We start from the raw sequence: 288,358 nt of genomic DNA on the forward strand, positions 1-288,358 counted from the left end.
CATGTAGACTGAACCTCTGTCAAATCCACCCCTGCAAACTAAGAGGCAAAAATGTGAGGTTCAGTTTTAATGTCTATTTCCCCCCCTCTTCTTTTGACTGTCCATACTCCCCCTGACACTCCTGACCTCAAACACTCAAAAGTCTGTGTGGAGCTAGTCGCAAGTTCTGTATGAACCTCCAGTTCAGCCTGAAACCAGCAAGGACTGGAAATGTCATAAGAAGAACTAGGGCCAGATCCTCAGCTGATGAAAATTGGTGCAGCTTCTTTGAAGTCAAAGAACTGAAGCTGATTAACAATAAGTGAGGATCTTGCCTGTAGAGTCATGATATTTCCCGCCTAGTTTCTTAAATGAATGTGTTGGATACAGCTGGCTATGCTTCTGAACCTCCAAATGTTGGAAGGTTTGTCTGTCGCTAGCCCACCTGGGTAACGCATATTGATGGTGATGGGAGCTAGGCATGCAATTCTCAGCGTTAGGAAAATGCTTTTCGCTGCTGGAGCTCCTTTCTCCCAGTGATCTCCAAGTATTCCACAAGCACTGACGAAGCGAGGTCTGCAACCTATCTGTGACCCCCCCACCCATTTTTACAGATAGAAAACAGGCATAGAGGAGTAGGTGATGTACCCAAGATCACACAGCAACCACGTAGCTGAATCAGGACTAGAACCCTTTATTCTCAATGATCTGCTGTAACCAACAGTCTCCTTCCACATTTAGGCACAAATCTTGTACCTCTCACGGACTCTGGAGGCCTGCAGGAGTCAGGGGGACGACCAGCCTGCGGTGGGGGGGAGCTACCATAGAGGAACCAATACAATTCTTCTCTGCGTGAGTTAGGCAGGCAGGGTGCCGGGATGTATATCCCTGTGTACTGCAAAACACAGCCATACAAGGAATCCTCCACATTATTGTTTGGGGGTAGGAAGTCCACCCTGAAGGAGTTGTGACTGGAGCACTGTTCTGGTGCCTCTGACTCCCAGAATGGCCGTTTGAGGCCGGCAGCAGCTGAGTGTCACTTAAAGCAGCTCTGAAGCAGCTCCAATTAGTGCCAGGGTTTCAATGGTCCTTGGCTGGTTTCGGGATTAGGGAGCCATAAAACCATCCCATAAGAACAGCTCTACCATAGACTCTCAGTGTGGCCTTGGGCAATTCATTTAGTCTCTTTGGGCCTCAGTTTCCTATCTCTAAATTGGGAAGAATAATCTATCCCTCCCGGCACCCATTTTGTCTATGTATGCTGTAAGTTCTCTGGGCCAGGAATTGTCTCTCACTGTGGGTATATCTGCACTGCTTAGCTAACATGGGTTAAACTATAAGTGAACTAAGGCTTTTAACTTGAGTTCAGGTCAGTTTCAACCCCAGGTTCCCCTAAACGCTTTAACTCGAGCTGCTAATTCAAGTGCAGAACATGCTGGTATTTGCAGTATAGATTTTCCCTGTGCGTCTGGACAGTGGCTAGCACAATGGGGCTCTGATCTCAGCTGGAGCTTCTAGGCATTAGGGCAATAATTATAAAACTGAGCATCATTTGAAGGTCAGAGCCTGTGTAATACATTTACAGAGAGTGCCTCCCACCTGGTGGGGCCTCTTGTAATGCACTCCAAATGCTAAATAACAGCAGTGGGGCGCTGGACTTGCTCCTCCAACGCAGCTCTCCTGATAGCCAATTCCTTCTTAAAGCTTCACCGTGTAATCACTCTTCCAATTATATTTCCTAGGTGTTCTTTTGATTTCTCTTTGTTCCAAGAAATCAGGGAACTCGCCGGAGCTAATCATAAGCAGATGGTTCTTCGCAGTAGTCTGCTGATATCCAGGCTCTGTTTGCTGCTATGTCTGTTCCTCCAAATTGTTATTAATTTGCTTGCTTTCTCAGCTGAGACATCTGATCTGTTATGGGTATGGAATATGAATATCTGCTGCTGGTAGTGCATTTCCCCCTGCAGACATGTGGCTAGCTTGCATTCTGGAGTCATTTCTTTGTAAAACAGCATCTCCTGAATTGGTGCATCCAGCGTCCTCACACTTCTCCCCAGGGGTAACTGGCACAGACTTCAAACAGAATCTGTTAGTCAAGGATGGGAAGAGCCAGATCTCAGTGCTTATATTACTGCACTACGTGAAAGAGTCCCATTCTGAGGTGGTAATCATAACACTAGCTCACACACTTTGATTCTCACCTATAGATCTCAGGGTGTTTTGCAAAGGTGAGTAAAGATTATTATCCCCATTTTACAGAAGGAAGCAGTGACTGCTCCAAGGTCAGACAGCATGATAGTGGTGGAGGTGGGAACAGAACCTGTGGTCCCTCATCCAGCAACCCATCTGTTGGATCAGACTGCCATTACTCTAAAAGGAGCATGGCTGGAGGTAAAAACCTTCCTTGAGTTCAAGGTGGTTGGATTTGTGCCATTCTCTCCAAGGGGATCTGTCTCATAGTTATTCATGTACATGAGATGGTCAGCAAGTCCTGTGGGACAGGATGGACACAGGATGGGAAGTGGTAGAGGAAGATTCAGTGCCCACCATACTGTAGCCTGGTGAATTCTGAGAGTGCAACGTAGCACTTGCCCCAAATGACAGGTTCTTTAGTTAGATGGCTGCTTAGAGTTAATGAAGAAAACAAAATTGGTGATATGCAACCAACTTTATGAGTTTTAATTAATACAGACAGATATAATTGAAATAATAGAAAAATCAATATATGTAAGTGTAAGAATTAGGTAAGTACACTAAAGTGGTTTCCTGCATTGCTCATACTTACAGTCTTACATTGTACATCCTTATGGAGACCATTCAAGACGATGATGGAAAGAAAAAGTAAGTGGAGATTGCTACGAAAGGAAGGTACTGTGCCATGCTTACTGCCCGGTTGCTCAGTGTTGTCATTCTGGTGTCCCAGCTAGGGATGGGTTTGACAACCTTTTATACACCTTTTTCCATTCCACCCACATACATCCAGGGCTATATCTGATCAAGTCAAGTTTCAACCTCCTATCCATATTTGGTATTTCGGGAAGCCAATTTTAGGATTCCAGTTGTCCATATGTGGTGTTCCAGTTGATCATAATTAGATTTCCAACAGTTAACCCGACCACTTGCATCAATCCCTTTCCCAAGAGTTTCCAGACATAAATGTGATTAGCCTTATTACCAAAAGCCCCTAAAATGCTACCATCTGTTCATCTGCAGTTTCCCTATTTACTACAAGATACATTGCTAAACTATCACATGATACCTATTGCTAAATTTTATAACCTTTGGTCAAGCACATCTCATAAGCACACAATACTCACAATAACTAGGCTTTAACGCTTAATGCTTGTTTTGGTTCTTCTAGTTGCAGTGACGGCTTCAATAACTTCCATTGTTATTTTATCCAAAACTATAGGCCGTCCAAGATCAGGTCTGGGGTCAAAAGTCAGCAATGCCTATGGGCCATCACCCTTGGTGCCCTTTGCTCTTGGCATAATAAACATAATATGTAGGAATCCCATAGATAGTGAGGGCCCAAATACCCATGTTTACTAACTTTACACAACATGCACGGCCTAGCGAAACATATATACGGCTGCTCAGGCTTATTTCCAGTGGCTTCTGAAACATAGAACACAGTGGGTGCCACTAGAGGGCTCACAAATTATTTAAAGGGATACTATTCCCATATGCTACAGTCCTGAATGGCAGGGATCCCTTTTAAGGCTGTTCATTCTCCATATCCCATTCACACCTTGTTCTCTCAGCTGAAACTGCCATCAAGGGAAAGCATCAGTGTAGGTCTTTCTGTCTCCATAGCCAAATCTCTTGTACAGGCCTTTATACCCTGCCATGATATCCTCTGCTCCGGCCTCCCAAACAGCCAGACATTGCATTCCCTCCACAGCTGCTAAAATCATCTTCCTTCCCCTTGAGTCTGATCACATCACTGCCCTATTTCAGTCCTCCACTGGCTCCCCATCTGCCACCACATCACCTATAACCTGCTGCTCGCGATCCTCAAAGCTCTGCATAACTCCGCCCCTCCCCACTTATCCTACCTTGTCGAGCTCTGCATTGTCCCTGTCCGCCCCCTTTGGCTCCATCAATCTGCTTCCTCAGTTCCTCTGCGAAACCCCCACCCCACCCTGTCTCATTTCTTCTGCTATGCTGCTCACAGTGAATGTAGATAGCGGGTTTTATAGAAGCCCTCTGTTGTTCTCTTTCTCCTCAGCTCTGTCTGTTGTGACGGGGCAAGGCCAGATGGCTATGGAAGAGTAGTCTTATTGGGATCCGGGAAGTGGGCGGGCGAAGCCCGTCCACCATTAAAGGATCTCCCCCAGCGTAAAAAGGGGATCCACAGGACCTAGATACCCAAAAAATTCCGGGGGACAACTAATGAAATAACAGGGACAGGAGTGCGGTCAAAGGGTCAAACGAAGGGAACCAGACGGGGACACCGAGCACAGAACCCCGGCCCACTGTTCCTCAAAGGCGTCAAGGGAGTCAGAGGACGCCGCTCAGAGGAACTCTGCCCGGATACGTGAACAGACGGAGGATCGGAAATAGGCCCCACAGTCAAAGGAGACTCCATCGGCCAACCTCCTCACTCTGGTTTTATAGATGGCCATTTTTGCTAGGGCCAGGAGGAGGTTGACCAGGAGATCCCGTGACTTTGTGGGGCCACGGATAGGGAGTGCATAAATAAGAAGAAAAGGAGTACTTGTGGCACCTTAGAGACTAACAAATTTATTAGAGCATAAGCTTTCGTGAGCTACAGCTCACTTCATCGGATGCATTTGGTGGAAAAAACAGAGGAGAGATTTATATACACACACACAGAGAACATGAAACAATGGGTTTATCATACACACTGTAAGGAGAGTGATCACTTAAGATAAGCCATCACCCACAGCGGGGGGGGAAAGGAGGAAAACCTTCCATGGTGACAAGCAGGTAGGCTAATTCCAGCAGTTAACAAGAATATCAGAGGAACAGTGGGGGGTGGGGTGGGGGGAGAAATACCATGGGGAAATAGTTAAGTGATCACTCTCCTTACAGTGTGTATGATAAACCCATTGTTTCATGTTCTCTGTGTGTGTGTATATAAATCTCTCCTCTGTTTTTTCCACCAAATGCATCCGATGAAGTGAGCTGTAGCTCACGAAAGCTTATGCTCTAATAAATTTGTTAGTCTCTAAGGTGCCACAAGTACTCCTTTTCTTTTTGCGAATACAGACTAACACGGCTGCTACTCTGAAATAAATAAGAAGGTGAGGGGAGAAGTGCAACCAAAAACATAATAAAATATTGGTGAGGAGCTGGAATAGGGGCTGCAGCCTGGCACACTCCAAGTATATATGTGCCAGGGTATCCCTCCCGCCACAAAAGGGGCAGGTGTCTGGGATTGAGGTGAACCGCGCCAAGTACATGCCCGTGCTCACGGCTCCGTGAAGGAGCCGCCAACTGACATCCCCGGTGGGCCTTGGAACTAAGGTGGAATATAGGCAGGCCCACCAGAGCTCCTCACCCTCCAAAGGTGGCAGGAGGTCCCGCCATTTTGTATCGGGGCGGGACATGAGGGTGAGGGCATGAAGGGTGTGGAGCACGAGCGTGTACAGATGTTTTCTTGGCGCGGTTTGAAAGCAGACCGGCAGCATCTCGTGCAGCCGGCTTCTAGTGAAGGGGTGAAGGGGTCGGTTGGGTCCACGGGGCAGGGGTCCAATTAAAAGGTCCGGCAGGCCTGGGGTAGCGGGTGGGTGGGGCGTGCCCTTGTGCAGGACCCGGTCGAGATGAACCCGAGCAGCGGGCAGCAAAGCGGCCTTCACCTCCTAAAGTATGCGCCAGGGAGTACAAGGTCTGGAAAGCCCCATGCGCTGAGCGAGCGTCAGGGGATCCAGCCAGTCTCCCCGGTCATAGTCTAGGAGGTCTCCGACTCTTGTGACCTCTGCCAAGACCAACCTCTGGCGCACCAAGCGGGACTCTGCCACCTGCACATGGAGCTGGGGGTTGTGTAGCAGGGACTCCACGAGGAGATCTGCCCCTTCGGTGGCCGCCACGGACCTGGTCGTAGAAAAGAGTTTCCAGGTCTGAAGGAGGTCCTGGTAGAAGACCGGCAGCATGGAGAGATCTTGTGGAAAACCTCTCGGATGGAGATAAAGGAGCTGCCGGTCGTATCGGAGCCCTCGGAAGCGGCGCAGGAAGGCATGCGCCAGTATGCTCCATGCCGGACTACCTGCACCATAAAGGAGCCTCTGCAGGGTCTGGAGGCAGAAGACATGGACCTGAGTAAACGGACATTTCAGGCCCTGCCCTCCCTCCTCCAGGGGTAGATGGAGAATCCCTGCAGGGACCCAGTGCAGTCCTGAACAAAAGAACTCCAGAATCGATGTCCAGAGTTTGGCCAGGAAACCCGGGGCTGGGACCAGGGTGTTGAGCCGGTACCAGAGCATGGACAGGACTAGTTGATTAAGCACCAGCGCTCTCCCTCGAAGGGAGAGGCACCGGAGTAGTCCTGTCCATTTCCGGAGCCGCTCTATCACCCCGCCCTCTAAATTCTGCCAGTTCTCCGGCGGAGAGGGATGCGTGACAGAAAGGTAAACGCCAAGATAGAGCAGCGGACCCGTGCTCCACCGGATGGCCTGAAGCGCGGGTGGGAGGGAGCTCGCTTGCCGCCAGTCCCCTACCACCAAGCCAGAGCTCTTGACCCAGTTGACCCGCGCGGAGGAGGCTGCTGAATAGATGGCCTGGCAAGCCTCCACCCGCGCCAAGTCGCCCGGGTCCTGGACCACGAGGAGCATGTCATCAGCGTACGCCGACAGGACCAGCCGCAGCTCCGGCTCCCGCAGCACCAACCCTGTCAACCTCCTTCGGAGGAGACAGAGGAAGGGCTCGATCGCCAGAGCATACAGCTGGCCCGAGAGGGGGCACCCCTGCCGTACTCCTCTCCCGAAGCTGACCGATTCGGTCAGGGTCCAGTTGAGCCTGACCAAACACTCTGCGGAGGCGTACAGCACCCGGAGAAAACCCACAAACTGGGGTCTGAAGCCAAATGCTTGCAGAGTGCTCAGGAGATACCCGTGATCCACCCTGTCGAACGCCTTCTCCTGATCTAAGGACAGGAGGGCGAACGACAGACCATCCCTACACCCGAGTTCCAAAACGTCCCGGACCAGATATAGGTTGTCGAAGATGCTGCGGCCTGGGACGGTGTAGGTCTGGTCTGGGTGGACCACGTCCGCCAGCACGGACCCTAGCCGCAGCAAGATTGCTTTTGCCACAACTTTGTAGTCCGTGCTGAGGAGTGAGACGGGACGCCAATTTCGTAAATCGCGGAGGTCCCCCTTCTTCGGCAATAAGGCAAGCACGGCTCGCCTGCACGAAAGAGAGAGGACCCCGCTCTGCAAAGACTCGGCCCAGACGGTGACTAGGTCTGGGCCCAGGACGTCCCAGAACACGCGGTAGAACTCCACACGGGGTCAGCCTGTCCATGCCCGGAGATTTATTGGTGGGCATGCGACGGAGGGCTTCCGAGAACTCGGCCAGAGTGAGAGGCAGCTCTAGCCGGTCTCGGTCGCCCGCGCTGACCATTGGGAGCTCCTCCCAGAGCACTCTGCAAGTGTTAGGATCGGTCTGATCCGGGGAGAAAAGGCTTGCATAGAAGGCTCTCGCCCTCCTGCACATCTCCACCGGATCTGTGAGGAGGGTGCCATCTTCTGCCAGTAGGCAGATGATATGTTTCTTAGCCCCTCTCTTTTTCTCCAGGGCATAGAAGAAGCGGGAGCTGCGATCCATCTCCTGAAGGAGACGGATGCGGGATCAAACAAAGGCACCCCGGGCCCAATGGTCCTCGAGGGTCCGGAGCTCCTCCCGCTTCTCCCGGCATGCTCCGCAGAGGGGTGGATCCTCAGGGCTGGCGGCCAGATGCCTCTCCAGCTCTAAGACCTCCCGTTCCAACTGCTCTATCGCCGCATCCCTCTGTCGGCTGGCGCCCCGGGTGTAGTCACGGCAGAAGAGCTGGGCGCGCACCTTCCCTAGGTCCCACCACAGCCGCGCTGAGGGGAAGGCACACCGATGCCCTCGCCAGGCCAGTCAGAATTCCCTGAAGGACGCCACGAAGCCCGCATCCTCCAGCAAGCTGTTGTTAAAATGCCAATAGGCCGGCCACGGCTTCTCCGCGCAGAGGGAGGCTGTCACGGTGGCTATATGATGGTCAGAAAATGGGGCCAGCCGGATGCTGGAGGGGTGGGCTCGTGAAAGATGAAAGCATGATAAATAAATGCGGTCCAACCGGGAGTGGCGCGACCAATGGGCCTCCACCCGGACAAAGGTGAACGTAGAAGTGTCATCTGGGCGGTGGTCGCGCCAGACGTCCACCAGGGAGTGGTGTTCGACTATCTCCTGGAGGACGGCGACGGCGGCCGGGCTCTGCTCAGTCCCCGAGCGGTCCCGCTCCTCGAGGGTGACGTTAAAGTCCCCTCCCAGGACCAGGCACTCCTGAGGATCCAAGGTGCCAAGGAAGCGGACGCCTGCTGATAGAATTGCAGCCGCTCCGGGCTCGCTGCCGGTGCATAGATGTTGACGAGGTTGACTACGAGCCCCTCCATGCAGACCCGGAGGTGCAGCAGGCGGCCCGGCACAGCCTCGGCGACCCCCAGCACCTCGGGGGCCATAGGTCGGGGGAGAACAGGGTCGCCACTCCAGCCGTACGAACTGTGAGATGGCTAAAGTAGACCCTGTCCCCCCAGTCCAGCCGGCAGCTGTCTTCGGCGGTCGGATCCGTATGGGTCTCCTGCAGGAAAACCACAGAGTACCTCCCCTCCCGAAGGAAGGAGAGCACCTGGGACCTGCGGAGACCCATCCTACAGCCGCGGGTGTTCAATGTTGCGATGGTAAGAAGTGCCATGAGGAGGGCTGGGGGGGATCCTCGCTGGCAGGGACGCTTGCGGCTCCCGACGGGCCGCGCAGCAATCCGTGACCTACCCTGTAGATGAGTAAGGAGTCACGGAAGAAGCGGACCCGCTGGTAGGCCGCAGCGCCCTGCCTCCCAGTCCTTTTACCCTCCCCCATGAGGGCCCTTGTGGCCCGGAGGATTTGATTAAAGTCCCCCCATCGCTGGAGAGCAAGCTGTACTTTGTTGCGGGAGCCACGGACGTCTTGTAAAAACTCCCGCAACTCCTCTTGCAGCGCATGGGGGAGTGGGGTTACGCTGTCCTGGTTACTCCCTGACGGGGCCTTTGGTACAGCCCCGTGGCCCACCGAGACGGGCAGACAGGGTGCGGACCCCCAACGGGGCTCCTGATGGGTTGACCTGAATGCTGGGGCGATAGGGGGCGGCGGAGGGAGGATAGCAGCCCCTGGTGGGTCGGGACGGGTAAACACAAAGACCGCTCCCTGGGAGTCATCTGTTGAAAAATGGAAGGAGACAGCCCCAGGGGTGGCAATAACATCTCGGGAGGTGGACGGGATAGGGGCAGGGGCAGGGTTAGAGGTGAGAGTCTGGGCGGGGAGAGGGCTCTCCGTGATGCCGGGCGCAAGCTCTCTGGTGGATTTGGCAGCCACGGCATCAGGAGGTGGACTCTCTTCTGTAGGGCCCTCTCCCGGGAAGGAGGCCAAATGCTCCCCACCAATGAGGGGTGCCCCTGGTGGCTCGGGTCCCGGCCGCGTGGCACTGGCCGTCACCTCAACTGGCTCGGCGGCTCTCAGCGGGGCGCCCTCTGCAGCCGGGTTGATGGAGGAGTCCAGGGGCTCCTCGGAGGTGGGAGCGGAAGCAATGGTTAGGGGGAGGGAGCATGGGGAAAGGGGGGCTGGAGTGAAGTCGCCCAGATCGAGGCCCGCTGGCACAGGGTCGTCCTCCCCCTGGGTGACCGGGATCAGACCCAGGGCCTCGATCTCCTCATATATAGACGGGAAATCATTTTCCGCCACCCCGGGATTCTCCCCGCCGGCACCTGACGCGACGGTTGCCTCGGGGCACACTGGGGTTTCAGATGGCGCCTTGGGGGTCTTGGAGGGGAGGGACTCCCATGGAGGGGAGATACTGCCTTCCAGTGCTGCCACGTCTTCCCCAGCCGGCTCTGGTGGATGGAGCACACCCGTGGGTAGAGCGGAAGGCTCGGCATCGGTGCCCCCCTTCCTGGTCTTCCGGGGGGCCTCCGCATCAGATGGGAGGAGCGGAGCTCGAGCCTTCCGCTTGCCCCGCTTCCCCTGGACTAGGGCCCAGCCCTCATGGCATCATCCGGGGGCTGGCTAGCAGGGGTTGTGTCAGGGGGCAGAGGCGATGGCTCAGGGACTCGAGGGGGTAACGGTGGGGCAGCACAAGGGAGGGAAGATTCCCCTTGGGGCGGGCCCTCTCCCATGCCCGGCGGTGTCCCTGCCGCACCCTCCTCCACAGGCCCCGCCAGATTGCAAACAGCGGGGGCGGGGCTCTCCCGCTCGTCTGGGCATAGTGGGGGAGGTGCCCCTTGGGCCCGAGCGGGAGCAATGGTGGACTGGGAAGGAGGAGGGGTGGTTTCGGGCACTGGGCAGCCATGGGCGCCGGCGATGACGGGGCCGGTGCCCTGCCGGGGCTCGGGGGTCCCGGATGCCCCTCCTTGCCAGGCCAAGGGGCAATCCCTCCGGATGTGCCCCATCGCCCGGCAGAGGTAGCACCGGGCCTCCCCCGTGGAGTAATGCACCCGGTAATGGGCCCCCTGGTAGGGGACTAGGAAGGACCCCTCCAGCGCCTCTCCGTCACGCGCCGTCGGCGGCAGTTGAAGCTGCACTTGCCGGCGGAACAAGAGGACGTGACGGAGGGCGGGGTCTTTGCAGCCCAACGGGAGAGGGCTGATGACAGAGATGGGCTTTCCCAGGATAGAGAGGGCGGGTAACAGGGCGGCATTGGGGAGAAAGGGAGGGACGGAGGTCAGGACCAGGCGGACGCCCAGGTCCTCTAGCGGCTCTAAGGGGACAAAGACGCCCCCACCGCCAGGCCCTTCTCCACCGCCTCCTGGGCGGCAGCCTCCGATGTTAAGAAGAAGACGACCTTGCCATACATTTTGGAGGCCGCCACAATGGCCGTGGGCCCCACCACCCTCGCCAACGCCCGCACATAGGTCTCCACATAGGGCGAGGTGGGCACCAGGAGGCACCAGGACGCCGTGCTTCCTGGTCATGGTGGGAAAGGGGCCCTGGCCGCTATAGATGGTAGTGGAGGCGGTGGGCAGGAGAGATGATATAGCGGCAGGCGGGGGGGCTGCCACCACCTGGGCGTACGCCTTGGGGGCCAGGGGAGGGACACCCGCAGAGCTGGTGGAGGGAACAGCAGGGAGGGACGCCCCAGCCGGCGATGGGGCTGGGGCATTGGGGGCAGCTCTTGCCATGGAGGGCCTGGTCTTCTTAGCGGGGCCCTTCCCCTTCTTCTTCCCCTGGCCCTTCCTGCTGGCTGGGGGGGCTCCCCCCGAATCTGAGGGGGTGATAGACGTGGCAGCTGTGGAGGTCACCCCGGTGCCCGTTGCTGCTGGCGCCCCAGCGGTGGCGGTGGCAGATGGTTCGGCAGTGGAGGTAGAAGCTTGGGGGGGTGATGGAGGGGCAGGCGGGGGAGGGGCATCTCGGGCTGCTGGAGGGGCCCCACCCCTCTCATCCCCCGCCATCATGAGTAGGGAGGGAAGGGGGGACACCAGAAGGAGGAGGGGAGAGGGGAAGCAGGTCGACCACTCCTCCCCGCTAGGCTGCAGGCAGGGGAGGAGGGTGCCAAAAGGGGTGGGCTGGACGGGGGGCAGTCAGGGGTCAGGGGTCAGTCACTGACACAAGGTGGAATTCCGGCTCCTCTTGGTGCACTAGGGGAGGGGGGGATACAACAACATTTGGGGTGCAGTGAAAAGGGTTGAAACTAAAATGGGGAGTTGCACAAGCGCATGGGAGGGGGCATGGGCACATGGAGCAAGGGGCTAAGCGGTCTGGAGGTAGAACAGGGAAACCAAGGGGCTAGCTTCAGAGGCTGGGGCAGGGCAAACAAACAAAGACTGCAGAAGGAAATGGGCGGGGCAGGCAAACAAACTGAAGCTAGTACGGGGGGCTGGGGCAAAAGGGGGGGCAAAGCTACAAGTGGCAAATGGGGCAGGTAGTAAAGGGCAAAACTAGGGGGTAGGCAGTCCGGGGGGGCACGTGCACCCACGTGCGCTTGCACAAGTCTTTTTAGGCTGGCTGCTGCTTCTGGCCCAAAGGGTGGAAATAGGGCATGGCAAGCCAAGCAAGCAGCTGAGTCCAGAGGCAGGAGCTGAGGCAGATGGTATACAGCCAGTGGGGGCGGTGGAGGGGGCAGCGGCGGTGGTGGTAGTGGTGGGAGTTGGGGGGGACACACAGATGGATCGGGTGGCAGCTCCACGCCACACCCCCTGTGTCCCTACAAACACACTCAAAGCCCCCACCACAAGAGCAGTTTGAAAATTACTCAGTCTTAGAGCCCCCTCCACGGTGGTCTGCAAAGTCTCTAGGTGCTCCCCCACTGGTGGATGGTCCTCTTCTTCTCCTCGGGGCTTCAGCAGCTCCAAGCAGCAGACTCCGCAGCAGCAGCAGCAGCTCCAGGAACTCGGGCTGGTGATCCAGGCAGGCAGAAGGGACCCTCTCAGGTGGTGGTGGTGGTGGTGGTGGTGGTGTCCACAACAGCGGTGGCTGGGGTCCCTCACTCCTCCTCTCTGGGGAGTGGGCTAGCAGCCCCCCCCCCCGCCCCGGGGCTGCAGTTGGAGCAGTAGCAGCCCCCAGAGTGGGGGGTCCAGCAACCAGGTAGCAGAGAACGGGGGGTGTCTGGCCCAGCCAGGGGAGCAGCTGGAGCAGCAGGGAGAGCTTAGGGCCTAGTAGCAGCAGGAGTAGCAGCTTCCCACCTCACTCCAAGCTAGAAGGCTATGAAAGAGTAGTGGGAGAGAGAGAGAGAGATTCGCTCCAGGCTAAACAAATCCCTGCTACCGGGATAAGTGAAATGGAAGCTGCTCCAGGTCAATTAAGACACCTGGGGCCAATTACGAACTTTCCAGAAGGCAGGGAGAAGGCTAGGTTGATTGGGACACCTGAAGCCAATCAGGGGCTGGCTGAAACTAGTTAAAAGCCTCCCAGTTAGTCAGGTGGGCGTGCATGTGGGAGGAAGTTGCGCTGTTGGAGAGGCTGAGTAGTACACACCATATCAGGCAAGGAAGGAGGCCCTGAGGTAAGGGTGAAGTGGAGCTTGAGGAAGTGAGGGCTGCTGTGGGGGAAATAGCCTAGGGAATTGTACATGTCATGTTTCTAAAAGATCAGCTACCATAGCTGATACTATTAGGGTCCCTGGGCTGGAGCCCGGAGTAGAGGGTGGGCCGGGCCCCCCCCCACCCTTTGCCCCCTGTTTAATCACTGAGACTGGGAGACAACAGAGACTGTGCACGGAAGGATAACTTCTCCTCACCTCCCTTGCTGGCATATGATGAAAATCGCTCAGTAGACTGTGACCCTTGTCTCTAGAGAAAGAAGGGTTACGTGGGGGGTCACAGTGAGCCTCTGAGGCTAGTGAAATCTGCCAGGAAATGCGGGACCCAGGACAGACCTTTGTCACACTGTCCTTACATAGTGAGCCTCTTGGAGCTGGGACCACTCCCTCCCTCTCCCGCCCCCCCAGATGGCTGGGAAACACCTAGGACATTGTGGGTGCTGCTGTAAGCAAATCAATAATCAGTCTTCAAGCTTCCATGCCCCCTGGGGCCTTTCCAGTCACTCCACTGCATCCTCTGTGATTCCTTGGCTCTTCTCCGCTGAACCTCTTCCTTGTGCTCCCCAAACATATGCTTAGTTTCACTCTATACTGTCTTATAATAACTGGGCTGCTGGTAGACCAGGTGCCAGCTCATGCCAAGGCCTCTGGACCTCAACTGAACACTGGCAAATGCATCACTGGGAACCAGACTGGCTCACCCGTGCGTTAGGGTTGTGAAAATAGGTATTAGGGTTATAAAAATGTGTTTAGTGTTTAGACTGTATGAAACGCTTGTCAGTTGCTGCCGGCAATAATGTCACTTGCAATATCTGTATCCCATGGGATAAGGTAATATTCAAGTGTTTGCTCCGTGACTATAAATCACCAGTTAGCAGAGAAGCATTGCCAAGTGTGAAATACTGGTTTGCTATAGGAAGTGTTATCTGCTGCCCAGCAAAAGAAGGCCCATAGACACCAGTCAAACCATTGTGGAACATCAGAGGAAAGAGGACTTTGTTGATTGCTCTCCCCACCACCACCACCACCCATGAACTGGGGACATGCGTATGGACTCATCCCATCAGTTTGAACTCTGCGGAAAGAGAATAAAAATCCCTGACAAGAAGCAACGGTATCCTTAGGCTTCTTGGACTGTGAGGGGAAAGAATTATTAAGCATAAGCAAAAGATCCCCAGCGTTTTGCCTGGGTGAGTCCTCCAAGCCCTATAGCCTCCATGGCATGAAGGAGGCACTAGGAGGGAGGAGGAGGAGTTGATCGGCGGGGGTGGCGGCGGGCAGGAGTGGGAGGAGGCAGGGGAGCTTGGCTGCTGGTGGGTACTAAGCACCCACTAATTTTTCTCTGTGGGTGCTCCAGCCCTGGAGCACCCACAGAGTCGGCGCCTATGCCACCTAAGGGATTTGGAAACATGAGCCCCATTGATTTCCAGTAGCATTTGTGCTCCTGTGGCCCTTAGGTGTTTTTGAAATTTTTCCCCAGAATGAAGATGGCCTTGATCCTGAAGCAGCACATTCAGCCTAAACAGGATAGACACGGCACAGGGGCTCACAGCAAAGCTCAGAGAAGGGATTAATTAGGGAGTTTCATCATTAAGAATGCAATTCTAGGCACTGAAATGATTGACTGACTCTTTATGAGCAGCACACAAGTCATGAGCCTGTAGGAGGCATTTAAATGAAGAGCAGGTTCTGTGCTCCCTGTCATGTCTTTAGTGGTGTTCCCCGTCCCCTTGCTGAATTTGGTTAAAAGACTCTCAGCACAATCCCAGGCTGCAGCTTCATATTAAAGACATCTAAACAGGCGGATTTCATTTACCTTTCCCTGTGTTGCAATGCAGACAGAGATCTAACACAGGCTCCATCATGGATGATTATTTGTGCTGCTGGAAGCAAGTTCATTGACTTAAAAAAACAAAAAAGATCTGGTTTTGATTGATTTTTATAAAATTCCTATGCAGTTATTGAAGGACAGTTAAGAGAAAAGGGCTGTACCCAAAACCATCAGACTGTGGTTTTCTATGAGTTACAGCCTTAAACTAGGCCAGGGCAGAAGTAGTTGGTCTCTCAAGGAAGTTATTGATGTCTTCTTGTCTTTTTAAATCTGATTTCAATAGTATTTGGTTTTCCAGGACTTCTATCGCTGATAATTTCATTGCAATCAGTGGATTTACACCATTGTGAAACTGCAATAGGGTAGTGGTGAATCAGGCCCCAGATATCAAGTCATGTATCAGTGTTGGTTATATATTTATATACGTTCTTTATTTCTTCCCTCACTCTTGCAATATGTGGCAGGATGACCTGTGAAACAAGACTCTGATAGTGATTTAGGGGGTTGCTTTGAAATCACACCAAAGATAGATACAGGCAGGATTGGGCTGTCTGAATTGTTTTTCATATTCTAGCTGTATTTATTTTAGCTTAACAAATCAATAATACACACTGTGAAGGCCGTAGGATTGTTTGCCTCCATCCATTAAACACCTCAAGCCAAATTTAAAGCCTTGAGATAATGGGAGTTGCAAGTGCTCAGGACCTCGCAGGATATGGCATGTAACCATGAGATACAGTAGCATACCTGACACACCGGTCAAGGAGAAATAGCAGCTGTTATGAGTATATCAACAACAGAGCTAAATGAACTCGGAATGCAGGAATTCACAGGCAGAGTCAGACCAGCGGTCTATCTAGTCCAATATGCAGGAAGGATGGGTAGAGTCCTAGCTGGAAATCAGGTTCAAGTCCCTGCTCCTCTACAAACCAACTATGTGATCTTAGGCAAGTCATTTACCCATTCTGTGTCCGAACTCCCTACTGGTAAAATGAGGACAATAGCACTTCTTAACCTGACCAGGGTACTGTGAGGATAAATACATTAAAATTGTGAGGTGCTTAGCTGCAATGGCCATGGGGCCACAGAAGCACCATAGATAGATATTCTGGCTCCAACCCCCAGTGGCTAGTACTACATACTTCAGAAGAAGGTGGCATAATCTGTAAAGGAAGTTTCTTACTGTCCCTTAGTGGTTGGTTTATGCCTTGAAGCATGAGTGTTATTTATCTCTTATAATTCTTTTTATTCGACGTAATGTAACAGTGAGTGTTCTTATTATCCACAGACTTTCAATAGGACTTGCACTCCTAAATCACTTAGATGTTTTGAAAATGTCACTCATAAATGTCTAACCCTTTTTTTAAATCATGCTCTTGGCTTTAGCGTTAGCTTATGACAATGCGTTCCACAGGTTAGTTGTGGAGTGTTTAATTAAAAAGGGCTTCCTTTTATCAGTTTCAAATGAGTCACCTTTCAATTTTATTGCAGTGTCCTTGTGGTGGTATGAGATATAGACAGACAGGAGCATCCCTGATTTACCTTATACCATTCATTATTTTGTATTCTCCTATCATGTCCTTTCACATTCATCTCCTCTCTAAACTCAAATGTCTCAGTCTTTTTGATATCTCCTCTTTTGAAAGTCTCTCATTGATGCTAATTATTTTGAGCAACCATCCCAGAACCCCTCTCTTTCTGCTAAAAGAAAAGGAGTACTTGTGGCACCTTAGAGACTAACAAATTTATTAGAGCATAAGCTTTCGTGAGCTACAGCTCACTTCATCGGATGCAGTGAGCTGTAGCTCACGAAAGCTTATGCTCTAATAAATTTGTTAGTCTCTAAGGTGCCACAAGTACTCCTTTTCTTTTTGCGAATACAGACTAACACGGCTGCTACTCTGAAACCTCTCTTTCTGCTGTATCTTTTTGCAGACGGAGGTGACCACAACTGAACATAATGTTCCCTCTTGATATGTGTAATGGCAATATAATATTTTCAGCATTATTTGTCTGCCCCATTCTTTATGCAGCCTAACAATGTGTTGGTTTGTTTTGGCTCATTGAGCAGGGGTCTATATGAAGCTGTCTGCAGGGATGACCATTTTACCCCATTAATACAGTTAATGTAGAACTAACTCATCAGTAGATATAAGTAGTTCAAATTAATCTGTCTCAAATAAAACCTGAAAACCTAGGTTAAGCAGAATTAATCTTCCTTCAAACAAGTTGCTCCTTCAAAATCAAAAAGTCTTTTGATACGTTGTAGTCAAGGGAAACACAAATGAAATATCTCCTGCAATCTCAAGCAAAGTTCATATGGTGCCATAAGATGTTGAAAAGCTCATCTTCTTATATGGCTTCTCCATTACTAGAGGTTTGCAACTGTGGTAGCCCATTCTGTACGGTCCTCTGTTAATCTCTTCATGGATGAACAGTCCTTTTGATCCACCTGGGATACCTCATTGTCCTCCAAGAGCTTCTTTTTCTGCCTCTCACTTTTCTGCCATCAACTTTCCCTTCCAGGTCCTGTCAACATGCATCATCTGCTGAACCTCTTAAAATGCCCCTCCAAATCAAAAAGGTTCTTTTCTTAAAATGCTTATTACAGGTGAAATTCAGAAGGTTCATACAACTGGAAAGGGCACATCTATTGACCCCTTCTAATAATATGGGAATGAGGAGACCTTTAATGAAACCAAAGTACTGTATATACGATTGGTGAGACCGACACTAGACTACTGCTTCCAGGTGTCCACATTTTACCAAGGAGGTTGAAAAACTGGAAAGGCTGCAGAGAAGAGCCACAAAAATTATTCAAGAGCTGGAGAAAATGCCTGCCAGTGAGAGATTTAAGAGCTCAATCTGTTTAGTGTATCGATCAGTGACTTGATTATGGTGTATAAGTGCCTTCACAGGGGAAAAGTACTGGGTACTAAAGTGAACTTTAATCTAGCAGTGAAAGGCAGAACAAGAATCAGTGACTTGAAATTAAAGCCAGCTAAATTCAAATTAGAAATAAGCCAAAAGGTATTAGCCATTGGAACAAACCACCAAAGGAAGTGGCGGATTCTCCATCTCATGAAGTCTTCAAATTGTGGCTGGATGCCTTTCTAGAAGAAATACTTTAGTCCAACACAAATTATTGGGCTCTGTATAGGAGTAACTGGATGAGATTTTATACCCTGTGTTATACAAGAGGTCAAATTGGATGATTTGATGATCCATTCTGCCCTTAAAACCTATGAGTGGTATTGAATTTAAAACTGACAAAAAGAAATAATATTTTCCCACACCATTAGTCTGTGGAACTCATTATCACAAGTTATAATGGAGGTCAAGAGTTTAGAGCCCTGCAGATCTGTGGATATCTGCTTTATATCCACAGATATCTGCATCTATGGATGCAATTATATTGTTTATCATCTTTGCGGATTGGATGCATATCCAAATTTTTGTATCTGTGCAGGGTTCTAACAGTGAGATGGGGTGCTGAGGTGGGTGCAGATGCAGATAAATATAAAAGATGCAATACCAGTTGCAGGTCGGATACAAGTTAATTGTCACAGATGCAGATCAGATGCGGAGCTAAATTTTTGTATCCACCCAGGGCTCTACAAGAGTTTGAAGGATTCTCTAAAGATTGGACATTTATAAAGTTAACAATAACATTCAGAGTTAATACCAAGGATTAAAAAGACCAGAAGTTCTGGTGTAATCTATAAGTATAAAGATAAGATATAGGCATAAAGCAGCAATGCAAGAGACCTACAGATTCAAGCCTGTAAGAAATTAACTTAGAATGTAGCATAACGATATGAGGCCTATAAGCCTTTGCATAAGTAAGTTAATCAGAAGTGACCTTAAGTCACAAGATAGCACAACACATAATGCTATGATAAACAAGATGATTAAACTGCTGACAGGTAACCTCAGAATGTTGGTTGAATATTGGTTAGTTTGGGTATTTTAGGATAGGAACATCAGCGCATGTTCAAATGCAAGATTGCCGTAGTAACCGGCAAACGTCTGTGTTAGTAGGTTTAAGCTAATTCATATACTAACCTATAGGAGGAGAACTCCCCAACACTATTAGGGTGGGAAAGTTTAGCTATGGCTAGAGGAGGCTGGACACCCTTATGAATATTCATGGTGGCTATCAATCCCAATAACAAGTCTGACTGTGGCCTAGGCCACTGGGATGTTTTGGCATGCCAGAGCCAGGATAGGACCTTCATGGCTGACTGCCTATCTCACCACTTTGAGGTCTCCACAAGCGTGGACTGAGTATACAATTGTATTGATGCTGGGCGTACACACAATATTGTGTTATTGTTACTTACTTGTTTGGGTGGGAGAGTTAGTGCTTTTACTAATTGTGTTAATAAAACTATTGCAAACTTAGAAGGTTTTTCTAAGTGTGAGTGTTGCACCCCTGCACATTGGGGCTCCCAAATTAATAGCAATTCTAATAACTCTGGGCCTGATCTTGGGACTGGTCCCTGCCCGACCACTGCGTGCTAATTAGGAATTCTTAAGTGATCAATATCATCAATACACAATCAACAGATTAGGCAACACTGGAAGGGATATAAATATTTTTGCTTCAGGGCATAAAACCACCTACAATTATTGGGGATTAGGAAGAAATTTTTCTCATAAGCAATGTGATAGGTTGTACAAACCCCACACTGGACAGGAAGGGATGACAGAGCTGTGCAAAGGGGTGTACAAACCCCACTCTGCAGCTTGCCAGAACCTCCCCAGAGGAAAGAAAGCCTGCCGCATGTTTGGGACTGTTTCTTTTACAATCCCTTTGCTTTTTTTTTTTTTTGGCCTCTGGAAGGTGAGCTCCAGTGAAACCCAGCTGGAGGCAGAGTTTCCATCCTTAGTCATGTACTGCTGATCCCATTCCATGTGATTCCATGCGTGCTCCTGGGTACAAGCACTCACTGAAAAATAAATTGGCAATGCTCAGCACCCACAGGCCGGATCAATCTTTTTTTGAGCCCCGGCACCCCCCACTCTGCCTGCTCTCCGCCCCAAGGCCCTGTCCCTGCTCAGCCTCTTCCCCCGAGACCGCACCCACCACTCCATCCCAAGGCCCCGCCCCCACTCAGCCTCTTTCCTCTAAGGCCCTGCCCACCACTCCACCCTGAGGCCCCACCCCCAATCAGCCTCTTCCCCCACTCTTATGGGGAGCAGGGGCAGAGAGGAGCAACCACCAGCAAAAACAAAAGTCAGCTCCTGTGCTGCTAACTGCCTGGGTCTCCATGATGAGAAGCTGAGGGAATGAGGACCCTCTCACACCCCAAGGCGGCACTGTGGAGACACAGCAGCTTATCCCATAACTGCCTGCTGTGGGGTTTCTTTAACCTTCCAAGCATCTGCTGGTGGCCAATGCTGGAGACACGATATGGGACTAGATAGACCCTGGATCTGATCAAGTCTGGCCATTCCTCTGCACTCCCTTTAAATATCACTAAGGTCCTCAGAGTAGAACATAATATCACTTAGGTTCTCAAAATGGCACTGGCCCCTCTGCACAGGGTAAAAGTCAGCCCTGGATCTACTTTGGATGCTGGTTTTTGTGCATGAAGGATGGGATGCGTGTTTTGAGCCTGATGAGTCATCAGAGGTAATTCCCTGTGAGTCCTAAGGGTTCAGCTAATCCACAAGCAAGGGTATAACCAGGGGACCCCACGTCAGGGATAGAGGCTCCTAATGAAAACAGCCACTCCAGTCTGCTCAATGTCGTTACCTTGTCGGGGATACTCTCAGATGCCCAGTAGCTCTGATAGGCTGCTCCTGCTCCAGCCACAGCCTGTTGCCCAGCTGTCCTGACAAAGGGCAGCAATGAATCTTCCATCCTCCTCCCCAGATAAGCCTGGTCCTTTTTAATCAAACATTCTTTTGCCCTTCAGCGATTTCACTGCTTATTGGAAGTAAAGTCTCTGGGCTAGATCCTGAGCCGGCAGATGGATGTCAGTGGAGTTTGCTGATTTATACCAGCTGAGACTCTAGTCCTAGTTTTATAAAGACCAGGGTTAAGTCTTGTAGCTAGCGTTAACCCCTCGTGCAGTTGCTGTGACTTCACTGGAGTGACATCTAAGATGAATTTGACCAGCAGTGTCTCATAATTTTCCAAGCACGGAGATGGCAAATGGCTCTGTGTAGTTCCAGTTCTTGTTGCTTCTGACTGTCTGCGCTTACTGATGACGCAATGTGCAATATTGCTATTTGTGGCATTGCTATTGTGTTGTTTCCATAGTGTTGATACCACGATGAGTTGATGGTATTGATACTGTTGTGTGTGTTGTAGATGTTCCGATGTTTCTCTGTAGCAGTGGGGCCATGATTTGTTCAGATCCTGATCAAAGCTGGACCCTAATTCAGGAGCTGGGATTTTTGGTCTGGCCCATTATGGAGAAAAGGGTCTCACTGTGAAGTTTGGGTCTGAATTCTCCAAGTCTGGGTGGGTATGAACTTTGGGCTTCCCACTGGACTTATCCCATCAGTCACACAGGACAATGTTTTCCTGATATTGATATTGTGACCTAGCCATCTCTTTGTCTATCTGTTTAGATATCACCACAGCATCTGCACACACAAATGCCTAACATTAACAGTGTGAGGTGTGGCCATAGAAGTCAAACACTATTAAGAGACAAGCATAGAGATTAATCAGATATTTCTGGAGTACTATAATTTTATGGATTAGCATCTATAAAATAGTCTTTAGATAGGTTCTTCAGTGATTTTAGAATCATCATCACTGGCTAGACAAGATGAACAACTCTTTAAGATCCTTCTCGTGAAAATTAGAAATGTTCTGGATATTTGACTCTTTTTTTTTAATGCTCTCTTTTTTCTTTGAGACTGTTTGTTTTAGAAGAGAGACAACTAAGGAGGGGATATGATAGAGGTCTATAAAATCATGAATGGAGTGGAGAAAATAAATAAGGAAGTGTTTATTACTCCTTCACACAACACAAGAAACAGGGGTCACCCAATTAAATTAATAGCCAGCAGGTTTAAGCCAAACAAAAGGAAGTATTTCTTCACACAATCCACAGTCAACCTGTGGAACTCTTTGCCAGGGCATGTTGTGAAGGCCAAAAGCATAACTGGGCTTAAAAAAAGAATTAGATACATTCACAGAGGATAGGTCCATCAATGGCTATTGGCCAAGATGGTGATGGATGCAACCCCATGCTCTGGGTGCTTCTCTACCTCTGTCTGCCAGAAGCTAGGAGTGGACGACAGAGGATGGATCACTCAGTAATTGTCCTGTTCTGTTCATTCCCTCTGAAGCAGCTGGCACTGGCCACTTTCAGAAGACAAGTTACTGGGCTAGATGGACAATTGGTCTGACCCAGTATGGCTGTTCTTATGTTCAGGGCAGGCGGTGACAGAATTCCTTATTGGTGTGTGTAGACCCCAAAATGTCACACCCAGCCTCCTGGGTTCTAGTCTTCCGTTCATTCAGTGGACCTCTCAAAGTCAAATACAGACTGTCCATTGTTCATGGTGCCAAGTATCAGAGGGGTAGCCGTATTAGTCTGTATCCACAAAAACAATGAGGAGTCCAGTGGCATCTTAAAGACTAATAGATTTATTTGGGCATAAAATCTGTAAAAAATCTTTACCCACAAAAGCTTATACCCAAATAAATCTAGAGACTAACAAATTTATTAGAGCATAAGCTTTCGTGAGCTACAGCTCACTTCATCGGATGCATTTGGTGGAAAAAACAGAGGAGAGATTTATATACACACACACAGAGAACATGAAACAATAGGTTTATCATACACACTGTAAGGAGAGTGATCACTTAAGATAAGCCATCACCAACAGCGGGGGGGGAAAGGAGGAAAACCTTTCATGGTGACAAGCAGGTAGGATAATTCCAGCAGTTAACAAGAATATCAGAGGAACAGTGGGGGGTGGGGTGGGAGGGAGAAATACCATGGGGAAATAGTTTTACTTTGTGTAATGACTCATCCATTCCCAGTCTCTATTCAAGCCTAAATTAATTGTATCCAGTTTGCAAATTAATTCCAATTCAGCAGTCTCTCGTTGGAGTCTGTTTTTGAAGCTTTTTTTTTGAAGTATAGCCACTCTTAGGTCTGTGATCGAGTGACCAGAGAGATTGTTAGTCTCTAAGGTGCCACAAGTACTCCTTTTCTTTTTGCGAATACAGACTAACACGGCTGCTACTCTGAAACCAAATAAATCTGTTAGTCTTTAAGGTGCCACCGGACTCCTCGTTCTCATTGTTCATGGGTATTTCAGAGCTGACATTTTGGTTCAGCCCATTAAAGCTAGAACTTTCAAAAGTTTGGATGGGCACAAGGGGATTGGTGGTGTGGCTCAAATGGGGTTGAGTGTATGTTTGGGCATGCGGAATATTTTGAGAAAATATTATTAGCTATGACCATGGGGGAATGAGCAGTCCAAGGAGATTGTTCTGAGATATGGTTAAGGGGCTGGGAGTTTTAAAATGCTCAGTGGGTCCCACACATTCTGTTGGTCTGGTCCTGTCAGGGGTACAACTAAAGCCACTCACACAGTGGGTCTATTTAAGCCCGTGGGAGACCCCTCCATTTTGTCTTCAGCTTGCTCAAGAGAGAGCCTCTCCACCCCCAAGGATACTTGAAATAAACTGGAACAAAGGACAGTAACTACAGGGGGTGTGAGTGATTGCTGGACCCAGACTAGAAGGAGACTAGTCTGTAAACGGAAGCTTACTGGGTGAGGTTTTTATCTGTATTCAGTTTTCTTAGATGTAGACTTGTGTGTTCTATTTTATTTTGCTTGGTAATTCACTTTGTTCTGTCTGTCACTACTTGGAACCATTTAAATCCTACTTTGTGTATTTAATAAAATCACTTTTTACTTGTTAATTAACCCAGAGTATGTATTAATACCTGCGGGGAATGGCAAACAGCTGTGCATATCTCTCTGTCAGTGTTATAGAGGGCAAACAATTTTTGAGTTTACCCTGTATAAGCTTTATACAGGGTAAAATGGATTTATTTGAGGTTCGGACCCCATTGGGAGTTGGGCATCTTAAAGACAGGAACATTTCTTAAGCTGCTTTCAGTTGAGTCTGCAGCTTTCGGGCACGTGGTTCAGACCCTGGGTCTGTGTTGGAGCAGACTGCTGTGTCTGGCTCCACAATACAGGATGCTAGAGTCCCAAGCTGTCAGGGAAAACAGGGGCAGAAGTAGTCTTGGCACATCAGTTGGCAGTCCCAAATGGGTTTCTGTGATCCAACCTGTCACACCTCCAATGAAGGTTTGAGAGAGAAACCAGCAGACAGAATGCCCTAGATAGACAGGGAGAGCCAGCATTTGCTGCAAGGATAGCAGGAAGGTGGGAGAGGTACAGAGGGGGCAAGGATGATAAAGTGGATTCCTGGGTTATCCATTCCAGTTTGCAGGCTGTGGCACTTCAGCTGACCATGCAAGATTACTATTTCCTATGGTGAGTGGGAGTGGGGGTTGACAGACAGTGTCCTTGGGAATCATTGTATTACATGCCTAAATGGTTTATGTATGACTGTGTTCTACTCCATGTGGAAGGGCTACCACAGCTCCTACAGGAACTAAAAATGGGAGGGGTGATTACCCTTGGGATTGTAAACAACTCTGGAGAAGCACCACCCCTTATTTCAAACTGGGTTTTCCAGAGACCATGAGATAAAGGAAACTGTTTAGGGCTGAATTTAAACAGAGTCAGCATCTTCCTTTTGATTCAACAAACAGACAGGACCTTAGATCCTCTGAGAACCCAGACCCTTGCAGAAAGATTGGAAAGACTTTGGCCCACTAGGGCCCCATAAGACCAATGTGTGATTTCTGGTATGTTCAATATGGGTTTAAATCTCTTTACTGTTTTGTATATGTTTTCTCTGTAATGCTTTTTGCCTTGAGAATAAATGTACTTTGCTTTGGAAGAGCTGTGTGATCACTGGTGAAAACATTGCTATTGTCCTCGGGGAAAAAGCACCAAGTAGGGGCTGGCCTATAGGCCAGCTGGCTTGCTGGGAATATCATTGTATGGGAGGAGCTGTGCAGACTTAAAAGCCCTTGTCAGGAGAGAGAGAGAGAGAGAGAGAGAGAGAGACGCAAGTCTCTGCCCAAGAGAGGTGGTGACTGGGAACCTTAAACCTTGAATGGGTGCCCTCAAGGGACCCCAGAGGAGAAATACAGGTGCAGTCACCCCTGAAACAGTGACAGTAGGCACTAGACGATCTCTCTGTTAAGATGTGCTCCACATTACAGCGACATATGAGAAGGTGTGACATAATGTTCCATCACTTGGGACCATTCATATCTCATCTGAAAGGCAGCAGTTCTATGTGCGTAGTACTCCCAGCACCACACCAGGCATTGGCAGAGAGGGAAGAGCGCAATATGCTTATAGACTCCCCACTGCCACGGGGTCATTGGAACGCCATTCAGGTTATGTCCTGGAATACTTGAGACTCTGTATACTTAGTGGTTTTGAGAAGGACTCTACAAAGGCCGCATGCCTGGCGATGACCCAGGAAGTGTGTAAGGAGGCAATGTTCTAATGGGCACAGTGTCTCTAATTAAACACATTCCTTTATCGAACACAGACTGGGCCCATGCATTGCTTGCCAAACACATTTTAAGAACAATATTCTAGCACAGATTCATAACTCTGTACATACATCACACAAAACTATTAATGATTAGATATTAGTTTTCCAATGATATCTTACATGACATCTTTTAGATACCAATTATGACGAGGGTGTTAGGTGTAGTGAGTATGTCAGGTATGGCAAGAGTTGCTGACACAGGGTAGTGAAACACCAGTGGGTCTCTGTATCACACAGAAAAATGTAGAACAGAATCAAGCTTCCTTAGGTATGTTGAGAAGAAGCTCAGATTTAAGGCACCACACTTCAGATCACAGGTAATGATAGTGGCCACTGGACACTTTATGGAAAGATCCATGATGATGCCTCAGAAAATTTTGCTCCCATCAGCCTTTCAGATCATCAGAACTCAAAAGAGCAGATAATGATAACAGAATGAGTTGGCAAGCGTCAATGTGTTTTGCACATAAAAGTGATACATTGGCTGGAGGTGTTGGGCTAGATGACATAATTGAGCTTTTCCATCTTTAATGCTTATAGTTCTCCAAAGGTGGTTTCAAAGGCAGCATTGCAATATCTCATTCCCTTTGGATAGGTGAGTGGGTTGTATTCTCTCTGCAGTGAGTCATCCTCATCTTGTTTAACTGCAGAGTACATTTTTTTGTTTATTTACGAGTTCCAGATCTGTCTATCTCATGATGCATGCGGCCCATAAACTTCAGAGCACTGGCCCTCCATTCTGTCCATTGAAGGCCTTCCAAGTGGAGGGATGTGAAAGGAGATAAGTCTACAGGGTGTCAGGTATGTAAAGAGATTTTGCAGATTACAACTGTCCAAAGATCTGTGTTACCCATGTTATCCTATGCAGATGAAACCAAGCTTCTACCCTTCCAGCATTACGAAGGGTGGGACGGACTGGTATATCCTCAGTCCCAAAAGAAATCCACAGAACAGACCAGCCTAGAAGAGAGAAAATGGCATTAATCTATACAGACTTTGAAGTTAAAAAAATAATTGTAAATCAAAGCTCACTTATTGGGCCATAGTCACTTAAGGCCTCGTCTCAGGGAGGCATTTAAGCCTATTTCAGCATTAGGCACCTGCTTGGGGTCAATTGAAGTCAATGAGGAAAAAGCCTGTATTTATAGGCAAGTTCTTTCCTGCACAGCGATTGATTTAAATATGTGCGTTGGTGCATTCCTGATTGGAGAACAAAGGTGGCCCAAGTAGGCACTATAATTACATCTCCACGCACCAGTAAGGCCGCAGGTAGGATTCAGCTCAAGAAAGGGCAGGTTATTACCATTGTTCCCCTCCCTCAGTGTTCCTTCACCCCATTAGAGCTACAGCTACACCAGAGCCAGTTCAGTCAATATGTTCAAGTGCAGAGCTTCAGGAAGCCGCTAGGTTATGGGGCAGTTCACTAGGGTGACCTTTAGCTCTTCACCCTTCAGTGTGTATGGGGTGGAGCACAAGCTGCTCAATGCTCACTGGGAGTGATGACAACTTGAGCACCCACCCGCTGCCAACACAACCTCCTCTCAACTGCAGGATCCTCCACTAGGGTGTAGGCCAGCAGAACCCCCAACAGGGTGAACCTAACCTCGAGGCTTTGCTCAGCAAGGAAATTCAGTTGCTCCTGAATAACTGCTTTGATGTACCAGCGCAGTTCTGTGTGTGTGTGTGTGTGTACACACACACACAACGGGGCTCCAATGGTTTTCCAAGGGTGATACCACAAAATGTGCAACACACTCTGTAAGAGCATAAGAACGGCCAGATTGGGTCAGATCAAAGGTCCATCTAGCGCAGTACCTTGTCTTCCCACAGTGGCCAGTGCCAGGTGCCCCAGAGGGAATGAACAGAACAGGTGATCATCAAGTGATCCATCCCCTGTGGCCCATTCCCAGCTTCTGGCAAAGAGGCTCGGGACACCATCCCTGCACTCAACAAGCCCTTGTCCCTTTTGTGTGGCAGCAGGCTGTGACTCTCCTTTCATAATTCATTTAACAATAGGGCCCTGTATTAAGAGTCAATATTTGCTTACACATTAATGATTGTGGTGTCACACACAGAAGCCCTTTTAAAAGAGATGCTCTTTTCAGTTGTAATAAAACAAGCGTGTGCTGCAATTTGCATAATAGCATCAGGCAGAGACAACGAAGGCACATTTACATAAAAAGGTAAACAAGCCTTCAGCCTAGCAAGTGGGGGAGAAAGCACTTGCAGGGGTCTGAAAGCCAAATGGTAAGCAATTGAATCAGAGGATTGCATACAATATTACTCTATTATAAAAGTATATCATGTAAGGTCTTTTATGAAAGCTAATGCCACAGGGGTGATTAATATCATTGTGAAATGTAGATATTCATATTATGGGAGGAGTTATAGATACTCACTGATATTATGCTTCAAAGTCTGTGACCAAGCAAAAGGAAAGACAAGTTTTTTCCCAGACAGAAGGGAAGGCAATTGAACAAGGTGTGACCAAAAACAATGGAAGCCCAGTTCACATAAGAATCAGAAGGGGATGGGAAATCAACAGGAAGGAAAGAACTTCCTGGGTCTGGGGACAAAACAGTGAGTTTGGAGAGATATAAGGAAAGAGAAGAAAGCCATCTTGGCATCTATCACTGGACAAGGGCCCAGAGTTCTAGCAAGCTGAGAAATATGTGTTCTTCAACAAAGGGGGCTAAAGTCTCTGGGAACTGAATATAAATAAAAAATCTGCTTAGGCAAAGATCTTTCAGCTAGAAAAACAAGGAAAACCAGTACTTTGCACTTCCGTGGAAGAGCCTGACAGAAAAAAACATCAGCCATGGCTGGAAAGGGGAAAGATTGGTAAGAAATCTACCTTGAACAAAGACTATAACTTGAGTTAAGTCTTAGCCACTAGAAAGTGCATTTCACTTTTATTTGCTTCTAATCATTTTGTCTTTGTCCTTTGCTATTGAACTCACTTAAAGCCTATCTCCTGTGGTTAATAAACGTTTCACGTTAATCTAAACCAACCCAGGTCTGTGTTTGAATTGAAGTGATCTTTAGCTCCAGTTAAAGCAACAAGTTGCTGCTCTTTTGTCTCTTTAAAGGAGAAACAGACCCTACTGTTCCTCTGAATGTTCCAGGAGAGGGCTGGACGCAGGGGTGAAAGTAAGGCAGTACAGGGCCGATACAGCGTACTGATAAAAAGCGGCCACTGGAACCAGCCCATACCACTGACTTTAAAGTGCTGCCCCAGCAAAGGACCCTGCTTAAAGTGCTGCTGCGGCAGCGTTTAACATCATTGCCCCTTTTGCCTTCCCCCTGCCCCCTGGGCCACCAACGGCAGCGGAGGGTAAAAGGAGCAGCTATCTCGAGCCCTTTAAATCGCTGCTGGAGCCCTGGGCGGCGCAGACCAGGCAGTGCGGATGGGCTGGCTGGGGGACACTGACCCCCCCAGCCCCGCCCCTTCTGTCCAAGGCCCCATACCTTCCAGGTTGGGGCGAAGCCACCCCCCTCCCTCCTTCCTCCCATAATGGTTAGAGATAAATTTTACTTTCCCCTCCATTGGACGTTTCAGGGCAGACAGCTTTGAGGGAATGCACGACTGGGGGTGTGTTGGGGTCACTCAATTAGTACTAACCAAGGCAGGTGGAGACCAGAGTATGACTGTGGTATAATAAGCAGGCCGCTGAAGTCATTGTTGCCGAATCAGGGCTGTTCGACATATACAATTCTCAGTGAATGCTTCTAGACTGGCTGGGAGTGTCCACAAAAGGAGCTACAGCCGCAGATCATTTGAAGGCACTCGGGGTTACAGGACAAAGCATTTGGAGGTCATTCACCTGCTAAGCAGATAGCTCAACTCGCTGGACATTCTTAACCCTAACGGTATGAAATGGGACACCGATTTCATCCTTGTGTGCTGTAAAAGGTTCTATAGCAATAGACCATTCCACTGCAGCTACTGGAGCGTGGGAGGATGGTACCTGGCATTTGATTGTTTTGCTTGAGGCTGTGCAATCTACAAATATAAAGATAGTCCCTGCCCTGAAGAGTTTGCAGTCTAAAAGACAGACACAGAAAACAGGACACATTGTGAAAAGCAGAGGTAGGGATACATTTGTGTGCGTGGTGATTAATGTCTGCATAATTATTATAAGGGCTTAGGGCCAGATCCTTAGCTAATGTAAATCAGCATAACCCTATGGGCAATGAAGCTATGCCAATTTATGCCAGCTGAGGATGTGGCCCTGTACATATACAGGGAGTCAGTCTTCAGCACTGAAACACAGCCACCTCTGAGGTGGAACACAGCAGTGATACCCAACTCCTCCGTCCTGAAAAATGCCTGACTGCTGGGTAAAGTTACAGGAGAACAAAATTATTTTTGTTCCTGGTCCTCCAGATTCTGCAGAGAATGTCACGGTGGAGCTACAATATGGGAAAAGCTCCTCAAAATTTTCATTTGTTCAGTGCTATTATTTTGATTCATAATCATTAACAGCATGGTCCCACGGTACTTCCCCTATCCAGACATGCATTATGTCATCTTTTTTGGTAATATATTAAATCTCTTTCACTTGAAAGAGTTATTTTTGAAGACTGGTATTTGCTAAGGGGGCTGCCATAACACACACGTTTTTTAAAACCTTTTCGTAGACACACACAATGCATGTGTGCCAAGTCTTCAGAAGATGGTTGTGATTCATGACCATCAGGTTTCAGAGTAGCAGCCGTGTTAGTCTGTCCGCAAAAAGAAAAGGAGGACTTGTGGCACCTTAGAGACTAACAAATTTATTTGAGCATAAGCTTTTGTAAGCTACAGTTCACTTCATCGGATGCATGCAGTGAAAAATATAGTAGGAAGATTTTATATACACAGAGAACATGAAACAATGGGTGTTACCATACACACTATAACGAGAGTGATCAGTTAAGGTGAGCTATTACCAGCAGGAGAGAAAAGAAACCTTTTGTAGTGATAATCAAGATGGGCCATTTCCAGCAGTTGACAAGAACGTGTGAGAAACAGTCAGGGGGGAGGGGAGGAATAACCATAGGGAAATAGTTTTACTCTGTGTAATGACACATCCATTCCCAGTCTTTATTCAAGCCTAATTTAATGGTGTCCAGTTTGCAAATTAATTCCAATTCTGCAGTCTCTCGTTGGAGTCTGTTTTTGAAGATTTTTGTTGTAATATTGCAACTTTTAGGTCTGTAGTCGAGTGACCAGAGAGATTGAAGTGTTCTCTGACTGGTTTTTGAATGTTATAATTCTTGACGTCTGATTTGTGTCCATTTATTCTTTTACGTAGAGACTGTCCAGATTGGCCAATGTACATGGCAGAGGAGCATTGCTGGCACATGATGGCATATATCACATTGGTAGATGTGCAGGTGAACGAGCCTCTGATAGTGTGGCTGATGTGATTAGGCCCTATGATGGTGTCCCCTGAATAGATACGTGGACACAGTTGGCAACGGGCTTTGTTGCAAGGATAGGTTCCTGGGTTAGTGTTTTTGTTGTGTGGTGTGTGGTTGCTGGTGAGTATTTGCTTCAGGTTGGAGGGCTGTCTGTAAGCAAGGACTGGCCTTAGAGACTGACCATCAGTGTAATGCTATGCCCGTTCCTTTATTAACCCTTCCACTGCTGCATTCAGCTATGGCTGGTGTGTTGCAGAAGAATACAGTAAAATTCCTTTGAAAAGCAGACTAGCTGTGATAGGGTGCCACTGCTATTGAAAGTGACAATTATTGCAATGGAGTTATAGCAACTTAAAACTGAAGTAAGATAGTGGTGAATCAGTCCCTATAAATCTAGGTAAATCTGGCACTGTCTATCATGAATCTATCTACAGATTAGTAGGGGATTTCCCTGTCTAATAGAGTTCTCAGTCTGGTATTTCTTTTTAATGCAACTCAAAATTTGTTTTCTTTTAAGAAAGAAAACAGCGACTTGGACAAATAAAGTTGATTTAATAAAAATGAAGTTCACAGTAGATGAATTCTCCGTATACAGCATTCATTCAAGAGAACAAATTGTCCATTTGTATTTATTCCTTGAGACTATTTTTATTAGTGTGTGCATAGACTTTATTCATACCAGACAACTTAAATCTATCAATAGGTGTAATGTCTGGGTATTATGTAATAATCATGTTTTATTTGCTTACGCAAGTATAGCCTGTAGGCAGGAGCTACGCCTAAGAAATAAATCAGTCAGAGAGACACAGACTACTAGTACTATATTCCGCATCAAAAAAGAATTGCATTGCAGCAGACACGCAGCATTACTCCATGATCTAATTCATGGACAATCAGATAATAAGCAGTGTCAAGGTTCCTTCCCCACTCTGAACTCTAGGGTACAGATGCAGGGACCCACATAAAAGACCCCCTAAGCTTATTCTTACCAGCTTAGGTTAAAACTTCCCCAAGACACAGATTTCTTTCTCGCCTTGGGAACCAGCTCATGTTAAAACCTGGTACGCTGCCACCACCAAGCGATTTAACAAAGAATCCGGGAAGGGCCCACTTGGAGACGTCTTCCCCCCAAATATCCCCCCAAGCCCTTAGACCCCCTTTCCTGGGGAGCCTTGAGAATAAACAAGATGAGCACAAACCAGCCTTGGATTTTTAAGACCCAAAAACCCAATCAGATTCTTAAAAAAACAAAACTATATTAGAAGAACAAAAAAAAGATAAGAGAACAAGTCTGTAAGATCAGAATGGAAGATAATCTCACAGGCAGTCAGATTCAAAACACATAGAATCCCTCTAGGGAAAACCTTAAGTTACAAAAAGACACAAAACCAGGAATACATATTTCCTCCAGCACAGCGAATTTACAAGCCAAAACAAAGAAAACTTAACGCATTTTCTAGCTAGATTACATACTAACTTTACAGGAGTTGGAGGGCTTGCATCCTTGATCTGTTCCCAACAAAGGTATCACACAGACAGACAAAAGCCTTTCCCCCCCACTCCAGATTTGAAAGTATCTTGTCCCCTCCTTGGTCGTTTTGGGTTAGGTGTCAGTGAGATTACCTTAGCTTTTTAACCCTTTACAGGTGAAAGTATTTTGCCGCTGGCCAGGAGGGATTTTTTAGCACTGTATACAGAAAGGTGGTTACCCTTCCTTTTATATTTATGACAAGCACCAAGACCATCTGCTACAGCATCACATCGTGAATCCCTATAATGTTACAACAGGTATTTACAGTGCAATTTGGAGTTGTCATCTCTGGTCTTTTCACTTGTACTCTTCATGCCCAAGTGAAGATATAAGTGAGAAGGAAGCAGAGCTGTTGTCATTTCCTGGTTGCAAGAGGGGGCACGAGGAATTTTGAATAGCAAGTTTGACTAGCAAACACAAGCCAGCCACAGCTAGGCAAATAGAGAGACTGTCAATAGCCTTACAAGGGGTTATTAATAGAGAATATCCATTGCACTTGGGGCTGTGGATGCTGTCTTCAGTCACTCTAAGGTAGGGTTTTTACAGCAAGATAATGAATGTGGCTTACTCAGCTCACTGTGAAATCCTAAGTGGAGACAAGGCACTTGTAGTTTCTATCCCAAGGTAACTAGGTGGAGTCAGCTGCACTATATGCCTCACCCACTTGTGGTGACATAGGGACATAGGACCTCCTAGCCTGTTGAGTCCAGTTCTTTACTATTACAGGGAACCCCAGCATATAACTCCATCAACCTCCATCTTTAATTCAATTGGTTGACCTCATCTCCTTTACTTGGAAATAAGACTACAGGGCCTTGTCTCCACTGTGTTTCTAACGCGGGATAGTGAAGGTGTGTTAGTCACCCCCGCAGTGAAAACACACCTTTTCTGTCAGTGAGGACATAAGAACAGCCATACTGGATCAGCCCAAAGGTTCATCTAGCCCAGGATCCTGTCTTCTGACAGTGGCCAATGTCAGGTGCCCCAGAGGAAATGAACAGAACAGGTGATCATCAAGTGATCCATCCCCTGTCGCCCATTCCCAGCTTCTGGCAAACAGAGGCTAGGGTCACCTTCCTTGCCCATCCTGGCTAATAGCCATTGATAGGCCTGTCCTCCATGAACTTATCGAGTTCTTTTTTGAACTTTAGAACTAGACATAGCCATAGTCGTTCTGTACTGCTTCAAGTCCCACAGCCCCATCTTTGGAGACACAGCGAAGGACGGGGATGCACTTTAATCCCTGGAGTTAGCAGCTTATCATGGTCTGATTGGGTCTGATTTTCCTCCTGATTTATACCACTGTGAAGGGAGAATGTGTCCCATGCTGCTTCTCAAGTAGATTTTAAACCCGTTACTGAAAATGTGACATTTCAGGAGAGTATTGCTGCGAGTGGCTGGGGTGTAATCAGAAGCAAATTGGCTATGCACTTGAAACACACCCTCTCCAATCCTTCCATGTGAGCACTGCAGCTATCAACCTGCACTCTGCCTCAAAGACCTGACACTCCAGCTGTGACTTGTCATGTCACCCGGAGTGATGGGGAAATCCCACAGACAAAGACAATGGCATCCCCTGGTCAAAGTGCACAGTAGACTTAGAGGAAAGTTTTTAAAATGCCAGGGAAATCAAAGCACTAGTGGAGCTGGAAAAGGGGGAATGGCTGCTTTGCCAGGGGTGCTGGAACAATTTGTATACTGGGGGTGCTGAGAGCTATTGAACCAAACTGTAAACCCTGCATATGGTGAAAACCCCTCCAAACCAGCGGTGCAGCAGCACCCCCAGAACCCTTAGTTGTAGCACCTATGTGCTTTGCATATTCACTTTAAAATGCAGACAAAGCTATCCCAAGAGCGCACACACTGTGCAGACCAAGTCTCTGTGCTTCAGTTGAGTGGGTGCTCTAGGTTTCCCTTCCTCTTGATAATCTGAATGGGCAGCTGCCAAACTCTAATTATAACCACTGGACTCTGCTACGCGTACTCGCTAGAGTCCTGTAAGCTGTGCAGCATGGCTGGAGGAAATGCAGGATGGTTCAGAGGCTGACTAGCAGCAGGCCAGCTGCCAACTAAGTGGATGGAGTTCATAAAGACAATGAGCTTTAAAACAATTGAAAAAATGCCAGACAAGGCCATCTTGCCTTCAGTCAAGAGGAGAAAGCTCCTCCTCTAGTCTGCTAAGAGAGCCCAGGGCTTGCTGTTAACACTGGCAGACTGATCTCTGTCCAGGAGATCAGAAAAATCAGAGAAACCTTTGTGACAGAGGAATCCTAAAGAGAGCTGGCACCTCCCCTGTGACTACTGGGACCCCAGTAATGCAAACACCCCTGTGTGCCTACTTCCCCTCACTTCTCCCTTGTCTGTTTACTCACCTGTTTTGTATTGTCTAAATCTGAGATTGTGAGTTCTCTGGGGCAGGAACTGTGAAGATGTTATTTGTTTGTTGCCAGGCATGATGGGTCTCTGATCCCTATTTGGGGTCTTCTGGGGTTAGTGCAGCTGAAATACCAGTGACCTTTCAGGGTGGAGTGAACTAACATGAACAACAATTTGCTAATTCATTCTGCCTCATTGATCTCTTTGGGCCAGATCCCCAGCTGGTGTAAGTCAAGATCCATCCTGTGGGGCTACATCAGTTACATCTGCTGAGAATCTGGCCCTTCATCTCCTTCTACCGCTCATAACCTTGTGACTTTTTCATGTTACAGTTTCCGTCCAGAGCAACCTGTCTCTCCTCCTTCAAGTGCTTGTGAAAACTCAAGTGTTGTGAGAGCCGTGTCAGTCCCGGGATAGTAGAGAAACAAGGTGGGTGAGGTAATATCTTTTATTGGACCAACTTCTGTTGGTGGGAATCCGAGAGAGAAAAGCTCTGAAAACTCAACTTCTTTTGGCTAACTTTCCGCCAACCCTACTCTAATGACTTACCTCACACTCACCAGACACAGATCACTCTATATTGCAACTGCAAGCTATTAAATAAATGTGCATCCAATACAGTGATGAAGTGAGCTGTAGCTCATGAAAGCTTATGCTCAAATAAATTTGTTAGTCTCTAAGGTGCCACTAGTACTCCTTTTCTTTTTGACAATACTAAAGCAACCCAGCTTGGGGTACTTTAATGTTACACCCCATCTACCTACCTCCGTTTGTACACACATTCTTTTAAACCCTGATTTTTCTGTAACCTTGTTGTGCAGAGGTGGAATTGCTAAGAAAAAAACATAGCTCTGCCCATCTGACATGACCAAATTAGATGTTGTTCTTAAGCAGGTTGTGTAGATGTTCAGAATATGATTGTGGATGCTCTGCTGTGCTCCTCCGGCTTGGCCTCCCCTCCATAGGGCTTGGGTGCTCTGCTTGGTTCCTGGGCTTTGGGTCCCCCTTGATAGGGACTCAGATGCCCTGCCTGGCCCTGCTCGAATCACTGGGTTTTGGTCCTTCTTGATTGGACACTCATGGTGTCAAAATGAGCTGTCACTCTGAGTAGACTGTAGATCTTCATACTATGATACTTCCTCTCCTTTCAACCGCAAAATAATTAATAGTGCTGGCATTTCAAGTGTCCCCATTACTATGGGAATAAGCACCCACTGAGACAAATGGGGCAGTTCACTCTTCTCGGAGCTCTTGTTTCAGGTTGTCTGCATACTCAGGCTGACATTGTTGCCCGTTACACTTGGTTCACGTGGTCGAGATTTTTTTCACAACCCTAACAGACAGAGGCTGACTTCTCAAAGACAACAAAAGCTGGGATTCTGGAGGAAGAAAAAGGCATCTGAGGAGAAGTGCAGTTCTGCTCTTGTAATCCACTGATTTGTGTGTGAGGTAGCCCTGATCCACAGACGATGTAGGTCTGTCACAGCCAGGGAACATGGTTCTTTACCTCAAACTGAAAGGACTCAGGTACTTTTCTCTGGAGGTCCCCAAGGCCACTCCTGGCATTGGACACAATGGCAGGCACCACACAATAGGGGCTCACCTCAGCTTTGAACTGTTGTGTGCGACAGGTGCTAGTGGTGAGGTTCCTCTGTGCAGAGAAGTATGTAACCCACTGGCCAGTGAGTGTTATGTGTCCACTTCAGTGTCCCTCTATTAGCCCCCATGAGAGAGGCTGGTTCTTTAGCTCAAGCTGTTAGTTCTGGAGGGTCCCAGTTCAATGCTTGGTGTTAGCCAAGATGGCATCCGAGCCACCACATAGTACTACTGCATACTGGCCCAATTGGGTGCAGTTCCTGAACACCCACAGACACTGAAAGAGTACAAGCAGTTGCTTCTGGGCAGCCATGAGCTAGGCAGGGAATCGCTTCCCCTCTGTGAGTATTATATCTTAATGCAGTGGGTCTCAACCAGGGGTACGCATACCCATGGGGGTACACAGAGGTCTTCCAGGACGTACATCAACTCATCTAGATATTTGCCTAGTTTTACAACAGGCTACATAAAAAGCACTAGTGAAGTCAGTACAAACTAAAGTTTCATACAGACAATGGCTTGTTTATACTGTTCCATATACTATATGCTGAAATGTAAATACAATATTTACATTCCAATTGATTTATTTTATAATTACATGGTAAAAATGAGAAAGTCAGCAATTTGTCAGTAATAGTGTGATGTGACACTTTTGTATTTTTATGTCTGATTTTGTAAACAACTAGTTTTTAATTGAGGTGAAACTTGGAGGTACACAAGACAAATCTGACTTCTGCAAGGGGTACAGTAGTCTGGAAAAGTTGCGAGCCAATATCTTAATATAACTAATGCTGCCTACACCTAGATGTTCTGTGACTGTTGACATAACACAATCCTTGTTTGTACTTTGTCTCATTTCACACTGTAAGATTTGGAGAGGTGGGGGCGAGGACTTTGTTTTCTTCCTTATCTGTACAGCACCATGCACACCAAGGGATATGCACCGGTGCCAAGAATATAAATAATGCCAATAACGAATCTTTAGCTACTTTGCTTGATCTGTTCAATTTCAAACAGATTGAGATGTTGTGCTGAGAGGGAGTTATTGCTGCTATATTAAGTCAGTCATGCCGGCTGAGGTATGTGATTTAGATAGCTCTAATACTTCTTTAAAAAAAAGAAAAGGAGTACTTGTGACACCTTAGAGACTAACAAATTTATTTGAGCATAAGCTTTCGCGCTCACGAAAGCTTATGCTCAAATAAATTTGTTAGTCTCTAAGGAGTCACAAGTACTCTTGTTCTTTTTGTGGATACAGACTAACACGGCTGCTACTCTGACACTTTTTTTTTAAAAGCCCTAAAGAGAACAGTAGTTTTGGGCCAGAACCCAAACCGTTAGGGTGGGGGTTTTTTATGTTTTTTTTTTAAGTTATTTTTAAGAAAATGGCTTTGGCAAAGTACATTGCGAAGCGATAGTCTCCAGGGAATGCATGATCGTTGTAAGTTGATTCCTGCTACAGTTGGCATTGACTATGTGAAGATAAATATAGCGCAACAGGAACATTAAGTAATTAATCTTCACCGCCCTCAAAGGTAGGGTAAGTAATTATTATTATCCCTAGATTACAGGTCGGGAAATTGAGCCAGAGAAGTTGAGTGGCCTGCCCACCACCTAGGATGACCAGATGTACTGATTTTATAGGGACTGTCCCGATTTTTGGGTCTTTTTCTTATATAGGCTCCTATTACCCCCCCCCCCTTCCTGTCCCGATTTGTCACATTTTCTATCTGGTCATCCTACCACCACCACAGAGATCCAGAACTAGAATGCAGTATTCCCTCCCACCCACACTTGTGGGCAGATCTCTATACTACCTTTTCTATCGAACTGTTGTGTCCATACTCTCCAGCATGATTGATTTGATGTTGTTTCATTGTGTACCTTTATATACTGGCTGTTTTCAGGGAACTTCTTTCTTCTGGCACTGAGAGTTAATGGACCTTGAATGGAAGTGGATCCCATGAGTTGGGAGCAGTACACGATGTTCTTATTTAACTAGTAGCTGAAAGCCCAGGCTGTTGCACAGGTGTGGCAGTCAGGCCAAGTAATGCACCATCTGCCTCATGCAACCAATGAAACTGCTGCATGCAAGTTAATTGTAGAGGCTGAATGGTGATTGGTTGAGTTATCTCTGATACCACAATGGGGCAGGACTCTTGGCATGGCGTAGATACATGTCTTGCTGTCTCACAAATGAAATCCGTACATGTCTACGTCGTTGAGAACTTAAAAATTGGATGGTAACAGACCACGAACCCAGTGATGATTGACACTGGTGATATTCTGAACAAAAAGAGCCCTGAACCATGTTTGTCGCTGTTCCCAGCACAGGCACCAACTTTTCAAAATACTGGGGGGTGTTCAACCCCTGGCTCCACCCCAGTCCCCATCCCCACTCCACTCCTTCCCCCAAAGCCACACCCCCGCCCTGTCCCCTCCCCTGAGCACACCGCGTCCTCGCTCCTCCCCGCTCCCTCCCAGCCTCCTGCACACCGTGAAACAGCTGTTCGCGGTGGGTGGGAGGCGTGGGGACAGAGGGGGAGGTGCTGATCAGTGGGGTGCATGGTGGGCAGGAGGTGCTGGGGGCAGGGGGAGGTGCTGCTGGGGCTGCTGGTGGGTGCTAAGCACCCACCATTTTTTCCCCATGGGTGCTCCAGCCCTGGAGCACCTGCAGACTCAGCGCCTTTGGTTCCCAGGACATCACACTAACTCAACAGACATTCTAGGCTTCAGAGGAACACAGAGACAGGTGACAGTCTTGGAATCTCATTATATAGATACTTCGTAGTACAGGAGTACATAGGAGCCCCAGTCACGGACCAGGACCCCATTGTGCTGGTTCTTTGTGGATGGAGACCCCATCTGGGAATTGTGGGTGATTTCAACTTATTGAGCAGCACAGTCAGTCTGATGATCTTGAGACAAGAGGATCTAGTCTAGAGCATATGCTCTTGAAAGACCAGAGCCTTTCCTGATGCTCCCTCTTGTGGTAAATGTTCTGTTTCTGGAGTTCTGTGTTTAGTAGATTTCTGTGCACTGTAAGAAGATGTCTTCTCTCTTATTCAAAGCCACCTCATTGTCCTACTTAAAACTCTCCTTTGCCAAGATGCCTGCTGCTGTGTCATTTGCTCTTTACATATCAAAAATGTGAAGAAAGCACATGGGCACAACCGGGTCCCATGGGCAATAACCGTGTTTATTAACTGTACACTAACATGCAAGACCTAGCTGCTCAATATAACATGTGGTGAGCACCACTAGAGGGCTCACAATTATTTAAAGGGACACTACCCTATTCCTAGACACTATGCCTTCAAAACACTGGACAATGGCTCAGCTACTGGTATACTGAGCCCATCAGTCCTGTCTTATTATCTCTTTGTGCTCCCTGTCTCTCTGTATGCATCTGTGTCTTGTCTTAGACTATAAGCTCTTCAGGACTGGCTTGTTTCTTTGTGCAGTGCCTAACACAATGGAGCCCTGGTCCATGACTGTGGCCCCTATATGCCACTACAATACAAATAAGAAATAATAATTATTATTGTTCTGTAACAGTGCATGAGGGAAAAAAAGAAAGCTCAATCTAGATTCAGAAGACCAGATTCCTAGCTGGTGTAAACTGTCAAAACTCCATGAAAGCCTACAGAACTAGGTGATTTAAACCAGGTAGGAAGCTGGTCTGATTTTTCTCCTTATTGTTGTTTGGTACAATTGCTCATTGGGAATCATTAATCAGCAGTGAATTTGTTAGTTCAAACCCAGGGTTTATTATTCAATTATTGAAACAAATGGTAGATGTTTGAGCTTCCTTCCCTTGTGTGGTGTTGATTGCTGTACATACACTATGAAAAAGCTCTCGGTGAGTATTTTATAGCCCATCCATACACCTTGACACTTATTTACAAGAACACTAGACAGCTAATTTCATTTTAATGGCTTGTATACTCTTTCCTTATTCTTAACAGCTTCTTTAGCATAACACTGCCACTTACCCATAGGTTCATAAAACATTCTCACTCAAGTACCATGGCCTTGAGTCCCAACCACTTCCATTTGCTCTTTACAAATGACAACCTATGTTTAGAATGGAAACAGCAGGTAATTCACCTTGGGTCAGATGCTGCTGTCATTTGTTCCACTGAGTAACAGCTCCTCAAAGGGTCCCATCGAAATCAATAGGACCATTCATGGAGTATATTTCCAGGCTTGTCTATATGGAGCAGCAATGTGAACTATGGGGGTGTGATTTCTGGAGCACACTAACATGTTGCCCACTAATTGGTCTGTGTGGAGCCGACCGATACTTATTAAAAGTATCTCTAGCACACTTTAAAGAATCACTGTTTCAAATAGCACTAGGGAACGTTTAATACACACAGCAGAGTCTACATGGACCGGTGACAGCGCAACATGTAAGTGTGCTTTAGAACTCACACCCGAATAGTGCACTTTGCTGCTCTGTGTAAACAAGCCCTCATAGATTCACAGAGTTTAAGGCCAGAAGGGATCATTAGATCATGTAATCTTACCTCCTGCATATCTCGGGCCATTACACTTCACCTGTTACCCTTGTATTGAGCCCAATAACCTGTGTTTGACAAGTTTTTGTGGGTCTCTTCCAGAAAGGCATCCAGGCTTGATTTGGAGACATTAAGAGATGAAGAATTTCCCTTGGTAGCTTGTTCCAGTGGTTAAACAACCTCCATATTAAAACTTTGGCCCTTATTTCTAATTTAAATTTGTCTGGCTTCAGCTTCCTGCCTTTGGTGGTGGTTCTGTCATTCTCTGCTCTATTAAAGAGCCCCTTTGTAGCCTGTATTTTCTCCTCATTAAGGTACTTATACACCATGATCAAGTCACCTCTTAATCTTCTTTTGGTAAACTGAACAGATTGAGATCAGTAGTCTCCCAATGTATTGCATTTCCTCCACCTTTCACATCACTTTTGTGGCTAAGGTATTACTCCATGTGAGTAAGGTATTAGCATCTGGCCCTATCAAACTAGTGAACTTCAAATGGATCAGAGGGTATCTCTAGCTGAGCATCCCAAAAGGGTTACAGACAAGATCATAGAAGATTAGGGTTGGAAGAGACCTCAGGAGGTCATCTAGTCCAACCCCCTGCTCAAAGCAGGACCAACACCAACTAAATCATCCCAGCCAGGGCTTTCTCAAGCCGGGGCTTAAAAACCTCTAAGGATGGAAATTCCACGACCTCCCTATGTAACCCATTCCAGTGCTTCACCACCCTCCTAGTGAAATAGTTTTTCCTAATATCCAACCTAGACCTCCCCCATTGCAACTTGAAACCATTGCTTCTTGTTCTGTCAAGATGTCCTATTAGATTTTACCAATCCCTTCTGTGCTCTACTTTGTGATAAAAATGTGTGCAAAGATCTGTAGGTTTCTGCCACCAAAGTTAATATGTCATCTAATCAGGAAATTATGAGCCTGATCTGCAGCTGGTGTAAATCAATGTACACCAGGTAAGGATCTGGCCCCAAATCTTTATAATAAAAGACAATGGGCATATCTAGAAAAACCCACTGGAGAGAACTAAAATATATGGCCCCCTTATGTCCATCAAGTATTTGACAGTACGTAAGGCTTAGAAGAAGGCCTCCCATTTATAGTACTGCTAGCCAATTGTGCAATACTATAGATGGGTAGAGCAGTTTCATTTGTGCAATGATATTGACTGATATTCGTCTGTCTCTAACCTCCATGCGTAGCAGAACATGAAATGCATTTCATGGTTATCCTATGGAATGTTATGCTACTCGGTATTTATATGCACCAGTAAAAATGCTGTGGGGATGGTAGCCCAGATGCACAATGCTTGCCTTGGCAACGCATCTGCTCTGGAAGCACAGCCAAAGGGTGCATGGAACAGACAACACAATCTTCAGCAATCAAAGGCTGGTTTTATGCTTGATTCAGTTGTTTCTAAAACTTCTTGCGATGTCTTCTTTCTAGCTATTAGCAGCAGAACACTTCATTTTTTCAAGCAATATCCCCCAAACCAAACAGTTTAAACAGTATTTGTCTGGATAGAAAGCTATTACATGTGGGGGACTTCCTCCCAGTAGAACCCTAGGATCTGTCCTATGGAAGGAAAGAAGGTTGAGCTAAGAAACAGCACTGAGGGAAGCTAGCACTGGACCAGGCATAAAGGCCTGATCCAATACCAGCTGAAGTCAGTGGAAAGGCTTCCGTTGACCTGAACAGGTGTTGGATCAGGCCCTCACTGAAAGATTCATAGTGGAGAGAGATGAAAAAGGCCAGCTAGCTCACTAAACCCATCTACTTCAAAAATGCCCCACTGCAACCAGTGGAGCATTCTGCTTAAAAATCAGTGTCATGACATGGCTTCAGGTTCGGACATCCTCTCCTGGTGAGGTCCAAAGAGTTACATTTGTCAGCACCTCCCCAGTTCTTCCCTCCAGGAGGCACAGCTTTAACAGATGCATAAAACCCTTCGGTTAGCATGGTTGGATGGGTGCATTCAAGTGGAAAAGTTTATTACTAACTTTGAGATCCATTTACTAGCTAATAGGCCATCCCCTTGTCATTTTATAACTAGGCCTTATTGTTACATATTCAAAGAACTGTGCAATCAATGAATGCAAATACCTTCTCGTCTCTCTTTGCAATGTCGGTGACTGTTACCCTCCAGGAAAAACAAAGCCGATGAGACTGGAATTTGTAACGTCAAAACCAAAAAGGGCAAATGAAAAAAACTCTTAGAAAGCCCCCCTAACATCTCAAACCTTATTCATGCAGCAGAAACGGAAGGGGGGAAAAAGCACAAACAATATTGTTTCCCCCTTCAAAGAGAAAAGAGATTGTTTTCCCTAGCATGTCAGTCACAGTGAGTAAAAGCAATTAAAAAAAAAAAAAGTCCATTGGAGCCAGGGAAGCTCTTTCTTCATTTCATTTGCCAAAGCACTTGGCCAAAGGAGAGCCCTGATCCACCAATGCGCTTCCCCAATAAATTATGCTGGCAGTGGTAGCTTTAGAATGTTTAACTGAATGGTGCTAAGGGGCCAGGCTTCAGAGCTTCCTGAGTGCATGAAAAGCATGACTCCTGTTTCTGTCTGTGGTGTATGTTTATAGGAAGGCCGAGGTCTATCCATTAACCTGAACAAGAGCAGCCAGTAACATAAGAAAAAAGAAACAATGTAAGATTGAAGAAGCAGCAAGGATCAAATAGTGCCTGGCCCTAGACTGGGAGGCGGGTGGGAGGGAAGAAGATGCAAGACTTGCTGCGACAGCTAATCATCCCTGCAGTCAGCGGGGTCTCCTTCCTCTTAGCGCCTTCTGAAATGCAAATCACCCCAAGGGGCAGGGGATGAAACAAGGAGTTGCCATTACACTGACCCCTTCTCTCTGAACATGAAGTTTGCTGATTGCACTGGGGGGGGGGGGTGTGCGAAAAAGTTGCATCGTCCAAGCAGTGGGTATACTCCCCCTGCATAGCAGATTGCTCCATGCTTCCCCTTGGAATGTAGCTTGTAATCAAGGCTCTCAAAATACTTTACAAATGTTAGTTGATTTCCCCAGCATCGTTGGAGGTAACCCATGACTCCTGGTGTTTTTTCTTAAAGCCCCAGCTCATGGAGTCATGTGATTAGGTGAGATCTCAGCTTCCATTTTTTAAGGAAGTTTGTAGCCCTCCTGTTTGTGGAGAAAAAGCTGACGATGTGAATCGTACAGGCTCAGAATTTAGAAGGCAAATAAAGAGAATCCCCCATGTTTTTTTAATCTCAGGATTTTAAAGTCAAATCTCAGGATTTGCGGGGGGCGGGGGAGAGTCTGTCTCATGAAATGCTTTGGGGTGGTGAAACTGAGGTATGCTCCCTATTTCATAGATGAGTAAATGGGGGCTGTGTAGTTATCCCAAGGTCACACAAACCAGTGGCAGAGACTGGAGTAGCAGACAGGTTGTCTCTTGACCACCACACTCTTCCTTTCACCAGGGCATTTAATCCCTCTATTGGGAAGCTCCACTCAATAGCCCTTTGTTAATTCTCCAAACCCGGAGCGTGACCTGCCGGTGCGTCTGTGTTGCAGGTCCCACTGCTGAGCCATAACCACAAGGCCTAGGAGTTGCTGCAGCACCTTGGCTCATCAGCTCAAACTGTAGCAGCTCCTGCTTTTTGCTTTGGGGGAGGGGGGTCCCCAATTTCACCCTTAGTGTGTCAGCCAAGAGGGCACCCCCCACATGGGCCCATGCTGGACCGGACCAACCCACTGTGGGCAAGCCTAGAAATCCAGCTCTGAGGCCGATTCTCTCGCTCAGGTCACAGAATCATGGGGTTAGAAAGGTTTCAGAGGGGCAGCCGTGTTAGTCTGTATCAGCAAAACAACCAGGAGTCCTTGTGGGACCTTAGAGACTAACACATTTATTTGGGCATAAGCTTTCGTGGGCTAGAACCCACTTCATCAGACTGCAAGGGCCAGCTAGTCTAACACCCCGCCAAGATGCACACGCCCTCTCTGCCTCAGTTTACCCAGCTGTAAAATGGGCTGACACGCCCCCTCTGGGCAGGGGGAGAGGTGAGGTTTAATGAGCTAGCTCCCCGACGTGCTGGGATTAGCCGAAGCGGGCTCGTTTCTTGGAGCTCCGCAGAGGGGAAGGCGCGGACAGGCGGCGTCCCGGGCCCTGTCCACACGTGCGCCGGGCGGGTCTGCGAAAGCCCAGCTCAGCCTCAAGCCGGGACTGACTCGTCTGAACATCCCCCCGCCCGGTTCCGCTGCCCTTGCCTGCCCCGGATCCATCGCTCCAGCACCGCTGCGCCCCCTCGCCTCCCGCTGCCGCGCTGCCTGCGGCCGGGCCCCCCGGATCCCCGCAGCCACCCCCTGGGGCACCGGCGCGCCCCCCAGCGCCCGTCCGCCCCAGCCGGAGGGCGGAGCCGCCGGCGGGGTGGCCCCAGCCGGGCTGCGGCGTGACCCGCCTCCTCCGGCCGGGGATTCGCTGCGCGGAGCGCGGGGGGGAGGCTCCCGGGGGCAGCGCGGAGGAGCGGGGATGGCTCGGGCTGGCCGGCGCTGAGCCGCGCCAGGTGCGTTGCGCCGCCGGGATCCCGGGGAAGCAAACACCCAACTTCAGCCCGGGCCGGGATCCGTCTCCCGCAGCCCCCCCCCCCCCGCGGCAGGCGGGCGCTTTTCCCCCTCCACCCCAGCCGGCATGGAGCCGCCAGCCGCCTGCCTTTGGCTCTCGGTGTTCAGCTGCCTCCTCGCCTGGGTAAGTGCCCGGCGCCGGTGCGCCTCCGTGCTGCTCCGCTCCACTCGCCCGGTGCCTTCCCGGTGTGCCCGGGCGCCGCTGAGCGCTCGTCTTCCCTGCTCCGAGCCGGATCATTCATTCGCGCTCCGGCCTGATTTTGCGGGGAGAAACTTTCGGCGATTTCCCAATGTCGCGTCTGGCCGTGCGAAGGGGCAGGTGCGTCGGGTCTTTCTGCCCGATCACTGCAGGGGCGAGCCGGCACGGGGCTTGTCCTGCGGAGCCTGCAGGGAAAGGGGCTCTGGGGGTTACCTTGGCTTAGTTTCAGAGTAGCAGCCGGGTAAGTCTGTATTCGCAAAAAGAAAAAGAGGACGTGTGGCACCTTAGAGACCAACACATTTATTAGAGCATAAGCTTTCGTGAGCTACAGCTCACTTAGTTGTGGTTTTTGTGTTTTTGCCGGGGGGGGAGGGGGGCTGCCCGAGGAGGCGGCTGTTTCCCCTTCTGCAGCATTTGCTTCTTGAAAAGTGCCTTGCCCTGCAAAAGAGCCCAGGGAGGGGGAAATCGGCTAGAGCGCTGCGAATAATGGGGTGAAACTCGGAGGACGCTGAATGTTGGGGCAGATCGGGTTGGTTGGGGAATACACTTGGGTGCAAGCTGCAGCGTTCAGGTCATTTGACTCTCAACGGGGCAAAGCACTCGGGTATGTATCGGGTGGGTACGCCAGTGGGTGACCCTGATAACCCAAAAAGAAAAGTACTTGTGGCACCTTGGAGACTAACAAATTTATTTGAGCATAAGCTTGAAGTGAGCTGTAGCTCACGAAAGCTTATGCTCAAATAAATTTGTTAGTCTCCAAGGTGCCACAAGTACTCCTTTTCTTTTTGCGAATACAGACTAACACGGCTCCTACTCTGAAACCTGATAACCCAGTGGGGCTTGTCTGTCTGTCTGATTTTCACCATCCTCTTCTCAGGATCAAGCCACTCGGCTTGCCCGGCTCCCTCCGCCCCTGCAGGACAATGCAGAAGCCACCCGGGAAGTTATTTCTCCGAGTGTTTGATTATTTGTGTTGTTTCACTGTCAGTAGGAAACTGGGTCTTATTGGAATATTTCACCAGGGGAGCTGAGTGCTGCTCCTTAAAGCTCCTCTCCTTGCACCGTATTCAATGAAGCTAATTGCTGTATTTTACTGAGGAGGATTGAGAGGCAGCTGAGGCTGCATTTGTCCCCTTAATTCAAACCCTGGCTTGCATTCAGTCTCTCTCATAACCAATAAACCCGCACCATTCCTTCAGTGGCACCCTGTTGTGGTGAAGTGGTTGCTCGGGGTGACTGGGGTTAGCCCTTGTTTGCTGGACGGGAGTCGGTTTCATTTGCTCACTGTCCCTTCAGTTCCATGACCGAGTTTTTCCCTAGAACCCAGTCTGATCTCCCATGAACAAAGTCAAACCAATTCAATGGAGACGGCTTTCAGAGGGGAAGCCGTGTTAGTCTGTGTCAGCAAAAAAGAGGAGTCCTTGTGGCACCTTAGAAACTAACACATTTATTTGGGCATAAGCTTTCGTGGGCTAGAACCCACATTATGCCCAATTCAATGGAATTTCACAGCATGGGCAGAGCCACCCAAGCCTGGCTTTTGCTGCTTTCCTCTGTCATATGGCTTTCCCAGGTCCCCGCTCCTCCAGGCCTGTGAAATGAGACAGTGAAGCAATTTCTGTTTTTGGTCAGCTTGGAATATCCAGCATCTTCTGTTCCAAAGCCCAGGTGGGTTAGATTTTCAGAATAAATTAAAGTCAGTGCTTTCCTTTTGGAGAAGGACATAAACGGCTGGCGTCCAGCACTTGAGCTGGGGAGCAAACGATGAGGGGAAATGGGGAATTCACGTAAGCAAGGGATCCAAGCCAGATCCTGCTCCCACTGAAATCTATGGCAAAATTCTCATTGACTTCAATCCTGGAGGCTTGAGGAAATCATCTGGGGCCCAGTCTTGGAAACACATAGGCACAATAGCAACTTCACTCCTGTGAGCAGTCAGAGAGGCTGGTGGGGGTGCTGGAACAATTTGTATAATGGGGGTGTTGAGAGCCATTGAACCAAACTGTAAACTCTGGATATCATGGAAGCCACTTCAAGCCAGGGGGAGCGAGCGGCAGCACCCCCTGCACCCTTAGCTCCAGTGCCTATGGAGGCTACCCCAGTTACTTGTGCAAGCATTTGCAGGATTGGGCCCTTAGACTGTCAACCCTGTGGATGGAGACAGGGTCTTTATCTGTGCTTTAGATAAGCACTAACCCCCTGGTGCTCTGTGATTAATAAGAACAAACCATAAACTAGAGGCTCTTCTGGGTCAGCCTTGGCTTTCTTTTAACTGTCTGTTTCCTTGTTTTGCTACATCACTGTTTATTTTCTCATTGTAGTGCAGTGATCATTGATTTTTTTTCCTATCTTACTTTCATGATATTTACCAGACTTTGCTAGACCTCAGCTTCTATTGATGGGGCAGACAGAATAGTGCAGGAGATCAGCTTTTGCAAACACCTTTGCTAACATATGAATGCCGAGCCTACTGCTGTAGAAGGGGTGATGTCAGTGTTTGAATGCTAAGGAGAACTTCAGAGAGCCAAAGAGTTGCAATGCATTTCAGAACCCAAGCTGAAACAGCGATAATTTTGCCATGGCATCTGGGATTGCTTAGTGCTGTTTTCCTTTTAATTTCACTGTGACGATTAATTGGTCTGTCCTTGAAAAGTTTTAAATAGCAGTCCTGCTCTGGTCAGTATGAAACAAAAAGTTCAGTGTCATAAAACTATTGTAGCCAGGTGTTTTAACTGCTCTTGTAAACTTTCCCCTTGATGCTACATAACTCAGAAACTCGCGCAGGAAAACCAGGATATATAACTTCAAACTGTTGATTGATTGTCTGCTATCCTGCCTCTTGCAGTAGCCAGTGCCGAAGGCTTCAGAGAAAAGCAATAGATGTATTTTCATTTACCTTTGATTTAAAACCAGGGTAATGTCACTGACTTCAGCTTTCCAGTGGTGTAACTAAGATAAGAACTGAGCCATGAACATAACTAGTGGAAAGTATTTTGGCATGTACGTGTTGAATGAGATTTCAGTCATTCAAATCGCGCTGCAAATTCCACTTTCTTTCAGTGGATCCAAAGATCAGTCTGGGCTGGCCAAATTGGCCAGTGTAGTATAAACTGTGTTTCCTCTATGGCCTGATTCACCTACAAAAATGTAGTTAAACCAGAGTAAAATTGATGTAAGTGAATGCCAAATCAGGCTCTACATTTTTCCAGTGCTCAAATTGCAAATTAAATGACCCAGGATGATTCCATACATCTGTAACCCGCACCCATTTAGATTTGTGTGAAAACCACTGGCCAACTTCTGACTCTTTCATTCCACTACTCATTGGTAGGGGGGGTTGATGTAAATGTACATAAAGAAACCGACTCTTTCAAAAAAGATCCATTGTTTTCACTGTCCTTAGAAACCTTTATTGTAATTCCAGCATCTTTCTGAAGGTTGCTATTACCGTCTGCCGCATACACATTGCAACTCCTCATGATAACGGAACCCTTTATAAAACTTAAAATCCTTGACTTTTGCTGACTGTGCTACAAAGCCGCTCTAAGAGGTATTATATGTATGTAAACATTGATCATACATAGCATGTGGTTGAAGTTTTTCAAAGATAATTGAACACCCAGTTCAATTAACTAGGTTCCTTTGACTATTTCAGCCTATAGGTACATGCACTGAATTCTGTTTGCATCATACGTATGCTTTTTAGAACATTTATGGTTAGAGGTTAACAGAGCTAGAGAAAATTAAACGCAAAATGGCGTGGTAAGGCTTATACTTGGAATGAACGTTAGCAGAATGTTACTCTAGTCCGCAGGCACTTCAGTGCTGGTTTTCAAAAGATGATCATCAACCACCAGGGATCGCAAATCCTGTTTTTTGGTCACAGCATGAAAAATACTGAGAGCCAAATAGGGGGAGGAGGGCGGATGGGGTGGTCGGAGCATACTGGGAGGGGAGTGGGTCCATGCAAGGGTCTTTCTCTCATGAAGTGGTCTGCAGAATGGAGAAAGAGAGAGGACTGCTGAATTGCAGTATATTACTGTGCCACATACCACTGGCATCTGGAGTCAGATGGGACCATGGACAGAGAATCTTGCCTGATACTCTGGCAGGCAGGTTTTGTGTGTGTGTGTGTGTGTGTGTGTGTTTCCGCCTCAGTTTCTTTGTACAATCATTTTTAAAACATTATAAGCCAAACTCATCCCTAGTGTAACTTCAGGAGCGGTGTCACAACCATGCGGTTGTACCGGAGATGAATCTAACCCGATAGGATTTTTTTTGCCTTGAGTTACGGTGACCAGATGTCCCATTTTTATGGGACTTGTTCTTCTCTAGGCACCTATTACCCCCCACCCCGTGTCCTGTTTTTTCCACAGTTGCTCTCTGGTAACCCTCCCTCGAGTACTAACTATGCGAATCAAAATGATTAACAAAAACAGATTTAACAGGCCTTCCTCTCTCACTTATACCAGTTCACACTGGTGTAACTCTGTTGACTTCTGTCTAGGTATAAAGTCCTTATCACTGCAGTATCTGAGCCCCGGTCTATACTAAGGGGGTGTCGACCTACGATACGCGAATAGCGTAGCTGAAGTCAGCATTCGGGGATAGATTGATCACGTCTAAACGAGACGCAATAAATCGATCCCCGATTGATCCATCACTACCTGCCGGATCGGCAGGTAGTGAAGATCTGCCCTGAGTATCTCGCAGGCATTAATGGATTTAAAGTAGAAAGTATTATCCTCATTTGACAGACTGGAAACTGAGGTCTGGGTTAGACTATGACCCAGATCCTCAAAGGTATTTAGGCACCTAACTCCCATGGGAATTAACAGGAATTAGGTGCCTAAATACCTTTGGACATGCCATTTTAAGGCCCAGATCCTCAATGCCATATAGGAACTCGGTGTTTGAGCCAGAAATGGACCCCAAGGTTTCCTGAGGCCCAATCTAGTACACCTCCTCTAGGTCATCTTTCCTACCCTCCTGTGAAGTTTCTTCCAATTCTCACCATTGTAAGTGAGAGGAAAATGAGGCCCAATAAGTGAACAGAATGCGTAGAAAAGGGATCTAGTGATGAACCATGGAAACTTTACCCCTAGGCTACTGGTTGAAATCCAGCCCATACAATTAGTGACCAAACTTCATAGCTAGCTAAGATCACATTAGTGGCATATGTGATCTTCCAACTACATCCAAGAAGATGTTCTTGCACCCAGGCCTCATATATGTACAGGTCTATATAGATCATGTAAGAGACACTATGAGTGGTCTGTATTCTCAATATTTAGCCTGTAAACTTTGCAGAACAGGATCTGAATTTCTTCCATTTCTGTCCATTACAATGGAACAGTGGGCAAATATCACATTGCAATTGGTACTTGGCCCTCTTCTTGACATTCTTGGAAGGAGTAGCCAAGTACAGAATGGGCCAGTGAGAACCTCTTCTTCTTGGGTTTCTCTGGGTCGCAGCTGCAGTAGTGAAAAGCCACTTCCAACCTTTTGTGCTGTATATGTTCTGCGGCTCAGATTGGAGAATTTTTAACTCATCGTGCGACAAGTGTCAGACTCGAGCCCACTTTCCAAACGCAACGGGCCCAATGCCGCTGTCATGCCAGCTTCACACTATAGTAATTCTGTTGACTTGAATGGAATCGCTCCTGACCAACATTGGTGTCAGGGAAATCCGAATCCAAGGTCCAGTCATTTTGCCTTAGAAAGGGAAATGTGGTAAATGAAGCCATGAAAGTGTGGAAGCAAAATGTGTAGCCCAACTCATTCTGAGGCTGGGTGGCCCTACTCACGATCTGTCTGACTCAGGATGAGAAGGTTTTTCGTGCAGAGGAAAGTGCTTTGTGACTACAGAAATCTCTCTTCTGCTTAGCAGAGCTGAAACTACTTTGCAACAAATCCTCTGTTGCATGCCATGATCACCAGTAAAAGGGTGATTGCAAAGAGGGAGAGGAGAGAGGAAAGTTCTCTGACCATTGTACCGTCATCCCAGTGCTTGTACATCTGCCCTACATCAGTTTAGGGGAGTTCTTTCACTGTAAGGTGAACGTTTTTCCTCGTAATATTTCCCTGATCTTGCATGCTCCATGCACTCACTCAGAGGGCCTGATCTTCAAAAGTACTGACTGCCCATAACGTCAGTCAAAGTAAATGGGAGCTGTGAGTGCTCTGAAAATGAGGCCTTGGTTGACTTTCTTGGAAGCAGGATCTGATCCAAAGTATTGAACGAGGATCTAGGAAGACAAATGACAGTGATGATTACATTAGCCCTCCTCCAATATTGAAGTGGTTATCTGCACAGCAGAGAAGTACGGCAGGTATTTATAGGTTAAGCAATCTTCTTTTTGTCACCCCTCTTTGCCTGCAACTTGCTGCTGGTTCACTTGGTTTTATGCTTGACTGCCACAGATTCCTGGATGGTTTCCTTCGCCTCACTGTGCCTCAGTTTTCCCTTCTATGTAATAAGGATAATACTTCTCTCGCACACAGAGAGGACTAATTCATTAGTATTCACAGACTGCTTTGGTGGGAGGTGGGAGTTTGAGGTGTGGAGTGGTGTGGGGGGGGGAGCGATAGCTCAGTGGTTTGAGCATTGGCCTGCTAAACCCAGAATTGTGAGTTCAATCCCTGAGGGGGCCATTTAGGGATCTGGGGCAAAAATTGGGGATTGGTCCTGCTTTGAGCAGGGGGTTGGACTAGATGATCTCCTGGGGTCCCTTCCAACCCTGATAATCTATGATTCTATGAACTGCTAATTGATTGATTGCCTTGCCAAATACTTTCTTAATCTCTGGGCAGTCCCTTAATTCACTTAACTAGATAAAATTAGATTGGATCAGGATTGTGTTTTAAATCTTCTGAAAACATCTAGAATGGTAGATATACATAAGTGCTAAATTTTATTCTAATAAGGACATTAATAGTAATAATAAAGGCATTAGAGTTCCCGTTACTGAAACTAGAACATGATTCGAGCTCTCTACAGCCTCCTATCTGTGTTGCAAATTACTTTTAAACTGTTTAGTCCTGTAACTAAAACTGTACAGTGGAAGAGCTGCCACAATCACGTTAACAATTACATTACAATAAATGCCAATTGATCTGATGTAAATGGCCCATCAGAACATTTATTAAACTGGGGGAAGCAGTCTTGGTTTGAGATGTGGCTACGCATACAGGAATTCTGTGACAGTCTAATAGTGCATGCGGCTGATATTCACTCCTCCCTGACCTATTTTGCCTTTGTCACGTTGGTGTAAATCAGGAGCCGTTCCCTCGAAATCAGTGTAGTGACACTGATGAAAAGTTAATGTAGTGAAATTAGGTCCTGTAATTTTCAGGCTGTTGGTTTTATGAAGTGCTTTCAGGGACGCAGTTAATGTGCAAGGAACTGTCTATGTGTCTGCGCGTGTAGGACTGGTTTAAACTGGAATACTAGCACAGTGCAGGGGTAGCATTTTATACCTACTGTATTTCCAGGACCCAGACATATTTTGGCCCATATGAACTACATGCATTTTAAAAACCCGCATGTATTTTATGCGAGAAAAAAACACCATACCCAATCAACTAAACATGGTTATTGTAAACATTATTAAACTGTGTCATAAGTCACATTGCATGCATTTTTTTATGCCCAGGGAGTTACCTATCCTTCCATCTTCACCACATCTGTCCTGGGCAGACAGAGCTTTTTATTTGGATTCATATTCAGGTAGCCGAATCAAATCTGATTCGTGTGGGATTTTTTTTTTCTAATAGATTTCACAGATGGAATGAAAGATCGACATGGAGACCCTAATTCTACTTTGATAGCAAATTGTGGTGAACTTCAGGTTAGGAGCAGGATCAGAGAAGAAAGTGTCATCGGGTAGAGCAGGGTGAAATGTTTCAGATGAAAGTTTTATTTGCTGAACAATGCAGATCAGGTTGACTGAAACATGTCATGAATTTGTGTCAATTTCACCAGATTGGTTTTGGTTTAAAAAAAAACAACCCACCCCTAAACACAACTAAAAGAAATCTAAATATTTTGTTTCATTACTTTTGAAACAAAACATTTTGATTTTTTTATTACAAACAAATTTATTTCAAGTTTATTTTAAACAAATTCAATGTTTTTTAAAAATTCAAAAATGAAATGTTTTGGGATTTGACCTGAGACAGTTTTCTTTTTTTTTCCAATTGTTTCATCGGCTGAAAAGTTTGCATTTCAGGATCAACCCAAGACAATTTTTGTGTGTGTGCTGCAAACAAACAGCAAACTGAGTCATTCACATAGCTCTCATGCGCACTCATTTTGATCTTATGCCAGTTTTAACTGGCATAACTCAATTAACTCTAACAAAGTGACTCTTAATTTACTTCCGTGTAAGTGAGAGCAGAATCAGACCTATAGACTCCCCTCTTCCTTTTTGGAACTGAATATATCAGGCCAGTACTTCAACTGGTGGAAATTGGCATAGTCCCATTAGCTGCAATGGAGCAACACCGATTTACGTTGGCTCAAGCTCTGATGCCTTATTCGCAAAGTTTTTGTTCAATTTTATGAGCCTGATTCTCTTCTTCTAGTTTTACAGTGGTATAATTCCAGGGACTCTGCAGGAATTATTACTCCTGATAGTCACATGTATAATTCGCTATAAAATTGGCCCCTAAACATAGGAATCTTCACACATGTAAAAATGTTACCTGGAAAGCATACATCTAGAACACACTGGAGATAAAAATATCAAAAACTTTGTGTCTCATTTGTAAAACCTGTATGTGTAGAATATCCCTTTAAAATATATTCCTTTGGGTTGCAAACATTATTCTATATTTAAGAGATGTTTTTAATGCATAGTCTATATCATCACCAACAATTACAGATTTGCTGTTATTCTATTATTACTGTGTCCATAATAAATGTCCTCATCTATCTAATGTAAGCAATCTAAGAAATTCCATACAAGTAACTCCATTAGAAGAGCATTAAGGTTACAAAGCACTGAAAAGCGAGGAAATGTCAAAAATTAAGGCAGCCCATGCAACCTCAAATCTACCTCTGTGCACGTGCATTACAACAGACTTTAATGACATGCTCGCATAATATTTTGTTTTGGCTGGGCCCCTGATTTATTCAGTGTCAAAAGTGGATTTTGTTTCCACTATTTCTTGAAAACAGCCAGACCATTTTGGCTCAACGTTTATGTACAAATAAATCCGTTCCCGGGTCAAGAAAAAACGTGCCAAGTTTGAACCTGAAGGATAAAAATCTGTTGAAGATCTGTTAAGCATCTGAAAATGACCATTTAGAAGGAAAAATCTTGTGTGACATTGACTCTAGACATCCTCACACACTTAGCTTGGAATAGGATATAGATCAGGTGCACCATCGTTTATCATAAGCCTGCACCATCCTCAGTACACCTGTGACTAAATGCAGCCCCTGGCCTAAGTGTAACTGCCATTGAATTCACTGGGAGTTGCACCTGCTTGTATGAAGGACTGAATCTGGTTCCCACAGAGAGCATCCTTTATACTTGCTTTGCATACCCAGGTCTCAGATCTCAGCTGTGGCCAAATCTACTGAGTACAACTGAGATGTTGGAGAGGGGGTGTGTGAAAGCTGTTTCTCCGAGGGCTGCACTGAACTACTTGTGTCTAGGTATGGCTCCTAGGGAGGATCTGCCAGCTAGGGATTGCTGGAGCAGTGTTGTCCAACCAGGCTCCCTTCCCTTCAGTAATCCCGATGCCCTCATGCTGAGGATTGCAGGGGTAGTGCTGGAACTAGGTCTGTTAGTCTCCTCTGATGGGAGAATCCCCAGCTCGGGAGCTCCACCCCTTTGTGGTACACAACAGAGCAGAGCTCGACTGAATCCACACTGAGTTAAGAGTCCAGTGGTTTATTCATTGTGGCTACAGCATTGGACTGGGACTCTGGAGACATGGGTTCTATTCCTGGTCATGCTGCTGGGGGGTGATGGGCAAATTACTGCCCCTCTGTGCCTCAGTTTCCCCATGTGTAAAATGGCAGTAATCTCCTTTGGGAAGCGCTTTGAGATCCATTGCTGAAAAGAACACCAAATCAGTGCCAGTTACTCTTCTATACTGCTTACACCATTTTCTGTCTCCCTTGCACCCAATATGCAACCACTATTTAGGTTGTCCTTGATTTTAGCCTCTGTGGCGTAAGCATTATAGGACCATAGGATGCCCGCACAACAGACGTATGGTCTTTTTCCGCCTGGAAAAATCAGCAGCATGAAAAAGTCTCTGTTGAAGCCATTCCTGGTTTCACCGGAATTTGGAGAGAGGTCAGAAATCACGTGAAGAATTACTGCCATGCCAAGGAGTCTCCAGCTATGCTGCCTGCATTTTTCAGGCATGATATTAAACAGTTCTTCAGTGCTGTGTTTGGCCTAGCTATGCCATGCATCTAATTCCGTTGCTGAAATGATCCCCTCAACTCTATTTTGCCATCAGTTCTCTGGGATCCTCTTGTTTCCAGAAGCAATGCTTGGGATGGCAGATTCCCGTGGCTTGCAAAATTTCTCCCTACAAGGCTTTTCCCTTTCAGCATCTCTGCTCCATGGATAGGGCATGCACTGTGTGTCTGCTTGCTGAGGAATTCTTTCCATATGACCCCTCACTCATGAGTCCTGTCAGGGAAATGAGCATTTGTGCCCTTGTTTTAGCAACAAATGTATTCTAGCTTGTTTCCAGTCTCACTCTGTACAGTGTCATTCTTAGTGTGCATTGATCTTGGGAGCAATACTTGGGATACTTTTTGCAGGGACAGTGGGCCAGCTCTTATGGGATGTGAATCAGCCGAGCTCCCACAAAGTCCATCATCTACCGACATACGCCAGCTGAGGATCTGGTCCATGATGTTCACTTATTATTATTTTGAGCCCTAACTCTCTTATCGGAACATACAAGCCTGGTCAGTTTTGTGGATGGGAAATCCCCAGGGGACGTCCGGATGCCGAAGGCAGTGATGTTGGCACTTCAGCAAGTGGCTCTCTTTCCTTTTGAGTCTCAAATGACCCCTGAATAGTACTAGGGGAACACTATACTACCAGAGGCATCATATTCTGGATGACACAGAGCTGACTTCTTCTTTTTTTTTTTTAATCATGCAGCCTCACTACAAGGATAAGACAAATCCAAGGATTTATTGCTGCACGATCTTCCAGAAGCACAAAATTCTCTTGTGGGAAAATGGTTAAATGACAGACTCATGGATTATAATGTTCAAAAGGAAATAAGCCTCAGGCAATTCACAGGGACTTATTAACTCTGGAACGTCAACATATGCAGAATGGAAAACAACCGAAAAAGGGGACAGAAAAGAGAGAGGGGAGGGGCTTGTAATGACTCCAGGAAGAGATTCTTTGTGGGATTTCAGATCCTACCAGCCAATGAACACAGCAGGCAACTGGCGTTGCAGTGAATTAGATACTGTTGATAAGGCCTGTGCACGTATTCACAAGGTGCCAGGTTGGTATTTAGTGTCTGTCTGTTATGACTGTGGAATGAAATCTTCCTCCAGAAGGGTAAAGTATCTAACGGGAACCCTATCAGCTCTAGCTACACGGGACCAGGTCCTGAGCTCAAAAGGGATGCACAAATAGCTTTGCAACACCTTCTGTGCTCCCCTGATTCTCAGGCCATCCAGGCGCTGGATTGGTGCCCCACAGGAATCTTTCTATAGCCAGATCTGCCACCTTAAGGACAGCTTAGCTTTGGGGAAGCAGCACTAGTTTATGGGGAAAGTGAGGCAGCAGCCACCTGATTGAATGGGTTTGTGTCCCGGCCACCTTCTTGTGTAACAAGGCAGCAGTAAAGTCTTGCCTTTTATCCGTCTACCCCAGAGGCGCTGACAGGATTTGTTATGGACAAACAAAAAGGCAACTGTGTGTTTCACTCCGGTTCCCTTCCACTCCCTCTGTTTGATGACAAATCAATGACACATTTCGCTGTAGCTGCCTGGATTGGGTGTTACACCCCTGGCAGCTTGGAGTCCCTGTGTTTTGTAATTATTTCTTCTCTGCCAATATACCACTCAGGCTTCCTCAGCTATCAGCTGTGAAAACAAACCCAAAATATATAACACAGCCATTGGATGCAGCCCAGCCAGCAGGAGGATGATGCAACTAAAAATAAATGCCCACATGCCCTGCAAAGCAGCCAACAGCCAGAAATCAGGCAATAAACAGCATCTACTTGGTGTGGGACTTTAATTAACAGAGAGAGGTCAAACCCTATGCTCAGCCTCTGTAGGGGGCACAAGACTGGGACTCGGGAGCCGTGGGTTCAATTCCTGGCTCTGCAACACAAACCCTGGTGTTGGGCAAGTCCCTTCGTCTCTCTGTGCTGCAGTTCCCCAGCTGTAAGAAAGGGGTAATGATGCTGCCTTTCTCCTGCACTTTGGTTAGATGGCAAGGTCTTTGGGCAGGGACTGTATGTAGAGCACCTAGCACAATGGGGCCCCAGTCTCCATTGGGATGTTTAGGGGACATCTAGCCCATGGCAGCGAGCCTCCCAGCCTGGGTCAACAGACTCAGGCTTGCACTGTTGTGCTAAAAATAGCTGTGTAGACATTGGAGTTTGGGGTGGAGCACCTGGCATTAGCTACTGTTGGAAGGCAGGATACAGGGCTAGATGGACCTTTGGTCTGACCCAGTATGACTGTTCTTATGTTAAATGGACTAACGCTGGACTAAGTGAGAGATCTGAGAAAGTAGTTGTCAGTGGGGGGAACTATCCTTAAATGGGGGAGTCTGGTGATGGTCCACAGGGATCAGTACAGGGCCTGACGCTATTCAACTCTTTCCTCAAGGACCTGCAAGTGTAATATAAGAGCTTGGGATCTGAAGCCTAGGGAGAGTGATGAGTGCTGTCTCCAGAGCTGTTTTTTAAGGCAGTGGTACGAGGCCAAGCCTGTTGACCCGGGGTGGGTGAGTCACTGCTTCAGGCAGTGTACACATATGCCTAGAGGGTCCTGTAATGAGCATGGCCGCTCCGCACAGCAAGAGGGCACGCAGATCAAGTATAACTTTAACACCACTCCCTTGGTTATTACCGTCCACATGTCAAGAGCATTTAGCTGCCGTGTTAACTATGGTCTTGCCAGTGATGGTGCCCAGTTTGTCATTTACTGTTTCTGCAGAGCTCAGTGTCCTCCAAAGGGAGAGCTTCCTAGACCAAAACTGCCCTCCCCTAAGGGTGGTATTCAGCCTTATGCATCTAGACACTGCCTTAGTCCTCCAAATAAGACTGAACAGGGACTCATCAGCAGAGCTGATTGGGAATTTTTCAACAAAATAGTTTTTCATTAGAAAATGCTGATTCACTGAAGCAGAAACCAAAATCATGCGGGAAGGGACCAGCTTTGACAAAGCTTTTGTTGGCAACATTTTCTCAGGTCTGGGATGGAATTTCTGATCAAAGCAAGAGAGAGCATGCACAGCACATCCCAGAATGCTGTCCCGGTGGTAACACAATGAAGATATAAGAGACCTAAGTTGAAGTTCAATTCCCTCTTCTGCCCTGAGTCACAGTGGTGACTTGAACTTGGGTCTCCCACTTTTGGGGTTCATGCCGGAACCAGATGACTATCGGCTATTCAGGGCTGTTGAGTTTGGTTTTTCATAACCAAAACCTTTTGAAGATTGATTTATTTTATTTTTATTTTTTTGGTTGGTTGGTTTTGTGGTTCGGTTTGGTGTTAATGGAAGATGGAAATTTTTTTTGAAATCGCAAAGCTTCACATCCTGCACAAACCATTTCCTGCCCAGCTCACCAAATTAGTGCCTGGCCATTGGTGTGGCACTCCGCCCAGGGATGAGTTTCACTCAAATACTCCAGCTCCAGAGTTACCACTCTTGCTGGGAATTGACAGAACAGGAAGGGGGATGCTAAAGGAAACAAGGTTAGAGATACAGGCTGAGATCAAGTGATATAGGGCTTTAAGTTCCAGCTCCTTTACCTTAATGCAGTGGAAAGCCAACGGAGGTATTGCAAGAGGAGAGATGGGTTGACAAGAGAGTTGGTTGGGAATTTTCCATCAAACAGACAACGTGGCTTTTGCAAAATTGACATTTTCAATGGTGAAAATGCTGATATTTCTGATTTTATTTTTTTTCCCTGTCAGGAGATGTGAAACATTTTAGACTTTGACACATCATTAATCTCTGCATCAGCCTGAGCTACTGTGGTACCTCATGGAGGTTTTAGTTCAAGTGTCTCATGTCCCCATTCTCTCATCTGAGCTGGGCTCCACAGTTGGACTACATCTCCCATGATGTCTGGTAGCTCATCCACATGTTTCAGTATTTCCAAATGGATGTTTTTTTTCAGAGCTTTTCATTTTGCGGCAAATTTAAATAGTTTGACTTTTCATCCTGATTTGGGATGCAAACAAATGTGAAAGCATCTGATATTCACTTGGGATGGAAATTCTGTTTTTTGATCAACATAAATTGACAAGTTCAATATAGCCGGATGGGAAGTGATGTTAGTGGCAGCCTTTCCATCAATCACCATTTACTTTGAAGGCCTGTGTCTCGTTATCACAATCATTCCATCGGTGTCCTGTCCACTTGAACTTGGGTCACCAAATGCATAGTACATAGCTGCTGCTGCTCTGCTGGTTACATCGAGATGGATTGTTTGCTTCATTCATAGTTTGCTTGTTTCAGCTGATTCCCCAGGGAGTCATCTCTTTCCATGTCTGTTTGATAGACTGTAATCTCTCCAGGGAAGGAACTCTCTCTTCAGATCTATTGTTCTGTGCCAGGAAATAAATAAATATGACTGACAAATATGATTTAAAATCTCAGCCATTACACTCAATGGGTTTTCAGGTTTTAACACATAGCATTACTTCATTTCCAGTAGGGGTGAGGTTTGTTTAGGATCCATTCATTAATGAGACACTGAAGACAGAAGAGCAAGTCCATGATTGAACCAACGTCCTTTTCCACCACTTCTGTACTGAAGTGCCATAGATCGATAGGATTCATGGGGCCTTTGTAATGTATCTCCAGGCCTTTTAGAGACCAGGATCATTTTGTCATGATTAACATTCTTTTGCCTGCGCAGACATGAATCAATCAAGCAGCTTGGTCTATTTCAAATCAACAAGTGTTCATGGATAAGATACTGCACTCTGTAGCATGGCTAATGCACATTGTTTCCTTGCAGCTAATAGAATAAATGTGCTCCTGCAGTTTTCCAAACTCTGTCTTCCCCTGGCTGTTTGAAGTTTAATTCCTTTAAGTGTGAGTGTTTCATGTTGTCCAATTCCATTGCTTTTGTTGTTAGGCGTGAATCATAGAATCAAAGAAATGTAGGGCTGAAAGAGATCTCAAGAGGTCATTGAGTCTATCTAACTGCTCCTGTAGGTGTCTGTTTTGGGCTTCAGTGAATGTAGAAAGCTCCCTGTTTGGAGAAGGGCAGTGTTCCATTTCTCTAGTTTCTTATATGGCCCCCCAGTGCTGCAGTATCTGAGGATCTCTCTTGAGTAAAAGCAGAAACAATCATAGAAATGTAAGGCTTGAAGGGACCTTGAGAGGTCATCTATCCATCCCCTTGCGCTGAGGTAGAACCAAGTACACCTAGACAATGATGCATCTCTCTCTGGAGACATAGATTTAGGTATGAGGATGAAGGTGCTATTTTGGGGAAAGAGGAGGCAAAGAGATTGGTTTTGTATTTAATTCTGAATGCAGGCAGAGTCATTCTTATTAGACCTGAGCAAACAACCGGTTTTTCCTTTTGGTGGCTGAAATTGAAGAATTGTTTGGAGGGGGATTGTTTTGGGTTGACACACAGCAGCAATTTTTCAGCAAACCTAAACCCTCAAAACTTTAATTTTGGGTTGAATGAAATGTTTCACTTTGGTTTTGAGGGGGTTTTTTAATCTGTTTTTTCTTTAAGTACTAAAATTGGAGTGAAATTTAAAAAGAGAAATCTAAACGTTTTGATGACAAAATGTCAACATGAAACATTTCAACTCTCTGAATGTTTTGGGGGCTTTTCTTCAACAGAAACATTTTGGCAAATTTAAAATAAAATTACAAAATGTTTTGATCGACCCGAATCTGCATCTTTTTTTTTTTTTTTGGTCAAGAAATTCCCATCCAAAAAACTTTACCCTTCTCTAATTCTTAGCTCAGCTGTCATAATCTGGAACCTGCTCCAATGGATGTTCTATCTCCAGTGGACAGAGCTCTTCCTCTGTTGGTTGGCTGTTCCAGTGGATCATAGCTGTGAAGGTTGGTCATGGGCATAGAAGGAGAAGCGATCTCAGGTAGCTAGGTCCAAGGACATATAGAGCTTTGGATATCAGGAGAGTGACCTTGGCTTTAGACTGTCTTCAATGAGTTATCAGTGCAGAGAGTGATGATTTGGGGTGATGTTCCCAACATCCTATGTTACTGAGCAGATGGGCTCTGTGTCTTGTAATCCTTGCATTTCTGGAAAGAAAATATGAATCTTACTGATTTCCTCCATACTCTTCCAACTTCTTCAAGTTGTTCCAAAACAACCGCAGTCCAATTAAAAAGAGTTTCCCTCTAGAGAAACATGCATTTCCTGTCTTTCACTCAAACAAATCTGCACGGGCAGAAAAGTCCTCTGCTTCCGAGCTTGACAAAGAGGTGGTGTGTGTTGGGATACGTAAGGGTTAAGCAGAAAACTGGGAAACTGCTGGTGAACAGGGATGGTAATAAGGAGTAGAGGAACAGGCAAGCATTGCTTGTGCACTTGATAGATAAAGTGCAGGCACCTCTCTGTACTTGATAGATTTAGGGCTACCCCTCTCCCTTTCCTTCTCCTTGTTAAGGGTTTGATAAGGTTGCAGCTACCTGAGGAATGTGGGTATCTAAAGAATACCTTTTGGGGTAAAGTAGTGTTATCTTCCCCCCACTTCCTTTCCCAGCTACACAGGCGAGTTGGGGGTCATGGCCCCTTCCTCCCTTCTCTGCAAACTGCTGATCCAGGGAGTTCATGACTGCAATTATAGCAAAGAAATGTATCTTCAAAGTAAAAATAATCTGTAGAATATGCTAAAGCTGTAAATAGTGATCAGGGGCAGGGATAATTATATTCAGTATAGAATTATTAATATTCATTGTATGGGTGTTCATATTACTCCGTAAGGGGTTTGGGTGTGTTGTAGTAAATGTAGGAATTTACATATTAACTTCAATAAAGAGTGTGCTATAACTAATTCAGTGCTTACTTGACAATTGGGTCGAGAGGAACAAGTATCACAATAAAGAAGCCTGTACTCAGATCCACCTCTGGGTCAACCTGCTCTTTTTCTTCTAACAGTGTTATGGTGAAATCAGTTCTTTAGTGTGTAACCCTTCTGCCAGTCAGAGTAGGCAGCAACAAAGACTGGATTCTGTACCTAGGGGTTCATTTTCAACAATACAACACAAAACCGGCTTGAGCACCCATCCAGTGACCTGGGACAATTACACACCACGCCCTGGGCACCTCTAAGAGGCAATACTTCCCCTTCCGCAAGCACAGAGTCTGAATGTAGCAAAAACTTTTACTAAAAGTAGGGAAGTTACTCAGCATTAATTTGGGAAAACACCGCAACTAGATTCATTACATAAACCATGAGCAAAAGACCCACTCCCAAGTAAGTTGGACAGTGTCCTTTTCCCTCAGGTTCTTAAGTCCAGCAACCCAAAAGTCCCTTTAATGTGCCCGTCCCTTCTCTGCACCCCACTCACAGTTGCTGTCCTTGGCCAGTGCAGCCCCAGAGTTCAGAGGTTCATCTGCAGAGTTCACCTCCCACTCGGTGGAAGGGGTGGGTAAGGAGGCACCTAACTGGCACCACTGCTCGGGCACTCGTTTGTCGCTCTGCTCTGACCCTCTCTGCCAGCCGCCCTTCTGGCCACGCTTCTCAACCAGCCTCCCTATTAGCCACTTGTCATGCCTTCCCCTCAGCCACCCTGCTGGTCATACCTCTCCACCAACCGCCCAGCTGGCCACTCGCCAAGATGTCTTCAGGGCCCACCACTTAACACAGCTTTCAGCTCTCAGTGATTTCAGCTGTTAGCAGGGGACCTTCACTGCTAGTGCACACTGGCCAGTCTCTTGAATAGAGACATTGTCTCAAAGTAGGTCTAATACTTAGACCTAGGTATCATAGAATATCAGGGTTGGAAGGGACCTCAAGAGGTCATCTAATCCAACCCCCTGCTCAAAGCAGGATCAATCCCCAACTAAATCATCCCAGCCAGGGCTTTGTCAAGCCTGACCTTAAAAACCTCGAAGGATGGAGATTCCACCACCTCCCTAGGTAACTCATTCCAGTGCTTCACCACTCTCCTAGTGAAAATTTTTTTCCTAATATCCAACCTAAACCTCCCCCACTGCACCTTGAGACCATTACTCCTTGTTCTGTCATCTGCTACCACTGAGAACAGTCTAGATCCATCCTCTTTGGAACCCCCCTTCAGGCAATTGAAAGCATCAAACCTCCCTCACTCTTCTCTTCTGCAGACTTAACAATCCCAATTCCCTCAGCCTCTCCTCATAAGTCATGTGTTCCAGTCCTTAATCGTTTTTGTTGCCCTCCGCTGGACGCTTTCCAATTTTTCCACATCCTTCTTGTAGTGTGGGGCCCAAAACTGGACACAGTACTCCAGATGAGGCCTCACCAATGTATCAGAGATTTCATCTCTGCAGCACATAACAAGACTCTCAATTGAGTCTAAATTAGCTCTTTTATTATACCATGGAGAGAGAGAGGGTCAAATGGTGTCTAAGACGCTTAAACAGGACTCACCACCACCACCACCAGGTAGGTAGGTATGCGTGTGCGTGCATTTCTCAACTCACTGGGCTTTGGAACCCATGTCCCCTGCCTAGCAAGTACCATTCAGTTGAGGGTGAGTCCCTCCATTGGGGTATGCCAGGTACACTTCTGCTGCCCTCAGTTCACACAACAAGGATAACAACGCTTTAGTTGCCTAAATAGCATACATGCATCCAGAAAGGTGTGACAATAAAGCTGTTGGCTAGCTCTGCCCTTTCAGAAACAACCTTTCAAAACATAGTCATCGTTTGCCCAAAGTTGGTAACATAGCAAAGAGATTTGGAAGGTGCGTTGGAGTGCCAAACAGATGTATCTGCTGAATCGCTGCATAGTGCTGTGAACTAGCTAGTGTGTATATGTTCTATGGATGTAATCAGAACTACTGAGCTATGTATCATAGGCCTTACACTGCTGAGACCCAAGGGAGACTCTCCTTTAGCTCAGTAGTAGGGGGGCTGTGCTTTAGGAGCAGGCGGAGTTTGGCTCTATCCCCACATATGTTGGGAAGTTTTAAGTGCCATAGAGTGCAGCAGAAATGGCAAACCCTGAGTGATTTGTTCCGAAATCCAAGTTCTGCATTCAGCAGGTGGCAGTGTACAATTTCCTCTTTCTCTAAGCAACCTCACTCATTTTCAATGATAGGTTTCAGAGTAGCAGCCGTGTTAGTCTGTATTCGCAAAAAGAAAAGGAGTACTTGTGGCACCTTAGAGACTAACAAATTTATTAGAGCATAAGCTTTCGTGAGCTACAGCTCACTTCATCGGATGCATTTGGTGGAAAAAACAGAGGAGAGATTTATATACACACACACAGAGAACATGAAACAATGGGTTTATCATACACACTGTAAGGAGAGTGATCACTTAAGATAAGTCATCACCAACAGCGGGGGGGAAGGAGGAAAACCTTTCATGGTGACAAGCAGGTAGGCTAATTCCAGCAGTTAACAAGAATATCAGAGGAACAGTGATGAGCTGTAGCTCACGAAAGCTTATGCTCTAATAAATTTGTTAGTCTCTAAGGTGCCACAAGTACTCCTTTTCTTTTTGCGAATACAGACTAACACGGCTGCTACTCTGAAACCTGTCATTATGCAAGGCACTGAATTTAGCTGTATAGAGTGGAAATCTGTCAACTTCATGAAAAAACTCGCACAGATAGACAGACATCATCTTCCTCTCCAAATGCAAAGAGATGGACATCATACCGAAAGGACTGAAGGTAAAAAATCCATTACAATCTACATACCACACAGACTATGCTGACAGCTTGTGCCACACATTCTCAAGGAAACTGCGGAACCACCTGATCAACATCCTCTACAGCAAACAGGGAAAGATTAAGAATGAGCTCTCAAAACTGGATACTCTCATAAAGAACCAACCTTCCACACAAACTTCCTCGTGGCTGGACTTTACAAAAACTAGACAAGCCATTTACAAAACACACTTTGATTCTCTACAAAAGAAAAAGGACACTAAGCTATCTAAACTACTATATGCCACAAGGGGCCACAACAATGGTTCCCGTAACCCACCCAGCAATATTGTTAATCTATCCAACTATACTCTTAGCCCAGCGGAAGAATCTGTCCTATCTCGGGGCCTCTCCTTTTGCCCCTCCACCCCCACGAACATGATACAGTTCTGTGGTGACCTAGAATCCTATTTTCGACGTCTCAGACTCAAGGAATATTTCCAACACACCTCTGACCAACATATTAACCCACAGAGACCTTCCTGCCAACACTACAAAAAGAAGGATTCTGGGTGGACTCCTCCTGAAGGTCGAAACAGCAGCCTGGATTTCTACATAGACTGCTTCCGCCGACGTGCACGAGCTGAAATTGTGGAAAAGCAGCATCGCTTACCCCATAACCTCAGCCATGCAGAACACAGTGCCATCCACAGCCTCAGAAACAACTCTGACATCATAATCAAAAAGGCTGACAAAGGAGGTGCTGTCGTCATCATGAATAGGTCGGAGTATGAACAAGAGGCTACTAGGCAGCTCTCCAACACCACTTTCTACAAGCCATTACCCTCTGATCCCACTGAGAGTTACCAAAAGAAACTACAGCATTTGCTCAAGAAACTCCCTGAAAAAGCACAAGAACAAATCCGCACAGACACACCCCTGGAGCCCCGACCTGGGTATTCTATCTGCTACCCAAGATCCATAAACCTGGAAATCCTGGACGCCCCATCATCTCAGGCATTGGCACCCTGACAGCAGGATTGTCTGGCTATGTAGACTCCCTCCTCAGGCCCTTCGTTACCAGCACTCCCAGCTATCTTCGAGACACCACTGACTTCCTGAGAAAACTACAGTCCATTGGTGATCTTCCTAAAAACACCATCCTAGCCACTATGGATGTAGAAGCCCTCTACACCAACATTCCACACAAAGATGGGCTACAAGCCGTCAGGAACAGTATCCCCGATACTGTCACGGCTAACCTGGTGGCAGAACTTTGTGACTTTGTCCTGACCCATAACTATTTCACATTTGGTGACAATGTATACCTTCAAATCAGCGGCACTGCGATGGGTACCCGCATGGCCCCACAGTATGCCAACATTTTTATAGCTGACTTAGAACAATGCTTCCTCAGCTCTCGTCCCCTAATGCCCCTACTCTACTTGCGCTACATTGATGACATCTTCATCATCTGGACCCATGGAAAAGAAGCTCTTGAGGAATTCCACCATGATTTCAACAATTTCCATCCCACCATCAACCTCAGCCTGGACCAGTCCACACAAGAGATCCACTTCCTGGACACTACAGTGCTAATAAGCGATGGTCACATAAACACCACCCTATATCGGAAACCTACTGACCGCTATTCCTACCTACATGCCTCTAGCTTTCATCCAGATCATACCACTCGATCCATTGTCTACAGCCAAGCGCTACGATATAACCGCATTTGCTCCAACCCCTCAGACAGAGACAAACACCTACAAGATCTCTATCATGCATTCCTACAACTACAATACCCACCTGCTGAAGTGAAGAAACAGATTGACAGAGCCAGAAGAGTACCCAGAAGTCACCTACTACAGGACAGGCCCAACAAAGAAAACAACAGAACGCCACTAGCCATCACCTTCAGCCCCCAACTAAAACCTCTCCAACGCATCATCAAGGATCTACAACCTATCCTGAAGGACGAGCCATCGCTCTCTCAGATCTTGGGAGACAGACCAGTCCTTGCTTACAGACAGCCCCCCAATCTGAAGCAAATACTCACCAGCAACCACACACCACACAACAGAACCACTAACCCAGGAACCTATCCTTGCAACAAAGCCCGTTGCCAACTCTGTCCACATATCTATTCAGGGGATACCATCATAGGGCCTAATCACATCAGCCACACTATCAGAGGCTCGTTCACCTGCGCATCTACCAATGTGATATATGCCATCATGTGCCAGCAATGCCCCTCTGCCATGTACATTGGCCAAACTGGACAGTCTCTATGTAAAAGAATGAATGGACACAAATCAGACATCAAGAATTATAACATTCAAAAACCAGTTGGAGAACACTTCAATCTCTCTGGTCACTCGATCACAGACCTAAGAGTGGCTATACTTCAACAAAAAAGCTTCAAAAACAGACTCCAACGAGAGACTGCTGAATTGGAATTAATTTGCAAACTAGATACAATTAACTTAGGCTTGAATAGAGACTGGGAATGGATGAGTCATTACACAAAGTAAAACTATTTCCCCATGGTATTTCTCCCTCCCACCCCACCCCCCACTGTTCCTCTGATATTCTTGTTAACTGCTGGAATTAGCCTACCTGCTTGTCACCATGAAAGGTTTTCCTCCTTCCCCCCCCTGCTGCTGGTGATGGCTCATCTTAAGTGATCACTCTCCTTACAGTGTGTATGATAAACCCATTGTTTCATGTTCTCTGTGTGTGTGTATATAAATCTCTCCTCTGTTTTTTCCACCAAATGCATCCGATGAAGTGAGCTGTAGCTCACGAAAGCTTATGCTCTAATAAATTTGTTAGTCTCTAAGGTGCCACAAGTACTCCTTTTCTATTTTCAATGTTGTAAGTACATTGTACTTTCTGAAACTGTACTGTGCCCTCCCGAAGGACGTTAGCTGCAATTTTGTATGCCCTCATCCCTGTCTTAATGGGGTCGGGAAGGACATTTTAAAAACCATTTTGATCTAAGGTGGAAGATTAAACAACATGGCTCCTAAATAAACAATATAGTGACATTAAACAGAATTGTAATTGCTGGGGGGGCAGGGAGAACTACATTATTAGTGATTAACCAAGTGCTTTGTGCTTACCCCTCACAGTGCATTACAGAATTAGGCCTTGATTTTCGGGGTTACAGAGCACGAACATCTCCCATTGACTTCAGCTTGAACTGTGGAGTACTAAATGCCTCTTCAAATCAGGTCTTGACAGTCTATATAGATCCTAGGCAGCAGTTCTGCAGAAAAGGACCTAGGGGTTACAGTGAATGAGAAGCTGGATATGAGTTAACAGTGTGCCCATGTTGCCAAGAAGGCTAACAGCATTTTGTGCAGTATTAGTAGGAGCATTGCCAGTAAATCGAGGGACGTGATCATTCCTCTCTATTCAGCATTGGTGAGGCCTCATCTGGAGTATTGTCCAGTTTTGGGCCCCACACTACAAGAAGGATGTGGAAAAATTGGAAAGAGTCCAGCGGAGGGCAACAAAAATGATTAGGGGGCTGGAGCACATGACTTATTAGTTGAGGCTGAGGGAACTGGGATTATTTAGTCTGCAGAAGAGAAGAAATGAGGGGGGATTTGATAGCTGCTTTCAACTACCTGAAAGGGGGTTCCAAAGAGGATGGATCTAGACTGTTCTCAGTGGTAGCAGATGACAGAACAAGGAGTAATGGTCTCAAGTTGCAGTGGGGGAGGTTTAAGTTTGATATTAGGAAAATCTTTTTCACTACGAGGGTGGTGAAGCACTGGAATGGGTTATCTAGGGAGGTGGTGAAATCTCCATCCTTAGAGGTTTTTTGAGATCAGGCTTGACAAAGCCCTGACTGGGATGATTTAGTTGGGGATTGGTCCTGCTTTGAGCAGGGGGTTGGACTAGATGACCACCTGTGGTCCCTTCCAACCCTGAAATTCTGTGATTCTATGATTCTACCACTTACCCAGAGGTGCTGGAACAATTTTCATAGTGGGGGTGCTGAAAGCCATTGAACCAAACTGTAAATTCTCTATATAATGGAAACCACTTCAAACCACGGGATGTGGCAGCACCCCTAGTTCTAGCACCTATGTGCTTACCATGTATAAAGAGCCACCAAGACGGTAGTATCTGGCCACCATATAATGGCATGAGCAACGCCACTCTGCAGGTTCAGGACAGGAGGCAAGGTAGTAGGTTGGTATCTTATGTGGAATCAATTGGTAGTGGAAGGTGCTAAAGTTAGTGGTTTAAGTTCCCATCACTAAAACTGGCACCAGCTAATCTCATATGAAGGAGAGGCCTGTATGTGTTACCAAGCCAAAATAACCCTATCTTCACTAGACGGGGCCGTGCCAGGTCTGGGCTGAGTGACTTTCTTGGAGCAATGTGTGGAAACGTATATGGCTGCTCCCCTTCCTAGACCTGTTTTGTTTATCCGAAGAAGATATCGGTCTGCAGGACCGTGAATCTAGCATCTCGCACCAGCACCAAACTTGCTAAAGCAGAGAATGGGAAAATGTAGCCAATGGCAACAGCATCAGAGCTTTATTTAAAGCAGGCAGGAATGCCACTGAATATTGCCCTGGTCCCGGCCAAAGTCCAATAAGGTTGCCAATGACTGCCGGGGCTCAAGAACTCAGTTTTAATATCTCACAAACTCATTTCCTTTTCTAGTGAGAGCTAACACTAAAAATGGTTGGGTGAAGCACAGGTGCTTGGTCATATATTAGTTCAGCCTTTCAGATTTAACTCCTCATTGTTCTTGGAAATAACTGCCCTGAAATTACCACCGTCAGCTGCTGTTTTAAATAAGCTTAGATCCATCGATATTAAAGGAACTATGCCACACCATCTGAATCTGGCCCATTGTGTGAGTTTGGTGCTCGGGAAAGATGTCATGGCAGCAATCTGGGAGGTTGAAGCTCCATGCCCAAGTACAGCAAAGGCAACAGGAAATGCCACCTGACCGGTTTGCCTAACCTCTGACCTGGAGGGGCCACCTTTGGGGATGAGAGGGTAGTGCAGTCTGTCCAGTCAGCCCTTGACCTCTGCCCACCCGGGCAACAAAGGTAATAATTAGTGTGGTGGTGGTTTGGATTATGGTACGTGTGAGAGCGACGTTCACTGGTTCATTGGGAATGGAACTCTGTTGATTTGTTTCTTAGAGATCAACCCAAAGGTTTGACGAGAGATGGCGGGAGTGAGACCTGGTTCCAAACAGGATTTTTTTCAATAGGAACCTAGAAGGTCACATCTGCTTTCTCCAGTTCGTGCATGGGGCCAGAGGAGCTGCTGATGAGTGTTCTATGAAGGGTTAAGGCATATTTTAGAGGGGATGGGCTGGCATGCAGTCTGGCTCAGGAATTAGGAGCGGGATGCCAGAGGTTAGATAGTTCCCTTGTAATCCATTAGTGTTCTTATTCCTATATGTGAGGTATAATTTTAATTAAAAAAACATTTAGCTGGTTTTAAATCTTATGCCACAGAAGAAGCAAATCTTTCTGTCAACATAAGAAAAATGACAATCCTCTCATTCCAATGGTTCTTAGTCCGTTGGCATTTGATCCCTGCAGCCAGGGGCCATAGCGTCTCTGTTCTCCTTCGTGAGTTGCATTTTTGACATTGTATCACAGGTTCAGCCAAGTCTCCCTTGTTGGCCAATAAGAAGCAAGGACCCTGACCTTCCGTGGCTTTGCGTAGACCAATGATGCTTAGACTGAGGTTCGCAAGTTGCAAGTGGCTCTTTAATGGGTCTCCTGCAGCTCTTTGCAGCCCATGATATTAAAACACTGTGTGATTTAGTTATTAACCAATTGTAGTGGATAAAATATTATTATTTGGTCGGTCATTCTGCTGTGAGAATTATATAACAGTATGATAGGAAATATTTTTATATATATATTATAGTTAATAAAAGACTAATACTTGGTCAGTCAATATCTATATTTATATATAAAATATAATTTCCTATCATACTATTACTGTAGTAAATCAAACAATGAATTCACACCACTGTGGTTCTTTTGGGTAATGCCGATTGCTAATTTGGATCCTGAACCACTGAGGTTTGCGTATCACTGGCATAGACCATCTAGTTCACTATAGCCAGACTTGATGGGTTTCTAACTATCAGGATGTCAAATGTGAAGCACCTTTAAAACAGCAATGGTGTAGATAGGTTCTCCAGGCCAACTTCATTCCCACATTTTCTCATTTATTGAGTCCAATCTCAACACGGTCCTTGAGCCGTATCAGTAGGCCTTTTCGTTTGGACTAGTTCAGTTTCTCTGACTGGTTCTCCTACACTAGTTTATAACATTCATCCTTGAAAATAACTTGACCTACTTTTCACAGTTGGTTCCCAAGCAAGCAAAAATTATAGGCCCTGTTCTCACAAAGTTCTTGTGCCAACATGGTCTGATTGAGAGCATATTCATGGGAGTTCCATGCCCAGCAGCTGCAGGACCAGCTGGTATATGTGGGTGACTGCTAATGTTGACATAATAAGCTTGATATTATTTTTTATTATTATTTATTATTATTATAGTAAGTTTGATATTCTTTTCAGTCCCTTAAACCACTCCTCCCACCCTCCACCACAATCTTCATAATCTGTCTGTTTTTGCATGTGTCTCTATTGTTCATTCTGAGAATTAGGACCTGAAAAAAGAGGGAGAATTGTGTAAGCAGAAAAGTCAGCTCTCTGTACGCTCCCCCTAAAGCTCTGATAGAGAGACGATACTGGGCATAATGGTCTGAGCCAGTGTGGCAGCTCTTATGTTCTACCCTTTAGCCCTGGGATTAGGGCATTTACTTAAGATGTGGGATACCCGGATTCAATTCCCCTCTCTGCCTGACAGTGGGGGTGGCATGGGGTTTGAGCTTAGGTCTGTCTTCTACATTGCAGGAGCATGCCCTGGCCACTGGGAATTCTGGGGCAGGGTTCCTGCCAACTCCTGTGAAGCCGTTCCACTTTGCATACGTAATTAGTGCAGCACCAGGAGAGACTGAAATTTTTCACCATTTTGGGACTTAGTTTGACTCAAACCAATATTTTTTTCGGAATGGCTGGTGAACCAAAATCAATTATTTGCTCAGCTCTGCCCTTCAGTTATCAGTCCATGCCCTGCATGACACAGGATTCTTCCTTGACTACATCCCCTGCCACTGTAATGAAGATCATCCAGAGGTGTATGGCATTTCAGTATCTTATTACTTCAATGAGAAGCGAAGGCTGTGTTGTGTCACTCATTGCCTTGTGGATCTGCCAGTCATTTGGATGGGAATAAGTTATGTTTTTACAGGAAATGTAAAGCAAAGGGATTGTGAAATCCCAGGAATGGGGACCACAGAAGTACCTAAGATTGATAGAAAAGTCTGGATGTTAAACTGGGAAAGCTGTCCCAGAGCACATCTGCAGTCCGGGGATTTCACAATCCATTCAGAGTCCATCCAAGTAGTTGGTAAGCTGCAGAAGCAGTCAATGTTCACAGTGCCTGTGTACGGCAAAGCCTGGGCTTTTGTATCCTGAAACCCTCACAACTAGCTCTATTGCCATCCCACGCTCTGATCCCTAGAAGATACCATAAAATCCCAGGATTCCCTCTCCCTGTTCTCAGAACTGCCAGGTAGCTATGTTTGTGTTAATTTTGATTGAGTAAATGGGCCCACAGATACAACACAAAACAGTTAAGCAAACACACCATTAAAACTTCTTCTCAACCTTTTTTAAAGATAGAGACAAAGGAAAATGGGTAAAGTATTTGAAATGTAAAGTATTAAGTAAAGCTCTCAGCTTAACAATATCTCTTATTCCTTTTCCCCTTAGCTGTATAGTTTTTTCTAAGGGAAGAAACTCCTGTTTGACAGTCTCTTAGGTGGTATTAAAGATCTAGTTTCCCACAATTAGGCTCATACTTGGGGTTGGCCTGCTAGGCCCCAATTATTACAACAGCTTCTTTAGTCATGGCTTGGGAATCTGTGACTTCCAATGCCCTCCGTGACTTCAGCCCATGGTGGCTGGGAGCTGTGGGGTACCCTCACAGCAGCTGGGAGCTGCGGGATACCCCTTCCACCTGGTGGGGGTACCCTGGAGCTCTGAGCTGCTGCAGATAGCGGGGGTACCCCAGAGCTCCTGGCGGCTGCAGGGGGTCCTGGGAGCTCTGAGCCTCCACAGGTGGTGGGGGGCCCCCAGAGCTCTGAGCATGCACCCACAGCTGCATATCCACTGCGGGAGGCGTGGGGACCCCACAGCTGAGCTCCCCTTTTTGTCATGGATATTTTTAGTAAATGTCATGGATAGTTCATGGGCTTCCAGGAATTTTTCTTTATTGCCTATGACCTGTTTGTGACTTTTTACCTAAAATATCCATGACAAAATCTTAGCCTTAGTTATGATACGTGCTTTCAAGCTTTTCTCCACAACCAGAAGGGCTGTAAACTCTTTTAAATTAAACCTGAGATTCCCAAATAATCCTAGGACTCCAGGTGCTGGTGCTTTAAGGAAAGCACCAAGTATTGCAAAATGTATGATGAATTCTCAGGAGTTGGCAATATGCAGCAGCTCCTAACAGAGTCGAGGTGATGTTACTTCTCTCTTACTCTCTGTCAGTTGGTCCCTGCCATTTAAAATGTGAACTCTCTGTTCTGACTTGCATGCTAATCTTGTCTGATACAGCAGGTTGCTGTTTGCATAAGGATGATAGTCAAACAATTAGGATCCTAAAGTGTGTTTTGGGAACATCATCCATGTCATCATTTCCTCAGCTTTGAGTTCACAACATCAGTCAGGAAGGCATTCTCTTTTATTTGTGTTTGCTTCCAGGCACACGCCAGCCAGGACAAGTGCTTAGGACTCTGTGATTGGAGGCTGGCAGATATATAAGTAAAGCCAATTGCATTGTAATGGTATTTAAATGTGTTTCTCAACACCTAGGCTGAGATCAGACCTCAGAAATGACAAGAAGCCAAGGAGTGCGCAAATATAGTTAAATTAAGATATGAGGGCAAAGGTCTTATGTAACAGCTACTTACACTAGTTTCGGAACCACCCAAGCCATGCCCTCAGCTGCTGGTGCTTCTGAAAGTCAGCCAAAACCTCTGTCATATTTGTTTTTAGCGCTGGAAATCTGGGAATCAATCAGTAGCAGACCGACCTGATGCACGAGTCCACCGTACTACGTCAGTTTGTCCCTCTGCAGAGCAGTTCATAAGATAGCAATGCAGATGCTGGCCCGACAGAGCCCTGTTCAACAGCACTTCCTCAGAGACACGTAATCTAGTGGCTTGATAATGTGACGGGGACCCAAGAATCTCTGCATTCTAATCCCAGATCCACTGCTGAGTCGCTGCATGATGATGGGCCAGTGGCCAAACTTCTCTGCCTGTTTCACCTCTCTAAAATAGGAGTAATATTTCTCTATCTCACAGGGGAGTTGCAGGATGAATTATTCTTGGTTAAGTTCTAATTTCTGTTACTCCCAATTAGCTTGAGCACCATGTGCTTGCTGTGCATCAGTACGCATCCATACTTAGCCAATGGCTTTTGGATGTTCTTCAAGGTGTTTGCCTAAGTAGATATTTGCCATCATCTGTGTATGGAATAGAAATGACATTAGAATGACCAGATTCCCTGGCTGGACTGAAGAGATTCAAAGGTCATCTTTAAGGATGCAGCACCTGACTGAACTCGTGATTTATGAGGGTTGAATTTGGAGCATAATTTGCTTTTACAAGGATCCTGTTAGTGTTTTTCATGTGCTACCCAATCCTCCTTGGTCACAGTTCATCTTCTTTATCAGTACCATGCAGAGTGACTCCTACATTTTGCCAAGACCCTACTCTATAGAGTCACACAAGATTTATTTCTCGACTCCCTTGTTCTTTCCAGGTTACCTCGCTCCTCCATTCATTACTCGTGAGTAGTATGTCCTGATAATGACAAGTATGATTCTTTCATTTCCTTAATGATTCTCATCACACCCTGTAGATCCTTCCCTCTGGTGTCCCATGGACGCTCCCTCTATTATCAGATCCTGTTTGAAAATGCTCTCCCTTGCCTATGTGTTGTCTTTCTGACCACCAAGTACCTTTGTAGAGTTAGACTGACTTCTTCAAGCCAACGCTCATATATGTTACCCCTCTGATATCTTATTGTTCTTCTCCTTGTGATGCCCAGTCCCACATATGGATTGAACCTACTCACCCCTCCTCTATCCACTGAGAAGGATTTCAGTGTCCATGCATCAGTATGGGCCTGAACCCAAAACACTTCAGTATGCATTGTGAATTGGCGGAACAGTGCTGGGTCAGCAGAGGGCCATGTGATGAATCTGCTATGTGTGAACTGAGGTTGCGCTTTCCCTGTGATTGGGACAAGTCATAGGATGCTAGAGAGGAGATGAGGGATCCATGGCAGTTGGGGGGGGGGGAGGAAGCAGGGTGTATAATGGGACCTGCCAGCTGGGCACAAATCTTCAGCAGCCCGTTCCTTGCAGGGCTTGTCTCAGCCATGATGCACCCAGCTACCAGGGACTATCACAACAAGGCTTGGTACCACGCACACTGGAGACACCACAAAAGACTGTTTGCGCTGGTGGGATTTGAACCCATGCCCCCAAGCAGAGACGGGAGGAATAATAAAGTAATAATTCCATAAGCCAGCATTTCCTGAATTCTGGGCACTCCTTCCCTGAGGAGACATGAAAGACTAATGCAGGGGCGCACACACACACATCTCTCGGTTGTTCAAGGTCACCAATGCAGGGAAGTCTGCCTGAGTTTGCAGAGAGCCTGAAACAATAGCTCTGAGAGGTGTGAACTGCCCCATTCATTTCCATGGGGGCTAACTCAGATGCAAGTGATGATGATATGTTAAAGGTCAGTATTGTTAACTATTTCCCTGCACATCAATATATGCACAGGAGGTGTGACTGCTCTTTTCTGGGTAGGCCTTTAACAATGCATGATGGAGTTGAAAGGGGACTTGCTTTCATTTTCCTGAGGCTGGGGTCAGCTCAGCTTCCAAATATTCAGGAAGCACTACCTTAATTGTGGAAGAATATACACATATGTAGATCGCTAGATACCTATCTTTGACTGTAGAGACATGGCTGTATTTATAGGTAAAATGGAGTACAGATATTCCTATGCATTTGCGTGGTTGGCAGGCTGAAAACAAATGCTAAGTTTCTAAGGGTTAATTTTTTTTATAATTTATATATAACTTTAGGGCTCTTCTTGTGCTCTTTTGTAGTTTAATGTTTTGTCAGCACTTCTGCTATAAACTCATAACTTCCGGGAGTTTGTAACCTGACCTGTGAAACTGTTCTGGAGAAACCTTTTTTTAGCTCAGGAATGAATTGTTTTAAATTGGCTTCGATTTGTGGTGTTTTCCCCCAAAGAAATCTGATGGCTTCAGAGTTCTGTAGCAGCCGTTTCTCTTCCTGAAGGATTTTGGGGAAGTCATGTAAAATGGCATTTACAGCTTAGAATCATAAAATCATTGAACTACAGGCAGTGGCGAATTAGCCAGTGGGCTAATGGGGCTTGTGCCCAGGGACCCTGGCCCAATTCGGAGGCCCTGGAAAAAATCCACTTCTGGGTGGCGAAAGCCTGGAGCCCTGGCAGAAGCACTGGGTGGGTGGGGTGGGAGAGGCTCCAGTGCCCCGACCCCAGCAGAAGCACCAGGTGGGCAGGGAAAGCCCCAGTGCCCCAACGCCAATAGCAGGGCTGGTCAGGATGGAGCGGGGTAAGCCCCAGTGTAAGTTCAGCGGTGCACAGACAATCCAGGAAGTTTTTGGAAACTGTAGGGGACAGTTTCCTGGTGTTGGTTCCTCCAGCACTTGCTAGGGGCAGAGGTCTTCTTGACCTGCTGCTCACAAACCGGGAAGAATTAGTAGGGGAAGCAAAAATGGATGGGAATCTGGGAGGCAGTGACCATGAGATGGTTGAGTTCAGGATCCTGACACAAGGCAGAAAGGAGAGCAGCAGAATACGGACCCTGGACTTCAGAAAAGCGACTTTGACTCCATCTGATGGGCAGGATCCCCTGGGAGAATAACATGAGGGGGAAAGGTTTCAGAGTAGCAGCCGTGTTAGTCTGTATTCGCAAAAAGAAAAGGAGTACCCGTGGCACCTTAGAGACTAACAAATTTATTAGAGCATAAGCTTTCGTGAGCTACAGCTCACTTCATCGGATGCATTTGGTGGAAAAAGCAGAGGAGAGATTTATACACACACACACACACACACACACACACACACACACACACACACACACACACACACACACACACACACACACACACACACACACACACACACACACACACACACACACACACACAGAACATGAAACAATGGGTGTTATCATACACACTGTAAGGAGAGTGATCACTTAAGATAAGCCATCACCAGCAGCAGGGGGGGGAAAGGAGGAAAACCTTTCATGGTGACAAGCAAGGTAGGCTAATTCCAGCAGTTAACAAGAATATCAGAGGAATAGTGGGGGGTGGGGTGGGAGGGAGAAATACCATGGGGAAATAGTTTTACTTTGTGTAATGACTCATCCATTCCCAGTCTCTATTCAAGCCTAAGTTAATTGTGTCCAGTTTGCAAATTAATTCCAATTCAGCAGTCTCTCGTTTGGAGTCTGTTTTTGAAGCTTTTTTGTTGAAGTATAGCCACTCTTAGGTCTGTGATCGAGTGACCAGAGAGATTGAAGTGTTCTCCAACTGGTTTTTGAATGTTATAATTCTTGACGTCTGATTTGTGTCCATTCATTCTTTTACGTAGAGACTGTCCAGTTTGGCCAATGTACATGGCAGAGGGGCATTGCTGGCACATGATGGCATATATCACATTGGTAGATGCGCAGGTGAACGAGCCTCTGATAGTGTGGCTGATGTGATTAGGCCCTATGATGGTATCCCCTGAATAGATATGTGGACAGAGTTGGCAACGGGCTTTGTTGCAAGGATAGGTTTCTGGGTTAGTGGTTCTGTTGTGTGGTGTGTGGTTGCTGGTGAGTATTTGCTTCAGATTGGGGGGCTGTCTGTAAGCAAGGACTGGTCTGTCTCCCAAGATCTGTGAGAGTGATGGGTCGTCCTTCAGGATAGGTTGTAGATCCTTGATGATGCGTTGGAGAGGTTTTAGTTGGGGGCTGAAGGTGATGGCTAGTGGCGTTCTGTTGTTTTCTTTCTTGGGCCTGTCCTGTAGTAGGTGACTTCTGGGTACTCTTCTGGCTCTGTCAATCTGTTTCTTCACTTCAGCAGGTGGGTATTGTAGTTGTAGGAATGCATGATAGAGATCTTGTAGGTGTTTGTCTCTGTCTGAGGGGTTGGAGCAAATGCGGTTATATCGTAGCGCTTGGCTGTAGACAATGGATTGAGTGGTATGATCTGGATGAAAGCTAGAGGCATATAGGTAGGAATAGCGGTCAGTAGGTTTCCGATATAGGGTGAAAGGAGTCCAGGAGAGCTGGCTGTATTTTAAAGAATCCTTATTGAGGTTACAGGGATAAACTATCTCGATGTGTAGAAAGAATAGTAAATATGGCAGGCGACCAGCTTGGCTTCACAGTGAAATCCTTGCTGATCTTAAACACAAAAAAGAAGCTTACAAAAAGTGGAAGATTGGACAAATGACCGGGGTAGAAGTATAAAAATATTACTTGGGCATACAGGAGTGAAATAAGGAAGGCCAAATTGCACCTGGAGTTGTAGCTAGCAAGAGATGTTAAGAGTAACAAGAAGGGTTTCTTCAGGTATGTTAGCAACAAGAAGAAAGTCAAGGAAAGTGTGGGCCCCTTACTGAATGAGGGAGGCAACCTAGTGACAGAGGATGTGGAAAAAGCTAATGTACTCAATGCTTATTTTGCCTCAGTCTTCATGGACAAGGTCAGCCCCCAGACTACTGCACTGGGCAGCACAGCATGGGGAGGAGGTGACCAGCCCTCTGTGGAGAAAGAAGTGGTTCGGGGCTATTTAGAAAAGCTGGACGAGCACACAAGTCCATGGGGCCGGATGCGCTGCATCCGAGAGTGCTAAAGGAGTTGGCAGATGTGATTGCAGAGCCATTGGCCATTATCTTTGAAAACTCATGGCGATTGGGAGAGGTCCCGTATGACTGGAAAAAGGCTAATGTAGTGCCCATCTTTAAAAAAGGGAAGGAGGAGGATCCTGGGAACTACAGGCCATTCAGCCTCACCTCAGTCCCTGGAAAAATCATGGAGCAGGTCCTCAAGGAATCAATTCTGAAGCACTTGGAGGAGAGGAAAGTGATCAGGAACAGTCAGCATGGCTTCACCAAGGGCAAGTCATGCCTGACTAATCTAATTGCCTTCTATGAAGAGATAACTGGCTCTGTGGATGAGGGGAAAGCAGTGGATGTGTTGTTCCTTGACTTTAGCAAAGCTTTTGACACAGTCTCCCACAGTATTCTTGCCAGCAAGTTAAAGAAGTATGGGCTGGATGAATGGACGATAAGGTGGATAGAAAGCTGGCTAGATTGTCAGGCTCAACGGGTAGTGATCAATGGCTCCATGTCTAGTTGGCAGCCGGTATCAAGTGGAGTGCCTGGTCGGTCCTCGGGCCGGTTTTGTTCAATATCTTCATTAATGATCTGTATGGAGGATGGTGTGGACTGCACTCTCAGCAAGTTTTCAGATGACACTAAACTGGGAGGAGTGGTAGATATGCTGGAGGGTAAGGATAGGATACAGAGGGGCCTAGACAAATTGGAGGATTGGGCCAAAAGAAATCTGATGAGGTTCAACAAGGACAAGTGCAGAGTTCTGCACTTAGGACGGAAGAATCCCATGCACCACTACAGACTAGGGACCGAATGGCTAGGTAGCAGTTCTGCAGAAAAGGACCTAGGGGTTACAGTAGACGAGAAGCTGGATATGAGTCAACAGTGTGCCGTTGTTGCAAAGAAGGCCAATGGCATTTTGGGTTGTATAAGTAGGAGCACTGCCAGCAGATCAAGAGACGTGATCGTTCCCCTCTGTTCGACATTGGTGAGGCCTCATCTGGAGTACTGTGTCCAGTTTTGGGCCCCACACTACAAGAAGGATGTGGAAAAATGGGAAAATGTCCAGCAGAGGGCAATAAAAATGATTAGGGGACTGGAACACATGACTTATGAGGAGAAGCTGAGGGAACTGGGATTGTTTAGTCTGCAGAAGGGAAGAATGAGAGGAGATTTGATAGCTGCTTTCAACTACCTGAAAGGGGGTTCCAAAGAGGATGGATCTAGACTGTTCTCAGTGGTAGCAGATGACAGAATGAGGATTAATGGTCTCAAGTTGCAGTGGGGGAGGTTTAGGTTGAATATTAGGAAAACCTTTTTCACTCGGAGGGTGGTGAAGCACTGTAATGGGTTACCTAGGGAGGTGGTGGAATCTCCATCCTTCGAGGTTTTTAAGGTCAGGCTTGACAAAGCCCTGGCTGGGATGATTTAGTTGGGGATTGATCCTGCTTTGAGCAGGGGGTTGGATTAGATGACCTCTTGAGGTCCTTTCCAGCCCTGATATTCTATGACCTGGCTGCGGCCCCAGGACTGAGAGAGCTCTCATTCCCTGCTGCAGCCCCAGGGCCCTGGTAATGAGGGAGACAGAGCTTCTCTGGTCTTCTGGGGGAGGCAGAAAGGGGCAAACGGATTGCAGGGCTACAGTGGTGGGGCAGAATGGGCCGGGACCATGGGTGGAACAGGGGTAGTGCCATGTGGGGAAGGGGCAAAACAGGATGGGGCCGTGTGCGGGGCAGCAGGCGGAAGGGGCAGAACAAGGGCAGGACCATAGTCAGAAGGGGTGGGGAGGGGTGCTCCCACTTGCTGTGGTCCAGGGCACCACCAACCTTAATCTGCCTCTGACCACAGGGTTAGAAGAGACCACATGGGTCATCTAATCTAAATGCCCACCAAGGTGCAGGATTTGTTGTGTCTAAACCACTCAAGACAGATGGATCTCCATCCTCCTTTTAAAAACCTCCAGTGAAGGAGCTTCCATGACCTCCCTAGACATCTGTTCCATTGTCCTGCTGTTCTTACAGTTAGGAAGTTTTTTCTGAGATTTAATCTCAAGCTGCTATGCTGCAGTTAGAACCCAATGCCTCTTCTCCTGCCCTCTGTGGCAAGAGAGAACAATTTTGTCTATTTCAAGTGTTTGAAGAATGCTATCATGTCCCCCCTTAATTCCCTCTAATTTCTTTCAGCAGTAACTCAGTCTTTGCCTTGGCTTTCCTAATTTTGTCCCTACATGTTTGCACTATTCCCATGTATACTTCTTCGGTGACCTGCCCTCCTTCCATTTCCTATATGTATCCCTTTTGGTTTTTAGATAGCGAAAAACCTGCTTGTGCAGCCACATTTGCCTCCTGTGGCTCTTATCTTTTCTGTGCATTGGAATTATTTGATGTTGAGCCTCTAGTATTGCATCTTTTATCTTAATAATGACATACAGCCAGAACTCCTTGGGTTGTGACTTCTGTCCTGTCTCCTAAACTGAACTGCATTAGATGAGGTCAATAATTGCATTAGAGACCTCCAAAGACACCCAGATACTGCAGAAGGTGGGTTTAGCTGGTTCATTAGGTGGCCCTCTTCCCATCTAATTCCATCCTGGATCAACTAGGTGGTCCTCTTCTCATCTAATCCCATCCTGGATCAACTAGGTGGTCCTCTTCTCATCTAATCCCATCCTGGATCCCATCAATCAGTGAGGTTCTCATGGGTCCTGTGTAGCTAGAGGTCTTCTGGATTAAATATAAAACTGACTTTCAAAAATCTTATCCTACCAATAGCTACTAAGGGCGCTAAACTGCCATGGGATGAAAGGTAAAATATCGTCATGGATTAGTAAAAGTCAGAAAAGGGTAGGACCAGATGGTTGCTTTTCAGCATGGTCAAGGTTACCAGTGGGAAGCCCCAGGGTTCCGTATGGTAGCTGATGTTTAAAATACTTATTAATGATGTGGAAAAGGGAGCAAGCAGTGAGGCAGCAACATTTGCAGATGGCACAAATTTATACAGCGAGACGAGGCGGGCAAGGAAATATCTTTTATTGGCCCAACTACTGTTGGTGAGAAGGACAAGCTTTCAAGCTTACATGGAGGTCTTCAGATGTGGGAAATGTACTCGGAGTATCATTGTACAAGGATTGTTTAGCATAAGTAGTTAACATATATTTCAAGGGACCATTCCAGTCTTATGAGGAAAGGAATGGATGGGGGGAAAGGCACTTGGTAGGAGGGGGGGTTAATGGGTTATAGATTGTTGTAATAAGCCATAACTCCAGTGTCTCCATTCAGTCCATGATTTTTCATTTCTAGCAAAGTTATGAATTTAAGTTCCCAGGCTTGTCTTTTGATACCACAAAATATGCTCTGAGGAGAAAGTCCCGGATATATGCCTTAACACATTCAAAACTGCCTTCACCAAACAAGGACGCTCCACCAGAGAAGTAGCAAGCTCCCCTCAGTCCAGGACACACCAGTGGCATCTGATCCTGCCAGAACAACAGTTGCAAAACCTGCAGACATATCTCCACTGCTACAATGATCAACACATCTTTCAAGATCCATGGTTTGTACCCATGCCTTTTCCAACGTGTGGTGTACTTCATCCAGTGCACTAAATGCCGCAATAACAACTGTGTGGGCAAAACCCAACAATCACTACACTCTCGAATGAACTCTCACAGGAAGATGATGAAAGACAAAAACACCCTATCACCTGTTGTGAACATTTTTCACAAAGTGATCACTCTATATCTGACCTCTCGGTCCTCATCCTCAAAGGAAACCTCGTGAAAAGACGAGTCTTGGGGCTTAAATTGATAACTTTGCTAGACACTAATAATCATGGACTGAATAGAGACACTGGATTTATGGCTTATTACAACAATCTATAACCCACTAACAACCCGCTTCCCACAGGTGCCTTTCCCTTTCTCCCTTTCTTTCCCTTGCTATGACTCGAAGGGTGCTAATGGCCACTTTACCTTGATTGGTCCCTTGAAATATGTGTTTACTATTTATGCTAAACAATCGGTTCCACCTTGTATTTAACTGTGACACCCTAAATACATTTCCTAGACCTGAAGAAGAGCTCTGTGTGGATTGAAAGCTTGTCTCTCTCACCAACCGAAGTTGGTCCGATAAAAGATATTACCTCATCTATCTTGTCTCTCATATCCTGGGACCAACAGGACTACAACACTGGATAAAAAATTTATGTAGGTGAGTCAAAACTGTGAGGAACTTCAAAGGTTACGTCTACACAGCCTGCAGCAGAGAGTTTCCTAGCCTGGGTCAATAGACTTGGGCTTGCACTACTGTGCTAAAAATAGCTGTGTAGATCTTGTGGCTCAGGGTGGAGCTTAGGCTCTGAATGGGCAGCATGATGACAGATGAAATCCAGTGCTGGCAAATGCCAAGTGACTGCACCTTGGAAAGGATCATTGGAACTACTGATATACTTCGCTGGGTTCCAAACTGACTGTAACCACTCTGAATAGTCTTGAGTGATATTGTGTGCTCAATGTTCAGTGGTGCTCAAAGAAACAACTTAGGTAGGGTGCATAGAAGATGGGATGGACTGTAATACTGAGAATGCTTAATGCCATATTGTAAATAAATGGTGCCTCCCTCACCTGAAATAGTGTGTTTAGTTCTGGTCACCCCATTTCAAAAAGGATAGAGAAGAACTAGAGGAGGGGTTCAGGGAAGGTGGTAAGTGGTAAGGTAAGAAGATCTCCACCTGTCTTCATATACAAAGCTTCAATTTATTTTCCTTTAGGGTTTATCATATTGAGGAGGGTTGGGGTTTTGGGGTTCAGTGTGTGGGTGGGTGGGTTGGAAGGACTGGAGTTTTGAAGGAACTGAGATGAGAAAATTCTGGTTTTGTGGACTGCCATTTGTGTTGGCGACTGCTGCTTTTGTCTTAATTGAGTAATTTATTTATCTGGCAAGAGTGCCCAGAGTCTTGGATGAATATTAGTTTTATGTTTATATTTTGAATTCAGAATAAATAAAATAAGTATCAGAACAATTACGATTATTAGAACGTTGGAAATTAGCAATGGGAAGGATCTGTTCTGACAACTCAGCCCTAGCTCATCAAGTGAAGTATAATTTTCCATTGATTTTTTTTTTCCTGTTCAGCTTTAAATGAAAGTGAATGTTACAAACAAAAAAGTCATTTTCTGGACTGTGCTATTCAGCAGTTATACTAGCAGTTACAGTTAGGGTGACCAGATGTCCTGTTTTTATAGGGACAGTTCCGTTTTGGGGGACTTTTCCTTATATAGGTGCCTTTTACCCCGCACCCCCTGTCCCATTTTTTTCACAGTTGCTATCTGGTCACCCTATTTACAGCTCCAAGTTGAAATGCATTGTGGCCTTGTGGTCATGACACTGAATGTGGCCTCGGGTAATCGGGTTCTATTATAGACATCCTGTGTGACTTGGACAAATAGTCATAAAGGCTAGAACATACAGGCCCCAGGAACTGTGAGATGGGATTGGAGGACTATCCAAACACAAGCTCAGCTACATGCGCTTTAGTAAGCGGAAAGGAGCCCACCTTAAAGAGAATCCATACCCCCAGATGTGTGAGAGGAGATGGGTTTAAAGCATACATAAGCATAAATGTTTGTTACAGCCCAAAGTCTAGCTCTTTAGCTCAAGCTATAACCATTTACTTCTAGCTGTGGAGGTTCCCAGTTCAGTCCCCAGTAGGATAGCCAACAAAAACTGTTTGAGCTATAGCATATCTTTGAAAAAGACACTCTCTTGATTTAAAGACTCCAAATTATGGTGAACCCACAACATCCCTAGTAAATTGTTCCAATAATTAATTAATCTCACTGTTTAAAAAATTGTACGTTATTTCTAGTCTGTATTTGTCAAGCTTCAGCTATCAACCACTGAATCTTCTTATGCCTTTTTCGACCAGATTACAGAGCCGTCTGCTATCCTAAATCTCTTCCTTGTATAGCTACTTGTAGACCATGATCAATTCACTGCTTACCCTTCTATTGAATAAACTAGATTGAGCTTTTTATCTCTCCCCATAAGGCAGGTTTATTATGAGTGAAATCCTGGCTCTCCTGAAGTCAATGGCAACATTCCCATTGACTTCAGTAGGGCCAGGACTGCAGCCTATTCATCTGATCTGTAGAAGTGCTGACTGCCCACCACTCAGGGCTTGTCTACATAAACATTTGTTACCAGCAAGCCAGGGTGTAACTCTACCCTGAACTAGCCTGCCGCACCACATGTCCTTGTGGACCCTGCTGCGGTACACTAAAAGCTCCTTCATGTGCTTTGATCGACTCCCATTTCAAAGTGGGGTAGATTCACAACCTGTCTTGCTGCAAACCAAGTGTTCATATAGACAAGCCCTCAGATTCATATATTTTTTGAGGCCAGAAGGGACAATCACAATCATCTAGACCTCCTGTAAAGCACCAGGAAATACCATGACTCGTATTGAAACTGAAGTTGCTGTGGCCACAATGCAGAGTACTAACCACTATATAATCATAGCAAGCCACGCAGAAGGTGTCACTCTGTAAAAACCAATGGGAGTGCCAAGTGCTCACCGTCTCTGAAATAGGCCCCATATTTTTGCCTACAAATTGTTAGCCGGGCCTGGTGGGAGACATGGAATCAGAACTTCTTGGGTGTATTTCAGCTCTGCTACTACCTTGCTGAATGGTCTTAGGTAAATTGCTCTCTTTTATGTCAGCTGACCTATCTGTAAAATGGGACGATAACCACTTACTTTGTGAGGGTACTTGATTGTGTACAACTCTTCTGCCAGCTATTATAGGTTCATAGGTTCATAGATACTAAGGTCAGAAGGGACCATTCTGATCATCTAGTCCGACCTCCTGCACAACGCAGGCCACAGAATCTCACCCACCCACTCCTATGAAAAACCTCACCTATGTCTGAGCTATTGAAGTCCTCAAATCATGGTTCAAGGACTTCAAGGAACAGAGAAGCCTCCCTCAAGTCAACCATACCCCATGCTACAGAGGAAGGCGAAAAACCTCCAGGGCCTCTCCAATCTGCCCTGGAGGAAAATTCCTTCCCGACCCCAAATATGGCAATCAGCTAAACCCTGAGCATATGGGCAAGATTCACCAGCCAGATACTACAGAAAATTCTTTCCTGGGTAACTCAGATCCCATCCATCTAATATCCCATCTCAGGGGATTTGGCCTATTTACCCTGAATATTTAAAGATCAATTACTTACCAAAATCCCATTATCCCATCATACCATCTCCTCCATAAACTTATCGAGTAGAATCTTAAAACCAGATAGATCTTTTGCCCCCACTGCTTCCCTTGGAAGGTTATTCCAAAACTTCACTCCTCTGATGGTTAAAAACCTTCGTCTGATTTCAAGTCTGAACTTCCTGGTGGCCAGTTTATACCCATTTGCTCTTGTTTCCACATTGGTGCTGAGCTTAAATAATTCCTCTCCCTCTCCTGTATTTATCCCTCTGATATATTTATAGAGAGCAATCATATCTCCCCTCAACCTTCTTTTAGTTAGGCTAAACAAGCCAAGCTCCTTAAGTCTCCTTTCATAAGACAAGTTTTCCATTCTTCAGATCATCCTAGTAGCCCTTCTCTGTACCTGCTTCAGCAGCAGCAGCAACAAGAGCTGGGTTCAAATACCTACGGGGTCCCTCTTAAACCTAATAAACACCAACAGCTCAAACCTCTCCCAGAATTTCTGGAATCACTAAATACCTTCCAAGAGCATCTTTAATAGGCATTGCCTCCCTGTTCATGAGCACTGAGTGTGTTTATGAAACAAGGGAAACTTTATGAGGGAGAAGGAAACACCGCATGAATGTAGGGAAACACACCAACAATCTAGCTATATGAAAAAGCTAAGCACTGCTTGGTAATTTTGACAGCAGTCCATTACCTCAGGTCCCCAGCTGCTGATGTGAACATCCAATAGGCAAATGCCCCTTTACCATATCTCTTCCCCTTTCTCCGCCTGCTAAACCCCACTCATAGCTTGGTGTCTCTGTGTAGCTTAGTCCCAGAATCTGAGGTGCACTGGGCTGGGCCTGTGTCCTACTGCTTGGGATGTGCTGCTTGGTCCACTAAGGCTCCACCACCTAACCTAGCCATAGTGATTTCAGCTTTATTAATGTGCCATGAAGGAGGGTCCTCACCAGAGTTTATTTATATTAAATTATATATTTTACTATAAATTGTGTGTGTGTGTGTGTGTGTGTGTGTGTATATATATATATGCATTTAAAAAGACACACTATCTAAACAAGACACTCCATTTTAGATGCTTCTCCCTCTGAATCATAGAATCATAGAATATCAGGGTTGGAAGGGACCCCAGAAGGTCATCTAGTCCAACCCCCTGCTCAAAGCAGGACCAAGTCCCAGTTAAATCGTCCCAGCCAGGGCTTTGTCAAGCCTGACCTTAAAAACCTCTAAGGAAGGAGATTCTACCACCTCCCTAGGTAACGCATTCCAGTGTTTCACCACCCTCTTAGTGAAAAAGTTTTTCCTAATATCCAATCTAAACCTCCCCCATTGCAACTTGAGACCATTACTCCTCGTTCTGTCATCTGCTACCATTGAGAACAGTCTAGAGCCATCCTCTTTGAAACCCCCTTTCAGGTAGTTGAAAGCAGCTATCAAATCCCCCCTCATTCTTCTCTTCTGCAGACTAAACAATCCCAGCTCCCTCAGCCTCTCCTCATAAGTCATGTGCTCTAGACCCCTAATCATTTTTGTTGCCCTTTGTTGTACTCTTTCCAATTTATCCACATCCTTCCTGTAGTGTGGGGCCCAAAACTGGACACAGTACTCCAGATGAGGCCTCACCAGTGTCGAATAGAGGGGAACGATCACGTCCCTCGATCTGCTCGCTATGCCCCTACTTATACATCCCAAAATGCCATTGGCCTTCTTGGCAACGAGGGCACACTGCTGACTCATATCCAGCTTCTCGTCCACTGTCACCCGTAGGTCCTTTTCCGCAGAACTGCTGCCGAGCCATTCGGTCCCTAGTCTGTAGCGGTGCATTGGATTCTTCCATCCTAAGTGCAGGACCCTGCATTTATCCTTATTGAACCTCATTAGATTTCTTTTGGCCCAATCTTCCAATTTGTCTAGGTCCTTCTGTATCCTATCCCTCCCCTCCAGCGTATCTACCACTCCTCCCAGTTTAGTATCATCCGCAAATTTGCTGAGAGTGCAATCCACACCATCCTCCAGATCATTTATGAAGATATTGAACAAAACGGGCCCCAGGACCGACCCCTGGGGCACTCCACTTGACACCGGCTGCCAACTAGACATGGAGCCATTGATCACTACCCGTTGAGCCCGACAATCTAGCCAGCTTTCTACCCACCTTATAGTGCATTCATCCAGCCCATACTTCCTTAACTTGCTGACAAGAATGCTGTGGGAGACCGTGTCAAAAGCTTTGCTAAAGTCAAGAAACAATACATCCACTGCTTTCCCTTCATCCACAGAACCAGTAATCTCATCATAAAAGGCGATTAGATTAGTCAGGCATGACCTTCCCTTGGTGAATCCATGCTGACTGTTCCTGATCACTTTCCTCTCCTCTAAGTGCTTCAGGATTGATTCTTTGAGGACCTGCTCCATGATTTTTCCAGGGACTGAGGTGAGGCTGACCGGCCTGTAGTTCCCAGGATCCTCCTTCTTCCCTTTTTTAAAGATGGGCACTACATTAGCCTTTTTCCAGTCATCCGGGACTTCCCCCGTTCGCCACGAGTTTTCAAAGATAATGGCCAAGGGCTCTGCAATCACAGCCGCCAATTCCCTCAGCACTCTCGGATGCAATTCGTCCGGCCCCATGGACTTGTGCACGTCCAGCTTTTCTAAATAGTCCCTAACCACCTCTATCTCTACAGAGGGCTGGCCATCTCTTCCCCATTTGTGATGCCCAGCACAGCAGTCTGGGAGCTGACCTTGTTAGTGAAAACAGAGGCAAAAAAAGCATTGAGTACATTAGCTTTTTCCACATCCTCTGTCACTAGCTTGCCTCCCTCATTCAGTAAGGGGCCCACACTTTCCTTGGCTTTCTTCTTGTTGCCAACATACCTGAAGAAACCCTTCTTGTTACTCTTGACATCTCTTGCTAGCTGCAGCTCCAGGTGCGATTTGGCCCTCCTGATATCTTTCCTACATGCCCGAGCAATATTTTTATACTCTTCCCTGGTCATATGTCCAACCTTCCACTTCTTGTAAGCTTCTTTTTTATGTTTAAGATCCGCTAGGATTTCACCATTAAGCCAAGCTGGTCGCCTGCCATATTTACTATTCTTTCGACTCATCGGGATGGTTTGTCCCTGTAACCTCAACAGGGATTCCTTGAAATACAGCCAGCTCTCCTGGACTCCCTTCCCTTTCATGTTAGTCCCCCAGGGGATCCTGGCCATCTGTTCCCTGAGGGAGTCAAAGTCTGCTTTCCTGAAGTCCAGGGTCCGTATCCTGCTGCTTACCTTTCTTCCCTGCGTCAGGATCCTGAACTCAACCAACTCATGGTCACTGCCTCCCAGATTCCCATCCACTTTTGCTTCCCCCACTAATTCTACCCGGTTTGTGAGCAGCAGGTCAAGAAAAGCGCTCCCCCTAGTTGGCTCCCCTACCACTTGCACCAGGAAATTGTCCCCTACGCTTTCCAAAAACTTCCTGGATTGTCTATGCACCGCTGTATTGCTCTCCCAGCAGATATCAGGAAAATTAAAGTCACCCATGAGAATCAGGGCATGCGATCTAGTAGCTTCCGTGAGTTGCCGGAAGAAAGCCTCATCCACCTCATCCCCCTGGTCCGGTGGTCTATAGCAGACTCCCACCATGACATCACTCTTGTTGCACACACTTCTAAACTTAATCCAGAGACACTCAGGTTTTTCCACAGTTTCGTACCGGAGCTCTGAGCAGTCATACTGCTCCCTTACATACAGTGCTACTCCCCCACCTTTTCTGCCCTGCCTGTCCTTCCTGAACAGTTTATAACCATCCATGACTGTACTCCAGTCATGTGAGTTATCCCACCAAGTCTCTGTTATTCCAATCACGTCATAATTCCTTGACATCACTAGGACCTCCAGTTCTCCCTGCTTGTTTCCAAGGCTTTGTGCATTTGTATATAAGCACTTGAGATAACCTGTTGATCGCCCCTCATTCCCAGTATGAGGCAGGAGCCCTCCCCTCACAGACCTTCCTGCCTGTGCTTCCTCCCGGTATCCCGCTTTCCCACTTACCTCAGGGCTTTGGTCTCCTTCCCCCGGTGAACCTAGTTTAAAGCCCTCCTCACTAGGTTAGCCAGCCTGCTGGCAAAGATGTTCTTCCCTCTCTTCGTAAGATGGAGCCCGTCTCTGCCCAGCACTCCTCCTTCATGGAACACCATCCCATGGTCAAAGAATCCAAAGCCTTCTCTCCGACACCACCTGCGTAGCCATTCGTTGACCTCCACGATTCGACGGTCCCTACCCAGGCCTTTTCCTTCCACGGGGAGGATGGACGAGAACACCACTTGCGCCTCCAACTCCTTTATCCTTCTTCCCAGAGCCACGTAGTCCGCAGTGATCCGCTCAAGGTCATTCTTGGCAGTATCATTGGTGCCCACGTGGAGAAGCAGGAAGGGGTAGCGATCCGAGGGCTTGATGAGTCTCGGCAGTCTCTCCGTCACATCACGAATCTTAGCCCCTGGCAAGCAGCAGACTTCTCGGTTTTCCCGGTCAGGGCGGCAGATAGATGACTCAGTCCCCCGGAGGAGAGAGTCCCCGACCACCACCACCCGCCTTCTCCTCTTGGGAGTGGTGGTCGTGGAACCCCCAACCTCAGGACATCGCATCTCATGCCTCCCAACCAGCGGAGTCTCCTTCCGCTTTCTCCCCCCAGACATATCATCTGGTCCACTCTCCGCATTGGTACCTGTGGAGAGAACATGAAAGCGGTTAGTTACCTGTGTCTGTGTTACTGGAACCCGGACATTCCGCTTACCTCTTCTGGAGGTCACATGTTGCCAAGCTTCTTCACTGGCCTCTGGGAAGAGGATGAGAGGAAAAAATAACACAACAGTTGCGTAGTCATGTTGCTTAATGCACGACTGGAAGGTGCTCAGATACGACACTGACAAGCATGGTATTAAAACCCTATATAGAATAGAGTTCACTCAGATCTGTGGCTTCAGCAAAGAGCCACCCCTGCATCATCTCTTCTTAAAAAGTCCCTCCAGTGATGCAGGAGCCACACTGGAGGAAAACCAGAAGCATGTAGGACCTTTTGAGCAGACTCCTTGTCATTTTTCCCATTCTTCTCTCACATTAGTTCCACTGCCCAACTAATTCTGATTTTGTATACAGTTATGGTGACTTGCAGTGTCAATTGTGGAATTCTGGGTGGAATGCTTATGAAAGCAGTTCTGTGGCCATTCCTTCCCCTGATCATCAATAGATGGGAGCAGATTGCTCTTTACTCTCTAGAGATTCAGGCCACAGGGCTTATGTTGGTAAATTGTTTTGGTCTCCTCTGACGAAAGGTGCTATTCTGTTTTTAAGTTCAGGTTGTCAATACGTTATGGGGCTCGGATCATAATTATATTGTGCTGATATTCCACCGAATGGAGTCCCGCCAGTTTACAATTGGCAGAACACTGGTGAATCATGCCATTATTATTATTAATTAACTTCTGAGTGTGACGTATCATTGGCACGAATGAGAGATCAATCCTTGATGGGCAATTGGAAGCATCATTTACAGCCTGCCAGAGCATTTGACTGCATCAGACGTGCCTTGGTTAAAAAGAAAAGGTCACAAATAAATAATGTCCATGACAATGCCAGGTCTTGGAATGTATTGTTCTTATATTTGAAATAAAGCATAGAGTCAAATATAGTAAAAATCTTAAATGAATCAAACTGCACCATAGAATGTCTATGGATAGAAATTCCATGCTTGACTAATAAGAGTATTGCAGTAGGGATATACTACTGACCACCTGACCAGGATGGTGAAGGCAACTGTGAAATGCTCTAGGAGATTAGAGGGGGTACAAAAATAGAAAACTCAATAATAAGGGAGGATTTCAGCTATCCCTATATTGACTGGGTACATGTCACCTCAGGCCAGGATGCCGACCTAAAGTTTCTTGACACCATAAATGACTGCTCCTTGGAGCAGCTAGTCTTGGAACCCACAAAAGGAGAGGCAATGCTTGATTCAGTCCTAAGTGGAGCATAGGATCTGATCCAAGAGGTGAATATAGCTGAACTGATTGGTAATAATGACCATAATATAATTAAATTTAACATCCTTGAGGGATGTTTAACATCCTTGAGGTAGGGAAAAAAACAGAAGCCCACCAGAGTAGCATTTAACTTCAGAAAGGGGAATTACGCAAAAATGAGGATGCGAGTTAAACGGAAATTAGAAGCTAGTCCCAAAAGTGAAATGCCTGCAAGGTGCATGGAAACTTTTTAAAAACACCATAATAGAGGCTCAAATTAAATATATGCCCCAAATTTAAATACATAGTAAGAGGACCAAAAAAAAATCAACATGGCTAAACAACAAAGTAAAAGAAGCGCTTAAAGGCAAAAAAGGCATCTTTTTAAAAATGGAAGTTAAATTCTACTGAGGAAAATAGAAAGGAGCATAATTTCTGACAAGTCAAGTATACAAGTATAATTGGGCAGGCCAAAAAAGAATTTGGAGAGCAACCAGCCAAAGACTCAAAAACTAAGAGCAAAATAACAATAATTATTAATAATAAAGTACATCAGATGCAGGAAACCTGCTAAATAATCAGTGGGGCCACTGTACGATTGAGGTGCTAAAGGAACACTGAAAGAAGATAAGCCCATTGTGGAAAAACTAAATAAATTCTTTGCTTCAGTCTTCGCTGTAGTAGATGTGGGGGAGATTTCCATACCTGAGCTATTGTTTTTAGGTGACAGATCTGAGGAAATGTCTCAGATTGAGGTGTCAGTAGAGGAGTTTTGGAACAAATTGATAAATTAAACAATAAGAAGTTACTGGGACCAGATGGTATTCACCCAAGAGTTCTGAAGGAACTCAAATGAGAAATTGCAGAACTACTAATTGTGGTTTGTAACCTATCATTTTAAATCAGCTTCTGTACCAGATGACTGGCTGATAGCTAATGTGATACCAATTTTTAAAAAATGCTCCAAAGGCAATCCTGGCAATTACAGGCTGGTAAGCCCTAACTTCACATCAGGCAAATAGGTTGAAACAATAGTAAAGAACATAATTGTCAGACACACAGATGTACACAATTTATTGGGGAAGAGTCACCATGGTTTTTATAAATGGAAATCATGCCTCACCAATTTATTAAAATTCTTTGAGGAGATCAACAAGCATGTGGACTAGGGTGATCCAGTGGATATAGTGTATTTGGACTTTCAGAAACTTTTGACAAGTTCCCTCACCAACGGCTCTTAAGCAAAGTAAGTAGTCCTGGGAGAAGAGGGAAGGTCCTCTCATGAATCGGTAACTGGTTAAAAGGCAGAAAACAAAGGGTAGGAATAAATGGTCAGTTTTCAGAGAGGAGAGAAATAGATAGAGTTGTCCCCTAGGAGTCTGTACTGGGACCAGTGCTGTTCAACATATTCATAAATGATCTAGAAAAATGGGTAAACAGTGAGGTGGCAAAATTTGCAGATGATACTAAATTAGTCAAGATAGTCAAGTCCAAAGCAGACTGCGAAGAGTTACAAAGGGATCTCACAAAACTGGGTGACTGGGCAACAAAATGGTAGATGGAATTCAATGTTGATAAATGCAAAATAATGTACATTGGAAAATATAATCCCAGCTATACATACAAAATGAAGGGGTGTAGATGAGCTGTTATCACTCAACAAATAGATCTTTGAGTCATCATGGATAGTTCTCTGAAAACATTTGCTCAATGTGAAGTGGCAGTCAAAAAAACTAACAGAATGTTAAGAACCATTTGGAAAGGGATAGATAATTAGATAGAGGCATTATGATATTTTCTGTATAAATCCATGGTACACCCACATCTTGAATACTGCATGCAATTCTGGTCACCCCATCTCAAAAAAAGATATATTGGAATTGGAAAAGGTACAGAGAAGGGAAACAAAAATTATTAGAGGTATGGAACAGCTTCCATATGAGAAGAGATTAAAAAGACTGAGATTTTTCAGTTTAGAAAAGAGACAACTGGGGGGGATATGATAGAGGTCTATGAAATCATGACTAGTGTGGAGAAAATGAATAAGGAAGTGTTATTAATTCTTTTACTTACTACAAGAACCAGAAGTCACCTAATGAAATTAATAGGCAGCAGGTTGAAAACGAACAGAAGGAAGTACTACTTCGCACCATGCACAATCAACCTGTGGAACTCATTGCCAGGGGATGTTGTGAAAGCCAAAAGTATCTCTGGGCTCAAAAAAGAACTAAATAAGTTCATGGATGATAGGTCTATCAATGGCTATTAGCCAAGGTGTGCAGTGATGCAACCCCATGCTCTGAATGTCCCTAGCTTCTGTTTGCCAGAAGCTGGGAGTGAGCGACAGGGAATGGATCACTTGATGATTATCTGTTCTGTTCATTCCTGCTGAAGCACCTGGCATTGGCCACTGTCGGAAGACAGGATTCTGGGCTAGAGGGACCATTGGTCTGACCCAGTCTGGCCTTTTTTATGTTCCTATGCAGAGCAATGATTCCTCACACAAAGAAAAGGAGTACTTGTGGCACCTTAGAGACTAACAAATTTATTAGAGCATAAGCTTTCGTGAGCTACAGCTTCGGATGAAGTGAGCTGTAGCTCACGAAAGCTTATGCTCTAATAAATTTGTTAGTCTCTAAGGTGCCACAAGTACTCCTTTTCTTTTTGCGAATACAGACTAACACGGCTGCTACTCTGAAACAATTCTTCACACAGTGACTGAAGTACTGATGTCCCTGCAAAATATGTCTCAGGACTCCTGTAGTTGCCACGTAGAGTGAGATGGCTTGAGAACAATCCAAAGGGAATGCATGTGGTAGAGGTATTTCCATGCAATATTCACTACCTTTTAACCTGAACTGCATTTGGCTTATGAACGTGAAGTGGTCTGAACAAACATTGGCTTTTACATTGATGGTTGATTTCATAACCATGACCTTCTCTCCCTCATTATTTACCTCTCTAAAAACAAGTGCTCTTGACCCAGCTACTGGGAGACCAGATGTTTCCTGTGGTCCTCACTCATGTTTATATCCCTCTGAAATCTGCTGTTTCTCCTCTGATTAGACTTATCAAATATTTGCAGAAGCCATTATGAGTCCACGTGTCTGTTTCTTTCTTTGCTGTATGTTTTCTGTCCTGGAACAAGGTGGGCATTTTGTTTAAATTCCCTAGCACAACTGTCTCTAATGGTAGCTAATCTGCAATGCTGCACCTTATAAGGCATGTGTCTGGTATCATCTCCCTACATTGATTTGATGTGAACAAGCATCCAGCGCTGAGGGAGACTGGAATGGAAATCGGGATCGGAATGAGAAGTAACAGAGCAGACAGGTACTGCAGAGGAATGGAGGGGGTATGTAAATCCAGACCTATTTGTTTACTTGCTTTGAAGGACTGATTAATTTATCAGGGAGTGTCTCTCCCACCCATCAATCCCCTCTCAATTTTCCCTCTCTGGGCCAGTTAAATCCCCTGCCTGTGCATAATGAAGCCATTTTAAAGCACGGTTTCAGAGTAGCAGCTGTGTTAGTCTGTATCCGCAAAAAGAAAAGGAGTACTTGTGGCACCTTAGAGACTAACAAATTTATTTGAGCATAAGCTTTCGTGAGCTACAGCTCACTTCACCGGATGCATTCAGTGGAAAATACAGTGGGGAGATTTATATACAGAGAACATGAAACAATGGGTGTTACCATACACACTGTAACGAGAGTGATCAGTTAAGGTGAGCTATTACCAGCAGGAGAGCGGGGGGCGGGGGGGACCTTTTGTAGTGATAATCAAGGTGGGCCATTTCCAGCAGTTGACAAGAACATCTGAAGAACAGCGGGGGGAGAGAGGAGAGAATAAACATGGGGAAATAGTTTTACTTTGTGTAATGACCCATCCACTCCCAGTCTTTATTCAAGCCTAAATTAATTGTATCCAGTTTGCAAATTTAATTCCAATTCAGCAGTCTCTCGTTGGAATCTGTGTTTGAAGGTTTTTTTGTTGAAGAATTGCCACTTTTAGGTCTGTAATCGAGTGACCAAAGAGATTGAAGTGTTCTCTGACTGGTTTTTGAATGTTATATTTCTTGACGTCTGATTTGTGTCCATTTATTCTTTTACGTAGAGACTGTCCAGTTTAGCCAATGTACGTGGCAGAGGGGCATTGCTAGCACATGATAGCATATATATCACATTGGTAGATGCGCAGGTGAACGAGCCTCTGATAGTGTGGCTGATGTGATTAGGCCCTATAATGGTGTCACCTGAATAGATATATGGACACAATTGGCAACGGGCTTTGTTGCAAGGATAGGTTCCTGGGTTAGTGGTTCTGTTGTGTGGTGTGTGGTTGCTGGTATTTTCTTCAGGTTGGGGGGGGCTGTCTGTAAGCAAGGATTGGCCTGTCTCCCAAGATCTGTGAGAGTGATGGCTCGTCTTTGAGGATAGGTTGTAGATCGCTGATGATGCGTTGGAGAGGTTTTAGTTGGGGACTGAAGGTGATGGCTAGTGGCATTCTGTTAAAGCATGTTTCTAGTGTTAATTCTTGGTGCAAGTGAAAAAATTCACTAGTTGGCTTGGTGATGACCCGAGAGGCACAGTACAGGTGGAAGGGACCTCAGAAGATCAACTAATCTACCTCTTTTTTTCCCCCCACCATGCCATGTTGAGGCAGGGTTAAGCATACCTACACCATCCCTGATTAGACCAACATCTGTCAGGGATTGTCGAGGATTAATCCTGCTACAGCATGGAGGGCTGGACTAGACAACATGTTGAGGTCCCTTCCAGCCCTACATTTCTGTGTTTGTCATTCCTTTTCGTTCTCCCTGTTCATCTCCTTTATAGGGGCCTGCCGCACTTCGGAATACAATTCAGACCAGTAACAGGTTGTGTCACCGCTTGTATCATAACCCTGAGTGCCCCAAAACACTGCTGCTGTTTGTGCTCACTGTGTAGGACACACACATGCAGCCAGCATGGACACTGTGTTCTGGACGCTTTGCAGCTCCAGTTCAACTACTTGGAATCCAACAGCCTGCCGGCCGTTACCACAAACATGCTCTTGCCTTTACCCATCTGGGTTAATGTTAGCAGGGGACCCCAATATACCCTCAGTTCTGAAGTTTCCAACAGTTTCTTCCCCTTGTTAGTTTGATGGCCCTGTTTACTGCTTATATGTAACCTGTGGTCAATCCTCATTCCTTTGTTTAGGATAGACTTGTTTAACACCTTTACCTCGGCAAGGCTGTCTGGTCTTGAACGTATGTTAGTAACATCTGACGGGGGCAGTTAATAACTTTACATATAATGTTGCTACGTACCTTTCCCCATGATATTAATGATCATTGAGTTATTCGTTTTCAAATCATGCATCACGAGGCATATTTTGTACAAAGATTACAGTAGTGTGGAGCGTGTGAAGATGGGTGCATTGGGTCACAGGGCCTCACCCAGGTCTCCACTAACACCAATGCATCTGCCTGGGCCCTGTCTCAGCACCAGTCTCCTGATGGATCCCATCACCCCTGCATGTAGGTGACCAAGCAAGATCATCCCCTATGCAGTCGTCTGCACTTGAAAAGTGCACCCGGAGGTGTCTGCCTGCTTGGAAAGGAACCTCATTCCTGAAAACCTGACCCAGGAGACTCTCCTCGTTCATATCTAGCAAGGTCTAGGGCTGGGCTGTTGAGTGACAACAGGAAGTAAACTCTGTAGTAGCTCTTTGTGGTGCATATTGCTGCATGCCTGGTAAAGAAAGACAGCTAAAGCCCCTGAGCGAGCTCCAACGTAGTGTGCCCATATCTGCGCAGAGGGCTATTTGCCTCCCTTTTGCTGTAGTGACTGAGAAACCTTGGGTTTCTATCTCTGTTATGGTTTTTCTATAGCAGACATCATCTTTGTTGTCCCAGCCTCGCTTGTTTCTTGATCTGATCTTTTGGCATCTCCAAAGTTACTAAAACTTGAGTTTCCAAAACTCCATCCTGGGCCGTTTTGCATTTGTCCTTTCCTGTTGTTCTCCCTTTCCCGTTGTTCTCTATCTGGGCGCTATATTTTGTTCTGTGGCATCTCATGCAGGCAGGTGAAATCCAGCTGCTCAGCCTGTAGGTCTCCACACTGTGTGATGGCTCCTGTTGCATCACCTGGTTTGTCGCTGTGTTGCCGAGGGTGATTGATATTCCTGAGTTATGTGCTGACAGCAGGACAGAACAGTCATTGGCTGGCTGGCCTAATACAGGTCTCCTTTGTGCTCCGTGGCTGTTCCATCTGATGCTAATTCAGTTCTCTCAGCAGCCAGCCCTACAAGCCTCAGCACAGACAGTGAGCCCTGAAATTCATAGATTAACAGATTCCAAGGCCAGAAGGGACCACTGTGATCATCTAGTCTGACCTCTTGTGTGACGCAGCTCATAAAACTTCCCCCAGATAATTCCTGGAGCAGGTCTTTTAGCCCTTAAATCAAAAGTGGATATTGTTCTATCTGTAACTCCAGTATTTATCATGCTTTCTCCACTCCCCCCAAGTTCTGATTTGGCTCAGCTCTCAAATGGTGAATATGTGGGGGACCTGCAAGACTCCTTGCCCACAATGAAACCTTCCTATAAAGCAGGGGTGGCCAAGCTGTGGGTCTGGAACCACACCCGGCTCTTCAGAAGTTAATATGTGGCTCCTGGTATAGGCACTGGAGCTACAGATGACAACTTTCCAGTATGCCAGGGGGTGCTCACTGTTCAACCCCTGGCTCTGCCAGAGGCCCTGCCCCCACTCCACCCCTTCCCAGCCCCTCCCCTGAGCCTGCAGTTCCTTCACTCCTCCCCCTCCCCCCCCGAGCCTCCTGCACTCCACAGAACAGCTGATCAGGAGGTGCGGGGCAGGAGGCGCTGGGAGTGGGGGGTGGAGCTGACAGGGGGCTGCTGACGTATTACTGGGGCTCTGTGGCAATGTACATTGGTCAATTCTGGCTCCTTCTCAGGCTCAGGTTGGCCACCGCTGCTATTGAGCTTAATAAATGGCTACTGAGCATGTCTAATAACCACCACATCCTTTTTCTGGATGCTTCTGGGCCCTTCTTGCTGAGTTGCCAGGCACATGTGCAGAAGCACAGACTAGTCCCTACTAAAATCTATGTCCCCTCTCCAAGGCTTCTCTCCTGTTTCCTGGGCCAAAAAAATAATAATCAAATGCTGCAAAACAAGCCTGTGGGTTACAGTGCAGCAAATATGTGCAAGGCCCTTGCATGTCATAGGGATGGCATAGTATAGACATTTAGACAGCAACATCGGAGAGCAGGGATGTGTGATCCTTGGAAGAGCAAGAGCTTCAGTGCACAAAAGCCATCCAACGTACCATCACTTACCACCAGCATCTTATTGAAACATGTCCACAAGAAGCACCTTCCCCCACTACTTTCACCTGTATTTTTACCACTTCCATTTCTTTCCCCTAGGCATCTGATTTACTGTGCATTCAGTCATTGGCCTCCCATCACAGACTGCCAAAGATGTCATCAGCTCCCAACAAGGAGGACAGCTACAGTGCTGATGCCACTAGGAATTAAAGTGAGGCAAATGATGTGCTTCATGTAGACCAAAAGGGGACTGACTTCTCAGGATAGCAAAGTGATCCTAAGCTCTTCTTTATGTACTGCGTGCTGGGAAGGTACCTGCCTGTTTTTAAATAGTCACGGAACTGTAGAATCCACTGAGCTCCCATATAATTTATTGTGTCAATTACATCCTCATGAGCTTGTCATTTGATTGATCAAAGCGCAAATCTGTGCTTTTCCACAGTGGTGTTTTAGCAGGCAAGGAATAATAAGAGGACAGATACAGCACTATAAAAACAGAGTGGATTTTCTGCCTGAGTGACCAGCTCTTCTGAATATAGGGGTGTCAAGGTTCCTTCCCACTCTGAACTCCTAGGGTACAGATGTGGGGACCTGCATGAAAACCCCCTAAGCTTATTTTTACCAGCTTAGGTTAAACTTCCCCAAGGTACAAACTATTTTACCTTTTGCCCTTAGACTTTATTGCTGCCACCACCAAGCGTCTAACAAATATATAACAGGGAAAGAGCCCGCTTGGAAACGTCTTTCCCCCCAAAATCCTCCCCAAAGCCTACACCCCCTTTCCTGGGGAAGTCTTGATAAAAATCCTCACCAATTTGCATAGGTGAACACAGACCCAAACCCTTGGATCTTAAGAACAATGAAAAAGCAATCAGGTTCTTAAAAGAAGAGTTTTAATTGAAGAAAAAAAGTAAAAGAATCACCTCTGTAAAATCAGGATGTTAAATACCTTATAGGGTAATCAGATTCAAAACGTAGAGAATCCCTCTTGGCAAAACTTTAAGTTACAAAAAGACACAAAGACAGGAATATACATTCCATTCAGCACAGCTTATTTTATCTGCCATTTAAACAAAACAGAATCTAACACACATCTAGCTAGATTACTTACTAAGTTCTAAAACTCCATTCCTTTTCTGTTCCCAGCAAAAGCGTCACACAGACAGAGAGAGCCTTTGTTTCTCTCCTCCTCCAGCTTTGAAAGTATCTTGTCTCCTCTTTAGTCATTTTGGTCAGGTGCCAGTGAGGTTATCCTAGCTTCTTAACCCTTTACAAGTGAAAGGGTTTTTCCTCTGGCCAGGAGGGATATTAAAGATGTTTGCCCTTCCCTTTATATTTATGACCAGGGGAAAGCAGCTATTGGCAGGTTTGTGTGCTCAGATGAATGTCAGGGTGGTTCCTATAACTAGCAGCCTAACTGAGACAATAATTCATAGATCCCAAGGTCAAAAGGGACCCTTGCATCATCTAGTCTGACCTCCTGTATAACACAGGCCAGGGAACTTTCCTACAATAATTCCTACAGCAGATCTTTTAGAAAAACATCCAATCTTGATTTAAAAATTGTCCTTGATGGAGAATCTGCCATGTTTCTTGGTACATTGTTCCCATGGTTAATTACCTTCACTGTTAAAAATGTATGCCTTATTTCCAGTCTGAATTTGTCTAGTTTCAAATTCCAGCCATTGGATCATGTTACACCTTTCTCTGTTAGACTGAAGAGCTCATTATTAAATATTTTTTCACCACATAGATACTTATAGACTGTAATCAAGTCATCCCTTAACCTTCCCTTTGTTAAACTAAATAGATTGAGCTCCTTGAGCCTATCCCTGTAAGGCAGGTTTTCTAATCCTTTAATTATTCTCGTGGCTCTTCTCTGAACCAATTTATCAACATCCTTTTTGAATTGTCGGCACCAAAACTGGACACAGTATTCCAGCAGTGGTCTCACCAGTGCCATACAGAGATAAAATAACCTCTCTACTCCTCCTCGAGATTCCCCAGTTTATCCATCTCAGGATCACATTAGCACCTTTGGCCACAGCATCAAAAGACTTTCAGAAAGCTTTTACAAAGTCCCTCGCTAGAGGCTCTTATGCAAAGTAAGCTGTCATGGGATAAGAGGGAAAGTCTTCTTATGAATCAATAACTGATTAAAAGATAGGAAATAAAGGGTAGGAATAAATGGTCAGTTTTCAGAATGGAGACAGGTAAATAGTGGTATCCCCCAGGGGTCTGTACTGGGACAAGTACTGTTCAACGTATTCATAAATGATCTGGAAAAAGGAGTAAACAGTGAGGTGGCAAAGTTTGCAGACAATACAGAATTACTCAAGATGCTTAAGTCCAAAGCTGACTGCAAAGAGTTACAAAGGGATCTCACTAAACTGGATGACTGGATAACAAAATGGCAGATGGAATTCAATGTTGATAAATGCAAAGTAATGCACATTGGAAAATTATAATCCCAACTATACATACAAAATGATCGGGTCTAAAATTGACTGTTACCACTCAAGAAAGAGATCTTGGAGCCATTGTGAAGAGTTCTCTGAAAACATCTGCTCAATCTGCATTGGGAGTCAAAAAAGTGAACAGAATATTAGGAACCAATAGGAAAGGGATAAATAAGGCCGAAAATATCATAATGCCTCTATATAAATCTATGATATGCCCATATCTTGAATACTGCGGCTGTTCTGGTCACCCCATCTGAGAAAAGATATTTTAGAATTTAGAAAAAGTGCAGAGAAGGGCAACAAAAGATTTAAGGGGTGTGGAACAATTTCCAGATGAGGAGAGAGTAAAAAGATTGGAACAGTTCAGCTTGGGAAGTAAACCGATGGAGGTCTATAAAATCATGGCTGGTGTGGAGAAAATGAATAACAAAGCGTGATTTACCCCTTCCCATAACCCAGGAACCAGGGGACACCCCATGAAATTAATAGGCAGCGGGTTTAAAACAAACAAAGAGAAGAACTGCTTCACACCACACACAATCAACCATTGAACTCGTTGCCAGGGGATGTTGTGAAGGCCACAAATATAAATGGGCTAAAAAAAGAACTAGATAAATTCATGGAGGCTAGATCCATCAATGGCCCTTTGCCAAGATGATCGGGGCGCAACCCCCTGCACTGGGTATCCCAGAACCTTTGACTGCCTGAAGCTGGGACCGGATGACAGGGGATGGATCAATTAATAATTGCCCTGTTCTGCTCATTCCATCTGAAGCATCTGGCACATCTGATGAAGTGGGCTGTAGCTCACAAAAGCTTATGCTCAAATAAATTTGTTAGTCTCTAAGGTGCCACAAGTACTCCTTTTCCTTTTGTCGGAAGACAGGATACTGGGATAGAAGAACCATTCGTCTGACCCAGTTTGGCCATTCTTATGTCATACTAAGAGCTCAAATTCAGCTGATTAGTCACAATGACCCCCAAATCTCTTTCAAACTCACTGCATCCCAGGATAGAGTCCCCCACTCTGTAAGCATAGCCTATGTTCTTTCCTCCCAGATGTATACATTTACATTTAGCCATATTAAAACACACATTGTTTGCTTGCGCCCAGCCTTCCAAGCAATCCATGTGGCTCTGAATCAATGACCTGTCCTCCTCATTATTTACCACTCCCCCAACTTTGTCATTTGCACATTTGATTAGTGATGATTTTATATTTTCTACCAGGTCATTGATAAAAATGTTAAATCGCGTAAGACCATAACCAGTCCCTGTGGGATCCCACTGGAAACGGACATTGCTTGTGCCTCACAAGAAGTTGAGCAGTGAAATATTTGCCCCATTGAAATCAATGGCAAAATTCTCATGCCATTTCTACCATGTGATGTTCCATTTTGATGGACGTGCCATTGATTATTCCATCTCTGGTTTCACCGGAGGTGGCTAGAATTATGATGCAGCACTGGTCACTGGAGCATTGCATTCTGGGACCTGGAGCCTTCCCAGGTTGTTATAAAGATGAGTGGTTGCAGCAGGCTGCTTCAAACTAGGTGTGGCCCTCAGGCTGCTAGCAAATTGCCAGTGTCCTTCTCAGTTGCTTAAGCTTTATGCCTCCCTGATCTAGGCGGGGTGGGCATCACACTGTGTTGTTAGGAATCCTCTGTGTCTTCAGGCTTTTAGGTTAGTGTAACAACCTTCTTAGCCTCTAACTTTAAATTCCTCAATGTCTGTCAACACAGAAGAGTGTCGTTGCAATGGAAAATATTTATATGGATCCATTTAAGCTATTGTAGTCCTGTCTCCCAACAACACACTGGAAAATCACTGGGTTGTGGTTAATTCAAGATGTATCTTGCTGCTATCTTTGAATAAATTCAACCTTCCTAAAGCCTTCATTCTCATTCAGTCCTTTAAATCCTGCTGGCAAATCCACCCCTTTCTGCTTGCTCATGGTTAACTTCTCTGAGATACACACGCTGCATAGATTAGTTGAGGGGCTACACTGTGAATTGGGTTGATTCACGTCTTTTGACTTGTGACGGAAGAGAAGAGTTGAATCCAGATGTCCCAAGTGAAAACAAAGTTAGTGTTCAGAGTCTACAAGAGCTCTGTAAATCCTCTGGGGTAGATCCCCACATCTAGCGGGTCTCTTCACTCTCAATCAAAATCCAGCATGTATAACCCACACACCTCCTGGGTGTGGTGGTCTGTCCAATCTAGTGGCACTGGAGAGAGAGAGAGATCGATCGATCTGCTCTACAGCCTTAACTAAGAGTCAGTTGGCTTTTAGCTCATGTGGTAGAGGCTAATGCACTAAGCTCCAGAGGTCCCAGGTTCGATCCCACGCACCGACAACTGGGGTCTGTTGGCATTGCACATGAACTCTCTTTGGCAAGGATCTCTCTGAGTGCAACCAGCATGTGTTTCCTGGGCTTTGAATTATCTGTCTGCAACATACATTTTCTGTGGCTGTTCTAACATAAATTGCCTAACAGGCAGCTTGTAACATGTGTGCGTGCGCACGCATGCGCACACACACACACACACACACACACACACACACACACGTGTCAATGAAGAGGGAGGAGTTCCAGATTCCTGGTCCCTTAAAGATCCCACTTTCTGTCTTCAGAATGACTTCGAATCATTTCACATGAAGCCTGATGCTAAGTGTTTCTACAAATTCCAGTTTTAAATATAGGATAGCTTGGGACTTTTTGCATATCTTTGGCACCACATTGAAAGAAGAGACTGGAAGATTATTTGGGCTCTGACTTGCCTCTCTAAAAAGTTTTGCTGCTTTATAAAGAAACAAAAGAGGAATCTTCAGTTAATGGAATCACGTAGCCATGTAGATTAAGTGAGTTTTGTTCAGCTAGAAAGAAAAAGGAGATTAATTTTTCTGATCTCAGAATAGGAATGTACAACTGTACCTTATCTCTTGCCAACAGCTTTGTATGTCTTGGCCTCTCTTTTGGAGTTAATCACATCTTTGGAATCAAATCTTTTCAAAGAATTTGAAGCTATTTCAAATTAGCTTCATTTATGGATTGTGCCAGGCATGTGTCTGAATTTGGAAATGTTATTTTTAATGGGAAAGGCACAAACAGTCATAAGTCATTTTGCAGGTCATTTAAGCTGGAAATGTATAGGAAGGTCCTTGGCTTACCTCATGCGCTTGCTCTGTCAAGAGATGTTTAATGGTGTTGAGAGCCAGCAATGTTTAAATATTGTCAATAATCGCTCTATTGAGAAGCAGTATAATGTAGTTGCTGGAGCATGGGATTGGGATATTGGGCGCCAGTCTCATTCCTGCTACTGACGTCTTGGATAGCCTTGGGAAAATTTCAACATTTTCAAGTGTCCATATAGGTTGGGAGGCTACACTTTTGGGTGCCGGACCTCGGACACTTCCGATCTGATTTTCAGAAAGGTATGGAGCACTCGCAATGCCTGTGGAAGTTAATGGAAGCTGCAGGGATTGAATACTTCTGAAACTCAAGATGTCTCAAACTGGGCAACCAAAACAAGAGGGTCCTTCTGATGAAGCTGGCTTCAGCCTTTCAGTATCTATTTCCTTTGCTATAAAATGGGAATCATAATAATCTTCATTTACCTACCTGATAGGAGGGTTGCAGGGCTTAATTAGCTAATGTCTGTAAAGTGCTTTATGTATGCAAAACACTAGCCAGCTGCTAAGTAGTAGTTGTAATAATGGTGAGCCTGATTCAAAATACAGTGAAGCAAATGGAAAGATTCCCATGGATTTTTGATCAGCTCTTAGTTATTCCTTAGCATGAACAATCACTCCAGGCGCTGCAGGGGGGGCTGGACAGGCAGCCACTCAGGATCAAGATGGGCCTGAATCCATGAGTCTGAATTGTGGCTTCTTGGATTCAAAGACTCTTGAACTTTGAGGGGCTTCAGAGGCGGGGATCTGACCATTGGGCCTACTCCCTGTTTCTACAACGGGCTGAAGCAAAATCCTACATCCTAACTTCCTAGAGGAGGTTTGAGGAAATGCATGTTCACCAGCTCAGCGTTTGTTGAACAGGCTATTCTGGTTAGACTCAAAGGGCAAAGCAAAATTATGTGAGATACACATCCCTATTGGTGCTCCTGACAGCCTCTTAGCTGCCCTCTAACTCCTAAGGAAGAGCTAGAGTCTTAGACCACAGGAAGGGTAGGCAGTGTGCTCAAGTGGATAGGGGCTTGGACTGGGAACCAGGACTTCTCACTTCTCTTCTTCCTGGATGGGCTGCTGACCCTCTGTGTGACCTAGGGCAAGTCACTTCCCGACTCTATACCTGTTTCCCCCATCTGAAAAATAGGGATAATGGCTCTTTTGTCATGTGCTTTTGAGATCCATGGATGGAAAACACTAAACAAGAGCTAAGGGTGTTTATTCGCCAATGTTCCTATTACACCATGAAATGCAATAGATCTCTCGTGCTTGATAGCAACTTTTCGGGAATTTGTCTCCTTTCCTTTTCATTTAATTTTTTTTTGTCCTTATAGCAGCCCCTGGGGACAACACATCCAGGAGAAGTCTCTTGTTTGCCTCCACCTTGCAGCTCACGAGGGTTTGCATGTGTAATGGGAATGTTGCCCCCTTACTAACATTCAGTGTGGGTGTTTTGGTTTTCTAGCTCCCAGTACTAAAAAGGGGAAGGGTCAATGGGGAATCGGGACCCTGAGACTGACAGCCCCCAGGAACAATGGGGAGAGGCCAATGCTCCAGGTCAGCCTGAATGACAGGGCGAGCAGGCTAATCAGGAAGTCAGGAAGCCAGGGGGGTTCCGTCCTCCATGTGAGCTGGATTTGCCTGCGTCAGAGTGGAGCCGAGCTAAGGAGAAAGCAGGGGCCCAAGCTAAGCTGGGGAGCAGAGCTGGGCCAGATCCAGAGGGACCAGAAAAGCCACCCAGAGAGAGCAGACCCTGTCCTGGGAGCAGAGCTGCAGCAACCAGAGCCAGAGGGGCCAAAGAAGCAGCCCAGGGAGCTGGAGGCAGAGCAGCAGCAGCAGCAGTGCAGAGACAGAGTGGTGGAGCTGGGGCTGGAGCAGTCTGGAGCTGGGTGCAATGAGCAGCTGCGGAGAGCAAGGGGGACCCTCGGCAGCAGGCCCAGCACAGGGAGACGCCTCAGCCAAGAGGCTCTGGAAGCCAGGCTTGGATCATAACCCCGACAGGGCGGGGGTGACACTGGGAGGAAGGGTCCTACCACTTAGAGCCTGAGAGCATGTGGCCACCATCAGAGCAAGTGTCCAACCCACAGCATCCCTGCAGCACAGCCAGGGCCAGAGAAGGCGGCCTGGGACTTACAAGGGGCAGATTGTGAACTGCCCGGACATTCCAGAGACCCTGTTTGTGATGTTCCCTGCCACTGAGCGGGGTGATGTGTTTCCTTTAACCTTTGCCATTTTTTCCTTATTCTTTTTAAAATTAATTGTTGATTTAAATAACTTGCATTTGCTTTAACTTGTATGTAATGGTCAGTGGGTCAGAGAAGTGCCCAGTGCAGAGAAATTACCCGGAGTGGGGACACCCTAGCCCCTGTCCTAGGTGACCACAGCAGGGTTAGGGGTTGAGCCCCCCAGGAATCCTGGGCCCAACCTTGTTGGGGTTACGAGGACTTTGCCAGATGGGAGAGTGGAAGGGGAGTCCTCAAGGGCAGGGAGGCCACTGGGTAAAGGAAGTGGGAGCGAGGACTCAGATCCTTTCGCTAGCCCACTTCACTGGGGTAGTGCAGAAGCCAGGAAAGTTCCCCACAAGAGCGGGACTATTCCCCCGCTTACACATGCATGCAGCTGATGAATGAGGCACCACAATCACGCCACTTCCCCTTCTTTTGGTTCCCTGACCACTTTGCACAACACTCTGTGCTAGTTTGCTTGACCTGCCAACGGAATGGAGGATGATCCGGGTGAAAAGAAGCTGCATTCCTCAAAGCTGCGGGTCAGTTTGGGCAAGCTGCCTCTGTTCAACAAGCACTTAGATTAGTCTGTCCTCTGTGTCAAATAAGAGGAGATCAGTGCTGTGTAACGGTTCTAGTTTGGAAGGGCATAAAATGCAGTGGTTGGAGCAGCAGCCTAGGAATCAGGACACCTGGGTTCATGCCTGGCTCTTGCTGTGTTACTTTGAGCAAGTCATGGATGGCCAGACTCCACTACCCTTACTCTGAGAGTTGTACTATTGACAGAGTACTTGCAAAGTAATGTACTTACTCAACGTGAGTAAAGGTAATAGCACTTACTCTTTCTGCTAAAATTTTGTTCTCCTATAGTATTGTAAATCTAGAGTATATTTGTTGATTTCAAGGAGGCCACGCAGGGTGTTAGATCCATCCAGAATTTGGTCCACTGGGTCTCAGCTTATCCCCGTATGACTGGTATGCAATAATAACCCCTTCTCAGGCTGTTGAGGCTTAATTAACTTGCATGTGTAAAGCGCTTTGAAATCCTTGGATGAAGGGTGCTTCAGAAGAGCCAAATGTTAGGATCCATCTCGATCATTCTATATGTACCTATTTTTATCAAGACACCAAACGCTTTTGGAGACATTAGAATGGACTGTGTTATTGTTGGTATTAATCCTTAGCAAAGGTGTAAATCCTGGTGGGAGACCATCCACTGGGACCCCTTCTTGATACTCTAGCTTGTGCCCAGAATAAACTTTGGCTAATTCAGAAGTTCATAAAATAAAACTGAGATTCTGAGTGTGTTCGTGAACAAGGAATGATAACGCAGTATGGACAGGCTGGAGGGAAACCTAGGGCCGGATCCTCACGGCTGTAAATCAGCATAGCTTCACTGGAGTATGGAGAATGTGGACCCCCAGTTTCTAAGAGGCTGATCCAAAACTCTGATGTCCATGGGCTTTGGATCGTCTCCTGTTTTGGGCCCTGGCTCCCAGCAGGTGTTCACTTTGTTCCATTGGTTACAGCTGTTAACTAGATTGGTAGCCGAAGAACTCAATACGAAACCATGCCTGTTAAAATGGTGGATTCCTCGGCCCCCTGAATGCGAAAGACTCAAGAAAGACTCCCCCTGCTGCAGACAGAAATGCCGATTAAAAACGTGACTTTTGAACTATTCAGAGGCTGCGGCCACTCTTACCTTATTGCCTTTTAATACCGCCTTCCGATTCTGTTGTCATGGTCTAGAGGAGGATCAGCCAGAAGAAGCTTACCAAGAAAACAAGCAAATCTGCATTTGTGGACTGTGGCAACAGGGAGCCAAATAAGAATGGGGGAAGGAACTGCAGGCTGATATTTTTAGTCTTTTCAGATTTGCTCCTCTTTTTCTTCCCCTCTTTAGCTGACCCCTGGCCACATCACTGCATGTCTCACTAGTTTCCCAGACCATGATGATCCTGTGGGTGTATTTAATTGCAAGCACATGTACACGTGTTTTTTCTTGCCGCAAGTAGCAGCCTGCACAGTAACCTTCTGACGGCTGATGGGACCCAAAGGGAAGGAATACCCTCATTGCACAGAGCCGTCATGGGATTATTTCACATTGACTGTACTCGAGCGAGCGAGAGCTGAATTCGGAGCTACCGGAGTTCATGTCTGAAAAGGATCTGCTCGATTCTCCTGCCCAGGATTTTTCAGTGGCTGCAGGAGAAGCAGTCAGCAATGAATCCATCCCAGGTTTTACATGAGACCACACACAGGTGCTGGGACAGGACACCTAGGGAGTGCAAGCAGCCGGAGGGGCTAGCTGACTGGGTACATACCAAAGGTTTCAGATGGGATTGTACTCGGGGTGGCTTGCCTCTCCCACCACTCATTCTGCCCGGCTACACTCCTACATTTAGGGTGATAGCTCAGTCAAATTATACCTTCCAGCGCCAGGGTCAACATACCTGGAGTGAGTTTCTGGAGATGACCATTCATGCTGGATTTATCCAAGAAACTGGATTATTGTTTAACAGTAAATCTAAGCCCTGGTCTACACTACGAATTTATGCTGGTATAACTACGTCCCTTGCGGAAATCCACACCACTGAGCGATGCAGTTATACCGACCAAATTCCCAGCGAAGACAGTGCTACTCCCGCTGGGCAGACTTGTCTCATCATCATAGCTACCATCTCTCAGCTAGGTGGAGTGCCTATGCCAATGGGAGAAGTTCTCCCATCGGCATAGGGAGCATCTTCGCTAAACAGTATAGCTCTGTAAGCCCTTTGTGTAAACTAACTGGAGTGGGCTGACAATTTTGTGATGGAGAATGCTGATTGCCCAGCTCCCCAATTAGCCAGCTCCCCTCCTGGTGAGGTCCCTGGCTCCTCGGACTCCCTGTTTTTGTGAAAGGTGCCCAAGTGACAACAGAGCTGTAACACTTCTGGAAGCAATCAGTGTCCCACCCTGCCATCCCACTGATACGTTTCAAACCTCTTCTGGAGGGACTGTAGCTAGGGGAGAAGATTGTTCAGCCTCCAAATCCACTGAAAGCCTGGCCTGCCTGCCAAGGCTGCCATTTGTAGTCGCGGTGGTATTTGAGCTGGGAACACCGGTCAGTTGGGAAATGGTTGGCAATAACCCAGTTCATTTTGCCACTGAGCGTCCCTGCTTAGCAGCAACTTTCACTCATGGCTGACTCAACCAGTTGGTTAGAGATGAAAGGCTGAACATCCATTTACTCGTCCCCTGAGCTATCTGGTCCTTGCTGTAGTCTTTTTTGTTTTTACTAACAGTTAAACCTGACATACACAGTCAATAGTATTACTGATATTTTACAGATAGGGGAGACTGAGTGAAAGACAGGGGAAAGGCCTGAAGACAATGGGAATCTTTGTTAACCTCAGGGAGTGTTGGATTGGTCCCTAAAGTCCAGATTTTTAAAGGTATTTAGATATTTGCAGTGCCCAAGTCTCATTTTAAAAGGGAGTTAAATACTTAAATTAGTGGGATTTAATCTCCTAAATGCCTAAATTCCTTTTGGAAATGAGATTTGGGGTCCTAAATCAGTTGGGTATTGCTACAGTGAGGGCAGCAATGTCTAAATATCTTTAAAAATCTGGGCCTAAATGAGTTGTTTAAGATCACACAGAAATTCAGTGGCAAAGCTGGAAAAAGCACCTGATTCTCACACGTATGCATAAGCCGCTAGTCATGCTTCCTCTATGTAGTGTTTTTAAGGTACAGCTGGCCACTTGGAAAGGGATTAAGAAAGAGAGCTTATTTTAAAACTCCCTTTTTACATATTTACCTAATTCTGTCAATAGTCTGCTCTTCAGAATCCTAAGTATATATTGACCTAATTTTTTCAAGTGGAAATGAAGTATTCATTCAAAGGGAAATATCATGGCACGCTAGGTAAACACGCAAGCCACAAATTTAGGTATGTATATCAGCTTTCAATAAAGGAAAAGGAAAAACATGACAGTTAAATACTGTGATCTCTAGCTTGCAGACAGCATAGGTTACTGTTAAAAAATCACTTCTGTAGCATTGTAAATGTACACAGTATTTTAATATCTCGACTCAAGGGCCATTCCCTGCCCCAAAGAAATTATAACAGGAGTATGGGTGTATCTACACCATAGCTGCTATTGTGGCACAGGTCCGGGGCTGTAGCTGTGCCACTGTAGCGCAAATGCTTCCTACATCAATGGAACGGGTTTTCCCATCAATATAGTTAATCCACGGCTCCGAGAAGTTGTTGCTAGGTTGACAGACGAATTCTTGCACCGACTTAGATGCGTCTACACCAGGGGTTAGTTTGACCTAACTATATTGATAACATTTTTTTACATCCCCCAGTGGTGCAGCTAGATCCATCTAATTTTTAAGTGTAGACTAAGGGCAAGTCTACACTACAAAACAAAGTCAACCTAAGTTTCATCGACATACAGCCATTGAAGCAATTGAATCAGATTTACACATACACACTATGCTCCTAGTGTCCACCATGTGCACCCTCACTAGGAGCAAGCGCTTGCACCGATTTAACTGCCAGTGTGGGGCATTGTGGGACAGTTTCTGAAAGGCAGCAACCGTCGATGTAAGCAACACAGTGTCTGCACTGAGACTGCGTCAACATAACTACATCGATGTAAGCGCAATGCCTCTCATGAAAGTGGAGTTATTAAGTCAGTGTAGTGGGTGAGTTACAGAGGTGGGAGCTACTTTTTCATGTAGATGCTTACAGAGTTAGGTTGACATAAGCTGCCTGATGTCAACCTAACTCTATAGTGTAGACCAGGCCCAAGCCATACACAAGAGAGGACATTAGATAAGAGTTTAGGTTGAAAGAGGATGAGAGGATCAGTGATGATGAGAAAAAGGGAGCTAACCTGAGAAAGCGATTTGCTAATTTACCCCCAAAGAACTGCACTTACAATACCATACACAGAAAGCAGCTGTTAGCTCAAATAATTCACTGGTTCTCCCAGTTTATAAACTGTGCTGGAAACCAATGATGTGGGAAAATAATTGGCAAACTTTGCTAGTGGAGTCAGTAAACAGCATAAGACAATTTGACCTCCAGATTTTTTTCTTTGTTTTTCTACAAATAAAAATATTTACTTTATTGGCTTGTTAAGATGGTGAGGTCAGCTACTAAACAGCTCTTCCCATCTTCAAGTCTCGCCGTTCTCCTTTTGCCTACAAAACACTTGACAATAGTTAAGCAGCTGGTGGGCGATGACTGCTGCTCATTACACTTCTGCCACACTGGCTATTCCCAGCTTGTGTGTTGTGTTCAGTTGTTTTCTCTCTTTCTCGGTCTTTTGTTATGTGTTTGTACAGCACCTTGCACAATGAGACCCCAATCCCCCACTGAGGCTAGGAGGTGCTACAGCAATAGAGATAATAAACAAAGTTAGGAATTTCACCTAAATCAATAAGGTGCTGGTAATTTTAACACAACTCTGTGTGTGTGTGTGTGTGTGTGTGTGTGTGTGTGTGTGTGTGTGTGTGTGTATCTGTATCCAGTTCCTTATTCCTTTGTTAAATGTGAATCTTCATGCAATATACTTCGCTATTACTGTATCTTATAAAATATACAGGACAAAGGGTCTTTGATTCTTTACCTAGTCCATTAGACCCTACTATAATATAAATCCTAGTACGAAGTCTGGCCAAGTAAAAAATGCTGGAACAATCTTAATATTAGGCATTTTTATTATTATTATTATTTATTTTTTAGTTGCTTGAGCTCACAACTGTAATTCTGGGGAGCTGGGGCAGCCAATTGTCATTCATTAAGTGAGCTATGTCAATATGGGGAAAGTGTCTTGGTAGGGACAGGCTCAGTGTGAATTTTTAGCCTCCCATCTGAAATGCCTCAGTACCATTGTTCGTGTCAAGCCAGTCCAGCAGGGCTCTTGATGGTGCATCTACATTGGAATAAAAGACTCGCAGCTGGTAAGGGTCAGCTGACTTATGCTACCGGGGTTTGGGCTAGCGGGGCTAAAAACTGCTGTGTAGATATTCAGGCTCAGGACTCTGGGACCCTCCCCCATTGCAGGATCCCAGAGCTTGGGCTCCAGCCCAAGCCTGAATATCTACACAGCAATTGAACAGCCCCACAGCCCAAGACCCGCAAGCCCAAGTCAGCTGACCTTGACCAGCCATGGGTGTTTAACTGCTGTATAGACGTACCTGGAGTGAACAAGAAAACATAAATGCTGTCAATTCGTAGTGGAGCATAAGCAGATAACTAGGGCTGTTTAAGGCAGACAGGAGTGAAGCTGCCTGAGTGAAGCCATATTCCTTTGGCCGCCATTAGGTTACTTGGCTATTTCTCCTAAACAGTTATAAAAAGATACTTGGCTCAATCTGTTTTATCTTTTTTACTTGGCCCAGGGGAGCATCTTTAGCTATAAATGTGCCAGGGAGAATGGATGGGCTGATGATTTACTGACTGTCAGTCTCTCTCTCTCTCTCTCTCTCTCTCTCTCTGCAGGTGTCAAGCACACCTCCTGAGTGCACCATCATGCTGGCGATTGAACTCGAGCGTGAGAAATGCCTGGCAGACTCCAGCCTGGACAATCAGACAGTAGGTAAGGGATGGCTCTTTGCAGACTCCACATGCAGAGAGCTGGGCAGTGACCTGCTCACCGTGTCCTTCCTACCACATATCCTACTCCTCTCTGGGAGCTGGAAGACCCCAAACTCTTGAGTTCAACTCAATTCCACAACTTCCACATTTATGCTGGGCTGAGTCTTGGCAATTTGCTGCATCTGTTAGCTTGCTCCCCCCACCCCACCTCAGGGGGAAGGGGAGAGGCAGGGATATGAGTACTCCCCTTTTTTGGTATCCTCCCTTTCTGGCGGGTGCTGGAGGGAGCAGCCCCTGGGCTCCCCAGGGTGCAGAAAATGCCGGAGCTGCTATTCCAAGTGATCCCCATGCAGCCATCAGAGGCGATGCATTGTGGGGCACACAGGGTCACATGGCCCCCTAGATTTCTCAGGCTGCCCCCTGTTGGGACACACTCAGCAGCAAGGAGGCAGCGGCTCCCGCGGTGGCGGCACTGGCCATGCGTCTGTGAAGCACAAGGAGGGAGGAAGCGGCAGGGCGGCTGGTTGAGCTCCTCCTCCTCCTCGTCCCGCTACATGGGGCTGCTTCTCCTTCCCTGCTGCTAGAGTCCCGGTGCTTCCCGTGGCCTGCTTTGCAGAGCACCCACTGAGGTGAGCCAAGGGCTGGAGGCAGCGGCAATGCATGGAGTGGTCACATGCCCACCCAGAGGCTTTCAATTGTGCCCGCCCACCATCCACAGTTACGTGTCACCTCTGGCAACTGTGCAATTTCTTGTATGCCCTGCACACCTGATCTGAGCATAGATCAGCCTGGTCTAGAAATCATGCACACTGTGAATACCATTAATTTCACTGTGGAGTTTGATTATATTGGCCTCACCTAGTACACTAGCAGTGTCCTTAAAGCAGCAGGAGTCCAGTTGAGTGGGTTTAACTTGCCCTCCTGGAGTGCCTCTCTCAAGTCACAGAACCTGTTCTCATGATTAAAGGAGGCTTAAGGAGCAGTGATAGACATGCCCACAATGACAATGAACAATCCGATCATTGTGGAGGGATGGGGAGTGGAAAGGAGCACCCGGGGCATGGAATTCACTTCCCGCCTCCTGTCATGTCTGTCAGAGCCCGTGAACTCATCAGTGTCAGTAATGTGCTGGGCTCACAGTGCTTTGCCACTGGGGCTGTCAACCAAAACTGTGCTGAAAACTCCTTTCTGTCTTTTTCTCTGGGCATTGCCCTTAGTTAGGCTAAAGACAGAATGTGGCATTCTGCACATTGATTTGCTACTTATATAATCATGTACAAATGCCAAGGTCATCCCTGGCATAGCCCCATTTAATTCAGGGAAGGATTTGGAGTCTGCTGACACCCGCTCAGGTTTTTGTAATCCATGCACCTCCTGAGTGTGGGGTTCTGTTCCCTCGAGTGGCACCGTGCAGCGAGGCGATGACTCACCGGTGCGGCACCTCCTGCTGGTTGTCTCGGGAATTAGCTCTTCCAGCCCGGAGCACCCTCTGCAGGCCAGTGTCTCGCCTGCTGCTGGTCCCTGTGTCCCTCCCAGACCTTGGTGCCCCTTTACCTTGGGGTGCTGCCCCTGGTAGTGCCCCCACACTCTGGGTCTCCCCTCCTAGGGGAACCCTCTATTCCGTCCTTGCCTCAGTGGCTACTGCCAGTAACCCTCTGGCCCCTGCTCCCTGGGGCAGACTGCAGTCTGTAAACCACTCATCATCGGCAAGGGGGGGTCGGACCAGCTGCCTCTGCCTAGATCTGGGCTGCCCCTCTGCAGCCCTAGTATCCTTGCGTGGGCCCTTAACTCCGCCTGCAACCTGGGGCTTTGCTAGGCTGGAGCTCCCCAGCTCCCTCTGCCCTTCCCCAGCACTGCTCCACCCGTAGGTACCCTGGTGAGCTCCCCAGCAGCCAGGCCCGTCTCAACAGTTAAGGAGAGACTGAGCTCCTGGCTCACAGCCTTATATAGGGCCTGCTGTGGCCTGATTGGGGCGTGGCCCCAGCTGCGGCTGCCTTCCCCATCAGCCTAGCCTTTAGCTCACAGCCCCAGCCCTTTCAGCCCGGAGCAGATGACCACCCCGCTACACACCGATACCACTTGGAGATTGAGTCTGCTAGGACCTTAACTAAATGCTACGTGGCTTTTAGCTCATTCAGTAGAAGCTCCTGCATTAAGCTTCAGAGGTCCCAGGTTCAATCCCACCTGCTAACCGGGGTCTGTCGGTGTTACATTTTCATTAATAGTAAAGACGTTACAATACCACAACCTAAGTAAGGTCCATATTGAGCATGGTACATGGACCACATTGCACCCCATTAATGTCCATCGTTATTAGCAAGTGTCTAAATGAATTCTGATTTTTCATGGTGTCGCATTAAACTATTGGCTTGAAACAAATCTATATTTCTGCAGGGACTTCAGCTGATTTCATTAAGTGGGGCGGCTTCTGAGATCGCAGTGCATGTGCAGTCTGTAGTGCCTTTGCCTAGGCAGCATGTTTGCACGAGTTCGGTTTGCAGCATCTTTGTGTATGGATACACATGCACTGTTGCCACACCTGCTCACTAGGAAAGCTGGGCGAGGAACTGGTTTTTCTGGTTTGCTGCCTGGTCTGAAAAATCCAAAAACATTTTGGGTCAGATCGAACAAAATGTTCCAGGTGTTTTTAATAAAAGCAAAGGAAATGAAGGGCTAGATTCACAAAATACTGCTAGAGGGGTGCCTCCTGCACCTTTGGCTCTGTGATTATAGCCTGGGAGTAGAGAAACGTTGGTTCAAGTCTGTACTGTAGAGCAGGGATTTGAACTTGGGTCTCCCAGTTGCTCTCAGCCTTTCCAGACTAGCGTACTCCTTACCCGAGTCTGATTTGTCTTGCGTACCCCACGTTTAACCTCACTTAAAAACTACTTGCTTGCAAAATCAGACATAAAAATAGAAAAGTGTCACAGCACACTAGTACAGAACAATCGCGGACTTTCTCATTCTTACTATATAATTATAAAGTAAATCAACTGGAATATAAATATTGTACTTGTACTTCAGTGTATAGTATATAGAGCAGTATAAACAAGTCATTGTCTGTATGAAATTTTAGTTTGTACTGACTTTGCTAGCGCTTGTTACGTAGCCTTTTGTAAAACTAGGCAAATCTCTAGATGAGTTGACGTATCCCATGAAAGACCTCTGAGTACCCCCAGGGGTACGCATATCCCTGGTTGAGAACAACTGTTCTATGTTGTAGATAAGTACCCTACACACCAGACTATAGGCCACTCTGAGGTGGGGGCAGGGAAGCTCTCTCGTTTTTTCCTGTTGAAGCTGTTCCACTTGTTATGAAATACTTGTAGTCATTGGGCCAAAAAGAGCAAGCAAGCGAGTGCCTCTATAGCCTGATAGCGAGGGCACCTACCAGCACTCCTAATCCCTGTCCCTGTGCCATTGAATATTTAAGCATGCAGTGAGTGCCTGTGTGCTTCCATGCAGTTTATGTATCCCTGTCAAGTGTCTATCCTTGCGTGTGTGCACTTCAGGGTTTAGCGTGCAGTGTTTGAGCACAGGTGGCAAAAAAGTGACTCTCCTAAACTGGTGCTAAACTATTGCATCAGTTATGGAACTGAAAGCAGTACTGCGCAAAATTGGCTGTGTGTGTATGAGAGAGAGAGAGATGGGGGGGAGAGATCTGAAACAGCAGCCACTAAGTAGAACAGCACTCCCATATATTAAAATGATTACCATTTCAACTAGACAAAGCTGCCAGAAAAATCCTTGGTTTCAGAGTAGCAGCCGTGTTAGTCTGTATTCGCAAAAAGAAAAGGAGTACTTGTGGCACCTTAGAGACTAACAAATTTATTAGAGCATAACCTTTCGTGAGCTACAGCTCACTTCATCGGATGCGTGAGCTATAGCTCACGAAAGTTTATGCTCTAATAAATTTGTTAGTCTCTAAGGTGCCACAAGTACTCCTTTTCTTTTTGAGAAAAATCCTTGCGCATAACATCTCTGTTAAACCCGTCATGGGATGGATCCTTAACAAGCAGGATTTTGGCACACGGGAAAGGGAGAACAGAAAGTGAATAAGGCCCTCTGCCACCTTTAATAGAATACATTGATTTATGAGTGTGTTTGTGTGTTATCTATCTTCTGCACACTCTGCATCCTCTTGGCAGAAAGAAAATCTTCTGTGGTTAAACAACTAATTTATAATTCTTTCCAATTAAATGAGTGGAATTAAAAACACAGATGATCCGTAGGAAACTGGAAATAACAATGGATGTCAGAGCCATTATCAGTGTATTGATGAAAGGGCATGAATGTTTGATTGGTTAGATTAAGCCAGTGGCAAATGATTAATCAAGAACACCCTGCGGTGGCACTTTTATCAATCGCTACCTTTTACCTCTAGATATACAAGTAGTTTTCCACTAAGAAACAATCTGGGCTGCATTAACATGCTTCTGGATGGCCAGGCATTATGCTGGAGGGGTCTGTATTGGTAGAAGTCAAGTGTAGCTGGGTTTCTGTTCAAATTTTCCCGCCCCTGTATTTTCAGAGCTGATGGCAGGTGCCTAATTGTCAGGCCTGGCAGCAAAAGTCCTCTAGGTTTCCAGAGAACAGGTACAGAATGGGCCAGAGCACAGCACCAATGTCCCTCATTCCTGAGTGAAAAGACCACCCTAAAAATGGACAGAACCCATCAGTTTTCATTAAGGGTAAGTCTACACTGCAGTTGGAAAGTGTAACTGCAGCATGGGTAGACACCTGAGAGATTTTTCCATGCACCTCCTAGGAAAACATTCCCAACTTTATGAAGCTTCCCATGTTACACTTGCTGGTCCTCTAGGAACTGATCCAAGCGAGCTCAGGTGTGTCACACCTCCTGATTGCAGTGCAGACACACCCCAAGTCTCACTGCTGAGGCAGCCAGTAAAGGTGCATAGAGCTAATTGTGATTGTACCCTGAGGCTTATTTAAAAAGGATTTATGTATAAGTGCCAAGTGCACCATTACAGAAGTACTTATAAGTACAAGTGTGCCAGAAATAGTACTTAAGTATTTATTAGGGTTGTCGATTAATCGCAGTTAACTTACGTGATTAACTCAAAAAAATAATCACAATTAAACAGACTTTAATCACACTCTTAAACAATAGAATATCGATTTAATATGAATACCAATACATATGAATCTTTAGTGCATCTGGCACGTGAATACCTTGCAAGGCTGGCTACAACAGTGCCAAGCAAATACCTGTTGTCACTTTCAGGTGACATTGTAAACAAGAAGCGGGCAGCATTATCTCCTGTAAAAGTAAACAAACTTGTTTGGCTTTAGCGATTGGCTGAACAAGAAGTAGGACTGAGTGGACTTGTAGGCTCCAAAGTTCAACATTGTTTTGTTTTTTGAGTGCAAAAAACCCTACATTTGTAAGTTGCACTTTCACGATAGAGATTGCACTACAGTACTTGTACGAGGTGAATTGAAAAATACTATTTCTTCATCATTTTTACAGTGCAAATGTTTGTAATAAAAATGAACTACTATAGTGAGCACTGTACACTTTGTATTCTGTGTTGTAATTGAAATCAATACATTTGAAAATGTAGAAAAACATCCAAAAATATTTAATACATTTCAATTGGTATTCTGTTGTTCTTTAACAGTGTGATTCATTGCAGTTAATTTTTTTAATCTCAATTTTTTTAATCGCTTGACAACCATAGTATTTATACATAAAAGTTTCATTGTAAGCTCAAGTACTTTCAACTCCCATATTCACTGCAATTGTCTGCTCCGTATATGGTCAACTATCTAAATAATATAAGCACAGAGTGGAAGAGAAGGAAAAGAGCAACAATTAATGGGAAAAAACCTCTTAAAAATATAAATAAACATATACATTTCCTTTCGTGTGTGTGTGTGTGTGTGTGTGTGTGTGTGTGTGTGTGTGTGTACAGACAGCATATCATTCCATAAAATGGGCATTTTACTTAAATAACAGCATAATCTCAAACATATCCTGACGTTAGTTCCTTCTTGGCAGAAGGATTTGTCCAGTGCTACGGAATAGTCTTTCCACAGGAGCAGAGCTTGGCAGTGTAGTATTAAATTAGATGAAGAGCTTAGCAACTGCTGGGTATCTGTTCAGTTCATCCAGTTCAGGCAATGGATCACTGAGAAATTGTTTCCCAACAATTCTTAAGTCTGAGTCTAATGCAGAAGCCGCCTGATCATCCAAGTCATAGAAATTAGTGGTGGCTTTGGATGTCGCTTGATCTATAGCCATTGGCAGGGTGTGTTGGTGGGGGTTGTCTAAGGCCAGCGGTACCTCCTAGTGGCGATACTCAGGACTATGTGGCCCAATGGCGAGAATCAGTGGCTGCCTTGCATAGCAGCTAGAGTGTGTGGTAGTGTCATCTAGTAGTGTAAGTCAGTGGCTGAGGGTAGAGTAACCTTGGCCCATCCCCCTCACTCCACCAGGTTCCAACCCCAAGACCCATCCAAATAATGGTCCAGCTACATGGCTAGGAACGGGTGCCCTTACGCCTGTTCCCTGGGTCACTTCTTGCCTCTGCTTCTGTTCCTCTGTCTGCACCATACATCTGTCTTAGGAGAATGACCTGAGAGGCAGACCCCGAGTGTCTTCCTCGATCGGCAGCAGCTCGTCATCCTTGGCACCCGTGGTTGAAAGGTCTGCGGTGGCTTGACTGTGAGTCCCAGCCCCGGCCACTTAGAGCCTCAGTTACTTCTCTGCAGGAGGTTGCAGCGCCCAACTTCTCTCCTGCTTGGTCAGCGTAAACTGCTCCCTTTGGAACTCCCCCCTCCACTGGGAGCATGCCCAGCAGAGGTGGCGGGGCATGGCTTCCTGAGTTCACAGCAATGCCCTCACCCTCGCCGCACCAATGTGGAGTTTGTACACCCCGTCAGAGGGTGTCACAACAAACAAGATCTTATTTTTTTAAAAAAAAGTTCCTCTGAAATCTTTCTCTCATCGTGAGTCTGCATCCCGCGCAAATTTAAAAATGGGTGTGACGCAGAAGCAACAACGAATGACTTTGTACTTTTGTTACTCTCAGCTGCATCAATGAAAATATGCCCAACCTGTCTTCTAAATCCTTCCTTCGAATTATCTACTGAGTTAGAACTGTATTTTGGAGAAAATGACTCAAGTCTGGACTTTAGCACAAACACAGTACGCAGAACCACACCACAGAAAGATTCTATGTTCACACCCCCCCCCCCCCCGCCACCTCCCAAAGTTTGCCAAGTGCAGTGGCAATTGGGAACATCATCTCACAGCACTAACCTAAAAATTTCAGCTCTGGGTTGGAGAATGTTGGCAGCTGGAGACGCTCCATCACCATATTAATCCTATCATAAATGCGGCAAAAGCCATCAACCTCTGAATTCCATTGCATAGAGGTAGATTTGGAGAGTGTGTGTGTTTGTTTTTTTTCCAACAGTGTCACTCACAATCTCGGCACTCTTTTTGGGGTGTAGCATTGCTTAATGCAGAGCACTTAGACACCACAGCCCGAGAGGCATCAGTAGTTGCTACCAGGTTCAGTGGGTACAAAAGAAACAGGTCATAGGAACATAAGAATGGCCATACTGGGTCAGACCAATGGTCCTTCTAGCCCAGCATCCTGTCTTCCACAGTGGCCAGTGTCAGATGCTTCAGAGGGAATGAACAGAACAGGGGAATTCATTGAGTGATCCCTCCCCTATCATCCAGTCCCAGCTTCTAGCAGTCAGAGGTTCCGGAACACTGAGACCATGGGGTTGCATGCCTGACTATCTTGGCTAATAACCTATCCTCCAGGAACGTATCTAATTCTTTTTTGAACCCAGGAATACTTTTGGCCTTAACAACATCCCCGGCAATGAGTTCCAAAAGTTGACTCTGCGTTGTATGGAGAAGTACTTCCTTTTGTTTGTTTTAAACTGGCTGCCTGTTCATTTCTTTGGGTGACCCTGGTTCTTGTGTTCTGTGAAGGGGTAAATAGCACTTCCTTATTCACTTTCCTCACACCATTCGTGATCGTATAGACCTCTGTCATATCCCCCCTCAGTCATCTCTTGGCCAAGCTAAACACTCCCAGTCTTTTTAATCTCTCCTCATATGGAAGCTGTTCCATACCCTTAATCACTTTAGTTGCCTTTCTCTGTACTTTTTCCAGTTCTAAAATATCTTTTTTTAGATGTGGATGCATCTGATGAAGTGGGCTTTAGCCCACAAAAGCTTGTACTCAAATAAATTTGTTAGTCTCAAAGGTGCCACAAGTCCTCCTTTTCTTTTTGCAAATACAGACTAACACGGCTGCTACTCTGAAATCTGAAAATTCAAGTTACTGATTTTTTTTTCGTGTGTCATTTAAAAGGCTCTTTGTTGGATATGAATACACTAGGAAATTGGTTTTGGCCATGGCTCCTGCTGTCTCTTAGCCAAGGAGGAAATGCTATTGGGTTCCACTGAACATGGATCCACCCAGCTGTCTGGCGATAAAGCCTGCCTTCCTTTGTTATTTCTGAGGTGATTAGGAGACTTTCTGGTTTTCCTCCTGGAGCAGAATTTCACTCCTTTGAAGACACAGTTACATGGGAGGTCTGATTGTGATGCAACAGACAAGATCTATAAGCTATTAATAACGATCCAGCTGAGCTCTGGGTATTATTGCTGCATGCAGCGTGAGTCACCCGCCTGCTATTGCCTTAATGCGCCATCACAGACACATTTTAATCCTGCTAATTTATTTATAGGTCAGTCTCGGGCTGCAGAAAGTGGTTCGTGTGCCACTGCGGTGCTCAGGCGTTAGGTTCTGATGGTGAATGGGAAACCAGGAGATGCGAATGCAGCACTGCACTTGACCCACAGGGGTGGCCTGTAAGTGCTTTGTGTGCTACATAAGAACATATAAGAACGGCCATACTGGGTCATAACAAAGGTCCATCTAGCCCAGTCTTCCGACACTGTCTTCCGACAGTGGCCAATGCCAGGTGCCCCAGAGGGAATGAACAGAACAGGTAATCATCAAGTGGTCCATCCCCTGTCGCCCATTCCTAGCTTCTGTGACACCTGTGCTTTAGCAGCTTCACTGCGCAAAAGCTACTCAAGGTGAAGTTGTCCTACTGTCCTTTTCTCTAGGAAATGCTTCAGTTTGTTTTTCATCAAGCCAAATAATAATACTCAATGTTGTTGCTGTTTTAAAACAAAGCAAAATGTTCATCTACCCCGGGGGATGGAAAGTAGCTCCATATGTTAATATGTCCTACGTCAAATCTTGTTATTAAGAGAGATTTCCTACCAAGTCTTTGACAGTATCCTTTTAAACTTTGCAGCTCAATTTCCTGAGGCATCACTTCAAAGTCACTTTTCATCATTTTAGAAATCCCTTTAGGAGCTTGAAAATGAAAGCTGGCCCCATACTGATTCCCACTCTGCCCTTCAATTGCAGGTATCCTAGAATCTTGGGAATGTAGGGCTGGGAGAGACCCCAAGAAGTCATCAAGTCCAGCCCCCTGTGCTGAAGCAGCACCAAGTAAACCTGGACCATCCCTGACAGATGTTTGTCCAGCCTGGTCTGAAAAACCTCCCATGACGGGGATTCCACGACCTCCCTTGGAAGCCCATTCCAGAGCTTAACTACCCTTATAGTGAGAGAATTTTTCCTAATATTTAACCTAAATCTCCCTTGCTGCAGTACTAAGACCATTACTTCTTGTCCTACCATCAGTGGACATGAAAAACAATTGATCCCTGTCCTCTTTATAACAGCCCTTAACATACTTGAAGACTGTTATCAGCTCTCCCCCCGCCCCAGTCTCTTTTTCTCAAGACTAAACATGCCCCGTTTTTTGTTTTTTAACCTTTCCTCGTGGGTCAGGTTTTCTAAATCTTTTTTCATTGCTGTAGCGCTCCTCTGGACTCTTTTCAATGTGGCCCCTGCTTTTGTAAAGTGAGGTGCCCAGAACTGGACACAGTTCTTCAGCTCAGGCCTTAGCAATGCTGGGTAGAGCGGGACAGTTACCTCCCATGTCTTACATATGACACTTCTGTTGATGCATCCCAGAATGATATTAGCATTTTTAGCAGCTGCACAACACTGTTGACTTGTATTCAGTTTGTGATCCACTATAGCCCCCAGATCCCTTTCAGGAGTACCTGGCCTGGCCAGTTATTCCCCATTTTGTGGTTTTGCATTTGATTTTCCCTTCCTAAGTGAAGTACTTAGCACTTATCTTTATTGAATTTCATCTTGTTGATTTCAGCCCAATTCTCCAGTTTGTCAAGGTCATTTTGAATTCTAATCCTGTCCCCCATCTGGGCTAATAGCCTATCCTCCAGGAACGTATCTAATTCTTTTTTTAACCCAGTAATACTTTTGGCCTTAACAACATCCCTGGCAATGAGTTCCAAAAGTTGACTCCAAAGTGTTTGCAACCCCTCCCAGCCTGGTGTCATCTGCAAAGGTTATAAGCATACTCTCCATCCACTTGAATGATTATTCAAGTAATTAATGAAACTATTGAATAGTACTGGACCCAGGACTGACTCCTAAGGGACTCCACTAGCTAAGCCCTTGCAGTCTGGCAGCATAGTCTTTGAGTATGGTCTTTCAGTCAGTTGTGCACCTAACCTTATAGTAATTCTGTGTAGACCACATTTCCCTACTTTGTGATACAGTGTCAAAAGCCTTACTAAAATCAAGATGTATCACATCTACTGCTTCCCCCTATCCACTAGGTCAGTAACCTGTCAAAGAAGAAAATGAGGTTGGTTTGGCATGGATTTGTTCTTCACAAATCCATGCAGGCTGTTTCTTATTACCCTATTATCCTCTAAATGCTTACAAACTGATTGTTTAATCGTCAGTATCTTTCTAGGCTAAAGTTAAGATGCACAACAATCTTCTTAGCAAACTGGCAGGTTCGTCATGGGGTGCTTGTGCTCCAGCTCTGCGGATGTCAGCTCTTGCCACTGCGTATTCGGTGGTGGAATCCTGCGCACCAGTATGAAGCTAATCGTCACACACCAAACTGGTGGATACGCAGTTACATGCCGCCATGCATATCTCTGCACCCTGTGTCCGACTCCACTCCCACGGCTCCTAGTTCTGAGCAATATTGCTCCTCCTTGCAAGTTACTGGAGAAAGTACGCACCAGCTCAAGCCTACCGCTGCACAATGAACTTTTTAAACCACCAGCTGCACATTTGCCGTCTCATCCGCCCCGCCAGGATGTTAGGGCAGAAACACTCTGGCAAGAGGAATGGCTATCTGTTATAATCCCCAACCAGTCCCTCGTCACTGACCCCAAAATTTGTGCGCCTGGCTTTGACCTGCCCCGTCGCCAATGGTCCCTGTTGAACAGATTCCAGACCAGGCAAAGTCTCTGTGCAGCTAGCCAGTATCGCTGGGGCCTTCGGGGCAGCCCTTTGTGCAGCTGCATTGCAACACAGACGATGACGCATGTTGTTAAGGAATACCTGCTGACTAGGTTTAGTGGTGGCCACGAAGAACTCAATCACCCTACTGAAGATGCCATCGCTGGGCTAGACGACTATGCACACACTAAATAAAATCTAAGTATTGAAGGTAGGCTGGCTGGTGTGTAATTCCCCAGGTCCTCTTTGTGCCCCTTTTAAAGACATGGAGACAATTGATCATTGTTCTCTTTATAACAGCCCTTAATGTATGTGAAGACTGTTATTTGGTCTCCTCTGTCTTCTTTTCTCAAAAATATCCATTTTCCCAATAAGTCAAGTTTTCTAAACCTTTGATAGTTTTTGTTGCTCTCTCTGGACTTTCTCCATTTTATCCACATCTTTCTTAAAGTGTGAGACCCAGAGCTGGACACTGTGCTCCAGCTGAGGCCTCACCAGTGCTGAGTAGAGTAGGACAATTACCTCCTGTGTCGTACATTCGACCCTCCTGTTAATACACCCCAGAATTATATTAGCATGTATCACATTGCTGATGGGGGGCCTCTCTCCTGGGAACAATGACTCTGGAAAAAAACCCAGGTGGTCGTTGTGGATAATCAGCTGAACATGAGCGCCCTGTGTGATGCAGCAGCCGAAAGAGCTCATGCAATCCTTGGATGTAGAAACAGGAGAAGAGGGAGATGTTATTACCTATTGTGACAAAGTTCCTCCTCTACCTTGGTGGGTCTTGTGCTTATTGGTGGATTTGCTCACCTTGGAGCTTCACAGCAGCCCTCAGCTTGGCCATTTTCTTGAATCCACAGTCCAGGTCAACTCCTCCTGTGTCTGACCAGGAGTTGGGAGGATTTGGGGGGAACCCGGGCCCGCCCTCTACTCCGGGTTCCAGCCCAGGGCCTTGTGGAATGCAGCTGTCTCGAGCGCCTCCTGGAACAGCTGTGAGACAGCTACAACTCCCTGGGCTACTTCCCCATGGCCTCCTCCCAACACCTTCTTTATCCTCACTATAGGACCTTCCTCCTGCTGTCTGATAATGCTTGTACTCCTCAGTCCTCCAACAGTGTGCATTCTCACTCTCAGCTCCTAGCACCTCTTGCTCCAGCTCCTTACACGCACACCACAAACTGAAGTGAGCTCCTTTTTAAAACCCAGGTGCCCTGATTAGCCTGCCTTAATTGATTCTAGCAGCTTCTTGATTGGCTGCAGGTGTTCTAATCAGCCTGTCTGTCTTAATTGTCTCCAGAAGGTTCCTGATTGTTCTGGAACCTTCCCTGTTACCTTACCCAGGGAAAAGGGACCTACTTAATCTGGGGCTAATATATCTGCCTTCTATCACTCTCCTGTAGCCATCTGGCCTGACCCTGTCACACTATGTAATTGGCACTGGGGCGACCACTGCTGAAATACTGTGTCTAGTTCTGGTGTCTGCAGTTCAAGAAGGAAGTTGATATATTAAAGATGGTTCTGGGAGGAGCCACATTAATGACTGAACGATTAGAAAACATGCCTTCTAGTGACAGACTCCAAGAGCTCAATGTGTTTAGCTTAACAAAGAGAAAGTTAAGGGGCGACTTGATCACAGTCTATGGTACCTGTACAGGGAACAGAAATTTGATAACAGAGGGCTCTCTGGTCTAGCAGACCAACGTATAACAAAATCCAATGGCTGGAAGTTGAAGCTAGAAAAATTCAGACTGGAAACAAGGTGCAATTTTTTAACAGTGAGGGTAATTAACCACTGAAACAATTGACCAAAGGTACAGTGGATTCTTCACCACTGGCAATTTTAAAATAAAGATTAGATGTTTTCCTAGATGATACATGCTCTGTCTCAAACAGGAATGGGTAAAGAGCAGTCCTATGGCCTGGGTTAGACAGGAGCGCAGACTAGATAATCACAAATAGTCCCTTCTGGCCTCATAAGTTGTAACTTTACAGCTTGTGTAGCTAGTAATGACATTACCCACAGCAGCAATGAACTTTCTCACAGTAGCATAAGAGGAAAGGTTTTGTCCTCATTTTGCTTTCAGAGCCTACAGACACTGGCAAATGTCTCTCCATGTGGAGTGCTCTGGAGCCCCTGAGGGCATGCCGGGAGGCACACCACAAAGCCTTTAGCAAATCGCTGCTCACTGACTTGTGTTCGTTATGTAAATTCCCAAAAAATCGATTCCCCCCTCCTCCGCTGCAGCTTACAAACAACTTGGTTTAATTGAAATAGCGGAGCAAAAAAATGGAGGGGATTTACCAGCAAGGCAAGCCAAAGCAAGCAGGAGGACTAGGTCAGTCGAATGTATTCCTAATCTGATTAACTCATTACTGCTAATCAATTCCCTTTCTAATCATTCATTTCTTTAGCAACATGAGAATTAGCGACTGAGCTGTGAAATCTGTTGTAAGTAATTTGTCAGGCTTCTGTGCAATGTGCATTCAAACAAGCTGCTCTCTGGTCTACGGTGCTGAGCAGCAAGACCCAGTGTCATAAACAGAGCTTATTAGAGAGGGGTGGGAGTCTTAGAAAGCTTGCCCACAGCTTGGAGATTGCTTTAATGGCCTGGAAAGCACATACTTGGGTGTGAATGAAGTGAGCAAGAAGACAGAGGGCACCATTAAAGCTCAGAGGTTAGCTGAAGATCTGGACTAATGACCAGAGCAAGGGGAATGTGATTTTCTGCACTGACAGGATTCCACAGCATCCCCTGCTTATAGCTTTTAGGTGTCGAGTCTGCCAGGTGCCAAATGGCTGGTTGTGAGGATACTTGGCTCCCGTTCACTTCAGTGGGAGTTAAGTGAGTTCAGAATCCAACTGCCGGTACTCAGCACCTCGCAGGACCAGACCACTGGTTTCCATTTTTCATTATGGTGACCAATATTTTGAGACTCAGTTGTTTCATAGGAAATGTGATTGCTGCTACTTCTGTTAAAGCCCGAGGGGAAATGGTGCCCCAGATTTCAAACTCCCATGTGCTTACTCACTCGGGCAATACACTGTGATATATGCATCCAAGTCAGGATTTGCAGGCTCATCTAGGCAGTTGCGTATGGCATCATGGCATGCAAACCCATTTCACCCATTGTATGTATTCTTGATATGTGGGACGTACAAAGTTTAACCTCAGTGAAGACAACTCTTGTTTCCAGCTCAGTGTGCATATAACCGATGTTGGTTTGCAAGGCCAGATTTGGGGCCTGGGCTGCTTTGTCAGATTTTGAAGTGATCAAGATGTGTTTTACAAGAGAAAAGGCAGCAAACGTATGGAAATTTAAAAATCCAACACGGGAAAAGATTAATGCAGTTTAAATGAGGAGTCTGTTTATACATCACTCTCTGTTTATAGTGCAGCAAGATAAGAGATAATTAATAGCTCTCTTCCTGTAAAGACCAAAGTGAATTCTCACCCTCTGAACTGGCTAAGGCCTCTGAGTGTATAAAGCGGACAGATTTGGGCTTTTTTGAAAGAAGTTGGTGGTGGATTGACAGCCCTGAGGCTGATGTCCTCCATCACCAGAACAGGTCCAGTATGCTCCTTGCATATCTGTCCTATCAATGTGCTTCACCCCTGGCCTGAGGGGATCTCCTCCAAGGGCCTCCATTAAAGACAGGTGTTCCTAAGTCAGATGAACACTGAATGCTTCAGCCTAAAAATTTCAGCAATGCTCAAACAAAATCGTAACCCCTCAGCTGTTGGCCTCTCTGCTGAGACTGTCGACAAAAGCGGGCCAACAGCGAGGGTGGCTCTATAGAACAGTCCATTGGGAATTAGACTGACCATGAAACTGACTTCACATAGGCCACTTCACAGCTTATCAAAATGGCAACTGCCGTCAGTCACTACTGACCTGTGTCATATTGGAACCTAGAATCTGGAGCGCTTAATAGTTCTCCAAGCTATCCACTCCCCAAAAATATCTTTAAGTTGGTAGACTGGAGTGGATTGGTTGTCAAGAAATTCAAAGACATTAAAGTTAGCTCCACTTTCAGAGTGGCCTGCCCTAATATTGTTGTCTTGCAGGCGCAGGCATCTAAAAGCTCTTTGGGGCAGGAACTAGTTTTTGTTTTGTTTGTAAAGCACCTACCATAGTGGGGTCCTGGTCTGTGAGTAGGGCTCCTAGGTGCTACAGTAATACAAACAAACTAGGAGTCGAAAGCTCATGCTATCATAAAGTTGTGTGCTTAAAAAAGCTGAAAATAGCTGAGAACTTTAAAAATTGGACTTTAGCAAACCGTGAATCCCAGGGATGATTGAACCGGTGAACTGTGGCAGTTGGGCCAAGTAATCCACCATCTGTGCAGCCTCCCTCATACAGTCAATGAAATTGTTGCATGCAAATTAGCTGGAGAGTAAAAGGTATTGGATTGGTTGAGTTATCTGTGATATCACAGTGGTCTAAGGACACTTGGCATAGCATAAGTATGTGCCTTATTGTAGCTGAAAGCCCATGCTGCTGCACAGATGTAATTTGAAAAGACGAAGGGGCTGACAGCTCTAAAACTGGGCAGCAACAATCCTTGAATCCCAGTGATGATTGAAGCTGGTGATATTCTAAACAAAGAGCTCTCAGCCATGCTGTTTCCATTGCTTCACACTGACTCAACAGACATTCTAGGTTTCAGAGGGACAATGTAGATAATAATGAATAATAATAGTAATAAAAGGGAAGCACGTTTTCCTAGAGATGGTTCCAAGCCAAAGCCCCAGATTTGAACACTCCCAACCTTTGGAGCATTTCAATTCCAGATCCAAAGTTTGCATTGTCTTAAGCAACAAATCCCATTCTCCGAGCTTCTGGTGAAGATGCTGGTACGCAAAATTGTCAGATTAAAAAGAAATGACACGTGGACAACTGATGTCCAATGTGGAGGCAAGAGACAGGACTTAGCTGGGCAGTTTCCTTGAATGTTAATGAAAAGGTCCTGACAATGAGAGCCATTCTTCGTACCTTTTAAAGGTAGCTTGCAATTACTTTTAGCCTGAAGGACTTGAAAAATGTTCCTTACCCCATAAAGTACAAATTCCTAGTCTAAGATCCAGCTTTTCGTCCCCCTCTTGCCTGTTCTAGAGTAGAACTCCCATTGCTGATGATGGGAGACTTGCAGAGGAACCGAGTACTGATGAAGATCGGCATTGCACATAAGCGATCTGAGATGTACAGTAAAGACCTGGATTTTGCTCTGAACTTGCCCTCAGAAAGGCATAACAGGGAATATGTAAAGTATCCTGTGGAATTCTCTTAAGATTCTGGTAAGTATCTGTGCCTGTTGAGGTTTCCCCATGAGAACCTTGAGTGGGAAGAGCGAATCCATAAGAAAAGAACGGCCATGCTGAGTCAGACCAAAGGTCCAGCTAGCCCACTATCCTGTCTTCCGACAGTGGCCAATGCCAGGTACCCCAGAGGGAATGAACAGAATAGGTAATCTTCAAGTGATCCATCCCCTGTTGCCCATTCCCAGCTTCTGGCAACCGGAGGCTAGGGACACCATCCCTGCCCGTCCTGGCTAATAGCTATTGAGGGACCTATCGTCCAGGAACTTATGTAGTTCTTTTTTTGAACCATGTTTATAGTCTTGGATTCCAGTTTCATCCATTTTCTGCCTCACTGCATCATAGGGCTTGAAGCTTTAATTTTGTCTTGAGTGTTGTAGAAATTTTCAGGTTGCAGCCTTTCTAGCAAACAGCAGTGTTTATTCAACTTGGGAACAGCTGTCTTCTCTCTTTCAGGATTAAAAACCATTCAATGAAGACAAATCTCGTCCCAAAAAAGGCATTTTCATTCGGAGACATGTAACATTTGGAAATGCCCTTTTGGTTCTTGTGCTGGGTTTTGGGGGTTTTTTTCCAATAGGATAATATGCACAGCATTAGTTATGCAAAGGTTATAAAAATAAACAGGAGAGAATACCATTGCTACAGACTAATAGTGTGTTAGAAGCACAGGATAATTGTTCAAATGTAATCCCCAGATGAAAAGCTTTAATTTGTTTTCTATAATGATTTGCATGTGTTTTTCCCCTTATCGGATTTATGGTTAAGAAACCCCCTTTTTGATTCTGACTGATTTAACAGAGCAAGGATCTCTCTCTGCTTTGTGCCAACTGATGTCTGCACTGGCAACTCATGGCATCCAACAAGCTGCATCAAAGCCCCGTTGAGAGCTCTGGGCCTGATCCAAAGCCTGCTGAAGTCGGTGGGGAATCTTTCTACTGTCTTCAAAGGGCATTGAATCAAGCCTTTCAGTGTCTAAGGAGTCTATCATGGGTAAGTCTACACTGTGTTTTAAAATGTGCAGAAACAAGTCTCGGAGCCCAGGTCTGCAGACTCAGGTTCGCACGACCGCGCTAAAAACAACTGTGTAAACAGTGTGACTCAGGCTTGAGCTCCGGTTCTCAAGCCCACCCCTGCCTCTCTGGGTTTCAGAGCCTGAACTCCATGCAGAGTTGCAAGCTGGTTTTAGCACCATAGCACGAGCCCCACGAGTTAAGTTGGAAGTCCTGGGCTCTGAGTTTAAAACACAGTATTGACATGCCCTGGTGTCTAGAGAACTTGGTATGCAGAGATGGGGTCATGAAGCTGTGGAGGGTGCAGGTAGGGGGAAAGAGCTTTCAAGCTGCTGGATCTAATTGAGGCTTGTATTCAAGGAGATTTATGAATGAGGGATGTCTTGCAGAACATCAGCTGTAATGTCATCTTTGCTTGCCAGTAAATATTTGGCCTTCATACAGGCAGGATGCTGAGCACCAGGTGACAGAGCGGGGGGAGAGACATTAGTTAGTCTTTCCACTGTGCTTATCCATGGGCTGGAATACCAGCCTGCACAGTGGTTATAATAAGACTGAGAACCAGATCCTGAAGTCTTTGCTTGGGCAAAACTCTCACTGTAGCCAGTCGGGATTTAACAGGAATAAGGACTCTAGGATCAGACCCAAGGTCAGCCGCCCCGCTCTTGTTATTGGAAGAGGAGTCTGTAACAGCAGTTCCTGGAAATGTGTTCTGTTTCTATAAACTGAAGGGTATGTCACTTCGTAGTGCAATAGAAATATTTGACTTATGGAGAAAAGAAAGATTGCGATGTTGGCTGGGAATCTATGCTCGTGCAGCCGTAAAAGCTCAGGTATTTCGGTCTTCCATTGGGTCTGAATGCTGCTTTTCTAAGCTCTCTGAGGTTTCGGGGAAGAGGTTCATATGAAAGATATTATAGTGTCTCACTCTGAAAGGTCATGAAATTTCTAGCCTGGCCATTTATATGCCATAGGAAGCAATTCATATTTAGTAGGGGCTAGTAGAAGCATTCTTTAAGGATGACACTTTGATTTCTTGTATGCTGATAAATCTATATATTAGACAGGCTTATAACCCTGCTAAAATGTCATATACCACAACCACTTGTTATTGGTCTTGTTGTAGGGTGGATGGCCCCTTGAAGGGGAATCAGGGTCCAATCTATTTGCAAATAATTAACTACTGAGGTGGCTGGCGGGTAGCTAATTGACTAACTAGTTCCTGGACCTGATAGAAGGCTACCTGAAAGGGGGTTTCAACTACCTGAAAGGGGGTTTCAAAGAGGATGGCTCTAGACTGTTCTCAATGGTAGCAGATGACAGAACGAGGAGTAATGGTCTCAAGTTGCAATGGGGGAGGTTTAGATTGGATATTAGGAAAAACTTTTTCACTAAGAGGGTGGTGAAACACTGGAATGCGTTACCTAGGGAGGTGGTAGAATCTCCTTCCTTAGAGGTTTTTAAGGTCAGGCTTGACAAAGCCCTGGCTGGGATGATTTAACTGGGACTTGGTCCTGCTTTGAGCAGGGGGTTGGACTAGATGACCTTCTGGGGTCCCTTCCAACCCTGATATTCTATGATTCTATGATTCTATACCACCGCTCTGTTGGAGGGCTGTGCTCCAAAAGAGAAGAGCTTCTAAGGAGAGGCGCTCCTAGAGGAGCTAGCAAGGAAGAGGGTATCCACCTGGTGACCTCTGCCAGCCAACAGGTGAAAGGAAAGATTAAAAAAGTTTCCAGCTGGGATAAGCTGACTGAGGGTTATAGCTGGCCTGAAGCATAATCCTGCTCCAGGAGGAGAGCAAGGGAGTCCTGAACTTGGGGAGGAGGCTCGTTGGCCTTAGCCCCAGGGTCAGAAGATGGAAAGATGGGTTCGTGTTCCCACAGCTGAGCCAGGGCCTAGCTGGCTCAGGTCAGTTAATGAGCCCAGCTGAGCTACAGCAGAATCACCTGATTGGCTGGCCCACCCCATTGTCTGCAAGGAGCCAACAGGGATGCTTTAAGCTCAGCAGCAGTGGCAGGTCACCGGCTGCTCCAATGCATACACCTGCAGCTGTGATGTCTCCTGTCAGCCTTGTTCCAGACCTGCTCCTATCTTACTCCAATCTGCTCCAGCCCTGCTCCCTTCCCTGGCTTCTGACTCCGGCTACTTTTTGTGTTGAATTCTCGCAGCATTTTCTGTAATTTGATAGTATTTTCAACGATCAACACAATATCGTCCATGAATCTGAGATGGTTTAACTGCTCCCCGTTGATGTTGATTCCACCCTTCCAATTCATCTGCCTCATTACCATTTCAAGGCACGCTGTGAAGAGTTTTGGTGAAATTGTGTCTCCTTATTTCACACCTTTCTTAACTGGAATGTGAAGATGGGTATCAAATAAAGTTATATCTGGAGTGCAGTCAGAATTTGCTTCCTTTAATAGTTTATGGTTTGTGTCAATGCCCTGCTCTGCAAGAGCTTTCAACACTGCATTGATCTCTACGCTGTCAAATGCTTTTTTAAAGTCAACAAGGGCAATACATAAAGGGAATTTGTATTCACTTGAGTGTTCCAATAACTGGTTTATCGTGAAAATATGGTCCATTGTGCTGAAATTCCTTCAAAAGCCTGCCTGCTCTCTCGGCTGCTGCTCGTCCAGACTCTGTGAGAGTCAGTTTGTTATTATTTTAGTGAACAGCTTGTAGACGTGAGAGCAGGCATGTTGGATGATTGTGAAGATCTCAAGAACTATCGCCCTTCTTGTACAGAAGAATGGTGTTGGACTCCTTCCAGCTACATGGTATCATCCAAGTAATGGCTAAACCTCTGAGCAATGGTTTCCCAAGGTCTTGGCCTCCAGCTCTTATCATTTTGATTGTCAGTCCATCTTGACCTAGGGCTTTTCCTTCCTTCATTTGGGGAACTGCATGTTGAACTTCAACAGACCAACGAGCACGTACTCCCAATCCTTGTCACTGAAGTGTTGGTACTGGGACATTTATCGGAGATGCGAACAGTTCAGATCACTTCCATCCCTATTCTGTCAATTACTGGTTTTCCATCCCTGTTCTTCAGCACCATTATTGTTGACCTGTGCAGTGTCAATTCCCTTTTGCATTTTTTGAGGCTTCTGCGATCTTCAGCCATCTTTAAGAGCCTTTCATTTCGGTACTTCTTGAAGTCCTCCTTTAGTCGTCGTCTTATCAACTTCCAGAGGAGGGAGTACTCAAGTTTGTCACCATCATTTCACTTCATATTCCTCTGCTTCTCTAGCAAATTCCGCATTTCCTCCAAGATTCTTCCCCTCGCTCTTTTCGCTCTTTCTTTCTCAGCTAATTTCACGCATTGCGTCAATTTATCAGTGAAGTTTTTATGATCCTCATCGCAGTTATCTATAGGACTCCAGTCTTCCTTGGAAATGTTCGATTTCAAGATTGCCTCATCAAATATTTTTGGCCGCTGTCTCTGATTTGCCATCTTTAGCGCTTTCATCTCCACCTTTTCCTTGAAGTTGAAGTACTAAGATGTCTTGTACAATGCGCCACTTATCGATCATACTATAGTCAATCTCATTCTTGTTCTTCTTCTCATTGGATGTGATCAATGTCCACCTGCTCTTGGCCTTCTTCTTAAACCAGGTGTTACCAATGAACACTTCTTTCGCCTCCGCCAGAATTGCCAGTCGTTCTCCTCATGGATTTCGTTCACCGATGCCATACTATCCAATGAACTTTTCACCTTCTTTTCCTCTTCCAACTTTGGCGTTGAAATCTCCTATCGCAATTGTATATGTGTACCTGCCTTGGGCCTTTAACAGCCTCCATCTCCTCTTCCCTTTCCCCAGCTCTGCTCCGCTTCAGGTACCCTTTTCTCCCAGGCAGATAGGTCCTTCTCCCTCCAAGGCTGGAGAGAGACTCCTCAGCTCCTGGCTCACCGCCCTTTTATAGAGCCATCTGTGGCCTGCTTGGGCGTGGCCCCAGCTGTGGCTGCTTTCCCAATCAGCCTAGCCTTTTCCATCAGAGCGGGGTAACTGCCCTGCTACATGAATAATCTTGAGGGTTCTGTTCTTGTTCAGTTGGAGATGTAGCAGTCCAATGCGCAATGACTTGAACTTGCAGGAGATGATTTTTGAAGACCATTCCTTGTTGATGTTGAAGCCAATTCCTCCAACGGTTCTCGCACAGTCTCCTTTTCCCAACATGATGGTACTTTTGTCTCTCCACTTCGCTTTTTCGTTTTTCACAGAGATCAAGGATGCCGCAGGCTGTCTTTGCCTTCTCCTCCACTAGCTGGTTGATCGAATCATCTTTCATCAGTGTCCTGCAGTTATAGGGGCACACTGAGAGGGCAGTCCTTCTTCTGCCCCTGAGAGCCCTGGAAAAGAATCTCGTGAGCCACACTTTAATGGTAAAAGAGCCACATGTGGCTCACGAGCCACAGTTTGGCCACCCCTGGACCAGAGGATAAGCATGCTCAGAAATACCTCCTGCATTTTGCCCCATTCTCAGTCTTGATTTCTCCTATTACAACAGAAGCCACTGAGACAAACTGAAAAGAGCAGGACTGGATAATATGATGACTACTAATGTCAATTGGAAACTATGTGTATTAGGGAAATGGGCTGAGGCTAATCCGATCCCCATGCATTCGGGTTGGGCATCTAACTCCCATTAATTTAAATGGGGGCTGAGGTTCCTAAATACGTTTGTGCATTCCACCTATTCCACCTCAGCTGATTGTCTGCAGCATCCGGAAGGAATTCTTCACCTCCCACCTTCCCCCCATCATCACTTTAATAGTGTGCACTATTTATCCCTTTTTCTGAGGCGTTCAGTCATAGCCACAGCTAGAGGCAGAATGCAAGGGTAGAGGGGTCTGTGCTCTGATTCAGTGTGACAGCTCCTTTGTACCTAATGCATAGACCATACCTGCTGTAAGCACATATTTCAAGTTCGGTTGGTTGGTTTGGGTGGCACATCTATATAAAGAAACTGTCAAGATCAAGCAAATTGATCTTTTCCTCTGTGGTCCTTTGCTTGGCCTGTTGTTTGCGCAACCCTTGTGAGAATGTTAAACAGGTGTGACTGCAATCACCTCTGTTTGTGTGCAGTGGAAAGGCTGGCTCAGAAGTGTTGTGTGTGTGTCCCTGGAATAGGAACAAGTCAGACATTGAAAAATTAGCCCTCCTCTCAATAATGCCATTGCTAAGGCTCTCCAAAGCATGGTACTTCGCTTTTATGCCAGGCTGGTTTTGCCAATATGCGTGGCGAATATTAGCTTTGACATCTTTCCTTCAATTTACCCATTTCTAAATTAGGTGCAAACACTGACTTTGCAGGAATGTTTTAAAGCTTAATTCATTAAAAATGACCTGCAAAGGTGGGGGAAATATTTTTTTTTTAATCTTTGCTTTGATGTATAAAGAGAGCCTTAGCAGTTCAGGTCTTGTCTACCCTGCTTTTCTTGGAAGACTCTATTGATGATAGGGAAACTCATGTAAAAAGTATCCACTGAAAAGGGGGGGGGGGCTTATTTGTTTACAGCTATCTGGCTTTGTTTCTTTCTCGTAATGCAAATTTAACTCAAATGCCTGAAAGACAGTAGGGAGAAAAGATCTCTTTGATAGTCAACACCCTCTCCATAAAGGACCTGCAAGTTTTCCTCTTCAGTTCTCTGATCTTCCACAGAGACCACCATCAAAAACAAGGAAGAGAAAACTTGAAGTTCTTGATATTACTCAGGTGAAAAAAAATCAAGCTATCTTTATGCATCATAAAGAAGCAAAAATCTTCTATTTCTTTTCATTTGCAGTGTTTGTAAAGTGCCTTGGGAACTTCTGATGAAAACTATAGCAGAGATGCAAATCAAAACCATTTTTATTAGTAAGTGTTGCCTACACATAAAGTGGAAAAAATCAATGTCTGGGTGAATTGAGGGGAAGCATGATAACGCACTGTCTAAGAAAGCATCCTATCATTAAGATCAGCCTGGGAATCCTTTACGCTTGTTCTGAGTGGCTGAGTTAATTTCCTGCAGAATGTGGATGTCGGAGGTGGCTTACAAGAAGAAATAATTGGCATCTTCATGCTGCAAAGAGCTAATTATTGGTGGAAGGAAAGCACTGTAGTAGCTAGTACCTTACATGCTCTAATGGCGTTCTTGTTTTCCTGTGGCAGACCACTGTCCCTGCCGCATCCCTCTATTGCCTATAGCACCAGGGTGATGCAAGCCAATACGACAGGCAAAAGCACACGAAGGGAATGTGAGGCCTTGCAGAGTTGAAATGCAAACCTCTGGACTGATGTATTTGCGTTGGATCAGAGTTGGTGCCGATGAGATCAAAAGAATAATGTGACTAGGGCAGGGCAGGGCAAGTGGATGGGAATCTGGGAGGCAGTGACCATGAGTTGGTTGAGTTCAGGATCCTGACGCAGGGAAGAAAGGTAAGCAGCAGGATACGGACCCTGGACTTCAGGAAAGCAGACTTTGACTCCCTCAGGGAACAGATGGCCAGGATCCCCTGGGGGACTAACATGAAAGGGAAGGGAGTCCAGGAGAGCTGGCTGTATTTCAAGGAATCCCTGTTGAGGTTACAGGGACAAACCATCCCGATGAGTCGAAAGAATAGTAAATATGGCAGGCGACCAGCTTGGCTTAATGGTGAAATCCTAGCGGATCTTAAACATAAAAAAGAAGCTTACAAGAAGTGGAAGGTTGGACATATGACCAGGGAAGAGTATAAAAATATTGCTCGGGCATGTAGGAAAGATATCAGGAGGGCCAAATCGCACCTGGAGCTGCAGCTAGCAAGAGATGTCAAGAGTAACAAGAAGGGTTTCTTCAGGTATGTTGGCAACAAGAAGAAAGCCAAGGAAAGTGTGGGCCCCTTACTGAATGAGGGAGGCAAGCTAGTGACAGAGGATGTGGAAAAAGCTAATGTACTCAATGCTTTTTTTGCCTCTGTTTTCACTAACAAGGTCAGCTCCCAGACTGCTGTGCTGGGCAACACAAAATGGGGAAGAGATGGCCAGCCCTCTGTAGAGATAGAGGTGGTTAGGGACTATTTAGAAAAGCTGGACGTGCACAAGTCCATGGGGCCGGACGAATTGCATCCGAGAGTGCTGAGGGAATTGGCGGCTGTGATTGCAGAGCCCTTGGCCATTATCTTTGAAAACTCGTGGCGAACGGGGGAAGTCCCGGATGACTGGAAAAAGGCTAATGTAGTGCCCATCTTTAAAAAAGGGAAGAAGGAGGATCCTGGGAACTACAGGCCGGTCAGCCTCACCTCAGTCCCTGGAAAAATCATGGAGCAGGTCCTCAAAGAATCAATCCTGAAGCACTTAGAGGAGAGGAAAGTGATCAGGAACAGTCAGCATGGCTTCACCAAGGGAAGGTCATGCCTGACTAATCTAATCGCCTTTTATGATGAGATTACTGGTTCTGTGGATGAAGGGAAAGCAGTGGATGTATTGTTTCTTGACTTTAGCAAAGCTTTTGACACGGTCTCCCACAGCATTCTTGTCAGCAAGTTAAGGAAGTATGGGCTGGATGAATGCACTATAAGGTGGGTAGAAAGCTGGCTAGATTGTCGGGCTCAACGGGTAGTGATCAATGGCTCCATGTCTAGTTGGCAGCCAGTGTCAAGTGGAGTGCCCCAGGGGTCGGTCCTGGGGCCCGTTTTGTTCAATATCTTCATAAATGATCTGGAGGATGGTGTGGATTGCACTCTCAGCAAATTTGCGGATGATACTAAACTGGGAGGAGTGGTAGATACGCTGGAGGGGAGGGATAGGATACAGAAGGACCTAGACAAATTGGAAGATTGGGCCAAAAGAAATCTAATGAGGTTCAATAAGGATAAGTGCAGGGTCCTGCACTTAGGATGGAAGAATCCAATGCACCGCTACAGACTAGGGACCGAATGGCTCGGCAGCAGTTCTGCGGAAAAGGACCTAGGGGTGACAGTGGACGAGAAGCTGGATATGAGTCAGCAGTGTGCCCTTGTTGCCAAGAAGGCCAATGGCATTTTGGGATGTATAAGTAGGGGCATAGCGAGCAGATCGAGGGACGTGATCGTTCCCCTCTATTCGACACTGGTGAGGCCTCATCTGGAGTACTGTGTCCAGTTTTGGGCCCCACACTACAAGAAGGATGTGGATAAATTGGAAAGAGTACAGCGAAGGGCAACAAAAATGATTAGGGGTCTAGAGCACATGACTTATGAGGAGAGGCTGAGGGAGCTGGGATTGTTTAGTCTGCAGAAGAGAAGAATGAGGGGGGATTTGATAGCTGCTTTCAACTACCTGAAAGGGGGTTTCAAAGAGGATGGCTCTAGACTGTTCTCAATGGTAGCAGATGACAGAACGAGGAGTAATGGTCTCAAGTTGCAATGGGGGAGGTTTAGATTGGATATTAGGAAAAACTTTTTCACTAAGAGGGTGGTGAAACACTGGAATGCGTTACCTAGGGAGGTGGTAGAATCTCCTTCCTTAGAGGTTTTTAAGGTCAGGCTTGACAAAGCCCTGGCTAGGATGATTTAACTGGGACTTGGTCCTGCTTTGAGCAGGGGGTTGGACTAGATGACCTTCTGGGGTCCCTTCCAACCCTGATATTCTATGATTCTATGATTCTAAGTCGGCAGCCACTAGCCTTGACGATGCATCTAGGGACACTGGAAACAATAGTGAAAATGGAAGTGAATCGTTTGAATTTTGCTGTTCGGGGCGGGAGGGATTTCAGCAAAGAACTGCTGCAAGCTGAGCTAGCCAAGGGCAAAGCCAGTTTGTCACAGAAGGCCAAAATAAACCCTAACCTGCAGCTCCCAGGTAGGAAACTGCAGAGCTGGCTAGGAAAGGGGAGCTCATGTACACAAATCTGGTGCTTTGTATGGGGGTCTTATAGGACTAGGATGCCTGAGTGCTGATCCTGTATGGCCACGGTCTTGCTCTAGCTTTAGGAAGTCTTTACAATGTCAGGAGTCTGTGGTCCAAATTCACAGGGGCAGTCCAGCTGCACCCCTCAGGTGGGGCCCTCGTGCAGAGTCATCTCTGGCTGAGTCGTCTGCCGGGACTGAACCTGGGATCTCAAGCCACAAGCCTGTACAGTTTAAGCTAAAGGGCCAGGGCCATTAGTGCAGAACTGGTAGCAGACTCGTATGCCTCTGTATGTGGTCTGGCCACTAGAGTGGGACAGAGAGTCACTGTGTGTCAGTGCGGGTTACACAGAACAACCCTAACCCTCAACTGACGACTCAAAGGCTGCTTTGCACAGCGTGGCACAAGGCAGCGGGACTGTACCACTGAAGCTGCTCCTGTGTTTTTTCACCTGTCAAACATAGATCATAATTATTATGATGGTACATCCTTTCACAGTGAGGTCTCCACGGCACACCTCAAGTAGAGCGTGAGGCCGGAACTTGGATCGTTCCAAACTGAGATGCAGCTCTTCCTATCTCCTGATGGCCCATGGTGCTTTGATCTCTTGCAATGAGCTGCTATTAATTTCCTTTCACAGTTCCCGTTCTGCCATGTCGTCTGTCTTCTCCTGTGAAAGATGCTAAAGCCAAAGTTTTCAAACCTGGATCCTTCAAATTAGGCCCCTATATAAAAGTGGACTGATTCCCAGATGTGGTGATTACCTGTAGCTCCCACTGATTTCACGAGGCTCTATTTCTACTGCCTGCAGAAAATTATATTAATCGCCTCTTTGCGGATGCCCATGCCCATCTGGCTGGAATTTGTAGGTGCTTGTTTGCAAATATATATATGCGCAGGCATCTCTTTTTAACAACGTGGCCCATGGTGGTTTTCTATTGGAAGGTTTGACCGAATTGAAGTTTGACTGACTCTGCCACTAACAGCAGCAAGCACTTTGAGGCAGGGACCATCTTTCTATTCTGTGTTTGTACAGCACCTAGCACAATGAGGCCTTGGTCCAAGATTGGGGATCTCAGGCACTACTGCAAAATTCCACTATATGCCTAACTGTCTTTTAAAAATCTGATAAGGCAATGCAAGTTGTAATGATGATTTATAACCAAACTGGACAAACCACTGGAGAATACACCATAGGCAAAATTGCTGCAGTGCTAACAGGGGATGTAATAAATGTGACACAACAGACCTTTGGCATCCCTGACTCCTATGGCTATTGACTCCATCGGGTAGTTCTGCCAGCTGATGTCAAACCAGAACAAAAATGCACTTCTGTTGCAAATAGTAGAAATGTATACTATGACCTGTAGCTCACAAAAAGCTTATGCTCAAATAAATGTGTTAGTCTCTAAGGTGCCACAAGTTCTCCTGTTCTTTTTGCGGATACAGACTAACACAGCTGCTACTTGGAAAAATGCTCATGACTGTATCTTAGCCCCTCCATAGGAGCTTAGTAAAATGCAACTTTCCTTTGGCGTCTAACCCACTAGCAGATATTGAGGAGTATATTGAAATCCAGGGGTACTAGAGAAATTGTATTACTATGGATTTGTCTACACAGAGACTTAGTGCGTAGCAAGCTGGGGTGTGAATCTATAGCACACAGTTTGCCACCCACTAACTGGCTGTTTGAACCCAGCTAACATGCACTAAAAATTCCCTAATGCACTTTGACCTACTGCTGTTTGAAAGCCCCCTAGGAAACTTTTAGTGTGCAGTAACAGGGTCCACATGGCCAGTTAGTGCCTGGCAAACTGGTGCAGTGTAGATTTACTCCCCACTTGCTATGCACTAAATCCCCATGTAGAAGAGTTCTAGGTATCAGAATAAACAAGGATATAAAGAGCTAAATTCTTCCTTGGTGTAAGTGCACTGATTTCTATGGAATGACAACCCTCATTCGGAAGCACTTAAATGAGACCTGAGCACATGCTGAAATACTTTCTTGAATCAGTGCCTCAAATAGCTCCAACAATTTAAAAATTTACTATATTCACACATGTGATACTGCCCTCCACCCTCCCCCACTTCATAAACCCGTTAACATCACAGGATCATGCCCAATTTCTGTAGGTTATTTTTGATGCTTCCTCGTTAAGCTCCATCTGTATATTTTTAAATGCAGACACTTCTCAAACAGCCATTTATCGGGTTTAATCTGCCAGGTATGTAAACAAGAGCAAAGGACAGTGTCCCATATGAATTGACGTGTGTTGTCTAATTTTTTAACCTATTACAAATTTTAAAAAAAACAACCACAACAGAGAGCTAGAGAGAGAAACCTGCTGCTGTAATGTGATATAAAGTTGCATGCCTTACAATGAGAGACTTAAGGAGCTCAATCTACTTATTTTATCAAAGGGAGGATTAAGAGGCACCATCTATATGTAATCACCCAGGGGGAACATATCTGACTGTAGGGGGCCCGTTAGTCTAAGGGCTTGTCTACACTTACATTTTATAGCGCTCTAAGTTGCTGGCTCTGGGGTGTGAAAAATCACCCTTCTGAGCACAGCAAGTTTGAGTGCTTTAAAGCACTAATGTAGACAAGCTCCGAGCACGTGGAGGTGGATTACCAGGAGTGCTGGGAGAGCTCTCTCCCGGCACTCGCACGTGACCACACTCGCACTTCAAAGCACTGCCGCGGGAGTGCTCCAGCGACAGTGCTTTGAAGTTTCTAGTGTAGCCATGCCCTAAGGCTTTGTCTACACTGGCAAATGAAAGACAAAACTTCTGTTGTTCAGAGGTGTTTTTTAAAAAACCACCCCCGAAAGACACAAGTTTTACCGGGTGTGAACAGCATTTTGCCACTCATTGGAGGTGGAAGTTTTTTATCAGCAGTGAACTCTCTTCTGCCGACGAACAGCGATTACACTGCTCCTTTTAGCAGCACGGCTGTAGTGGCACAGCCATGTCACTAAAAGCTGCATAGTGTAGACATAGCCTTAGAGACAAAGACATAGTGGAGCAACGCATAACAAGATCCAATGGCTGCAAGCTGGTGTTAGAACATTTTAAATAAGAGGCAATTTTTAACAGTGAGGGTATTATCACTTCATTTGTATAAGCTAGAGTAGTTAATCATTGGAACAGATTATCAGAGGATGTGGTAAATTCTCCATCACATGGAGCATTTAAATTATTACTTATTTGTTTTACTGTAGCACCTAGGAGCCCCAGACACTGAACAAGACCCCATCGTGCTCGGCCCTATGTCAATAGTTGATGTCTTTCTACAAATTACACCCTAGTTTTCAACCCCAAGTTATTGGGACTCATAAACTTTAAGGCCAGAAAGAATCAACATGATCATCTAGTCTGACCTCCTGCATGGTGCAGGCCACAGAATCTCACCCACCCACTCCTGTCATAGGCCCATTACCTCTGGCTGAATTGCTGAAGTCCTCAAATCTTGATTTCAAGACTTCAGGTGACAGAGAATCCATTTACTCTAGTTCAAACCAGCAAGTGACCCATGCCCCACGTTGCAGAGGGAAGTGAAAAACCCGCAGGGTCTCTGCCAGTCTGAACTGGAGGAAAATTCCTTTCCAATCCCAGATATGGCAATCAGTTAAACCCTGAGCATGTGGGCGAGACCTACCAACCAGACATCTTGGAAAAAATTGTCAGTAGTAACTCAGAGCCCTGCCTATCTTGTGTCTCATCTCCAACTGTTGGAGTTATGTGCTAATAGCAGTCATGGATGGACCATTTGCCTTTGTAGGCAACTTCATCATTCCATCCCCTCCATAAATTTATCAAGATCAGTCTTAAAACAGGTTAGATTTTCTGCCCCCACTACTCCCCTTGGAAGGCTGCTCCAGAATTTCACTCCAATGGTTAGAAACGTTCATCTAATTTCAAACCTAAACTTATTGATGGCCAGATTCTATCCATTTTTTCTTGTGCCAAAATTGGCCCTTAACTTAAATGACTCCTCTCCCTCCCTGGTGTTTATTTGTCTGATGTATTTATAGCATGCATTTACATTAGGAAGGAATGTTTCCCTCCCCTACAGGAATCACTAGATGAAATTCCATGACCACGGTTTTGCTAGAGGTGATCGTAGTGGTTTCATTTGACCTTCAAGCTATGAAAGAGTTTTGTCAGTACAAATTTAATAGGGTCACATTATTCATGAAAGGTGAAGCCGTGGATGACTGATGCAAATAACTTCCAGCAGGTACTGATAAAACCTTTGCATCTCCCCAGCATGAATTGCCTACCTGCCACATGTGTGGCAGGAAAAAAACAATTTTGATGGTATACCTTGTTTAGCAACATTTGATTAACACAGAAGTAGAGTATTGAAAATAAGTAGGTTCTGTCTCCTCCTTGTATCGGTTGGCTCCCAAATGGCCTGATCCAGAGCTCAATGAAGTCAAAAGGTGTCTCCCCATTGACTTTAGTGGGCTTTGGGGCGAATATTATCACAAGTCCACCTGGACAGGCTTTGGAGGAAGAGAGAAGCATTTTAAACCCTCTAGAAATAGCCTAAAACAACTTTTCCATGCATAACAATGATATGGATCTGCAGCCCAGCATCTTAGGACCTCGCCAGGTGAAAGCCCTGTTCTGTGTATCCCATAGGGAAGATGGGAAATCTTTCCAAAGTCTTAGCACCTGTTTCTAGCCCTTACGGCTTATGGGTTGTCTGGTTAAACCTGTCACTGATGCAGAACTGAACACAATGCTGCAGGCCTCAGATCACTGTATTCTTGGGGCAAAATTCTTTCTTGGGGAAAGGAGGAAATATTTTTTCTGACAGGCTGCTTTCATAAATTATAAGACCAGAAGAGCCCATTGTGATCATCTAGTCTTACCTCCTGTACAGCACAGGCTGTAGGACTTCTCTGTATTAATTCCTGTTTGAACTAGAGTGTATCTTTTTAGAAAAGCATCCAGTCTTGATTTTAAAATGTCCAGGGGTGGAGAATCCACCACAACTCTTGGTAAACTATCCTAGCTATTAAGTGTGCACCTAATTTCTAGTCTGAATTTGTCTAACTTCAGCTTCCAGCCATTGGATTTGTTTTACCTTCGTCTTTTTACAAAAGCTTAATGCACATTAGAAGCTGCTCAGAGCTTCGGAATGACAGAAGCAGTCCCAAGGGAGATGGGTTTGTGGACAGAGTACAGGTGAGGTGGTAAGATGTGTGATGAAAAGTGCAAGCTATCACATGGATATCCATTATAGCTATATCTTATCTCGGTATAGCTCAAAATCTGTTTACTGAAGGATGTAGGCAGTGGTTCTTTCTGTGCCTTTCATTTCAAACAAGAACAAATGAACCGTAATGTAAGTACTAGATGTAGACATTTAAACTAAGCTCAAAACAAAAATGTTCTCCTTTAGGAAGCCATCCAGTACTTTTGTCTTGTATTTTATGTTGGATTCCATCTTGGTCCAGAGTTTCAGATAATATGACCTGTGGTTGTGAATACATTGTAAGTACCAGGCCCAGAGTTCTAGATGTTAAGAGGTCCTGTTGTGAAACCATCTATTTCCCATGGGTAGAATTCTGATGTCTTTATCTTTGGCACTACTGGTCACAACTTCGTGGGAATTAAATATGAGCCTCTGAGAACTGAGCTTTGTAGCTAATGTTAAAAGTTGGAAAATTGTATTTTAATGAATCTAAAAGCAGAGGTTACAAGAAGATATTCTCAGTTGTTTTCTTTACAATCTCAGATAATCCCACTTCAAAGCTGCATTTGAAAATTTCCATTTACCCCAGTAAAAACAAAGATAAAGCTTTGATTATAACTTCCAAAGGGAGTGGAGGTTGCTTTTCGGCTTTCTGGTTGTTCAAAGCATTGTTGTTTGCTTTCTGCTTATTGATCTGAGGTATCAAAGGTGCTGATGCAGTCTTGACAAATTGATTGTGGAGTTAGGCTCTTGGGTAGCATGAGTGAAAAAGTTTGGTCTGTTTCACATCAGTAATATTTACTGAAGAAATATGCCCTGGCAGTGGTTTTCTGAGTTCCTTTTACTATTATCAGAAACATGTTTTACTAAGTGCTTTTTTTCTTTACAATCCAGTTCCACCTTCTGGGACATTGGATTTAACCACAGCTTTTTCCTAACCTTTGGGGAATAGTTCTATGCCACGTCATGGGTGACTCTTGAACAGGATTGCTAGAGGGAAATGGCTGCAGTATCTATCGATCTATCAATCATCTATCATTATTATTATTTGCATTCTGTATGAAATTCTGATTTTTTTTCATTCCAAATCAGAACAAAACATGAAAATTTTGAAATCTCCAGGGAAACAAAAATTCCGAAAAAGTTCAATTCAGGATCTTCAAGATATTTTGTTTCAATGTCATAACACTTACTTTAATTTAGTTTTGATATTTATATTAAAAATATAATATAACATCTATAAATTAAATATAATAAGTATATAACATATTAAAAACAATATTTTAATATAATATATGTCAAAACAAATTGAGTTGAATTGATCGCATCAAGGTGAAACATTTCCACATTGAAATGAAACGTGCTATCAAAATTTTGTTGAAATCAACTTATTCCCGCAAAACATTTCAGTTTCGTTGAAACTGCAGAAGCAGCAGGAAAGTCCTAAATGGACTTAATGGAGTCTCTTGCGTGTCTCTGTTTTGGGAGGGGTTAAAAAATCATTTTGGGCATAATTTATTCCTTCCGCCCAATGCATCCACTGCATCAACCATAATTTTGCACCTGTGTGGGTGGCAGTTTCAGTGGCATGAGGGATGGGGGAGTTAGAAAGGAACAGAAGCAGTCGCATCTTGTGCACAGTTTGGTGTGTTCAGATCAGGTACTTTAATTTGGAGGGGGAGCAAGAGATTTAATCTGAGAATCTCTAGTGTTTCCATCTATAAAATGCACTATTCACTATTAACCCAGATTTGTCTCAGTCCTACACAGATCTGGCCTGTGTCTCCCTGTCAATTCCAGAAAATGTTTGATACCACAAATGCTGAATCTTGAAACTGAGGTTATTGAAAATTGTGTGTAAAGAAAATAATCCCAAATTATTTCACTCTTTCCTCTCCATTTGTGAGAATTAAATCCCTCATTCTGGGTCTTAAGCACATATTTTTAGGATAAAGTGTAGTTTTGGGAGCCAACCTCCATTTAGAGCAGTATATAGTACATTTACGTGGGGGTGGTTTCAGGGATCTAAACAGTCTTTTCCACCTCTAACTTCTGTAATCCTCTGATCCAGGTTTCGGATTTGATTGAGAGAGTTGGAAAACTGGATAGAGCTGGTTGCTCACAAGGTAGCCATGAATCATGCCCTGCATTGGGTTTCTCTGCATACTTTCCATACAGCACAGACAAAGCAGTCCCTAAACGTTCTAATATGGTCACCTTTCTCTTTTCTTTTTGTAGGTTGTGGAAGGATGTGGGACAACATAACCTGCTGGCCCTCAGCAGCAGTGGGAGAGGTTGTGGTGATGCCCTGTCCAATATATTTTATCTACTTCTCCACTTCTCTGGGTAAGTGAAACTAGACAGTTCGTTTACTATAAATGTCACTCGGTGTTTTCTAACTTGATTCACTCCGCCTTCCTTTTGGTGAATTAAGAACAGGAGGACTTGTGGCACCTTAGAGACTAACCAATTTATTTGAGCATCAGCTTTCTGTTTGAAAAGTAAAGTTGAAACACTCCATGATGGCTGTTCAGAGATAATGGGCATTGACTTCAGCTGGAGTTCTGGGTGCTCAGCCCATCTGAAAATGAGAGCCTATAGCCGATCGAGGGCTGTAATGCTTTTAATCTAAGAGAGGTTATTGGTAACTGGGTGGAGTTTAATAGCCAAGGACACGGAGGAGGTCAGGCTAGCTGACCTGGTGGTCCCTTCTGGCCTTAAACTCTGATTCTTTATCTGTTAGAAGTGGGTAAGTAGTTGAGTAGCTAACCTGCTTGACTACACCCTTGTATCTGTCTCCTCACTGGTATGCCCAAATCCCCAGCCTACTGATATGGATTCACAGTTATTATTTTTCATTGTTTCTTTACATTACTGTAGAGACCAGAGACTCCAGTCACAGTTGGCATCCTATTTTGTTAGGTCCTATATAAAACATACAAAGACAGAGTCCCCGCACCTTGCACTCCATGTGTGGGATTATCTCTGAACATTGGCCTAACTCTGCTCCCATTGAAGTCAATGTGAGTTTAACCAGTGACTTCAATGAAAACAGAGTTAGGCCAATGCTGTTCACTTTGAAAATCCCACTCTATGGAGTTGCATACAAAGAGGAGCTAGCAGAAAAATGTTTTTCCCCCTTGGAAAATTTTGACAAAAATGGGAAAAAATAGTTTCCCTCTAAATTAAATTTTCCACAGAAAACGTTGAGGGTTTTTTTGTTTGTTTGGGGAGGGATTTTTTTGTGGGGTTTGGGTGGGGGGAGGTGGGGAGTTAAGTGAAAATTTGAAAACCAAAAAATTCTATCCAAATACTGAACAACTTCAATTCAGAAATATTGCTGTAGTACTTCATGAGAGTTGTAGCTTGGATACCTCATGCTCCCATTATCCTCTTGAGACCAGGGTCCCTGGGCAGACTTCATCTCCCATGGTGCTCCATAATCTTCTCTTGTGGAGGGGGAAGCAATGGATCATGTGAGTTCTTGACAATAATGCATCATGGGAAATGTAGTCCCGCCAAGGATCCTGGCCCAGAGAAGAGGTGGGGGACATGAGACAGTTGAACTACAACTTCCAGAAGACATTGCAGCAGCATATTCAAATCAAAATATTTCTGGTTTTGAAAGAAATATTTGGGCTTTAAACATTTGGTTTTTTGACTAAAATCTTAATTCTCCACAGAAAGCAGATGCCTTTTGTGAAAATTGTGTTTAATTGAAAACCCAGCTTTCCATTGAAAAGCCCTTTTTCTGAAAATTTTTCAACCAGCCTGTGACAGAGTGGGAGTAGCTTACGACTGGCTCACCACTCTGTGTACTTCGTATGCATTCCCACCTGGGCCAAATAGGGAGATAATTGATTAGGTCTGGGTGATTAACTAGTTAACAAGTTTATTCAGCTCATCAGCTGGGGATTGTTAATTGGGAGACAGGGAGGCAGAGAGGGAAGCTGGGAGGAAGGGCAAAGAAGACCAGAATCTCAGAGAGGTGAGACCTCTCTTCCCCTTTACCTCCCCACCCTGCGCCTAGCAGGTACGTTGAAACTTAAGGAAAGCCTTATGGTGATGGGACGTGAAGCTGCATAAGACATTGTAAATAAAGTACACTGTGGTGAACTTGCATAAGAAAGCATGAGGACTGCCTGAAAAGAGGAATCCAGTGTATAGGAGCCCATCCTGTGACAGCCCTGACACAAAGGTTCGATAATGGACTAGAGAGGATGCATACTTTGAAATACATACAAGTTGTAGACATATTTGCAATCCCTCCCCAGATTCCCCCCACCATCATTGTAAACAAATGAAGTAAGTGCCAACTGTCCCAGCTGCCCCTCAGACAGTTAACAGCCTGATTTTGCAGCAACATTGTGGCAGGGAGGAGAGAGTTGAAGGAGGAGTGGCCTACCAGGTTGGGCATTCCTGTGTGAGGGCCAGTGTGGAAGAAGGCACAGGGGGAGGAGATGGTGCACAAAGTTGACAAATGAGCAGCTATGACTGGCACCATTGCTGGATCTGAGACTGTAATGAGGAGGATGCAATCAGAGGCAAGAGTGGACAGTTAGTTGATGATGGGCCTTGAAGGTGAGAATGAGAAACTTGACCTTGATGCAATGAAACTTAGGAGCCTCTGCAAGGGCTCAAAGGAGGTGATGTGCTTGGAGCAACACATAAGCAAGATCATCTTAGCAGCTATAGTTTTATATGGATTGGAGGCTGGTGGGTGATATACATACAATCACTAAGCCAGATTCTGCTCTCTGTTTCTCTGGGAACTGCACTGACGTCAATGAGGAGAACTGGGCCACTGTTTCCAAACAGTAATAGTTCAAAGAATGCTGTAACTGCAGCAACCATTTGCAAAGATTATTTTTTTTTTCACTATCTGGGGACTTGGGTACTCAGATGTCGTGGTGGCGGGCACCTGTATAAGAACTTATATTGTCAGAGAAATCTGCATGTCTATAGATAACATAATTTCAAGATGGCACCAGCTATTGATTTGGAAGAAGGGTCAGGTAGATGCTGGGATACTGCGCCGTTGGATGCTAATTTAAGGACATGCATAAATAGGTAGGGAAATTCCTGATTTCCATTAACTAACTCGTATGTCTGCGTTTTGGAGTAATGGGACTTTTCTGGATCCAACTCTGCCTGGCTGCAGTATAAATGTCATTGCATCACTGGGACAATGTCTTTCTACTGAAGGGAAACAAATGTATTGATATTCACTCAGTAGGCATTCACCAACTATCTATCTCTGGTACTTACGTGATCCCCATGACTCTAATATCTGAGTGCTTCACAATCCTTAATGACAGGTTTCAGAGTAGCAGCCATGTTAGTCTGTATCGGCAAAAAGAAAAGGAGTACTTGTGGCACCTTAGAGACTAACAAATTTATTTGAGCATAAGCTTTCGTGAGCTACAGCAATGAAGTGAGCTGTACCTCACAAAAGCTTATGCTCAAATAAATTTGTTAGTCTCTAAGGTGTCACAGTCTTTAATGTATTTATCCTCACAACACCACTGTGAGGTTGGGCAGTTATCTCCATTTCACAGATAAGGAAGTGAGCCACAGAGAAGCTATGTGACATGCCATAGCAGGAAGTCTGTGGCAGATCAGGCACTTGGACCCACATTTCGCACGTTACAAGGAAGTACCCTACCACTAGATCATACTTCGTCTTTTCTCTCATCTGGGAAAAACTACTCTAGATTAGTGATCCAAAATGGCTTTCAGTAAAACCCTCTAGTATTACAATTATGCCATGAAAATTAAATCAGCGTATGTAATAAAATCTTTGTTACACAAGACAAACAATCTGGGCCTCTAGTTAATTAATTATATGATGTATAAAATAGACAAGCTTCTGTTGTATGTAATAAAATCTCTTTCATATCAGACAGAAAAGCTGGTCCCCAGCAGAGGTGATAACCTGATGGGTAATAAGCACAAGAAGGCCAAAAGGGAAAGTGGGTTAATTCACTGGTCCAGCCGTTCTGGAAAGCTGAGTTTAAATCTTGACTCATGGGCAAAGTAATAATGAGTCTGCTGGTTGCATTGTTGCTGATTATTTTCATTACAGGAACCCCTGCAGGCCTCATTTGAGATGAGTTATGCTGGAGGTTGCACATACATTTAGTAAGTGACAGTCCCTGGTATTAAAGGCATACAGTCTAAATGGACAAGACAGACTAAGGGTGGGAGAAAGGAAGCAATATTATCCCCATTTTACAGGTGGTTAACTGAAGAGATTAAATGATTTTCCCAAGATAACAAAGGAATCCTGTAGCAGAGCCAGGAATTGAATTCATATCTCCTGAGTCCAGGTGTGTTGTGAAGCTAAATTTGTTGTGGATGATTGTGAAGCACTCACAGCACAGTGACGAGTGCTATAGAAAAGTCCATGAGGAAATTAATAACTTGGTAGCATTTTATGTCCGTTCTGGAATCCCTTTGCAGCGATATGAATGCTAACACAAGGTGCAGGGCAGTGGAGAATCATAGCCGTCTGTGTTTATAGTTAGAGTGGAAATGTTAGGAAGCAAAGATTTAGTGCATGAAATTTCCTCCTTTGATAAAGAAATCTTTTCTTCCACTGTCTCATATCCTGGCTTCTGTCAGATAAAAGATGGAAACCAGAAAATGCCTCGCACTACATTTATCTCATCTGACACTACGGTCTTACACCATTCACAAATTCAGTAGAGCTTCATTATTTCATGACATTCGTCATTAGCACTTGGAAAGCATGGACAAGAATATCATTTGGCACATTCCTGTATTAAAGAGCATTACTCGCTTTCATTGCACTAGAATATTTTAGCTTTCTTTATGTCTGTAATCCAAAAGTCGCTGATACCAACCACAAACTTCTTCATGCAGTTTCTCGAATAGGAAATAATCAGTGAGTCTGGCTACACTGGAATTAGTGCCATCATTTCCAGCTTGAGGAAATGTACCTAGGGCCTCAGACAGGACACATGCAGGGTGGACAGCCCATCCCACCACTTGCATCGCTACAGTGAGACTTCTGGTTTTAGCACGCTGGCACAATCAGAGCTAGCACAGGTAGGGCTACCCGAGCTGGGAATTACACCAATGTAGACATAGCAAATACTATACATATTAAGATCTACACTGCACACTGACTTCAGTATAACCACGTCACTCTGGAGTGTGAAAAATCCACACCCCTGAGCAGCGTAGTTGTAGTGACCTGTAACCCCTGTTTAGACAGTGCTATGTCGCTGGGAAAGCTTCTCCTGCCCATATCTACCGCCTCTCACGGAGGTGGAGTAACTAAGCTGACGGCTTAGAGCATCTTCACCAAAGCACTGCAACAGCACAGCTCCATCAGGGCAGCTGTGCCAATGCATCATTTGTGGTGGAGACCTGCCCATCCTGGCTAATAGCCATTGATGGACCTGTCCTCCATGAACTTATCTAGTTCTTTTTTGAACCCTGTTATAGCCTTGGCCTCCACAACATCCTCTGGCCAGGAGTCCCGCAGGTTGACTGTGCGTTGTGTGAAGAAATACTTCCTTTTAAAACCGGCTGTTTTAACCTGCGCCTATTAATTTCATTTGGTGACCCCCCTAGTTCTTGTGTGATGAGGAGTAAATAACACTTCCTTATTCACTTTCTCAACACCAGTCATGATTTCATAGACCTCTGTCATATCCCCCCTCAGTCGTCTCTTTTCAAAGCTGAAAAGTCCCAGCCTTATTAATCTCTCCTCATACGGAAGCCATTCCATACCCCTCATCATTTTTGTTGCCCTTTTCTGAACCTTTTCCAGTTCCAATAGATCTTTTTGGAGATGGGGCGATCACATCTGCACACAGTATTCAAGGTAGGGGCGTACCATGGATTTATATAGAGGCAATATGGCATTTTCTGTCTTATTATCGATCCCTTTTGTAATGATTCTCAACAGTCTGTTCGCTTTTTTGACGGCTGCTGCACACTTGAGTGGATGTTTTTGGAGAACTATCCACAATGACTCCAAGATCTCTATATTGAGTGGTAACAGCTAATTTAGATCCTATCTTTTTATATGTATAGTTGGGATTGTGTTTTCCAATGTGCATTACTTTGCATTTACATTATACATTTTACAATATATGTACACTGGGACAGGTGCCTCTTTCTAGGCATCCAGACGCCTAAGCTCTGGGGCATTTCATAAACCAGGGGAAGATAGGTGTTCGACTGCCTATGTCATGTGTGGGGCCTGATCCAGGAAGCATGCTCATAGGCCTGCTACTGAATCAGCCCCTCAGGTGAGATCACCCAAGGACTGGGGGGGGAAGGAAGTGGAGGAGAGCCTCCCTCATAACTTCCCACCCAGTGGTTAAAGTACTCACCTGGGATATGAGAGACACCCCTCTGCACCTGAGGGAGAGAAGAGATTTGAACTGGGATCTGCCACCTCTCTGCTAAGCACTCTAACCACTGGGATATATGTATTCTGAGGTGATATTCAGCTGTCTCCATGTTCATGTTGTTGCCCTCTGGAAAAGTAATTAAAGAGCCACAGGAGAAGGACTACTGGATCCTTAGTCTCCCACACCTAGGGAAGTGCTCTCCCCATCCTACTGTAGAGTCATTCTCATGCTTCTCTCTCTCTTTTACATATATATGTAAATAAGGCTTGTCTAGTATGTCGTCGTCTTAGTTACCTTAATTCCTCCTGCTGGTACCTAAGCTGACCTCTCTCCATCTAAAAATACTATACCTAAATTATCTTTTCAGCTGCTCTTTGCTTACTGTATTGGCCCTCCAAGTCCTGTACATTATCATTAGCTCTAATAGTTTAGCTCTCTCCACTCACATTATCCTCTAGAGCAGTGCTTCTCAAGCTATCTGATGTGGGGGACTGGCAATTTTTTTTTCCAATGTGCGCGCAGACCAGCAGCCAATGGCTCATGGACCAGCATCAGTCCACGGACCACCGCTTTGAGTAGCACTGCTCTAGAGAGCCTCTTGGAGACTTCAGTCATGTCCCTTTCTCTCACCACAATAAATACAACCCCTGTTTTTCCTCCTTCTCATTAGAAGTATTCAGTGTCCCTCTTTTCTTATTCCTGTTGCTCATTCCTAGCCCTTTCCGATGATCTCATTGACCTCCCTGAAATATGGTGCTTCACATTGGTCATGAGTGGTTCTAGGTCCTAGATCTGCATGGGGGAGGGGGAGAATTTTACCATTGGGGGAACTGATAAATTAAAATTTGAATAATAGTGGAAAATAAAATAATTAATGCTATTAGCCAATTTGTTCATGGTAGCTCTCTCCATTGTACAGGTGATCCCCAATATTCTTGGGTGTAGGTGGGGAACCACCAAGTAACAGGTTCTAGAGAGCACAACCAACCAGTGAGGGCCAACGTGCTACCAATTTCACATCGTATCTAGAAGTACTTTGTCCAGTGGGTGGTAGTTCCAGAGGCAATGTCACAACAAGGTGACCAGTCACATTGGTGACCGACGCCATTGCACAAAGAAACGTATTCTTTGCAAGAAAGAGAAATTACACAAGAAGGTAATTGAGAAATTGATCTGGAGGCTAGCCTGATCTGTCATAGACAATCTGACCAGCAAACACCACTTTGATATGTTCTCTGACCCACCCTGAATTTTGCGAGATTACTCATTGCATTCTCACCAATGTGTTATGGCAGGTAATCTATTGAATAGTGATCATTCCTCAAACATCTTCCTTGTACTGCCCCATAGTCTGTGCTGGTTTTGATGTCTGGAGTAGGGTTGTCAATTAAGCACAGTTAACTCACGCAATTAATTGGTATGGATGCAGCCTGCTATTCACTGGGGCAAGTAACCACACATACCCTATACACCAACATGAGCGGTGTGCAGTGTAGACATACCCCTAGTGGTCATTGTATAGGAATAAGACCTTGTCTATGCTTTAAAAGTACACCAGTGTAACTAAACTGATTTAAAACTCAGTCTAATTAAGCCAGAGACAATTCCTAATGCAGATGCACTTAAACCAAGCCAAGTGTCACTTATCTAGATTTAACTTTCTGGTAACTTGGTAAGTTACCAACATACGCTAAACAGAAATAATTGAGGGTAAAAGTGGCTTGTGTGTGTCTACATTAGGGTTTGCACTGGTTTAATTAGATGCATTATTATTAATCAATGTAGTTACAGTGGTGCATTTTTCTAGCATAGTTTATATCTACACTGCAACTGGGGGTGTGATATGCATGTGGACATTTGCATGATAGCTGTAATCTATCTAGCTTGCTAAAAATAGTAGTGAGGACATCGCTGTGTGGGCTGGTAGGGTAGGTGGAAAACAAAAAGAGATGGGATTGGGTGAAGGAGATTTGACCCCAAAACTTCTATTTGCCTGGGATCATAGAATCAAAGAATATCAGGGTTGGAAGGGATCTCGGGAGGTCATCTAGTCCAACCCCCTGCTCAAAGCAGGACCAATCATAAACTAAACCTGGTTGTCTCTGCAACCAGGACCAACTCTGCTTATGGCACAAACAAAATGAGAATGAGTAAAATTTTCAGAATGCCTATGGAGGGGAATCCACAAAGGAACTTAAGCATCTGATCCCAGCTTTATAGTTCATTTTATCTCTCTCTCTCTCTCTCTCTCTGGCCCAATGACTGTGTATAAATACTTAAACAGTCACTGGGCAAGAAAGAGGGAAAGACGCTAGTTCAGTGAGTAGGGCACCCACATGGAAGATGGGAGGCCCTGGGTCCAGACCCCCTACTCCAATCCCTCTTTCATTATTTAGCCACAGTGGAACAACTTGATCAGGAGAGCTTGCGGAGCCCCACATCAGAATATTCTGTAGCTCAGTGCACCCCTTCAGAGAGGTAGGAGACCCCTGTTCAAGTGCTTTTTCCCATGCTGGCAGAGAGGGGGAATTGAACCTGGGTCTCCCACATCCCAGCTGAGTGCTTGAGCCCCCCCCACCTCCTGCTATTTTTTGTGGCGTGAGGCAGGCACCTAATTCGTTCCCCCAAGAAACCCTTTAGGCACCTGAGCCATCTGACTCTAGGTGGTGGGTGCCCATTTGTGGATCACTAAGCAGAACTACAGGTTTCAGAGTAGCAGCAGTGTTAGTCTGTATTCACAAAATGAAAAGGAGTACTTGTGGCACATTAGAGACTAACAAATTTATTTGAGCATAAGCTTTCATGAGCTACAGCCCACTTCATCGGATGCAGAACTAGGCACCTCCCTGCAGCCTGGACTGAGGAGCCTCTCTCCATCGAAGGCGTGGGGCTTAGCGCACACACCCCGGGGTGGCAGCTTCCAGTGACTAGCTTAGGCAGCTCCTCGCCTAGCATGCTGGGTTATGTGGGTTGCATTCTTAAGCTCCTCTCTCTGTCCATTGTATAGGAGCCTAGGAGCTTCACTCACGCTGTGTGGATCACAGTGCATTTCTGTGATTCTCTAGACATCTAAAATTTGATGCTGCGAAGCTCGGCATTGCAACACGTAAGCCCCTTTGTGGGTCCCACCCTAAGTGACTTTGGCCAGGTCTACACTTAAAGTTTTGCTGGCATAGATATGGTGATCGGGAGTGTGAAAAAATCACCCACATAGCCAACACAGCTATGGCAGCACAATCCCTTGTGCCAATGCGGTTACATCTGCAAAAAAGTCCATTTGCAAGTATAGCTTATGTAGTTCAGGGAGGTGGTTTCACTATGCTGGCAGAACACATTTTGTCAGTATAAGCTGGATCTCTACTAGAGGGCTTTGCCAGTATACGTATACCAGCAAGGAGTTCGTCTCGTGAAGACTAGCCATTAGGTACCTAAACCTCATGGAAGGTCGATGAGACTTGAGCACCTAAACTAGCTAGGCCCTTTTGAAAACTTTACCCTCTATCTGAGGCTATATCTGTATATGGAGATAGGGGTGTGATTCCCAGCTTGTGCAGATATACTTGGGCTAGTTTGGTGTAGCTGAGATAGCATGGGTAGCGGCACAGGCTAGCCGGCCCAATTATCACCCCTCCTGAATACCATAGGTACATACTCAGCATGGCTAGAAAGTGTCATCACTCCAACTGTAGACATACCCTTTGGGCCAAATTCTGCTGTCTTGCTATTTTATAACCCCAAGTAATTCCAGTCATGGCAGCAATTATTTCAGTTTTACACCAGTGTAACAGAAATGTGGCTTTAAATTATCCAGGAGGGCAAAGAAAGTAGTTATTTGGCAGTGCTTTAAATTAGCAGAGACAGGAGGGCACAGACCTTACCTGAGAGAATCATAGACCTTTTAAATCCCAGTAGGTCACCTCTAAGATATGAAATATTTGGTTCAATGTAAAAGCTCTCCAAACCTTGCTGTACTGTTCTGCTTTGGGTTTCAAATAGATCTTTCTTCCATACCCCTTGATTTTTTTTTTAGCTCAATAGAAGTAACTGAAGAGCTTTATGACATCTTTTTGTCATCCCTTTTTATTTGACGATGTGCCAGAAGTCATTTTCAGTGCATTCAGCCCGGTTGTCCTGGGAGCCTGTCTTCAAGCCACAGATCGTATTATTTTGTTCCTCTTCCTAAGCGCTTTTAAGCAAGCCTAGAATGATTGACAGGAAGTAACTCAATCTGTCATAACACACCTGCAGCATGGCACTTCCTTGGAAACTGCATCCTCTCCCTGCACATCTGTTTGTACTGCAGATCTGATTAATCCCACCTATCATGATCCATCTTCATTATACAGGAGAGAACTTTGCCAAGTTGAACATCATGTGAGAAGACCCATCAGATATGAGTCAGTTATTGTTGGTGGCTATCCCCACACACACACTACACTTACAAGTGCCTATTGCAAAGCAAAGGGCTTAGCATGAGATTAAGGCCCTGATCCTACAACCACTTAGGCATGTACTTAAATTTACTACTGTGAGTTGCCTTATGAAATCAAAGGAGGTGCTCAAGGTAGTAAAATGTAAGTGTTTGAATAACTCGTGACAGGATCAGGATCTCAGGAGTCTGAGTCTCCATTGCTTTCCAAGTGCTTAGTTGTTTACTCTTGTGTAAAGTGGTGTAAAATTGATGTAGTCAAAACATGGTAAAGATTATTATTTTATTTTATTTGCAGAATCATGTGCATTCCCAGCCTTGCAAAAGGAAGAATTTTTCACATGTTTGAAAACTTTCTCCATTTTTTTTAGTTGAAAAAAATGTTGATTTAAAAAATTATCATTTTGGGGGCAGCTGTTGATGGTGATGATTGATTATTATTATTACTCTTTCTTTTCATTTCCCCCCTTTTTAGTCCTCCTCCTATTTTGCCACTAAGATAGGAGAGGGGGCGAAGGGAAACAGGTGAGATGGAGGGAGAAAGAAAGGGAAACTTAGCAAAAAAAAAAAAAAAAAATTCACTGTCAGAAAAGAACAGAAATATTAAAAAATAATTCATTTGGTATCGTTTTCATTTTGGGGTGGGGAAGGAAGGTAATTTTTGGTGGAAAAAATTTCAATTGAGAAATTGCGACCCGCTGTAACGCAAAGGGATGCACTCACTTTGCACAGGTGGAAATGACTACAGAAGGCTCAAGGCAGTGCAGAATCAGACCCCAGATTTTTAGATGAATGCTGATTTTGTATTTTCTCATTTTTATCCTATATCTGCACTACACTCACACCTGTGACCAGCTGCTCCCACACCACACAGTGTAATTGAGGAGATAGGTGGCTTTGGGTGATTAAAGTGTGTTGTGGCCTTAGACTTTTGCAATTTGTTTGTAACAAGCCCGTCACTCTGCATTTGTCAGACATCTTGGAAACTTTGGCAAGCAAAATGCACATTGTTTTGTTAAATACATTTGTATAGTGCCTCTATGACATGCTTGTAGACTGAGCTATGGATTGCCATCCAGTGGCTGACCCACATGAAAACAACAGCCTATATCTACCACCAGTTACTGGATTTGCTCTTCAATCAAATGAAAAAAGAAAAGGAGTACTTGTGGCACCTTAGAGACTAACAAATTTATTAGAGCATAAGCTTTCGTGAGCTACAGCTCACTTCATCGGATGCATTCGCTTATGCTCTAATAAATTTGTTAGTCTCTAAGGTGCCACAAGTACTCCTTTTCTTTTTTGCGAATACAGACTAACACGGCTGCTACTCTGAAACCTGAATCAAATGAAAGACATGGATGCTTTTGCACATGAAAGTCATGGATTCAAATCCTGTAGACAATCCATGAGGAGGAGCTTATTACACTTCCAGTTAACAACATTCAGGACTTTGTACTTTTAAATATTATTCTTGATCATCTTATTACGTTGGAGCAGTGGTCACCAACAGGTTGATCTCCAGCAGCGCAGTGGGGCTCCCAGGCCCTACGCCGCTCCCTCCATGCGCTGCTCCTGCCTGCAAGCACCGCCCCTCTAGCTCCCATTGGCTGGGAACAGGGAGCTGTGGCCAATGGAAGCTGCGGGGGCGGTGCTTGCAGAGAGGGGCAGCACATGGAGCTATGGCAGGGTAGGCAGGGAGCCTGCCTTAGCCTCGCTGCACCACTGACCGGGAGCCTCTCAGGAAGGAGAGAGATAAGTATCTTCAGTATTATTGTTTCTTCTTAATGGGCCATCAAGGCTGTGATGGCGGGTAGTCTGGTGGGTGTCTCCCAAATACACACACAGCTGTAATTGTTACATAGTCAATATTCCTAACTTTAGATACAGAAATGATACATGCATACAAATTGGATAATCGCATTCAGTAGATCATAACCTTTCCCATGAGATCTTACATGAGCATCTTGCATAAAGTATGTTAGTTATGCCATATTCATATCATAACATATTTCTATTAAGAATATGGGGTGTGACGCCACAATGTGTATAATTGAGGCCCTGTCATCATCCACCAGGATGGGACGGAGTCTCCTAGCCAATGGGAGATGACAGAAAGTGATGCTCACAGGTACTGCTATGTGAGAAAGAAGTGATAGGGAGGAAGACCAGTATGTCCTGCTTTGAGCAGGGAGTTGGACTAGATGACCTCCTGAGGTCCCTTCCAACCCTGATATTCTATGTTGATGGTCAAGACTAGGATACAATGATAAAGCTTCACCAGATCCATGAGTCCACCTCCTGTGGGTGGACTGCTGCTGTCCTTTAGCAGGCTTTGGAATCTGGTGGCGTTTGAGGCTTTGTGGTTGGATCAGGGGTCGTGGGTCTGTCTTGTTGCTTAGGTGCTGGAGGTGACAGTCTGTTCAAGAGAATGGCTGGGTTGTGGTATCTTCAATACTGACATCTAATCCAAAGATCCAGTCTCAGGTGTGACCAGCTGTGTGGGTTGAACCAGAGATGGCCTGTCAAAGTCCTAGGAAGGTGAGCGAGGAGCTGGGTTTTTGCATCTGTGCCCTTGTCAACATGAATGTTGAAATATCCCAGACTGGTTTTCTTGGAGATTTCACTGCTGTCACTGACAAAGTCTCTGTGAGCTCCTTTATGACCCCGTTAGCCTGTGTAGGTCTGTAAACGAGCATAAAATCAGTTAACTTTGTCTCTGGTTTCTATGGCCAGACGAATGGATTTGAATGAAGTTGCCTTCCCTGAGGCACCTCACTTGGATTGTTAGTTTGCAGAGAAGATGAAGGTTGTGCTGCCCGCCTTCTTGCCCTGTCTGGGTCTGCAATGGGCTGACGAGCCTGCAGGGCCGGGGCATCAGGATGCTTCTTAGTCATGTATTGTTTGCTGGACACAGATCTCGCATTGCTCAGCCTGCATGTTGGTTCATGTTGCCCGCTGGGGCCCACGCCTAGACAATGATCCTGTTACAGTGGATAGGTAGTAGATGTAGCATATCTAGTTTCTTAAGCTGTCTTTGCTGTACCCTTGGACAGTTCCTCCCAAGTTGGATTATGATTGTTGAACTATGTCAGCCTCCAAGTGGAGGAAAAGGTGTCCAGTTGTCCATATGAGATGAGTTGTTGTTGGACCCCTTTTGCGGGGTGGAGCTGGAGCAACCTGTCTCTGGAGTACCAGGACCTGTGCTGGAAGCAGATTGCCATAGCAACAATGGAAACAATCCTAATAGTAACAATAATGCTCAGTGGGGTCAAGTCCAGGAAAGGGGAGTGTATCAATGGCATCGGCCATCCAGTCCCATTTCCTTTGTCCTGTGAAACCTCACTAACCAGCAGCAGCAATGAAAGAACATTCAGTAGCAGCATTCCTCTTGGTAGCCAAGAAAATACAGCTGAGGAATTCTTCACACCTCTTTGCCCATTGCTCTTTGCCCCCTCTGATGAAGCTGCCATCAAGGGTGCCGGCTGTGAAGCACCCACCCATCTGCTTGGTAGTAACTGTCCACTGACCACCATGGGTCAGGCCCAGTGCTCCCTGGTGGGGAGGTGTGCACTGTAGCTCTGCTGGACCTATGCTGTGGATGACCTGGGGAACTCAATTCTTCAGGCCTTTCCACACGCTCCCTTTCACCAGCATTGTATTCTGAACCATAGTACCATAGAAGGGACACACCCTAATTCAGGGATGGGCAATTTGAAGGCACTAGAGGGCCACAAACCCAACTAAAACCCTTTGGCACAGGAGGGGGCACCAGGGGATGGATCCTAGTCCCAGGGGGTGTGATGTAAGGATGGTCGGGGTGACCCACCCTGCACTCACCCCATAGCAGCAGCTCCCCATGCCAACCTGTTGGCTCATGCCACAGTGTCATGTACATGCATAGGCAAGGCACGCCCCCAGCATTGCCCCATCCTGTCCCCTTCCTGGCCCTGGCAACGCCAATCGCCTGTCCTGAGCTCGGTTGTGGCGAGCCTTGGGCTACCAGTTGCCTATCCCTGCTCTATATAATGAGGAACTGGAACCTCCCCGGGAGGGTTCTCTGTGAGCCAGAAGAGCCGATTTATTTATTTTTTAGTAAGTCTGTTCAGTGCTTATGAACTGTCGCTATTATGCTAGTTCAGATATAAGCCTTGCTGGCTCAGGTCAACATGACAAAGCGATTGTGCAATGGAAAGTTTTCCGTTGGCTTCCTGCAGCACTCAAGGGTCATCACGAGTACAAAAGGTGGCCGAAAAGTAGCTTGCAGAGTGTTACAATGAGGGCTACACCAAAGAGTTTATTTAGAGCACTGAACTCTAATGAACATGCCCCAGTAGTGGGACTGCATGGAAAAATCAAGCTCATTGCTATCCTATTTGTCCAGCAGCAGATATCTTTCTGTTCCTTTACAATATGTCCCATTGGTATCAGAATTCTATTCATTTTGGAGAGACTGCTCCTAAATAAAGTAATTTTTAAGAGAGGGAGTGACTGCATTGAAAGATGAAAGATTTCTATAGTTAAGGTTCTATATTCCATCCCGTGCACCTCCCCTCCAATTTTGCACCTCTGCTGTGGCTGGAGCTTCCACTCTGTGAAGCTGTCTGCTTTCCTTGAGAGTAGGTTTGGAAATTGGTGTTTATTCCTTAATTCCATTTTCATCCTCAGCACTTCATACAGTTAGTTTTATTGAGACTGACATGTCCATATAAAACATAGTGAAGTCAACTCATTTAATCTATGCTCCTGCAAAAAAAAATAAATAAATGGATAGATGGGGGAAATGGGCTGTTTATATTTGTAAAGTGTCTAGATTATTCCGTTTGCATCACTCTGCTGTGTGCTAATACTTTTAAGGTGTAACTGGTGAGTTAAAATGTAGGAATTGGAGAATGAAAAGAAGATGGAAAATGCTGGTTAGTTAATCTAGCCCATTGCATGTAATGTTGGATTTTTTCATACAAAAGGGTTTCTGATAGAACTGAGTGAATAGTGAAAAAATATTTTGCAGCTATTTTTGCAAATGTTGAGTCTTGTTTTAATCTGGGCACATTTGCATGGCATTACGTTTGCTTTTTGAGATTATTTGTTGCTCATATGAATAGTCACAGAATGCAAAATTAGCATATCGGAGCAAAGAGTCATTTAAATCAAGAAAAGAAATGTCTAAATGAAATTTAGTCTGTAATTATCATAGAATCATAGGACTGGAAGGGATCTCAAGAGGTCATCTAGTCCCCTGCACTCAAGGCAGGACTAAGTATTATGTAGACCATCCCTGACAGGTGTTTGTCCAACCTGCTCTTAAAAATCCCCAATGATGGAGATTCCACAATGTCCCTAGGCAATTTTATTCCAGTGCTTAACCACTGATATCAATCAATTGATACCAAGATCAAACACTTTCTTGATTTCTCCCAAGGTGCTCCACTCGCCTGGGAGAAGCTTCCCATAAACATCTTCAAAACTAACTCATTGTCCTCCTCTTCTTTAAAACTCTCCTTTGCAGTGAGGCCTACAACACCTTGACAGGGCTTAGGTTGCTGGTGTGCTGAGACGACAGCCTACCAAACTGACAAATACTGTCTCGTTGATTCCTTGTACTCTCCCATCGGTCCGTATCTGTCTGTCGTCTTTTGTCTTATACTTTAGATTATAAACTCTTTGGGACAGGGACTGTCTTTCTGTTGTTGTTGTTGTATGTGTCTACAGCTCCTAGCACGGTGGGGTCCTGGTCTATTCCTGGGGGTCCTATGTGCTATAATAATACAAATAATTAATAATAGTCTTCAGCACGAAATGACATTGGTCCTTCCAGTATCCATTCGACTAACTGATGCAGCTTCTTTCTCATAAGGACCTATTTTCCTGGGGCAGCCTGTCACTGATACTTCTCCATCTCTGAACTCCCTCAGAAAAATTGTCTTTTTGCTGTCACCCTACTCAACAGGTTCAGTAGGCTTCAGCTACTGTGCCTGGCTCAGTCCCAGCCCCTCACTTGTATTTATTCACAAAGCCTCTACTTCTCTTCCACCTCCATATAAGCTTTGGAGCAAAGCCTATTAGAAAGATCACCAACCAGCTCCCAAAGCTCTCAGCTCACCGGGGGGGGGGGCACATTATTTTCAGACACACACAGCTCAAATGGCAGCATTTACACTGGCTCTGCAAGCCCATAGAAATAATTCACACAGGGTTTTATCTTTTCAGTATTTTCAGGTTTGCTGCTAACTTGTTTTCATTTAACTCTGGGTTAAACAGACAAGATGATCATAGTGGTCCCTTCTGGTCTTAAAATCTATGAATACCGGTTTTAACTCAGTGGCTCGTCACTCGCTACTCACTAAATCATAAGCTGAATCTATATGGCTCCGTATTGAGTGACAGGACAAGATCAGCAATGAAGATAGTTATAGTGATAACTCTCTGTTAAGAAGCTTCTGCAGGAGCCAGCCATAAAGATCAGACAGCAATTCAGCCCCTGAGAGTGCTGCTAAAGTTGGTAATGCTGAACTCCTCAACTATCTCCATCGCCACTGGTTCAGTTTCGGCAGCTTTCTTGTGCTGTCCATCTTTTTTTCCGTAAGCTCTTTGAAGTAGTTTTTTCCATGAAGCATCTAGCATTCCTGTGGGTGCTGTCACAATATATGAAATCACTTATCTTCTGGAACAGGAGGCATTTATTGAAGAAAGCAACAACAATTACAATCACAAACAAATAGGTTTCCACACAGCTTGAGTTCCAGCTTTGTCTCCCTCATTTACCAGGGAAAACACTTTGTCAGGCTCGCTATGTAGCCCAAAGAGACATCTTGTGACTGAATAATATACTGACCATAAACATTATTTGTAATGGGATAGCACCATTGTGCTAGGCATTGAACAAACAAATAACAGGAAGACAGGCCTTGCTTGGAGGAGCTTTCAATCCAAGTCTAAAACAAGAGGCAGTAGGTGGAACAGAGATGGTAGAACGAAGCACGAGAGACTAGTGAGACTCACGAACAGTGGAATAAGCAGCAGCCACAGCACATCAACTGCTAACCATTGTCAAGTGTTTTGTAGGCATTGTGGAGGGATTTAAGAAGAGATTTCAAGCAGAGTAATGTAGTGACCTTTCGGATTTTTATAGGGAGTCCCTTCCATGCCAGTGGCAAAGCTTGAGAGAATGCACGATGGCGCTTAACATATGAGCAATCAAAGGCAATGTCATTAGTGGAGCAGAGATGGGAGTCAACATCTTGCTAGTATACAGGAGCAATAGGTCAGGCAAGGATGGATTGGCCTTAAAAGTGAAACTAAGTAGCTTGTGCTCGGTGTGTTGAAAAAGAGGAAGAATGGGGAGAGGGGATGTGCTCAAAGCTATGGGCCAGGAAGATCTTTGCAACAGCATTTTGAATAAATGGAAGTGGTCCAAGGTGGGATTTGTTCATCTTTTTGACAAAATTGCCAAACTTTGCTATAAAACAATCAATAGTAACAACTGGGTTAATATCTGCCCAGTCTGGATTTGACCACACCAACACACAATAATTAACTATTCTTCAGTCCTACATGGCCACCATTAACCAATTTATCTATCTAGGTACTGTGACAAAGCTCTGTCCTTGCCTCCCACATTTCCTGGCAGATTTTGCTAGCCTCAGAGGCTCACTGTGATCCTCCACGTAACCCTTCTTTCTCTAGAGACAAGCGTCACAGTCTACTGAGCCATTTTCATCATAAGCCAGCAAGGGAGGTGAGGAGAAGTTATCCTTCCTTGCACAGTCTCTGTTGTCTCCCAGTCTCAGTGATTAATCAGAGGGCAAAGTTGGGGGTGGGGTCCAGGCCCATCCTCTACTCCGGGCTCCAGCCCAGGGACCCTAATAGTATCAGCTATGGTAGCTGACCTTTTAGAAACATGACATGACATGTACAATTCCCTGGGCTACTTCCCCCACGGCAGCCCTCACTTCCTCAAGCTCCACTTCACCCTTACCTCAGGACCTCCTTCCTTGTGCCTGATATGGTGTGTACTACTCAGCCTCTCCAACAGCACATCTTCCTCCCACAGCTCCTGACATGCTCACCCACCTAACTGACTGGGAGGCTTTTAACTAGTTTCAGCCAGCCCCTGATTGGCTTCAGGTGTCCCAGTCAACCTAGCCTTCTCCCTGCCTTCTGGAAAGTTCTTAATTGGCCCCAGGTGTCTTAATTGACCTGGAGCAGCTTCCATTTCACTTAACCTGGTAGCAGGGATTTGTTAACCTGGAGCTAATATATCTATCTCTCCCTACTTTTCTATAGCCATTTGGCCTTGCCCCGTCACAATACTTATGTGGCTCTTAGCATAGTAGTAGCCGAGTGCCTCTCCAGTTATTAATAAAAATGACAAGGAACAAAAATATATCTATCTTCCTCTTTCTTTTCCACCCAGCTCAATATGACTGACATCAGCATAAGGTATTATTTGTAGGTCATAAAAGGAGAGGGTTTTCAATGGAAAAATCTGCCCCTCTTCCCCCACCCGACAGAAATTTTAATACCAAAATAATTTCAGCAAAAAAACAAATATTGCAGTTTTCAGACAATGTTTCTGATTTGGGGCTTTTGGTTTTTCCAGGAAAAATCAAAGTTTTCTGCCAAAAGCAAGCACTTTTTGCACAAATGTTTAAGTTGAAAATCCAGTTTTCCATTGAAAACCGCTTTTGAAGGAAAATTTTGACCAGTCCAAATTATTTGTTAGGATTTTCCCCCTTCCACCCTCACTACCCAGCACAGTCAGCTTTTAAATTACACTACGGGCCAGGAAAGCTGGGTGTGTCTGAACTGGGTTTCACATTTCGAACAGCGTTGCAAGCTGATCAGAAGCAAGGGCGTCAGTGCTATGTGAACTATCTGTAACCGGTTGGTTATGATTTCCTAAGAGTAGGTGTCATAAAACCATTTACATTATCAAATAGTTAAGGATTTATGAATCTCAAGGATTATTTGTTTAAAACCCTAGCACTGCTGTACCCTAGATGCATGTTACAGACAAGAAGCACAGTTTCTGTCAGTGCCTTGTGTGTCATGTCCATAGGCTGTCATGACGCACTGGAGACAGTGTTTCAAGGAACGCGGTCAAGATTAATAATCATGGGGCAAAAGCCCCAGCTGGTATAAATCAGCAAAGTACCATTGACCGTGATGGACTTCACTGATTTATTTCAGTTGAAGATCTGGCCCCATGTTTTCATCAGCTATTCCTTACCTTCGTTAACCATAGCTAAGGATGCGATTTTGTCACGGAGGTCGCAGATTCCATTCCTTTAATGGACCTCTGTGACTTCTTTGGCTTCAGCCCCCACCAGGGAGCAGGAGCAGGGCTGGAGCAGCCGCCAGTGGGGCTCCGACTCCCATACCGAGTATTTTTAGTAAAAGTCAGGGACAGGTCATCGGCTTCCGTGAATTTGTGTTTCTTGCCTGTGACTGGTCTGTGACTTTTACTAAAGATATCTGTGACAAGATCTTAACCTTTAACCATGGCCCCTTAGCTTGGATGCTGAACGTAGACTGGTCACAGAGTAGTAGCCGTGTTAGTCTGTATCCTCAAAAAGAACAGGAGTACTTGTGGCACCTTAGAGACAAACAAATTTATTAGAGCATAAGCTTTCGTGGGCTACAGCCCACTTCATCAGATGCATAGAATGGAACATATAGTTATATATATACACACACACACACATACAGATAAGTTGGAAGTTACCATACAAACTTGTAAGAGGCTAATTTAGTTAAGGTGAGCTATTATCAGCAGGAGAAAAAAAAACTTTTGTAGTGATAATCAAGATGGCCCATTTAGACAGTTGACAAGAAGGTGTGAGGATACTTAACTTAAGGAAAAAGAAAAGGTGTACTTTTGGCACCTTAGAGACTAACAAATTTATTAGAGCATAAGCTTTCGTGAGCTACAGCTCACATCATGAAGTGAGCTGTAGCTCACGAAAGCTTAAGCTCTAATAAATTTGTTAGTCTCTAAGGTGCCAAAAGTACTCCTTTTCTTTTTGCGAATACAGACTAACACGGCTGCTACTCTGAAACTTAACTTAAGGAAGTAGATTCAATATGTGTAATGACCCAGCCACTCCCAGTCTCTATTCAAACCCAAGTTAATGGTATCTAGTTTGCATATTAACTCAAGCTCAGCAGTTTCTTGTTGGAGTCTGTTTTTGAAGCTTTTCTGTTGCAAAATTGCAACCCTTAAATCTTTTACTGAGTGGCCAGAGAGGTTGAAGTGTTTTCCTACCTGTTTTTGAATGTTATGATTTGTTGCAAAGCCAGATACCAACTCTGTCCACATATTTATTCAAGTGACACTATCATAGAACCTAATCACATTAGCCACACCATCAGGGGCTCATTCACCTGAACATCTACCAATGTGTTATATGCCATCATGTGCCAGCAATGCCCCTCTGCCATGTAGATTGGCCAAACCGGACAGTCTCTACGCAAAAGAATAAATGGACACAAATCTGACATCAGAAATCATAACATTCAAAAACCAATAGGAGACTACTTCAACCTCTCTGGCCACTCAGTAAAAAATTTAAGGGTGGCAATTTTTCAACAGAAAAGCTTCAAAAGTATTCTCACACCTTCTTGTCAGCTAATACTTAACTTAAGGAAGTAGATTCAATATGTGTAATGACCCAGGCCACTCCCAGTCTCTATTCAAACCCAAGTTAATGGTATCTAGTTTGCATATTAACTCAAGCTCAGCAGTTTCTCGTTGGAGTCTGTTTTTGAAGCTTTTCTGGTTCTTGCCCCAAGACCAGGCCCCGTATTTTCAGGATGACTAGATACCTGGAAGCCCTCAGGGGTGTAGAAGTGACACCACCACTTGGGCTCTGAGAAGACCTTTCATAATTGCAAAATTGTCATTATCCCTATGATCGGTCCTATGAGTAAAAAGATCCAAACAAATAAGGTGGAGTAATACCGTAATAATGTCCTGCACCATTACACGTGTATACTCATTCTGTCCTTGGGGAGGACTCAAAGGGGCAGATCCTAGTCTGAATCCAGCATGCTGATAGAGAACTCCAAAGACTTAACCCATGGCTGAGAGTTTTGTAGGCCTTGATGTGCATATGCATGGGGTGTCCTCATCCTAAACCCTAATTACCCTCATGAACATATACATTAATCAGTTCCCATAACTACCTGCAGTTAGGCATCTGCTGATGTTTTTCTCCACAAATATCCTAAAATGGGTACAAACTGCCTTCTTGTGACCACCTGTCAGCAGTTTCCCCTTAATTTCAGCACTTACAATTATTGCAAAACAAAGTCATATGCCATCTTGCGACTTAAGGTCGCTGTTAGTTTACGTACTTAGGCGAACTCTATTAAGTTACTTACCTCTGCTCAGGCTGTTAGCCCTCATACTTGCGCTGTCTGCTTAAGCTACTTCTTATAGGTCTAGATCTATAGGTCTCTTGCATTTCTGCCTAATATTACTATTCTATGACCTTATTATCATCTTAATGTAAGCTTGCAGAATACATTGTCCTCCTTCAAATCCCTTCTTAAAACTCATTTACCTACAAAAAAAACTTGACAATAATTAGGCTGCTGGTGTGCTGAGACCACATGCTGACTAGAGTGACCAGACAGCAAATGTGAAAAATCGGGACCGGGAGTGGTGGGTAATAGGAGCCTATATAAGAAAAAGACCCAAAAATCGGGACATATGGTCACCCTAATACTGACCAATATTGTCTCATTGTTTCCTTGAGCTTCGCCATCGGTCTGTATCCATCTGTTGTCTCTTGTTGTATACTTAAATTGCAACCTCTTTGGAGGCAGTGACCTGCTTTTTGTTCTGTGTTTTGTGCAGCATCTAAGACAGTGGGGTCCTCTTCCGTGACTGGGGGTCGTAAGTGCTTCTGCATTGCAAAAATAAGTACTGCCAGTAATTTTATGGTATTTATGTTTGTGCTTCATTTGCATTTTGTGACTCTGGCCAAGATAGGAAGATGAACTATTGCAAGAGATGTTGTAGTTCAGTGAGGCCAGACATACCGGAAACCTCAACCTCTCCTTATGAGATATGAAGTTCAGTTAGTTTGCCACTATTGGTAATATTTGAATTACACTGGCACCAGGGGTGACACTAACCGAGACCAGAGCCCCATTGTGCGAGGCACTGTATAAACAGATTAATCTCTGCCCTGAAGAGTTTACAATGTAACTAAACAGAGGGTGGGGTTACAGATGGGGAACTGAGGCACAGACAGATGAAATGGCCACATAGAAAGTCAGCCCAGATCTCCTAAATTTCAGTCCAGTGCTTTAACCACCAGGCCATTCTTCCTCTCCTGGGGTGAAGTTAAGGATAAGCATTGAGATTTTGGGGTTCTTTATCCAAACTGTATCTCAATTTTGAATCTTTAGAAGACCCAAAAATCCATCGCGACAAGGCCACCCTCCCAGCAAATATTGGTTCGAATTGGTGTCCACTTCAGGGACAGACTTTGTCCATTGCCTTTGGTCTGCAGGACTGCAGATGTAAGCTAAGACCTGGGCAGTGGCAGGTTAGCCACTGGACTAATGGGGCCCATGCCCAGGGGCCTTGGCCAATTGGGGCACCCCAGGAAAATGGGTGCCTCTGTACCCCGACCCGCTCTTTCTGCCCAGCGCTCCTGCTGGGGAGCAGGGGAAACCCCTGTACCCCGACCCCACTTCCCAACAGGCACACGGCAGGGAGGGACCTCCACTTTCTCTAGCCCATGGCCCCACAAAGCTTAATCCGCCTCCTGACCTAGGTCCCTAAAATCGTGTATTTCTTGTGCACCCCAAGCTTCCATTACAGAAAAAGGGAGCTTAGAATCTGGAGGGATTACGTTCTTGGCTTTGTGAATTCCAAAAACATGTGAACTACAAAAGGAAGTAGAGAAAACGTCTAAGAATCCCATAAACCAAGGGAGAGAAATTTTGACCTTCGATATCTATACCAAGACCTCCAAGTCTGATGTCTGACTCAGAGGCTCACCTCCAAGCAGCAGCGGCTTCTTGCAGACCGCTTTGTTCTTTTCGCTTCTCATCACAACAGCATCAATGCACTCGCGCTTCCAGCACCAGAACAAAGTGATAAAAGTAAACTTTACTTTTACAAGTTCACCTCCGGCCTACATCTGAGAGCTTCTCTGGGAGTAAAAGCCCTGCATTCGGGCCTCCTGTTTGTATACTAATAGGCAAAGCTTGATAAAAGCTTAGCTCAGGAGTGTGAACGTGAACTGAGTGTGGTGAGCCACAGGTCACTGTGCGGAGGGAAAACCGGAGTTGAATAAGTATGCCACATTCCCCAGTTGTCTCATTAGTTCTTTATTTATTTACTAAATTTACAGTGTATTTGTATTACAGTATCCACTTAAGGCCCCGTCTTAGCTTGCAACTCCATTGCACTAGAGATTGCCACTCTGCCACAGTTTCCGTCTCCGTTAAAATGGAAAAAAAAATTCTCAGTATAGTGCTCTAAGATCCTTTTGATGGGAAACATTGTCTGAGAACCAGATGTTGCTGTTCGATGGTAATGAAGAATAACAAATGAACGAGAAATTAGAAACTCAAAGGTGCAGGGAAAGGACCCAAGCAAACCACAGAACGAAATAAGTATCGGTTGCTTCAGCTAATGAGATAAGACACAAGAAATTGAAACCCACAAAAACACTTGAAATGGAGGGGATAGCCTATAACAGGAAAGACAAGACCTGGTAATTCATATGATAGAATCTATGATCACGCTGCATATATGAAGAAGCACTGAAATATACATGTCATTCAGAGGGAGACACACAGCACTGCACACTGATTGCCATGGTTCCACTGAGCATGCGGTTCTTCACCCCCAAGTGAAATGTTACGGTTGTAATTTAAACCCCTATAAAAAGTAATGGAACTAATGAATGTGCAGGCTTGGCTTGACTTCTAGATGTTAGGACAGGGAAGATGCGTTGTGCTATGCGATCTGCGTGCAGCTACTGCAGAGAACAACAGTTTCATATCTGTGCAAGTGCATCACCGTGTGCCCAGGATCTCTGGGCGCTAGTACAATGCGAATAATAAATAAGAAGAATCAGTGACTCATGAGTAGTGGATATCGCTGCCGAAGTTGGGATCAGTTTGTGCATACTTCAGAAACAGGAGAAATGAACATTTCATTACAACATTACATTTGCAACAAATAGTATTGACAACAAATAATTTGCTCCGCTATACTCAGTCGATTCTGCAAGGCAATGAGCACGTATTTGTGAGTTGAGGATGTTTCATGCTTTGTGAGTCAGGACCCGACATTGGGGATTTGATGCAGTTCTGTTAAATACCCAAAAGTTCGGATGTTTATTCAAAACAGCCTAATATCTTTGGTCTGCAGACCTGGGCTAGAAGTCCTGGTAGAACAGGCTTTAGGTATCTGGAAGCAGGAAACACTAGTGAGGCAAGAAATACTATGAGAGCAGTTTTCCTTGGGATACCTTGGGCACTCCTGTGGTCAGTCCCAGCTGGACCCAGGGGTACAGAGGTGTGAGCTAAATAGACATTTTGAACCTCTAACAAAGATCACCCTGAGTTTTGTCTAGTTTGGGTGAAGGTTGGCTTTTATGTTTCCTGAACCTGTTCTTCCAGCTCAAAAGACTACCTAGCACATGACTTGCTGTGCTGGGTGCCTGGGATGGACCACCCTGAGAATGCCACACTCAGGTAGACAGCAAGAAACAAGGCTCACAATCCCCCAAAACTGGGGGTTTATTCTATAATTAGGTTCACCAACTAGTAACAAAAAACCTCTGTAGCACCACATTGGTTAACAAGAAACCTTTAGGCATTCCAGCCCTTGGTTTCTATCCAGACAAACTGGTCTAATATAGTGAGAGGTTACTGAAAACCCAATTCACCATATATGAGGTTCTACCATTCCCAAAGGATCAGACTCTCACCTCCAGGTCAATATATATTTCAAATCTTACTCAAATATCACGCTGCCAGCCAATCCTTAGTAAACTAACTAAAGATTTATTCATAAAAAAAGAGCATTGTTAAATGGTTAAAAGATTATATACATTACAAATGCTTGCAAGATCCTTATATCAGATTTGTAGTGGTGATGGGTGAGTCTGATGGCTTGCAAAAGTCTCTCTGGAAACATCCCAAAAGGTTAGAATCCAAAGGCAGCTTAGATGTTGTCTGCTAGAGTCTTTCCATGGCTTTTCCAGTGTATTCAAAGTAACTACTTGGAAGATCACAGTCCCTCAGCTTAAACTTTCCCTGTTTAAAGTTCAGCGGACTAGAGATGCAGGGCTGTTCTCCAGAGAAGAATAGACAATGCATATAGTTTGTGGACCTTCACTGTTAAACTACGACCCTTGCTTTGAAGTTAATCTTCTATTTTCTGTGCATACACAGGTAAATTAGTTGCACTCATTTACATAAGGCAGTTAGCCAGTCCTTCATTATAACTGGATCGATAAGTTGAAGACAATAAAAGTAATATTATTAATTTACTGCTGTGTCTCACATCTTTGATCTTAAGATTAACTGAACCCAGTTGCATACATAATGTGCAGGCAATTAAGACATGAAAAGGATTTAGCATCTAAAAGCTAATTTGATTAGATTGGTAAATATAGGTAAACACAGACAAATACACTTAGCAACTCTTCTTTGCTTCTTATCAATACAAAGTGAATGAGTTGGGGTTTGCTAGCCTGATTAGCATATCATTGATACCCACACATAAGTGGATTGTCTTGATTACAACTGCAATGCTTCTTGTTAAGTTGTTAGGGGTCATACTCAGGTTAGTTGGTTTGCCAGTGCTAGGAGGTCCAAGAATTCTTACTCCTCCAGAACACATGTTAAAGCATGCAGCAAAGGCGCTGACTCCATGGGTGCTCCAGGGCTGCCAAGCTCCCCTCCCCCCACCCCACCTCCTTCTCCTCCACCCGTGAGCATGCCACATCCCCGCTCCTCTGCCCACCTTCCAGCGCTCCCCCCCACAGCTGCCGCCAAACAGCTGTTGGCAAGCTCCGGGCTTGGGGGAGAAGTGGGAACGTGGCACACTCAGGGGAGGAGGCAGGGAAGAAGCGGGACCGGGGAAGGGATTTGGGGAAGGAGTTGGAATACTGACAGGGAGGGGGTGGGAGCTGGGGCGGGGACTTTGGGGAAGGGGTGGGAAGAGGCGAGGCAGGGGCAGGGCCTCGTGGAAGGGGTGGAGTGGGGGCAGGGCTGGGAGCAGAGGGGGCAGTTGAGCACCCTGGGAAAGAGGGGAAGTCGGTGCCATATGGCATATGGGACAACCTGTGAACATCTGTTGTTTTCCTACAGCCAAATCGGAGGTCCTTAGCCCTCACTCAAACACTCCCATTGACTTCAATGGCTTTTGCTTGAGTAGAACAGAAAGGCTGGGTGTGGGGGTGAGGCCCTGAAAGGGACACAGGAAAGCTGGGTGCAATGCCACAAACCTCTTGTATAACTGTCACGTTGGGCAAGTGATTTCATAGTTCTCCTCCTTTAGCTCCTCACCTGTAATATGGGAACAGTAATGCTTCTCTTGTCTGTTTAGATATAGAAACGCTCCCGGGGCAGGGACTGTCGCAAACTACGTGTCTGTACAGTGCCTCGAACAATGGGGCCCGGTCTACAGCCGCTATTATAATACCAGTACTAATTAATAACTAAGGAGGTTGGGATTTGGCCCTGAGTGTTGTAAAATTCATGATCTGGAATTTAAATCTGCAAGTGATGCCTGGTTTTTTGAACATTGAATCAACATGCCCATTGTTTAATCATCCTGCTCTTTTCCTTCTAGGTAATGTGACCAGGAACTGCACAAGCCAAGGCTGGGCAGACATGTATCCTGCCCCCTATGCAGCAGCTTGTGGGTACGATACCAACAGCACTCCAGTAGAAGAGGTCTGTAAAGCCCTGATGAGTAGAATTCAATATGGCTGTTTCCTCAGGGGTGCACAGAGGAATCCCCTGACCGCTTCACCTCTTTTTTTCCCTTTCACCCCCTGATTCTCAAGGTCTAACAAGGAAGTTGTTGTCCTTCTGACCGAGTTCACCTGGAAATAGAGCTCAAGCATTCCTACTAGTCAGTGTTGACACCAAAGAGCCAGGTGTTAAGCACCTGCAAAAACCCATTGACTTCAATGGGAGTTGCAGGTACTCAGCACCTCTGGAAATAAGGCATCTGCTTATTTATAGATATAGCTGCCTCACTTTAGATATCCAAGTTTGAACATTTTCAGCCATAATGCCTTTTCCCCCTAAAGAATCTCCAAAGTTCTTGGCAAACTACGGTCACCTTCTGGACAGAGTCCACTTGCCAGCTTTTCCTTTGTTAAATAGATACGGTGACCTCAGTATTTGCAGTATTACCAAAATGTCTTATAGTTACAGGGTCTGCTGAAGGTGTACGTTGGCACAGGTCTATTGACATCAGTGGAGTAATGCTGAGAATCTAGAAAGCTGTAGGGAATACCTAGGGCATGGCAAATATCAAGTAACGCTATTCAGTTTTCTAAGAAAACTGTCAAGTACTTAGGAGTGTTTCTATGTGAGTAATTAATGGTGTAGATATCATTAATATAAATGTGCGTGTGCATCTATATATGTGTATATATATTACATAGGAATGATATTGGTAACAGAACAAGATGGAGTATTGCACATTATATGTTGGGACATACAGTCTCTACGTGCCTCACCTCGGTATTAAAAATGGGGGTGGTCACATAATATATAGCAGACTTCCATGTGCAGCATTTAGCCAGAGGGTTGAACTTGGTCCCTCACTGGAACTTGGTCATGGATGTCATGACCATGTGGCTCTGTTTGTTTGTTCCCTGGGTTGTTACCCATTTCAGCCTCAGAGCTCCAGGCTCTTTGGGGGGGGGGGGGTTCTGTAAAGCAGCGTGAATGATTAGAGTGATATATCAACAGTAATAAATAACTGGCCGGAGACTTGTGCCACAAATAGCTGCCAATGTTATTTGGAAAAGAAGCCAAGAAGTCAATGAGCCATGGAGATTGAACTAACCTCTCACCCCAAGAGGGTTCCCAATCATAGCCAGCCAACACAGGGAGACCTGGATTGAGATTTTCAAAGCTGACTAGGAAATTTAGCCGCCTAACTCCCATTGAAATTCATGGGAGCTGTGTGGCTAAATCCCCTAGTCAGCTTTGGAGTCGGCCGGTAGGCTGTACTCGTGAAACATGAGACGTGGCCGGATCCATGCTTTTGTCTCACTTAAACACAGCTCCACCGTGTGCATGTCTTTCCCTGCGTTGCTGCCCATGTCAGCCGAAGTGATTGCTAGGCAACAGGAAGCCTAGTAATAAAAGTATCCCTGTATTAACAGACTCTTGTATCCAGCCCGTGCGGCTCCTAAGTCTCTCCCAGTTCTCCCACATCACCAAGACAATCAAGTGATTACATGGAAAACCTCAAGAAGGCTTAGCCAGCCTTAATAACGGCCAAATCTGACAGAAAATGCTAAAGGAGACTTGCACAAAGAACACCAGTGCCCTATTGAAGAGGGAGCTTTAGTCAGCTGCTGGGGCCAGCCACAGCTTCCCCTCTTCAAGTGTCTTGTTTCTAAGATCAAAACTTAAGGTCTGGGCTCCAAGTTTTGAAACCCATTGTTACAGCTCAGGAATGCGAAGGGCCTCCTCTAAGAACTCTAGTTTGTGTTCTGACCACAAGGGGATTTGGGAATTCCTGTTACCGGCTTTGAAGACCCAAAGGATTGCAGCATTGCATAAATGCTTTGTTACCAAGAGAACACACATTGTGTTTCTTTTAATTCGCTCTTAATTATTTTCTTTTGACTCGCACTGCTTTGTGATGCTGCTTGAGCCCAAATGTGACTTAGGCACTAACATGCTGTACGTTACCCAACTGTGAAGATGAATAGAAGTGATTTGTTGAGTTGGTTATCGCTTTTGGGGGGAGGGAGAGGGAGGATTGGAAAGAGGGAGGAAAACGGAGTGTATCAGCCAGTGAGACGTGAGGTCCACCCTAGGTGATGTCATCCAGGCTTGAAACATCTCCTGAATTTTTAATGTCTACTAAGCACAACTCAAAAACAACATGAAAAGTATGAAATAGGCATAGGCGCTTTTTGGAAGACTTTGTTCCTGAACTCTGGCAGCCCAAGGAAGGGGTTGGAATGGGGGCAGGGAAGGGATGGGAAGAGGTGGGGCCTCACAGAAGAGGTGGAGTGGGGGCGCGGTTGGGGCAGCCAGCGGGAAGGCATGGGTGGTCAGTGGTGCGGCCCTCAGGCCAATGTACTAGTCCTCATGTGGCCCTCGTGGTCATTTGAGTTTGAGACCCCTGATTTAGTCTGACCTCCCATATCACACAGGCCATAAAACTTCCCCAAAATCATTCCTTTTGAACCAGAGCATCTATTTTTAAAAAAAAATCCAATCTTGATCTAAAAATTGCCAGTGATGGAGAATCCACCACAACCCTTGGTGAATTGTTCCAGTGATTAATCACGCTCACTATTAGATAAAGGCCTAAGTGTGCAAACTGTTAACTGCCTTGAATGTGTGTGTAAATGTGGCCTACAAATGTAGAGCAAATCAGACCCCTGGTGTTCTACAGTTGCTGAATGCATTTTCAGAGCAATGGTGCTTATAGAGTTAATACTACTAATACTGTTATATCACATTTCATCTGGTGTCCTCAGTGCTCTTTACAAACATCAATGGACTCACTCTGATTTCAGTTTACACTGGGGTAAATGTGGCAGTTACTCAATTGAAGTCAATGTAGTTATCTCTGCAATTACCCTGGCGTAATAGAGATCAGAATCTGGTCCACGTAATTAATCTCACAACTCCCCTGCGATATAATTGGTGGTGTTCCCAAGGAACTGGAGACATGGAGAGATTAAACAAATTGCCAAACATCAAACAGAGAGTCAATGGCAGAGCTAGAGTCAGAACCCGGGAGTCCTGACATGCAATCCCTAGCTTTCATTAACAGAACATAATCTTTCTCTTTTAGTCTGAGTAACAGTTTAGTGACCCAAGTGCAGGACTCAGCCAAGTTCCCAATTCCCTCTGTGGCCAGGGGTAGAGATCATGTTAACTCTGTCTTGGTTTCCTGATCTGTAGAGTCAGGGGCTAAAAGCCGACACACCTCCTCACCTGATTACGTCTTCCATTATGCCCCAGGATCAGAGACTCCCAGGATGTGCCACCTCCCCTCTCCAGGAGGGGAGACTGTGGTGCATCATGGAAGATATAGTACAATTGGGGAGCCCAGCCTCTAGAGGAGAATGGAAACATGAAGCAACCAGACTGCAACTCCAATGAAGCACCACACGAGCATTTCTGAATCAAAATATTTGTGTTTTCAGCCAACATATTCTGGGGTTTGATTTTTTGCCAAAAAGTCTTTTTTTTTCCTGTAGAAATAAACCCCATTTTCATCCCAGCTCTATCCCCAGTCTGTATTGATTAAATGAAACCACCTCACACACCGTGCTAGTGGATGAACCAAAGTGATCTGTTGCCAATGCCCTGTATTACTGAGTGTAAAGCATTCCCCTTCTGCATTAATATCACCATGTAGTCACTTCTAAGGTTAAATAAATAAATACTGCATTCTGTAGGGTCCTTTTCCTTGTAAAATCACTGTATAATTAGGGCCTGATCAAAGACCTCTTGGGGTCAATGGCATTGTTTCCATTTGCTTCAATGGGTTTTAGATCATGCCTTCTGCCATTTTACACCTGAAAAGGGTGTTTTCACTATGGTGAGCTAAGAATTAGTGAAGGATATTGTATGAAGTGTTTATTAAGGAGGAATCTTTGATGGCTCCTAAAAGACCTAATCATTGCCTCTTTTCTCTATGTTGGCAGACGACGTTCTATGGCACAGTGAAGACCGGTTACACCATCGGACATAGTTTATCTCTCATTGCTCTCACTGCAGCTATGATTATTTTGTGCCTCTTCAGGTGAGAACCTGGGCATAGAGGGGAAGGGAACAAGCAGGGGTGGGGAAACAGATTGTTTAATTCCAAGGACCTGAGCAGATGCTTGGCTATAGGTTGTGAGTGCCTTGCATTTGGAATGCCTGGCAGCCCCTTTCCAGAGCAAAGGTGGCTGGTGGCAGTGGAGGGACACACATGGTTAAAGTTCCTCCAAGAAGGACACAGTCACACATTTTGGGGTGACTCGTGTGTGGCATTTGAACTGCGCCATTGGCATTGGGACATGCAAGCCCAATCTTGTGCGCCACATAGCTCAGTTAAGCAGAGTGCCACCTGTACCTTAGAAACAGGCAGAGCTGTCCTCCAGCATCTTCTGACCTACTTTAACCGCTGGATATAGCGCAACCACACAATATTATGGTGATGGTGCAATATACCTACCGCGGAGGACTCGAGGCTGGGGGCTGCTTTTGGAAGCCCAAGGGACAGTTTTGGTGTCTGATTTGCAGCTGTTTCCCATAGGACAATGGGCAGAGATCTTAGAGGCTTGTGATGTCCGATGAGCTTTTACTGAATGGAGAGAATAGCAGCGAACCAAACAACCTGGAGATGAAAAAGACTTGCTAGATTCTGTAGTCCGTCCCCTAAAGCCAATGCAGAAGGGTATCTAGTTCTAATGCTTTTCCCCATCTTGTACCAAGCAACGGGTCTTCCACCATTTCCCTAGGGAGAGTATTTCACAAGCTAAGAGACTCCTTGTATGGAATGAGATATTTTAATGCTCCAGAGTAGTCTGTCCACTGGCTCCAAATGACCTTGCACAGAACTAGAAGACAAGTATATGACAGAAAGGTATGGCAAGGTATGCCCTGCAGGGATCCATCTGATGTTAACAGATGTTCCTTAAGAGGGTTGTTAAAGGTTGACTGATTAGTCCCGATTCTTAGTTAAACTAAGACCTGTTTATGCATCTGTGGCAGCACAAAACGACATTAAAGCAAGCAGAAACAACCCCAGAGAATACTGCCACTCACAGTGCCTCCCTGACAAGCCCAGAACGGGTACAGGGGCTCTACACCACCTCTGCTCCCAGCCCCCTGCTTTGGGGGTGGATTGTGAATGCGGCCACATTGCACTGCACTAGAGCCTACAAGGAGCTGTAAGAAGCAGGGCATAAATTAGAGCAGCCCTGAGGCTGATGTAACTTACACCTGGGCTGGATAGATACCTTCACGGCTCCAATATACAGAGAACGATCTTTGCCCCACACTCACGTCATCCCAGTTCCCAGCGCAGGAACAGAGTAACTGAGAATCAGGCCCATTATGTTATTTATGCCTGTAAAACTTGCCCATCTCCAGGATATTAGGCCTCTTGCTTTTAACTGCTGGGAAATGTCACTTGAAAACCCCAGAGTTCCTTGATCCAGATAGATCGTCGTAATCTGCTAAAGCCTATGGGATGGAATAAGCCCAGTGTTGCTCTTAATGTCAGTTACCCTAATTTATATCTTTTAAAGTTAAAATATAATCCACGTTGCTGTATAAAGTATGCAAATATTTATTAATTTTGGTTTGAGCTGTTCAGAAAATGGAGTTTATCCTACTGACAATGTCAACTTTTTGGCAAAACACTGAAATAAGAAATATTCTGGATAAAGCAGAAGTTTTTCACAACACATTCTGGCCAAAGGAGTAATGTATTGAGATGAAGTCCTGATGTTTAAAAATGCTATTTTTCTCTCTCTTCCACCCCACAACAGAAAACTGCACTGCACTCGAAATTACATCCACATGCATCTCTTCATGTCTTTCATCATGAGAGCAATTGCAGTTTTCATAAAGGACTTCATCCTCTTTGAGAGCGGCGAGTCTGACCACTGCTCTGCGAGCTCAGTAAGTAGCAGCGACCAGCTGATGTATTCGGATGCCAGCTGGTTTGGTTCAGCCCCCTTAATTGGGGAACAAAATAATGAACACAGAAAGGCAGGCAAGGAAATGCTGGGGGAAGCGTTTAGTTGTTGTTGCACTGTATTGGAAAGGAAGCAAAAAACCCGCTGGCTTCAGCCTAACGTTGAGAAAGAGATTGCAGCAGAAATTCCTCACTCAGCAGATGTTGCTTTTTAATTGTCAGTGCCTCAGTCTCTCAGCTGCGATGATGAAGCTGGAGTGATAAATATGAAGAGTTTGGGATCTTCTGTACCTCACAAAATCAGGCTACTGAAAAATAGTTTACTGTCCAACCTTCCTGGAGCGGAGGAAGGCAGCTCCTATTCTCTGCCTGTGGCACTTAATAGTCTAGTCTTCTGTAGGTCTCATTTACTTTGGTCTCATTTCCATTGTTGGGTTTAGTGTGTGGTTGCTGTATGGTGTTTGTGGCTTGTGATATAGATCTAGGGGTCCCTTCTGGCCTTAAACGCTATGACCATGAAAATGGTCCACCCACCCACTGCTTCCATTGTCCACCCTAGCTCCATGCCTTCTTTCACATGGTCCCCTTCATGCTTGGAACAGCCTCTCAATTAATATTTGCCAAGCAATCTCCCTCCCAGACCACCCTAAGACCCATCTGTTCCATGACTCGTTACACCTTAGAGACTAACAAATTTATTAGAGCATAAGCTTTCGTGAGCTACAGCTCATGCATCCGATGAAGTGAGCTGTAGCTCACGAAAGCTTATGCTCTAATAAATTTGTTAGTCTCTAAGGTGCCACAAGTACTCCTTTTCTTTTTGCAAATACAGACTAACACGGCTGCTACTCTGAAACCTATGACTCGTTACGGATGTTATGACCACGTTGCTCTGTCTGTCTGTTCCCTGGGTTGTTACCCATTTCTGCCTCAGAGCTCCAGGCTCTTTGGGGGGGAGGGAGGCAAAAAAGTGGAAAAATCTATTTTTAATATAAATTGTATTGAAAATCAGCCCCTCCAAAGCCCTGTACTCGGCAGACCCAACTCCCAGGGCAACTCATTGTTCAGCACGTTACTTGAGTCGGAATTAGGCCCCAATCCTCAAAAGTAATGATTAATTCCTGTTGATTTTAATGGCATTTAGGTGCCTAAATACCTTGAGGGCTCTGGGCCTTCATCCTGTGTCTCAAGATGTAGATCCTAGCTCTGAAGGTTCAATCCCTGGTGATTACTAAACTGACAGTTCGTACACCCATGAAAACAGGAAATCTTTAGGGCCCACTAGCCTCGGCATAAACAAATCCAAATTCTGCAAGAAGCGTGAATGACCTTTTAGATGCGTATGCCATTTTTTAAAAGCCCATTTGGTTTGCTGCAGTGAGGTTTTGTTGATTATTTAGCCAACAGCGGGAAACCTCAAATTACAGCATTAACTAAATTGCAAAGCTTCTCATCTAGTAGAACCAGACGGTTAAGAAAACCAGTGGTGAGAGGCAAATGGCTTTCCACGTGTGTTGTCGCAAAGCTGCCAAGGCGCTGGTTTGTTGGTCTTTTCCCCACATGACAATAGCTGTTGCTAAGGTTAAAAGAATTTTGGAGGGTGGGGAAGAGAAAAGTATTCCCAGCTTGATGCACCCCAGTGCACTCATGACTTGGCAGACAAAGCTTGTTGTCATAAGTAAATGTGGCAGGCTAAATTGACCATGGCTTGCAGCGCTTGTGTAAAGGAGCGCAGACCCTTTGACCTGCGTGAAGAAGATTCAATAATGAAAAGCTTTACAAACTTTTCTTCTTTGCCAGCCGGCCAAAGCAATTAAGCACATCACTAAAGACAACGGTGATGAGCTCTCCTGGCACACACAGAAACAGGGAGGCTTGACCTGTAGTAGCGGGCTTTACTGTCCAGGGATTCTCAGCTGGGTTTCCCAGGGGAAAAACTAGCACTGCGGAAGGCTTGCTTTCTTCAGTGGCGTGGGGTGGTCAGTGAAGAAATCTAAAGATCTGATCTCGAAATTATGTGGAGTGGGGAGTCCTATGAGCTGTGTTATACAGGAGGTCAGAGCAGGTGACCACAGTGGTCCCTTCTGGCCCTGAAATCTATGAATAATGACTGAGTAAACCCACAACGTATTGCCTAAGCTACTCAAATTCTAGTTCCTTTAGAAGCTGAAAGTGAACATGCTTTTTTCTCCTAGGCCCCAATTTTTCAAGTTATTTAAGCATGCATGTAATGTCAAGCCTCTGAGTTGCCTCAGTGGGAATACTCACATCTTTGAAGATGTGCATATGTAACATCAACAGACCCCAGTCATTGTGGGCAGGATTGAACTGGGGACCTCTGGAGCTTACTGCATGAGCTAAAAGCCAACTGGCTGTTAGCTAAGGCTGTAGAGCAGACTCATTTTATCTCTCTAAAGTGGTCTCAGTGCCACTAGATGGGACAGAACACCACAACCAGGAGGTGTGTGGGTTACATACTTCCCCTAGCTGAGGAAGCATGTCCCGAGCTTTAGAGACTTCCCAGTTGAAATCCCGGATGAGCCCTCACTTGTAACACCGACAGACCCCGGTTGTCGGGATCGAACTGGGGACCTCTGGAGCTTTGTGCATGAGCCTCTACCACATGAGCTAAAAGCCAACTGGCTGTTAACTAAGGCTGTAGAGCAGGGTCATTTTATATCTCTCTATGTGGTCTTGGTGCCATTAGATGCACCACATCCAAGAGGTGCATGGGTTACACCCTATGCTCAAGCACCTGGCTGAATCTGGGCCTGAACCTCCTAGATTCATAGACTCTAAGACCTGAAGGTGACCATTGTGATCATCTAGTCTGGCCTCCTGTATAATACAGGCCATAGAACTTTCCTGAAGTTAATTGTTCTTTGAACTGGAGCGTAGATCTTCTAGAAGAACATCCAGTCTTTGTTTTATTGCCAGGGTTAGAGAATATACCACACCACCACACTCCTCATCATGGTGTGATTTAGGAGAAACTAACTCCATGGAAGTCAGTGGAATAAGTAACCAGTGTACAACTAGAAAAGGAGTACTTAGAGACTAACAAATTTATTTGAGCATAAGCTTTCGTGAGCGACAGCTCACTTCATCAGATGCATTCCGTGGAAAATACAGTGGGGAGATTTATATACATAGAGAACATGAAACAATGGGTGTTACCGTACACACTGTAACCAGAGCGATCACTTAAGGTGAGTTATTACCAGCAGGAGAGTGGGGGGTAAGGGGAGGACCTTTTGTAGTGATAATCAAGGTGAGCCATTTCCAGCAGTTGACAAGAACCTCAGAGGAACCGTGAGGGTGGAGGGGGAATAAACATGGGGAAATAGTAGACGTTCTTGTCAACTGCTGGAAATGGCCCACCTTGATTATCACTACAAAAGGTTCCCCCCGCCCCTCCTTGCTAGTAATAGCTCACCTTAAGTGATCACTCTGGTTACAGTGTGTATGGTAACACCCATTATTTCATGTTCTCTGTGTATATAAATCTCCCCACTGTATTTTCCACTGAATGCATCCGATGAAGTGAGCTGTAGCTCACGAAAGCTTATGCTCAAATAAATTTGTTAGCCTCTAAGGTGCCACAAGTCCTCCTTTTCTTTTTGCGAATACAGACTAACACGGCTGCTACTTTGAAACCAGTGTACAACTACTGTGTGAAGTGAACTATGCCCAAGTAGGTGAGGGCAAAGAGCCTCCTAGGACCAAATCCTTAGCTGATGCAAACTGGAATAGCCCCAGTGACTTTAATAGAGTCCTGCTGCTTTACACCAGTTGAGGATCTGCCCCTGACACTGGTTTATGTATTGCATGCTCGTATAATACCAGAAGCCACACCTTGTATGACCTGTGTATTAATAGAGATGGATTTTAAATGTCTTGACATTTAAATCCTTTCAGCTGATATGAGCAGGGTTAAATCAGAAAGAAAGGGCACAGTTACACAATGGGGCCTGGGGATCCATTTGGGTCAGGCTGCTGCCTAAAGCTTGTTATGAATCACTGTGGGCCCAATCCTGTTACAAATGAAATCAGTGGCAAAACTCCCATTGACTTTAGCAGGACCAGGATTGAGCCTGGTAGCCTCTTCCCAGCCTCCCCAGTCCCCACCGTGACACACAAGTGTAGCAGAGGGCAGGATTTGGCCTCCTGTATATCTCGTCTTCATGACAGCTGTAACAAACCTGTATCTCTGCATTAGAGATGGTCCTCAGTGTGGGCCTATGTCTGAATGCTGTGGCACAAACCCATCTCAAATGCATCTCATCTATGGCTGAGTAGCTTTGGAACTCCATGGGACAGTGAAAGCTGAAGAACCATATAGTAGAACATCTCCCTAGTGCACCAAGACCTAACGGGAACTCCTCATCCCACTGAGTTTTTTTCATGGTAGATGTCAAATTCCTTCTAATAGAGACACTGAAGAATTTCAGCTCCTCGTCTCACTTAAACTGAGATGCATTACATTTTGAGCCCATGGGAGCTGCAGCTTAACTGACTCAGTTAGAAGCCACTATTCTTTTATCAGCACCCCATATTAAGGGCCTCTGGAAGTTCAGTGGATATGCACAGGTGTTAAACTGCACTCTTCAGCAACCTACAGTTCTGGGCACTGGGCAGGTGAACCGGCTGAGAATTCAGCTAGTTTTGCAATTCAGCACTTTTGTTTCATGACCTTAAAATGCCAAGGGGGAGTTTTCACAAGCACCCAGGAGATTTAGAAGCATGAGTCCCATTGAACTGGACCTGGTTTCCCCTTTATTGTAGAACAGAGAAAGTTAAATAGGGGCAGGGAGAGGTGCAAACCCACTTGAATATAGGTTACAGCTGCAATAAAGGAAAATAGGGAAGAAAGAGATGGGCTTTTACCAGCTCTGTCTAGTTTGCTCGGATTTGTAATTTGCTTTCTCTGCTGATATCTAAGAGCCTGGGTGGGGTGGGGCAAAGATAAGCAAAGTGGCAGCACCCAGGGACCGATTGTCTCAGGAACTGAGCACCCTCAGCTCCCATGGACATCATCTGGAGTTTCTGAAAATGAGTCCCTGGGGGTGGAATCTTGACCCTGTTGAAGTCAATGGAAGTTTTGCTCCTGGCTTCAATGGGAGCAGGATTTCATCCCTAGCGGCCAGGCTTGGTTCTTCCACAAAGGGCAGAGTAAACAAGGGGCCCATGGGAGCAACAGAGTGGGGGGTCAGCAAAAATGTTTATAGCCACATTTTCAGATGCGCTCACTAGATTCTGGAAACGCATCCTGCTCTCTCACTTCCACTGCATGAGCAGTGACTGAGCTTTGCCACCCATCCTCCCAAGACAAAAACACCCAAGGGTTAGGAGATAAAAGCGAACAGTCAGCCGCCCCTAAAGAAAGGGGATGAGAAGGGAATGTTGCCTGAGATTGTATAGATTCAACAGGGGTCTTTGCATGCTACCTTTTCAAGGGAGGTCCATACCAGAGTCCGCAATCTCTGCTGGAAATCCATCGCATGTCTCCAGTAACAGCACACTGGGGGTTTGCAAATGAGAGCTGCTCTAACATCCACCCATTGCTAAGAGCCCCCAAGGGCCTATATGCTATCTGAGCATAGCCAGAGCACAACAAACTCCACCCCTGGCTCCTCCCCACTCCTGACACACCTCTTGTGCTGGAGGTTGGCTTAGGAGCCGGTTACACTGGTTCTGTGCCAGAGGAGATGTTTACACTTCCTCTGTGTCTTATGCACAGAGAATGGACTGGAAGGAGAGGATCTGCTCCTAGGTGTTTTCAGAAAGGAACCAGGAAAATTGGTAGAACATAATGCAAGACTCATCTGCCCCCATCAGCCATCCCTCAGTACAGACAGTGATGCCCTGGCTAATAAACCATATTCCCCCATAAGTACCTCGTTCAAAAGAAAAGCCATCCTATGGAATACAAGCCCGACAAGCAGAGAATGTTGTCCTATTAGGAGAAAAAAAAATCTGTATTTGGAGCCTAATTCTGATCTGATACCTGGTGCAACCCCTACTGAAATCAGTGGAAGATGCATTGCATAGCTGAATACAATATGGGGCCCTTGGGCATTTAGATTATACGGTGATTGGTGCTTTATTAGTATATAGATTCATGAGACATGAGGCTGAAATAATGAGATCGGGGCTTCATCATACCATGAAATCGGATGAGCAACATAGTTCTCCAGTTATTACAGCCCTGTTGTTATTTAGTACAATAATACCTAGAGGTCCCAATCATGGATCAGGACCCTATTGTACTATGATACACACACCGTGAAACAATACTCTCTGCCTCAAACAGCATATAATACAAACGTAAGATGAGAGTCAACAAGTGGATACAATAGGGAGGAGGCAGAGGAGAAAAGATAACAGCGAATCCATAAATGTTCCCTTACTGCATTTGGACATGCCAAGAATTTGCAAGCCCAAATGCACTGCAATATAATCCCTGAAATGCAAAGACTAATAATTACATATTGTTACACTCCAGATCCACCACCCATTTCCTGCACTCCTAAGCATATATCAGCAGTGTTGGCTTGAAAAGAACTAGAATCTCTCCAACTCTGCCCTACCCAGGATGTCGGCAGAGGTGGAGGAGTCTACTGTCTCCCCATTTGACAGCAATCTGTTAATTAAATCTGCCTTTTTAATCGTTTTTTTCCTCCAGCCTTGCACTTGAATTGCCAATATCGTAGAAATCCATTCTTGGCTCGCTGATTCATCAGGTTCATTCAGAAGGCAGCAGCTTAAACAGCTGGGCCCAAAGGGATGGCGTGTCAGATGAAAGCAAAAGCGGTCTGCGAAAAGCCATCGGGAAGGTGTGAATCACAAAGACCCTCTCAAAGGCATCAATTCATCTTCTGGGGAAGGTTTAGAGCCAAGGCTGGTGCTGTGAGAGCTCTTCATGTTCAGAGGAGAAGAGCATCATCTCTTCCCCGCTGGGACGCTGCCTTGTTCAATATCTGCAATTACAAAATGCAGCTGAATCAGACTCTGGAATCAAAGAACTGGCTGAGCCAGAGCATTTCTCCCCGCACTTACCTGATTACTCCTGGCAGCAGTTCACAAAATAGGTTGCATTGCAGGCAGGCAGAGAAATCGGCAAATAAGGCTCCAGCTGTTCTCTTAGCTGGAAAGCAAGTTAACTGTTTGCCTGCTCCTGGAGACCTCCATTAGAGTATCTCCTAGCTGGACTCTGCTTGCTGTATGTTACCCAATGATCTAGGCAGAGCCAGGCAACAGGGACACCGAGAAGGAATCAATAATAAGCATTACAATAAACTGTAGGAATCAAAAACAACTTGATCTAGGAGAAGAAGAGCAACATTGACTATGGGCAAATGCAGCGCGAGTCTTTTTAATTTGTGGTGGGTGCCTAGATGCTATGGTGGTGGATCCCCTTGCAACAGGCAGAGTAGATTAGTCTGGACAGAACTTACTTGCTGGGACTATACATGAGCCAGCTGGGTCCAGTTAAAGCAAGACTGCTGCCATTCCCAGCCTTTTAGGTAGAACATGCTGTTATGCATGCACTAGGCATTTCCAGGTTGACCCCACCTGCCCTACTGCTGCATATAGCTTGGGTAGACCTCACCTGCTGTGCTGTTGAATGAGTCAGGTACATCCAGGTTGCAATTAACAACCAGGTGTTTCCACGTGGAATGAGCCTGCTGGAAGGAAAAGGGCTTTCAGCGCAGACTGAATGTGGCTCTATTCTTATAAATCCTAGTCCATGAGCATTAAGTGCTATTCATAGAGCACCCTCATTGTTCACAGCGAGACGAACATTGTCTGCAAGTAACAGAGCCCTCTAGACGTTAAAGGTTCCAGGCCATTTACACTGATGTAAAGCTGGAGAAATTCTGATGACTCCAGTGTGAATGAGACTGGCAGCTGGCCCATGATATGTAGTGATCTGATCATTTGTGTTCAGGGACAGAAGCCCAGACTAGCATGATTAGGAATAGGGAATCCCTAAATTCTAATCTGGACTCTGGCACTGACTCCATCTGTGGCCTTTGGGAAGTCACCTAATGCCCACATTTTTAAAGTAGACTCAGCTTTTGTCTCGGTTATTGGGTGCCTGCTCTGGACACAGCTTTCATGGTAGTTGCATCCAGGGAAAAGGGTTTGAGCGACGTGCACGTCGATCGCGGCTGTTGGTTTGGGAGATGCACACAGCGATAACGGTAGGATTCAAAAAGATACTGAGGTGTCGAGCTCATTGAAAACAATGGCAGTTAAGCCCCTAAATAACTTTTGTCACTTGCACCCTGAGGGCCTGGTTTTCAGGCAAGCTGAGCATTCACAGCTTCCACTGACGTGGTTCGGAGCCAGGCGTGCTCAGCACCTCTGACAATCATGCGTCTAGTTAACTAAAATCAGGTACCTAAAAACTGGGGCACCAAAAATTAAAGGCCACTTTTGAAAATTTGGGCTTCCCCTTCTGTGCCTCAGTTCCCCCATTTGTAAAATGAGTAGAGTAACACAGTGACTGACCTCCCAGAAGTGTTATGCAAATGAGTTAGTTCATGTCTGGCATGTGCTCTGCAGGTGAAACATGCTGTATAGATGCTATTGTTTTAGGGCTATCACAAGTTTAGGACCCGGTCCTGCTTCTGTTGAAGTCACTGGCAAAGCTTACCAGGTGTGATCCTCACTTCTGCTCCAGCTCTCGTATGCCATGTGAAAGGACTGGAGCAGCTTAAACAGACCCTAAAGAATCTGGATCTGGCCTTGGAAGGATTCCCCAGGCACAAGTACTGTTGAAGGCAGCTATAAAGCTGAGTTCCAATGACCTCCTCACAAGCCCTGGAGTCGGGGGTGCATTGGGGCAGGGTTAGGGGTGGGAGGGGTATGTCAGGATGGGGGTTCCAGAACACAGCGCAGCAGAGTTTCCAAGCAGTGCTACAGCCCAGGGACACCGCCATAACTTAGTCAGGCCCCCAGGACTGTCTGAATTTCACCAGGAGCCCCAGAGCAGCCAAGGGTTGGGAGGTCACAAAAGCAGCTTAAAGCCACCTTAGGCCTCCTCCCAATGGGCTGCAAGTTCTGTGCAGCATCCCGGAGACGTGCAGGACAGAATATGACCCACTGTTGCTTCAAAGAGAGCAGAGTCTGACACTTGCTCTTTATACAGGCTAAATGTGCAATATACCTCAATTTCAGCTATCCCTTCTCCGCCCTTAGGGGCATTTGAATAATGACCTAGTGCAACTTTTTACACTAAAAAAAAAAAAGGACTTGTGGCACCTTAGAGACTAACAAATTTATTTGAGCATAAGAATTTGTTAGTCTTTAAGGTGCCACAAGTACTCCTTTTCTTTTTGCGGATACAGACTAACACGGCTGCTACTCTGAAACCTTTTAAACTGTACCTCTGAAAGGGACACCGAGAGATGCACGGAGATACAACTGCACTCTTTGGCACTACAGATTGGCTGTGCCATCAATAAACTTTGCACCTCCCGCTTTTGGAGCATTCCCGTGTTTACGCCACGAATCAGAGTAGAGGGGTGTTTCACTGCACCTCCATCAGAACACGGGGTGGTCAAACCAGCTCCCGTCAAGTTGAGTTGTTTCTGCTGAGCTAGGGTAACTAGGGAAAGTTGCCAGTTAGTTTACGACTGTGTGGGAATACCCAGAGTCATTAGTCATGGGGGATTATGATGCAGGAGCTTTTAGTGTGCCACAGTATTCAGTCAGTCTGCGAGTGACTAATTGCCTGCAGTGTGGTGGCTGCATGTCACTGCATAAGACATCTGGCCCAAAGCCCCTCATTGTGGGAAAGAAACTTCTCTCAGGGAGAGGTTGGGCTAATCCACTTGACTTAGAAAAGAATAATAAGTGTTATTAGCTTCCGCATACCAGCCCAGCAGCCTTTCTTCCTCACCAGTTCCCAGCTTTGCCCCTCCTCACGGGCCCTTCACGCCGTCCCGGTCTAAACATCTCCTCCGTTGGTTCATCCTCAATGTACCTTCACTGGCGCCTGACACCCTGGGCATGAGCTCTACTCGACTGACTCAGCCCATGGTTGCTTAAATACTTTGGCCCAAACGCAAATCGGGTGCAACTCCATTGATTTCAATAGCGATGCACCTGTTTACACCAGCTCTGAATTTGGCCTTGTTTGCTCCCTGTTTCTTCGATTCTGGGCCAGATCCTCTGTTGGTGTAACGTGTCAGTGCTCCACTGACATCAACAGAGCTGTGATGAGTTAAAGCAGCTGAGGCTCTGACCCCTTGTTGTCTGAGGTGATGTTTGCGTCCTGCCCGGCTCACTATCAAAACCACTTCAATCACTGACCCCCCAGAGGATTGTGAAATGTCCCCTTTTCTTCCCATGCAAATTAATGCAACTTCTACCTTTTCAATGCCCCTGTTCTCCTGGGGGCCCTTCTCTGTGCCTGCCTTTAAATCTGAATGCTCCTGAGGGCGGCTGCATCACAAAATTTCCCAGGGGACAGAACCCCAGGCTGGTCGGTGTAGGGGTTGAGAAGGACCTCTCAGATTTCCAATCCCAGTCCTCTGCTTCCAGCAGGAAAGCACCCAACATTAATTGCCATCAGCATATCTAGCCTCACCAAAAACACATCTGGGGGTTGTGCTGTAGATGCTGCTCACAAAGTTTGAACAGTGCCTTGGCTGTGACCAGGCCTGATTCTGCCCTGCCGTATGTTTTGATTGATACCCCCCGCCCACAGTGACTGTAAAACGCCCGCTCATCAGACGGGCCGTCTTTTACACTCACTTGCTCCAGGTGTGAGCGTCTACACAAGATGCAAGGCGGTGGGGAATCAAGCCCAAGGAGATGACCATGGCTGATGAAATCAACCCACCAAATTCAGTAACACTGCTCAGAACAGTCCTCCAGTCAGGGCTGGTTGGCTCAATAAAAAACATGGATCAGTGTTAACCCTAACTGACATCACCTCTGCCACCTCATGCTAGGGTACGATGAACATCTGCAGCTGAAGTCTAGGCAGTGTTTACTTCCATCTCCTGTCTTCCATGAAGAACCGGAAGTAGGTGTGGCTTATATAATTATAATGTCATGCATCAGATGTGTATGGGGATATTTGCATCAAGAAGACTCACTTCTAAACCTAATCCAGAGACTCTCAGGTTTTTCTGCAGTTCCATACTGAAGCTCTGTGCAGTCATACTGCTCTCTTTTATGTACAATGCAACTCCCCCACCTTTTCTGCCCTGCCTGTCCTTCCTGAACAATTTATACCCATCCATGACAGTGCTCCAGTCATGTGAGTACCTCACCAGGTCTCTGTTATTCCAATCACGGCATAATTCCTTGATTGTGCCAGGACTTCCAATTCTCCCTGCTTGTTTCCCAGGCTTCTTGCATTTGTGTATAGGCACTTAAGATAACTCGCTGATCGTCCTGCTTTGAGCAGGGGGTTGGACTAGATGACCTCCTGAGGTCCCTTCCAACCCTGATTTCTATGATTCTAAGACCTCTAGGGATCTCACTATTGCATATTGTGGTGATGGGCATCAGTATAAAATCCTAAAATGGATAGATTACTTACTGATCCAATACTGATGTAATATCACTTTGCATTCCCATGCTGCTTGATAAAACTAGCTGAGCCTTACAATAGATAGGGAAGTTTTATTATCAAGATTAGGAAATTGCGTTCCTTCTTTGTCATGCTACGGGGCGCCTTCATGTTTAGCACTGAAACAGGCTATTCAGCCATAATTGCTCTCCCAAACATCACTGTTGCAGTTCGGAAAACTTCCCAGGGGGCAGAACCCCAGGCTGGTTGGTGTAGGGGTTGAGAAGGACCACTCCAATTGTCAATCCCAATCCTCTGCTTCCAGCAGGGAAGCACCCAACATTAATTGCCATCAACATATCTAGCCTCACCGAAAACACATCTGGGGGATGTGCTGTAATTACCTCACAATAGAGTTTGTTCCACTGTTTCACTGTTCCTGATCATCAAACATTTTCTGGTAGCCTGGTAACATAGCTCCTTTCCCATCATTAGTCATTTACTCCTTGTCATCCCTTTCGTGCAGCATGAAATGTTGATTTGTTTCACTCCTTGCTACCCTCCTCACCTTTCAGCTAGCACTATCTATCCTCCCTAGAGCAACCCTTCTTTAAACAGTCCTTCCTTAAACAGCTGCTTTCTCAAGAGGTATAAATTGAAGGTCCGATCCTGTTCGCCCTGAAGTCAATGGGGAAAAAAGTGTTTCCTTGAAATGTTTCTGAGCAGCCCAAGTTGTTTCTCCGGACACCGAGGCAAAAACCTCATCTTGTGAAAAGTGACGTGGGATCTTTATAAACACAAGACAGGACCTAGGTTTTATGTGTCATCCAGCAGCACAGTATCCCTCAGCGCCAGGATCGTAGTGTCTCGGAGGGAAATGCGAGCTACTTATTGAAGCCCCGGTGCCAGCACCAAATCACAAGCATCGCTTCTTTCCTTCCTCCTGCTACCAAACACAGAATCCCCATTGCACTTCCTGTTGTTGGTTGCTGCCCTGTGTCAGTGACAAAGAATCTCAGAGTTGCTTTCTTCTAACACTGAACAAGGAACTTCATTGGACTAAGGAAAACCAGATCATCCCTAAAGTACCCCGCCTCTTTCTCACTATGTCTGGCCAGCAACTTCCCCTTCCCAATTCATTTCCTGGCACGGTTTTAAAGAAACAGCCCACACATCCTCAGAATTGCTGCTCAAAATTCAGGCAGCAAGACAGAAACAGCCCACTCCTCTTGAGCTGGGGCTGCTCAAGTTATAGGGAGAGCTCCCTCCTCGCCATTGTTCAGAGCTTCCCCTCCTGGCCACTGTCGGAAGACAGGATACTGGGCTAAATGGACCTTTGGTGTGACCCAGTAGGGCCGTTCTTATGTTCCTGTTCTGCGCTCCTTTAACCAGTGTGTAACCCACTGGTGAACGTGGTGCATGCCTCCCTCTATGTCCAGCCCACAGAGGCTGTGAGGATGTTACAGCCCCATCCACAGAGTCTGGCTTTTGCGCTCAAGCGGTGGAGACTCCCCTGGTCCATTTCAGGTTGGTTCTTATGCCTCCCAAGCATACTCCTGCTTTCAGCCTGGGAGGGCCCCAGTTCAAACCTCGCCAAAATGGCGGCCGCCACAATTCCACCGAATAAAGCAGAGAGCTCAAACCTAGTGCTGCTTGCAAACTGAACCAAAGCCCCACCAAGACCAAATCATTTTCACAGCAATGCCCTGGGCTGCCAGAGCTAGGTAAATAAAATGTGTTTCCTGTTCCTTCCATTTCAAGGGTGTCTGGCGATTTTTACTCCCCTTCCGGTCCTATGGCCAGGGGTGGGGTAATCACCTAGGACAGTGGGTTACAGAGTCTGGTCTTACTGTGCTTCCCTGGAGGAAATGCACCCTCCGGGGAGACGCGTTTTCCCAGGGACGGGCACATGAGTCATCAGGCACTGCCTATTCACGTCAGGCAGCTCTGTGATCTATCACGCACCCACCTTCTGTAAATAAGTCAAGGCTCTTAAAATGGCAGGGGCACTTCTTCCTGCTATCTGAGCCGTGCCTCATAGCCCTGGACAGGGCGGGGGCAGCAGCGCCTTGAAGCCTGGAGTCTGAAAGAAATATCAAAGAGCTCCTGAAAGAGCAGGAGCTCTCAGGGCTGGGCCAGGTCCCTGGGGAGTACATCCTAGCAGGAACTGGAGTACCTGAGTACCAGCAGGGCAGAGGGTGACTGGCCAGGTCCCCCCTCCCCTTCCTCGCACCCAGACTAGACCGGCAGACCCCATCCCCCACCCCCAGCAGGGGACCTCAGGCTTCAAGCTGGCCCTGCTCCCCCAGCCACATGGCCTGGAGAGGAAGAGTCCCTGGTGACAGAGGTAGCCCTTAAGAGCAGAGAGATCCCCAAGCAGGCAGGCTGTTTATTGCAGGACTAACATAATTTTCGCAGAGCAGCAAACCCCAGTAGAGCAGTGATTGAGCATCCACCTGGGCCCCTTGAAAGCATTCCCGTTCCTGGTTCCATGCAACACCTGGCGTGTGCTCTTTAGATACTCGGAACTGAAAAGCTCAGGAAAATGGCAGGGCTTAAAACCAATCTCTCCAGAGAGGATGCGCCAAGGTTAAAGCATGCAGAGCAGATTGGGTTTTGGTGCCATCTGATAAAGCCTGACAGCATCAGAATTCCTCCCCATGCTTCCTGGAACCCAACGGCTCCCGGCCATGTGCCAGCTGCCGCAGGAGGCCGAATCTGGCTTGCTTTACTTCCGCCGGTAATCTCCACTGGCTACTCAACTGAGCGAGGCAAACAGGGCTTGGCCCTACCGTTCCCCTGCGCTGGGCATGAAGCAAGCAAGCTGCCTTGGTGCCAACCTGCCAGGTGTGCGCCAAGATGGCGGAGAAGCGAACAGATGTCAGGAGCCCGCACGGTGCTTTGGCTGTCATGGACGGTGCCTTGTCACATCAGCTCTTCGTCACCTTCCCTTCCGTTGGAGTTAGCTGCATTGCCAGTTGCCTGCTTCTCTCCCCCCACACACCCTCCGCAGCAAGATGCTGCTGGCACAGTCTGGATCCCAGGAGGGCGCCGATGTGCCAATCATTTGTTCTTAGCATGAGATTTAAAGAAGACAATGAAAGAACTAAGGGCCAGGTCCCCACAGCTGATGTAGAGCTCCATTGATGTCAGGGAAAGGAAGATTTACACCTGCTGAGGACCTGGCCCTATGTACTTACAACTTGCCAATACAGTGACTAAGGGACAATTGTCTACAAGTATGTGAAGGGTGTTCAATACCGAGCTCCAGAGTCTGCTCCTCTTATTCCTGAGGAGTAGAACTGTAGGCTGTGAGTAGCCTCTTTGATGCTACTGGATGTATTTCTAAAGCATGTCAAGGGTGCCTAGAGCATATCGATCGAAGCCCTTTTTAGCATTGCTAGAAATCTAATCAAGAAATAAATGGTGTGATGGTAAAATTCAGGCTGGAGGGGTGCAAGTTCCTTGCCATAGGAAGCCAGGAACTGCCTACCAGTGCAGCCCAGTGGTCAGTGAAGTTTGATATACTTTTTCCAACAATGGCCAGTACCAGATGCTTCATGGCAAGAGCTCTGTAATAACCTGCCTATCTGGGCAGTTCTGCCTAACCCTGGGCAGTTAGCGGTTGACATATACTCTGAGCCCAAGTGTCGATATTGCTTACATTTTTTATCTTATCTTATGTAACTGAGCTCATTGTCCAGATATACAGCCAATCTCTTTGCTTCAATGAGATCTTGTGGCAGTGAGTTCTACAGGCTAATTTTGGTGTGTGTCAGGAAAAAAAAGTCCCTTCAGTTTCAAATCTGCTGCCTTTAAATTTCATTGACTGTTCCCTTGTTCTGGCATTATGACAGAGGGTGTTCTGTTCACTCTCTTATCCTGCTTTATACCATTCTTTATTTCGTATACATCTATCACAGCCCCTCCTATTCATCTCGTTTCCAAACCAAACAGATGCAATCTTTTTAAGACCTCATATTTGGAAGACTTTCCATTCCCCCAGCCCTTTTTGTCACTCATCTCTGAACCCCCTCTATTTCTGCTACATCTCTTAGGTGCTGGGAGGACCAGAACTGGACACAAGGTTGAAGGCTGATTTAGACAAGGCTAGCTTGTGGACTGTCAGTAGATGTCAGATGTAGTCCGTGGGGGTAGTAATTTGCTGCCGGTCTGTCCCAGCAGAAAATCACCACCTTCCCCGTACTGGCTTGGGATTGTGTGTTGGGAGCAGGAAAGACCCATGACTCACCCATTCGCACCACGGTGGGGAACAGCAAGTACAAGCACTCGTTTACCCCTGCAGGCCCAAATCCACTGGACAGACCAGACAGGCATAAACAGAGCACAGCTGTCTTGGTCTCCCTTATGACACAGCCACGCTGTGCAGTTCCAGGAACAATCTAGCCCATAGTGAATACAGACTCTACAGATTCCAGATATTGGGCTAAGTAGAAAACAAGCATTACCAGCAAATCTGTTTGTTTCCGCTGAATCTCTTACAATTAAAACACCTCCTCAGTTCACCTCTGTTATTTTCTTCTCTTCCAGGTGGGCTGCAAGGCCGCAATGGTTTTCTTTCAGTACTGCATCATGGCCAACTTCTTCTGGCTGCTGGTGGAAGGCTTGTACCTGCACACCCTTCTGGTCATCTCTTTCTTCTCAGAGAGGAAGTACTTCTGGTGGTATATCCTGATTGGCTGGGGTATGCATTAGCGCCTTGAATATGAATGGTAGGAAAATGAACTCAAGGTGACCTGGAGCTGTCTCAAGCAGGGACTTAACCCCTTCGTGTGTGGGATCAGACAGGAGAGATGACATGTGTGCATTACCTCTCTGCCAGATGGCGTCACTGGTGGTAGCGTCAGACAGGTTTCGGAGTAGAAGCCGTGTTAGTCTGTATTCGCAAAAAGAAAAGGAGGACTTGTGGCACCTTAGAGACTAACAAATTTATTTGAGCATAAGCTTTCGTGAGCTACAGCTCACTTCATCGGATGCATTCAGTGAAAAATACAGTGGGGAGATTTATATACACAGAGAACATGAAACAATGGGTGTTACCATACACACTGTAATGAGAGTGATCACTTAAGATGAGCTATTACCAGCAGGAGAGCGGGGGGGGGGAGGGGAACCTTTTGTAGTGATAATTAAGGTGGGCCATTTCCAGCAGTTGACAAGAACGTCTGAGGAACGGTGGGGGGTGGAGGAAATAACATGGGGAAACAGTTTTACTTTGTGTAATGACCCATCCACTCCCAGTCTCTATTCAAGCCTAAGTTAATTGTATCCAGTTTGCAAATTAATTCCAATTCAGCAGTCTCTCCTTGGAGTCTGTTTTGAAGTTTTTTTGTTGAAGAATAGACACTCTTGGGAGATGTCAAGAATTATAACATTCAAAAACCAGTCGGAGAACACTTCAGTCTCTCTGGTCACTCAATTACAGACCTCAGGGTGGCTATTCTTCAACAAAAAAACTTCAAAAACAGACTCCAAGGAGAGACTGCTGAATTGGAATTAATTTGCAAACTGGATACAATTAATTTAGGCTTGAATAGAGACTGGGAGTGGATGGGTCATTACACAAAGTAAAACTATTTCCCTATGTTATTCCCCGCACTCACTCCCCACTGTTCCTCAGACGTTCTTGTCAACTGTAGGAAATGGCCCACCTTAATTATCACTACAAAAGATTTTCTTCCTCCCCCCTCCCCCCCCCACTCTCCTGCTGGTAATAGCTCATCTTAAGTGATCACTCTCCATACAGTGTGTATGGTAACACCCATTGTTTCATGTTCTCTGTATATATAAATCTCCACACTGTATTTTCCACTGAATGTGTCTGATGAAGTGATCTGTAGCTCAAAAAAGCTTATGCTCTAATAAATTTGTTAGTCTCTAAGGTGCTACAAGTCCTCCTTTTCTTTAGACTCGGATGAGGGTGTCTGAGGGTTCTGTTTAAAATAAACCAAATGGTTGGCTTGAGTGCCCCCTCTCCCTGAAACCTCATTTTGTCCCATATTTCAGGCACTTAAAATGTGAAGCAGCTGGAGGTGTTTTTTCCTCACTCCGATGCACACAGGAGCCCTTGGGAATCTGAAACCACAAGTAGCCCATATATGAGAAAGCAAATAAACCATCTATTTATACAGTGAAATGAATGAGCAAAATGCAGACATAAGAACGGCCATACTGGGTCAGACCAAAGGTCCATCTAGCCCAGTATCCTGTCTTCCAACAGTGGCCAGTGCCAAGTGCCCCAGAGGGAATGAACAGAACAGGTAATCATCAAGTGATCCAACCCCTGTCGTCCATTCTCAGCTTCTGGCAAACAGAGGCTAGAGACACCATCTCTGCCCAGCCTAGCTAATAGCCATTGATGGGCCTACCCTCCAAGAACTTATCCAGTTCTTTTTTGAACCCTGTTATAGTCTTGGCCTTCACAATATCCTCTGGCAAGGAGTTCCACAGGTTGACTGTGCATTGTGTGAAAAAATACTTCCTTGTTTGTTTTAAACCTGCTGGCTATTAAATTTCATTTGGTGAAATGAAAGCTAGTTCTTGTGTGATGAGAAGTAAATAACACTTCCTTATTTATTTTCTCCACACCAGTCATGATTTAATAAACCTCTATTATATCCACCCTCAGTCGTCTCTTTTCCAAGCTGAAAAGTCCCAGTGTTATTAATTGCTCCTCATATGGCAGCTGTTCCATACCCCTAATCACTTTTGTTGTCCTTTTTCTGAACCTTTCCAATTCCAATATATCTTTTTTGAGATGGGGCAACCACATCTGCACGCAGTATTCAAGATGTAGGCGTACCATGGATTTATATAGAGGCAATATGATATTTTCTGTTTTATAATCTATCCCTTTCAGACAGACAAAGTATGAACCAACCCCACAGTCTTGGTTCGTACGTGCCCAGCTTGGCAAGGGCCCAGAACTCTGGTTTGTAAAACAATCCTCACCTACCCACAACATTGTCACAATTTGAGTCAATGTCTCAATAGTGAATGAGATTGAGATGTCGAGTGGAGATAGGCCTGGAAGGGCCTTGACAGCGAAAACAAGTAGCAACTGTGACACTGATCCCTCTTTCTCTTCTGATAGGTGCTCCATCAGTTTTCATCACAGCCTGGACTGTCATCAAGGTTCATTATGACAACATTGGGTAAGTCTCTGAAGTCATCTTAATTTCTTCGAATTTAAGACACCTTAAAGGAAAATATATCATCAGCTAGCTCCGAACTGCTTTGCAAGAATGAACTGTAAAAAGTCTTTGAAAATCAAACTTTTTCTTTAGAATTGGCCTTTCTGAGAGGTGATACCAGTTTAATCAGAATAAAAAGAACTGTCTTAAAAAGTTAAAATGAAGAACATTCGCTTTTAAATCTAATGAGTGAACGGATGGGCTTGTTTTTCCAGCACAAGGCCAGGAGGCCCAAGATCTCAGTTCTAATCCTGGTTCTGCCACAAGGAATTTACTCCCTCTCTGATTCACTTTCCCCATCTGTGCACAGAGGTAATAATATTAACCTAATTCCCAAGGGATTTGTGAGACCATGGCTAATTCATTAATGCTTCTAAAGGTCTTTGGCATGCTTGGATGGCAGCTGCTTTGGAAATGGAAAGTATTATTAAACATATTGGCCAAATTCATCCGTGGCGTAACACCGCTAATGCTAACTAAATTGAGATCAGTGGAGTTACCCCAGAAATGCATTTGGCCCATTGTGTGTCCATTTGACCCATTGTAAAACCCCGAAAGGAGCCAATGGGAGTTGCACTTGCATATCTGAGTGTACAGTTTGGCTTTATGGGTTCATGTTTATTGTCGATTATTTTTAATCCAAGATTAAAGCAGTTGGGAACTGCCTTCGAGTCTCCGAAATGGGCCCTTCCTCCCATGTCACAAGTAATGGTGGCCACCAAGAAGTGACCATGTCATTATCATTGCTGCTGTGATAATGTAGGGCTCATGTCTCACTTCCCCTTTCACTTGCAAATTACTGTACAAAGCTGACATCCACGGAGTACTCCTCCCATTTCCGTCTGGTGACCCTGCTGTAGCCCAGGATCTCTGATAACAGCCCAGCTCTGTTCAGATGTTGGGCTTTTTGTGACTCCACAGAAAGTTACATGAAGGTCCAAACCTGCCAAAGATGCCACTTTGGGGATAGATCCTGTGAGGGTGCAGAGCGCCCTCGCTGTCCATTTCAATGGGAGGGGGACAGCTTGCTGGACTGAGCACTATATTTGTGAATGCCACAGTAACTGAATAAGCACCCCATGCCTCTCTCACCATAATCTCCCGTGACCTTTTCCCAGCCAAACCCTTCAAGTCTGTACTCCACCCTCATCCTCCTGAACCAAAGCTTATGTTCTTCTTCTTTAAATCTGGATCAGATCAATTGTAGCTAACAAGATGGGGCAAGTTGATTTAGTTGGGGATTGGTCCTGCTTTGAGCAGGGGGTTGGACTAGATGACTTCCTGAGGTCCCTTCTAACCCTGATATTCTATGATTCTATGAAGTTTTACAAGTAGCAAATGACATGTGAGTAATTATGACCCTATCCTGCAATCTGTACTCATGCAGAGAAACACTTAGACAAACAGTTCCCTGAAGCCAGTAGGACTACTTGTATGGTAACTACTACTCAAGGTTGCAGAATCAGGCTTTAGTTACATACATGTTGGGTATACCCTTCCTTCTAACATTTGCAACATGCAATTATGATGGTGATCATAATGGTCCTTTCTGGCTTTAAAATCTGAGAGTCTAAGTTTTGAGAGGCTTGCTGGCTTGAATTTGTCTGCAGGGTAGCAACTATCATTTGAGTGTCTCATGAACCAATCTGGGATTTTATGGTTTTTATTCCCGGCAGCATACATTTTGCAAGAATTAAAAGAGTTCCCCTAACAACCAGGTGTGTCCATTTATTGAGCATCCCTAAATGAACCTAAAAATGTATGTAACAAAATAAGTATTTTAATTGGTGCCTTTATGCTCCAGTGCTGGGCACGTGGGCTTTCAAAACAGTGATAAAATTGGTTCTCTTTAGCATATACTGTATCTTATCAATATGTCCCTCATTCGTAAGTAACATGTTTATTACAATGACTAGAGCTGATTTAAAAAAAAAAAGGGAACAAAATTATGAATGTGTCCCTCTGTTAATAACAAAACCAATTAGTTCCATACGGGAGGGTGAAAGGAAAAATGGTTGTGAACATTGTCCAAAATGTTCCTGTTTACTTTTAAAATTTTATAATTGACATTTCTAATTTCCAACCAAATGTTGACCAGTTAAAGACAACCCATATCACAACACGTGGGATGAAATCCTTCATGCCATTAAAGCCAATGGGAGTTTTGTCATTAACTTCAGCTGGGCCAGGGTTTCACTCAGCAGGTACTCAGTGCTCTTTGCTCTCTGGAATCCTTGTCTGTGAAGCTTTGCATCTGAAATATTGGTAGCCACCCCACACTGGAGCTTTCATCAGATTTCTGCATAACAGCCTGTTTGCTCCTATTTGGTTGTTATTTTCCTTTGTTTATTTGCAGGTGTTGGGAGGACATAGGCGAGTCCCAGTACTGGTTGATCATCAGAGCTCCTATTGCGGTTTCTATTTTGGTAAAGTATCAGCAATCTCCACTGGCTGCAAAAGCCCTTGTTAGTGAAAGCTCAGACCCTAGGTTATGCATGGATGAGTGTCCTGTAAATGGCATATGCAGGCAGACAGACGTAAGTGGATAGACAGGCTGACTAGAAAACAGTCTTTGCCAAGTATTTCTCTGATGTGGGTGAATTGTCTTCAAAGCCTGGACCAACCTAACTAACTGGGGTTAAAGTAACTTCCCTTGGAGGGCAGATTATCCAGAACTGCCTACTGAAGGGCTTGTTGTACCCTGAAGCAGCTAGTGCTGGCCATTCTCAGATCCAGGATACTGGATTAGTTGTACCGCAGGTCTGATCCAGTCTGGCATTTCCTGTGTTCTACTGAAACTAATGTGAGAAGAGCAGATGTTTCCTTATTAGAGTCCCATTTGCAAAACCTTTCCACCTTTTAAGAAATAGGTCATGGATTAGAATGCTCAGGACCTGTTCCTGTGAGGTGCTGACGTCCTTCCCAAAGGAGGTTTGACTTTGGGTAAGTTAGACTTCAGTAAGAGCTGAGGACTCTTGGCAAGTCTCAGAGGTGCACTAGACCTCGTAGGATCAGGCCCTCGGCCCTCAAGCTCCCTTAACACTTCATCTCACAGCATCTGGGAGGAAAGGGCAAGTGCTTGGATACTACAGTGGTGGGCGGTGGTATAAAGAAACCTCTGATAAATGGAGGAGCATGTGGGAAAGGAGGTTGAGTTGCCCAACCTGGAAAGTTGGTGGAAGCGATCTCCAAGAAAGAGGCACCAATGAGTGTTACAAGCCCTTTACCTCTACTCTGAAAAAGGAGGACACAGATGTTGAAGAACATATTGATACACAGTAGCAAATAGATAAATCTAAGGGGTGGTGAGCTCTACCCAAGTTAGGTTGACCTAGCTACGTCACTCAGGGATGTGAAAAATTCTCAGACGTACTTAAGCTGACCTAAGCCCCGATGTAGACACCACTAAGTCGATAGAAGAATTCTTCCATCAACCTAGCTACCAATTCTCTGAGAGATGGATTTACTATCGCAGTAGAAGAACTTCTTCTGTCATTGTAGTAAGTGTCTATGCTACAGCTGCAGCTGTGTCACTGTAGCGTTTCTAGTGTACACGTACCCTAACTCCGTTTCAAAAACAATGCTGCAACTTTCTCTTCCCGCATTAGGGTTTTCTCTGCCGGACCCCTCTGTCTCAGACCCTGGTTTCCTTTGCCCCAGAGAGGCTCCATCTCCTCTTGTACTCAGGTTGGGGGCTAATCAGAGCCACCTGCTAATATGACTCATTAATTAAACGGTTTCAGAGTAGCAGCCGTGTTAGTCTGTATTCGCAAAAAGAAAAGGAGTACCCGTGGCACCTTAGAGACTAACAAATTTATTAGAGCATAAGCTAAGTGAGCCGTAGCTCACGAAAGCTTATGCTCTAATAAATTTGTTAGTCTCTAAGGTGCCACGGGTACTCCTTTTCTTTTTATTAATTAAACTGCACCTTCATGGATGGTTCCAAACCCAGCCCACCAGAGGATCCCTGCTTCTCAGTGCAAAGTCCTAGAGTCTGCCTCCTGTTACTTGGGGTTAAACAACTCTATTATTGATACCCATACACGAGTCATCTTCAGTTGTACACAAGTAACTCCCCCATCAGCAGGTGGTACTCCCACACGTCTGGCAGCACAATTGGGCCAAGGAATATTATAGGCAGATTGTCTGACCCAGCATACCTACCCATTTTTTGGCCCCATATCACTTCCTTGATTTTCATCAGACCCCTCATTTTCATCTCTTCCCTGATTTCACCTCCAACCAATTCTCAATTTTCTCTTGAACACACAAATAGTCTTCTCTGGTTGCCGTTTTTTTCAAATGCAAAATTCAGCCCAGGCTCATCCTGAGGTATTTAAACCTTCCCTGATGGAAATGTCCTAAAGGATTTAACACAAAATTATCACTTTTCCATAGGTGTTTTGCATCATCCTATAGAATCTAATAGAAAATTACCTCCTTGCTATAGGTTTTTAGAGTAATTTCTCAAGTTCTTGATCTAATTCCCATTGAAGTCAATGGGAGTGTCTGATATCGAGCTCTTTCTGTGGGAGCTAGAAGAGACCATAGAGCCCCATGATGTTTCTAAAGACACCGGTTGGTTCCATCCCTATTGATTCTATACAACTTCCCCATTTGGGTGTTCAGCAAACCTGGATCCATTTGTGAGCAAGAACCTGAAATCAGATGAACTTCAGTTGAATTCAGCTTTGAGTTTGTTCCCCCTACTCGGGGCAAACATGCGGGAGGGGACGGATAGAGAAAGCAACATCAACAAAACAAGATTTGTAGAGCCCACCCCAGCCTGAGATCTCTATCTTGCACACAAGTTCTCCTTATTGCCAATGTATATTATCCTTTGCGTGAAGCAATCTGCCTGCATCACTTGTCACAGGGCTAATCTCAAGAACAAACATTTTTAATAACCATTTTGTATTTTATTAACCTTACTAAATTGAAATGAATTCATTATCTGACATATGTCAAAATGTTTGTCTTTCAGAAAGACTGGTAGTTCAGATTTTCTCTTTCCCGATGTAACCTTTTTTAGGAATAAATGCACTTCATTCTCCTGGGATGGGAGGCCTAATATCTTTTGCTGCTGTTCAATAAAATAAATCTAAATTTTTTTCTCAGCATAGAACAGACATTGTCCAGTAATTATGATTTTCTTCTGCATGCCTCAAACAAATCCATCGCTAAAGCCTGTCCCCCTTGCCCATCTGCCTGAGCATAGTCCACTCACATTTAACCTTCCCTGTTCACTCTCTCAGCCACCTGGGCTTGACACAGTCAATGCTGCACACTGCACAGATGCTTGAGAAGCAACTCAGATCTTATGTTCACTTACTACGACTCGCATGTTACCGATGCTGATTAGAATCTGCCCCCTATGTCTAGTTGCCTGTCTGTCTGGGGCAAGTTTCTTTTTTTTTTTCTAGGCTAGTAAACACAATCAGAAACTATGGCGAGCAAAGTGGGATAGCTAAGATGAGGGTAATTAAGCACTGGCACAGCTTGACCAAGGTCTGTGGTAAATTCTCCATCCTTTAGTGTCTTTCAATTAAGAGTGGATAACTGTCTAAAGGAGAGGTGTTCTGGCTCATCCACAAGTTGTTGGGCTAGATGTAGGAATCGCTCGATGAAGTTCTCTAGCCTGAGCTGTGCAGAAGGCTAGACGAGATGATCATAATGGTTCCTTCTGGCCTTTACATCTATGACAATATAAAATAAGAATCACTCGAGAGGTCATTAATGGTAAAGGATAAGGAAGGAGAGTTTGTGCCCAGACTGGTGTAATTCACACCAGGGGTTCAAGTCTTCTCTGATGTAGATCATCTCCTGCTTATCAGTTGTGCCAACCAGCAGCATTCTTCAGAGGTTAGAGCACTGCTATGGGAGTTGGGGAGACCTGAGTTCTAGTCCTGCCAGCTGCTGTGTGACTTTGGGCAGTCCCCTTTCTCGCCTCCCCCGTGCCTCAATTCCAGCTGCAAAAAGAGGATGATTGTACCTGGAGCACTTTGAGATCCTCAGATGAAAAGCAGAGCTAAGGATAATAAAAATAGCTCCAGGACACCAGTGGTTTTATGCTTTGGCCTAGTCTGGAAGCAGAGGCAATGTGCCAGTGTTACCTGTGATGTTAATTCCCTGCTGCCCTAGCTCGCTGGCGTGTGTGTGAAGAAGGTATGCCTGGTAAGGCAGATTAGGAGCCTGTTTGCAGTTCTCTCTGACACCGTTCCATGTATCTATTTTTTTGGTGCACGGCCCCCATCCCATCTGTGACGTGCCCGGCAGCGAGCCCCGTATCGCCGTCTACTATGGGCCGTGACCTCCGCTGCTCAACTAACCGAAAAGCTCTAATCCTGCCCCGTCGCCAGCTCCCCCGTGCAGCAGGACGTCGTGCAGAGCTGTGCTCTATGGGTTTGACATCATCATACTTGAGATGTATGACACAAAGTCCCAAGCAGGCTGATGTCAGGCCCAGGATGGCTGCCATTCTGTCTCAGTTTACCATGTGCTCACAGAGTGAGGTTTTCTGCTTGTGGCTTTTTAACAACTGCTCATTCCATGAACAGATCATTGAGGCAAAAGGAATACCCTCTAACAACTAGCTCTTTTCACTGTGGAAAGGGATCATGGGAGTTTAACCCCCTTTTTTCTCTCTCTCTCTCTCCTTTCTCTCTTCCCCATTAGGTAAACTTCATCCTCTTCATTTGTATTATCCGGATCCTATTCCAGAAGCTGCATTCCCCAGATGTCGGGCGCAATGAAACCAGCCAGTACTTGTAAGTCCTAGACTGTTTTCACCTGAACCATGCAGTGTTGATGAGACCTGTCAGGCAAGGCTGTTTGCTTACCCAGAACCATCCTCCCTGTCTACATTTGATTGATCCCACTCCAAAATGTTTTGAGTCGATCAAAGGTATCTGAGGTTAGGGAGTTGGGAGATATGCTAAAATAATCAAGCGTCTGGCTGTCAAACTGTTTATAGATGGGTCAGGAGTCTTGCTCCTAGGAATAGCAATGAACAGGTGAGCTCCACGACAACGCTTATTATAAGACAAACAGGTGCTTGATTTGTACATTCATCATTTACTGGGTTCAGTTGGCATAGGTGGCTAAAAGTTTCCTGAGGCTCAGGAAGAACGGGCCAAAGCCTCCCCTGGTGCAAACCTTCACAGCTCCATTGAAGTCTCTTTGCATTCAGTGGAGCTGCACCATTTTACATCAGCAGAGAACTTGGTCCAGCAATTTCACATCCAGGGTAACTAGATCAAGCCATGTTCTTGGAATCCTCATCCATTGTGAAGTTTTTGGGGTTCGGCCAGACCCCAAGCTCACTATGTGCTGCCCAGCAGGGGCCTGCTTCTCCAGTTAATCTGCTTAATCAGGCTTTTGGAGAAGACTTTTGGGGGAACTCATCAGGTCCTCGGTACTGTCTCCAGAACCATAGACTTACCTGGTAGTGCTGTGTCCCAAGGCATCGCAGCCATGAAGTCAGGGCCGGCTCTAGGCACCAGCGTTCCAAGCAAGTGCTTGGGGCGGCAGAGTTTCCACCACCGCGGCAATTAGGTGGCAGTTTCTCTCTCCTTCTGTCCGCTGTGGCGATTCGGCATTGACAGGTTTTTCCAGTGTTTGGGGCGGCAAAAACGGTAGAGCCGGCCCTGCATGAAGTGACACTGAAAAGAACAGAGTGAGGAATAGAGAGGTGACCGCAGATCACAGTGGGCACAGCTGTCTGGAATCCTGTACAGTTGGGGGTATGTTACGTTCATGATTTAATGAAAAATCAGATGGATTTAATGTCAGTCATTTGTCCAGATGGCAGAAAGCAAGCCTGGGGGAAGGGAAGTAGTGTGGGATAACTGATTGCTGTTCCATATCCCCCATAGACAGATGCAGAATGGCTTCTGTCCCCCAGCAGACTCCAGACACTGTTGTGTTATGACACATTCTGGCTCCTCCCCAAAGGAAGGAGCTACAGGAGAAGCCCTGGATTCCACATTTAAAGGGCTTTGTGCTGAACCTTATGATCATAATAACACTTTCTGTTGCACAAATATGGAAGGGCAGTGGCATTCAGAGGCACTATCGCTGTGTGTTGAAATGACCTACATAATGTAGCACTTCTGTACTAACGGCATGTGACTGACTTCAGCGGAGCCACTTCTGATTTACATCAGTGTATGTGAGATCAAAGTCAGTCTCAGTGGGCAAGATTCTGGTCTCAATTAATCAGTGTAAATCTGGAGTAAGTCTATACAGCTCCACAGATTCACTCCAGCTTAAAGGTATATAACTAGGGCCCTACCAAATTCACGGTCCATTTTGGTCAATTTCATGGTCATGGGATTTTAAAAATTGTAAATTTCATGATTTCAGCTATTTAAACCTGAAATTTTACGGTGTTGTAATTGTAGGGGTCCTGCCCCTAAAAGGAGATGTGCGGGGGTCACAATGTTATTGTGGGAGGCTTGCAGCACTGCGATGCTGCTGGCAGCAGCGCTGCCTTCAGAGCTGGGAAGCTGGAGAGCAGCAGCTGCTGGCCAGAAACCCAGCTCTGAAGGCAGAGCCGCCACCAGCAGGGGCGCAGAAGTAAGGATGGCCTGGTATGGTATTGCCACCCTTACTTCTGTGCTGCTGCCTGCAGAGGTGGGCCCTCAGTCAGCAGCCGCCGCTCTCGGGCCGCCCAGCTCTGAAGTTAGGGTGGCATGGTCTGGTACTGCCTTACTTCTGCACTGCTGCTGGCGGGATGCTGCCTTCAGAGCTGGGTGCCCAGCCAACAGTCACCGCTCTCCAGCCACCCAGCTCTCAAGGCAGTGTGGAAGTAAGGGTGGCAATACTGCAACACTCCCCCCCCTCCAAATAACCTTGTGATTCCCCACACACACACACACATACACACACAAAACTCTCTTTTGGGTCAGGACCCCCAATTTCAGAAACACTTGTCTCCCCCCGTGAAATCTGGTCTTTTGTGTGCTTTTACCCTATACTGCACAGATTTAACGGGGGGAGACCAGATTTCACGGTCCGTTACGTGTTTTTCACGGCCGTGAATTTGGTAGGGCCCTATATAGAACCAAGATCAGACACCAACCCATTTTTGCATCTTGCTGCTGTCCTGAATCAGCATTTGGAACAATCTAGATCTTCATGGAGAGATTCCTGGAAAGATTTGTATTGGAAAGGATTTCCAGTGGGTCATTTAGTTCATCCCCCTATATGATGAAAGGGACCAATTTTACTCTGCCCTTAAATTTGGGTGTCTCCCAGAGCCTTGAAAATCTCTTGTGATGATGATTCCACTTTCTCCACTTGAACTGTTCTTAGACATAGAAAGGAAACGACATTTGATCTTACCATTTCCCTGCTGCAGCTCACTAAAGCCTGTTCATTCTTGTTTTGTTCTCACTGACCAGTGTGCATTATTGGTCCTTGCCTTTTCTATTACATCCCTTTATGTATCTGTAGTCAGATGTCGTGTCTCCGCTTCAGATTACGACATCCCTGTTGATGTGCTGAGATTAAATCAGCATATTGAAATATGTTCTAGAACTAAGTGTTGTCCTGAGGCCAGATCCTTGCCTTCATTGGGTAACTGGCTCCCATTAATCTCAATGAAAGTTCTGTGTGCGTACACAGGCAGCCAAGGGAAGGATAGGTCCTAGTGATCTAGGAGGTGGGTCTGGTCTTTTTAAAAACGTTCCCAGTGAATTAATGCTGGAAAAAGCTACCTTGTTATACCCACAGACAAAGTTATAGCACAAGAGGCAGTAATCCAAGTTTCCCCACACTGCACTGCCAATGTGCCCCTAGAAGGACTGCCTCTTGGGCAAGCATAGCCTTCCCCATATCTACCACCCCTCTCCCTACACTTCCCTCTGCAAAAACTCCACTAGCCCAAGCAGACTCAAACAGGGAGAAGAGCCCAAGAGTCCCTGGTGACCCAGAGGCATCTTGCGGTTGCCAGTCTTAGTTACGTGTAAGGGGATCACGCGCTACGGTGATGAGTGGCCATGCAGAACCTTGAGCTGGATGGTTAGACAGGCCCCTGGTCAAGCAAGGGGAGTTTAGGCTCAATGTTCGTTCAGTCCTTGCTTTTTCTGCTGCCAACCAGGGGGACAGTTGTACTACGTGCTTTTGTTTGATGTTGACTCACATGGTGGGGAATAGACTGAGCCCCTCAGGGCTGGAATTTGCAAAGGAGCCCAAGGGAGTTAAGTGCCAAAATCCTATCAAACTGAACACTTCATATCCTGAGATGCCTTTGAAAATCCCAGCCCAGACTCACTGCACTTAGGCTACTGTAGCAGTTTGCGGCAGGGCCCTCTTGGCTCCCACCTCTGCTAGGCTGTAGCTCATGAAAGCTTATGCTCAAATAAATTTGTTAGTCTCTAAGGTGCCACAAGTACTCCTTTTCTTTTTACTCAGAGATCCTGGGGTTCAATAACTATTGGTGCTTTTTATTGACCGGGTTGAGCTCCCACCATTTTCTCACCATACAGCTTACATAGTGCCGGATTCCTTGTGTCTGAACCCAGGAGCGAAGGGCTTTCTCCCTGCCTGCCTGCCCTCCCTCGCTCTCCTCCATCCTGCCTCCCTGGCTTCCTTCTTCCCAGCCTCTTATATAGCCCTGGGCTCATTGGGCTGGCAGCTGGCTCTCATTCCCCAGTTAGGGCAAGTTCTTTCCAGCCAGCTCCACTTTATTCACCTAAATGGGGCTGGCAGTCCAGGGGCCTAATTCTGCAGTCATTCTGCTCAGCACCCAGTCACAGCCACCAAACATCCTTCATATGGTAACAACTCTCAGGGCTTGTCTACACTACCCGCCAGATCAGCGGGCAGCGATTGATCCAGTGGGGGTCGATTTATCTTGTCTAGTCTAGATGCGAGAAATTGAGCGCTATCCTGTTGACTCCGATACTCTACCAGAATGAGAAACGCAAGCGGGGTCGACGGGAGAGCGTCAGCTGTTGACTTACCACAGTGTTGACTTACTGCAGTGAAGACACCACAGTAAGTAGGTCTAAGTACGTCGACTTCAGCTGCGCTATTCACGTAGCTGAAGTTACGTATCTTAGATCAACCCCGCATGATAGTGTAGACAAGCTCTCAGTCACTGCTGATGTGGGGTAGATTAGAACCAGCAATATAACAGTATAAATCTTGTGTTGTTCAGCCTGTTCCTAAACCAGCAAACCCTCCACTGCCCCAGGGCAGAATTCCACCCTGGGCTACCAGGTGCACAGGGGAAACTTTCCCTCTGCCACACCCCTGAAAGTGTGCAGGAAACTCGGGGCACCTGCCCAGCTCTCTGCAGACAATAGCAGGGAGCAGTCCTTACACTCAGGCGTGCAAAGACTATGATCGTGCTTGGCTACTGCATGTGACCTTTGGCCCACTCCCACTTCAGACACCCACAAAGCAGCTGGGCACAGAATGCCCGCCTATGCTGCAAAGTGAAACTGAAAGGGTTATCCAAGAATAATCTGGTCTTGCATTCTTCTTGGATTTCAACACTTCTGTGCTATTCTGTGAAGGTACTTATGCTGGGCCCATCACTTTTTGGTATCTGGAACCTATTGAAAGTACAAAAGTTCATGTCTTGCATTTGTTGAGCTTGCGAGAATGATTTTGCTTCATACCTGAAATGTCCTTGCACTGAATTACCCAGTCTTTTAAATTCCGTGCTCAATCCGTGTCCTTTTGGCCAGTCTGGGTTGGTATAAGTGGATGTCACTCCCAGCCAAGTCACTGGATTTGTGCCTGCTTACACCATGCTGAATTTGGCCCTTGGGACCAAATGTGACCCTCAGTTACATTGGTGCAACCTGATTGACATCAAGGGAGTTGCATGAGTGCAACTGATGGCAGGATTTGACCCTCAGTATCCAGAAAGCTCCTGCCAACTGCAGAGGTATGGTCTGGATGACCCAAGAGAGCTGTTCATCATACCTCTCAATTATTCCTGCCAAATCTGAGATAAGAATTTGTTTTAGTCTAACAGATCTGAGATCTGACCCTCCCGCCCCCTCTGTCTCTGCCCCAACCCAACACTGTTTGTTGAAGAAAGAATTTGTTGACACATTGACGGTATCTTTCAATGCTTGCCAATTCCATCTGAGTCCAAGTCTCGAACACCAGGTGCGCTGCTGACTCATTCATTAATGGTACGGCCATGGAGCTTTACTTTATTATAAAACGTGAAGGAACTCCTCAAGAAAAAGCCTTTTGAAATTATGGACAATCAAGCAGCATGGGGACAACAGTATTTCAGGCAAGACAGAGGATAAAACCCCATGTTTTCTGTAACAAGAACTTTGCACTTAATTAATTCCAGCAACATGCTATTCTACATAGGTTCTTAGACCACCACCATTCATGCACTAAGCAACGTAACTAACATCTGGCATGTGTGGGTCATTCTTTTTCTCCTCCTCTCCCAAGGGTGAGGGAATTCTGTCTGCAGTGTTGTGTGTTGGTAGGGCTGGCGAGGGGGTTAATGCACACACTGCTATGTGTGTGCTAGACAAGGCAGGTGGAAGAAGAGCTCCTTGCATTTGGAGTGGAAGGCAGTCAGCTTTGCGATGGCCGTTAGTTCCTTGGGGAGTTCATTCTACGGGCTGGGACCAGCCCCTGAGAAAACTGTCTCCCACACCCATGTTTTACCCTTATGGTAGGAAGTGCCATTGTGCCAGAAGACTCAGCCACTGTCTTTATCATGGGGCGTTAGTCAAGCTTTTAGATATCCTGGATCCAGGCCATTCAGTACCTTGAAGAGAAGGATTGGAGACCTAGAGCATGACTCATTATTCTATGGGAAGCCAGCATAGGGAACAGAGGACAGGTTTGGTGGCTGCCGTTGGCACATCTTACTGAGCAGATGTGCAGCTGTGAATTACTAGCAGAAGACACACAAACTAGCTCAAATAGTTTGGTAAAGGGGGAAAAAGACAGATGGATCAGCAGCAGCAAGGTACAAAACATTCTCACAAGAAGAAGGGACAATATCAGGGATATCTATAGTGTTGGAGTTTCTCAAGAGCGGATGGCCTCATGGCCAAGTATAGTCCATTGCTATAGTCCAGCCAGAAAGTGACCAATGTGTGTGTAACCAAGGCCACGTCATCGTGGAGATGCTAGAAAGTGTTATTCATGGCAATTGATGTCCGTGGAGTTACACCCGTTTGAGCTTTATGGCACAGGGAGGTGGGAGGCAAAGGTGGTACTGCTCTGTCTTATGCCAGCTGCCAGCGGTCCTCCAGCAACCAGTGCAGACAGCAGAGCATCGGGGTGATGTGTTCACAGCGCCTGCCTTGTTCAGCCAATGAGTTCCTGCCTTTTGTAGCTGCAGCTTTTTCAGATATAACAAGTTGCAGTGGCCAGATTTGGAAATCATGATTGCATGGATCACGGTGACAGGGCCAGGGTGCCACAGGCAGGAGGCATGGTCGTCTGGTCAGTGGCACATGAAAGGGGGTATTTGCATTTGGCCACCCTATGGCAGCAAAGAATCCAAAATGACCCAAGTTGTGGCTCGACTTACTCTGAGGACAGCCGCCCTGGTGGGGGAAGCGATAGCAGAGGCAAATGCCTTCCTCTTCCTACAGGCATCAGTCTAGATTGGGATCAGCTCTAGCCAGCTGCTTTACACCCGGGTGCTGACTTCAGCTTGGCATTAGGGGCCTGACAGGAGCCCGTAGAAGCTGGTGGGAATCTGGCCATTGAATAGGCTTTGGATCACGTCCTGTGAAAGCTGGGAAATTCTGCTAGGAGGCGGCATTTGAGCCAATGGAGATGCTAATATGAGTGTCATCTGTGTACTGCTGGCATGTCATCCCTCTCCGCCCTACCAGAAGCTTCTACAGATAGTGACTAGAGTGAGGTGGGGGGGAAGACCATACCTCAAGGGACTGTGCAGGTGAGGGCCTTGGCAAGGGAGGAACAGCTGCCCATAACACCCTAATGGCCTTAGCTGGAGGGAACAGACCTGAGCCATTTCAGGGCACTTCCATTCCCCACACTAGCCTCAGTGAGCTGGGACTGGAGTCCTCAGAGATCAATGATGTCAAATGCCCCTTAAGCTCACTGAAGTTTTGCATTTCATTTTATTTCAGTCAGTTGAATTTGATTTCCGTCTGTAATTAGATGTCAGAAATGATCTGCCATTCCTAATTAGAGCTCTGATTATCCTCCTGCGGGCCATTAAGCTCTAACGCTGCTCATCCTCCTGCTTTGGAACACACGGGCCGCTCCTGCCGCTCTATATGGTATTGTCATTTGCAGCTAAACATACGATTTCTCCTCCAGCACCCTGACTTTTCATAGAATCATAGAATATCAGGGTTGGAAGGAACCTCAGGAGGTCATCTAGTCCAACCCCCTGCTCAAAGCAGGACCAATCCCCAACTTTTCTGCAATCCCAGGCAACAAAGGCAGTCGTGGGCTCCATTTGGCTTGTGGAGATGAAAAAGTCTCTGGCAGGAGTGGAGGAAATACCTCCACTAGAGTGGATGGGCATAAAAATGTCACGCGTTAGAGCATCTCTGCCCCTGAAGCAACCAGCCATCTGTGAGCCCCAGGCAAAAGGGAACTACAGCTGGCTTATTGCCAAAACTCATCTGCCAGGACATGCACCGCAACGGTTGCTGTTAATAAGGGGGGGAATTACATCTCTGAAATACAGTGTAGCAATCACCACGGGCCAGACCTTCAGTTAAGGTGAAGCGGTGTAGCTGGATGGACGTCAGTGGAGGCTTGCTGATTTACACTGGCGGAGGATGTGGCTTCAAATCTCTGAAGCACTAACGCCCAGATCCTCAAAGGTATTTAGGCTCCTAACGTCCACTGATTTTTTTCAGTGAATGTCAGGAGCCTACATACCCGTGAGGATCTAGGTTTAATTCCCCTCCTTTTATTACTACCCGCTGCTTATGCTTTCAGAGCTTTAAACTTCCACCTCCGGCACAGAGTGGATTCCCTGGCATTGCACGATCCACCCTCCCTGCACTGTAGGGGGGTCATTGGAGCTGTAGGCGCATCAGCAGCCGAATTTCACGCCCTCGTGCCTGTGGTGGTTGCCCCCTTTCCCTTTACAGCTCATGTTTTTCTTTCTGACAGGAGACTGGCTAAGTCCACCCTGCTGCTGATCCCGCTCTTCGGCGTCCACTACATCGTGTTCGCCTTCTTCCCCGACAACTTCAAAATGGAGATAAAGCTAGTCTTCGAGCTCGTGCTCGGCTCCTTCCAGGTGTGTCAACCCTTAGGCCTGGTCCACGGCCAGCAAGATGCAGGGCGGGTCTTTCAGAACTGCGCTGCTTCATAGGAATGACCGCAGGAATAAGGAAATGCGTGAAGGTGGTTTCATTAACACGTGCCCAATCCTGCTCCCATGGGAGTCTTTGGGGAGTTGCCATTGACTTCGGTGAAGGCATGGATGGGTTACTCTTGTGCATTCTCATTCTCCCTTTCACCTCCTGGCATCCCAATATGTCTTACCAACAGTCAGCTAAATCCTACAATCTGTACGCAGATGCCACACAGACAGCATTCAGTTAACTGCAATGGGAGGAAGAATTTCTATTGACCCCAGTGGGGCTTGTTGCATGAGTTACTCCAGAATGAGACCTGAGGGCGGCAGCGTGACCTAGTGGATATGACACTGAACTGGGACTCGGGAGACCTGTGCTCTAGTCACTGTTCTTCTGCAGGATGACTTTGGGCACGTCACTTCCCTCCCTATGCCTCAGTCTCCCCAGCTGTAAAATGGGGATAATGATACAGCCTTCCTTTGAGGTATGATGCTGCTTTGAGATAGGGATGAAAAATGCTAGGGGTTATTTCAGCCATTAGATACATACATACACACGCTTCACTTCAATCAATGTTCCTCTCTTAACGCACAGTGATTAGCACTCAGTGATGCACTTCCTCCTGTTGTACAATCAGTTTCAGCCAGTCTGCTTTCTTGAGCCTTGAGAATTGAGTGTGTGTTTTATCACGTACTGTCCCACTTATGTGCTTTGGTCAGCAGTGAAATAGATACATATATACTAAGGTCAGAAGGGACCATTCTGATAATCCAGTCCGACCTCCTGCACAGCGCAGGCCACATAATCTCACCCACCCACTCCTACAATAGCTCAGACATAGGTGAGGTTTTTCGAAGTCCTCAAATCATGGTTTAAAGACTTCAAGGAGCAGAGAATCCTCCCTCAAGTGACCCGTGACCCATGCTACAGAGGAAGACAAAAAAGCTCCAGGGCCTCTTCCAATCTACCCTGGAGGAAAATTCCTTCCCGACCCCAAATATGGCGATCAGCTAAACCCTGAGCATATGGGCAAGATTCACCAGCCAGATACTACAGAAAATTCGTTCCTAGGTAACTCAGATCCCACCCATCTAATATCCCATCACAGGCCATTAGGCCTATTTACCATAAACATTTAAATATCAATTAATTACCAAAATCACGTTATCCCATCATACCATCTCCTCCATAAACTTATCGAGTTTAATCTTAAAGCCAGATAGATCTTTTGCCCCCACTGCTTCCCTTGGAAGGCTATTCCAAAACTTCATTCCTCTGATGGTTAGAAACCTTCGTCTAACTTCAAGTCTAAACTTCCTGGTGGCCATTCGTTCTTGCGTCCACATTGGCACTAAGCTTAAATAATTCCTCTCCCTCTCCGGTATTTATCCCTCTGATATATTTATAGAGAGCAATCCTATCTCCCCTCAACCTTCTTTTAGTTAGACTAAATAAGCTAATAAATAGCTAGCAATGCTGACATTTAAATTGTCATTTGGCAGCTGAATTAGCACCTTACAGAGATGAATGGGGCAGTTCAGAGCTATCATTTCAGGCTGCCTGCAGACTCAGGTAGACATCACTGAACTGGTTTGCCATCCGTTCACATCTTCAGTGTTATCACCCCAACTGTAAGGGCCAGAGACGGACTTTTTTTTTTTTTTTTTAAAAAAAAGCAGAGATTCTGAAGAATAAGGTGGCATCGTAAAAAAAAAAAAAAAAAAAAGTCACATGGTCACAGCCCAATTCAAATCCTGCACTTTAGTAAGGGAGCTAAAATCAAGCAGCCTTTATCTGTACCAGGAGGACTGTTCGAAGTTTCCTGGCTATGGTCCCTGTGTTCAAGGCTGTGGTTGCAACTGGGTGTTCTGACCAAATTAAATGAAGCCTTTCTGATGGTGAGGTTCTAAGTGCCTGTTTTCTCTTCCTCTTCCCAGGGCTTTGTGGGGGCCGTTTTATACTGTTTCCTCAATGGGGAGGTAAGATCCACAGTTTTGTTTGGGCAGTGCGTGTCACTAGGATGAAGTGAATGACGGAGAAGGGAAGACTGAGCAATGTTCCATTCCTTACATCAGCCCATTGGGGCTGCCGTGGTCATCAGATACTGGCTTTGCATGTGAATTTTAGTACTCGCGGTGCTGAGGGCTGTGCTGTACAGTGTTGTATTCACAGAACAGGCAGCAAGTGGAGGGTTTCCCCCCGCCCCGCCGCCACCCTGCCAATGTGCCTCAGTCCTGACCTGGAGTGGCCACGCTTGGTGGTGAAGGTTCAGCCAATCTCCAGCCCACTCATTCTTTGGCCTCTTTGCTGAGCATGGCCCTGATCCTGTTGAAACCAAGCGGGCTTTTGCCCTTGACTTCAGAGCAGCACGATCAGACCCACAGCAGCATGCAGGCCGGTGAGTGCAGTGAGTTTTGTACTGTGGAGCCATGTGTCCATTGAAAATGGATCTGAAATCCACCAGATTCACTTCACAAAAGCCATTGAGCAGATGTGAGATGGGAAGAGCGTTTAGCCCCATACTAACTAGGGCAGCATTCAAGCCAATAAAGCGAGCAGTGAAGAGATGGGGGTAGCTGTGTAATTCAGTTCTGGGTTTGTATCCTGGCCTCCCCATAAGCTCAGGGATGTTCAGAATCAGATTTTACGCCTGCTCCCTTTTCAAGGGATCCTCCCCGTATAGTTTGTGCTATGATTTCTGAACTGGGTATGCTGAAAGTACCCTATAATTCATACCATAGCCTACAACAGAGGTGGGCAAACTACAGCCTGCAGGCCAAATCTGAGCCGCAGGACCGTCCTGCCTGGCCCTTGAGCTCTCGGGCCGGGGAGGCTCGCCCCCAGCCCCTCCCCTGCTGTTCCCCCTCCCCCACAGCTTCAGCTTGCCACGCTGCCAGCGCTCTGGGCAGCGGGGCTGCGAGCTCCTGCCGGGGGACTTGGCTGCCAGTCCTGCTGCTCTGAGTGGCATGGTAAGGGGCCAGGGAGCGGGGGGGTTGGATAAGGGGCAGAGGTTCCCAGGGGGCAGTCGAGACAGGGAACGGGGGGTTGGATAGGCGTGGGAGTCCCGGGGGGGCTGTCAGGATGCGGGGGTGTGGATAGGGGGCGGGGCAGACAGGGGACAGATGGGGTTGGATAGTGGGTGTAGTCCAGGGGGGCAGTTAGGGGCAGGGATGTGGATAGGGGGCAGGGCAGTCGGGATAGGGAATGGGGGTTGAATGGGGGTGGGGTCCCGGGGTGTGGTATGGGGTTGGGGGTCCCGGGAGGGGGCGGTCAGGGGACAAGGAGTGGGGGGGGTTGGATGGGTCAGGAGTTCTGAGGGGGGTGGGAAGTGGGAGGTGACGGATAGGGGACAGGCTGTTTGGGCGGCACAACCTTCACTACCCGGCCCTCCATACAGTTTTGCAACCCCAATGTGGCCCTCAGGCCAAAAAGTTTGCCCGCCCCTGACCTATAACCTCTCCCCAGAGAGCTAAGTGGCTGTGCAGTAGCGCTTTGTATGTGTTAGCCCATGTTTGTTGATGGTTTGAATCCCGCTGCAGAGCTCAGGAAGACCAATGCCCTCTGCACAAAACAGTGCCACAGCTCCAGAAAACATGCTGCCCTGTAAAAACAAAACAAAAAAAAAGGAAATGTTTCTTTGGTGAAAGGAGCTTGTGAATGAAAGACGTTTCCTAATTACCCTCACAAAGGAGAAAAAATATGTCCACAGTCGAGGTCATTATAGCTCCTTCATTGTATCAGCCCAGTGGCTCAAAGACTGCTACATCCCTAACTGGTGCATCCCTTCACTGCCTGCCACTTAGCTATAAAGTTCTTACCTGCAGATATCAGTTCAGTGGCCTTTGTGAATTGGTCCCTGCTGGCCTTACAATAGAGAGTGATTCTCCTTGTCCAACTCAACACCCATTTCCTTCTCCAAGGGACTGTCCTTGACTTCCCAGGGAAGGGGGGTCGCTTGTTCCCACTTCCACCATGGCCTTGGAACCAGAGCCAGTTAGCAGCTTCTAGTCGGAATTTAATTAAGCCAGCTCCCTTATTGCCGCTCCTAAAACCAAACCAGACTGGCAGAAAGGAGCCCCATCCACTAACGTGCTTCTCCATCCCCGCTTAGGTCCAAGCCGAGCTGAAGCGGAAGTGGCGCAGGTGGCACCTGGAGAGGTTCCTGGGCTCTGACATGAAATATCACCACCCGTCCGTCGGGAGCAACGGCACCAACTTCAGCACTCAGATCTCCATGCTCACCAAGTGCTCGCCTAAGACTCGCAGGTGCTCCAGCTTCCAAGCAGACTTCTCTCTGGTCTGAGGGGGAGAAACGCTCCAGAACAGAACACTTGAGAGAGAGAGAGAGAGAGAGAGAGAGAGAGAGAAACCACCCTGGAATTTGTTTAAAGCTGAAGAGTTGTTTTTAAACAAGACGCTCCCCATGAGTTAAACAAAGAGCATGAAACTGGAAAAGCCACTGACGCCCTGAACGACAAGAGACAAGTCAGGACGTAGAGATCTTTTTTTCTTTTCCAGACCTTTAACTACAGGCTTGTCCCTAGGCGATGGAGAAACTCACAAACCGACTATTACACTTGTGCACGACTCCAGCTTGCCTGGGAAGGGCCTAGGAGATTCTGAAAGGCTCGCAAATAGGGGGTGGGGGATAATTAATGGCTTCACCTGAGCCAGCTTCTCGGAAACAGATCGAAATGATGCACTTTTTAAAATGAGCCAATGAGAAAAAATAATTGCTTTTAATGTGCCAAGAGTCTGATCAGGAAAGGATGGCAGTGAGACGAGGAAGGACCGACAAGCAGGGTACAAATTGTAGCAGGGCACAGCACTTGTGCGCGTCCAGATGCATTTCACGTTGCTACAAATAAGCTGAAAGACCAGAAAGTCATCTCATTGGCTCCGGAACCGGAGTGGAATCTGCAGCTCTCAAACAATCTGTATTCCACCGTCGAAGATGCCTCCGAAATGTAGCTTGCTGAGGAGCTAAAATGTAAATGCCCTTTTCTGCACTATACTCATTATGTTTTTAAAAAAAAACAGGATATAATAGACTTGCATGGCTAATGTATAAAAACAAGGTACAGGTGCCAATTCAATTGCATGGCTGTGTTTTCCACAAAAGAAACCCTCTGATTAAGCTTGCTATAAGTCTTGGCATATTTTTGCAGCAGGAATCTTTGGGGATTTGTGGGAAAGATATTGGTTTATAGTAAGTTTTTGTACCTGAATAATGCACACTGCGGGGAAGGGGAGAGTTAGAACTCACGTAGTGCTTGATTGAATCAGACCCTCTGTCAGGAGCCACTACCCAGAGTGAAGAATTAACTTAATAGCAATAGGCAGAATTGGCCTTGGCAAAACAAGCTTAAATCCACAAGTAAACTGGCACTGCAGGGGTTTGAAATAGGAAAGGGGGAACGGTGGGGCTATGAAATTGATCCCTACTTCAATTATTCCAAACAACTTTTATCCTCCGATGAAGGTATTGCAAAGAAAATCATTAGAACTTCAATAAGCGTGATACCATACCTTCTGTCTACTTTCTAACAACCTTGACATGTACGTATCAGGGCATGAGCCCCATTTGAAGTGTGTACATAGCTCCCATTAACACCAGTGGGAATTTTATTTTTCTTTACATTATTGGGGTGAATTTAGTGCTGCTCCAGAGTACCAGATTGACAGCTGTGGAGACCTGAAGTCCTCTACTTAGACTCATAGACCCATAGGGTTAAGAGGAACCGCAAGGGTCAGCTAGCCTAACCCTCAGCCAAGATGCAGGATTTGTTGTGTCTAAACCAGGGATCGGCAACCTTTGGCACGCGGCCTGTCAGGGAAATCCGCTGACGGGCCAGGACAGTTTGTTTACCTGTAACGTCCACACGTTCAGCCGATCGCAGCTCCCACTGGCCACGGTTTGCCGTTCCAGGCCAATGGGGGCTGCAGGAAGCGGCAGCCAGCACATCCCTCGGCCCACGCCGCTTCCCACAGCCCCAATTGGCCAAGAATGGCCGAACCTGCGGATGCTTTAGGTAAACAAACTGTCCCAGCCTGCCAGCGGATTTCCCTGATGGGCCGCGTGCCAAAGGTTGCCGATCCCTGGACTAAACTATCCAAGATGGGATCTGTGCCTCTTCTTGAAAACCTCGATATGGGTAAGCGAATGAAGGAACTCCCATGACTTCCCTAGGCGTCTGTTCCATTGTCCTCCTGTTCTTACAGTTAGGAAGTTTTTTTTCCTTGAGAGTTAATCTAAATCTGTTCTGCTGTAGTTTGAACCTATTGCCTCTTGTCCTGCTCTCTGTAGTAAGAGAGAACAATTCTGCTCCATCTTAGCTCCCCTCTCAGAGCAAAAACAGCAAGGACAGTGCCAGCTTCCTCCCCCTTATTCTTTCGTATGACTAGTGTCGAGCAGCAACTACAATCTCGCCTTAAGTTGATCAAGCTAAAGGGCTACTTCAGGAGTAGCAGAATTTATTACAGTGATGCCTCCTTCATATTTGTAAATTGGGCAGTCGGTGCTGATATGTTTGATGGCCTGTCATGGGGAACACATTCACCCAGGGCAGAGTCCTTGATTTGCCATTTGAGCATTAGACATCCGCATCTCCCATGGTTGGTTCAGAGTTGACCAAGATGACTGTGGAAGGTTGAACCGCTGAAACTTCTGCATGGGATCTGGCACAAGAGGGTTCCTCCGCCGTGCTACTCATCCCAACCATCCCCTTACAAAGAAACACTTGCAGTAACCCTAAAACACTACGGCTATCACTGTCGTAAGGTGTATCATTCCAATCTCAGGGCTGGTCTACATTACCGGGGCGGGGGGGAAGAGGGGGGAATCGATCTAAGTTACACAACTTCAGCTACGTGAATAACGTAGCTGAAGTCGACGTACTTAGATCTACTTACTGCGGTGTCTTCATGCGGTGCATTAACGGGAGACACTCTCCCCTCAATTCCCCTTGTGCTTCTCATTGAGGTGGAGTACCAGAGTCAACGCTAGAGCAATTGGCAGTCGATTTATCGTATCTATACTAGACCCGATAAATCGATCGCTGCCTGTCAATCCCGCCGGTAGTGCAGACAAGCCCTCACTTACCCCGTTTTTTCACTGGTGAAACATGATTGACTGGAATAGTTACTCCTGATTTTACATCAATGTCTGTGAGATGAGAATCAGATCCTATTGTATAACTTACAATAGCAATAATATCCTTTGGGGGTTTAATTCAGCATGCTGCAGTATTTTTTTTAAAGGGAGTGACTGATTGGGAAGGACCCTCCTGCCTGCTCGGAGTAATAAGAATGATTCATGCACACAGAGGGGAAGATATAATTGTCCTTAAATGTTTTGCTTACCGTGAGGCTGAGAGAAAGAGAGCTCCAGCTGTATATGAAAAAATTGCTTCGGTTCACACATGGGATGCCGCATCACTGGGCTTCATTATTAAAGGGGAATCCCACCTTTAAGCTTTGTCTGGAAGCAGTTGCAATTCTGTGCCAGGCAATGGCCCCATTTCCAGTAGTAGACCTGAAAATCCTAGTCACTGGGCCAGATTCTGCCTCCAGTTTGGTGGGTGGCACCATACTGGGACAAATTAATCCCAGAGTTGTGCCCGCTTATGCTTGTGCTGGGTCCATGGACTTCTCCAAGGGAGAAACTATGGGCACAACTTAGTCATTTATGGGGAATTTCCCCGGCATCTGTGCTCCCCTAGTATTCAGATCTGAGAGGGAGAAAAATACCAACAAGGGTAGGCTCAGCTTTTTATGCTTGTTCATTCACAGAGAACAGAAAAGGGAGGCGGGCGGGGATGGGGGGACAAGGACTGGAATTTAAACAAAACCCATGTTTGAGTAAAGTACTGTGGCTGGGTCCATGCTATAGACCTCATGGGCCAGATCCTCAGCTGCTGCAAATTGGGATCGCTCTTTTGAAATCAATGGAGCACGTGGATCAATGACTACACCACTTTATACTAGCTAGGAGTAGCTTACCCCGGCTGAGGAGCTGATCGCTTACCCGCATAAGCAGATTTCTTGGCGTGTCCCACACTCATTCCATGCATGGCCCTTCCACTGATGACAACGGGCTGTGGGGAAAGCACAGAAAACACAATGGAGAGGAGAGTTTTGCAGCACAGGGTATGGCTACACTGCAGTCGGAGGTGTGATTGCAGCAGGTGTCGGCATGCACAAGCTAGCTCTAAGCGAGCCAGCTCAGGTACCAATAGCAGTGAAGCCGCAGCAGTGTGGGCTGCACAAGCCCGTCCTGATCCCTGGGTACTTACTCAGGCAGCTAGTGGGCACTCTAGTCCATGCTGCTAGGCTTCACTGCTACGACAACCTGAGCTAGCCCGATGAAAGCCAACACAAGTATGTAAACACATGTTGCAATCGCTCCCAGACTCCAGTACAGACTTATCCAGAGGGGCAACCATGGGGGATGTTTGCAGATGTGACTCGTTGCCCTTCCAACATTTTATTACCTCGTTAATACCCCGATCATCATGACTGCAGGACTCATGCATTTTCATTTCTGGCCCCTTCAACTCTCTCTTTTTTTTTTAAACATGTTTGTACCAAGGCAAATCAAGAAGCAAATTAATTCTGCTCTGGATCTGCAGAATCTCTGTAAGCTACAGTTTCAACCTCAGAAATTGATCTTCACTGGCACTACCACTATCACTAGGACAGCGTAAATGGGCTTGCCTGGAGCAGAGGCAATAAGCAACATGTTGGTTATGGATCAGGACCAAAGGCCCATAGCCAGACCCTGATCTGCACACAGGATTCCCAATACTAATTGCTGGGGAGCTCTGCATGAAAAACTGATGACAGGACATGGCTTGAAGTCAGGTACTCAATGACAATTCAGTTCTGGAAGTGTTATCAGACTATCGTACCAGCCATACAATACCTGAAAAAGTCATATTTGAAATGGTTTCATCATATAATTAGGCTTGGTGGAATTCAAGTTTTTTTAAATTATTTTGATGGATAATATCAATGTTTATTCTTAAGCATTTTTTTCAGTTTTATTCATTTACATTTTCACAGTTGTGGGTAATTATTGACGGGTCAGACAATAATTATTTAATGACAGTCAACATTGAGATTCAAAATGTTAAAGCTTCATAACCATTAAAGCACAAATTATCAATATCACTTAGCAAACTCAACAAAGTAAATATCCTTAAATCAAACTCTAAAAAAGTTCTCAAGCAGCATCTTTGTTACTTTGCTTATCTGTCAGATCATATCATAGGCTGCAGTTCGCACCGTCTCTCACAGATGAAAGAATGCCAACAACCTTTAGATTATTATCAATGGAAATATTTGTGTCAGTTTGCGTGTGTCTGGTGAAATTGACATTTACCAATATTTACTGATAAAAATCATATCCTTTCAAGCTTACATATCATGCACAAGTGCATCCCCATTAGGTCCTGGGACCAACATAGCTACAGTAGCACTGCATATCCCCATTAGGTTGTCCAACGAAAATATTTTGAAAAGAAAGGATTGTTGCATGCATGTTTCCTTGGACAGAAATAGCAATATTTGTGGTGCAGGCATTGTAAAGCTGTCACATTAGCTGTGTTTGCTTCATTTTAAAGGAGGACTTAATATACAGTGGTTATGTTCAAGTACATGAACAAGGAGGGCATGATCCAATGGACGTTAAAACCAATGGAAAGATGTTCATTGACAGCAATGGGCTTTGGATCAGGCCCTAATTTAGGCTGAGTCATTGACTCATCATGCGACCTTGGACAGTTGACTTTGCCTTCTTTAGAGAGACAAGGTGGGTAAGGTCATATCTTTTACTGGACCAGCTTCAGGTCTGAAGATGAACTCTGTAGAACTCAAAAGCTTGTCTCGTTTACCAACAAAGATTCATCCAATAAAAGCTATTACCTCACCTATCTTGTGGCTCTCATATCCTGGGATGACCACCACAACAGCTTTGCCTTTTTCAGTCATTCAGACTGTGCATTTCTGTTAATGAAACAAGAAAATGGGGCAAAAGTCAGGCACCTCAGTGGAACCTGGATGTACCATCTGAGCAGCATTATCCTGCACAAATACAGAATTATGATGCAATCCAATGCTCTTAACTATAATTACCCCTTAGAGGGCCCAATTCTGATCTCATTTACTTTGGTGTAAATCAAGAATAACTCCACTGATGTCAATTAAGTAGAATGCTGTAAATAGCACAAGTATCAGACTCAGTCTTCAAAGCCCTTTGCAAACACTGGGTCAAATCCTGAGCTCACTTGCAGCAGTGAATTCAGTGGAGTTACTCCTGATTTACACCATGTAAGTAAGCTTAGACGCTGACCTCACTGTAACTCCACTGACTTCAGATGCATTCTTTCTTCCGCGTATCGGTGTGCAATCAGACTCATTCCAATTAATTAATTCTCCAGATGTCACCATGATTAAGCAGATATTACCCTGATCTTCCAGACAGTGTGACCTAAAGGTTAAGTGATTTGCCCAAAGCCAGTTATTGTCAATGCTATCATTCGAATTCAGGTATTGCTAGCTCCCAGCCCTGAGTGGTAACCATTAGACTATACCCCTCTCTCAGGCAGTAACAATTGAGGAGATGAGCATGTCCTAGGATTAATAATTGTCTGTGAGGAAATCATAGTCTGGAGGGAAACATCAAACCTTTAACTGGTCCTTAAGCTGGTCCTTAAGCCCCTGAACTACCCTGTGGGAAAATATGAAAACAGGGGACTAAACCCAAACAAGTATAAACATACAAAGATTTTTTAATAGATGCAGCTGCAATTGGTACCTGTAAATTAAATTGGTACCAGTGAATTAACACCTTGTAGGTCAGCCAATCAGAACTCTTGAGTTAGGTCTGAACATTCCATTTAATTTACAATTCCATTGAATAGCCAACAAGGCAAGATGGTGTGCCAGTCATGGAGCCATGAGGAGAGAACAATCCTAGATCAGTACCTAAATCCCATGGTGCCAGGTGACCTGGAAAACCCAAAGAGGGATACATACATGTAGACAGGTGAAAGACTGCATCTCATTTTATTGAGTATACAAGCTGGATAAAATAACAACCAGGACTGAGGAACTGATTTCCCTTTTCTCCACTGCAAGAAGGGCAGTGATCTTCCACATGGTTTTAATGAGGTGATTCCTCATCTCCATTCCTCCTTTTCCATCCCCAGCCCTTTCACCATCTAGACACCTGATTCTTCAGCTCCTACAAGTGCCCGATGACTGCAGTGGCAGGTCTGTCTGTGGAGCGGCTAAACAGTCCACCCCTACACGCAGAGGCTAAGCTTTAAAACTTGCTAGTTGCCTTAGGTAAAGATGAAGGAGTATTTGGTCCTACCTCACCACAACGGGCTGGACTAGATCACCTCTTGAGATCCCTTCCAGCCCTCCCTGTCTATGCTTCCCCATAGCAAACAGCGATACGTAGTATCACAGCGGCACACTAACGAAAGTAGGGGGAGTAAGTATTTAGCTGAGGCAAAAACTGGCAAGTTTTGGAGATTGTATAAAATCTCTTCCTGTTATGATCTGACTTGAAGAACATTCTGCAAACCTGGAAACGTCTGCACTCTTCTTTGTTAGGCCCATTTTATTACTTTACCGCTGGTTCATGTTGGCATCTGTTTGGAGGGTTTACCATTGAAGTGTACTCACCTCTGTACCTTTTGTAGCAGAAGCAACACTTCTGAGTTGTGATGTTCTCTGCAATCCCAGAGGTTTGATCCCAGATTTAAAACTACAGACTAGAACAAAACATGGTCCTTCCCACTACTCCGATTCCCAGCTTTTAGGTAACATCGTTATCAGCTTGGCTCTGAGCATGAGAGAATGCTTCTGAGTAGGACTATGCCCACAAAACCTATGTGCGCATGAAGAACCTCTGTCTCCAGAGTATGTAGTGGAGCTCTGCTCCCCTCCCAAAGCGTCTCAGCACTGATCACGAGTGTGCTATGCTTTCTGGATACCAAGGAGTAAAAATCAGAGTTCCTTGCTTCCCAGTGCTACCTGGCTCTTCTCAGGTACAGGTGTTCAGCCCTGCTTGGGAGCAAAGGACTATAGTTCCTTTCCATTGCAAATGGGCTCCAAATTTCAAATTCTTGTTCTCATTTACACTGGTGTAAATCTGGAGTGACTACTGGCTTCACTCCACAATTAGACTAAAGCAGTCAAGAGAAGAAGTGAGTCCCAGACCCATATTCTGCTTCAGACATCTCAAAGTGATCTGGGAGGATTGGTTTTACCCATCTCTTCTTCCAACCTCAATGACCACTTCTCCTCACCACTCCAGAAATAGAATTTAACCTGCAGCCGTGTGACAACTCGCTGAAATTAAATTGGCATGACCTGTTTGTTTAGAGATCACTACAGATCTGTATCATGGTCCTAGGGAGAGAGCATGTCAAGAGCCAACAGAGTGTCTCTTCCACTTCCTACCTGCTGAAAAAGCTAACTTCATTTACATGTAATATCCAGCCATGATGTTTCCCAAAAATACTTAAGAACCCTATTTTTCAAAGCCTTGTTATTTCAAATACCAGGCATAACACAAAACTCTAAAGGGCAGGAATAGAGAAACCAAAATAACCAAAACAGAGGCAAGGGGACTAGAAATACCTTCAGATGATCTCTAGGGGGAACCGTTATTTGGATTCTGCAGGTTAGATCTTCAACAGATGTAAATTGACTTAAATAGAGCAACACAGAGTCACACCAGTTGAAGGTTAGGCCCAGTTTGTTCGTACTGTAAACATGTATATAAAGGCACTCGGAAGGGCACATAAAAAAGAATGTACATTTTTTGATACCACCTGAATTTGAAATATACATTGAGAAAGCTGTTTGGGATTCGAGAGCCTCTCCCCAGTGGCGTTTCCAAACACGGCGTTCAAGTCAAAACTCAACTTGTGCAGTAGCTGGTATTATGTGATCCTTATCCACCTTGTGCACGCTGTAGGCGTCTCTGCTCTTCTCTCCTGTAAATAGGCTTTAAATATAAAGAGTGCTGGCTGAAAGGGGTGTTGACTGTGAACAGAGACTCAGAAGTCCTTAGAGGAGACTTTGCTATTTACCTACATTAAGACACTCCTGACTTGTTATTCATCATGACCTTGAGAATCAGCCCTTTCAATTGGCGCAGTCATAAACTCTGCCTCATTTTATGACCTCTTACCCGGTGTTATTTATTAAGCTCCAACTCTGTACTGTAAATACTCAATGGCTTGTACCCTAGCTCTTTTTCCTTGTGTTTGGTTCATCTCTGAAGCGCCTCCTTGTTTCCAACGGACTCCTTCTCCTTGGCTACCACTGCTGAAAACAAGCAATAAACCATCATAAAGGCATTGTGTCCAGGAGTCTGCACATGTAGTTTGTGAACTGATTTCTCTCAATCTTTGGGAGGTACAGAGAGAGGGCAAATTCTCCATTTATGAGGAACTGATTCAGCTGCTCAACTGCTGAAAGCAATAGATGCCCAGCTGCCTGTAGTCACACCACTACAAGTGGTAATTCGGTTATACCTTGCAGGATAGGCCTGCCACTGTCAGCCTGGGACCCATCCCACAAGAAAACTCACGTTAACAAAAGAAGTGGTGGCAATTTCAGCACAAGCGATGCTCCAAGTTATCATAGGGAGCATGCCTCTGCATATCACTAGGAGTCTAACCTTGGGACACTGTGTAACTGGTGGTTGTGTCCCCTTTTGGATGAACTATAAAACCAATGTCCCGGCTCTTGACCCCTTGTCGCTATTAAGATCTCATGACATCTTTCCCAAGACCTAGGGGTATTGAACCCAGGGGTCCTGGACAAATTCCCAACTGAGTAATTCTACATATCCAACATCTCTCCTTCAGTGCTGTTTTCTTTTCCACTTGCTGCCCTGTACTGATGTGTAATGCAGCTAGGTTCTGTTCTGCAATGGCTGCGTTTCATCCCAGACATGTCAGTAACACATGAAGGGATTCCTGTACGTATGCAGGCAGGCACCTATATATTTACTGATATGGGGCTAGATGTTAGCTCCTGCTGTAGCTGCCCTGCCTTGCTGTTGCAAAAAGAAAGCTAGTGGATTCAGTCCCATGAGGATTCCCATGGGGAATGGGCAGTTGGGCTTAGGTTAGAGCAGTCCTAAGGCTACTCTAACTTACGCTATGGAATAAACCAGTCCCTGGGCGACCCACAGGACTGTGTGCTCACACTGGTTGCTTAAACCCACGTTTACTTGTTCTTCCCCTACCCCATGGTTCTCCAATGAACACAGCTCAGCCAGGCAGGAGTACCCTGCCCTCGTAGTGATAAAAAGGTTAGGGCACAAAAGGTATGTTTCACCTCCAAAAATCCACATTTGTGCAGGCAGATGTAGTGCATTTTTAAAGAAATACACACACATGCTGTACTCCAATGTTCTGGTAACACTTAGCACTAACAGGGGCAGCTTTGTAGCTGTGCATGCAGAATTCGTACATCATTATTGCAACTGTACACAATGGTATTAACTAAGCACACAAATGGCCAGTTAAGCTAAATGGCGATCTTTGCTCACAAAGGCCCACACTTCCGTCAACAATCACTGGAAATTGCACAATTCTAACAAAAAGCTGGCCCCTGGTTGGCGCAACTAATTGTAAAACCAGTAAATTAACTGACTGGCAAATTCCAGACGGAGTAATTCTCCCTATGTAAGAACTCCCCTTCCATGTCAGGTGCCTATTATTGTCTTTGTCACTTGCTGGCCTGTAGTGTAATGCAGGTATAATGCAGCTGGGTTCTGTTCTATGATGGCTAGAATTGTCAATTACATTATGGGGTTTGTCAGAGCAGCAGAGGCGTTTGGGATTAAGCACCTTGCTAAAAATTTGCCACTTGAGCTTGCATATCAGTCATAATTCTAGGCCAAGTATGGCTTCTAAATGTATATTTAGACACCTGAAAAAGCACCTTGATTTTCACCGAGTGCAGTGGGGGCTGTTGGATATTCAGCATGAACTGAAAATCAGCCCATTTATTTATGTACTTAAACAAGGATTTCTGAGACTAACTTTAGGCTTCTAATTTAGAATACTTTGCTTTAGTCCTCATACAGGCTGTCCATTTGATTGGGATCCCCTATGGATGCAGGGATCTGCACCAGTGGATTCCAGTGCAATAACAAAAGCCTTTGCTTATACACTGTGTCGTCTCCCCTTTCCTTTATCCAGCATGGTCCTTTCAGACAACGTGCTTCTCAGCACAGGGTCTGTGTCTTCCTCTGGGTTTATAAAACACCTAGCATGTGATTGGCAATGTAAGTAGTGAACAGTAATACGTACAATATGAAGTGGTGAAAACAGATCATAGGAAGTGATCACCAGGCCTTCTTTTTCAGGGGGCCAGATCTTCCACTCATGGATGTCCCCCACAGAGCTATGCCCTTTCACACCAGCTGGGAATATGACCCATGAAATGGAGTGAACTCTGTAACCACAGATTGCAGATTTCATTGTGACATTCTTCTGCAGCTGTCCCTGTTTCCTGACCGTATAAAACTTAAGGGCCAGCACTTAGGTTGAGTAGAGCAGGTGGGTCCTCTTGAGCTGAGGGCAATCATTGTGTGACGTGAGAGACTGTTCATCACAAGTAAAGGTATCACAGGCCCAAAGGCTGAGACGAGATCAGCAAAACTCATTCAATCTGTCCTCAGCAATAATACTGTACTTGTATAAACCATCTTCATTTGCGTGATCTCTATGCACCACCCAGACATGAAGTAACTTGAGTGGCTTTGCCTGAGGGCACCCAGGAAAGTCTGCAGCCAAGTCAGCAATAAAATCCACATCTTCTGATTCCCAGTCCTGTGCCTTAAGTACCAGACCATCTCAACCTGTTATGTGAAGAGCCAGCATGTCAATTCACTGAGGGGAGTGAGGCTTTCTTTCAACGCTGGATGCAGTTCCATCGAATTTGAGATAACACACAGCAGAGGCTCTAGAGACAGGCTTTACAGCTCAGTTCTGATGTCCCAGTTTGGTGAGAAAGTGGCTTTTCCCAGTTGGGCTGTGAATAAAATGGACAAAGAATGATTGCACATTTCCTGCCCCAGAAGGGAATCCTTTGTCAATCCACATTTGCTGCATGTATAACCAGCTGACTGACAGCATTTGCCTTCTGTTTGCTATGGGGAACACCGGGTATGATCCAAACACCATTGCAGCCCATGGAAAGAGTCCCATTGACCTCAAAGCAAGTTAAGATAATTTTGGATTGTCACAGGGTCCCAAATGAGTTAGGACACCTATTTCAATTCAACAGGAGTTGGACACACAACTTTCTTAGGCACCTATGAAAATCCCACCTGAAGGGTTTGCTTGTGCAGCTCTAACTGAATAGTTATTCATGCGAGGAGTCCCACAAACGTTATTGGAAGTCGGTGGGACTACTTGCACAATTATCTGCTAATGGATAAGAGAGGGGACACGGTCTGAGAGGACAGGGTCATACTATAACTAGCAACACTTGGCAAAATAACTCACGTACTCAATCCCCCGACCCTGCCTCCAACAGCTTCTGCCAACACACTGCGCACAAACGCTGATTGTCGCTTTAGACCTTTCCAAATCGCATGTAAACATTGAACCTCCGATTGCAGACTTCTAGGGAGGAATGAAGGTGGTAATGAAAGACATTTTCAGTAAGGAGGCTGCCTAGTGCTGGCTGGGTCCTGCTTCCTTTACCCCTTACAGATGCAAATTATTCATGCAAATAGCCAACCCTGCAGGGTTGCGTAATCAATAGCAGGCTTCTTGTCAAAGCATTGATTTCCAGCTCTTCAGCATAGAACTGCTAGATGCCAATACCCTTCATTACGTGCAGCCTATTTCCACACAATAAATTATGCCATTTGATGGGAAAATTCCTCCTTTCTGCATATAGGCAGGCATTTATTATAGGATCCAGCATCCCATGTCATCTCCAGCTCCAAATGAAAGTACAGCTTTCTGTCAAGTATATTTCCAGGGGAAAACCAGTAATGCATTTGAGGGGGTTCAGATTTGATGCTCTGGGCTGGCCCATTACTAATAGAGATAAAAAATGACATAAGTACATAGACTTTAGTGACATCACAAACCCAATGTCGTACCCCCAGTTTTTAGGCAAATAATTTTGGATGCCTACAGGTTAGGCAACCCCAGCAACAGGATATTCATGTGCCAGTGATAGTCGTACATGCAAAGCAGATGATTTCCTGGGGAGGCTATGTAGGCCAGTGGGCAGGGCTAAGACCTGGATGTGCAGAGCTGTGGGATCTACCACCTGCTTGGCCAATGACCTGTTGCATGATCTTGGCCAAGACCTTTCCTCTCCCACTCTGCATCTACATAGATGGTAAGCTCATCAGGGCCGGGCCTGTCTCTCGGGGTATGTCTGCACTGCAAATGGAGGTAGGATTGCAGCTCAGGTAGGCATACCACTAGCTTTAATTCAGCTAGCATAGAAGGTGGCATAGGCTGTACAAGTCAGTTTGGATCCTGGGTGCCTGTACACTAGCCTGCACCAGGTCGGTGCTGCCACATTTTCACTGCTAGTTTGAGCCATGCTAACGAGGTTAAAGCTCACGCAGGTACATCATCACACACTGCAACTTGCCCTTTTGATTGCAATGTAGACATACCCTTACTATGTATTTACCTGGGCCTGGAGCCTTAAAAGTATTGAGGCACTTCGCTCCCACTGAAATCAATAGGAGGGAAGTGCCTAAATACCTTTGAAAATCTCAGTCACAGTACTATGGGGCCCCGATCTCTGCTGAGGCCTTTTTGATCTCCCACAGTTGAAATAATAATAATATTAATAAATTTGAGGGCATCAATGCAATTTACATCTTCACAACCAAAATGTTTATATTTCCACCGAAGACTGAACAGGTGCAGAGACCTGCCGCACACTGATGTGTTTTAGACCGGCCTTGCAAAATCATCCAAAATCTACTCTCCTGTCCAGGGTGTTCCTACCAGGATGCTAATTAAAGCAGCTAGTTTTATTTGTGGGTCACAAAATATTCTTTCCCTCCTAGAAAGTGGGGTGAATTTTGCTAGGCTGCTTTTGGTCAGATTCAGCTTTTTCGATGGTTGGGGCTTTGAGTTTGTTCTTTGTTCATTTTCTGGTTTAAAATATTGACACTGCTGCTGAGTATATTGAAATGATTTCCTTAGTGCGGCTATTTGGAATGACTGAGCTTTCCATTTCGTTGTAACACCAAACTCATTTCTCTTGCTAGTTGATTTAGCATGAAGAAAGTCTCCCTGCTTTGCAATAAATTGCTCCTGGCAGACAGAAATGTAAAGTACACCCTCCCGCCGGGAGAAAATGCAAATTAGACCTTTGCTCGCTCCATTCTGCGCATGGGATGAGAGATATGAGTTTCTGCTGCCAGGTCTTGAGAATGCATTTCAACAACAGTGTGATAATTAAGTGGGGAGGGGTGGTTTGCTCCCTTTGATGGATACCCAGCCAGCCAGTTAGCTGTAAAAACCCTCTTGGTAGCTGTTCTCCACTTGCTTACCTGTAAAGGGTTAAAAAGTCCCCCAGGTAAAGAAAAAAAAGTGGGCACCTGACCAAAAGAGCCAAGGGGAAGGCTAGAACTTTTTAAAATAGGGGAAAAAACTTTCCCTTTGTCTGTTGTTCTCTCTGGGCTGCTGGGAAAGGGAGCAGCAATGCTGTGTAAGGTTTGAACCAGGTATGAAAAATTGTCTTCCATACTGAGAAGGACTCATTTGGATAGGAATGTTTAGATAAACACGATAAGGTTTATTTCTTTATTTTGGCTTGTGAATCTCCTCTGTGCTAACCCCTGATGCTTTTGTTTGCTTGTAACCTTTAAGCTGATCCCACAAGAAAGCTATTTGGGTGCTTAATTTTTGGAATTGCTCTTTTAAAATTGAGCAAAAGCCTAAGTTCCAGATGTATTTTCTTTCTTTTTGATTTTAATAAAATTTACCATTTTTAAGAACAGGATTTGGATTGTTGTGTCCTAAGAGACTATGCTGTTTGATTAGCTGATGGCAACAGCTAATTTCCTTTGTTTTCTTCTCAGCTCTTCCCCGGAGGGGGGGTGAAAGGGCTTGAGGGTACCCCACAGGGAGGAATTCCCAAGTGCTTTTTTGCACTTGGGAGGTGGCAGTGTTTACCAAGCCAAGGTCAGAGAGAAGCTGTAACCTTGGGAGTTTAATACCAGCCTGGCGTGGCCAGTATTAATTTTTAGAATCCTTGCTGGCCCCCACCTTCTGCACTCGGAGTGTCAGAGTGGGGAGTCAGCCTTGACAAACAGCTATACATTTGCAGAGCTTTTTCACCTTTGCAGTGGATGGGCAACATATAGATTACTATGGAAAGGGCAGTATGTCTACTAGTTAGGGCTCTGGACAGGGCATCAAAAGACATAAGTGCTATTCCCAGCATTGCTATTCACTTCCTGTGTGACTCTGGGTGCCTCTCTTCAACGTTCTGTGTCTCTTGTTGGCCTTTATCTATTTAGTCTGCCACCTCTATGGGGGAAGAACTGTCTCTAACCATGAGTAGGTAGATTGTCTACCACAATAGGGCTCTGAACTCAGTTAGGGCCCCTAGGCACAACTAGAAATACCAATAATTAATAATAATGATGTACAAGCTGAGGGCTATATCATGGCTTTCCAAGCCCATGAATGGAGAAAGCTTACTTCAAACACTCCATGGGGTCTGGGGATTCTCTGCTATTGAGGGAGAGGCAGGGGTGTGGCCTGCTAGTTGCAGAGTCATATGAAATGCTTGGCCAAACCCCATGCATCGTGGGACATCCATATGGAACAGCTGCCCCAACATGTGACTCCCCACCTCCTCCATCCCTGAGCAGCCATGCTCCTTCCTCTGGTTTGTGGCTGTCCTGGAAGGGGAGTTAATAGGAATTGTTGACTTTAATCAGCATAGACAGCTCCAATCTGGAGGGGCAATGATTGGCAAACAGACCATAATCTTCCCATTCCACCTGGGAGCAGTCCCCTGTTTTCTGACAGGTGCACCAACACAATCTATGTCCCAAAGCTTTAGGGGAAGGTCAAACCCTGAGGTCAGTGACTGGTGTTTGGGGGAATTTAGTGTATTCTTTGCTTGTTCACTGCAATCGAGGTGGTTAAGTGACACTGCTGGAATTGCAATTTATCTGCATTTTATTTTCAAGGGCACCTAGAGGCTGGGATGGGCACTCTTGTCAATTAAAATAATTGATAATAATAAATAACACACTGCCCCTTTACAGCTCCTTTTGCTTGAGGACCTCAAAGCACAAGCAAGCGTTTGATCTCTTTATTTTCAAACTAGGCTGAGTGGCATATACACACCTCTCCTTTCTAGCCATCACACACTATCAGCACCACAGTACAAATACAAATCACATAAAGCAGGACACACAGACAAGAGGACTGGGGTAGAGACCTTCTGCTCTGCCACAGTTCTGCAGCATGACCTTAAACTTCTGCACCTCCCTCTGAGGAACGGGAATGAATCAGACTTGTCCACTTCACAGTGAGGTTGTGAGGATTAACTCATCACAGATGGCAAAGTGCCACGCAGTCCTGGACAGAGGTGTATGTCTATGATATGGACACTTGGCCATCAGACCCACAATCTCAAGGCACCTGATGCCTATTGATGTCAAGGGACATGAGGCACCTAAAGGCCTTAGTACCTATAGCGAGACTGAATCCATTTCACACAGGTCAGCAAATAACACCTTCCAATCACTGCTAAATTAGCTTGGATTTGAACCACTGGCTATAAGGTAAAGGGTGCTATAGCCCATTGCTTATTCCTAGGGCCCTATCAAATGTACAGCCATGAAAAATGCGTCACGGACTGTGAAATCTGATCTTCTCCAGTGAAATCTGGTCTTTTGTGTGCTTTTACCTTATACTGTACAGATTTCACGGGGGAAACCAGCGTTTCTCAAATTGGGGGTCCTGACCCAAAAGGGAGTTGCAGGGGAGTTACCAGGTTATATTAGGGTGCTCGCATTATTGCCACCCTCACTTCTGCGCTGCCTTGAGAACTGGGAGGCCAGAGAGCAGCGGCTGCTGGCCGGGATCCCAGCTCTGAAGGCCGCGCTCTGCAGGCAGCAGCACAGAGGTAAGGGTGGCAATCCCATACCCTGCCATCCTTACTTCTGCACTGCTGCTGGAGGCAGCTCTGCCTTCAGAGCTGGGATCCCGGCCAGCAGCTGCTGCTCTCCAGCCACCCAGCTCTGACAGCAGCACCACCGCCAGCAGCAGCACAGAAATAAGGGTAGCTGTACCACAAACCCCCCTCCTATAACCTTGCAACCCTCCACACACACACACACAAACACACACAACTCCTTACTGGGTCAGGACCCCTGCAATTACAACAGCGTGAAATTTCAGATTTAAATAGCTGAAATCATGAAATTTATGTTTTTTAAAATCCTATGACCATGAAATTGACCAAAATGGACTGTGAATTTGGTAGGACCCTACTTATTCCTTGCCCACCCAACCCCTTGCTCCAGCCTTCATCTGGCCCCATCTGCCCTGCCGGAGTGTCCCCAGCAGGCACAGACATGGCCTAGCCAGCCCCTGAATGCAGGGTGTGTGTCAGAGCACTGTGTGCTCTGGCTGTCAACTGACAGACAGTCCCTTTGTCACTGTCACTAGCTGGTGCAATTTAGAGCAGCTCCCAGGTAGGACAGACAAATAAGAAACTATAGATTTTAAAATCCTCACCCCTCTTCCAGGTAATGCTACTGTGTCCTTTGCAGGTTGAACATCTTTGGTTGGCACTAGCCACTGCTTATGCATTATGGCTCTTGACCTCTGAAGTATAGCACAATAAAAAGGTACCTCAAGCCCAGCGTGGTAGCCGTTGTCACTGACTTTGAAATACTGGGGCCTGATCCTTCCACCACTTTCACTAGTTTCCCACCACTCTAACTCCAGGGACGTGGCTGGAGTTACTCCTGATTCACACCGGTGCCAGGGAGGGGAGATTCAGGCTCCGTATCTTTCACAGCACCTTTCAGGAATCTAAAAAGACACTCTTCTGACAAGCAAGAAGATTAAGGAATTGTACGTTCAGGGCCAAGCTAAGCCATTCACTACTCCCATCATTTATTTCCAAGATAAGCAGGGCGGCTCCCGGTTTGTATCAAAGTGTTATCTGGAGCAGATGTGCACCAGTTAAGACTTTTAAGGAAGTTGACCAGCTGCTCATGCCAATGCTGCATTTTGTGCAAACAACTGGATCCACCATTTGTCAAAATCAGGGCAGTTTGTTCAGATCTGCGCTGAGGGCCTAACGTTGGCATTTATCGTGGCATCGTGTTTTTAGAAATCACCCTGAATGCAACCTTGCTCCAGCTGAAGCACTCAGGATCCTTATTACTGGGATAACTGGGGAGACACAATAATACTTTGCTGTTCTTATGACTAAGGCTAAGTTTTTGACATGGACCCCCTCGGGGGGGGCCGCTGCCCACAGCAGGAGGGAGCTCCCGTGGGTTCCCCACCACCTGCGGTGAGTGGAAGTTCCGGGGTCCTCCCCGCACGGTGGCTGAGCAGCTCTGGGGGGGCCCAGCCACCTTCAGTGAATGGGAGCTTTGGAGTTCCCCTGCCTGCAGGGACTGGGGCTGCTGTAGGGTCCCCTCAGCCCCCACAGCAGCTCGGCGCTCAGAGCGGTCCCCCACACCCCAGCTGGAAACTACCAGGGAGCTGGCTGGGAGGTCCAGCCCTGGGGCAGAAAACTTCATGGAGGTCAATGGAAGTCACAGATTCCATGACGTCTGTGACCCCTGTGACATAATCATAGTCTTACTTATGACTAATTCATGTTGAGGGCTTCTGATTTTAGGTTTTACCAAATAAACACCTCCAGACTCAAAAAATAAATGAAATTGGTATTTATCCAATAAATACCAGAAAAACACTGGAAAAAGCTACTTGCATCTAAAGGCCTATCTACGTGGAGCAGTAATGGGGACTTTAACAGAGGTGTGACTTCTCAAGCGCACTCACATGTCACACATTAACTTGTCTGTGTAGACCTGCTGGTGTGTACTAAATGTTCCCTAGTGCACTTAAATGTAGTGCTGTTTAAAATAGGCCTACATTTATGTGCACTAGGGAACATTACAAAGAGATTACTTGTTAGAGTGTATACTACTATAATGGGTAATATATATTAATACAGTCTACACAAAGAGAAAGCCCTGCAAAATCCCAATTTTTGGTCATCTACATAAAACTCAAAAATTGCTAAAAATAACCCCCAAAAATAAAATTAATAAACCCTCAAAAACAGAAGCCCTATTCATTTCATACCCATTAATGTTAACAAACCGTCATCGCCAGAATTAAAAATTTGAGCCCATATCTGGACAGGTACAACCATTCAATTGGGACAGCATTAATGTGCCACTAAGAAGATGTTATTTGTTCTATATTTCATTGCTTTTCTGGCTAGGGGTAACAATCAGATCTGGAGAAGCGGAATTGTGCTAAGGTCACTTGGCTAGCAAAATATGGTGATTTGAAGAGCTCCATGGGTTTTGATTCTAGCTCGGGAATGTAATCTGCCCATAATCCATCCTGTGGAGTTTTTGCCCAAAGATCTGAGGAGCAGTTTAAATTAATCTGAGTGGGACTCATCATCCATCAAGTCCACAATGTCCAGATTCCAAGAAGCTACTTGAATTAAATTGCTAGGATTCTCTATTGCAACAAGTCAACTTTGCCTTTAGAGAACTTATGTGTATTGTCCAGGCATCCACACACTGCTAACACTGCCAAAGTCCTGTCCTAGTTTATATTGGGTCCAAGGTAAATGCCAAGATGGATTTCTCAAAGAGTGGTTTCTTTTCCAGTTCTCCCTAAATCCTGGTCCAGAATTTAGAGGGGATCGTCTCAGGATGTCACAGAACTGAAACGGAGCTTTTCCAAGTTTAGGTGCAGCAGGTATTTTGTCATTGACACCATCACATATCCTCACAACGTCACCCATGTATAGCATCACCCATGTACAACGTCACACATGAGTACTTTACAAACAGTCATTCACTCAGCCACACAACACACCCCGTAAAGTGTTATCCCCTTTTCACAGATGAGGAATCTGGGGGGCACAGTGACATTAGAAGGACTGTGTCAGCTCAAAAGCACTGGGCCAGATTCTCTTCTCCCTTACACAGGTATACATCTGGAGGAGCCCTGCTGAAGTTGATGGAGATACTCCAGTGTGAAGCTGGTGTGAGAGGAAAATTGGGCCTGCTATTTTAAAGTGCCATACTGTCCACTTGGCCGCACACTGTGTTTTCGGGCAGGTGGCTATTTCAGGAGGGTTCTGAAGCACCCGTTGTAGGGATGAGCATGAGTATGTAGAAAGTGACCCGCATGAACGCAGGCCTGAGCTGCTGACAGCTCCTAAAAGACAAGAGCAGCTGCTCCTGCTTGAATCCATAGAGAACAGGAAACATTCCAGCTTGATGCACCCCATCTCCATATGCAGCTTCTTCAGGGGAGCGCCACAAACATTATATCTCAGAGATCCCCCCAGAAAAATCCTGCAGATCAGAGACTGCTTTCTAGAGCCTGAAAATGCTACCTGTAAAGATATTTTCCTCCCGTTCGTGTCTGTAAGATGCAGATGGGAGCATTCTCCAGACATCCTGCTCCTGGAGCGGGAATGTGGGAGAGCGCAGGTGGCTTCTGAGCAGTGCACAGGCATGATAGTGTCACCTGGCTAGTGCGTGTGATGAGCAAGCACCAGGATGTGTCAACAAACTCTCTTGAGTTTGCACAAGGATCAGCACATGGAGATGAGCTACAAATATGAAGAAAGTCAGGTCTGATTGACAAACAAACTGTGCCCGAACATTTCGAATGCACTATCACAGTCCTAAGTGAGATCAAGACATGAGGGAAGAGTTTAAAAAACCAGGTGCCTGAAGTTAATCTCCTAAATGATATGAGTGATTATTTATTACTTGTATTATCATAGCGCCTAGGAGCCCCAGTCATTGACCAGGAGCAAAGTGTGCTAGGCACTGTACAAACACAAACACAGACCCTGAACCAAAGGCACCGGCATATGAGTTCATTGGGAGCTGCTGGGTGTCCCGCTCTTTTGAAAACCAGGCCACTGATTTATGACCTGTAAGCCAGGATTTAGGAGCCTAACTTTAAGCCTCCATTTTTTAAAATCCTGGCCACAGTTTTGAAGTTTATATTGGCCCTTGAAGTGCAATGCCTGAGATCACATGGCAGCAGAAGCCAGCCCGCCAGAATCCCAGCCTTTGGCTTCAGCCACCAGACCACATTTCCTCATCTCCATAGCACAATAACGGCTAATCATGACAGACAAAACCAACTGCTCAGATCCACCCACAGCACAATCAAGAGAAGCCTAGTCTATGATCAGCGTAATCATCATTAGCAATTTAACACCATGGCACTGTGCTGATAAAACCACCATCTTTGCCCCGATAACACCTTTCATCCAAGAATCTCAATACGCTTTAACGATATTCATGAACTGTTTCTCAGCACTCTTGGACTCTGAAATATTATCAGGTTTCAGAGTAGCAGCCGTGTTAGTCTGTATTCGCAAAAAGAAAAGGAGTACTTGTGGCACCTTAGAGACTAACAAATTTATTAGAGCATAAGCCTTCGTGAGCTACAGCTCACTTCATCGGATGCATTTGGTGAAAAAAAACTTTCCACCAAATGCATCCGATGAAGTGAGCTGTAGCTCACGAAAGCTTATGCTATAATAAATTTGTTAGTCTGAAATATTATCGTTAGAGATGATCAGAACCACAGTGGGGACTTGGCCCATGGCTAAGGCCCGACAGTAATTTTCCATCAGATAATTCAGGTCCATTGAAAGCTAAATGCTTCACGAAATGGTGTCAATTTTGCTGAAATTTTGTTTTGGAGAAAACCTGCGGGGTGGGGATTCTAACAATGTCTAAACATCCCATGTCAACATTTTCGGACTGAACCATTTCAATTTTTCACTTTGACATGATTTTTCATTTTAAAATGGAACATTTCAGTCGATCCCAAACTAATTTTGTTTCTGAATTCCCTTCAACAGAGAATTTTCAAATGTTTGGGTTGCTTTCCAATTCAGAACAAAGCCACATTGCAAAAGCTTTTGTGAAGTGGAATTTGCGTCCTCCACACAGCTCTAATATCCCATTTTTACAAATGGGGAAACCGAGGCACAGAAAGGTGACGGCATCAGCGTCGACTCTGTGGGTGCTTCTGGGCACAAGCACACATGGGAAAAAATAGGGGGTGCTCAGTACCCACAGACTATGGCCCTGCCCACGCTCCACCCCTAAACCCCACCCCAGCTCAGCCTCTTCCCCCATGCCCTCACCCATGCTGTGCCTCTTCCTTTCCCAGCTCCGCCTCTTCCCCCCTAGCCCTCCGCCACTCGCTTCTCTCTGCCCCCTCTCCCCGTCACTCACCCTTCAGGCAGGAGGGGGGGTAGAGCGGAGTGAGCAGTGGGCGGGAGGTGCTTTGGGGAGGGGGCAGAGAGGAGCGAGTGGCGACTGGTGGAGGGAGCCTCAGAGTAGGGGGTGAAGAGGAGCAGGCAGGAGGCGCTCGGGGGGGTCAGAGAGGAGCAAGCAGCAGGCGGGAGGGGGCAGAGTGGGGGGCGGGGCCTCAAGGGAAGAGACCAAGCAGGATAAGGGGCATTGGGGCAGAGCCGGGGTGGAGCACCCATCAGCAAAAACAAATCAGCAGCTGTGGGTGAAGATGAATATTTTCCCAACATGGGTGACTAAAGAAGGCACCTAACTGGTGATGTGATTCTCAGACCCAGCTGAATATCTGCAGCCAGCTCCCAATGATTTGAGAATCAGGACACTTATTTATACTCCTTTCATAGGGATTTAGGTGTCTACCTTTAAGCTCAAGTGTGAAAATTGTGACTTGCCCCAGAGTGACTCAGGAAAACCCAAGAGTTCTGATTCTGAGGGCTCTGCGGTTCAACACATCTATGTCCAACTAGAGCGTGTTGAAATTTTCAGAAACTAGATTTTTCAATATTTTATCATCAAAATTTCAAATTTCATGACATATTTTTTTGCCTTTCAACCAGCTATACTCCACCTATCCTCAGATCCCATTGACCAGGGGAGGGAAACTATAGGCTTGTCTCTTAAGCCTTTCAGCCTCTTAACAGATTTAAAATTTTTATTAAAGCTACTTTAAAATCAAATTTACACAAATTAAGAAGGAAGGTGCTGTACATCTGGCATCAGGCTTGAGTTATGAGAGATTACAAGTATCGGTTACAAGGTTCATAAGATACATACGTAGTACATAACCAGCATAGACCCTGATTGGGGTGCGGGAGTTTTAGCCAAAGAGCTAAGAAGCGATAGCTTTTCAGCCTGTTTAAGAATGAAGCAAGCTTTCCATCGACTTCAGAAAGTACAGATTTCCATTTCTACCCCCTTGTAGTGCCTATAAAAGAAAACAGCCAGGAGATAAGCAAATATCCCTGTCCCTGCATGATCTGCCTTTTCCACTGAGTCTGACAAGAATATGACAACAACAAAAATATTGCCAAGGATGACAATTCACCTTGAATATTTTGGGTGATGCTGTTATCTTATCTCTCCACACCTGTTTCCTGACAGGCAGATGGAAATTTTTGAAGACGGAAGCCAAGATGTTAAAAGAAACAAAAACACCAAGAGATTGCACAAGGTGTCATTCAAAAAGGAGACTGATCTTCCTGTTCTCTCTCCATGATAAGCACATCTCATGGCTTACAGCAGTGACTCCCCACCTTATCAGCTCAAAGGAGCTATAACAATTTACTCCAGATGAGGATCACACATAGGTTCTTCGCTCTATTGACATCTGCCTACTGCCTCCCTTTCAGTTGTGTCTGCTCTAGCCTACTATGGAGAAGACCCCCTAGACGGAGCATGAATGAAATGGAAATGGGCAACAGTGGCGCGCTGATAAAAAAAACAAAACACCCTCTTTGCAAAGTTGTATACGTCTTATGCATCACTTAGGCTTCACTTAAGACCTCAAATAGGACTTAAGCTGTATATAGCTGTCTTCCCAGGGGTGAATCTCATCCATTATAAAGAGATGACTTGACTGGGTTTTGTTATCATCAAGGTTTCCAGAACAGTATGTTTTGAACTGACCAGTGTATAGTATTTTAGCAACTGGTGAGAATGATCTATCGATAAGTGTGTGTGCATTAGATCCCCAATCCGCACTTATGGTTCTCTGTAATGTGTCGTCTGTGCTTTCCCATCTCTGCTCCCCATTTTTTGAAAATGAAAGGCCACATATATTCATTCGTGGTGTAGCTCCAATGCACTTGGGTGGAGTTACAGCCTGGGGAATTTCCAAGGGGTGTTTGTAACTGAGGCTTTCTCCTCAAGCTGACATTTCCAAATAAACAAAGCAAGCTCTTCACAGGGCATGCACGATCTCGGAGCTAAGGTGGATATATTTTGTCAGCCCTATTTAAGAGAAGCAACCTGAGCAATCATGAAGGCCCCCAGAAAAGTTGGCATTGCCCTTCCAGGATCTACCTGCAAGAAATAAGCTCTGGGACCAGGCTTCATCTTAGACCTGAAATTCCCTGGAGAACAGGCTTTATTCAAAGTCAAAGTAGCTGTATTTAATCTTCAGATAATGCTGACTTGCCCTTGGACCAGTCAGCAATGCAGAACCAATGCATTCTGCTGCCTCCAGGCAATCCTTCAAGGTGGGGACATGGGGCCAGATCCTCAAAGGAATTTAGGGCCTAATCCCCATTGATTTAAATGGGAGTAAGGTTCCTAAATACCTCTGAGACTTTGAGCCAATGTCCCAGCTCTTGATCATTTTTGTTATGCCATCTCCATAAAAAATAGCAATAACTTAATTGACCTCTGCCTGTTGCCTTGGTTGTGAAGTCAGTGAGATTCCTTTGGGTCCTTCCAATGTCAGAAGTGAGCTTGGCATGTGCCCATCATGCACAAATATTGCTGATTAGAAGTGCCGTCTCACATAGCACGCTTCCCAGTAACTGTAATTACCACCAGCGGCACACCTGCTTGGCTTTGCACTGGGCCAGGGTCTCATCAACAGCAAATGCTGGCAACAAAGATTCATGTGTGTGCCTCTAATCTGCACTTCCCAGCACTAAAGTCTCAGCAACCATTTGTGAAACTAGTCCAATTTCAAAGATGAGTCTTCCCTCTGTGGATCAAATTCTGCTCTCCGTGATCATGATGTAAATCCAGTGAAGTTACTGCAGATTTACAATGCAGTGACTAAAATGAGAACCTGGCCAAAGTGCTTTATCATGCCAATTCCAAACCGTCCTCGGCCTATCTGACCATCCAAAGACTCAAACACAGGGGGATACCTTTTGATGACGTAAGCTATAGCTCCTAAATAAAAAAAAGGTGTGGAGGGCTGAAAAAACCCAAAGGAAGCTGAAGCTAGATAAATGTAGTCTATAGTAAAGGGCAAATTTTTAACAGCAAAGATAATTAACCATTGGAACAAATTATATGCTGTAGCTCAACCACAAGATATGGGCTTGATGCAAGGATTACTAGCTGAAATTCTATGGCCTGTGTTATACAAGTCAGATTAGATGATCACAAAGCTAGATGCGAATAGGACGTCAGTCCCAGAAAGATGAATCAGCTCACCCTTATAAGATCAGCTACATGTCGATAGGAGCATGTAGGCCCCGATCCAATGCCCACTGAAGGCAATGCAAACCCTCCAGTTGACTTCAGTGGCCTCTGGATCAGGCCCTTGGTCCTCTCAGTTGGAGCAGGATGCCGTTGTGTCTTGGAAAATACCCCAGTTGGCAGGATCAATAGCAATATTTACTCAAAACTAGTCTATGAGTGTGATTAATGCTGGTTTATTGTTTTGTAGTTATGTCAATACATTTCAGGTCTGGTTTATTTAAAAGACGAAAGAGTTGGTGTGGGAGCCTGCCAGCGTTAAAGAAACACTTTCCTTCCAACAAGAGCACACACAGCGATCACCCACGAGCGTTTCATTTTTATCCGTTCTAAAGAGAGGCTGCAAACGCAGACTCTGCTCTCACAGTTCATGGGCCAGTCCAGCTCCCAGTGAAATCAAAGGAAGTCTTTCCAGTCACTTCAGTAGATATGAGATTGGGATTTTGGAGTACATCTGCACAGCCCGTGGCAGTGAGCCTCAGAACAGACTTGGGTTCATGGGTCTAGCACTACCACACTCATAATAGCTCTGTAGATGCCCTATCCCAGGCTTCAGATCCCAAGCTCCACCACAAGCCACAGTGTCTACACAGGTGTTTTAGCACAGTCGTGTAAGCCTGAGTCTATCAACCTGGGCTCAGCAGCTCATTGCTATGGGCTGTGCACACACCCCCTTAGTTTGCCAAGGCAAGCTCTAAAAAGTCCAGATCAACTGCTGCCAATCAAAAGTTCACATCCCAGCAGAGTAAGCTCAGCCCTTGCAGCCTATTAAGTTGGCTGGGGCAAGATATGGATAAAGGGCCATGTTTCAGTTACACCAATGTAGATCCATAGTAATGACACCGAGGTCCCTGGACTTGACTTCAATTTCAGAGCATTATTCTGGACACCCAGTGGTAAGAATTCAGGTGAGGGAGAACAACTTTGGACTGGACTCTGCAGCATGTGAGGACCCAGGGGAAGTGGTTAAAGATCTAAGTGATACAGGTGTATTCTTTGGTACATAGGAGAAGGCAAACAGCGGTAACTGGCACAGGCCAGAGTCTGGGGAGATGGACATTTTTTTGGAATTAGTCATTTGCCAGATTCTGTGACTTTTACTCGTGCCGCTTAGGATCTTAAACCACCAGTAAATCCCATGGAAAGCAACAGGCCAGCTCCTGGAGTAAAGTACTGCTCAGCATGATTAAGCATGGCCCACTCCGGATCAATTTGATGTCTAAAGCAGGATACAAAATGGAAGTTCCCAAGCTCTGACCACATGCACCCAGGCTGGCACTGGCCACAAACGATGTTCCATGTCATCAGGCTTGCTGCCCCCATAGAGACAGGGACAAGGAACCACTGTAAGTCAAATATTTATTCTCAAATACATTTCGCAACTTGTTTGTGCTGTTTGCACGCAGCGATGAGTAAAATCGCTGGATGACGTATCTCAGCTCTCTGTGGAGTCAAATAAAGAGAGTTTAACCTTTAAGGAATCCAAATTTCTCCCGAAGGGCTAATGTTTCTTTAATTATTCTTTCTTTCCAAAAAAAAAAAAAGAAAAATAGTGATGTGTCACTGATTTTATTTCCTTCTAAGATTTCATAGCAAGGATTTTAGCTGGAAGCATCTTACTACCTCTCTCTCCCATGGTGGCTGAAATTGAACAAAGTATCCAGTATAGATTCCTGTTAAAGCTGAACCTCTAGCAAGGCTGACGCCAATGGAAAGAACAAGAGACTATGAGTCAGGGATCCTTTTATTCTTAGTTGTATTACACCAGTAGTACTGCCAATCCAGTTCAGGGCCATATTGTGATAGATGCTGTGTAAACCTAGAGTAGGAGACAAAAAGCTCACAGTCTATATAGATCAGGCTGAGAAAGGGTTGGCGGTAGAACAGATGATGCCATTTTACAGATGGGGAACTAAGAACTAGAGAGATTAAGCAGTTTACTCAAGATCATACAGGGAGCAGATTCAGGATTTGAACCCAGATCAGTGCCGTAACCGCAAGGCCATCTTTCCCCTGGCTTTTTTTTGTGATGCTGACACTGTCCAAGTCACTTCAATTGCCTGGGTTTTAGTTTACACATTGTTTCTTTACAAAGATTGTTGCAAAGCTTAATAACGATGAATAGGGCACTCTGTGATCATGGGGGGAAAGACTCTATCTAGCTCTGTTTTTCAGTGCTACCAGACACTCTCCTGGTGTGTGCTGCCATCCGAGCTGAATAGTGGCTTGCAATGTTTATTCATTCCCTCGAACGCATTTGTTGGCGGGGATGTAAAATAAATCTGTCTCATTTATTACCTTTATTGAGCGGCTTAATGACGGGTCATTTAGAAACCAATTTATGGCTGCGTAGCTCCCAATGAGATGGAGCAGGCGTGAGTCCTGGCAAAGGCAAAGGAGTCTCTTGATACAGCCTCCAAAGCCTCTTTGATGTGATTTGTTGGGAGGAAAGCGTCATTTAGTGTTATTCTGGTAAATAATGTCATGGCCCACGTGGCTGCATTGTCTGTGGCAGAGGCTCCTTCTCTGCATGCTTTGAGCTGCCTAGACACTGATCTTGAACTAAGAGACATCAATTTCTTGAGTTTATTCTCCGGGTGTTACCCAGCTCACCTAGGCACTGCCCAAAGGCTCAATTGAAGACTATGGCAGATGTGGCTAAGGGTAGGGTGACCGCTCCATTAGGAGGTGCAGGTGCATCGCGCTCTCTGGATGTATTCTGTTTATGCTAATGTCACCCATTCTATTGCAAACAGGGCCTGTCCTCAGGGGGCATGTGCAGTCCTGGGATTAGCAGATGTTGACTATTCCATTGCCTTCATGAAAGTTGCAGGGGGGATAGTCCTGTGGGCAGTTCCTGACCAGTGCTTTGTCATGATCAAAGAAAAGGCTGTTCCCAGCTCACCCAAGCAGGATTCATAGTGAGCCTGGTGCTGCTCTAACACAGCTCAGAGAGTTTAGCAACTGCCCAGTAAAGAGATGAATGATCAGTAAGGACTAGAGTCTGATCCCGTTACTCAAATCAAGTAGTATCTTATGCAGAAAACCGCCACTCAATGGAACTACGCACTGATAAGGTGCTAGTAGCACACAAATCGGAATTTCCATCCCCTGGTACATTCCAATATTTAAATGTTTGTGGTCATATGGAACTAGGATTCAAAGATAAAATAGCAAAATTTCTCACAGATCGAAAAGTCCCAAAACACTTTGATTCGGAAGTGTAGAAAAGTTAAGCTTCAATGTTTTCGATCAAAATAAAGTGTTCTCAGTTTGCCCAATCGAAATCTTTTCATTTTGGTCTCTCAAACTGACCCAAAAATATCTCCTTTCAAGTTGGCATTAAACTGCATCTGCCTATGTGCTCTGGTGCCTCAGAAGAGGTATAGTTCAGTTGCTTCTTGACCCCATTTTCCCTATAGGCCAGGGTCCCCAGCTGGACTGCATCTCCTAGGATACTCCCACAGTCATGTGACTCCCAGAATGCACTACATAGCTTGGTCAGAGCGGGGACCACAATGCATCATGGCAGATATAGTCTGGCTAAGGAGCCCAGCTCATAGGGGAGAGTGGAAACAAGAGGCCCATGAACTATAACTCCCATAGGCAGACATAGTTTAATGTTGAGCTGACTCAGAGCAAACAGTTCAGTTCAGTTCAACAATTGGTTTTGTTTCAATTCAGCTCAAGCCAACCCAAAGTGAAATATTTAGTTTCGATTTTCCTGTTGGAAAAGCAAAAGAAATTCTGCAAAACTGATGTCTTCCCAGAGAAAATTTCAATTTTGCAGAAACTGCATTTGCTGTTGAAGAAACCACTGACTGAAAATTGTCACCAGTTCTACATTTAAGTCTGGGTGGCAGAGACTGACCCAGAATTATGCATCTCATTGTTGAGTTGCAGTACCTTGATTTAAGGCATTTCCTATAACAAGGGTCAAACCACTGAGCTGAACTTGGCCCCTGTAAACAGGATTTAAGCTCTTCCTTAAATTGCTCCTCTCTTCCCTTAGTCTCAGGAGCTGGTAAATCATCTGCAGTTTGATTATTGAATTCCAAACAAAATACTCATATAGTTTTGAAAGAACCACATGACCCCAAGTTAAAAGCTGCTGTGGATGCTATATCAGAAGGAGTAAATAACACTTCCTTATTTACTTTCTCCACACCAGTTATGATTTTATCAACTTCTATCCTATCCCTCCTTAGTCACCACTTTTCCAAGCTGAAAAGTCCCAGGCTTTCTTATTAATCTCTCCTGATATGGCAGCTGTTCCATACCCCTAATCATTTTTGTTGCTCTTTTCTGAAGCTTTTCCAGTTCCAATAGATCTTTTTTGAGATGGGGCGACCACATCTGCGTGCAATATTCAAGCTGTGGGCATACCAGATTTATACAGAGGCAATATGGCATTTTCTGTCTTATTATCCATCCCTTTCTTAATGATTCCCAACATTCTGTTCGCTTTTTTGACAGCTACTGCACATCAAGTGGATGTTTTCAGAGAACTACCCACAATGACACCAAGATCTCTTTCTAGCCAAAAGCATTTTTCTTCTTGACTTTTGAAAATTGCCAACCAATGGAACGATCCATTATAGCACAGCTCTGCTCTTGAGAGAGCCCATGAGCCGCGTTCAGGATGCTGAACTCGATGTGGTTTATACAGAAGGTGCCCATCCTGGAACCTACAGAGCACCCGACACTCATTTCAAAGTCAAAGGGGTGCTCAGCATTATGTAGGAACTTCTCGGCAACTGGCAGGATCAGACCCAATCTGCAGTAATGTACGTATGAAGTATGCTCCAGTGGGCGTATCTGCAGCTTTGATTTTTTTCCCCCATTACAAGTTTTTTGGAAGACAGGATACTGGGCTAGAGGGACCTTTGGTCTGATCCAGTATGGCCATTCTTATGTTAAGTATCTAGGTTGTGGGATAAGGATATGTGATCGTTGTAGACACCTCTAGAGGTTGTGTGTGACTGCTGACTGGCTGCAGAGAACATCTGACAATCTGTAGCCTGGCAATTGATGGTCGGGCCCCCTCCTCTGCAAGAATCAGCCAGAGATGTTGGTGCAGACCGGGTGACCTGCTTGCCCAGGAAATGGACAAAGGATGGAGGAGGGGCAACAGTCGTGCTTTAGGCTGAGCTAAGCGAGTCAGTCTGCTGGCAGGAGTCTCCGGGGGGAGGGCCAGGGCCTTGGACCTCTGGATTTCCCTCCCCCCCCCAAGATGGACTTTGCTGAAAATTCCTCATTTCTGTGCTAATAAGATCTGTTCAAGGCTGTGTTCCTTGTCAACTAATAAACTCTTCTGTTTTACAACACTGGCTGAGTCACCGCTGACTGCGAAGTTGGGGATGCATGGACCTGTGGGGGGCAGGTAAGGCTTCCCCGGGTGTCCCATTCAGGTGGACTTGCTGCGGGGAGCTGATGGTGTGAACAGGGGGGCTTAACGCTCTGAGGTCAGACCCAGGAAACGCCAAAGCTGAGCAGGCTTCTTGCCCTGGTGACTGTGCCCTGAGGGGAGACACACTGCACCAGAGTCCTGGTTGAGCTTCATTCAGAGCAGTCCCAGAGCACTGAGACTGTGACTCCATGACAACCATAGCACCCGAGCACCTCACAATCATTAATGGCTTTTATCCCCCCACATGCCCAGAAGGTAGGGAAGGATTGCCCCACATTTACAGAAGGCACAGGATACATTAAGTGACTCACTCAAGGTCACATGGGAAATCAGTAGCAGACCCAGGAACTGACCTCCAACTCTCAATCCAGGACCTTATCCACTAGCCCATCATTACCGCCCATGAGTATCCCCTTTGAAAAAGCACAGTACACTTTGTAATATGCTCAGATGATCATCTAATCCAAGTTCATTGAAGCAAGAGGCAGAATAAGTCCCACAATCTAAGGACTCATCTACACTGGAAATGCTTCCGTGTAGACACTACCTATGTCCGTGGGAAGGGTTCTCCCATCACTGTAGTTAATCCACCCTACTGCCCCAAGAGGCAATGGGAAGAATTCTCCCATCGACCTGCGTTGCCTACACAGGGGATGAGGTCGGTTTAACTACACCACTCAGGGATATGGATTTTTCACACCCCGAGCAACAGTTAAGCCAGCGTAATCTTCTAGTGTAGACCAGGCCTAGGTGTCACTTTTGACCTAACTGGCTTGGGACCTATGGCCTAAAAAACTGATCCAAACTCCAAACTGGTGCAAAAGCTGTAGAGCTGGTGCTCCCCTTGGCTGCTCCTGGCAGGGTGCTCCTTGTTCATAATACAAGAACCAGAGGGACTCAGTGAAGTTTGTAGTGGCAACACATGTCCGACCGATAAAAGGCAATACCTTCACACAGTTCACTCACACAGCCACATGGATAATGAGAACAACCATGCTTACATCAGAGTATTAAACATCTACAAGGGATATGAAGCTTAATGCTTCAAGACACAAGTCAACCGCTCACTGCCTGAAGTTTGGTAGAAGCTTGCAGGTTATTCCATAGCTCCCACAATGGGATTTCTTGCACCTGTCTCTTAAGCAGACATCTCACTGAGCTCAATGGACCACCGGGCTTAGCTGATGTGGCAAGTCCAGCTGCATCTTCAAAGCATGTATTGCTCTATTGCGTCTTTCAGGGGCTCACAATGAAATGAAAGAAACTGTCTGCCACATCCCTGGGGTTTGCTAGGGTGATAGCCATGCTGTACAAAGGCTGCTCTTAGGGGCAACTGAGGGGATGTAGCTGCCCTGGACTTGCTGGGTACAGACGTGTGCAGCTAGTCTAAGCCACTCCCCATGCTACCCCCACCTACACTGCTCTTTTTAGCATTGTATCCCAAGCAGAGCTAGCGCTGGTACGTCTGCCCCTCCCAGCTGAAATGTAGAAGTGCTCTTGCGTACTCTGAGGATGTGGATAGAGATTGGCTTTCATCCTTACAAACATGTACATTTCGGGATTGCAATCAGGGTTAGCCCTAAAAGTATGGGCCTTTGTCACAGCCATCATCTCAGACACCCTAGGCTAAATTCAGAGGGGAATCTAAGCTAGTGAAGCTTACACCTTATGGTTCCCACACACTGTACCAGCTCCAATTCATTTAGGCCCATGCCCGTGTGCTATATTGCAACTTCCATATCTTTACATATCTGACACACTGTCTGAAGTAGCTCACAACTGAGCGTGCCAATCTCAGGGCAGAAGGTCAGAAAACAGGTCAGACACCCAAAACTGGATGGTATAATCTATAGTTAGATTTCACCAAGTCAGTAACAAATGTGTACTCCTAGATTACTATATTAGTCCTACCATGGAGTCACAAACAGTCACTTTAGGCTCTCCAGCACATCTTTTCTCCCAGACTTTATGACATAGGCGCCAACTCTGTGGAGGCTCTGGGGTTGGAGCACCTATGGGGAAAAATTAGTGGGTGCTCTGTACCCACTGGCAGCCAAGCTCCCCGCCCCACCTCACCTCCTCCTCCGCCTCTTCTCCTGAGTGTGCCACATCCCCACTCCTCCGCCTACCTCCCAGGGCTTGCTGCCACCAAACAGCTGTTTGGCGGTGTTAGCAAGCTCCAGGAGAGAGGGGGGAGGAGCAGGAACGTGGTGCGCTCAGGGGAGGAGGCAGGGAAGAGGCAGGGCCGGGTCGGGGACTTGGGGAAAGAGTCAGAATAGGGGCAGGGAGGAGGTGGAGTTGGGGTGGGGACTTTGAGGAAGGGGTTGGAATGGGGGCGGGGGCAGGAGTGGAGTCAGGGCGGGGCCTGGAGCAGAGGTGGGTCGAGCACTCACTGGTGTGAGCAGAAGTCGGCACCTATGCTTTGTGATGTTGGTCACTATACCAAATATCACATTAGGTTACTCCCAATCCCAAAGGGCCAGTCACTTACCCCAGGTCAAATTGGTACTTTGGATCTCACCAAAGACAATGCTGAAGGCCAATTTCACTAGTAAACTAACTGAAGGTTCATTAGCTAAAAAAAAGGAATGAGAGTTATTGAGAGGTTAAAAAGGTAAAAATGAACTAACAGATGAGTCCAAGTTTGTAAATCCAAAATGTTGACAGAGTGATAGCAAGTTTCTCAGGATTCCCCAGGGTTATTTTGGGGATCTCTGTCCATGTGTTCTGTATTCCTCACTGTTAGAATCCAAACCAGTTCCAAGATGTTGGGTCCTTCTCTTAAAACAGTATTTGTAGACCCTGCTCACAAAAGATTAGCTGACAAGTGTTGTCACCCACATGGATCCTTCTTTGATGACGAATAAGTAATGTAGACAGTCTATGAATTTCCATTGTTGCTTAACGGCCCTTGCTTTGAAGTTAACAACCTTCTTCATTTACAGCCCTCAAGTCCTTCATGATCATACACAAGGTTTCTTTGAGGAGCAACAGCAAACAACAATCTTTCATGACTTTTCATGAAGTTTATACATCAAACTTTAACACTAACACACACAGTAATCTAGGGTTATCTAATTACAGAGTATACATAAGGTATAAGCCAATGACTGGTTACAGATAAGTGAAGACAATAATATTTGCATTTCACTAGTTTTCATGAATGTAGAGCAAACGTAATTACCAGGGCATATGCCATGAAAATATAATGTGATAACATCCCCCTTTGTTCTATTCCAACAAGGGAATTGGGGTAGGCCTACAAGCCCACTTAACGTTTATTTGATATTCACACACACACGTGAATTGGCCTCTGGCTCTGATTAGAGCTGGCAACCTGCTAGACAGCATCACAATGCATGTGTCTCTTTGAGTACTTTTCCTGTCATTTAATAACAGGTTTTAGAGTAGCAACCGTGTTAGTCTGTATTCACAAAAAAGAAAAGGAGTACTTGTGGCACCTTTTCTTTTTTGCGAATACAGACTAACACGGCTGCTAGTCTGAAAGCTGTTATTATGCAAGGCACTGAATTTAGCCGTATGGAGTGGAAATCTATTAACTTCATGAAAAAAATTTTATTTGTTAGTCTCTAAGGTGCCATAAGTACTCCTTTTCTTTTTTCCTGTCATTGGAAACGTGCCTAACTTCCAAAGGCAGTGGTACAAATGATCAATTACCATTCATCAGACAATATTCCCATAGATAAGGATTGCCACAGGCCCCAATTTTGACACTTATTTGCTTCCCTGCAGTACTGTCTAATGCCATCTTTACCTTGCTTGGTTCATTATCTTGAGAGATGAAGAACTCAAGAACACACTTAGAAAAACCATCACCATCCGATCTTTTCCAGCACTGGGATAAGGGTGAGAAAGACTTTGAGATAGCAGAGTTTTGCAAGTCATTTATAAGTGAGAGCTGAAGCGAGGAGGCCAATGGACTCGGTAGCTAGAGAAATGACAGTATTTCTGAGGTGGGAAGTACTGGTCTCCCACTAAACCTCAGGCACCACAATCTCAATGCAAAAATGGTTATTACTCCCTGAGCCAGTCAGCTGTTTTTCTTTCCAGCGACGGGGTGTGAAATGAGAGGAATGGGAAGAACAGAGAATTGGGAAATTAAAAAAAAAAGGTAGCGTATACCAAGACTGGTGAGACGGCTCAAAGAATACCAAACCTCCTTTCCATCGAACGCTTCCTCCTTTTCCCTCCCCTCTTCTTCCTGTTTATGTATGTCTTAACTTCTCCCATCTTCCTGTAGCAGCCCCCACCCTAATGTGTTCTGGCTCAGGAGTACGGTTTGTTTTTATATTGTCCGGTCTGGAAGCTTTGACAAGTTGTATAATTGCATAAGTCTCCTGGAAATCCCATAAGCACATGGTATTCAGAAACATATACAAGCTGTCAGTCATTTCTCTTTTTTCTATTTTTTATTGTTTGTTTTATATATAAAAAAATCAACAAAGATTAATCGCAAAAAAAAAGTATGTATTTGCTACATACAAGATCTGCCCTGAATCTGTGAGGTACCGAGTCCCTCCTAAGATGGACTTGGAGGACTGGGCCAGTTATTATAGTGACTTGTTGGTCCTTCACTGCTACACTTACTCATACACCACAATAAGTCTCAACTCACACGAGGGACAACAACTTGGCCCCGTTCTGGCCCCAGTGCCAAGTGCCCTCTACCCCTCACAGCTTCCTTGCAAGTTGACAATGCTCAGCACCTTACAGGAGGGCACTCCACTCTGTGCAGGAAGTGCCTCCCCAGCTATAATGGGGGTCATGAGACTCATCACACAGGTCTACTGCCAGATTACTCCAAGAGTGAAAATGCTGTGGAGATGTGAAATGTTGCTTGGGCCTGCTCCAGAGTCCACTGAAGTCAGCGGAGAGACTCCTGTTGGCATCAATATGGGTTCTGGATCGGGTGCAGAGCCAAATGATGGCTTACATCATGCCCCATGCAACCCCAATGGGGCTGGATATAACTGAGGGAAGAATTTGGCCCTAAGTGTGATTAGTATGGAAACTCCCTATCAATCCAGGTACTTCCGTGTCCAGCCTCACCATAATACCTCACAATCATTAATGGATTTACCTTCACAGCACCCTGGTGAGGTAGGAAAGTGGCACCATCCCCTTCTACAGATCGTCCACCTGGGGCCCCAGGTCCCCGAGTGGCAAGCCCATGGTCACACATGGAGTCCATGGTTGAGCTGGGAACTGAACCTGGTTCTCGCATCACAGCTCGGGGCACTAGCCACCCAACCGTTTTTCCCTAGCCTATTGCACCCTACAAAGGGCCAGTCAGTCCAGTCCAGCTATGCACAGGGAAGAGACGCATGAGAGAGAGAGACAGAGCTTTAAACTGGTGCTTCTTGAAGAGCCCAGGACTGTGAGTCACCTGGTTATCCCATCCCCCACCCCCTCTGGCATCCAGAAAGAGACAGACTTGCTTGTGCTTGACCAGCTGTCGGCTCCCTGATACCTCCAGCCTGTTAGCCACGCAAACAATCTCCTCTGGGCTATCCCAGTCCCTGATTTGCCTTGCAGGTTAACAGGAGGTATATCCAGGCCCCAAGCCCCTTCAGAGCATCCCCCTGTAGGATCCAGCTCCTTATGCACTGAACACACCCAGCATTACCAGGCCTGCTCACCTCCCACCCCTCATGTACATGCCAGATTACTTGAGTCAACTCAGGATCAGCACTGACATATGTTTATAGTAGGAACAATCACTAGTTTATCATCAAACCTCAAGACTTAAGAGATCATGAGTAAGGATATAAGAAACAACCAGTTACACATAATACAAACGTATAAACATACTTTCTTGAGACAAAACTTAGCAGGTTAACCTTCTGTCTAAAGACGTTTTCTCACCTTAAATGTTTCTGAAGCACTTCAACCAGGGCTGACTGGGATCCCAGTTTCATGAACATAATTGTACTTCCTGGGTGCAGGATCAAGAGGTGACTTTTTTCTTATATTCCCTAAAATTCATTATCTGCCCCCAGAGACTGGACAACCCCTGAGGTTCACTCTCCATTGTGAAGTCCCCCCTGCGGACTTCATGTGCCCCTGTTGATTTTGTATGTAAATGGGGAATCCAGTGCGTTGGCTTTCAATACTCAATTAACATGTAAGCCGAGAGCCAAGTGAATATACATCTTTGTCTGGCAGAAGCCTGTTTGTCAGCCTTGATATAGACTTAGGAACACATTTCCATTATACAAACATAACTTCTTACATAGTATCTGTACACACATGTCACAATGCTGCTAGTGACCAGCATGATCCTGACTTTTATTTAAGATCTTACCAGACGATCTTGTGTTAAATACAATATACGTAGCTGGATCAGGATATTCCTGTAACTCCCCTTGCCAGTTGGCATTGAGGGATTTTAGAATCACGTTACTGTAAAATGACAGGTTTCAGAGTAGCAGCCGTGTTAGTCTGTATCCGCAAAAAGAAAAGGAGGACTTGTGGCACCTTAGCGACTGAATCCACTGAATGCATCCGATGAAGTGAGCTGTAGCTCATGATAGCTTATGCTCAAATAAATTTGTTAGTCTCTAAGGTGCCACAAGTCCTCCTTTTCTTGTTACTGTAAAAGTAACTTTCGTGGACTTGAGAACCTATTCCTGACTATTCATAAATTGTTATGGGTGAAGGTATTGAAGGTATGAAGTTAAATAAGTATGGATTGGATGAATGGACTAAAAGGTGGATCGAAAGCTGGCTAGATTGTTGGGCTCAATGGGTAGTGATCAACGGCTCGATGTTTAGTTGGCAGCCGCTATCAAGCTAAGTGCCCCGGGGTCGGTCCTGGATCCGCTTTTGTTCAACATCTTTACTAATGATATGGACAATGGGATAGATTGCACCCTCAGCAAGTTTGCAGATGACACTAATTTGGGGGGAGCGGTAGATATGCTGGAGGTTAGGGACAGGGTCCAGAATGACCTAGGCAAATTGGAGGATTGGGCCAAAAGAAATCTGATGAGGTTCAACAAGGACAAGTGCAGAGTCCAGCACTTAGGATGGAAAAATCCCATGCACTGCTACAGGCTGGGGACTGATTGACTAAGCAGCAGCTCTGCAGAAAAGGACCTGGGGACTACAATGGATGAGAAGGTGGATATGAGTCAGCTGTGTGCCCTTGTTGCCAAGAAGGCTAATGGCATATTGGGCTGTATTAGTAGGAGCACTGCCAGCAGATCGAGGGATGTGATTATTCACTTCTATTCGGCACTCATGCGGCCACATCTGGAGTATTGCGTCCAGTTTTGGGCCCCCCACTATAGAAAGGATGTGGACAAATTGGAGACAGTCCAGCAGAGGGCAAAGAAAATTATTGGGGAGCTGGGGCACATAACTTAAGAGGAGAGGCTGAGGAAACTGAGCTTGTTTAGTCTGCAGAAGAGAAGAGTGAGGGGAGATTTGATAGCAGCCTTCAACTACCTGAAGGGGGGGGTCCAAAGAGGATGGAGCTTGGCTGTTTTCAGTGGTGGCAGATGATGGAACAAGGAGCAATGGTCTCAAGTTGCAGTGGGGGAGGACTAGGTTGGATATTAGGAAACACTATTTCACGAGGAGGGTGGTGAAGCACTGGAATGGGTTACCTCGGGAGGTGATGGAATCTCCTTCTTTAGAGGTTTTTAAGGTCAGGCTTGACAAAGCCTTGGCTGAGATGACTTAGTTGGTGTTAGTCCTGCTTTGGGCAAGGAGTTGGACTAGATCAGTGATTCCCAAATTTGGTCCGCTGCTTGTTCAGGGAAAGCCCCTGGCGGGCCAGGCCGGTTTGTTTAACTGTTGCGTCTGCAGATTCGGCTGATCGCGGCTCCCACTGGCCGCAGTTCGCTGTGCCTGGCCAAAGGGGGCTGTGGGAAGCAGCAGCCAGTATGTCCCGTGGCCCACGCCGCTTCCCACAGCCCCCATTGGCTGGGCACAGCGAACCGCGACCAGTGGGAGCCACGATCGGCTAAACCTGCGGACTCGGCAGGTAAACAAACCGGCCTGGCCCGCCAGGGGCTTTCCCTGAACAAGGGGCATCCCAAGTTTGGGAAACACTGGACTACATGACCTCCTGAGGTCTCTTCCAACCCTAATCTTCTATGATCCTAAGGTACGATAGGTTTCAATGAAAAGCAATCCAAAACTTAGCAAACGGGACTGGTAATAGGATTCATGCAGGACAGAATCTAGGGCAATCTTCTATTCTCACACAAGCACTGATCCTTTGAGAAAAAAGGGGCCCAATTACCTCTCTCAGGTATTATCTTGCTAACTCCCCTGTGATTAAATAAATGGATTAGAGTTGTAGTTTTATATTCTGGTACTCTGTACGGCTTTCCACAACTTCTGAGTCACACAAAGAAAAATGTTCTGTATCAGGAGTGAACTTTTGACCATAACATTTACCTAGTTATTTCCCCTACCCACACCACTAAAAAGCAAATTGCATTTCAACACAACAATAAATTAATATAGCTTTTCTTTATTTGAGGGAGTGATCACTGCTTTCTGACTGGGTTGTTGATGAAGGCTGGTGCATGCCAGGCTGGAGAGCCCGTGGGTTGGAATGTATGGAAAAAGATTACAAAATATAAACTTCTCCCTTTGAAGACTGCTAAAAGCATGGCTGTCAGCTGAACAACTGTAGTTCTGCAGTGCTGAACTATGCACAACAAGCTTCGAGAAATAGGTCATGATACTATTAAACATACTTTTCTTCCCAAAAGAACAGGTTTAATCGTTATGCACCTGCATTAAAAAAGACATTTTATTGCTTGAAATGTCAGACAGAAAGGAGGACAGTGGGGAAAGCCAACCTCTGATTTTTGTTATTAATCCCTCACTACATGTGGCTACAGGTCACCTTGTTACATCAAATTTCCCTGCAGCAACAAGAGTCGGATCTTAGAGGCTGGTTTGCTGCGCACAGATGCAACCATTTCGGTTCACGATCTATCAAAAGGACAGTGATCCAGATCCTTAAAGGTATTTAGATGCCCATAGAAATCAATCCATTTGTGATAAATCAAGGGCGGGGGGTAGTTTCCTTTTATGGACACCCAGTGAGCCAGTAGCTATAAAATTCCTCTTAGTAGCTGTTCTCTAATTGCTCTACCTGTAAAGGGTTAAAAAGTCTCACTGGTATGTATAGGTAAAAGGAAGTGAGTGGGCACCAAAAGAGCCAATGGGAAGGCTAGAACTTTTTAAAATTGAAAAAAAGACTCACCTTTGGTCTGTCTGTGGTTGTTCTCACAGGGAGAGGTGGACAGGGCAGGGCAGAAGCTTGGGCCAGGTATGAAAAATCATGAGTATCATACCTAGAAACTACTCATTTAAAAACCCAGATATGTAAATAGATCAGGAAATGTCTAGGAAGATGCGATTAGGTTTATCCCTTTTATTTCGTTATGGTTTGTGGCTTCCTCTGGCTAACCCCAGGTGTTTTTGTTTTGCTTGTAACCTTTAAGCTGGACCTCAAGAAAGCTATTCAAGAGATTTTTGTGTCTTAAGAGGTTTGTGAACGTTGGTTAATTAGCTGGTAGCAACAGCTGATTTCTTTTTTTTTCCTTTTCTTTCTCAGCTCTTCCCCAGAGGGGGCATGAAAGGACTTGAGGGTACCCCACAGGAAGGAATTCCCAAGTGCACCTTCCTGGGCTCTCAAAGGGGTTCTGCACTTGAATGGTGGCAGCATCTACCAAGCCAAGGTCAGAGAAAAGCTGTAACCTTGGACGTTTAATACAAGCCTGGAGTGGCCAGTATTAACTTTAGAATCCTTGCGGGCCCCCACCTTCTGCACTCGAAGTGCCAGAGTGGGGAATCAGCCTTGACACCATTGTTGTATGCAGTGTTGCTGGAGCCGTGTCAGGCCCAGGATATTAGAGAGACAAGGTGGGTGAGGTAATATCTTTTATTGGACCAGCTTCTGTTGGTAAGAGAAACACGCTTTTGAGCTTTGAGATCAATGAAAGTTAGGCCAGGGCCACTGGAAAAGGGGGGAAGGGCAGGGGGTCATGGCCCTCCCACTTTTTGAAAGTGGATGGGCCTGACCCGTCCACTTTTCATCACGACCCCTGCTCCTTCTCTTCCCCCGAACCCTCACCCCTGCCACCAGGCCAGCAGCTGGAGCCTGGCTGGGGAGCCAGGGCCATTGTGGGGCACTGCGGAGCCTCTGCCTGCCGGGGGTAGGGAGGCTCGAGCAGCTCCCACAGCTGCCTGCATGGCTCTTACCATGGCTGGGCTGCGGCTTTGAGTCCCCACCCCTTGGCCAGAGTCAGATTGAGGTAAGAGCTGCGCGGGCCGCTGTAGGGAACCGTGGACCCTCCAGGGCAGGGACATGAGCTGGGGGTTGCTCTCGGCCCCCTCCACTCCCACCCCAGGCAGGTGGAGGGTCCACGATATTCCTAGCTTCTGGCAAACAGAAGCTAGGGCCACCATCCCTGCCCATCCTGGCTGATAGCCATTGATGGACTCTATACTCGATGAACTTATCTAGTTCTTTTTTGAACCCTGTTATAGTCTTTCCCTGTGATTTCCTCCACTGGTGAAGTCAAGGGTAAACGGGGGTGTAAGGGGTTTATCCACTTTATATTTGGGGAATATGGAGCTTAGTTTAGACTAGTTTGCCCACTTTATTTTTTTAACCACTGCCTCACTGATTTCTACCCCTTTAAAACATTACAGGTCATTGATCTTTAACATATTTAATCCAAAAGGACCATTCAGAGAGGCCTGGCTGCAGGCCTGGCTTTAATCAGCGCTGCTGCAAAGGCTGTCCCCAGCAACGACTGGCATTTACAAAGTCCCTTTCAGCTCGGAGGAGCTTTAAAACTTTTTGCAGATGCTTCCTCCACCATCAAAATGCAGCCACTTGTGGTGTTAACCGTTGTTAACAGTGCACAGTAACACTGCCCAGTTGTTCAGGACAAGAAGTGAAGGCCAAGGAACAGCTCAGCTTGGAGGTGTACAAAAGAGGCTTTGAGCCCATTATGTGATCCCAGCTCGTTATAAGCTATAACAGCAGGCCAGCTCCCCTGGGTAAATTAGAGCAGCCTCGTTTACTGTAGGGGAGCTGATGTGTTCAAGCCCCAGGTAACATGGCTAGAGCCCAACAAACCCCAGGACAAAGCACAGGCAAGTTACAGATTATCCATCCTGGCTAAAGGCGTTCAGCTGCAAAATGGGCTTCCACTGGATGACCGTTCTCAGGATACACTGCAAGTCCTGCCCCTTGACAGAGCTTCACTGCCACAGCCAGTTTTGGTGGGGAGTGGGTTGGGGGGGGCAAGGGATAATTGAGATGTAGAAGAAAGAACGGGGAATTAGATCCCCCAACCCTACATATTAAATGCAGACCAAGCCTCCTCTTCTCAAAGTCCACTACAGAGCTCACCATGCAACTTGCCGGGGAAGTGCTCAGATACTATGGTGATGGATGCTACAGAAACCGCTCACGTGAATAGAAATAATAAACACAGGTAATCCTGGAAGGTACTTAGTTTGTATCCTAATGGGGCACTGTCCTCTTAACAGGTGGTACATGAAACCTCCTGAACTGGCTCTGGCTTTGTGTCTCTCTCTCTTCCTCCCCGGGGGTGCCAGGTGTGCAGGGAGTATAAGCCCTGCTGCTACTCACAGCTAACGGAAAGTCTCATGCAGCTCAAAGGGCAGAGCCGGTACTGGGTAAGCAGTTGCTGCTTTGTAATATCAGTGTGTTGTGTCCTTCTGCTATTTACTACTTCATTCATTAAACTAACAGGATCTCCTTCATTTGGTTAGAGGACCGTGAGCAAGAAATATTACTTTCAATAAATCCCGTTTTTTATTTCCATACCTGCAATGACTTAATAATCTCCCCCCCCCCAGTTTTAAAGCATCCAGATCTATATATGGCAACAAGCCCTCAGAACTTTCAGAAAAAGGATGTTAGCTTCATTCCATATGCTTTTGTCATCATCATATTAAACCTACAGTAGATTACTTTCCCATTGCTATAAAAGGCATCCCTTCTGAGCTAATATAGCTTCACAGTTCCTATGAGCTTGCTTGCTTACTTGGTTCTCAAAGATTCAACTCTGCAGCCTCATCCACTGCTAATTAAAAGAGATTGAGACTGAATTAGCAGGTTTCAGAGTAGCAACTGTGTTAGTCTGTATACACAACAAGAAAAGGAGTACTTGTGGCACCTTAGAGACTAACAAATTTATTTGAGCATAAGCTTTTGTGAGCTACAGCTCACTTCATCAGATGCATTCAGTGGAAAATACAGTGGGGAGATTTATATACATAGAGAACATGAAACAATGGGTGTTACTATACACACTGTAATGAGAGTGATCACTTAAGCTGACCTATTACCAGCGGTGTGGGGGGGAATCTAATTCTTCATTCTTTCTTCTACATCTCAATTATCCCTTGGCCTCCCCACCAAAACTGGCTGTGGCAGTGAAGCTCTGTCAAGGGGCAGGATTTGCAGTGTATCCTGAGAACAGTCATCCACTGGAAGCCCACTACAAAATGTCCACACACACCCCCGCCCTCTTGCTGGTAATAGCTCACCTTAAGTGATCACTCTCGTTACAGTGTGTATGGTAACACCCATTGTTTCATATTCTCTATGTATATAAATCTCCCCACTGTATTTTCCACTGAATGCATCTGATGAAGTGAGCTGTAGCTCACGAAAGCTTATGCTCAAATAAATTTGTTAGTCTCTAAGGTGCCACAAGTACTCCTTTTCTTTTTACTAAATTAGCAGTCATTGCAGTCACAGCAGAGGAGGTAAACTGCAACAAGACTAGATTTGTCACAAGTGGCAAGTCTAATAAAGGCTGGATCCAATTCCACTGAAGGCTGGATCAGACCCATCATTAAGAGCTCAGGGTTTATGAGTCTGAAAAGCTGGGCTGGAGGTCTCTCTGGAAGAAGCCTTCAAGTGAGATTTACTCAATTCTGTTTCCAGCACTGGGTGAATCAATATCACAAGAGCAACTTTAAACCGATCCCTGCTAGAAACAGTTTCCAGCAAAGAACCAAAATCACATCCCTTTGGGGCCACTTCTAAAAATGGATGAAAGTTTGGAGAGAGCCAAATACTCTAATTTCTTTTCAAACCAAGGCTCTGCTCCAGTCAAGTACATAATGCATCCGATGAAGTGGGCTGTAGCTCACGAAAGCTTATGCTCAAATAAATTTGTTAGTCTCTAAGGTGCCACAAGTCCTCCTTTTCTATAAGCAGGTAAGTAACTTTAAGCAAGTGAGTAGTCCCATTGACTACCAATGAGATTACTCACATGCTTCAGTGATTTGCTAAATCAGAGCAGAGTTTTTCTTTCCTTAATTAGGAGTCATAAAGGGCCAAGTTTTCAGAAAGGGAGGCTGAAGGTTTATTGACAGCCATGTCTGCCTCTATGTTGGTACAACATCCAGCATAGCACGGCCCTGAGCTTGACTGAGGCTTTGCCATGTTGAATACTAATAAAAAGATAACATTTTAGTTCTGGAAGACTGATGCTGTGGTTGGTGCTGTACAAGATACAAAAGACTAAGGGGTCTGATGGGAATCCAGGACCAATGATTTCCACTGAATGTTAGACCCAAGTCCCCAGCCTCTATTGTCTACTTACACAGGGGCCATAGACCAGGAAACTGAAAGGGGGACCTGGAAGATAACTCTTAAAAAGCACTTTACAAAGGAGGCTAGGCTCAGTATCCCCATTTTATAGAGGAGGGAAACTGAGGGGCAGAGCACTGAGTGAATTGTCCAAGATCACCCAGCCAGTCAGTGGCAGAGCCAGGACTGGAACTCGGCTCTCAGTCCCAGTGTGGAGTACGCTCCACTGGCTGCACTGCCCCAGTCATTCTTTGCAGATATCGGGGACGAATTCCTGATGGGAGTTTTTCCCATTGACTTTCCTAGGTTTTGGATCAGGCCCACAGAAAACCTCTGCTCCAAGCAGCTTATCTGCTCTTTTTTAGATGTTTCCCGATGGGGAAATGTTTTTAAAAGCTTCTTACAAATGAGGTGCATATATTAAATTTCCACTGCTCGAGGCATCAATATGCAGCTGCCACAAAGGCTCTTTATTCACATACCTTAGGCCAACCCTGGCTCTAATATGAAAGAGAGGCTAGAGGAGACCAGGTGATTTTTTTTAAACACAGATCCAGAGACAAATGAAATAATTTTGAATAAATCAATGCATTCTAACTCTCTCTTGTTAAGCCTTTATCCCTCCTCTTCTTTTGTAAGTGTAGTCAGCTCCATGACTCCACGTATTTGACTCTACCTGGATTTCTCTTCTCTGGATAATCATCAGTCCATGCTGTTCTGGATGGAAGTCAAGTTTTGCAAACATTTTTATTTTCAGAGAAAAGCAGCAAAGAAGTCTGCTGTTGCTTGGTATATACATCAGCATTCAGGAAATCTAGTGCACTGAGTGGTGTGGGGGGAAAGTTAGTGAATGAGGGACGGTTTGAAAGCACTCTATGCTGCCAAGCCACTGAAAAGGCAGAGGTAATGAAAGCTATTTCACCCATCCGTAGGCCTCAAACTCTATTCAAAGAATTCTCCGAATATGCTAAGCAAGGTAGAGTGGTCCAGAGTGTCAGGTAAGTGACTAGGGGTCATGAGACCTTCACTCGAGGCTTGGTTTTACAACTACCCTTCTGGGCGACAGAGGACAAGTCACTTTGGCCCAGATTCTGAAAGGTATTTAAGCACTGCTCCATTCAGCATTGCAACACCTAACTGCCATAGGAGCCTGCTAAGCCTTTCAAAAGTGACATAGGCACTTGGGAGCCTCAGTTACATTGCAAGGTCATATGATTTAGGCTCCTTCATACCCGAGTCACTTTTCAAAGGGAGACTGTGGCACCTAAGTCATTTATGTGTTGCAGCACTGAGTATATTGCCCTGAGTTCAAGCTATGCCTTGCTACCCATTGGAACAAAGGCTTCAGTCAAATCTAGAGCATGCCAAGCTAGAACTTCTCTATTATAATGAGTTGTGGGTCTAATGCCACTTCCACACATGTGCCCACGAAAGACGGACAAGTTCTCCCACGACATGCTGTGAAACAGCTCCGCTTTACTGCCCACCAGCAAACGTAGCCACACACCACACAGGAGAGAGCACACACAGGGCATTACAGCAACTCAAGGGTTACTTTGTAGCATCGCCACTCTCACCCGTGTGAGGCTAACATGAGAGAAGTAGCACAAGTGCAGATCACTGAAGTTAATGCTGCGGTGACGATGCACGGCCCGGTGTGCTCCAAAGGTCAATGCACGTGGACTCTGATGACCAAGTGGGACACAGCTGCTGCCTGTTCTGTACTTAGATTTCTTTCTCCAGGGCAGCAAGACAACACTTTCACTGCCACTAATCTGACTTGAACAAGAAATAACTTACATACCATATAATAGCTTCCAAAAGAATTTCAAGCCCAGATTCTAGAGGTAGAAGGGAAGGGTTATCACTACAGCATCTACTCCTACTACGGCTAATTTCATATCTATCTGTACCTAGAGAAATCAGTGCCTTTTCTAACTATTGTTTGTATTATTGTAGCACCTAGGAGCCCTCGTCAAGGACAAGGACCCCATTGTGCTAGGCACTGAACAAACACAGAACAAATTACTTTGGCTGTAGAGCGTGTGGTGGGTTTGATCTACTTTGTCTTTATTCTGTGCATCACCAATTTAGCCAGATCACCTGCCCAAATTGCGATTAGGCTGATCACAATGGGCAAGGGGTCTAAACTCTTCAAGCGCTTAATATAGGGGCCCAGCCTGCTGCCAGTGAAGACATAATGCAAGTCTCCCACGGACTTTTATGGAATGAAGCATGGTGCCATAAAAACTGATCCAGAGTGGGGCTGCGCACTTGCAACTCCTGTTGAATCCAGTGGGCATTTCTATCAGGTTTTCAGCGCCTCTCTGGGCTCAGCCCTGGGAGTTCAGGGCCTAGCATCATCCCTAGTCAGTGCTTAGATTAATCCAGAGCAGGACAAAATATGTTTAAACAGCCTTGAGACACCAGGTGCTGAGACACACATCCGTGGTAAGGTGGGAACTGAGCATGGAAATTGCACTGTTGTAAGAGCCCAGAAGTGAGAGGAGAGGAAATGAAGACCAGGTGACACCCCAGAACACCAGACTTCACTTCAGATTACCTGACTGTAGCTTCTGGTGTTGCAGCTGGGCCTTATGCTACCACTGTTCTCTTGCTGAAATTGTGTCACAGCCATTGGCAATCCTGGGTGACAGTTTCCTTAAAATGGAGAAAGGTTAAAAAAGGAATCTCTCTGTCTGACAGTTTTCTACAAAAAGAAAAGGAGCACTTGTGGAAACTTAGAGACTAACAAATTTATTTGAGCATAAGCTTTCGTGAGCTACAGCTCACTTCATCGGATGCATGCAGTGGAAAATACAGTGGGGAGATTTATATACACAGAGAACATGAAACAGTGGGTGTTACCATACACACTGTAAGAAGAGTGATCACTTAAGGTGAGTTATTACCAGCAGGAGAGTGGGGGGGGGGGAGGAACCTTTTGTAGTGATAATCAAGGTGGGCCATTTCCAGCAGTTGACAAGAACATCTGAGGAACAGCGGGAGGAGGGGGGATAAACATGGGGAAATAGTTTTACTTTATGTAATGACCCATCCACTTCCAGTTTTTATTCAAGCCTAAGTTAATTGTATCCAGTTTGCATTAATTCCAATTCCGCAGTCTCTTGTTGGAGTCTGTTTTTGAAGTTTTTTTGTTGAAGAATTGCGACTTTTAGGTCCGTAATCGAGTGACCAAAGAGATTGAAGTGTTCTCCAACTGGTTTTTGAATGTTATAATTCTTGACGTCTGATTTGTGTCCATTTATTCTTTTACGTAGAGACTGTCCAGTTTGGCCAATGTACATGGCAGAGGGGCATTGCTGGCACATGATGGCATATATCACATTGGTAGATGTGCAGGTGAACGAGCCTCTGATAGTGTGGCTGATGTGATTAGGCCCTATGATGGTGTCCCCTGAATAGATATGTGGGCACAATTGGCAACGGGCTTTGTTGCAAGGATAGGTTCCTGAGTTAGTGGTTCTGTTGTGTGGTGTGTGATTGCTGGTGAGTATTTTCTTCAGGTTGGGGGGCTGTCTGTAAGCAAGGACTGGCCTGTCTGCCAAGATCTGTGGGAGTGATGAGTCGTCCTTCAGGATAGGTTGTAGACCCTTGATGATGCGTTGGAGAGGTGTTAATTGGGGGCTGAAGGTGATGGCTAGTGGCATTCTGTTATTTTTTTTCTTGGGCCTGTCCTGTAGTAGGTAACTTCTGGGTACTCTTCTGGCTCTGTCAATCGTTTTTTTCACTTCAGCAGGTGGGTAGTGTAGTTGTAAGAATGCTTGATAGAGATCTTGTAGGTGTTTGTCTCTGTCTGAGGGGTTGGAGCAAATGCGGTTGTATCGTAGAGCTTGGCTGTAGATAATGGATAGTGTGGTGTGGTCTGGATGAAAGCTGGAGGCATGTAGGTAAGCATAGCGGTCAGTAGGTTTCCGGTATAGGGTGGTGTTTATGTGACCATCGCTTATTAGCGCCGTAGTGTCCAGGAAGTGGATCTCTTGTGTGGACTGGTCCAGGCTGAAGTTGATGGTAGGATGGAAATTATTGAAATCCTGGTGGAATTCCTCAAGGGCTTCTTTTCCATGGGTCCAGATGATGAAGATGTCATCAATGTAGCGCAAGTAGAGTAGGGGCATTAGGGGACGAGAGCTGAGGAAGCGTTGTTCTAAGTCAGTCATAAAAATGTTGGCATACTGTGGGGCCATGCGGGTACCCATAGGAGTGCCGCTGATTTGAAGGTATACATTGTCCCCAAATGTGAAATAGTTATGGGTGAGGACAAAAGTCACAGAGTTCAGCCACCAGGTTTGCCGTGACATTATCGGGGATACTGTTCCTGACGGCTTGTAGTCCATCTTTGTGTGGAATGTTGGTGTAGAGGCTTCTACATCCATAGTGGCTAGGATGGTGTTTTCAGGAAGATCACCAATGGATTGTAGTTTTCTCAGGAAGTCAGTGGTGTCTCAAAGATAGCTGGGAGTGCTGGTAGCTAGGGCCTGAGGAAGGAGTCTACATAGCCAGACAATCCTGATGTCAGGGTGCCAATGCCTGAGATGATGGGGCGTCCAGGATTTCCAGGTTTATGGATCTTGGGTAGCAGATAGAATACCCCAGGTCAGGGTTCCAGGGATGTGTCTGTGCAGATTTGTTCTTGTGCTTTTTCAGGGAGTTTCTTGAGCAAATGCTGTAGTTTCTTTTGGTAACCCTCAGTGGGATCAAAGGGTAATGGCTTGTAGAAAGTGGTGTTGGAGAACTGACTAACAGCCTCTTGTTCATATTCTGACCTATTCATGATGACGACAGCACCTCCTTTGTCAGCCTTTTTGATTATGATGTCAGAGTTGTTTCTGAGGCTGTGGATGGCATTGTGTTCTGCATGGCTGAGGTTATGGGGCAAGTGTGATGCTGCTTTTCCACAATTTCAGCCCATGCACATTGGCGGAAGCACTCTCTGTAGAAGTCCAGTCTGTTGTTTCGACCTTCAGGAGGAGTCCACCCAGAATCCTTCTTTTTGTAGTCTTGGTAGGAAGGTCTCTGTGGGTTAATATGTTGATCAGAGGTGTGTTGGAAATATTCCTTGAGTCGGAGACGTCGAAAATAGGATTCTAGGTCACCACAGAACTGTATCAAGTTCGTGGGGGTGGAGGGGCAGAAGGAGAGACTGCAAGATAACACAGATTCTTCTGCTGGGCTAAGAGTATAGTTGGATAGATTAACAATATTGCTGGGTGGGTTAAGGGAACCACTGTTGTGGCCCCTTGTGGCACATAGTAGTTTAGATAGTTTAGTGTCCTTTTTCTTTTGTAGAGAAGCAAAATGTGTGTTGTAAATGGCTTGTCTAGTTTTTGTAAAGTCCAGCCATGAGGAAGTTTGTGTGGAAGGTTGTTTTTTTATGAGAGTATCCAGTTTTGAGAGCTCATTCTTAATCCTTCCCTGTTTGCTGTAGAGGATGTTGATCAGGTGGTTCCGCAGTTTCTTTGAGAGTGTGTGGCACAAGCTATCAGCATAATCTGTGTGGTATATAGATTGTAATGGATTTTTTACCTTCAGTCCTTTTGGTATGATGTCCATCTGTTTGCATTTGGAAAGGAAGATGATGTCTGTCTGTATCTCACTTCATCGGATGCTGTAGCTCACGAAAGCTTATGCTCAAATAAATTTGTTAGTCTCTAAGGTGCCACAAGTACTCCTTTTCTTTTTGCGAATACAGACTAACATGGCTGCTACTCTGAAACCTGTCTGTATCTGTATGAGTTTTTTCATGAATTTGATAGATTTCCACTCCATACGGCTAAATTCAGTGCCTTGCATAATGACAGGTTTCAGAGTAGCAGCCATGTTATTCTAGTTATTATAAGGGAGGGTGTCTGTGAAACACAAACTGATCTCCCCTGATCCTACAGCAAAATGTATCCTCTCAATAAGAAAAGGAGTACTTGTGGCACCTTAGAGACTAACAAATTTATTAGAGCATAAACTTTCGTGAGCTACAGCTCACTTCATCAGATGAAAGTGAGCTATAGCTCACGAAAGCTTATGCTCAAATAAATTTGTTAGTCTCTAAGGTGCCACAAGTACTCCTTTTCTTTTTGCGAATACAGACTAACACGGCTGCTACTCTGAAACCTATCCTCTCAATAAATCGCACGTCTGCTAATTCCTCACCAATTCCTCAGTCTCTGTAGATTATAAATGTTCCTTTGGCCTCCACACTCCTAGTCCTCATGTACCTTTAAAGCACAAAGCAGTGCTATGAATCAAAATGCTCTTATTACAGTAGATTGGCTCATCTGCACTGTAAATCCTTAGGCAAATTGTAATTCCTCACTTCCAGGTTCAAAATGCCAAAATACAGGAATTCAAGATAGCTTAAGGGACAGCTAGTGGACTATGGAGGCTATGGCTGGTTCAAATCCAGCACATTAACCTAATCGCTCTGGGGCTGGTTATGGGAAACAAGGTGACATTCTGTCCAGTTCCTCTTAGACAAGTGTGCATTGCAGAAACTCATCACCAGACCTGGCCCCATATCAGCAGCCAGGCCAAGAATCAAATGGGCCTGGATAACAGCCATCTTGGTGATTGAACTCAGACCTAGGAGAGCTGCAAACATGAGCAGCTACAGTTTGAGCTAGAAGAGCAAGCTCCCTAGGTGGGAGCGTTAACAGATTCATAGCCTCTGTGGCCAAACACGGCAAGGGGGTGGGCCTTGGAGCCCGAGCAGCAACGTGTACATTGCTATTTTTAGACCCAGGCTCTGAGACTCACTGTTGTGGGTTGTTGGGGTGTGTTTTTTTGGTTTTGTTTTGTTTTTTCAGTGTAGACATAACCTAGGCTACCCTCTTACTGCTTGGTGAAGCTTGCCTAACTCTGCCTATGGCTACACAGAGACCTCCAGCCTCCAGGGGTCTTTCAGTTTGATACCTTTCAAACGGAATCAATTCTCTGAGGTTTTAGTTGTTTTCAAATACATTACAAAAAATGGTTATATCACAAAGTCTCCCACTACAGAACACCCCATAGGCCTTCAGATAAAAGTGTTACCCTTTAAAAATATTTTGTGAAGTAAACTGTACTCTTGACAACTTGTTCTTCATTCCTGACATAGCATGGCACTGTCCAGAACGCAAGGCCTCGTTCAGGAATCTCTGCCCGACACAAACACATGCTTCCCAGAAAGCAGTTCTGCCCCATTAAATTACACTGATGAGAGGAATCAGAGCAGAGAGCAAACTCCCCTGCTGTTTGCAACAGCTCCGCCAAAGAATCTTAACAGTAGGGTACTTCAACGACTAACATTGCTTTCACGCCAAGAATAAGAATTTGGAAGGTTATATGTAACACCACTACCAGATGACTCCCACAATGGCTTTATTGTTAATTTATTATTGTTAAAAATATATGTACCCATAAGATTAATTTTTATGTCTTTTGCTTCTTGGGGGCCTTAGAGAAGAGAACTTGGAGTGGGAGATGCAAGTTTCACATTGTAGAACATAGCCCTGGTGAAGTACGTGACAGAGCCTTTGAAAGCCTCCTCCATCTTTTGTTGAGATAAAACGTGGAAGGCTGAGAAGACAAATCCTTTATTCAGGCAAATCTAATGAGAGAAAGTAGGTTAGGAAATGACTTCCAAAAAGGGAAAACTCAGTAGCAAACCCCCCAAATTTACAACCCGAAAGGTCTGCAGACATCTGCCCTACTGGAGACCAATGTCCATTCCATTTAGATGAAGTCGCAAGATGCAGCTCCTACCTCATTTGCATAGAACTGACTCTCTTAGGTCTGCATTTTAATTTGTTTCTGCCACATGAATAGAAGTTAGTACATATCTTCCATCTCTAGGTCATCTAGTCCCTCACTGCCTTCGTACAATTTCTCCGACACTTTGTCTAGGCCCATTTGAAGTTATTTTCCCCTGGGCATATTAGCTCAGTTCTTCCCAACCGATGGAGACAAAAGGGTAAACTAGTCTTGAGGGGGATACGAGGCAGAAGAGAAAAACAGAAAGGAGAGAAAGTTGCCTAGTCCAAGATTCTCCCTCCCACCTCCATCCATCCATCATGCAGATATGCTTTTGCAGCCATAGGCAAAGCAGCAAATGGCTCTATGAAAGCCACCTGCCTTCCATCCCAGACCCAGTTGGGGGACCAGTAAATAACCCCAGAAGACAATAGACCAACAGACCCATTACTCTGTTCCAAAACCTAGTTACCAACTGGAACTAGTAAGAAGCTGTTGAAACTTTTCAGCTGGAATTTCCACTTAGGCAGCCTGAATCTCCGCTTTCTTAATTTCATCCTGTTATTCCTATTTATACCTTCTTGTAACACACTCAGAATTCCTCTCCATCCTTGGTATTAAACATCCTGCCTTCACTTGTAACGAACCTCCTGCTTTAGTCACCACTCAGCCAAGCTGTACATTGCCTGCTTTTTTTAATCCTTCCTCATGAATCAGTCCACTCAGTATTCTCATCTTTGTTGTTTCTCTTCTCCGAATGCCTTTCTGTGCCATCCATAGCTTTGACATGAGCTGCTCAGATCTGAATGCAGCATTCCAAGTGCCACCATAGCCACACCCTTTAGAGAGAGCTTATACAGTGGCTACCGCCCAAACTTTTAAAGGCCATGAGCCACTTGCTGAATTGCAACCAGTGCAGATTAGAGAATTGGCGGTGTGTGTTCCTGTGGTCTCACCCCATTCAGACAGATTGCAGCAGCACTCTGAAGACCACCTGGAACCTTTTGCTACTGCAAAGATAGCTCTAAGGACAGCATCTCATATTTCAGAAACCCAGCCTGGGGGATCTAAAACCTTATTATTAAATGAATGAGGAGGAAGATGCTCTCCTGGCCTGCAGAAGAGTGTGCAAAAGTCTAGCAGCAGGCGAAGAGGAAGGAACTGATAATAACACACAAAGGTGTATTTGAAAAATCTCTCTGAGCTATCACTTGAGCATTTCTTAGCCCAGTCAAGAAGAGATTTCAGTGTAATCCCCTGGCAACCCTCTACATGGCGATGCGCTGCTCTTGGAATCATTATCCAGTATTCCTGGTGCATAAATATACTTTCTTTAACATTCAGCAAGTGGATCTTCTTCTCACACGTATCGCTTTTATTGCTTGAATCAAAAGGAATTTATTGTGGCCAACGCAGAGATAACCCAACTTTTCTGAGGTTTGAGTTAAGCTGTATGTCTGGTGCTTAGAGCAGGGAAGTAGACGTCAGGACTCCGGTGTCGTGCCCACTTCTGACACTGGCTTGCCACACAGGACCTTAAGCAAATTACTTAATCTCTGTGTCTCCCTTTCTTCGTTTGCCCAATGGGAATAGTATCTAGCTATCTCCAGGAGAGGGCATGTGATCTGGTGGATAAGCTGCAGGTGTGGGAGTCTGGAGACCAGGGATCTAGTGCCAGCTCTGCCACTGATTTGCCGTGTGACTTTGGGCATGTTTCATCACTTTGGCTCTCTTGTCTTCTGAGATTTGTGGTGCAGGGACTGTCTGTGCAGTGTTGAGCAAAACACGGTTCTCATTTCCATGGACCCCGCAAGATTTACTTCAGTAATAATGTGTGTTGTGAGACTTAGGCATGGCTATACTCGAGAGCACTGATGCAGCTGTACAGCTACAAGCCCTCTCTTCTAATCGCTCCAACGGACAGGAGAGAGCTCTCCCATCGACTTCATTAATCCAGCCCCAAAGAGTGGCGGCAGCGATGTCTGCTGACACAGCGCAGTCTGCACCAGCGCTTAGGTCGGTGTCACTTATATCACTCAGAGGGGTGGCTTGTTCACACCCCAGAGCGACAGAAGTTATACCGACATAAGTGGTAAGGTAGATGTGGCCTTAGTGTTTAAAAAGTTCCTTGAAAGCCTCAGGGCCTGGCCAAGCTCTAAGGTGCTAACGCGTGACGTAGGCCTCAGCTAGGCTATGCCTGCTGTGGGAGAGGCAGCGGCAAATTGGTGCAATGGAGATAACCTTAAGCTTTAAACTTGAACCTTTAAGCTTTAAAGGAAAAGCCCAGAAATTTGGCAGGAACAATAATACACTAGAAACTAGAGAACAACGTTAAATAGCTGGTTGGGAAAATAAACTGCAAATTACCATCACACTAAGGAGTTTTTCAACAACCTGCTGTCTCAGCCCAAGAAGGAATCAACCCCTCCTCTCCCTGTCTGCAAAGTCCAGCCTCCCCCTTGTTGTCTTGCCTTCGCCCCTCTCCAACTTGTGAGGCTCCTTCAATCTGACGCTGTGATGGGCGCCCTCTTTCCAACAGGTTCCCCCACAAACGGCAGCTCCTCACACAAAGGCCCACATCTGTTTCCCCGGGGCCCAAGCTGTATACCCTCTGTCAGTGTCCCAGTGGTCAACCTCACCATTCACACACTCTATGGCCCTCAGGGTGGATTCCTTGCACACGGCCCTTCAAGGTCCAGCTTCCTCAGCAAATCCAATCCCCCCTTACACCCCGTGCAGTCTCTTTTCACCTCCTTCTCTAACCACCTTCCCACAACCTCCTTCGGGCAGATTCTGAGCCCCATCTCCAGCTCCTTGGTAGTCTCTCTCCCCTGGACAACATTCTATGCTATTGCAACACAGTGGCAGACCCTGGCATTTCTCCTCTTGGTCAAAACTGCAGCAGGTTCTAGTGCCAGGGCCAGGGTTACTACACTAAACACTCATGAGAATGGCCGTGCTGGGTCAGACCAAAGGTCCATCTAGCCCAGTATCCTGTCTTCCAACAGTGGCCAATGCCAGGTACCCAGAGGGAATGAACAGAATAGATAATCATCATGTGATCCGTACCCTATCGCCCATTCCCAGCTTCTGGCAAACAGAGCTTCGGAACACCATCCCTGCCCATCCTGGCTAATAGCCATTAATGGTCCTATCCTCCATGAATTTATCTAGCTCTTTTTTGAACCCTGTTATAGTCTTGGCCTTCACAACATCCTCTGGAAAGATGTTTCACAGGTTGATTGTGCACTGGTGAAGGAATACTTCCTTTTGTTTAGTTTAAATCTGCTGCCTATTAATTTCATTTGGTGACTCCTAGAAGACTCCAATGCATCCGATGAAGTGAGCTGTAGCTCACGAAAGCTTATGCTCAGATAAATTTGTTTGTCTCTAAGGTGCCACAAGTACTCCTTTTCTTTTTTCTAGAAGACTCACAAATCTTCTATACCATAAGTAGAGTAGATCACAAATTTTCCATCTAATCTGTTGTTCAATGGAAAAATTTGTTTTAATCTAAACAAGATTTTTCATAAAAAGATCTCTGCTTTCTGTGGAAAATTACAATGCTTCAATCAAAAACAGAACATCCCCAAACCCTAAATATTTCAGTTTGGCAATGCTACCACAGTGCCTTACAGCAGTTGTAGTTTGGTTTCCTCACATCACCATTCTCCTGCATGGGGTGGGCTTCTCAGTCAGATTCCATCTCCCATGATGCACCATGTCCCCTTTCCAAGTGTGGAGGCTGTGCTGCATCATAGGAGATGTAGTTCAACCAAATAGGCCAGCCTGTAGAGGCACTTTCAATGCCCTTACAAACTTAGATGCTTCTCACCACAGGCTGCCTGGTTGGCCTTCAGCCAGGCTCTCCCCTTTGGTCAGTGCTTCAGTCGCTTGGTGGTGGTGTCTGTAGATGGAGGTGAAAGAGAGAGAGCATTGAAAATGTCTCTCCCTTTTATCAAGTTCTTTCTTCCCTCTTGGCTTCCCCCCACCCTTCAGAGGCAGGTGAGCATTACCTCATCATACTCCCTCAACTGCCCAAGCGAAGGGGGGTGACTCACTCGAGAGTCAAACAGATCCTTTGTTGCTGCCTAGGCCAGTGTCCCTTGTTCCTGTAAGGCTGGGCTGGGTTTGTCCCATACATGCCCTGATGAGGTGTGAACTTCCCCTCTGCTCCTGGGGAGTTTTTCCTGGACTTGTTTTAAGCCACGAGGACACATTTTCAGCCTCATAACTATATACATGAAATTACAACCTATAACATTACTATAACAACAGTGATCAGTGCATCATGAGCCTTCCGAAGACCCCCAACATGACAAACTTTGCATTGGATACCACACAATCATATTATAAGGATGAACATGGGAGTGCAGGGAGTTCCCCCGAAATACAGAGTGTCACCAGCATGCAACCACTTTCTCTTGTACTTGGCAGAGTATGAAGACAGGAATCTATTAATCCTCTCCACTTCCCCTAAACTTAATAAAAGAGTCGAGGGTGTTTGACCCCAATAGAAACAGGGCTGTTGGTGCTGGGAATATCCCCACCTACCACTTTATTTTTGTGTCACTCAAGGTTTCCCTTCAATGAGAATACCCCCAGGGCAGATGTGTAAATCTAGTGTGTGTGTCTACATGTCCTCAGAAGATCAAAAGATTAAGTGCCACTTAACGTAATGAGTCAGTGTTTGAAGGGGGTCTGTAAAACGGTATTGAGCTCTTGTTTTCACAACATTCTCTTTAGATAGGAATAATTAAGGTGGGAGTGGTAGAAGCTGACATGTAATTAAGTTAGATTCAGCATTTAAAAAGACACCCTGTGATTGTAGCACTCAAGTTTCTTTCTACAGATATGTTGGCAGCACTTAAAGTGAGGTGGGAATGAAGAGGTCGCATGGGGTCATAGACAAGGCAAGAAACACTTTAACCCTGCAGATAAGTGAGAATAATAGAAAAAAGTATCACTGAGTGTCATCATTTAGCCCAGGGGTCAGCAACCTATGGCACGCGGGCCAAAGACGGCACGCAAGCCAATTTTTAATGGCACGCTGCTGTCTGCCAGGGACAGCAGCGTGCAATTAAAAATCCTGCCCGGCCTGGCCCACTCTTCTCCACCCACCGCTCTCTCCTTGCAGGGCGGGCAAGCTTCCCCCTCCCCAGCCTCTTCCACCAGCATGCAGGATTCCTGCCCCTCCGCCTCTCCCTCCCTGCGGCCAATCAGCTGACGGCCCTTGCTATGGAGCGAGCAGGAGAGGGAAAAGTAGAGCCCCAGCGTGCTCTCTGCTCCGGGGAGGGGACGCTGTGGAAGGGGGAGGAATCGGCATATCCCCTCCAGCCCCCTGTTGTGAGTCGCTCAGGGCACGGGGCTGGGAGCATCCCCACAACCCCAACCCACACACCCCAGCCCCCTGCCCTGACTCCTGCACCCCCCCACACATACCCAGCCCCCCCACACACTCCATGCCCTGACTCTTGCACCCCCACATCCACATCCCCACCCCCCCAAGCACCAAACGGAAGCTCCTACACACACACACACATTCCCAACTGCACCCTTCACACCAAATGGGAGCTGCCCAGGTAAGCACTCCCACCCTCATCTCAGTGCAGAGAGAGGAAGAGAATGGGCCAGAACCAGGAGAAAGTAAGTACCTACTCTATGTTGTCAGGGTCGGGACCCCAGACCGGCAGCGGGCTGAGCGGGGCTGGCAGCCAGGACCCTGGATGGCAGGAGCCGGCGGATGGAACCCCAGACCGGAAGTGGGCTGAGCTGCTCAGCTCACTGCTGGTCTGGGATCCCAGCCGCTGGACCCACTCAGCCCCCTGCCAGTCTGAGTGAATGGAACCCCAGGCCAGCAACAGGCTGAGCGGGCCGGCGGCGTAAGATCAGCATTTTAATTTAATTTTAAATGAAGCTTCTTAAACATTTTGAAAACCTTGTTTACATACAACAATAGTTTAGTTATATAATATATAGACTTATAGAGAGAGACCTTCTAAAAATGTTAAAATGTAGTATTGGCACGCAAAACCTTAAATTAAAGTGAATAAATGAAGACTCGGCACATCACTTCTAAAAGGTAGCCGACTTCTGATTTAGCCTTAAGATAGTTAAGGGTCAACCCCAAGATAGTAAAGGATCAAATTCCAGCCCCCAAATGTACACAAAGCTGCCTGTGACTTCTATTCCTGTCTCTGCCATTGACCTGCTGGGTGACTTTGTGCAAGTCATCTCACCTTCTTATGCCTCAGTTTCCCTATCTGTAGAATGGAGATAATGACACTGATCTCCTTTGTAAAGCAATTTGAGATCTACAGATGAAAAGCACTACATAAAAGCTATGTATTATTGTATTATTACTGATTTTATTATTGTATTTTTTCTCAATGGCAGGAATATTTCACATACTTCTGGGCAAAATTCAGGTTTCAGAACTAGAGAAGAGAAAAATGTTCACAAGAGAAATCAAAATCACTGAAAACTAGCTTGGCTACAGGTTACTTATTCATAGTATGGTGGCACTTAGAGGGCCTAACCAAGACACATAGTAAGGAAATATCCCTGTCCTAATGATCTCATCGTCTATATAGAAAAGACAGGCAGAAGGTGAGAGAAAGGAAGTTTATCATTTACATTATTTACAGACGGGGAAATAAGGAAGAGAGAAATGAAGCAATTTGTCCAAGATCATATGGGGAGTCTACTGCAGAGCTAGGAATTAAACCAAGTCTCCTGAATCCCAGCCCAGTGCTTTACCCATAAAACCATCTTTCCTCTCAAGCTACACACTTAAGCAGGTTTGATGGAAGCTCCCGAGTGATTCTTGGACCTTTTGAGGAAGTCTGAGCATGAAGCCCTGCCTTGACTTAGGGTCTTATAGGGAGATCAAGGGAAATGCGTGTTTTCAACCTAAAACCAAGGGAACCTCAGTGGCTTCCTCTGAATTCCACTGTGAGGTTTTGGTTTTCTTCAAACCCAGAACAGAGTGGGGAGAGTGTGAAGGGATACAACCCACATGGACTTAAACCCAAAGAAAGGAATTGCAAGAATCTCTGCAAAGCCAGACAGACACGTCTTGTAGAGATTGACTGGGGGGGAAGAAAAAAAAAAAAGAGAAAGATTTCACCCTGCTTCCACTTCAAGCAATGGCAATTTTATGATCAATTTTACTAGAAAAAAGAAAAAGATCAGACTAGTCATTAGAACAGGGCAAATCTACTTTCCCAGATGAATGCGACACTGAAGAGATGAAGGGGAAAAAAATTACTTTTAAGCTTGAAAATCTTGTATTTTGGAAGAACTTTAAATGATTTTAATACATTTCATTTATGCAGGGTTTTTTTCTGGATGGGTCCCACAGCACCTTATTAATCTTAACTCCCTGTATCATTCTCTGCATAGGAATCATTTCAGCCAACACTTAAGTAGAGTTGCTTCTTGGGTACAACACAGCACTCGGGGGTATTTTTCAAATGGGTTTGCTAAACAAAGAATACTTTCTGCAACTGGAAGCGAGATGGAATGTAGGTCAGCAGAAGGTGGCGTCATTAAGATCTTGACATTTACTGCAGCCTGGTATCTGCATTATTGCCCAGAACAATGGACATCATCAAAAATACCCTGGGTAAATTTAACTGCTAGCAGTAGTTAATGTTAGTAGCCTAATGGCATTCACCTTAATACCCTAACTAGAACTCAGTCAAACATCCCTACCCTTATGAAAAAGGACATAGGAATTTTAATGACCAGTGATCAGGGCTCCAAGATTTATGTCTAGGGCCCTACCAAATTCACAGCCATGAAAAACACGTCATGGACCATGAAATCTGGTCTCCTACCCATGGAATCTGGTTTTATGTGTGCTTTTACCCTGTACTATACAGATTTTATGGGGGAGACCAGCGTTTCTCAAACTGGGAGTTCTGATTCAAAAGGGAGCTACCGGGGGGGGGTTCAAGTTTATTTTTGGGGTTTGAGGTACTGCCACCCTGACTTCTGTGCTGTCTTCAGAACTGGGTGGCTGGAGAGCAGTGGCTGGTAGCTCTGAAGGCAGCACTCCAGCATCAGCAGCAGAGAAGGGTGGCAATACCACATCATGCCATCCTTATTTCTGCCCTGCTGCTACCCTGCTCTGAAGGAGCAGTACCGCAACCCCCCATAATAACCTTGTGACCCCCACCACACAACTCCTTTTTGGGACAGGACCCCTACAATTACAACACCGTGAAATTTCAGATTGAAATAGCCGAAATCTTGAAATTTACGATTTTTAAAATCCTATGACTGTGAAATTGACCAAAATGCACTGTGAATTTGGTAGGACCCTATTTGTATCTGATCTGAAGGGGGGCATGCCTGACAGAGTGTTCGCTAATGCTATGCAGGTTCAGTATTGATCACAGCAAAGAGCCAGCCATCTACTCATGCCCTAACACCAAACGCCACCCCATGTTGGACCCCATATTGTAGGGGTCCATCAGGGTTGGGACCACCCCGACCTATAACATCTGTTGGTGAGGGCTATGGATGGATACAGAGCTTTCTGATCAGGATACAGCCAAATCCTGTGGAAATTCCATTGAAATCAACAATAGTTCCATATGTGGAAGGCTTTCAGGATTGGGATTCTCAGTAAATAATTAGGGGTAGACCTTCATCCGGTGTTAATTGACAGAGCTCTGTTTACTTCAGTAGAGCTATGCCAGGTTACACCAGCTCAGGAAAGGTTTAATAACTCTCCCTGAATTTGAAATGAGAACAACATTCCAGATCTCTCTGCAAATTGAGTATTTCTTTAATTACATGTTACTGCTGCTATAATTACTACACATACCTTACAAACCTTGCACTTTTCTTTTTTTAATGTTTTAAGTTCAGTATCTAATTGTGGGCAGAACTGATCTGCTTATGCCAGAAATTAAAACCACTGCCATGCAAGTGAAATACGTTAGTCCATAAATCATTTTCATATTTTTTTAATTCAAAGTCGGGTAACAGAGGAAGAAGTAATTAGCTTCCAGCACCAGGCATCTCTGAATTACATGCTGCTGACAACTGACAGATACTATAGCACAGTAATTGGGTCAAATGCACAGATGCTCAGAATAACCAAAGCATTCTGTTCTTGCCTGCAGCATTGTGGAGGAAGAGCAGGGAATTTCATGTTAAAGGAGGACCCGGCCCAGATGTCTACATACTTCCTTAAGGATGCTTGAGATCTTTCTCAGCATTAAGTATTTATTAAAAATTTTACAACAGATTCATTATTGAAATAATTTTGCAGAGACATGGCTATGCCAAAGGATCTCAAATATATAAACTCAAGAGAGAAATCATTTTCCCCACCAACAAAATGCAGCCACCCCCTGGATGGAGCACAGTGGTTGTTTAACACACAGCATCACTGCACAATAGTTTAGGGCAAGAATTCAAGAAAAGCCAGATCCTCAGCCAGTGCAAATCAGAGTAGTGCCAATGAGCTACTAATTATTTTTACTATTGTGGTACCAGGGACCTCCAATCATGGACCGGGAACTCCATTGTGCTGTGCGCTATATAAACACAAACAAAGAGACATTTGTATTAATTTTGATGGAATACATGGGCCCAAAGAGTCAAAGGTGCTACCATGACCTTGAAGCTGTCCAACATTCCACAGTTTTAACCAAGTTTCGAGGTTTGGTAGAGAGCCCTCCCCTGCTTAGTACCGTGGCAAACGCACCATGAAACATTTTTTTAGACTTTAATTAAAGATACAGAAAAGGAAAAAAAAGTTCAAGCATTTGAAAAAATATTAAACACGGCTTCCATTTTAATAACCCTTGATCTTGCCATTTAGCTGTAGGGGAGTATTTACAAAGGGAAAACCCTTGTTCGATCATCTTTTTGATGGCATTAAAGATGGTGATAACTGTCCTTTTGGGGGAAAAGAGATGACAAAATGAGACACCCACACACAAAAGGGAAAATGAACAGCAAAGAGAGAATGCAGCTTCTGTATCTGGCTCACTTGCAACCCCAGGGCTAGAGAAACACAGGCACAACCCACAGTCTGATCAGCTGCTCCAAGACCTGGCAAACCTGGCATGGCTTTTAGGTGACTCTCTGGTCACAAGCTTCCAGCACAGTTGCAAAATATGCAGTCTTGGTTGGCTACGCCAAACTCTGATTAGACAGAGGGGGAAAGGAAAACAAAGACATAAGGTAGAGAAGGAAAAGGACACACAAGGTGTGTGAGACAAAATGCCAAACTGTGTTTGGAATTCAGCCCAAGCCAGTAGGGATGGTGATGTCTCTGGCCTGGCCTGGTCTGGTCAGGCCATTTCTGGAATCAGGACGATGATGGGTTAAGGTAGATCCTCTTTGCATTTGCTTTTTCTGAGCTGCTCAGCTTGCTCATTGTACTCTATCATTCCCAGTCTTGGAAGGGTGCATTTGCCCTCCAGGCATACCATTTTAGCTGACAGGAAAGGACCTGTGATCCTAAAGTAAATGCCCTTGTATTCTACAGAGGTTTGATAGGCAAGGCATGCGGAACCAAGCTTCAAAGAGCAATCCGCTATTATCTGCATAACAATCTGTGTTTGACTGGCTTTGGAAGTGCCCAGCAAAAGAGTCCATCACTAGTTAAGGACTTGTTTTAATGGGGTCCCCAGGACTGGCATTAGACTTGCTGAGGTCTGGAGCTGAAGCCGAAGCCTGAGCCCCAGCACTTGGGGCCAAAGCCCAAGGGCGTCAGCCCTGCACGGCAGGGCTCAGGTTACAGACCCCCTGCCAGGGGCTGAAGCCCCGGGGCTTTGTCGTTCCCCCCCACCCATCCAGGGTGGCGGGGCTTAGGTGGGCTCAGGCTTCGGTCCTCCCTCCTGGGGACGTGTAGCAATTTGTGTTGTCAGAAGGGGGTCATGGAGCAATGAAGTTTGAGAACCCCTGATCTAGATAGCTGCTTTCTTTGCTGACCAGAATCAAAGTTAGCGCTGGAAGAACCCAGAAAGGTGCCATGGTTCTGGATGTTTAACATTTTAGAAACAGAAAGATCCCAAACCATTTTTCAGCAGAGCTGTTTATAATGCAGCCACCTCTGGGGTAAGGAGAGCAACCCACACAACACAGGGCACGGGGGTGGGGAGACAATTTCTGGATCTGCCTTGCCCTACAAATCCTTACTCTGGTTAAGAGTGCCATGGGATGTCTAATAGACATGTTGAGCATAGAGGATCATGGATCATTTTTTTCCAGATCTTCACATATTGAACATGGACAGCACAATGAGCTAGATCAGTGGTAGGCAACCTGCTGCCCATGGGCTGCATGCGGCCTAATAGCGGACCACGAGACATTTTGCTGGCACTGATTGTCCGCAGGCACGGCCCTCCGTAGCTCCCAGTGGCTACGGTTCACCGTTCCCGGCCAAGGGGAACTGGATGAAGTGGCGGGCCGCAGGGATGTGCTGGCCATCACTTCCCACAGCTCCCCTTGGACAGGAACAGCAAACCGCGGCCACTGGGAGCTGTGGGGGGCCGAGCCTGCGGACAATCAGCACCAGCACCACTGGGCTAGATCCTGAGCTGTAGGAGAGCCCTATCTAGCGCAGTTGAGGAGCAGGGAAGAACAGAGGGGACTTTATGCCACTCTGGCCTCCCCTGCTCCCAGGGGCCGCTTGAACCGATTCCATCCTTGGTGCAACTCAGAGCAGCCTCAAAGCAGCTCTAAGTTACACTGGTGTATGATAGCCTTCTTGGGACTGGAGCAGGAATTGCTAAAGGGCTTTCCCCTGATGTGTCCCTTGTGCTTGGGAGGCCAAAAGGGGTGACAAGGAGCTGACTATGCCAGCCAGGGATTTCACCACACCAGGGAAATCTTCATCTCTTAGTTTAGGGCACCTCTGTGCCAGTAGCACAGTAAAAGGGGGCCATAGAATAGGCCACAGTCCAGCTCAATACGTCTCCTTTGGAAGGATGAAGGGCTGAGCTAACGCTGTTGGGACAGCATCCAATTGTTGGAAAGATTCTAAGTTTTGCAAGCCTGGTATTTAGGTCACTCAGCCATTCCCCACTTAACCCATTCCACCCGGGTGTTGTAGAAAGCAGGATGTGAATCAGGTGAGAAGATGCTGTCTCAGGATACCCAGGACTGCCAAATACTGAGACTCCCACAAGAACATTTTTGGTGCATCTCTTCAGTGACTGATTTTAACCTGGATCAGAAATAAAGAAGAGGCAGTCCCCGAAGACTTAACTTTTCTGTTCAAACAACATGCACCAACTTCTCTCAAATGTTTATTCTGAAGGTCAAGTTTTCAGAGAAATTCAGAGATTTTAAGGCCAGAAGGGACCATTATGATCTAGTCTGGCTTTCCGTACACCACAGGCCAGAGAATTTTATCCAGTTACCTCTGCACTGAGCCCAATAACTTGTGCCTGACAAAAGCGTATCTTCCAGAGAGGCATCCAGTCTTGAAGACCTCAAGAAATGGAGAAGCCTCCATTTCCCTTGCTCGTTTGTTTCAATGGTGAATCACTCTCACTGTTAAAAATTTGCGCCTTATTTCTCATTTGCATTGGTCTGGCTTTAACTTCCAGCCATTGGCTCTTGTTCTGCCTTTTTCCACTAGATCAGAGGTTCCTAAAGTGTGGCGCATGCTCCCCTCGGCGATGTGGAGGGCCATCCAGGAGGCACAGCAGGACCTGGGCCAGCCCCCAGTGGGGGCAGGGAAAGAGCCATCCAGCCTCTCCCTACCCCCAGCTCTGATCCGTCCGGTCCCCAGCCGCGTCCCCCAGCTCCTGGCCCCATGCACGCCTGACCCCGGCTCCAGCCTCAGCCACTGTGTGTGGATCCATTCCTGGCCCGGGGCCGAGGCTGGGGGCAAGGCCAGGAGTGAAGCTGCACCTGGCTGTGGGCCCAGCTGCTGGTCCCCACTGCAGCCCAGCTGTGGCTTCTCCACTCCTGGCCCCACCTCCAGACCCAGACCCAGCCTCGGCCCCCTTACTCCTGTCCGTGTGTCCTCCCCCTCCTCCCCTGGCCCAGCCATGGCCCTGCTCCCATCCCTGGCTCAGGGAGGGGCAGGGGGGGGAAGAGGGTGGACAAGGATAAGGAGGAGCATGACGCTCAAAAGTTTGGGGACCGCTGCACTAGATTGAAGAGGTCTTTACCTTCATAGGGAGAAAATATTAGATACTTCTTATACACTAATCAAATCACTGCTTGATCTGCTTTTTCATAAGCTAAACAGATTGAGCCCCTAATTCTCTCATTGTAAGACATTTTCCAACCCTGGGGTCATTTTTGTGGGTCTTTTCTGTACCCTCAACCCAGACTTCCTCTCACTACTTTGTGAGAATGCAGCAGAATTTGGTCCGTTATAAATACACAACAGTAGGATTTCTTAAACACTTCCATACTCATCAGCTAGATCAGCAATGCCCGCAGCCCATTGTCACGGGCAGCCATATACAAGGCAACCCTGATTTTATGACCTCCAGTTTTACAAAACTTTCTTGAAAGCAAAGTGCCTTTGGATTCCCCCACAATTTTCCCTGATTTTACAATCCACTTCATTGATTAAAGATTGGAGCACCTCCCAGTAGGCATCCATAAAAATCAAAGATCATCTGTAATAAACCAAGATGTCCATGGATGTTAAGGAGAAATAGGGATTTGCTACAAATATAACAAATTTGTTTATTTTTGTCACTGGATTCTAATTCACAGAGGGAATTAAAAATGATGTTGAAGTGTCTTCACAATGTTTATTTTAACTAAACACCCATCAAAATTGCTCTGGAAATCTGATATCTTCTTAATTAGGGAAGGTTTTTGTAAACGTTGTAGTCCTTGACAAAGAGCAGAAATGGAAGGATTCCAAGCCTTGTATTGTGTACAATTATTCCAAAAGAAAAAACCTCAGAAATCCAAGATCTGTTTCTCTTCAGTGGAGATTAACTCAAATAATAACGCTCTCAGATGTAGACTCCTAAGTGAACATCATTTTCAGTGGCAGAGGTGGACATAAAAATTCTCCATCTACAGTTATCTGGGAGGTGTTCATTTAGAAACCTCGATTGTTTGATCAGCATCCTGTTTCAACTCAGCCCCCATTGAGAGGAAGCCACCTGCATTAGAGAAGCAATAAGCACCGAGAGTTGAACATTCCCCAGAAAATTAATGCCTGGCTAGAAAGAAAAGGTGGCCCAAATCACAGCCAATGGCCATTAACAAAAACAACATCAGTCTGTCCCCATACAACAGTTTATGCTGAAGCATCTGTTGCTATGGTACGCTGACAGGTGTAAACTGGATACATTAGTCTTTTTTTTATTTCCTGTTGTGGGGGGTTATTGGGGCTGCTAAACAGATTGCACACAGCTAAGATCAGAGCAAGCTAATGAGTGTTGTTTACACACACACACACACACACACACTTGTGTTATGATAGCATGCAGAAGTCCCAACCAGGATTAGTAGATTTAGGCAATATAAAGAGACAGACCCTAACCCAAAGAGATTAAAGACTAAAGAGACAAGACACAGGATGGGAGAAAGGAATTATCCATATTTTACAGCTAGGGACCCAAGGCCCTGAGAGATTAAATAACTTGCCCAAGGTCACACAGGAAGTCTGTTGCAGAACCACGAATAGAACCCAACTCTTTTGAGTCCCTGTCCAGTGATGCACACAAGACCATCTTTCCTTCCATAGGCCTTGCTCCTACAAGGTGGGGCTACCCTCCTGCTGCTTTCAGCAGGAATGGAGAGTGCCTGGCTCCTCCTAGTATCAGGTCCACAGCCTCTAAAATCCTGTGTCCTCAAAACCTCCCTATTATTCTTAAAAGCAGGGAAGCTGAGAACAATAATGGCAGGTCTGAGATGATGCCAATTCTCAGTGTCTGACAGCACTACCCCTTCTGCACCTTTGACTGCCTGGTTGTGGACTCTACATGAATGGCATGATCAGTTGTACATTTATTTGATCACTTGATCGCCCCTGTTCTGTTCATTACCTTGGAAGCGTCTGGCATTGGCCATTGTCGGGAAGCAGGATACTGGGCAAGATGGACCATTGGTCTGACCCAGTAGGGCCATTTTTATGTTCTTACAAAGAGACTAAGATACTGAAGATATTGTTCAAAAGAAGTGCCAGGGACAGGTGGAAATAAAGACATGAAAATACTATGTGCACAACCATAGTAGTGTGGGGGGAAGGATAGCTCAGTGGTTTGAGCATTGGCCTGCTAAACATAGGGTTGTGAGTTCAATCC

At 45.7% G+C, this 288,358-nt stretch overlaps 1 protein-coding gene and 1 long non-coding RNA gene across 5 annotated transcripts; one reads left to right on the forward strand and one right to left on the reverse strand.

Moving 5' to 3' along the window:
• Nucleotides 1–45,523: 45,523 nt before the first annotated feature.
• LOC119850741 (vasoactive intestinal polypeptide receptor-like) lies at nucleotides 45,524–221,201 on the forward strand. 2 transcript variants are annotated; one of them, XM_038389191.2, is made up of 13 exons: nucleotides 45,524–45,811; nucleotides 114,914–115,010; nucleotides 149,010–149,117; nucleotides 176,425–176,528; nucleotides 180,494–180,591; nucleotides 182,330–182,462; nucleotides 198,563–198,716; nucleotides 201,126–201,186; nucleotides 203,582–203,651; nucleotides 207,901–207,992; nucleotides 216,331–216,460; nucleotides 218,459–218,500; nucleotides 220,633–221,201. In XM_038389191.2, the coding sequence occupies exons 1-13, from the start codon at nucleotides 45,755–45,757 to the stop codon at nucleotides 220,822–220,824; spliced, it is 1,338 nt and encodes a 445-aa protein (XP_038245119.1). In that variant the 5' UTR covers nucleotides 45,524–45,754; the 3' UTR covers nucleotides 220,825–221,201. The 2 variants fall into 2 exon arrangements, with proteins under 2 accessions (XP_038245119.1, XP_043365680.1); XM_043509745.1 differs by having other exon boundaries at nucleotides 45,553–45,808; nucleotides 114,911–115,010.
• Nucleotides 188,619–224,620, reverse strand: LOC122459067. 3 transcript variants are annotated; one of them, XR_006279512.1, is made up of 5 exons: nucleotides 224,548–224,620; nucleotides 208,667–208,886; nucleotides 205,390–205,586; nucleotides 190,091–190,166; nucleotides 188,619–189,458 (listed from the first exon to the last, which is right to left on the reverse strand). It is a non-coding gene; the product is annotated as an uncharacterized LOC122459067 (long non-coding RNA). The 3 variants fall into 3 exon arrangements; XR_006279511.1 differs by having other exon boundaries at nucleotides 188,619–190,166; XR_006279510.1 differs by lacking the exons at nucleotides 188,619–189,458; nucleotides 190,091–190,166 and adding an exon at nucleotides 200,786–201,229.
• Between the last annotated feature and the right edge of the window lie 63,738 nt (nucleotides 224,621–288,358).

This window comes from Dermochelys coriacea, chromosome 2, assembly GCF_009764565.3.
Source record: "Dermochelys coriacea isolate rDerCor1 chromosome 2, rDerCor1.pri.v4, whole genome shotgun sequence".
Taxonomy (NCBI): Eukaryota; Metazoa; Chordata; order Testudines; family Dermochelyidae; genus Dermochelys; species Dermochelys coriacea.

What these genes read in the sequence shown, in the direction of transcription:
- LOC119850741 (XM_038389191.2), top strand. Translation starts at nt 45,755, where the DNA reads ATGGAGCCGCCAGCCGCCTGCCTTTGGCTCTCGGTGTTCAGCTGCCTC. An exon ending in ATTATTTTGTGCCTCTTCAG is followed by an intron (nt 180,592 to 182,329) that starts GTGAGAACCTGG and finishes ACCCCACAACAG; the next exon opens with AAAACTGCACTGCACTCGAA. An exon ending in GTTCATTATGACAACATTGG is followed by an intron (nt 201,187 to 203,581) that starts GTAAGTCTCTGA and finishes GTTTATTTGCAG; the next exon opens with GTGTTGGGAGGACATAGGCG.